At 37.3% G+C, this 242,616-nt stretch overlaps 1 protein-coding gene, 1 non-coding gene and 1 pseudogene across 2 annotated transcripts; 2 read left to right on the forward strand and 1 right to left on the reverse strand.

Annotated features, from left to right (window-relative positions):
• Positions 1–16,824: 16,824 nt before the first annotated feature.
• PDS5A (PDS5 cohesin associated factor A) lies at positions 16,825–169,436 on the reverse strand. Its single transcript, XM_055326255.1, has 33 exons — positions 169,301–169,436; positions 168,276–168,453; positions 109,647–109,850; positions 108,485–108,571; positions 107,893–107,990; positions 102,663–102,789; positions 100,658–100,738; positions 98,535–98,675; positions 95,301–95,416; positions 92,279–92,373; positions 91,063–91,208; positions 88,543–88,694; positions 86,892–87,005; positions 84,213–84,294; positions 82,917–82,965; positions 82,533–82,672; positions 74,520–74,635; positions 66,002–66,107; positions 64,053–64,213; positions 61,034–61,157; positions 60,023–60,181; positions 57,516–57,584; positions 56,308–56,444; positions 53,527–53,650; positions 53,022–53,226; positions 52,400–52,514; positions 40,187–40,319; positions 39,501–39,620; positions 34,598–34,660; positions 33,741–33,886; positions 32,092–32,200; positions 27,222–27,574; positions 16,825–19,498 (listed from the first exon to the last, which is right to left on the reverse strand). The coding sequence occupies exons 2-33, from the start codon at positions 168,411–168,413 to the stop codon at positions 19,495–19,497; spliced, it is 4,014 nt and encodes a 1,337-aa protein (XP_055182230.1). The 5' UTR covers positions 168,414–168,453; positions 169,301–169,436; the 3' UTR covers positions 16,825–19,494.
• On the forward strand, positions 150,373–153,562 carry LOC129510534 (CDGSH iron-sulfur domain-containing protein 1-like; annotated as a pseudogene).
• A 32,898-nt stretch (positions 169,437–202,334) lies between the features above and the next one.
• TRNAK-CUU (transfer RNA lysine (anticodon CUU)) lies at positions 202,335–202,407 on the forward strand. Its single transcript has one exon. It is a non-coding gene; the product is annotated as a tRNA-Lys (tRNA).
• The last annotated feature ends 40,209 nt before the right edge of the window (positions 202,408–242,616 follow it).

Here is a 242,616-nt window from a genome sequence, read left to right on the forward strand (position 1 = left end):
GAGCAAATACTTGCAAGACAATAAATACTTGATAATCAAGTTAACCAAAAGTAGTGATAAATCAGTATTGCAAGTTGTGGGGAGTCTAAGAATGCCGAACTTTCATCTTTTAGAGTACATTGTAGATATATCCAGGATTTATATAGTAAGAAATAGTATTCAAAGGATATTATTTAAAAATAATGGCAAGTCTTCAGGCGCCTCTGTGGCTTAGTAGGTTAAACATCTGACTCTTGACCTCAGCTGAGGTCACAATCTCAGAATCGTAAGATTGAGCCCCAAATTGGCTGTGTGATAGGTGAGGAGCCTGATAAAGATTCTCTCCCTCTCCCACCCGTTCCTGTAGGCACTCTCAAACTGAAATATGGCAACTCTGTAAAGAAATGGTTAAGAGGGGATCCTTGGGTGGCCCAGTGGTTTAGCGCCTGCCTTTGGCCCAGGGCGCGATCCTGGAGACCCGGGATCGAATCCCACATCGGGCTCCTGGTGCATGGAGCCTGCTTCTCCCTCTGCCTATGTCTCTGCCTCTCTCTCTCTCTCTCTCTCTGTGTGTGTGTGTGTGTGACTAGCATAAATAATAAAATTTAAAAAAAAAGAAATGGTTAAGAAAGCTTGTCTCTCAATAATAGGCCAGACACTGGAAAGATCTGGGCAGAAGAGATATTTTCATTATAAACCTGTTCTTTATTTAACCACTTTATTATTTGCATAAAAATAAGAATTTATATTAGAATATCTTTCATTTTCTCCCTAATGTTTCTCTAAGTACACATTGTGCTTCCTGCCTTTATATGTTTAAAATTAAACTTGTTTCTTGGGAGCACCCGGATGATGCAGTCAGTTTAACATCTGACTCTTGGTTTCAGCTCAGGTTATGATCTCAGGGTCCTAGGATTGAGCCCGGAGTCAGGCTCCACACACAGCAGGGAGTCTGCTTGATTCTCTCTCTTCCCTCTCTCTGCCCCTCCCGCCTATCCTCTCTCTCTTAACTAAAAACTTAAAAATAAATATAAAATTACTGTTTCTTCTTTTGCATAGGATTCTCCTTCATTTCTAGAAATTGAAATCCTATCCTTCAAATCTACCCCCAAATGCTCCCACCTCCAACGAACCTTACCAGATCTCTTACAGGAATTTGTAAGTTCCACAACAATGTACATTCTACTTTATGTTCTTATTTGTTGTTTACCCTGGTTGATTGTAAACTCCTTAAACACAGTCTTGGTGCTTAATAAATGTCAAATGTGCACTTAAGAAATACCGAGAAGCAGAGGAAATAGGACTAAAAATGGGTGCTAACATTAATGGTATCAGAATGATGGAGCAGATGAAAGCTAATTACTGCATATTGGCAATAGTTTCAGCATTTTGTTTGTTTTCTTGCAGTATCTGAGCAGTTTAGTTTGATAAACTGATGGAATTAATCAGCTTAGAAGTTAGGGAATGGTGAGCTAAAAGAGAAATTCAGTTGTTAAAAAGGGAACTAAAATAATTACCAAGTATTGTAATTATTTGCTTTCTAAAGCGAGAGAAACTTGTGCATGGGCACATTTTGTGATAAAAGGAGAAAACTCACTGGGGAGAGAGAAGTTGAGGATGCTGGAAAGATGGAAAATAATCTCTTGGTGAGGAAAAGTGGAATGTATGTATTGTAATTATTTTGAAGGAATAATTATCTGAAGTATAGATGGCTGCAATTATACACTGTCAGTAGGAGAAATGAGATCTTTGAGGCAAATTTCATATTGCTGGTGAGAAATTCAAGGTGAATTATGATTTGCCTAAGGTCATTAAAAGTTGTTAATGAATCATATAACTGAGATTGGAACTATTTCCAAATCTATATTCTCCCCATTTCCCTACCCAGCCTGAAATACTTGTCTCCTTTCTGATGAAATCCTATTTTACTAAATTACTTTTCTGGAGCCTTTGTACTTTTCTTTAAACTCCCTCTCAGGCACAGTAAATTTTTTCTAGACTCATATTTTTTTTGTAAGCTATTGTGCTAATGCAGTGTGATGTGCATTATAATAATTTGTTTTCATGTCAGTCATTTCCTCTTTAAGGGTTGGAATCATGTCTTCTTTACTTTTGTTCCTAATGCAAAGACTGGCAGAGAACTGATGCTCAACCGTGTCTTCATATTGGAATTCTTGTTATGAATCATTTTGATCTGTGGAAATAGCTCCATGGGTGCTATTTATAAGCCATGCCAAAGATAATCAGGCAATTTATGGACAAAAATTTGGTAACAAGACATCTAAATAGCCAAACAGAAATGTAAAGTGTCTCAACTCCCAAAAGATTTGGGTAATTCTGGTGATCTCAGGATTTTAGGCTTCTCTGAAAGGCAGGGGAAGGGCTATTCTAAGAAATGATTTGAAAAAAAGGAAGGTGAATTGAGTGTAACCAAAGCTCCATTTATAAGGGTTGTGTCTTGTATTTTCCTTTCTTTCCTACTTTGCCTTCTCATATTTCATATCTGTACCTTTTCAAGTATCAAATATTTGAGGGGCACCTGGGTGACTCAGTGTTTGAGCATCTATCTTTGGCTCTGGTCGTGGTTCCGGGGTCCTGGGATAAGTCCTACATCAGGTTCCCCATAGAGAGCCTGCTTCTCTCTGCTGATGTCTGCCTCTCTCTCTGTTTCTCTCATGAATGAATGAATGAATGAATGAATGAATAAATAAATAAATCTTTTTTAAATTTTTGAGGCAAGTTTTTTTTTTTTTTTAAAGATTTTTATTCATGAGAAACAGAGAGAGAGGCAGAGACACAGGCAGAGGGAAAAGCAGGCTCCATGCAGGGAGCCCAATGTAGGACTCGATTTCGGGACTCTGGGATCACACCCTGAACCAAAGGCAGACGCTCAACCGCTGAGCCACCCAGGTGTCCCTTGAGGCAAGTTTTTTTTTTTTTTAATATTTTATTTATTCATGAGAGAGGCAGAGGGAGAAGTAGGCTCCATGCAAGGAGCCCGACGCGGAACTCGATCCCGGGTCTACGGATCACATCCTGGACTGAAGGTGGCGCTAAACCGCTGAGCCACCGGGGCTGCCCGCCTTGAGGCAAATTTTAAGAGCAAGAGAATTGTATTAGGTTCATGGACCAGAAGACTATGCAAGCATGAAATTGTTATTATCCCAAGTGTTTATGTCCTCTTAAAGGGGGCCAAATCAAATATCATTAGTACTGTGTCCTGGCCCAAGTCTAGGATCTCTGGGTAATAATGTGTTTCTCTTCTTACTCTGATCCTGCCTAGATATTATGTAACCTGTGGGCTAATTTTAAAACTTAATTGCAAAACATACTCTATATAAAATAGTGCAGAGAAGTGGAAAATAACTCAAAATATGTAAATATATATATATAAAACATTTAAATTTTATATAAATTACTAAAATATGTAAATGTTCAAATAATAAAGCAAAAAACCATTGTTCATTGTTGCTTATATCTGCAGCTGGTCAATGACAGTAGCTGACAAGTGTCACCATTATGATTACCATTTATTACAAATTGACCTTCCATTAGCTAACACCTCAATAGATTGAGCAGCTTTTTATAGAACAGTAGTTTCCCTAGATTCCCCCATACCCCTTCTTGCCACTATTGTGGAACAGTGACATATTTCCCTATTTGATAATGTAGATAATTCACCCCAATCAATCTTGTAACAGATCCCGGGGCACTTGGGTGACTCAGGGTTTGACTGTCTGCCTTTGACTCAGGGTGTGATCCTGGGATTCTGGGATCAAGTCCTGCATCAGGCTCCCTGTGGGGAACCTGCTTCTCCTTCTGCTTGTATCTCTGCCTCTCTCTCTCTGTCTCTCATGAATGAATAAAATAAAATCTTTTTTTTAAAGATTTTATTTTATTCATTCATGAGAGAGAGAGGCAGAGACACAGGCAGAGAGAGAAGCAGGCACTATGCAAAGAGCCTGACATGGGACTTGATCCAGGGTCTTCAGGATCATGCCCTGGACTGCAGGTGGCGCTAAACTGCTGCGCCACCGGGGCTGCCCATGAATGAATAAAATAAAATCTTAAAAAAATTTTTTTGCAGTACAAAAGAGGAAGAGTAGTAGACTAGTGATTACAAATTACACTAGTATCTTTTGAGAGGAGAATCTACCTATTAGTCTATTGCACAGTGAATAATGTTGCAATCTCTATTTTTGCTTGTATGTTTTAAAGACTTATTTATTTTAGAGAGAGAGAGAGAGCATGAGTGGGAAGGGCAGAGGGAAAGAGCGAGATAGTCCCAAGCAGACTTGGAGCTGACTCTGGAGCCCTGTGCAGGGCTCAATCCCATGACCCTGAGATCACAACCTGAGTCAAAATCAGGAGTCAGGACACTTAACTGACTGTTCCATCCAGGAGCCCCTCTATTTCTATTTTATTTTATTTTTTTGTCTGACTTCCCATCTATTTGTTTTGCAGTTTCTTTTCATTAAAAAAATTTTCAATTCTAGTGTAATTAACAGTGTTATATTAATTTCAGGTGTGCAATTTAGTGACTCAGCAATTCTATGCATTAATTAGTGCTCAGCATGATAAGTATCCTTTTAATCTTCACCTGTTTCTCTTTGCCCCCACCCATTTCCTCTCTGGTAATCATTAGTTTGTTCTCTATAGTTTGTTTGTTTGTTTGTTTGTTTGTTTGTTTGTTTGTTTGTTTAAGAGAGAGAGTGTGTGAGCAGGGGAAGGGACAGAGGGAAGGGAGGGGAAAGAATCTCAAGCAGACTCCCTGCTGAGTGCAGAGTCCCATGTGGGCCTCGATCTTATGACCCTAAGATCATGACTCTAACTGAAACCAAGAGTGGGACACACAACTGACTGAGCCATGCAGGTGCCCCAGTTCTCTAGAGTTTAAAGTGTCTATTTTTCAGTTTGTCTCTTTTCTTCATTTGTTTCTTAAATTCCACATGTGAGTGAAATCCTATGTTGTCTTTCTCTGACTTATTTCACTTAGCATTATGCCCTCTAGATTCATCCATGTTGTTGCAAATGGCAAGATTTCATTCTTTTTTGTGTCTGAGAAATAAATATACACACACACATATAATAGCATATCTTGATATATAGCATATCTGGTTTATTCATTCATCTGTCAGTGGACACTTGGGCTGCTTCCCTAACTTGGGTATTGTAAATGTTGCGGTAAACTTACAGGTTTATGTATCTTTTCTTTTTTTAAGATTTTGTTTATTTCTTTGAGAGAGAGGCAGAGACACAGGCAGAGGGAGAAGCAGGCTCCATGCAGGGAGCCTCATGCAGGACTTGATCTTTGGACCCCAGGATCTTGGTCTGGACCAAAGGCAGGCGCTAAACTGCTGAGCCACCCAGGTGTCCCACACATATCTTTGCAAATTAGTGTTTTTGTACTCTTTGGGTAAATACCCATTAGTGGAATTGCTAGATATAGAGTAGTTCTATTTTTAATTTTTTGAGGAAACTTCATACTGTTTCTCACAGTGACTGTACAAGTTTGCATTCCCACTAAACTGTGTGAGGGTTCCCTTTTGTCCACATTCTCACCAACGCTTGTTCTTTCTTGTGTTTTGTATTCTAACCCTTTTGACAGGTGTTAGGTGATAATTGTAGTTTTGATTTGCATTTCCCTGATGATTAGTGATGTTGAACATTTTTTCATGTGTTTTTTGGCCATTCATGTCTTCTTTGGAGAAATACCTGTTCATGTCTTCTGCCCATTTTTAATTAATTAATTAATTTTAGAGAGAAGATAGTGGAGAGGGGCAGAGAGAGAGGAAGAAAGAATCTCAAGCAGACTCTGCATTCAGGGCAGAGCCCAATGAAGGGCTTGATCTCATGCCCTCAAGATCATGACCCAAACTGAAATCAAAAGTGACTCAGCTGACTGAGCTACCCAGGCACCCCTCTTCTGCTCATTTTTAAATTAGAGTATTTGTTATTTTGGTGTTGAGTTGTGTAAGTTCTTTTTTTCTTTTTTTTTAATTTTTATTTATTTATGATAGTCACACAGAGAGAGAGAGAGGCAGAGACATAGGCAGAGGGAGAAGCAGGCTCCATGCACCGGGAGCCCGATGTGGGATTCGATCCCGGGTCTCCAGGATCGCGCCCTGGGCCAAAGGCAGGCGCCAAACTGCTGAGCCACCCAGGGATCCCGAGTTGTGTAAGTTCTTAATATGTTTTGATACTCTCTATCAGAGATGTCATTTTCAAATATGTTTTCCCATTCAGTAGGTTGTCCTTTAGATTTGTTGATTGTTTCCTTTGCTGTGCAGAAACTTTTTTTTTTTTTTTTTAGGATTTTATTTATTTGTTCATGAGAAACACAGAGAGAGAGGCAAGAGACATAGGCAGAGGGAGAAGCAGCCTGATGCGGGACTCCATCCCCAGATCTCGGGATCACGCCCTGACCTGAAGGCAGACACTCAACTGTGCAGAAGCTTTTTATTTTAATGTATTTCCAATAGTTTATTTTTGCTTTTGTTTCCCTTGCCTCAGGAGACCTATCTAGAAAAATGTTGCTGTAGCCAGTGCCAGAGAAATTAATACCTGGGCTGTCTTCTAGGATTTTTATGGTTCAGGCCTCACAGTTTTAGGTCATTCATCCATTTTGAGTTTATTTTTGTGTATGGTGTAAGAATATTGTCAAGTTTCATTCTTTTGCCTGCAGCTGTCCAGTTTTCCCAGCACCATTTGATGGAGACTTTTTCCCATTGCATGTTCTTGCTGCCTTTATTGAAGATTATTTGACCATGTAATTGTGGGTTTATTTCTGAGCTCTCTGTTCTGTTCTGTTGATTTTGGTATCTTTTTTATTTTTATTTTTATTTTTATTTTTATTTTAGATATTGGTATCTGTTTTTATGTCAGTACCATACTGTTCTGATTACTACAGCTTTGTAGTGTATCCTGAAATCTGGAATTTTGATACCTCCAGTTCCTTTTTCAAGGTTGCTTTGGCTATTTGGGGTCTTTTGTGGTTCCATATACATTTTAGGATTCTTTGTTCTAGTTTTTTCTTTTTTTTTTTTTTTTAAGATTTTATTTATTTACTTATGAGAGACAGAGAGAGAGAGAGAGAGGCAGAGACACAGGCAGAGGGAGAAGCAGGCTCCGTGCAGGGAGCCTGACGTGGGACTCGATCCTGGGTCTCCAGGCTCAGGCCCTGGGCTGAAGGTGGTGCTAAACCACTGAGCCACCCGGGCTGCCCTTTGTTCTAGTTCTGTAGAAAATACTGTTGATATTTGGTAGAGATTGTACTAAATCTGCAGATTGCTTTGGGGAGTATGGACATTTTAATATTCTTCCAATCCATGAGCATGTCAAGTCTTTCCATTTGTGCCATCATTGTTTCTTTCATCAGTGTTTTGTAGTTTTCAGAGGATAAGTCTATTAGTGTATAGAAATACAGTGAATTTCTGTGTATTGATGTTTTATCCCGTGACCCTAATGAATTCATTTATCAATTCTAATAGTTTTTTGGTAGAGTCTTTAGTTTTTTTTTTTTTTAAGATTTTATTCATTCACCCATGAGAGACACAGAGAAAGAGAGGCAGAGACACAGGCAGAGGGAGAAGCAGGCCCCATGCAGAAAGCCCGATGCGGGACTAGATCCTGGGTCTCCAGGATCACACCCTGGGCTGAAGGTGGCGCTAAACCGCTGAGCCACCCGGGCTGCCCCTTTTTCTTTTTTGTTTTAAGATTTTATTTATTTATTTAACAGAGAGACTGAGAGAGCATGAGTAAGGGGAGAGGCAGAGGCGAGATGGAGAGGACAAGTAGACTCCCCACTGAGTGCAGAGACCAACATAGGGCTCAATCCCAAGACTCTGAGATCATGACCCGAGCTGGAGTCAGATGCCTAACCAACTGAGCCACCCAGGAACCCACTAGATTTTTATATATATAGTATCATGTCACTACAAATAATGAATATTTTACTTCTTCCTTAGCAATTTGGATACCTTTTAATCCTATCTCTTGGGGATCCCTGGGTGGCGCAGCGGTTTGGCGCCTGCCTTTGGCCCAGGGCGCGATCCTGGAGACCCGGGATCGAATCCCACGTCGGGCTCCCGGTGCATGGAGCCTGCTCCTCCCTCTGCCTGTGTCTCTGCCTCTCTCTCTCTCTCTCTGTGTGTGACTTTCATAAATAAATTAAAAAATATATTTAAAAAAATCCTATCTCTTATCTGATTGCTATGGCTAGGACTTCCAGTATTCTGTTGAATAAAAGTGGTGAGAATGGACATCCTTGTCATGTTCCACATCTTAGGGCAAAAGTTCTCAGTTTTTCACTATTATCATTTTAATTGTGGGTTTTTCATAGATGGCCTTTATTATGTTGAGGTATGTTCTGTCTAGACCTATTTTATTGAGGTTTTTTTTTTTTTTTTGATGAATGGATGTTGTCCTTTGTCAGATGCTGTTTCTGCATCTATTAGTGTGATCATATGGTTTTTATTCTTTCTCTTAAGAAATGTGATGTATCACGTTGATTGATTTGCAGGTGTTGAACCTTACTTGCATCCAAGGAATAAATCCCATGTGATTGTGTTGAATCATTTTTGTAATGTATTGTTTGCTTTAGTTTGCTAATATTTTTTGAGGATTTTTGTATCTATTTTTCTTTTCTTTTCTTTTCTTTTTTTTTTTTTTTATGATAATCACACAGAGAGAGAGAGAGAGAGAGGCAGAGACACAGGCAGAGGGAGAAGCAGGCTCCATGCACTGGGAGCCCGACGTGGGATTCAATTCCCGGTCTCCAGGATCACGCCCTGGGCCAAAGGCAGGCGCTAAACCCCTGCGCCACCCAGGGATCCCTGTATCTATTTTTCTGAGAAATTGGCCAAAGTTCTCTTTTGTGTGTGTGTCTTATCTGGTTTGGTATCAGGGCTGGCTGCTGGCTTCATAGAATGAATTTGTGAGCTTTCCTTCCTCTTCTGTTTTTTGGAATAGTTTGAGAAAAGTAAGTGTTAACTCTTCTTTAAATGTTTGGTAGGGGGCGGCCCCGGTGGCGCAGCGGTTTGGCGCCTCCTGCAGCCTGGGGTGTGATCCTAGAGACGTGGGATCGAGTCCCACATCGCGCTTCCTGCATGGAGCCTGCTTCTCCCTCTGCCTGTGTCTCTGCCTTTCTCTCTCTCTCTGAATAAATATATAAATCTTTAAAAAAATATTAAATGTTTGGTAGGTTTCACCTGTGAAGCTTTCTGTTCCTGGACTTTTGTTTCAGAGTTTTTTATTACCGATTCTATTTCATTGCTGGTAATCAGTTTGGTCAAATTTTCTACTTCTTCCTGATTAACTTTTTGTAGGTTATGTGTTTCTAGGAATTTATTCATTACTTCTAGGTTGTCCGTTTTATTGGCATGTGATTTTTATTAATATTCTCTTGGGTGCCTACATGGCTTAGTTTGTTGAGTGTCTGCCTTCAGCTCAGGGCATGATCCCAGGGTCCTGGGATCAAGCCATGTTGGGCTCCCTGCTCAGTGGGGAATCTGCTTCTCATCCCGCCACATGCCCCTCCCTGCTGCCTGTGATCTCTCTCAAATACATAAAATCTTTTTAAAAAAATATTCTCATATAATCATTTATATTTCTATGAGTTGGTTATTTTTCCTCTTTCATTTCTGATTTTATTTGAGTCCTCTCTTTTTTGTTCTTGCTGCTGTTGTCTGTTTCTGTTTTGATAAATCTGGCTAAGGGTTAATCACTTTTGTTCTCTTTTTTAAGATTTTTAAGATTTATTTTTTTTATTTTAGAGAGAGAGAGTGTGAGTGGAGGCAGGGGAGAGAGAGAGAAGCAGACTCCCCACTGAATGTGTAGCTTGATGCAGGGCTTGATCTCACAGCCCTGATATCATGACCTGAGTTGAAATCAGAGTCAAATACTTAACCTACTGAGCCACCCATGTGCCCCCCCTTGTTGATCTTTTCAAAGAACCAGCTCCTGGTTTCATTAATCTGGTCTAATTTCTTAGTTTCTAATTCATTTATTTCTGCTTTGATCTTTATTCTTTCTTTCTTTCTCAGGTTTGTTCTTTTCTAGCTCCTTTAGGTGTTAGATTAGGTTGTTTATGGTGTTTTGTTTTTTTTTTTTTTTTTTTTTGCTTTTTTTCCTTTTTTTTTTAAGATTTTATTTATTCATGAAAGACAGAAAGAGAAGTAGAGACACAGGCAGAGGGAGAAGCAGTCTTCATACAAGGAGCCCGATGTGGGATTCGATCCTGGTACTCCAGGATCACGCCCTGGGCCAAAGGCAGGCACTAAACCACTGAGCCACCTGGGGATCCCCCCCCTTTTTTTTTTTTTGCTTCTTGGGGTAGGCCTGTAATGCTATAAACTTCCATCTTTTTTTTTTTTTAAGATTTTATTTATTTATTCATGAGAGACACACAAAGAGAAGCAGAGACATAGGCAGAGGGAGAAGCAGGTTCCCCGCAGGGAGCTCTATACGGGACTTTATCCCAGGACCCTGGGATCATGCCCTGAGCCGAAAGCAGACGCTCAACCACAGAGCCACTCAGGTGCCCCAAACTTCTCTCTTAGAACAGCTTTTGCTGCATCCCAACAATTTTGGACTGTTGTGTTTTCATTTTCATTGGTCTCCATGTGTTTTTTTATTTTGTCTTTGATTTCTTGGTTTACCCATTCATTGTTTAGTAGCATGTTATTTAACCTCCATGTCTGTTTTTTCCAGATTTTTTTTCCTTGTGATTTCTAGTTTCATAGTATTATGGACAGAAAAGATGCATGGTATGGCTTTACTCTTTTTTAATTTGTTGAGACTTCTTTTGTGAATCTATTCTGGAGAGTGTTTCATGCGTACTTGAAAAGAATGTGTATTGTGCTGCTTTAGGATAAAATGTTCTGAATATGTTAGATCCATCTGTTCCAATATGTCTTTCAAAGCCACTGTTTTGTTGTTGATTTTGTTTGGATGATATATGCATTGATGTAAGTGGGATGTTAAAGCCCCCTACTGTTATTATATTACTATTGATAACTTCCTTTATGTTATTAGCTGTTTTATGTATTTTGGTGCGTGTTTACAATGGTTATATCTTCTTGAATTGTTCTTACTATGAATTTATAGTGTTCTTTTTTGTCTCTTGTTACAATCTTTATTTTATTTTAAAGATTTTATGTGTTTATTCATGAGAGACACGCTGAGAGAGGCAGAGACACAGGCAGAGGGAGCAGCAGGCTCCTCACAGGGAACCTGATGCAGGACTCGATCCCAGGACCCCAGGATCACACCCTGAGTCAAAGGCAGATGCTCAACTGCTGATCTACCAGATGTCTCCTGTCTTTTTTTTATATATATATAAAAATTTCTTTTTTTAATATTTTATTTATTTATTTTTTATTTATGATAGTCACACACAGAGAGAGAAAGAGGCAGAGACATAGGCAGAGGGAGAAGCAGGCTCCATGCACCGGGAACCCGATGTGGGATTTGATCCCGGGTCTCCAGGATTGCGCCCTGGGCCAAAGGCAGGCGCTAAACCGCTGTGCCACCCGGGGATCCCCAGTCTTTGTTTTAAAGTCTATTTTGTCACATCGAAGTATTGCCACCCTGGCTTTTTTTTTTTTTTTCATTTCCATTTGCACACTTCTCCACCCCATTTTCAATCTGCATGTGTCTTTAGGTCTGAGATGAGTCACTTATATGCAGCATGTAGATGAGTCTTGCTGTTTTATCCATTCCATCACCCTATGTCTTTTGATTGAAGCATTTATTTATTTTTTTTTTTGATTTTTTTTTTTGATTGAAGCATTTAGTCTGTTTACACTGAAAGTAGTTATTGATAGGATTGATAGGGCACCTGGATGGCTCAGTTGGTTAAGTATGCATGCAACTCTCCATCTCTTTTTTTTTTTTATTTATTTTATTTACGATAGTCATACAGAGAGAGAGAGAGGCAGAGACACAGGCAGAGGGAGAAGCAGGCTCCATGCACCGGGAGCCCGACGTGGGATTCGATCCCTGGTCTCCAGGATTGCGCCCCGGGCCAAAGGCAGGCGCCAAACCGCTGCGCCACCCAGGGATCCCAACTCTCCATCTCATATTTGTGAGTCTGAGTCCCACATTGGGCATAGAGTTTCTTTTTAAAAAATATTTATTTATTTATTTATTTATTTATTCATTCATTCATTCATTCATGAAAGACACACAGAGAGAGGCAGAGACATAGGCAGAGGGAGAGAAGCAGGCTTCTTACAGGGAGCCTGATGTGGGACTTGATCCCCGGACCTGGGATCATGCCCTAACCTAAGCTGAAGGCAGACGCTCAACCACTGAGCCACCCAGGGGTCCCTAGAGTTTACTTTAAACAAAAAACAGGGCACCTGGGTCAGCTTACTTGACTAAGCATCTGACTCTTGGTTTTAGCTTGGATCTCATTTGTGGTATCGAGCACCGTATTGGGGTCTGTGCTCAGCATGGAGTCTGCTTCAGATTCTCTCTCTCTCTCTTTCAAATAAATGAATAAATAAAAGTCTTTTTAAAAAAGAAGAGTTGGGGATCCCTGGGTGGCTCAGCAGTTTAGCGCCTGCCTTTGGCCTAGGGCGCAATCCTGGAGTCCTGGGATTGAGTCCCACGTCGGGCTCCCGGCATGGAGCCTGCTTCTCCTTCTCCCTGTGTCTCTGCTTCTCTCTCTCTCTCTCTCTCTCTCTCTCTCTCTCTCTCTCTATCTATCATAAATGAATAAATCTTTTTAAAAAATAAAAATAAATAAAAAAAAATAAAAAAAGAAGAGTAACCGGGACGCCTGAGTAGCTCAGTGGTTGAGTGTTTGCCTTTGGCTCAGGGTGTGATCCTGAAGTCCCGGGATCGAGTCCCGCATCAGGCTCCCTGCATGGAGCCTGCTTCTCCTCCATCTGCCTGTGTTTCTGTCTCTCTCTGTGTCTCTCATGAATAAATAAATAAAATCTCTTAAAAAAAAAAAGTAGGGGATCCCTGGGTGGCTTATCGGTTTAGTGCCTGCCTTCGGCCCAGGGCGTGATCATGGAGTCCTGGGATCGAGTCCCACATCGGACTCTGCATGGAGCCTGCTTCTCCCTCTGCCTGTGTCTCTGCCTTTCTCTCTCTCTCTGTTTGTGTCTCATGAATAAATAAATAAAATCTTAAAAAAAAATAACTGAATTGTGTAGTTAGACTGTTTCGATTTAAACTCCTGGTTTTTTAACTGCCCCATTCTTAACTGAGGAGACTTAGTTGGGGTTATTGTTTAACTTCTTTGAGCTTCAATGGGATATATAAAATAGAGATGACATAGTAGCTACTTTATGGCTTATTGTGAGTATTAAATAATGCCAGTATATGTACAGTGCTAAGCTTTTGATAAAAGTCACTTTTTATTAGCTCTGAGTATGGGATAGGGAACTAGATCTTAGGTAGAACAAATCTCTTCTGTGCTTCATTTTCTTTATAGTTAAAACACAGCCAGGGCAGAGTAGGCAATCAAGGACTGGTACTCTCTGATTTTTTGGTTAGGGTGGGAAAAGTGCTTAGTGGCCATTTTCAAGAAGTGTGACTGATCCTTGCCCCATGAAAGGGGGGGGTTGTTCATGAAGTGAGGAAAATGAAAAGCATCTCGGTGTTTCCTAAGTAGGAAAATATTCAGATTTCCTCCACACAGTCAACCAGTGCCAATACAGATGAAGGCCCACGTGGCAGTCTTGACAGCCTACAGTCTGAGGCCCCTTCATAGCCTCTAGAACTCCCTGACTGGGCTTCCCTTGGGCATTTGACATTCTGAGTAACTAGGAGATACTCAGGAGGAACCCTGATATGCTTCTGAGGAACCCATTCTCCAGCAGTCAGGTTTGGCCTCCTAAACTCTGCATTATTTTAAGGTACCTTTCCATCACCACCTCATTGCTTTGAGGTACTCAACCCAACCTTTCCAGGATTCCTGTCTGAATTCACAGAGCAAATGTGTTCTTTGCATGTCACCAATCTGTGCTCTCAGAATTCAGCTTTTCTAGGAGCAGATAGAGATTCTAGTTGCAATACCAGCGCTTTCTGAGCCTCTTTGCTCAACTATTATTGTTGAAAAATATTAATCACAAGCAGGTATATTAAAATGGATGTGAACTGAGGCAGAAATCTTTCCAGTCTGTTCCTTCCCATATTCAGAACCCTGTTCTCCCCAAAGCCAAAAGGCAATGAAGGCCATGTTTGCACCATTGCTTGCTTCTTGTCTCTACTAATTATTATGGAATATTTGTAATTGCTCCATCCTTCCATAGGCACTGTAATATTTAGGTAGTTTTCACCCTCAAAACACAATGCCAAAATTATCAGTAAGATAGAAATGCATCAGTGAAGATCAGGTGTTTAGATAACAAGCACTTTGCTGCCATTTATGTTGCTATTGTCACAAAAAGAATTAGCAGACTAGAGATGATAATGTTTGGATTATAAAATATTTGTGAAAGTTTTTCTCTGAGTCAGCTTTGGAGACTGGGACCTGCTTGACTATCATGGTATGGTGGATGCCTTGTGATTAATAAAAGATCCTACTTGGGAGTATGTGTGGAAAGCAATGGGATCTGTCTTTTGATCCCAGTGATCTACGATTTCTAAAAAGAGGCAGGCCCTGCTGCTCATAATGATGAGATTCCATGGGCAGACCAAGCTGCCCAGTGGTCAATAAATGCAGACCTGCACCTTCTGGGCCTATTCTACATAGGACATTTAAAAGAACCTCTGTAAAATGGTTACAAGTAAAGCAGTTTTAGGGGTACCAGCCTTCTGCCTTTCAGTTCTTAGTCTGAGGTAGGTTGCAAGGGGGCAGGTTCCTCTTGTGTTCTGAAGCTGGTCTATCTCTTGAAGGGTACACTCCATTGTAAGCTAGGTGAAACCAGATGGCAAAACTAACACTTTTGAAGAAAATGGTCTCAGCAACTTTTTTGGGATGAGGGTTGTATGGCCATTGGGGCAAATCTTTTAAGAAGGCTGAGAACAAACCTAAAAGGCGCTTCAAGGAGACACTGGGTCTCCACCAGAATTTGCTTTTTTGGAGAAGCATAGTAAGGTCCTGTGGTTACAGAGTTTGTGCAGAGAGGCGACAGGAACTGTCAGCACACTCAAATTTGTGTTTGGAAAGGGAGTGCACTCAGGATAGCGGGTGAGCAAGGTTTGGGGGCTGGGATGAGATCTTCCATAGTTTGCAGATGGAGTAATGCCTCATGCATGGCAAGTGCTCAGGCAGTGTTTGCCCTGCTGAACTAGCAGGCTTCTTTCTGTTCCTTCTCAGCTGGAGTTTGTTCTTTATGATCACCTCTGCCTGGGGATTCCTCAACCTGAAGAACCGGGTTCAGCATCAGATCTAGCTTACTGTGCGTGCGGCAGTGGCTTGTTCAGCTCAATCCCTTTTTTATGTTTGAGTTCTCTATATAGAAAGGGAAGGTTTTCTGCTTCTACAGCATCTCTCAGGGCCCTGAAGTTCAGACAACATATCACCTAAAACAGTCACATCTGCCTATGTTGTGCTGTTTTATATTGCTAGTTATTCTAACGGCTCAAAATATTGTTTTTCCAGTGTGAGCCCCTGCCATATTGCGTACCCTTCAATGTTCTAACTGGCTTCCACAGACTTGGACCTTGTTCCTTGTATGTATAAATGACCTCCAGTTGATTGCTTTCCAAGCTTCTCCCATAATTGGACACAATGTTATTTCCTAAAAGGAATGGATTTTATTCAAAATGCATGGTCTTTGCTAGAGAACAGGAGTAACTAGAGAATGAGGGGAAGTAAAGGGCCTTCAGCTGGCGATCAGGATTGATAAATATTATTTGAAAAAGACCCCCAAATTGAAATCCTGATCACACCTGGTCCATATTCCTTAGAAATGGGACTCACATGTTCCTGTTGGCCTTTCATTTCTTTTTTGAGAGAGAAAGTGCATGCACAAGGGGGGCGGGGGGTGGACACAAGGCAGAGGGAGATGGACAAGTAGACTCCGCGTGCAGTGTGACGCAGGGCTTAATTCCAAGACCCCAAGATCATGACCTGAACCGAAGTCAGATGCTTAACCCACTGAGCCATCCAGACGTGCCATTGGCCTTTCAAATAAGACACAAAATGAAGTAAAGAAGGTTTATTACTCTTATGAAATTGAAAATTTAAAGCTCTGGTTTACAGGCTGAGGAGGTGTGTGATTATGCACATTCATTTCCATTGTTCTACCGTGTTACTGTCTTACAGCGAACTTCTTGTGAGCAATGCCATCATTGTTGAGGCAGGCTGCAAAGCTTGTTGTCAGACTGTTAGAGACTTGTTGGTCTCCACTGGTTTCTATGAACAGTTTATCCACTTGAATAGTGAAGACAGAAACGTCTTGACAGTACGAATATCAAGGTGTAGAATGATAATCCCATGGAGGGTGAAATACAGAACCAGGCAGGATAGCTAGCTTTCTTATTTCTCATTCTGTCCATTTCTTATTTCCGATACATGTAATCTGCTTGCTGTCCATCAGTTTTTAAACTAAATGTGCATGTCCAAAATTTGCAATAAATAGATGTATCATAGTATAAATGAAAGGCCACTTTTAAGTTCTTGGGTTAAAAAGGAACTTCTAAAGTTTCCCAAATGTTTATCAGAATTTATCATCTATTATGCTCTCCCTCAGTCACTGTAGGTCAGTTCAGAGTATGTAGCCAAGAAGTTTGAAGGTTTTTTTTTTTTTTTGACTTGTGATTACATTTGATTTCTCATGAGGATATGCAGACTCCAGATTTCAAACAGAAAATATGCAGATATTTTATCAACTTGTGACATACCAGGGGGTACATGAATATTCAGGGTTCCACACTACTATATAATGCTGCATTTCTTGGTTTTATTTGAAACAATGCATATTTTTAGCATTTTATGGTAGGATTTTACACTCATCATTTACACAAATTACAAGGTTCTGCTTCAAGTCTTTAAAAAATTTTTTAAAAATTCAGCCCATGTGCAGCACAAGAATATGCAAAACTACTTTACATTATACACACTTTTTATCAAAGGAGATACAAAATTCTGGCTTGTAGTTTTAGACAAATACAAGAAGCTTCAAACTAGACACAAAGGGTTAACATTAATTCTCAAATATAAGTCTGCACTTTGTGTTGTATTTCTCTGAGATGTGAATATCAAATTCCTAAGGGATTTAACATTTTCCTTTTTCTAAGGAAAACTGACAAATGTCCCTTAAGTCCCTCCCCATCATCTCAATCTTTTTATCATCCTACTCTCCCTTCCCTTAGTGCCAGATGCTTGCATGACATTATGAAACCAGAGGGGCCATTTACATACACCTGTGGACCAGATCCTTTTAGCTAAACTCCTCTCCTGCAAAAATCGATGCAGCCACAAACAGATGCAAATGGGTCTGCTACATTGTTAAATAGCACTAGGTAATCTAGTCAGCTGTGATGCTGAGTAATCAAAAGGAGTTGAAAAAGAAGGTCCCTACCAGTGTGCTTTTTTTATTGGTGACAGGTCAGTGGCCTTGCGAATCAAGTTGTCTGATGCTAAGAGCACTTTAAAATCTTTCTAAATATACACGTCCACTGTTTGCTTGAGGGACTTCTCTGATGCTTATGCATAGATATTCTTTTTCAGCATGTTGGAGGCAATATTTTATACTTCTAAAGGGTAATGAAGAGGCAATAAGAAGAGCAGGGCTTTTCTTGCCCTTTTAAAAGGTATTGTTTTCTATCACTTGTATTCACTGTTCCCTAACCATCATCTGATACTTACATGTGTGTACATGCATATTTGAAAGAGTTACCCATCTTTCACTGAGTCAATATACAGCCAACTCTTGATTATCTAGGAGATCATACGTGACATTTACTACTAGCAGATTTCACATTTAACATAATCTTTTATTTTGACATTACTCACATTCGCTGTTTTACATGCCTGTGGAGTACAGCGTCTCAAGACGGTTCTAGTGCACGTGTCGTTTATGTCTTCTGACCCTCCTAGGAACGTGCAAGGCAGCTGAGTGAGCACATTCAGTTATAGTTTTGAGAAAGAGCCTCAAATGAAGACTGGGGGGCAACAACTCTTGAGCATGAGGATCAATTACAAGTTCCTCCTGAATCAGCTCTTGTAACATACTTGCTTTCATTCAGTTTACAATTTAAATTATGACTGCAACTCAAAATCTGAGGCACAGTCACTGTTTTATATAGATAATGGAGAGTTGACTGTAATCATGTTCTTTATGACTTTAGCCCTTTCACATAAAAAGAAACAAAACATAATATGATAAAGAGATTAAAAAAGACTACCATATGACCTCTAGAAGCATTTATTTTATGCAAAAAACTTAAATATGATGTGTACACAAAAAGTGCACACATCACCTATGCTGAACAATGCCAAGAAACAATATATCGATGCAACAGTTGTCTTCTAAAATAAACATAAAAACTGAGCCCAGACTGGCAGACAAAAAGCAAAATACTTAATTCCCAATAGCACAATGCTGAAAATTGATGGCAATCCTAAACACCTCCAACTTTCCTTACAAAGCTGCCAAAGTCCAACTATTTAAAAAAATTGACTTTTTTCTTTACATCAATAATAAAAATCTGGTGACAAACATTATAAAACCAAATGCTGGGCAGTCTTTACTCCTTTAAAATTCCAAATATTCCAACATAATCACAGGAGTAAAAACCATTTTAAAGTGATATGCTTTATGAAACAAACAACAATATGTACATTTATTGCAAATTATATTAAACTAAAATGGAGGGGAAATCAAAATATGAAGTGATATGAAATCAATAATAATCTTAATTATTTTCTCACTCTGATAAAAATCAGAAAGCAACATTTATAAAATTGCCACCACATCACTTTTCATAGCAGGGAACTGAAATCTGTACATCTCATTTTTGCAGAAAAGTAGGCAGGCAGAAAGAATTATACATAAAAGTTTCCAAAAGGAAAAACAAAGAAATATTTAATCTGATCTCTTTTCTTCTAAAAAATTAATTCAGTAGACTTCTATTTTTTTTTTCTTGTGTAACACAGGAATTCCTGGCTCTAAAATTGATGAATTTTCAGTGTCAGTGTAAGGACATCCTGTTACTTTCCTTAAAATAAAAACTGCAGCATGGAAATTAATGGTATATTATGCCTTTAAACTCCAGATATGCAGGAACTGGAACCAAGTGTTAAGCAATTTGCTTAATTATTGACTTTTCATAAGAAAAGTCTAGGGGGAAGGGTAGAATAGAGTTGCTTTTAGCCTCTCTCTCTCTCTCTCTCTCTCTCTCAAGAGTTTCTCTGTACATTTCCATCAAAGGACTTGTGGTCATGTGAAAAGGAAGTAATAGTTTCTTTCAGTTTTCAAGGCAGAAAGTGTGTTCTGAAGTTAACTTCATTTTCTGTTCAGGGACATTGTGAATCCAAGTTTTTGCAGAAGCTGGAGCCTGTGCTTCTGTTTGGCCTTCATTTTCTCCCTTTGCAAATGAGTTTTCTTTTTACCTTGGGGATGGGAATAGAAGAAAGCAAAGTTAGAAAAGATGCAAACAGGAAAACAAACCAAACCAGAATTACTTCATTTCTACAGTTATTATCTAAAAATCTCAAAATAGGGCAGCCCGGGTAGCTCAGCGGTTTAGCGCCTTCAGCCCAGGGCCTGATCCTGGAGACAGGGAATCGAGTCCCACGTCGGGCTCCCTGCATGGAGCCTGCTTCTCCCTCTGCCTGTGTCTCTGCCTCTCTCTCTCTGTGTCTCTCATGGATTTAAAAAAAATTTTTTTTTCCAGTTTTCACCTGAGACCTTTACTTATTTTAAGGAATCTTTCTCTAAACTACATATAAACACAATATACCAATGAAGTTTTTATTTTCAACCATTAGGTGCTACTATCCAATGGCAGATTTGCTTACCATAATAAAATAGAAGCTATTTATTTGAAATAACTGCAATTTGTTATTACAATTATTTCAAAATGGTATTACAGAAAAAAAGGTACTGGGCACTTATGGCAAAATGAATTTATATAAATAGCAAAAGAAGTTCTAACTTCCAAACCAGGTAAACACATACATTTTACTTTTCTTAAAAGCTTCTGAGAGAGAGACAGAGCACAAATGGAGGGAGGGGCAGAGAAAGGAAAACTGAAGGAGAAGCAGACTCCCTGCCGAGCACAGAGATCTCAGGACCCTGAGATCATGACCTGAGCTGAAGGCAGGCGCTCAACAGAGCCACCCAGGTGCCCCAAACACATACATTTTAATATGCTTAAAACAAACAAACAACAAGGAGGAAAATTTACTTTAATCCTGTGAAGAGGTTAGAGGAATGAAATCCCCACTGGTCCCATTTTCCTAGTAAGGAGAGAGAGTCTGATCTCTGGAAGCATAAGCATGGGGAATGTGGTCTCTCTCTTCTCTCCCCTAATTCCTCTTTGGAAAGAGAAGAATCCATCGATTAGGTGAGGGGCGAGGGGTGGGAGGAACTAAGCATGCTGGGCTTGTCCTCTCCTAGATTTGTATCTTTTGCTTCCAAAAGGGACATTCTGGCTTGCCTGTGGTTCAATTTAGAGGCAAGGCATTTGTAGCCACCTGGCCTGTCATTTCCACATTTTTTTGTCAGCCGTATCAGTATTAAAACTGTGTCTCCGGGACACCTGGGTGGCTCAGCGGTTGAGCGTCTGCCTTCAGCTCAGGGAGTGATCCTGGGTCCAGGGATTGAGTCCTGCACTGGGCTCCCTGCGAGGAGCCTGCTTCTCCTGTGTCTCTCATGGATAAATAAAATCTTAAAAAACACCTCAAAACCAAAAAAACTGTCTCCTTCTCAACAATTTCAAACTTGGGAGAAATGCAAGGGAGATATTTACCTGTATTCCACTACATATACATTTTATTAAGATGACAATGCTTGAAAAACAAGCTAAGTGATTAAGATCTTATAGAGACTTAATTTGTTATGATATATAAAGCAGATTTAATAATATATCAAAGAATCCTCTATAAGTTGCTGTTGCACCTTTGGAAAGCTTCCATTTACCTCAAAGCTCAGTATGTTCCTGGCTGCTCTCACAGACTTTTAAATGATCTAGATCACTGAAAGAATTTGCTGGATTTGATTCTGTGTCACAAAGTGAACTGCCATCACATCAAGTACCTGGCTTCTAAAAGATGTCATACTAGTTTGATAAAATTCACCTGCTACTGAAACTGCATAAGTATTCATATCAAACTAATATATGATTAACATATGAGGATACATACTTAGGGATTCCTATAATTTGAAGATATGAATCTATTACATGGTTACATGGTACCTATGTACCATGGTACATATGATTAACATATGAGGATACATACTTAGGGGTTCCTATAATTTGAAGATATGAATCCATGTAATGACAGGAAACTTTCTGAGTATACAAATCAGCACAGGAAATAGGAAATTCTTTGCTTAAAAAATAGAAATTCCAAGATTCTTGAACACTCCCACACTAAGCATACCGAACAAAACATATATATTTTTAAAATATTTTATTTATTCATTCATGAGAGACACAGGGAGGCAGGGACACAGGCAGAGGGAGAAGCAGGCTCCATGCAAGGAGCCCGATGCAGGACTCGATTCCAGGACCCCGGGATCATGTCCTGAGCCGAAGGCAGACAGTCAACCACTGAGCCACCCAGGCGTCCCAGTGAACAAAATATATTCATCAAAGATGGGAAAATAATAGTCTGTTTTCCTATAGATAATTTCCTTATATTTAGTTTCCCCAGAAGTCCCAAATTTAAGCACTGTTTCTCTACTGGTGTTTCCTGATAATTTCTTTGTAAGAACTTTAAGGCCTTAAGTCTAATAAAACATACTGGTGAATCAGCAGACCTATGCAGACACATTTTCAATGCAAAATGTTTGGAATTGTTTGACATCTGGATAATAGCTCAAAAACAAAAAGGAAAAACAAATTAACTTAATAATTGAAATGATGATCTACCCTTCACTCAAAACTCAGGAAGCCAATGGTAATTATCAGGTTGTCAGATACTGTTTCCTGACCATAATACACAAATGGCTAATTATTATAAATAGGGTAAATTCCAGGAATTTTCTCAAAAGTAGTAACAATTCCAAATATAGCCTCTGAAAGGTGATGCTAGTAGCATAGCTATAGATTGGCTACCTTGAGGAGATTCCTACTCAGAAGGACAAAGGAATACATGGAGTTAAGAAGATTAGGGTAATGTCAGGGGGGGAAGGCTTTTTTCAGCTGTTACTGTGAAAACCTGTGGCCAGAGCAGGACTGGACCATCTGAGAAGTAAGAGATTATGCAAGTGAAAAGTTATGAAGAATAATGCAAGGTTAAGAAAAAGACTGAAGTGGCATGTGAAATTAGAGAGCAGGGGCATAGAGAAGCACTAGGGGTACTGGGCCTTATTTATCAAAGGCTTACACTCAAGCTTTGAGTCCAGGGGTGAACAGCTTCAGTGCAGCAATTTAGATCTCACTCCACAATGCAAAGCCTTTAGGCTAGGCTTTGAGTTACCAAGGCAATGAGTATCATTCTGGAGTCATCCTTGGCTCATAGATTTAGTGTTTGATGGCTCTCAGGTTTGGCAACCCCATTTCTTTTAGTAATTAGTTGGTTGAAATTTTAATGACAACATTAACAGGATGATTCAAGGTGTTGTCCTAGTTTTATAATGAGAATTGTAATTGTATGGCTTTAATCTGTGTGTGATCATTCATCACCAGGTCTCAGGAAAATTCAGGTGGGATGTCAAATCAATCATAGGTACTACTTGCAGTTAATGAAAAGTATGTTTACTTTTATTTATTTTTTAAGGAAACTCTATGCCCAACGTAGGGCTCGGCCTCATGATCCCGAGATCAAGAGTGGCATGCATTACCGCCTGAGCCAGCCACGTGCCTCAATGAGAAGTATGTTTAGTCTTATAGGAAAGTGAAAGCTACAGTCCCACCATGAAATAAAAATAAAGCTGGTACTGTCAGGATTTTGAGGGTTTAACATTTCTCTTTAAGTTGAGATAGTTAAAATATCAGCTGAATTGCAAATAAGGAACTTTTGTTTTGATGTATCTACACCATGATTTGGTGGTAACTACACAGTATCTTTTATATCATTACACAGTATCTTTTACATATTAAGAGGAAAAACAGGGACTCCTGGGTGGCTCAGTGGTTAAGCATCTGCCTTCCGCCCAGGGCGTGATCCTGGGGTCCAGGATCGGGTCCCACATCAGGCTTCCTGCATGGAGTATGCTTCTCTGCCTGTGTGTCTTTCATGAATGAATAAATAAAATATTAAAGAAAAAGGAAAAATAGAGTTCTGAATGTTCACAGTTTAAAAATGTTTCAAAATGCTGTGTAAATTAAGAGAACCCACCACACTGAGGTGGTTACTAAGGGATGCGCCTGGATTCGAAGCTTTGCTCTGCAGGACACTGGCCAGGTGCCCTGAGACAGTAGTCTGGGTCTCCTTATCTTTAATATAGGGTTATACTTACTTCAAACTGACTGCTGGCAAGGCAAATATATAGTTAACAACCTTTCCCTATCATTACTATTATTTATGTTGATAGGCCAAGGACTACCCCAAGTATCTTCCACACATTATTGTACCTAACTTTCATCAGTCTGACAATGTTGTTAGCATTAGGTGCTTCATTTACTTTAAGTGTGCCATTTTCAAGAATATCTGATCTACTGCTTGGTTTGTTCCTCTCTGATGCTAATATGCAGGGGCTCTCGTTTGCACATACTCTGAAAGAGGTTAAAAAGAGGACTACAGTTGGTCTGTTTGGCTTAACCTGTACTTTTTTTTTTTTTTAAAGATTTTATTTATTTATTCATAGAGACAGAGAGAGAGAGAGGCAGAGACACAGGCAGAGGGAGAAGCAGGCATCATACAGAGAGCCTGACGTGGGACTTGATCCTGGGTCTCCAGGATCACACCCTGGGCTGAAGGTGGCGCTGAACCGCTGCGCCACCAGGGCTGCCCTTAACCTGTACTTTTTGTATGTGAATTTGAGCCCCATGACGGGTATAGAGGTTACTTAAATAAATAAACTTAAAATAAATAAGCTACCTTTTTACATAAGAGTTATAAACTCCATTACGGAAACTATTACTCATATGAATTACATTAGCTATTTAAGATATATAAGAATATAAAGTACACAAGAATTTTCAAAGCACTCTCTCTTACCCCAGTTTTGTGTACACATGCAGTGCCTTAGAATTAAGACTTAATTTAAGATAAAATTAAAAGACAATATAGCATGGCAGTTACAAACTCTGGAGTAATATTGCCTGGGTTTAATCCTGGCTGCACTATTCATATAAGCAGAGATGAAAAGCTGTATGGGGCCTCTATGCCTGGGTATCGTCCTTTTTGTAAGCTGAGAATGATACAACTTACCACAAAGAGGGGTTTTAAGGATTTAATACATTAACAAGGAGCTTAGAATGGAGCCTGGCTTATAATAAATACTAGATTAGTGTTAGCGATCATTATTCCTATGTAGCAGTTTTTTGGTGTAAAATTTATATGACCTAATATTTATCATTTTAACCATTTCTTTTTAAGATTTTATTTCTTTATTGGCGAGAGACACACAGAGAGAAGCAGAGACACAGGCAGAGGGAGAAGCAGGCTCTTTGCAGGGAGCCTGATGTGGGACTCGATCCCAGGATCCTGGGATCACGACCTGAGTCAAAGGCCGACGTTCAACCACTGGGCCACCCAGGTGTCCCATTTTGACCATTTTAAAGGACATAGTTCAGTGGCATTAAGTACATGCACAATGTTGTACAATCATAGCCATTTATTTCTAGAATGTTTTCATCTTCCCCAAATGAAACTCTGTACACCCACTGAACACTAAAACCTACCCCTCCTCGTCCTGGCAACCACCATTCTACTGTCTGTCTCTCTGAATGTGATGGCTCTAGGTACCTCATATAAATGGAATCGTATAGTATTTATCCTTTGGGGTCTGGCTTATTTCACTTAGCATCATGTCCTTAACAGGTGTTGGAATTTCACTCTGTTTTATGTAGTACTTTAAAAAAAATTCTTATAATTTCCTGTATCAATCAACAGACCTAATGTGAAACTTTTTTGGAGTTGACAAGCTAGGGAAATAAACTCTGTGAGGGCAAGAACCTCAACTATCATTTTGGATACATCTGTATTGTCAACACCCAGCATGATGCGAGCATTCTTATCAGTTGAGTATTTGTTGAAAGAACGAATGAGAAGTACCAGGAGCAATACTGATGTGCCTATAAGGCATTCAATTCTATGCAAGAGGTGATCATGAGCAGTGATCTTTCACTTTCAGTGATCTTTCAGTGAGTGAGCTTTCACTGAATAGTTCATCAGGATTCCAAGCTGAAGTCATAATGCTAGAATGAGAGGGCAGAGTTGTATATTAGGTTTAGGAAAAGGTAAAAGGAAACTTGGGAGGACGTTTCAGAATGTACTTCTATGTTTTGTTCAATTAGTAGCAGACAGTTCAAGCAGAAGTTTCTGAAGTATGTGTGCAAAATACCTGATCTATTCTACTGAATTAACACAGTAAACATTGTCATGAACATCTAATTTAACCATCTAACTTCACTGAGAATATAAAACCATCACAGAACTTGTTTTGACTAACACAGTCCCCCCACCCCTCTCAACCTAACAGCCAGTGTACTTGAGACTTCTAAGGTGCTTTTTCACTGAAGACATTTTTAGATTTTCAAGAAGGCTCAATGCTATTTTTAACCAGTCCCTGGCATGTAAGCCATTTTTGTTGGTTTAACGATACTGAGGTACATGGTGTAGCAAAAGCAGAGCAATGGGTTTTACAATGCCCTAATCAGAGACAAGGTCTGGTTGCTATTGAAAACATTTTCAGGGACCAAGTAAGTAGATATTTTGCTTAGAAGGCAAAAAGACAGTAAATGAGAGGTAAGGTCAGGTGGCTCAAGTGGCCTATGTGTGATGATCAGTACTAATAATGGAATGGCTAAAACAGAATTTCAGAGATCCTTTAGAAAATTCTGGCCATCTTGAAGGAAACTGTTCAACTTTTGTGTAATTGAAAAGTGTATTAAGGGGAAGGCACTTTTTTAAGTGCTTTATGTTTACTGATCCACAGTCCTTTGAAGAAGGTATTATTATACTGTCTTACTGAAGACAAAGAGGAGGTTGAGGTTAAATAAGACATTCTAGGTCAAAGATCCAAATCTGAGGAGAAAAATAAATTTGCCCCCAACTGCTTTCAGTACTACACTTATTAGTCCATAAAACTACAAGTGAGTAGGAGAAACATCCATTACTTAGATCAGGTTTGGGCCTGGATCTGCTCCCATGAGATGTTGTAAAAGGTAGCTAGAGACACTTAAAATGTAAGAAAACTTAATGTGAATGGTAATTTAAAAAATGTACTTGTTAACACATATGTTTCAGGCAACACTGTACTTTATAAAAATACTGAAGCAGGATGGTAAGATCATCCTGAGATGATCAAAACTCTTTCCTAGAAGAAATTCAGATGTTTGTCATCTAAGCTCAAGGGGAGATGAGTTAGGTACAGATATACAAGGAAAAAAGCAGAGGGCAGGCCAAGTGTGAAAGGAGCCAAGTTCCAGGTCTCCCACTGGAACACGACCATTACAGGGTAGAGAAGCTGAAGTCTCAGCCTAGGAATGATCAAAGATGAGCAGCTGTGAGATTGTTTCACTGGAGATTGGGGGTGGGGTGGGGTAAATTGTTGATTTATATTAAAATTAACTCTAACAAGAGGAATTGAAGAGCAGGATATACCTGTCTGACTTCTGTTTGTGTGTCATGACTTCTGTCTTCTGCTTTCTGAGACCTTTTTACCCAAAAAGGTAGCCCTTTAAATTAAGTAAAGCCCATGTAACTATGTGAAGGATACCAAGCAAAATATAATACCATCCTTGCTAGTAAGCAGAAATAATCACAACACGATATCCTAATTAAAAATTAACCAAAAGAAATAAGATCTCTCTTCAAACTGGCTTCCCGTAGGTTATGAGATCAAAATAAATGCCACTATAACCTACTCAGGAAAACCAAGGGCAGTTTTCAGTCTCAAATGCCTAGGTGTTTGGGGGTAACCGGCACACACTAAGAATAAAATAAGAATAAAACACAATGTCTAAATTAACAGTTCAGAAAGAATGGTGTCCATTACCTTTGTAAGTCAATCTGTCTCTCTGCTGGTACTGCCTTTTTGGCTACATCTTGCAGTTTGGGTGCTTTGGCATTACCTGCTTCCAGACCCCCAGGGCTTTCCTGACTGACCGCAGCTCTCTTTCTTCCCTTGCCAAGAGGTTTGTTTATGTCATCATTTTTGGTTGCATTGCCCTGAGATTCAGACTTGGGTCGGCGTCCTCTCCTGGGTTTTGAAGGGGCAGGTGGTCCTGATTCGTCTACTTTCTCATCTGTTTTTTGTTGGATGTTCTCTGTACCAGCTGCTGCTACACTTCTCTTCTTTCCTCGGTCACTGCTGATGTTGCCCTGGGTAGTCTGATCAGAATTAATCTCCTAAAAGAGCACAAAAGAATTCTGTAAATGCAAATTGCTTAAATATCAATAATCTGTACTGGAAAGTAGTATTTTTTTGAAGGTATTTTTGAGTAGCTGGAATTCTAAGGCTTCTAATGAACTGCTTGCTTATAGATCCCTTGTAGAATGCAAACTCCTTGAGGGTAGGGCCTGAGAGCGGTGCCAATCATGCGGCTTGGCACATATATCTAATAAATGATTACTGAATTGTATGGTGGTATACATACTCAGTTTTGCTAACACATTCATTCTACATGAAAAGGTCCTTTTAATCGATGGTATGCTCTATATTCATCTAAACTTTTTTTTTTCTTTTAAAGATTTTATTTATTCATGAGAGACACAGAGAGAGAGGCAGAGACCTAGGCAGAGAAAGAAGCTGGCTTCCCGCAAGGAGCCCAATGTGGGACTCATTCCTGGACCCCGGGATCACGCCCTGAGCTTCAGCTGCTCAACCCATGAGCCACCCAGGCGCCCCTAAATTTATCTAAACTTTTTAAAAAGGGGGAGCATGTTTGCATAATTTAATATGCTCTTTACCTATGATGTTTTGTCTAGAATAACTTCTGTAATTCTATGACACAAAGTTCTTCAATTTCTCACTCTACTCATACATTCTAATATTTGTCATTTTTGCTGTAATCATTAACCTTCTACTGTTTTCTGAACATTTTTTCTTTTTAGTTTACTAAATATACATATTAATTCAACACGTTCTAGTCAAAGATCCAAATCTGGGTCTTTGTTCAAAATAATAAAATCCCATTTTAGTATGATAGATATAATGGACTTTAATAGTTTTTAGAATCAAAAGTGACTTTCATACAAAGGTTATTTAGGAATAATTTTAACTGATTAAAGGAAAACAAACAAGCACTATCATTATCCAAAAAATCAGTCTATATCTTTCCAATTAATTAATTTCCATTTCCCCCAGAAAATCTTTTCAGAACATCTGAGTAAAAATGATAAATCTTTTATGTTTCATGAAAACTCATGAAAGTAGTAATTTCAGTGAAAAAATTTCACAAATCAGTGTTTTACTTTAGGGTTTATTTTACTGTGTGTGGTTTTTTTCTAAGATTTTATTTATTTATTTGAGAGAGAGTGAGAAAGCACAAACAGGGGAAGCAGCAGAGGGAGAGGGAGAAGTCGGCTCCCCACCGAGCAGGGAGCCCAACATGGAGCTTGATCCCAGGACCCTGGGAACATGACCTGAACCAAAGAGGCCCAACCGACTGAGCCACCCAGGTGCCCCTTATTTTAATTATTTATCTTACTGTTAATCTTCATTTTAAGAGAAAGGATAATACCTGAAGGAGCAAGAATAAGGTCATCCACCAGAATTAAACTGTAAAACACCACAGAATGGGTCAGAGAAGAAAGAGGCAAAGTGTCAGCCTGGGGAAAGACAGTGATTCTAGGATGACAGAAGGGTTAACAGGATGACCAACTACTATTAACCCTGCAGTTGGCAGCATTCATTCAAATGAATGCCTAGCAGGTGCAGTGGCTGCTGAGCACAGATCAGGGAAGAAAACTGACAGTGTTTTTGTCCTTATGGAGATTAGCATGGTAGTTGCTAATTTTTAAAAAAGTAAACAAACATTCAAGTACAAAATATCCCAAGTGCTCAGAGATTAAAGAACAGGGCATTGATTTTTCAGGGCATGAAAAAAATCAGAGGGAGCCTCAATTCTAATTGGCTTTTAAGGAATATTTTTTAAAAATATAAAAGCAGGACATTCATCACGTGAGAAGTGCTGTATGCTATACAGAGAAAAGAGGACCATTAAAGTATCTGAAGAGGGAAAGAACTTGGAAGAGACAAGGAACGTGAACTATGAGGGGTGATAGGAGAGGGATTCAAGATAAGGTAGGAGAAGAGCACAAATGCCTTACAGGACAGGTGAAGAAATCTGATTTCATTCTAAGTGCTCATGTAAGTCACCAAAGGACTTTCAATAGAGGACAAATTTAATCCAAATTACATTTTTAAAAGATAAAATTGGCTGCTGTATTGTGAATGGATTGGAAGGGAGCAAGAATATTAACAAGAAGGTAAAACTACTACAGCCATCAGAAGTTAAATTAGGTAAGAAAAAGATCTTTTAAAAATGGGTAGATCTCAGGTGTAATTCACAAGGTAGTCAACAACGATACTGGTATAAAAATGTAAATTAATATAGTGGGGCATTAGTTTTGATTTTTGGGACTGAAAGAAATAAAAAAAAACCCTAAAATTTGTTATTGGTGGGCATATAGAGAAAAAAGTACTTACACCTTGATGAATAGCAATGTCAGGTGTTCCACTTTTTCAAGGAAGCAATCTAGAAATATCTAAAATCTGTAATACATTTTACTCTTTGACTCAGCAATCCCACTACTAGAATTAAGTCCACAGAAATAAAAATCACTAGTAAATGTCTGATGCACATTTAATTTTTAATGTAATATTGTTTGTAGTGGCAAAAAAAGGGGAAAGGAAATATATACACATACACACACACAAAGTGTAAATGCTAAAATGGGGTAAAAAGATGACTTTTTAAAAGTAAAAAGATTGCATTAAAAATCCTGCACATAACTGTATTTACACATTTATGAATATTATGTGAATATATAATTAAAGAACTCATGAATAAGGCAAGGGAAAGGGGAAACTCATTGGGCAGCCACAGGTAGGAAGAAAAAGAAGATTCCTTAAGGACAACACAGGCAACACTGCTTGCCTGAATCCATGGGATACGTTTTGTTTCTTTTTCCCTTACCCATCCTTCATATTACAATTTGATTTCTCTCACAGTGTAAATAACAGGAGAGAATGTCCCAATTTTTTTTTTAAGATTTTATTTATTTATTCATGACAGACAGAGACCGAGGCAGAGACAGAGGCAGAGGGAGAGAAGCAGGCTCCATGCAGGGAGCCTGACGCGGGACTCGATCCTGGATCTCCAGGATCACAGCCCAGGCCGAAGGCGGCGCCAAACCGCTGGGCCACCGGGGCTGCCCCCAATTTTTTTTTTTTTTTTTGAGAGAGAGACAGGGGAAAGGCAGTGGAAGAGGAGGGAGAGAGAGCTTAAACAGGCTCCACACCCAGCCCAGAGGCCAATGTGAGGCTTGACCTCACAACCCCGAGATCATGACCCGAGATGAAATCAAGAGTCAGACCCTTAACTGACTGGGCCAGCCAGGTGCCCTAAGAATGTCCTGATTGTAAACACCCACATCTAGTTTGCTGGGTAATTTTGATTTTTACCATATTTTTAAAAAGATTTTATTTATTTATTCATGAGAGACAGAGAGAGAGAGAGAGAGAGAGAGAGAGAGAAGCAGAGACAAAGGCAGAAGGAGAAGCAGGCTCCATGCAGAGAGAGAGAGAGAGAGAGAGAGAGAGAGAAGCAGAGACAAAGGCAGAAGGAGAAGCAGGCTCCATGCAGGGAGCCTAAATGTGGGACTCGATCCCGGGACTCCAGGATCATGCCCTGGGCCGAAGGCAGGTGCTAAACTGCTGAGCCACCTAGGGATCCCCAAGACTGTTTAATTCTATACAAGAATCCCACAATAGTCAAGTCTATTGGTTTCTGAATTCCAGAGTTTGGTAGTGAGAGGCTCCCTGTTAGCTGAATCTACTGACATACTGAAGTTCAGATAACAAGCAGCAAGAGGTTGAATAGTGAGAGACTGATCTAAAAATATATCCTCATCTATTCAGTTTGAATTCAGATAATACGTTTGCAGAGCTGAGCTATTGTGGAGTAACTACAGTCTTGTGTTTATGTACCCGAGGGTGATTCCTAAAACATTTGATGAATATTATAAATATATGGTGGGCAATAAAAACACAAGTATATCAAGAATATGATTCTGTGGAAAAAGAACAATAGTATTTCCATACCATCCCTACTAAGATAAGTTACCAGTTTCATTCTATAGTTAAGCAGAAGCTTAGAGAAGTCAAGCAACCTGCCTAAGTAAACACACAGCCAATGAGTGGCAGAGCTAGGATTCAGACTCAGGTCTGTAATTCTCCTACCAATCCTTCTCTCCCGCCACAAAATTAAGAAATTAGATGCCATAATTATAAGGTCAACAATAAAGAATGTGGCTATTAAACAAAAACTCAAATATATTTTAAAAACTTAACTCATAAATTTAACTTTTAAATTAAAAATATAATAGAAATCAAACTGTTCACATCCCTTAGTGGAGTCAATAAACTTTGAAAGATCTCAAAAACTCTCAATTCATAGTCTTTCAAGTTTTGGGAGTATTAGTGTGTAAGAAGGGAAACTGTTAAGGGGTTTGGGTGACCACCTAAACTCTTGAAATGAGTAGTGATATAGGGTGAATCATTTGTTAGAGAGTGGAAGCACAAAGTATAGTGAGAGGTGGTACATGCAAATATAGAATATGTAGTATTTATCAACTTGTCAACTGTGGGCTTCTTACATCTACCATGAAACTTTGGGAGAAATCCATTTGTTAAATTTTACCTTATTCTTTACTGGGTCAATATTTTTTACAGGTGTGACAGAAATAATTCTCACAGGGTTCTCTTCATTTTCACTAACTCCAGTTTCTACTGCCTCTGAACTTTGTTCCCTGTTGGAAGAAAAATAAACCAAAGCTTCATTATTTCACCAAATGGACAGATAGCCTATCCTTTCACTATACCAATAAGGAAACAAACAGAAGCTCAGGCTAGTTTAGAAGTCTAGCCAAGTGAAGCAACATTAGCAAGATTCAGATCTTCTGTGGTTATAGATCATTGCTAAATTATACCGTGTTATTGATTCCCTTTAGCCTTACTAATATAAGGCACAAATGACTGCCTAAAACCATCTGATAAGATTAGCTGTGAAACAAAATCATACAATCATTTTTAAGACTTTCTCTTGGGGGTAGGAAACTCTAAAACAAACTAAAAATACAATGATAAATTGAGTGTATAGTATAGTTGTTTCCAGTCTGTTTTTTTTTTAAGATTCTATTTTTAAGTAATCTCTGTGCCCAACAATGGGGCTTGGACTCAAACCCCAGAGATCAAGAGTGCTTCACTAACTGAGCCAACCAAGGAGCCCCTCCAGTCTGTGTTCTTAATGCTCTGAAGGGAGGGGGCAGCTGTTTGAGACCTACTATTTCTGTAAACCACATATGCTCCATGTTAATTTATCTTATATTTTGGGGTTCTATTGCTAAGAATGTGTTTAAAACAACACCAACCGAGTTTATACTTAAAAATTCATGAGTAAGAAAAAAATCTTTAAAAGCTTCAATTTTTAATGTTGATAAGAGTAGGGTCAGGTGGAAATTTTTATGCAGTGGCTACCATGGTAAAGACTTGTTAAAATACACATGAAATATTCTTATAAGTAGAAATGCTACAACAATGTTATCTTAACTCATGTTATACTAATTTGATTGAAATAAAACTTAAAAAATATATAAATTTCTTTTTTTTTAAAGATTTAATTTATTTATTCATGAGAGACACAGAGACAGAGAGAGAAGCAGGCTCCATCCATGCAGGGAGCCCGATGTGGGACTCGATCCTGGGTCTCCAGCAGCATACTCTGGGCTGAAGGCAGCACTAAACCGCTGAGCCACCCGGGTTGCCCTATAAATTCTATTTCTTTAAAAGAACCAATGTGTTGTTTCCTAAGTGTTAACTTTTTTTTTTAATTTTTATTTATTTATGATAGTCACAGAGAGGGAGAGAGAGAGGCAGAGACACAGGCAGAGGGAGAAGCAGGCTCCATGCACCGGAAGCCCAATGTGGGATTCGATCCTGGGTCTCCAGGATCCCACCCTGGGCCAAAGGCAGGCGCCAAACCGCTGCGCCACCCAGGGATTCCAAGTGTTAACTTTTCTTACATAAACACTTCCATGTAAATTAATTATATTAGAAATTCTTACATCTGTTTCATTTAACTTTTTTATATATTTGCAACGTTAAATGGGTTTAAAATGTAATTGTGCACTCTGAATTTCCATCATTATTTATATTTAAACTCATTGCTTTTATATTTTACAAAAATGTTTCCTAAATTCTATTTTTGTGATCTAGTGCTTTAGGTAAAAAAAAAAAGATGAAGCAAGTAATGAGTGATAGTAACAAAAACAAGTGGAGAAAAAAAATTGCCTTGATCGATTTCCGGTTGAAGGGTTCAGCTCTGAATTTACATTAATATTGCTTCCAGTCTCAGCTCCAGTGCTTCTTACATATGGTTTCCTTCCTGTTGCTGATAAAGGCTTGTTTACTGCACCTAGTACTCCAGCAGGTTTTGGCTAAAAATTACAAATATGCATGTTATTTTATACCTTACTGTAAGGAATTCATATAAAATTATATACATGTAAAAGATACTGTTTAGCCTAAGCCAAGGAACTGCTGTTACGTTGGGAAGTTAAATTATAAATTTATTAGAAATTAGAATTCTGAAAAATCAAGTTGGTCTAAATACAATTACAAGTCATAGGCATTACTTCTATTTAAAAACAACTAGGCAGTATTTAATTATTCCTTATTGCTCAATCAAAATAAAAAGTGCCTCTGAAATACACTGAAATACATAACAAATAAGATATAATAAAATGTCTTACAAATAAACTATTAAATGTATGTAGTAATAGACATTTTTATCAAAAATTACTTTTGCTCTTTTAAGTGTTATAGAATACAAATTATCTAACTCATTAATACTTTAAAATCATTTCTTTTTTTAATCTTACATATCTAAACTTATTATACCATTTTTTGAGAAAATCTGCTTTGTGGATTCTGAGTACTTTGAAGCTTGATAAGAACACATGGTCTTATTCAAGAGTCATTTATGGCAGAAAAAAGCCTGAGAGAACAATGCTTTAGATGCTACAATCCACAACATATCCCTAAGAAGCAGGAACTATAAAATCCATGGGACATTTAAAGGTTATTTCTAAGAAGAGAAGTAATATACACATGAGATAAAGATTTCCGAATTATCTAGTACATAATACCTTTCCTGTTAACAGAAGTACTCTGGTCTCTTCTGAAATATAACTCTTGTCATTACAGAAATCCTGTCCAAGAAAAAAAAAAAGAAAAAAAATCAAGTGAACACGTGTATTTTTTTACTGTCTAAGTGAGACTTTTCAGGCACTGTGCTTACAATAACAATTATATTTGAGCTAGCATAACATATTAATTCCTCATATAAAGCATATTTAATGAACCATATTATTAAGTGTAGCTTTAACTCAATGGCACATAAGACTTGGCAAATACCAGAACTCAATTATGTGATTTAAGTTAATCACATTTTATTTATTTACTTTTTAAAGATTTTGTTTATTTGAGAGGAAACACCACAGAGGGAAAGGGAGGAGAAAAGGCTCCCTACTGAGGAGAGAGCCCAACTTGGGGCTTGATCCCAGGACCCAAGGATCATGACGGGCCAAAGGCAGAAAACCAACTGACTGAGCCACCCAGGTGCCCTTAAATCACATTTTAAATAAAACACATTCCTATTTTTTTCATATAGTTCAGGGCAGTCAGTCTCCAGGTTATTCACTGAACTACTTTCTCTATTGTATAAAATCTACTTCATTTGGAATTCCAAAGCATCCAAAATGGTACAGTGCATATATTAGGCACTCAATATTCACTAAAATAACTCCACACTGGATCTCAAGCAAATTATTCCCATTGAAAAATTGTAACTTTAATTAAAAATATTATATTTCTTAGAACCATAAGCAGACTGTCCATCATATAGGTAAATACACTGCCAAAATATAATTAAATGAATTATAATGTTCTTTGGCAGCAGTGATGTTTACGTTAATAGAGTTAATGTGGACACTAATGGTACTTTCTTGAAAGTTTCATCTATATGAAACTTAAAAATTCTTTGAAATTTCTGTTAAATATCTGGGTAATAGCACACAGATAAATCATGACAGTGTCACATAAGTGATTCACTATGACCAATAAGTTTATTAATTTCAGTAATCTCACTTAAAAAATAATTTTTTTCTTTTCTCTTATTAAATTTACCTTCACACTGTTGTTAGAAGAAGAACAGATGGCTTAAATTTGCCCATCAAGAAATCACAAAAAAGAAAAAAGAAAGAAAGAAAGAAAGAAAGAAAGAAAGAAAAGAAAGAAAGAAAGAAAAGAAAGGAAAGAAAGAAAAGAAAGAGAGAAATCACAGTTTTGGCATGTGTTCCAGGCACAGCTGTATCTTTTTTGGGGGGTGGGGGACAAACTTTTATGAAGCTAAAATAAATGTCACAAAGCCTGGGTACTAAAGTTCATTCACTTTATTCATTGAGATATATTATGGCCTCACTAGGCTCATTATCTTAAATACTTAGTTTCCTAGAGTTTAAATTTATATCTTTTTTTTTAAGATTTTATTTATTCATTCATGAGAGACACACAGAGAGAGTGGTATAGACACAGGCAGAGGGAGAAGCAGGTTTCCTGCAAGGAGCCTGATGTGGCACTTGATCATGAATCGTGGGATCACGCTCTGAGTCGAAGGCAGATATCTGCTCAACCACTGAGCCACCCAGGCGTCCCTAAATTTATATCAGATTAAAAGCAACATATCAGAAAAGGAAATGAAGAAAGGCATTCACTGAAAACAGAAAAAAGTAGTTCTTAGGAAGGCTAAAAACACTGTTTCGGGGCAGCCAGGTTGGCTCAGTGGTTTAGCGCCGCGTTTGTCCCAGGGCGTGATCCTGGAGACCTGGGATCGAGTCCCATGTCAGGCTACATGCATGGAGTCTGCTTTTCCCTATGCCTGTGTCTCTGCCTCTTTCTCTGCGTCTCTTATGAACAAATAAATTTAAAAAATCTAAAAGAAAAAAAAACACCAAAAACACTGTTTCAGATATCAAAACAAATCCAACTAAAATTAGGTTCTAGTGACAAACAGCAATTTAATTTATTTTTTAAATAGGCTTCACACCCAATGTGGGGCTTGAATTCACAACTCTGACATCAAGAATCCCCTGAGATTGAGAGTCACATGCTTTACTGACTGGGCCAACCGGATATACCACATCAGTTTAATTCCTGATGATGGGATCACTGTTTTTTTTTTTGTTTTTTTTTTTTAAGATTTTATTTATTTACTCACGAGAGAGGCAGAAACACAGGCAGAGGAGGAAGCAGGCTTCCCGTGGGGAGCCTGATGCTGGACTTGATCCCAGGACCCCATGGATCCCATGATCCCAGGATCATGCCCTGAACCAAAGGCAGATGCTCAACCACTAAGCCACCCAGGTGCCCCTGGGATCTTATATGAAGATTCTATCTGGGTACTTAACTATTCTGGTCACGGTAACCCTAGATCAACAATAAAGTAAATTTAAATTTAATTCAAGAAGGATCCCTGGGTGGCTCAGCGGTTTAGCATCTGCCTTCGGCCCGGGGTATGATCCTGGAGTCCCACATTGGGCTCCCTGCATGGAGCCTGCTTCTTCCTCTGCCTATGTCTCTGACTCTCTCTCTCTGTGTCTTTCATGAATAAATAAATAAAATCTTTAAAAATAAATAAATTTAATTCAAGAGCTCAGGTAGGACTATTTACATAAACCAGTATATACTCAAATAGAAGGCAAAGAACTTTGAATCTTTATTATCAAAAACTAGGGGCGCCTGGGTGGCTCAGTGGTTGAGCATCTGCCTTTGGCTCAGGGCATGATCCTGAGGTCCTGGGATTAAGTCCTGGATCAGGCTCCCCACAGGGAACCTGCTTCTCCCTCTGCCTATGGCTCTACCTCTCTTTGTATCTTTCCATAAATAAATGGATAAAATCTTAAGAAATAAACAAAATATCAGGCACAGTAAGTGCTGAATATTAAATAAAAAAAATCTATTTAAAATTTTTGTCAAAGTATGGCACTGAAAGTAGGAAGCTCCATTTCCTGGTATGTTTTTTTTTTCTTTCCTGATATGTTCTTTTGTAAAATACTCTAAAAGGGAGATTATTACCCTGAATGTTCTGAAGCGTACCTTCAGGTTTGAAAATGTATAAAATTAAAAAAAAAATTTTACAATTAAGGGCGGCCCGGGTGGCTCAGCAGTTTAGCGCCGCCTTCAGCCCAGCACGTGATCCTGGGGACCCAGGATTGAGTCCCATGTCAGGCTCCCTGCTTGGAGCCTGCTTCTCCCTCTGCCTGTGTCTCTGTCTCTCTGTGGGTGTTCTTGTGAATAAATAAATAAAATCTTAAAAAAAATTTTTCCCCCCAATTTAAAACATGTTTTTATTCTGGGGGTGCTTGGCTGGCTCACTTGGTAGAGCCTGTGACTCTTGATCTCAGGGTCCCGAGTTCAAGCCCCATTTGGGTGTGGAGCCTACTTAAAAAAAAAAAATTAGGATTCTGTTTTTTAAACAAAGCACAGGAAGGTTAAACTTCCAAATACTTCCTTAAAGCCAGAAATAAATACAAAAATTTTTAAAAAAAGATTTTATTTATTTGACAGAGAGAGAGAGAGAGAGAGAGAGAGAATATAGAGAGAATATGAATATGCACAAGCAAGGGGAGCAGGCACCCCTAAAAAAAGTTTTTAAATTCTGATTAGTTGGAAAAACAAAGAGCTTTAGTTAGCTGGTAGGTAAACTTAATTACATGGAAAACTTAATTTGCTGATAGCAGAACAAATATATGATGTATTAATTATTACTACCATATACTGAATACTTACTAAATGACAAACTGTTATAAACATAAAATTATAGACATAATATTAGTAATTGTTCATAGGTATTATCATTTGGATTTTAGGGAGATAGAAACTGAGGCTTGGAAGAGTTAACTTGTCTAAAGTCTCTTAAATCAGAAGCAGTTGATTAGAATACAGGATTATCGGGGCAGCCCAGGTGGCTCAGCGGTTTAGCGCCACCTTCAGCCTAGGGCCTGATCCTGGAGACCTAGGATCGAGTCCCATGTCAGGCTCCCTGGGTGGAGCCTGCTTCTCCCTCTGCCTGTGTGTGTCTCTGTGCCTCTCTCTCTGTGTGTGTCTCTATGAATAAATAAATAAAATCTTAAAAAAAAAAATACAGGGTTATCATTTGGTAAGACCAATGTTAATTCTAACATTATTTCATACATATTATATATTTTATATATATTTACACTGTACCAAACATTTATTTCTTGCCTGATAAAATACACTGTTTTAATAAAGTGAGATTAACAGGTTCCTAGGTAGCTCTCTGTCGGTTAAGCATCTGCCTTCAGCTCAGGTCATGATCCCAGCGTCCTGGGATTGAGCCCTGCATGATGCTCCCTGCTCAATAGGGAGTCTGTTTCTCCCTCTCCCTCTGCCTGCAGCTCTCCCTGTTTGTGCTGTCAAATAAATGAAAACAATCTTTTTAATAAATAATGTGAGATTAAAATAATTTAAGAAATCAAAAAACTTCTCTTACATACTAGAAATATTGAGAAAGAATAGTTATATAAGAACATCACTTTGATTTGCATTCTACTCTGTAAGGTGAGAATGACATTTTTTTTTAAAAGATTTTATTTATTTTTCCATGAGAGACACAGAGAGAAGAGAGAGAGAGAAAGAGAGAGAGAGAGAGAGAAGGGAGAGAGGGGAGAGAGAGAGGCAGAGACACAGGCAGAGAGAGGCAGGCCCCATACAGGGAGCCCAACTTGGGACTCGATTCTGGATCTCCAGGATCAGTCCCTGGGCTGAAGGCGGCGCTAAACCGCTGAGCCACCTGGGCTGCCTGAGAATGACATTTGTTCAGGGAGACAATCTCCCATTCCTTGATACAAATACAAGGAGGTATTTCTTATTCCGTAGTCAAGACAATCCACTATTTGCCACTCAGGTTGATGGTAAGTGAAATTTAAATCAGTTTAGTGTGGTGGTAGAACAATGAAGAAAAAAAATTACCTTTTCAGGTTGTGTAAAAAATTTCATTGGAAGGACTGGATCCTTTGGTGAATCTGCATTGCACAAAGCACTTTTACTATTTATAACACACAGAGCCACATCACATACTGTATAAAGTTTCTAGGGAAGAAAGAAAGAAAGATCTTATATAACTTTCAGTAGCACAAAGTAACCACAAGTACCAATTCTACCGGATGCATAAAATGAAATCAAAAGGTTATGTGGGTATTCCTTGAACATTTCACATTTATGTTTACATTTCTTCTTTATGTGCAGCCTCCTGGTAAGCAACAACAAAAAACCCTTTACCTAATTAAACATGAATGCCAAGTATGCACTAAAAACAAATAAACCAAACCAAACTAAACCAAGGGAAACATACAAAAAGGAATATTTACTTCTCTGTGTAACTTACTAAAAGTTCATAAGACAGCAGAGTAGTAAATTTTATTAGTTTTTATCTTCTTGCTCTGTAGAAGTTTTAAAGTCCTTTTCCAGGTAATAAACATTCCTCAAATAATAGAATTCAATTATAATAAAATACAATCAAACTGACCATAAATATATATTTTTACAAACATTCTGTAATCTAATTTATTATGTAATGGGAAGAACAAGTGGGACAAGGATTGTAATATTTTTTCCTATAATTATCTTAATACAGACTGGCCTAATACATATCTTACTTCATTCATCTTGGATTCATCTGGAGACTGGGCATCTTTTGTTAACTTGATGTTCTCTGCCATCTTCTTCATAAATGCATGGCTATTGTTTTCATTCTTTGTCATTAAAACTTCAAGCATGAACCATAGGCACCTAAATGATAAACATACTTGCCTATAAAAAGAGGCTAAACGTAGGTGCTTTGCTTAAAATGGATTAAATATCTTATTAGGAAGGTCTGTTGTCTGGATATAACAAAATAAGAGAAAATATAAACTAAACCATAAAATATTAAAAATAAAAAAATAGCTTAATACAAGAAAGCCTGACAGTTTCATGAGGCACATAAAGATTCATTCTATAGGTATTCAATAGACATTTAGATGATTCGACATGTATCATCATTGCCCAGCAATGGTGAGAAAACCAGCAGGCAGCAAAGTCTTTCCATTTTGACTCTGCAAACTATGTAGGTCTAGGTAGGGCCTGTTTATACTAAGTTTCCAGGATGAATCTCAGGCACCCATGGGACTTACTGCTTTACTGCATCAACAGAGGATAAATCATTTGATGATAATGTATGCATACCTCTTTGCCTATATTCTATGTAAATGTTTTAAAAGACTATTGTGAAGGGGAAATTCAGCACTAGGTTAGTGGAGCTCATTTTTAAAAGAACCATGTTTTAAAAGAACCATTAAATGGAGTCCTTCAGGCTGAAATACAAGGACAAGACTAGACTGTAACTAAAACCATAAGAAGAAATAAAGAACATTAGCAAATAGTAAAGATAACCACATAAGTAAATATAAAAGCCAGCATTATTGTACTTTCAATGTAATTATTACTCAATGTATTTGCCTTTAAATAGAGTAATAATTACATCTATGTAAATGGAAATAATGTAAAAAGATATAATTTCTATCACAATACTAAAGGGAAAGGAGTAGAGATGTAAAGGACAAAGTGTAACTCTTGAAACTAAGCTGCTTTTATTCAGTCTAGGTTGTTACAAGTATTATTTGGAATCTCTAAGAAAATAACTAAAAATATACAGAAAAGAAGGGAATCAAAAAGGCTCATTATAAAAAAAATCTAGATATAAAAAAGAGAAGCTGTAATGAAGGAAATTAAGTAACATATATAAGGCAGAGAGAGCAAACAGCTATATCGCAGAAATAACTCTTTATCAGTAATTACTTCAAATGAAAATAGATTAAAGCCCCCAGTTAAAAGGCAGAGGTAAGAAGGATGGAAAAAGAAGGGAGAAAAAAAAGAAAGATCCATCTATATCTATCTACAAGAGATTCAGTTTATTTTTTTTTAAGATTTAAAAAAAATTATTTATTCATGAGACACAGACACAGAGGCAGAGATACAGGCAGAGGGAGAAGCAGGCTCCCTGCATGGATAAATAAAGAATAAATATCTCTCATGAATAAATAAATAAAAATCTTAAAAAAAAAAAAAAACCCAAACCGTAAAGCATCTGTAAGTAAAGGGATAAGAAAAAAAATTTTTTTCATGCAAATAGTAACCAAAAGAGGGCTGGTAGCTATTTTATGATCAGACAAAATAGACAAAGTAAAAAAGGATTATAAGAGACCCAGAAGTACTACACTGATAAATGGTTCAATTCAGCAAGAAGATACTATCATAAAACACATACAAACCTAACAGAGTCCCAAAATTACATGAGGTAAAAATTGACAGAATTAAAGAGAAAAATAGATAATTCTGCGAAAATAACCAGAGATTTCAATACCTTATTTTCTTTCTTTCTTTCTTTAAAAGATTTTATTTATTCATTCATGAGACACAAGGCAGAGACAGAAGGCGGCTCCATGCAGGGAGTCCTCATGCGGGACTCGATCCTGGGACTCCAGGATCACACCCCAGGCGGAAGCCAGGTGCTCAACCACTGAGTCACCTGGGTGTCCCTATTTTTTTTTTAAGACTTATTTCAGAGAGAGAGTGTGCACGTTTGAGAGAGTGCAAATGGAGGGAGGGGCAGAGGGAGAGAATCCAACTCCTTGCTGAGTGTGGGGCCTGATGCAGGCTTGTTCCCACAACCCCAAGATCATGACCCGTGTGCAAACCAAGAATTGGATGCCTTGGGCCACCCAGGTGCCCCTTCAATACCTTACTTTCAATAATGGATAGAAAAGCCAGACAGAAGATCAGTAAGAAACAGAGAACTTGGTCTGATTCAAGATGATGATGTAGTAAGAACCTGAACTCACCACCCTCAGGACCATAGTGCACCTACAGCTACATATGGAACCAATTTCCTCTTAAAAAAACCTAAAGGCTAACTGAGTGATGACTATACATTCAGCAAACAAGAAAAAACCACATCAAAGTGGGTAGGAGAGGCTGGGACACAATCTAACCATGAACCCCCACCCCTGGTGCCGTGAACCACAACTTGGAGGGAACTTAAATACCTGAAACTTCATCCTAAGGAGTGAAAGGTTCAAACCCCACACCAGGCACCCTAACTTTTAAGATAGGAACATAAGAGATGAGTCCCCCTAGTGGGTCTCACAAGTCTGTAGCAATCTGAGAAATGCCTCTAAAAAGGGTTTGTGTACTGGAACTGACTTGCCCCTGGGTCCAGCTCAGAAGAAGCTTAAAGTGGAGAACATTAACCTGCTTAAAGCCTCCACCTGAAGGGCAGGCAGCTAAATTAACTTACACATCTAGAAGCCTGCAGGAACACTCTCCAGGGATGAAGCATTTTCCCTTTGCTGTTGCTGAGAAGGGAACCTTTACATGTGTCTGGTGCCCTGACTTTTGTGGGTGTTGCCCAAGAGGACATCTCTTAAACACCTGTCTCTAGAGAACAGAGGTGTTTGGGTTTCTGGTCACATGGGAACATAATAATCACCTAGACAGGAGTTCATAACCCTCCCCTGGTGCCCCAATTTTTGTGACTGCTGCCAAGGAATACTTCTACATCACCTGACACTGGTGGCCAATGGGGTTTACATTCATGAGTCCCCAAGGACTGTAACCAATGCACAAAGAGTGCCTAAACGGCTACCAGTTACCATCCCTCCCGGGCACAGCAAGAGGCAATTGACCCAGGAGCTTAGTCTTTCTGTGCAGAAGGCCTATTAGCTAATCATCAGAACCTGAGGGGCAGACTTCTAATGATAACAATCATCTGGAGGTTGACCGATATCCTTTCCAGAGACCTCTGAGGGCAGGCACTAATCTTCATGCTCACCCTCTGCCATGCTCCAGAGGGCCAGTGTCTCCTGGAAGGGGGCTTTCCATCTGGTGCCTGATGCTCAGGGGGCACCCCTTAATCACTTGGCTCTGGTGGCTGAAGGAGCTTGCATCCTGGATTTTCCAGGGACAGTGTTCATCAGAGGGATGGCCCTTGGCAGGTTACCACCCTCAAGATGTTGCACAGACAATAGACTAAGGCATACCTTGAGTTTCCTGTGAAAAGGCCAATTGGTCCTGGAGCTTTGGACTAAGGGCAGGACTCAGGTTTTGCAAACATTTAGTGGCTTCTCGTGCTTCCTTAAAGAACACAGGCTATAAATGCCATCTTGGTGCTCTTGGTCTTTCTCCAGTTTGTTGGTATCTCCCAGAACGGAGGTCATATACTTGTCCGGAGCCTCTATTTTTATGAATGCCACCGGGGGGACATACCATACCTGCCTGGCTCTGGTGGTCAGTGAGGCTTATGCTTGTGGCCCCTGAGAACTGTATGTATCTCCATACTTCTAAAAGCAGCTGCCTAAAGGTCTGGGTTCCAGTCAGCCTGAATGTAGATGCAGAGATCATCCACTATGGGACACTGACACCTCTTGCCACATCCTTAACTACTGGGAACTATTAAAAATAAAACAGGCTGCTTGACACACTCAAAGCTTTGAGGGATGACTGAGAGCTGGGGAAGGACCAAATGAAAAGGTTCAACTCCCCTACAAGGTCATTCCTTCAAGACTGGAAAAGATGTTCCATCTACTGTACAGAAACCAATACAGAGGGTCAAGCAAAATGAAGAAACAGGAATATGTTCCAAGTGAAAGATAAGCTAAAACCTCATAAAACAGCCTTAAGGAGGGACGACGCCTGAGTGAGTCAGTGGTTGAGTGTCTGTCTGCCTTTGGCTCAGGGTGTGATCCTGGGTCCAGAGATCGAGTCCCACATCAGGCTCCCTGCATGGGGCCTGCTTCTCCCTCTGCCTCTATGTGTCTCTCATGAATAAATAAAATCTTAAAAAAAACCACAGACACACACACACACACACACAAAACCCTTAAGGAACCTAAGAAAATGTATTAAGAGTTCAAAGGTTCAAAGTAATGGTCATAAAATGCTCACTAGACTGGGGAGGAGACTGGATGAACAGAGTGAGAACTTCAACAGGGAAGAAATTATAACAAAGTGCCAACCAGAAATCATAGAGCTGAAGAATATAATAATGGAATTAAACAATATAATAAGGGGGTTCAATAGCAGACTAGATATGAAACATAAATTAAGGATCAGTCAACCTAAGGATAAGGCAGTGGAATTCACCCAATCAGAGCAGCAAAAGAAAAATAATGATATAAAAGGTGAAAATAGCTTCAGGAAGTGAAAGTATATCAAATGGACTCATATTTGAACTGCAAGCTTCCAGAAGAGCTGCTTCTTCCAGAAGAGCTGCTTCTTCCAGAAGAGCTTCCAGAAGGAAAGGAAGAGGCAGAATTATTATTTGAAGAAATATGCCTGAAAACTTCCTAAATGTAGGGAAGGAGATATACACCAGATTCAGGAGGCCCAGAGAGTTCCAAAATATATGAACCCAAAGAGACCTACACTAAGACACATTACAATTAAAATGTCAAAAGTTAAAGACAAGGAGAGAATATTATAAGCAACAAGAGAAAAAAATTGTTACATATAAGAGAATCCCCAAAGACTATGAACAGATTTTTTAGCACAAGCTTTACAGGCCAAGAAGATATAGCACAATATATTCAAAGTGCTAAAAGAAAACAACCAAGAATACTCTACCTGCAAAGATTATCTTCCAGAATGGAAAGAGAAAGAGTTTTCCAGAAAAGTAAAAGCTAAAGGAGTTCATCACCACTAAACTGGTTGTAGGTAAGATGTCAAAGGGACTTCTTCAGGCGAATAAGGGCCCTAATTGGTAACAAGAACACATGTGAAACTGGAAAGGTAAATATATAGGATAGTAAAGGTAGGGAATTACTTATAAAGCTAGTATGAAGGTTAAAAGACAAACGTAATAAAAATAACTTTGATTCAATAATTACTTAAGGGAAATACAAGATAAAAAGATGCAAAATGTAAAATCAACACCATAAAACGTGGGGAGGAGAGTTAAAATGTTGAGACTTAGAATGGGATCAAACAAGTTGTTAGCAACTTAAAACAGACTGTTATAAGTTCTTATAGGTAAGCATCATGGTAACCACAAAATAAAAACCTATAGTAAATACTCAAAAGATAAAGAGGAAGGAATATAAGCATACCACTAAAGGAAGTCATCAAACCACGAAACAAATGAACAAAAGACTAAAGGAACAGAGGAGAACTACAAAAACAGCCACAAAACAATGAGCAAAATGGCAATAAGCACATATATATCAATAATTACCTTGAAAGTAATTAGGTTAGAATTAGATTAAATTCTGTAATAATAATAATAAAAAAAAGAATGGCTGGCTGGATAAAAAAACAAGACTCATCTATATGCTGCCTGCAAGAGAGACACCCAATGAAGAAATGGAAAAAGAGGGCATCCCGGGTGGCCCAGCGGTTTAGTGCCGCCTTCAGCCCAGGGTGTGATCCTGGAGACCCAGGATCGAGTCCCATGTCAGGCTCCCTGCATAGAGCCTGCCTGTGTCTCTGCCTCTCTCTCTCTCTTTCTCTCTGTGTTTCTCATGAACAAATACATAAAGTCTTTAAAAAGAAAAAAAAAGAAGTGGAAAAAGATATTACAAGCAAATACAAACCAAAATAAAACTCTGGTAGCTACACTTGTATCAGACAAAATAAACAATGACTTGTAATAAAACACAAAATAAAACACAAAAAAGAGTGTTATATAATGAGAAAGGGAACAACAAAGAAGTAGATTTAACTTTTGTAAATATTTATGCACCCAACATAGGAGCACCTAACATATAAGCACTAGACCTAAAAGGAGAAATACAATAATAGTATTTAGATAATTATTATAATTTATTATATATAGGGGCTCTAATGCCTCTATTATTAGTTCAATGAACAAATCATCTAGACAGAAAAATCAATAAGGAAACATTGATCTGGACAGCCCCAATGGCTCAGCAGTTTAGCGCTGCCTTCAGCCCAGGTTGTAATCCTGGAGACCCGGGATCGAGTCCCACATTGGGCTCCCTGCATGGAGCCTGCTTCTCCCTCTGCCTGTGTCTCTGCCTCTCTCTCTCTTTCTCTGTGTCTCTTGTGAATACATAAATAAAATCTTAAAAAAAGAAAAAAAAAGAAAACACTGATCTTAAACGATGTGTTAGACCAGATGGACTTAATAGATATTTACAGAACATTCCATACAAAAGCAACAAATATATGTTTTTCTTTTTTTTAAATACATGTTTTTCTAAAAAAAACAAAACATGTTTTTCTTAAGTGCACATGGAACATTTCTAAGATAGATCATATGTTAGGCCACAAAACAAAGTCCTAGTGATTTTAAGACTGAAATAATATCAGGCATCTTTTTCGACTATAATGGTATGAAACCAGAAATTAACTATACAAAGAACACTAAAAAATTCACAAGAATGTAGAGATTAAACAACATCCAACCAGTGGATCAGGAAAAAAATCAAAAGAGAAATAAAGGATATATACCTTGAGACAAAGATAGAAATGTAACATAACAAAATTTATAGGATGCAGCAAAAGCATCTAACAAGGAAGTTCTAACAGTGAAGTTGATAGCAATAAATGCCTACCTCCAGAAACAAACTAAGTTTACACCTTAAAGAAGGGGGAAAAAGAGAACAAATTAAGGCCAAAGTTTGTAAAAGTAAGGAAATAACAAAATTTAGGGAAGAAATAAATGAAATCGACTAAAATAACAATAGGAAAAAAAAATCAATCTCTTGATGAGACTAAGAACTGTTTCTTTGAAAAACTGAGCCAGACTAAGAAAAAAAGACTACTCAAAAAAATTACAAATGAAAGAGATGTTATGACTGATATCACAGAATACAAAGGATCATAACAGAATGCTATGAAAACTCATATGCAAACAAACGGAACAACCTAGAAGAAATGGATAACTTCCTAGAAATATGTAAATTAACCAAGACTGGATCATGGAGAAATACAAAATCTGAAAGACCAATTACTAGTAAGAAGACAGAAACAGTACTTGAAAACCACCCAAAAAACAAAAGTCTAGAACCATATGGTTTCCCTGGTGAATTCTACCAATGCTCAAGGAAGAATTAATACCAATCCTCAAATTCATCCAGAAAAGAGGAAACTCTTCCAAAACATTTCACAAGGCCAGCACTACCCTGTTACCCAAACCAGACAAGGATGCCACAAAAAAGAAAAGCTAGAGGCCAATATCCCTGATGAACATAGACGTAAAAATTCTCTCCAAAATATTAGCGAACTGAATTCAACAGTACATTAAAAGAATCATATACCATGACTGAGTGGGATTAATTACAGAGATTCAAAGATAGTTCAGCATCCACAAATGAATCAATGTAGTATATACCACATTAACAAAATGAAGGGTAAAAATTATACAATGATCTCAATAGATGCAGAAAAAGTAAATGACAAAATTCAGTATCATTTTATGATAAAAACTCTCAACAAAGTAGGTATAGAGGGAACATACATCAAGATAATAAAGAGCACATATAACATACTCAATGGTAAAGAGCTGAAAGATTTTCCTCTAAGATCAGGAGTAAGACAAGAATGTCCGTTTTTTCCACTCTTTACCACTTTTATTCAACAGAGTATTAGAAATCTCAGCCAGAACAATTAGGCAAGAAAAAAAAAAAGGCATCCAAATTGGAAAGAAGTAAAACTGTTATTATTTGCAGGTGAGATATTACATACAAAAAATACTCAAGACTTCATAAAAAAAACTGTTAGAACTATTAAATTCAATAAAGTTGCAGATACAAAATACACAAAAATATGTTGTATTTTTTACACTAATAATTATCAGAATAGAAATTAAGAAAATATTCCCATTTATAAGTACACCCAGAATTCCTAACATCTAGGAATATAGTTAGCCAAGAAGATGAAAGATTTATATATTGAAAACTGTAAGACATTAATGAAAGATATTGAAAAATGCAAAAATGGAAAGATATTCTATGTTCATGGGTGGGAAGAATATTGTTAAAATATCCATACTATCTCAAAGCAATGTGTAGATTCAATGTAATCCTTATCAATTCTGCATTTTTCAGGGGACACCTGGGTGGCTCAGTGGTTTAGCGCCTGCCTTTGGCCCAGGGTGTGATCCTGGAGTCCTGGGATCAAGTACCACATCAGGCTCCCTGCATGGAGCCTGTTTCTCTCTCTGCCTCTCTCACGAATAAATAAATAAAATCTTAAAAAAAAAATTCTGCATTTTTCACAGAACTTGAAGAAATAATTCTAAAAATTTATGTGAAAGACTCTGAAGAGCCAAAGCAAATAGTGACACAATAGTAAGTTAATAACTTCCACAATGTTAAAAACCAGTTTGAAAAAATATTATTTAGGGGGATCCCTGGGTGGAACAGCGGTTTAGCGCCTGCCTTTGGCCCAGGGCACGATCCTGGAGACCCGGGATTGAGTCCCACATCGGGCTCCCAGTGCATGGAGCCTGCTTCTCCCTCTGCCTATGTCTCTGCCTCTCCCTCTCTCTCTCTGTGACTATCATAAATAAATAAATTAAAAAAAAAAGAAAAGAAAAAATATTATTAATACTTCAAATTACATGGTAACTTAAAAATAACTGTTTAAAGATACTAAAAAATGTTGCTCGCTAGACAGAACAAAAAAATATGTGCCAGTGATTTCAATTCTAACTCCAATGACTTCTTGTACGTCAATATTCTTTTTTTTTTAAACTTTTATTTTTTTAATTTTTTTTTTTTATTTATGATAGTCAGAGAGAGAGAGAGAGAGAGAGAGAGAGAGAGAGAGAGAGAGGGAGGCAGAGGGAGAAGCAGGCTCCATGCACCGGGAGCCTGACATGGGACTCGATCCCGGTCTCCAGGATCGCGCCCTGAGCCAAAGGCAGGCGCCGAACCGCTGCGCCACCCAGGGATCCCTTGTACGTCAATATTCTTTTCACAACAGTTATCTCTCTTAATTTTAATCCTACTTCCATGACTGCTTTGAACCTGAAATACGCTGAAATGTCCTCTAACACAGACTTTGTGTTCTAGGCAAACACAAACATCATGCTTTCATTTTATGGAAGTGCTTTCTGGGAAACCCCCAACTAAAGGTTTTTAATGAAAAAAATTTGTAAATACAAATGTAAATATTTACAAAATAAACCTGAAGAACTGGAAGACATTATGGGAATTAACTATTTTATCTCCTGCATTTTATAGGTACAATTGAGGGACAGAGAAGTATTTAATTACACAGCTGGGACTAGAACCTAATTATGTGGCTTCCTAAAATACAGATCAACTAAAAACCTTAAAGAAAATTATTTTTAAAAATGCAGATTGGGGATCCCTGGGTGGCTCAGTGGTTTAGCGCCTGCCTTTGGCCCAGGGCATGATCCTGGAGTCCCAGGATCGAGTCCCACGTCGGGATCCCAGCATGGAGCCTGCTTCTCCCTCCTCCTGTCTGTTTCTCTCTATCATAAATAAATAAATAAATCTTAAAAAAAAAATGCAGACTTGGGGATCCCTGGGTGGCTCAGCAGTTTAGTGCCTGCCCTTGGCCCAGAGCGCAATCCTGAAGTCCCGGGATCAAGTCCCGCATCAGACTCCCAGCATGGAGCCTGATTCTCCCTCTGCCTGTGTCTCTGCGTCTCTCTCTCTCTCTCTCTCTCTCTATCATGAATAAATAAATAAAATCTTTTTTAAAAAATAAAAGATAAAATAAAAATGCAGACTTATTTTCAAGCATTTGGAATAGACAATACTACTAGAATGATGTATTGGAAGTAACAATGAAATGACAAGACTTCAAAATGTAAGGAGCATGACCCAGTGCTTAACAGTAATGTTGGACAAGATATAACATCTCTTTCAATTAAGATATTGACACATTTTGGGACACCTGGGTGGCTCAGTGGTTGCGCGTCTGCCTTAGGCCCAGGGCATGATCCTGGAGACCCTGGATTGAGTCCCGCATCAGGTTCCCTGCATGGAGACCTGCTTCTCCCTCTGCCTGTGTCTCTGCCTCTTTCTCTCTGTGTCTCTCATGAATAAATAAATAAAATCTTAAAAAAAAAAAAGATATTGACATGTTTTCAGTAATGAAAGCTGCAGGAGGCAGAGATAAATGTTGATTATATCCTTAAATAAGATCAGGAATAAGGTCACACATACAAAAATCTTAATACTTTTAAATACAAGTTGAAGCTTACAATTTAAGAGTACAAAGCAAAATCATAGTAACAGAAGAGAAAGTAAATATTGGTTTAAAGTTTCTTGAAGGTTGGAGGCAAGGCAATCAATGTGGTCGCTGCCGGGCACAACTGTCCCACCTTGTCTTCCTCAGTGCAAGATTTCCTCAGCAAATCTCTGAGTAATGAAGAAAACCTGAAAACGTTTGGGAAATTAAATAATCCAAATGACTATGGGCACAATTATAAAGACTGGTCAAATTACAGGAATGGTTATGAATTTGATGACCTCAAAGAGTACATGGAGGAGACAATTATGAAGGCCCTTGATCATTAGAATCTGGATCTGGATGTGCCATGCTTTGCAGATGCTGTAAGCACGACAGAAAATGTAGCTATATATATCTGGGAAAACCTCCAGAAATTTCTTCCTCTGGGAGTTCTTTATAAAGTAGAAGTATATGAAACTGACAATAATGTTGTCATCTATAAAGGAGAATAGCTTTTCGGAGTTAATACTGTAGAAGAACTAATTTCTTTCTTTTTTTTTTTTTTAAAGATTTTATTTATTTATTCATGAGAGACACAGAGAGAGAGAGAGAGGCAGAGAGGCAGAGACACAGGCAGAGGGAGAAGCAGGCTCCATGCAGGGAGCCTGATGTGGGACTCGATCCCGGACTCCAGGACCACACCCTGGGCTGAAGGCAGGCACTAAACCGCTGAGCTATCCAGGGATCCCCCAGAAGAACTAATTTCTTTCAAAGGTCTTTATACCCTTGGACTATTAAGAAGTCATCACACACACAAAAAAAAAGTCATCACATAATTGTTACACTTCCACATTGTGTTCTGGAGTGCCTGATTTATTGAAATCACTGTAGGACCTGTTGTGAATTCAAATCTATTTTAAAATTAAACTTGTAAAAAATATTCTGAGTATCACTTAGTCTTTGTATCTGTAGATTAAAATCACTTCACTTCAAAAAAAAATCACTTCACTTCAGTAAAATGTTGTGGTGTGAGATTTAAAAGGAAAATAAATCAATTCTTGTTTTTCTGTTAAAAAAAAAAGTTTCTTGGAGGTCATTTGTAGGCAAACTTAGGCTGCCTCTCACTCTTTCACTCTATCATGTAAAGTCCTATTTTACATAAATAACACTTCTTCAACAGTGTTTTTTAATTATTGTTTACTTGCCGTCTTTCCACTAGATACAAATCTGTGACTGGTGTTAACAAACTTAATTTTGTATTACCATAATCTTGCCACAGAATATGTATATATATTTTTGTACATGTACATTTTTAAGGCATTATCTTTTGAGTTTGAAAGTTCAGCTTCAAGGAAAAAAATTTTACTACGTGGCTTTCTAAATTATTGAAATGAGGTAACTTACAACCATCTTAATACAAATAGTAAAAATAATATAAACACTAAAATAACCAAACCAACCTATTTCAAAGACTCAGCTAATTGCAAACAGGAAACAAAAGAATCAGAAAGAACTTGTCAGATAAGAAAAATTTTGTAAGATGGAACTTATAATAAATAACACTACAAAGGAGTTTTTATTCTAATGGGAATAGTAATACAAAAAAATTTCATCTTATCAATAAGTAAAAATAATTTTTAAAATTCTTGAAAATCAATACGACTTACTCTTTAATATCACGAAGCTGATCAACATCTTGTGATCTTGTAAAATCTGGATCATGGGCTAGCAGGTGAATCATGTATGGAACTACATATTCAGGCAACAGTGATAGTAATTTCTCTAAAGTGAAAACATTATTATTAACAATAATAATAACAGCTGTTATAAAATCCCTCTCTAGTTTGCATTCTACTTCAGTTTCCATCTTTTTCCTCAATTATTTAAAATTAGAGGCAACATGCCATCTAGATGATACTGAAATACATGTCAGTGTTGAAAGCTATTAAAGCCAAAAGGATAATTTGAGACTATACAGTGGGACCTTGGTAAAGCTGGGAAAATACTTCTTTATTCTCTGACACCGGAGCAAAGTATTTAAATCAAGCCACACTGCTAATTCCCTAAGAAAAATGCAATTTCCCTAAACAGTGTTTTTACACTATAAATAGGACTGAGAAACCAGGATTTTAGACATTAAGTATATCACAACTACAGGAATAGCATTCTACAAAAATTATGGTGTTATTATAAATACACTACAATGGAAATATATGAAATAAACCCCACCTACAAATTGATATACTGACAAGATACACTGGCACACTGGGAACTTTCAAAATTACTTACCAGTAGCCATGGGGTTCTGTTTAATGTACTCCCTGCGTATACTGATATTTTTTAGTAAACACTGTCGTGCATGTGCTCTTCTCTCCTTCACAGGATCTTTGGCACACAAGGCAAAGATCGCCATATATTCCAATGGCAACAGTAACTTCACGAGAGCTTTATGCAACTTCTGGGCAAATATCTGCCTTACTTGGTAGCACTCATCCTACAGCAGCACAAAACCATAAATACTTAAATAAAAATGTTAGTACTTTTAAAATCATGACAAAATAACCTAGTTAAGAAAAAAACTGGCAAACATAAAGAGCAGTTTGTTTCAAATGCCTTCATTTAAAAAATAATGGTAATTATACTGGAGAATTAAAAAACAATACTTAGAAGATACTTAGAATAGTTGTAATAGCAATTCCTTTTGTGCACACAGCAAATGGAACTGTATCCACAGAAAGTAAATGTATTTAACTTTGAAGGCCAAGTGATTGACAAAAATAAGAGGAGTACTTACATTAATAACAAGTGCACAGAGCTGAAACTGTTCTGGAGTTATAATTTCATGGTAACAAGGTTCCTGAGCAAGCTTCATTATGGCACTACCAGCAGCTAATCGCAAGCGAGACATATCAGATTTACTATAAACAAACAAAAAAGAAATAAACATTTCCTATAACCATTATCATTCACAACAATGTTTTGATCCCTTTTTGAGTGTTAATGTCTTTAGTATAATTTATGCTTAAATTGACATAATGTACAAATATCTGGGAAAACTACTTTGAGTCCTTGAACTCAACGCAAGGAAAAAGGTTCAAATCATTGTGACTAATGACAAATTTATTTATCTTCATTTTTAGTTATGTTCTAGTGTAGATCCTCTACCACAGCCAAGCAGCTCCGCTTAGGATCACAACTTAACACTAATTCCAAAGTCAGTAAGAACCATTTACATCAGGAACAGTATTCCTCATTTTAAGAGGAATACACATTCATTGTAGAAAACTTGATTAAATCACCCATATTTCCTTAGTTTTTAAATGCATGTACATACACATGCATACGCATACACACACACGCGCCGCCGCCCCCCCCCCCCGAAATCTAGCTTAAGCCTATACGTCTGATGAAATAGAAGGGCCAGCAATTAGGAGTTGATTTACACTACAGAAGAGGAGGTATCAGAAAAATATCTAAAAGGAAAGAATATGGGAATGAGAGCCAGTATCTATCTGGGCTACTAATCTCTGGGGCAGACTTTGTTTGTAGCAAAAAAAAAAAAAAAAAAAAAAGGAAGTCCAGCATTCCCAGCCCAGCCCAGCCCAGTATGCCCAGTAGTTTATTACCTAAATGGTAAAATGTGACAATGAATGGGATGAAAGGACAGTTTTATTTCAACTTCTATGTGAAACATACTATGGTTATGACATTTTGAAGACTTCAGGAAATGTGGAAAGCTGTCGGAGTCCATCATTAGCATACAAGAGGAGAAAACATGGCACTCTTGGACAATAGGATTATCAAAGTGAACATTGATATTCTTGAGGGAACTTCAAATGGCTTCTGAGACAATTCAGGAATTAAAAAAAAGTAACTACCATCTGGGTGCTTAAGTCTGTGCTAGTCAGTGTGTGAAACTGTCACAGGCTTTTTCTCATTTAATTTTCACTCTGTAGGATGAGGAAATTGAGGCTTAGAAAAGTGGTTTATATAAGTTCACACAGCTAGTAAATGGGAGTGTAGAGTTGTAGAAGTTCCTGATTCTAGAGCCCAAGTTAAACCATGGGATATGTAATACCTAATTAAGACTTGCCTAATTATTTCATGATTTATGTGTGTTCCACAATTAACCATTTGCCTATTTTCTATGATGATAAACAATGATGAAAAGAACATGTCTATATATATGTATTCGTAAGATTCCTTTATTTCATGAGTATAAAAAGTCAAAATGGTAACATTTATAAAGATCTAGACACAAAACGCCAAACTATCCAGCCAAGACTGTGCCAATTTATGTTCAAAGGAGTAATGAGGAGACCCATTACTCTGAACCCATGAAAAAAAAAAGTGATTACTTTAAAAAATATTTTTGCTGATTTGAGAGGCAAGAGGTATTGCTAAGTTTAAGCTGTATTTAATGTATTTAGTGATGCTAAACGTTTTTTAAAAGGTAAACTGATAATTTATAGTCTCTATCTCTATTGGGGATCCTGCCTATTTATCACTGATTTCTAAGAGCTCATTATTAAGCCTTTGCCATAGTTTCCCCAAATACAAAACTTCTCATTATCCCTAACTCGGCTCTAATCTTCTAATCTGTTCCTACAAAAACTACCCTTGGCTTATTCTATGATTAAGATAATTTTCCATGGTTTTCTTCAGTTTATCAAAGCATTCAGCATCTCTACTATAATTTGCTCATTTCCAAATCTCCTCACTGAATGCATATTCTTGGAAGGAGAGATTTTATACCTTTAAAAAAAGCACAGCAGTACCTAGGATGACAGTGCTCAATAAATAATGAATGCATAAATTTAAATTTATGTTAAATGTAACCTGTAATAACACATTTTAAAGGAGGAACACATCACAAGTAGAATTCTATAGTTTTATCTGTTGGTACTCCTGGACCCTTAAGTCAAGAATTTGAAACAAATACGATCATGAAAAATTTGTTTTTAGTTTCATCTTAAAATGAATAGAAAGAAGAAATGGTGATTTCCAAAACAGTGAAAATGTGTAGAAATGGAAACAATTTGTTTTTCTCATTCACAGAACCCTGTTTTAATCTTTTGCAAACCACCAGAAAGGCTGTAACTTTTCCTCCTTTAAACCCCTCCACTGAAGCTTGTATTCCTTTCATAGTACCAAGTCACTCTACTTATTCAATCATTATACTACAGGGCAAAAGGTAGGAACTGAATCTTATTTGTTTTTGCTGCAATGCTTTTCATGGTGTTTTGAAAAGAGTAGTATTTCAACAGATATTTGCTTAAGTAAACTAAATTTTGAAGCCAACTATAACATATAATGATTACAACTAAACATTTACTAGAAAAATCTGGTCTTTAAAAGTGAAAAGAAACATTCCATCATTGAGATGAAAACCCCAAGTGAGTATATTAGATCTGATCCTGAGTGTTGGCAAACTGAATTTAAATAAAATATTTTAAAAAAAATTCTGATCCTGAAGCATATAGTACAACATTCAATATTAATTAGGTAAATAGTTCCTATGTAAGTTCTACCAACATTTTGAGCTGTAAAAATTGGAAAGGAAGAAAGATCTCACCTGATCCTCTTTTGCTCTGTCAGGTCACCCTCACTAACCAACATCGCTGATAATAATCGAAGAGTTGAATTGGCAGATTTAGACTGGTTGTTTTTCATACCCAACAGCCACCTTACCAGAAGTTTAATTGCCTGTACCTATAAAATATTAACATGCTAAAAAAAGAAAGGAACTTAAAATTCCAATTAGATGGAAGATTAATTTATGTCAATTAGATTAGTGAGGTTGCTTAATTGCTGGTAGACATGTTTTATTAAACATGTCTGTAGGATAACGATAACAGTAAGAATATTTATTCTGTTTAATCTATAATATGCACTTTTCCCAGAACTGTACATTAACTTATTTGATGTCCCAAGCAAGCTTACAAGGCAAGTGTTTTTATTTCCAATAGATAAGGCAATGAGACACATTACTACGATGGATAATTTGCCTAAACTCTGGCTTGTGAACCCAGGCTTTTCACACTTGTCCAAGATTTTCAAATTGTTTGAAAATACATTGTTTAAAAATAACTTTTTAAACTATACCTAGTATAGTGATTAAAATGAGCTATTTAGATAGACGTTAATTTTTTTATAAGTACTGCAAGAACTATCTTGAAGAAATCATTAAGTCTGATTCTATCTGACTATCCTGATTTAAAAACTAGGAGATTGCATAATTATTTGTGGTCATAATTACTTGGAAATTTATACTCAAAAGAACGCTACCAATACACATGAAATAGCTAAAGGATCTAGGTGCTATTTACGGTATTTATCATAAAAAGGAAAAAGGAATGGATGGAACACGACTAGGAAGCTACAAAGGGTGAAAAACATTATCAATGAAGATGATAACAAATGAGTCTTGCTTCAATCCCAATATTACACTTTAAAAATTACCTTTACTGAAGTAATTTTGTATGTATCTAAAGTTACCAATTTGATGACAAGCATCTGTTTTGCCAAGTTAATATTCCTATTTTTGTAGAGAGTTGTACTGAGGTTAGATCTGAGATGCTTCTGAGCATCAACATTCCACAAATTTCTGTGTAAAACAGCCTCACTGAAATTTAGCAAGCAGTAAGTTCTACAGAAGATGCTGACATGTATCTATATGTAAACAACTCAATGAGGACTACAATTTCTTTGAGAAACATAACCTTGATTTAAAAATAAGTACTTCATGCAACACAAAAGTTATCAAGGCCTATACAAATTTACCTTTGCTAGTACTTCGGGGGAAACCTCTTCATCTGGAGACCATAATTTTCCATTCTTCTCACCTGTTGACTATAGACAATTGAATATATTTAACTCTTAAAAACAAAAGCAATTTTAAGGTTTCCTTCATTAAGTTTTTCATGCCGAACAATGCAGTGCTCTAGGAAACCTAGAGGAAAGTCACCAGAACTTGAAAAAGAAGAACAAAGTTGGAGGACTTGATCTTCCTGATTTCAAAACTTACTACAAATTTATAGTAATTAAGACAAAATGGATGGTACTGACATATATGGCCATATAGACCAATGGAATGAAACAGAGAACCCAGAAAAACCCTCACATATATGGCCAATTGATTTTTAACAAGGTTAAGACCAATTACTTCAACAAATGGACTGGAAAAACTGGATATCCACAAGCAAAAAAAAAAAAAAAAAAAAAAAGATGACCTAACACAAAAATTAACTCAATATAGAGTTATAGATCAAAGATCTATTAATTTAAGAGCTAAAACTATTAAAATCCTAAGAAGATGATACAGGGGAAAATCTTCATGATCTTTGATTTGACAAATATCTGACAAGGGTTTAATATTCAGAATATACAAAAAATTCTTACAACTCAGCAACAATAAACAACCCAATTAAAAGCATGCAAAGGACTTTAAATGTCCAAAGAAGATACACAAATGCATAAAAGCACATGGGAAAACAAAAACAAAAACAACCTTCTACATTGTTAGTCATTAGGGGAAGAAACACAAACCCTAACCACAAGATACTACTTCACATCCACTAGAAAGGCCATTATCAAAAACACAGAAAAGAGTAAGCATTGGCAAAGACGTGAAGAAATTGGAAGACTTGTGCCTTGATAGTGGGAACGCAAAATGGTACAGTCACTGTGGAAGATAGTGTGGTGGTCCCTCAAAAAGTTTAACAAAGAATGACCAAGTGACTCAGCAATTCCATTCCTTAGTATATACCAAAAAGATCTGAAAACAAGGTCACAAATGTTCAGATCAGCATTATTTACAAAAGTCAAAAGGTGGGAAGAAACCCAACTGTCCATCAACAGATGAATAAACAAAATGTAGGCTATACATACATTATTTTGCATAAAATGAACTTCTGATACATAATACAAATGAACTTTGAAGTCATGATGCTAAGTGAAATATGCCAGGCACAAAAGGACAAATATTGTATGATAAGAGGCATCTAGAAGAGGCAAATTCAAAGTCAGAAGTACAACAGAGGTTACCAGAGGCTGTGGGAAGGAAACCATGGGGATTACTGGTTAATGAATACAGAGTCTCTGTCTGAGATTGAAATGTTTTGAGGGAAAAAAAAAAAGGTTTTGAGAAAATGGTGGTGACAGTTTCACAACAATGTGGGTACATATTTTAGGTGGTGGTTTGGGTCATTTTGGAGAGCTGTTTGGCTTTCCTGGGTATACAGTAGGTGTACACGGTATTAAACTTGTTTTTTAAAAAACAAAACAAATACACCAACCCAACAACAAATATAGGAATGCTGGTGTATTAATGTAAGTGAATTGTACACTTTAAAATGGCAAAAATGCCAAAAGTTTATATTATATATAAAATTTTACCACACAAACAACAAAAAAGAGCCACCTTAAACTACAATCTAGGTATCTAAGAGGTGTCTTAAATTTCACGTTTGTTGCTATTCACATCTATCAACAGTGCAAAGAACAGCAAAAATGTTAAGTGGGAAATGACACTTAAGCCATGCTCTTCCATTCTTGTCTATTACATCCAAATCGGGGAAGTTAAAGAGAATGGAATGCACTGGCAAATGTCTTTCTAAGTTTGGGTATCGAAGGCTTCAAGACTATTGGATCATGTGTAAGGAATAGGTAAGCTGGACAAATTAGCACTGCATTGAATGTCATACACTCCTTGACCAAGTAGGCCATAAACTTCATTACATCTATTTGGTAAAGCAGTGATTCTTAATCAGAAGTGTATTTCAGGAATCACTTGGGGAGCCTTTTCAAGCTATCAATTCCCAGGCTCCAACCCAGGGCTAATAAATTAGCATGCACGCACATACACGTGCACATACCCACCAACCCACACACTTCAATAACTAAAATAGAATATGGGCCTCATGCCAAAAATGCAATGTCATTATATTTCAAAACATTAGTTAAAAATCCACTTATATTTTTAACAACATCTGATAAAATAAAATTCTAGCATTCCAGTAAATTGTCCTTCAAATGTTAGGATAATAGCATTTGACTTATATTTTTTACTTCATGATTCATCCATCTCATGTTCTCATTTTTATTTTCTTAAATGTTAAGTTCTTGTAATAGCTACATGAAGTTAGGATGTCACTTGGAAATTTAAATAAATAAATAAGGAATGAAAACATAATAATTGAAAAGGAAAAGAGAAGCAGAAATGTTTCTGTAATAAAGATATAAACAGTTTTAGCCTCATTATTCTAAATTTAATTAAATTATAAACTTACCCTGTCATTCATTAGCAGATCTTTCACAATAAAATTTGCTACTACAGATTTCATTGGGGAAGCAAATTGATCTGGTGCTAACATAGAAATGTGGCCCAATGAAACTAACGGAGTAATAAGTTGTTCTGGTACATCAGCATTCAGACTCCTACTGAGTGGCTATAAAAATAAAATAGTCAAAATTACCAGTTTTGTTTTATAAAAATCTAGACATTCTATGGAAACAGTAAATGTTCCTGACATTCTTAAATTTATTGTGCTCAAACAAATCTGTTCTAATGATATGATCAAAAGTAACTTCAGCCATATTAGATGCTTGATTCTTAGTTCAACTACTGAAATTCAGGAAGATTGAAAGAACCCAGAAAGGGGAAAAAAATAAAGAACATATAAAAGGCAGAAGTAAAAACAAGAACATTTCTGTATCATCAAATTAGCATTAAAAGCCTACATTAATAGGCTTGTTTTATTATTGGATTTCTTATCCTGTAGGGACATTTTAAATGACCATAAATAAGCATTCACTGGGTTCTGTTGATACTATATCCAATTTATAATAACACATAAGAGTACTAATTTATCTTACTTACTCCTAGTACCTTTCTAGTAGTGGAATCAGGCCAAGGATTATACATAAGAAAAGACAAATAGGACTAATTTTCAGGTAGGGTTGTCAGGTACTTTAAACTGGGTAGTTCAAAGTTACCTACTTATACTTTCTGAGGTTATGTGGACCACTGAGCCAATAAAGCTAAAATTAAGTAAAATATTCTAACACAAACACACAAAATATTCCACTATATGTAGTACTTGAACACATAATGTGATCTAGAGGCTGAGAATACAGTACTTAAAAAAAAAAGAGAAAGAGAGAATCCCTACTCTCATAGAATTTATAGACTAGGGTGAGATTAAATAGCTTAAAAAAAAAAAAACTACCTTCTATCTTGGTCAAACCACACAGCATAAAAATAAAAATCAACACAAACACATCCTGTATATTATATATACCTCAAAAATCTGTGCAAGCTGGACTTCTTTATTTGTGAATATGGCATGTATACAGTGAACAGCCTGTTTTGCTTGATGTGGAGTACCTCTCTTTGCTTTCTGATGTAAAATGGGAATTAAGGTCCTGTAAAAAAATAATATCATAGTTAAAAAAAAAAACATATACCACAAGTAGTTCTTTTGGTTTCTCTTTCCTTTCCCATAACTGTTTGGATGTATGCTAATAGAGAAGCCTCTCTTATTTTTTTTTTAAGTTTATTTATTTAAGTAATCTACACCCAACGTGGAACTCAAATTCCTGACCCTGAGATTAAGACTCACATGCTCCATCAGCTGAGCCAGCCAGGCACTCTGAGCAGACTCTTAAAAATTACATCATCTATAGAAAGATTTAAAGCTCCTTATCTGTCCCCAACTATAATCCAAGAAACACAATGTCTCAAGAAAAGGCCTACTCCAGGAGACAATTTTTGTTTTAGAGCCACCTCATGAACATGGAGAAATAAACAAGCCATCCTTAATTTATAGTCTAAAACTTGCCACGTTATTTTTATATTCACCTTCTAAGTACATACTCCTAATTTTCTGCTTTACTTCCACAATCCCATTCAGTTATTTTACAGCAGTCATGGAAAAAAGTAGTAAAAGGTCGAGTTTTATTAAAAAACTGAAATGATACCAGTGGAACACAGTATGCAATGATACAGACATACATATATCGGTAGAGGAGTAATAAAAGCATTGAATGATTATTGAGAGCTTGTGCCAACCACCATTTTAAGTGTTTTTACATGGATTAATTCAATTAATCCTCATAATCACCCAAAGAGGACTATTATATTAAACAGATAAGAAAACTAAAGCACAAAAATATTATTTATTTAAACTTAATAGAGTTAGGATTTGGTGGAGTTGGGGTGTGAAGAGGTGTACTTCTGTTCCAAAATTCATGCACTTAACCTCTATATTGACATTGAAGATCAAAGTAAAACAATCTTTCCATAGGGCAATATGAATATACACATTAAAGTATTAAATGCTGATATGGGAAAACACTGTATGAAGAAAACAGCATGTGTGTATCAACCTATAAAAGAACAGGTATACACATCAAGCAGATAAAATACTCCTAAAAAATATTGAAGTGTTAATAGTGACTCTTTTTCTCCTTTACATTTCCTAAAGTTTAAGCTTTTTACAATGAACATATATGTATTTTTTTAATCAAAAGAAAATCTACAGCAAGAAAATTTAAGAAAAGATACTTGTCATACATTTACTGTAGTGGTCCTATTTTCTAGATTATTAGGTCACTGGCATCAAATACAATGGTGACAAAGGGTCCTCTTATGAAAACAGGAGGCTAGACATTAAGAGCAATACCCCAGATCCTAGGTCATGCACCTCAACCAAAAAAACTGGAACATATGTTAGTCAGTATAAATCTAATTTGACATTTATGAGTATTCCACATTTCTTTGTATGCAGGTTTAGAATGGTAAGGTAGGGATTTCCATGCCCAACTAGTCTCCCTAACTGAGCACTGTTTAACTCTTTTTTTTTCCCACAGACCCATTTATGAGTAACAGTTCTTATAAATAACACAAGTAACAAAGGAAGACATATTATTAATCAAATTGTTGTTAAACATATTATTAATTCTTAGCCTAATGAAATGATGACACAACAACTTTAACCTTTTTCCTTGTTAGTCTAGTGTGCTATAATCCAAAGATGCCATCAGGATTGTTGAAGCCTGCACTGTCATGCTTCTCTGCTCTTAAATGATTCTCTCCTTCCTTTCTTCATTAGTCTTAAGAACAAGAGGTTTTATTCCTTGTCTCCAAAGTTAACTATTCTATCTATTCCCATCTTACCACTGTTTCATTTGGGATGGAATTCCTTTAAGAATAAATCCTTTACCTTAAAAAAGGGTTTTCTACCTTGAAAAACTCACCAGAAACTTTATCCTGCTATGCCAATTATTTTTTTCAATGTACAAATATAAAGATTATCATCTCTAGGCTATAAACTCTTTGAAAACAGGGACTGTGGTAATTCTTTTATGTTAGTACAGTTCTGAGAATGAAGAGAATGTACAATAAATATTGACTTATTTTTCTCAAATTAAACTGTTAGCTTACAAATTTAATAAAAACTTTAGAAGTCAGGAGTCTTCTTGTCCTATTATTACCCTGTGAAGAAAAACTGGTTTGATTTGGATATATCCAGAACTATTTGCATATACCCTGAACATCTGATTCAACAGCTATCAGCAATGTGATTTTCCTCCAAAAGACATCTCCCACATCTTTTGTCTAAATATAAACTCTCAGCACAAGTTTGATCCTAAGGCAACCTCTTTAAGATGCCAAAGTAAAAGTATAAAAATGTATTTCATTCTTATGATGAAAGGGGAAAGGTAATCTTGAGGGAGAGATTAAAATTATAAAAGCACCACTGCAAACAACCAAGCAACTAATAAGATACACGATTAAAGCACACTACTTGATTATCCCATTCTTTGATGAGACATGAAGGTAGCAGCTATTGAATTTACATAAGCGGGAGGAAAAAAAAAACGAACATTCATAGATAAGGAAGATGTTATTAACCACAAATTCTAAGTTCTGTGAAAACTCTTGATTATTAGTATTTAAAAATAATCCTGTTATAGACAAAATTTCAGTTTGTTCTTTTGCCTAATTTCTTCTTCTGTTTGTTCTTCTAAAGGTAGAGGAGGAGCACAAAGCAGAGAAAAGATGAAACAAAGAATACAGAAAAGTAGCTTTTTTTTTTAAAAAAGTAAGCTCCAAGCCCAATGTGGAACTTAAAAGTCATGACCTTGAGATCAAGAATTGCTCTACTGATTGAGTCACCCAGTTGCAACCAGAAAAGTAGCTTCTGAGTAAAAGTTCTCTTTCCTCTCTTCTATCTTCCTCCATGAAAGGGAAAAATGACTGTATGGCTCCCACTCTTAAAACACTTTTGTGTTTACCATGAGAAAAAATATACTCACGATCGTATCTGGGGTAGGTCTGTTTCTATTTTGTGGCCTGTATTTCTAAAAATTTGTATAGCAGCTTCTGCTACCTTGTCATCTTCCATTCTGAGGCACTGTAACAGGGACTCATATGTCTCTGCAGAGTGGAACGAGGTAGGATGTGTGAAAGACAGAACCTAGAGGAATAGATACAGCTTTAGAAGTATAGACAATGGTTTTAATCCATTAAAAGAAGAGAATTATTTTCTAATATGAATACAACTCAAAATATTGGGCTGTATATGCTAGCATACGGAATGAAGATTTTATTTCATAGCCTCCTTTGCAACTTATTACATTTAATGAGACATTAGCAAAAATATTGTGCAGATTTTTTAAGAGAGCTGATTTATAGCCCTTGCCTTATTTTCTTCTTCACCTTATCTATTCTGATACTGGGAATGCAGAAAATGTGGCTCCATTCTTATGGATTGTGGTATTGTGATGTGAACAAAATATTAACACAGAGCTTTATTTCGCTGGCAAAAAGATACTCCATAAGGGGTATTTTAAGTGGAATCCATCACAAAAAGTTCACTTGTTACACCTATAAACAAGCCATAATTGTGAACTTTTATCATGATTACAAACATAAATAATTATTCCCTTATTTATTCCTACATAAGTCCCAGTACTAAGACATTTACAGCAATTTAGACACAACATGTCTACAAAGTTTACTTTCCAAGAAGTGGAAAAAATTTAGTTAGCATAGTATCAGGAATAAGGGCTAAAAGTAGAGAAGTCGGGGGCAGGGGGTGCAGTATTTAGTCTTCATCAACTATTCAATTAGCATTTATTTACTGGGTTATAAAGTATAGAGATTGTCTCATTTGGTGAGGTTCTTGTCCATAATATTTAGAAAACATATTGACATGTTACTAATAAATTGATAATATAATACCCTATAAAAGTTTTAATTACTTACAGAAAGAAAATGGAGAATCAAATCTGAAAACCTGAATCAACCCATTAAAGATGTTTCTTAAAGATGATTTCATTTCACTCTTAAAAACTACTTAAAAATATAAGCTTATTATTAAAAATATACTTAAAATATTTCTCATTAAGCATCATATCAATTCTTCCCACAACATTATATTTAAGACCATTCCAATACAACCCCATCACTCTTTTCTATATCATGTCCACTGCATTGGTTAGTCTCTTCTCCTTCAGTTTATATATTGTAATCATCTAAATATTTCTTTGCCTTCAATTTCCTCTCCTCTTTACTCTGTCAAGTGCTGTTATCATATTAAAAGCCCGAATGAAAGACCCTGATAATACCTTTCTGCTCCAATAGCATTCCACAATCTAATACAAACCTTGTCTCCCATTACTCCTCAAAGCAATCTTTTTCTCTAGTCAGGCTAGATTCCCAACAATTCCTAATATATGCCAAGAATGATTTTCTTTGATGATGCAGCACTTCCCTTAGACTAAATCATATCTTGTCCACAAAGTCTTGTCTGACCCAGTCTTACTAATTGCTCTATTCTCTGAATTCTTTGGCATAAGAATATAAATAGGATTAGCAATTGTTTAAAAATTCTCTGATCAGACAGATGCTGTCATAAAATTTCTGTAAGCGATCCTACTACTCCAGATGAAAGGTAAGACTAGATCCTTTAAAACATACTGTTACAAGCACATGTGGTTAAAATACAGGCATGCAAATGATGAATGAAACAGCAAACCCTCCAAACATTATTATTTTAAAATGTGAAACAATTACATTATTGTAATGTAAAAAAATACATTTTTATAAAATATTATTTCTGCCACAAATGTTTAATCTTTCAAATAGTTCCCAATGAAATTAAGTCCTACTCTTGCATATCCTTTTTTTTTCTTGCATATCCTCAAGGGAGTTCAAATTAAAACTGTGGAAATGCATGGAGACAAAATTATCTCAAAAGTACCTTAAGAAGTTCAAGTCCCGAACGAATAGCTGTATCTGGACTTACACCCTCCTCTTCATCATCTGCTGTCCCTTCTATTGATTTATTCATCAGTTTTACCAGTGCACTATAAAAACAAGAAAATCTAAATTAGAAACCATACTAGATTAGTAACTATATCCTAATTGCATCATGGCAGGATACATATAGCATCTAAACATCAGACACAAATATGTTCCTGGAGGAAAAAGTTATTTTGTGACTTTTCAACTTTTTCCCTATTTGACAGCTGAGCTTACTTTCAGTTTATCTCCCCAGAACTCTGCCCAAACTCCATTTGTAACTCTACTGAAAACCAACAAAATTGAAATGAAACAACACATACTGGAAATAGAATTTAATATTGATTTCTATATATAAAGAAATCATTTACAATCTTAGGAAAAACAATAAATAGATGGAAGTTGTTAAATTGACAAATAAGTCACTAAAAGGAAAAAGCAAATAATTAACAAAATCATGGACAAAGACATTTAAATTAATCTCTGGTAATCAACTTACTGAATCAGTAATTCCATATCTAGAAATTTATAACAAAGAAGCAGTTCATCAAAAGCATCATGTTATATTCATAAATAGATTAATCAGTTAAAAACCATTTAATTACAAAAATACAGATTCTAAAGGGCACATGAACCCTGATGTTTATAGCAGTATTATCAACAATAGTCTAATTATGGAGAGAGCCCAAATGTCCATTCAATGATGAATGGATAAAGAAGTGATACATATATATGTTCCATGATATACATATACTCAGTCATCAAATTAAATAACATCTTGGCATTTGTACAATGTGGATGGAGCTAGAGGTTAATTATTATTACCTTTATTAGGCTAATAAGTCAGTCATACCATATGACTTCACTCACATGTGGAATTTAAGAAACAAAAGATGAACATATGGGAAGGCAAAAAAGGAAAGAAAAAGAAAGAGAAGGAAACATACAGTAAGAGACTTTTTTTTTTTTAAATTTATGATAGTCAGAGAGAGAGAGAGAGAGGCAGAGACACAGGCAGAGGGAGAAGCAGGCTCCATGCACCGGGAGCCTGACATGGGATTCGATCCCGAGTCTCCAGGATCGCGCCCTGGGCCAAAGGCAGGCGCTAAACCGCTGCGCCACCCAGGGATCCCCAGTAAGAGACATTTAACAATAAAAACAAACTAGGGTCGATGAGGGAGGTGGGTGTGTTGGGTGTTGAGGGCACTTATCATGATGAGCACTGGGTGTTCTATATAAGTGATGAAACACTAAATTCTACTCCTGGACCGATACTAACCAATGTTAACCAGAATTTAAATAAAAATTTTAAAAAACATTTAATTGTCCAACATTATAGAATTACTTCTTCAAGTACACCTAAACACCACAAAGTGGAGTATTACCTGGTCAATAAAAATCAGGCTATGTTGCAATATGGTACTATAAGTATAAACAGATGTGATTTATGGTTTTGAGACTGCTTCCTTATCAATGAACTGAGAAATAATACTACCTTATTTTGAGGACACTGATTTATTACAGCAAATGGCCTAATACATAGCAAATACTTAACAAATGGAAGCTAATCATAAAAGCTTTAGGTTAAAACTTTTTCTTTGGAAAAATATGCTTATTTTAGTCAAGTTATTAAAAAATGTAAGTATAGGGCTGCCCAGGTGGCTCAGCAGTTTAGCGCCGCCTTCGGCCCAGGGCCTGATCCTGGGAACCCAGGATGGAGTACCATGTCGGGCTCTATGCATGGAGCCTGCTTCTCCCTCTGCCTGTGTCTCTGCCTCTCTCTCTCTCTCTTGTCTCTCATGAAAAAATAAATAAAATTTTAAAAAAATGTAAGTATAAAACATAAGATACACATATATCTATATAATTTAAAGCAATTTTAGTACTTTTCTTTTTAACATTATAAGAATAATTTCAAAATCTTAGTATCTTTAATTGATAAAACTTTATGTTTTTGGAAAACAAATTAGGGATATGTATATAAACATTAGCCAGAAATAAAACTTATCATATAATTCATCTATTTAAAATGTATAATTCAATGGTTTTTAGTGTTTATTCACAGAGTTGTATTACCACAATCTAAATGAATTCTCCCGTCCTTTTCCAATGAGTCACTGCTATTCACTTGCACTTTCTCCAGCCCCAGTCATCTACTAATCTACCTTCTGCTGCTATACATTTGCCTACTCTGAATATTTCATATAAAAATAAAATCATACAATATATGGTTTTTATAAGTGACTCCTTTCACTTAGGGAACTGTTCTTAAGGTTCACCCACATTGTCGTATGTATCAGTATTTCATTTACTTTAATCCTGAATATATGAATGTAAGACAACTTATCCATTCATCAGTTGAAAAGACATTTGGGTTGTTTCCACTTTTTTGGCTATTAGAATTAATGTTGCTATAAACATTCATGTAGAGGTATGGACATACATTTTCATTTCTCTTGGGCATATATTTAGGAGTGGAATTGTTGGGTCATATGGTAACTCTGTTTTAACTTTTTGAGGAACTGCTAAACTGTTTTCCAAAGCAGCATCATCGTTTTAACATTCCCAGCAGCAATATACGAACGTAACAATTCTTCCACATCTTCTCCAAATTATCTTTTTGTTATAGCCATATTAGTGGGTATAAAGTGGTGTTTCATTGTGTACACATGCACGCGCACACACTCCCATCTCTGCACAAAAAATTGCCTTATGTCAACCAATCCCCTTTTCCATGCTGGCAATCACTGATTTGGTTTCTGTCGCTGTAATTTTACCATTTCTAGAATTTCATACATTGTGTGTCTGACATCTTTTATGTGACATAATTCTTTTGAGAGTCCTCCATGTTGTTGAGGAGAATCAGTAGTTTGTTCCTTTCTACTGCTGAGAAGTATTATATTGTATGGTTATATCACAGTTGTTTATCCAATTACCAATAGATAGACATTAGGATACTTCTCATTTAAAGATATAAAGTGCTATAAGCAATTAATTATATATCTTTATGGCAATTTATGTTTTCTTTCCTTATAGGCAATATCTAGTATTGGGATTCCTGAATTGTATGGTAATATTATATGTCCACTTAACATTACAATAAACCATCTCCTACTTCACTACCACTTGGTTCAGTCTATACCCTCATCAACACTTGGTATAGATAGGGTCTTTAATTTTACCATTCAAATGGTTGTGCAGTTGTATTTCTCATTGCAATCTGACTTTATATTTCCCTAATGAGTAATAATGTGTATTATCGTTTCCTATGCTACTTTCTTATTTGTATACTTGCTTGAAGTCTGTTCAAATTTTCTGTCCATTACTAAACTGTACTGTTTGTTTTACTGGATAGTAAGAATACTTTTTTATATTCTCGCTATAAACTTTTCAGATATATGCTTTGCAAGTATGTTCCTAGTCTTTAACTTGACTTTTCTTTCTCATAATAGTATCTTGCAAAAAGGAAACAGTATTTAACTTTCATTCATTATGCTTTTTATGTTCCATTTAAGATATCTTGCTCACCTCATATTTTGTTCTAGAAGTTTTACCTCTGATATTATATATTTTTTAAAATGTTATTTTCAACTTGAAAAAAATATTTTGATTTAAGCTATCAGGAGGAAATCCTATAAAAATATGAGTTTAACAAGATTATAAATTTTTAAGATCATACATGGTTGAAAAATTTATAAATGTATCTGATTATTGGTAAGAGGTAGTAGTCCGTTACTGACCACCTATGATGTGCTAAGTCTTAGTGTCTGTCCTAAAAATACAGTGCAAAACAAGACAGGCAGACTCTCTCGCTCTGAGTGAATAAATAAATGAATCTTTAAAAAAAAAAAGACCCTTTTTCAAGTTTACTCCCTTCCCATTTAATTTTTCTCCTTTACTTATTTTTTTTTTTTAAGATTTTATTTATTTACTCATGAAACACACACACAGAGAGAGAGAGGCAGAGGCAGAGGGAGAAGCAGGCTCTAAGCAGGGAACCCGATGTGGCACTCGATCCCAGACCTCCAGGATCATGCCCTGGGCTGAAGGTGGTGCTAAACCACTGAGCCACTGGGGCTGTCCCCACCTTCTTTAAAGATTTTATTTATTTATTCATAAGAGACACACAGAGAGAGGCAGAGACATAGGCAGAGGGAGAAGCAGGCTCCATGCAAGGATCCCAATGTGGGCTTGATCCCAGGACCCCAGGATCACACCCTGAGCCAAAGGCAGATACTCGACTGCTGAGCGACCCAGGCATCCCTCTTCTTTACTTTTTATAGCTAATCTGTCCACAATGGCTGTCCCACATCCAATTTATTTCCTAAAGCAGAGTTTACATTAGAAGTGTGACAGGGTATTTATCCTTTTGATTTTCTCATACCTAAAGGTGGCTGAGTGAGAACCTAGTGGGAACCTGTTGAGCTAAGCCAGTCACTTCTGGGCATCAGCAATTTTCTCTGCTCAAATATTATCATTTTCTTTGTGTACCAAGATACTGTGTTGTGAAGAACTACCTTAAGCTCTTCTCAATCGTTTGTCATCTGGGTTTGCCCTTGCTACCCCCAAACAAACTATTCTGGCCACTGTGATGTTTTTCCTTTTTCTAAATCCAATGGATGCTTTTAGTATCTATTTGACTTCTGGGGAACATATGACCCCTCCATCTTTTAGTCCGTCTTACCTGTTCTCACTCTTTCCTGATTTTCCTTCCACTTTTGACCATGCCTCCTTAAAAAAAATCTTTTTAATTGAAGAACTGTCATGGTAATATATTAGTTACAGGTATAGAGCACAGTGATTTGGTATTTATAAACATTATGAAATGGTCACCACAATAAGTGTAGTTACCGTCTGTCACCATTACCACATTGTTAAAATTTTTTAAAATTCAATGAATTCTTTATCTTCTCCTAGCCTCTTAATTTTCCTTAGGGTTCAGTCCTCGCCTTTTTCTTTTTAAATTTTACTCTCTTCCTGAGGTTTCAACCATTATTACAATCACTACTTCCTTTTAAACCACTATCTAAAGACAACTAACTGGAGCGTGCATATGTGTATCTGTATCTGTATAAACACAAGGCTGGAGAAAATATACTAAAGAAAAATTGGTTATATTTAGGATGATTTTCTACTACCCTCATTCCTTTCTTCCAAAATCCTTCATTATGGTGAAAGTACATGCAATTTTCTAACTACTTTTTGATTCCTTCTGCCTTTGTCTATTTTTTCTTTCTGGAATAGATCCTAATGTTCATTTGGTAATTACTATGTGTAAGGCATTGTGCTAAGTGTTTTATATATCCATGTCATTTAAGCCTCTCAACAATTCCAGTTGTTACTGTATTGTAATATACTATTTTTATTTTAAAGGTAAGGAAATTAAAGTTCAGAGTAGCATAAGAAATCTACAGGGCTAGTGGCCTGAGTTGGTTCTTCCTCTGCAATATTCATCTGGCTACCCTACATAATTCCTACTGATCTTTCACTACCCATTTTATGTGTGATCTATTTCAGAGCCTTCCCTAACAACAAATCTATCCCACACAATTTGGGTTATGTAACTATCCTTCTCCAGTTACCCAATGTATTTTATAAACTGCTCCATTAAACATACATTAAATGAGTAAATAAACCCTCTATTTGCAAATTAATAGTCCATGAAGATTTGGTTACACAGAAAGAATATTATATGACATATATATTTGTCATTAAAATAAATTGGAATTTTGCATAAAATTAGTCTCTCAGAAATTCTAACCATAAGTTGATTTTTCTAAGCTAAATATTATGATGTTACTGAAAAAAAATGAATTTTTGGTCTTTTAACACTGGAGATCAACCATTAGCGTATTATAATTTACTAATAAAATCCCATAAGGCTCATGGAAACAAATAGCAAATGCACTATATGTCTCTTTCAAAGTCAATATGCAAAAGCAAGAGTACTAGTACATGTACTTTATCCTTGATTTATCCCATTAAAATCAAATGGCATAGGGACACCTGGGTGGCTCAGCAGTTGAGCACCTGCCTTCAGCCCAGGGTGTGATCCCAGAGTCCTGGGATCGAGTCCCACATGATTCATGAGAGACAAAGAGAGACAGAGGCAGAGAGACAGGCAGAGGGAAAAGCAGGCTCCATGCTGGGAGCCCAATGTGGGACTCAATCCCAGGACTCTGGGATCATGCTTTGAGTTGAAGGCAAACACTCAACTGCTGAGCCACTGAGGGGTCCCAATAAAAAAAAATCTTAAAAAATAAAAAAAAAATCAAATGGCATAGAGCAAAGAACACTGATATTAAAAATAAATCTACTGGTGGGAATGTAAATAGTATAGCCACTGTGGGAAACAGTATGGAGGTTCCTCAAAAAATTAAAAATAGAATTACCATATGATCTGATAATTCCACTACTGGGTATTTACCCAAAGAAAAAAAATACTAATTTGAAAATATATATGCACCCCTAGGTTTACTGCAGCATTATTTATAACAGTCAAGACACAAAAGCAACCTAAGTGTCCACTGATAGATGAATGGATAAAGAAGATGTGGGGTGTGTACACACACACACACACACACACACACACACACACACACGAATATTATGCAGCCATAAAAAGGGATGAGGTCTTGTCATTTGCAACACAGGTGGACCTAGAGGGTATTATGCTAAGTGAAATAAGTCAGACTGAGAAAGACAAACACCATATGACACTTACATGTAGAATCTAACAAAACAAAACAAATGAATAAACAAGCAGAATCAGACCTATAAATACAGAGAACTGATGGGTGCCAGAAGGAGGAAGGATGTAGAGATAGGCAAATGGGTAGATATAGAAGAGTGGGAGATATAGGCTTCTAATTATGGAATAAGTTATAGGAATAAAAGGTACAGCATAGGGAATATAGTTAATGATATTGTAATATCATTGTATGTTGACACATCGGAGCTATATTTGTGATGCACTACAGCATATGGTGATGTTGAATCACTATGCTGTACACCTGAACTAATGTAACATTGTGTATGAAGTATATACCCCAAATCAATCAATCAATCAATCTATGGTTTTTGCCCAGCTATGAACAAACCACTTACTCTCTGAAAACCTTAGTTTTCTTATTTGCAAATAAGGAAATTAAATAAAAAGGAACTTAGTCAAAAAAGAAAAAAAGCAGAATAACGTTATTAGCTGAATTGTGTACCCCCAAATTCATTTGGTGAAGTTTAACCTCCAGTATCTGATGTGATTGTACTTGAAACCAGGGCCTTAAGATAATTAAGGTAAAATGAGGTGAAGTGTGTGGGGCATTATCCATTATGACTATTGTCCTTATATGAAGGAAGATTAGGGCACAATGTGAGACCTTGTGAGTAAACAGCAAGAAGGAGGCTATCTGCAAGTCAAAGAAAGAGGCTTCAGAAGAAATCAAACTTGCTTACACCTCTATCTTGGACTTCAAGCCTCCAAAACTGTCAGAAAATTAATTTCTGTTGTTTAAGTCACTCAGTCTGTGGTATTTTATTATGGTAGCCCTAGAAAACCAATAGAGTTGGCATTTCAATACAACCACGCAGTAATTCACATATGGTGAAATAAGTAATAGCTAGAATCAGCTCTCCTAACCCAAGGCTGTTTAAAAAGAGAACCAATTAAAAAAAAATCAAAACAAAAAACCCCCCAAAGATAGAGAACTAGTAAATGCTATGCAGCAACCCATCATGAAAAGGAAGACATATAGCTTATCAAAAAAATGATTAGTGCAAGGGAAAAGTATTCACAGATGTTTACAATAGTAAATCATAAAAAACAACTAAAATGTATGAAACTACAGAAAATACTTAATAAAAAATAGCTGTCAATATCTATTATGCCAGGCTGCTTAGTTTTTATATTATCTCTAATTCTCACAACCATCTAACAGGGAGATGTTACACACATATTGAAGTTAAAAATAAATGAGAAACTCAGATAAATTACTGGGCTTCTTCCAAAGCCATAAAACTGGTATGCAGTAGACACATGTTATGAAACCAGATTAGTCTAATGGCAACTTGTGCTCTTTTCAAAGTACTATTCTGTTTTCACATATCTCAAGTGAACAGTGATATAATACATAGTAAAAGAATGTCATGTGGCCATCAAAATAGTTAAGAAAATCCAAGTCTGATCGATAAGTCTATAGATATAATTCTGCTTTCTCCATTCTTAATGTTCTAGGTTTTAATGAGCACATATAGGCTAAAGATAAAACACAAGGACCTTTAAAAAATAAAAAGCAGTGAAGTAAGCCAAAAACTAGAAAACAAGCAGGCCCTTCATTCAGGTTGAATGATACATGCTTCTGCCATTAAAAAAGTATACAGGAAACCTTTTTAGGTTTTCTTAGGGACCCAGAATTTAAACTTACAATACTGTGGTTAAAGATTATATTCCATTTTTGAGTGAAATTTATTTCCTAGCTTACCTTATGGCTTCTGAATCAATGTGCACAGGTGCAATTCTTTCCAACAGAAATTTGACCATCTCTAGAAAAGGATTTGTTGGCTGCTTAGGATTTGCAAGTTTTCGAGCTATTTCTCTCTATAGAAAGGAAAGATTTTACCATAAGTAAAATTTACTTTTGTATTTCTCAAAATAAAAATGATTATATGTATCAAAAGCATTTAAAGATTCAAAACCAGCAGAATCTGCTTTAGACCTGACCAAATTTCTGCTCTAAACCCTGACTAAAATTATATACTCATGAGATACTCACTGCAAAATATGGACTATGAGGAACAGAAAGGGGATGACATGGTATTTTTTTTTTTTTTAAGATTTTATTTACTTATGATAGACACAGAGAGAGGCAGAGACACAGGCAGAGGGAGAGGCAGGCTCCATGACGGGAGCCCAATCCGGGACTCCAGGATCGCACCTTGGGCCAAAGGCAGGCGCTAAACCGCTGAGCCACCCAGGGATCCCCCGACATGGTATGATTTATGCCTCCTGTCTCGTATTTCTTCCATGAAGTTATTGCTTAGTAAATAATCTTTTTCAACTGCTCTACTTTCAAAAAGTTAACAATTTATACTTTCATGGGTGTGTCATATTAGTTTATTTCATAATAATTAGTTTATTTCATAATATTGTATTTTATTTCAGTTAATAATTTTTTCTTAAAGGGGAAGATTCATTCATTGTGTAATTATTTATAAAGTGTTTTTAGTTCTGGAAGAGCATATTTGTTTTCAAAGATGATGACATCATATCAAATAGCTCCTACAAAGAAAACACATTATTGATGGAATTTCTAAAGAATATATTAGTATTTAATGACTAAGAGCCTGATTTTACCAAAGACAAGGTTAAATTTACAAAATGCTGGGTTATTGGGGAAAGAAGTTTAATAATGAGCCTTTTAACTGAATATCTCTGATGAGTAAATGTAAATTTTGGCTGAGAAGATAATACATATTAAAAACGCTTTCCAAACTATAAAGCAATTAACAATAGTCACTTTATATATTTTTTTCATAAAAAAAGAAGAAAAATTAGTGATATATATTCAGAGTGACAAGGGAGAAAAATATTTCTACTGTAGTTTCAGTGACATCTGGACACAAATTAATTATAAAGAGAATATTAGATACCATCCATATTTAAGCAGTGTCTCAGGAAAACATTAATCATTACAAGATGCCAGATATATTTTGCAAGCTGTAATTAGCAAAATTTTAGCAAAATAAAAATATTTTAGTCAGTGCTCAGTCCTTATTACATACTTTGCTTTAACTCATAGGTAAACATTTTAAATCTGAATTTAAGTATGTTACTATCTTTTGAAATCAAACTTATTTTCTGCAGGTCTCTCCCAAAGGGGATTTTTTTTTTTATCCGTAGTATAAATTTAACCTAAGATGAAGTCAGTGATCATTTAATACGAAATCTACTGGAAAATTGCTAGACAAAGTATACAGTCAGTTCTTTGGAATACATTACTAAAAAAGGAAAAACTAGGAGAGACAGTTATGGTAGAAAAGATAAAGGGAATATTAAAGGAAAAAAGAATAATTCACGATTATCTAAACCCAGTAAAAACACTATATAAAATATACCTATGTATAAACAATAACACTAGACACAATTAACTTCTATTTTATTTTACTTTTAAGTAGGCTCCATGCTCAGTGCATTGTGAGGCCTGAATTCACGACCCTGAGATTAAGACCTGAGCTAATGCTTACCTAACTGAACTACCCAAGTGCTCAACATAATCAACTTTTAAGACCTGATATTTAAAAAAAAAAAAAAAAGACTTGATGTTTTTGTATTCCAATATAACCTTACATTTAAGTAATTCCTCATAAAAATATTTTATGTATGTAATATTTAGGTACTATCTCATAACAATTATATGTGATAATCTTAAGTGATACTGTGGGTAATCAGCAAGCCAAATTAGTGGCAACAAAAGCCAACTAATTAGTTTGAACCAACAAATAGTTTCCTTGTTCTTTCCATAAGAAAAAAAATACCCACACATACACCCAAGGCACAAAGAGAAACATCTAAGACCAACATGAAATTTTATAACTGAAGAGTAGCTGACAAAACTTCAAACAGAAGTAATCATTTATGATGGCAGAAAGAATTAAAAAAAAGAATTCTTTCTGCATCCCCGACAAGGTTTCCAAAATTTCTCATCAACTATGCAGCTTGATACTACTACTGATATTTACAAATTACATAAATTGTTTAGTATATTAAGCACCCTTAGGGAATATAAAAAATATAAAGAAATAGTCCCTGTTTTCTTTAGGATTTAAAAAAAAATTTTTTTTTATTCATTTGTGATAGTCACAGAGAGAGAGAGAGAGAGAGAGAGAGAGAGAGATGCGCGCAGAGACACAGGCAGAGGGAGAAGCAGGCTCCATGCACCGGGAGCCCGACGTGGGATTCAATCCCGGGTCTCCAGGATCGCGCCCTGGGCCAAAGGCAGGCGCCAAACCGCTGCGCCACCCAGGGATCCCTCTTTAGGATTTTTTATTTGAGAGAGAACGCACGTGCACACATGCACAGCAATGGGGGAGGGGCAAAAGGCTAAGCAGACTCCTTATGTGACAAAGGAGCAAGAGGTAGGGTTCAATTCCAGGACCCCTGAGATCATGACCAGAACCAAAGTCAGACACTTAATGGACTGAGCCACCCAGGTGCCCCAATCCCTATTTTCAACAAGACTATATATACATATTAATCTTGTTATTATAAAAATAAAGTTTAAAAATTCTGCATTTAGACTTCCTCTTTGTTCCTTTTTTTAAAATTATTTATTCATTTCAGAGACAGAGAGTATGAGCGGGGGAGGAGGAATAAGGGCAGATGGAGAGGGAGAAGCAGACTCCGGGCTGAGCAGGGAGCACGACTCAGGGCTCCAATCCCAGGACCCTGAGATTATGACCTGAATCGAAGGCAGATGCTCAACTGACTGAGCCACTCAGGTGCCCCTCCTTCCTCTTTGTTCTTCATATATTTTTTCCTTTCTCATTTTGACAATAAAAAAAAGTTTGTTAAAAAAACAGTATTCTTTCATATACACAGCATTCTCTCCATACACATTTGTTGTCCTAATCAAAATGCCTCCTAAAGGGATCTAACATTAACAATATTTTTTGCAGTTAGAATCAGTAAACTAGACAAAGCAATTTCTCACAAGAAGCGGTTTCTAAAGGTTTAACTTTCATGTTATAGTGGCCTATTGTTTTTGGTTCCCGGATATAATTCAGTGTGTGTATGTGGCGAGGATCCCCCCACCAACAAACAATTCTCTGGACCCCAGCAGGATGTCCTACAATTCAACTCAATTCTGACACTGTCTATCCTGAGACAGCATCGGTTCCCACTGGTTAAGGGTTCAGTCTTAAGCATCTGCCTCCCCTCTCCCCACCAGACCTCAGTTGTAAGCCCAGGTTGTTACCTATTCTTCTGACCAACTGGCTACCCCCTCCTTTCTTGGGTCTGATGAACTTGCTAGAGCAACTCACTGAACTCAGAGCAATATTTTACTTAGCAGATTACTGGTTTATTATGAAAGGATATATAACTAAGGAATAGCTAGATGGAAGAGATACATAGGACAAGGTATGTGGAAAGGACAGGGAGCTCCTGTTCTGTGAGCTTGCCACTCTCCCTAAATCTTCACATGTCCATCAACTTGTAAGTCTCTCTGAACCTTGTCTTTTTTCAGTTTTTAATGGAGGCTTCCTTACAGAAGTTTGACAGATCAAATCACTGGTCACTGGTGACTGAACTCAATTTCCAGTCCTTCTCTCCTTTCCAGAGGTCAGAGGATAGTTCCAATCCTCTAATCATGTGATTGGCTCCACAAAGAACCAGTCCTACCCTTAGGGGAGGTCCAAAAGGCACCTCATTAACATAACAAAAACATCTTTGAAATTTAAAGGGTTTTAGTTCTGTGCCAGAAATGGGGGACAAAGACCCAATATATATTTATGTTAATCACGTTACACCTTCTATCATTCTCACTGAACTATAGAAAAGTTAAATTAAAATAGGAAGCATCTGATGATTGTTACTGAATAGCATCTCTCTCTCCCCTTTCTTCTTTTACCTCCTCCAGGAACTATACCTATGCTAATATATACCAACCAGCCTTGAATTTCAGACTTCTAAACACAACTGCTGAGAGGCCACACACCATTGTTTTCCTACCCTTCTCTCGGCTATCCAAACACTCAAGTTAGAAATACAGCAGTCATTCTTGATGTAGTGGTCTAATCCCTATTCGTCCTTTAAGATTCAATTCAGGAATCACTTATTCTAGAATAAGGTATTCCCATTTCCACTCCTGCCTGGGATGGCTGCTTTTTTGTGTGTGTTACCAAAGCATATGATTCTATCAGAATACTTAGGATACCATGTTCTTGACCGAAATACTTGTTTGCCTCTGTCACCTAATTGCAACCTCAGTGAGAGACCACATATAATACAATTTACTAAATTATGCAGTGAATCATAATGGTGTAAGCTTGATCAAGGGACAACCCAAAATTTAGCCTTCAGAAGATATAATGTATATTTGGATAACTCTGTAGGGAAGGTTAATTAAGGTGCAGTCCATGAACGACTCATATCTGAATCATTTTGTTAAAAAGAGATTCAGGATCCCTCTCCACTTATTTTAAGAATTCCTTGTGTTTGTCATAAATACGTAATACCGTAAGAATTACTTTTCATTTACATCCTATAGGGCAGTGCAAGGGGTCTTCTATTAGGTCATATTTAAAATTTCATTTTATCTTATTCTAACAATCATGAGGTAGATAAAACTTAAAGATGAAGAAAAGGAAGCTCAGAAATATTGAGTAACTTACTAACAGTCAAAATGGTAGTAAATGGCATACTGAAATTCAAACCTAAGACTGTCTCAAATGCTCAATGAGTAAGCTTCCTGGAAAATCTTGACATTCAAGTCATAGGGAGGGGTGCTAGAGCATAAAATAGCAACCAGAGCTCATGCTATGCCAAATATGTGATCCTTCTCTAGAACCAAGGTATAGAAACTCAAAACCTAAAGTCCAAAGGGAAAACAAACCTATACAGCATATATCCTAATGCCATTGCTCATGCTTTCTCACTCACTATAGCATCATCTATATATGTATTAATCCACAGTACGTGTCTATTGTTATTCCTTGCTCAAAGTATTAGATCTCCATTCCCACAAATTCTGTTACTGAGTAATGCTCAAGTAGTAAGAAGTGATTGTCATTTAGAAAAAAAGGAAGTGGTAGTATATACACATAAGTAGGGACACAGCTCTATGTAGCTCTCAGAATGAAAGCTACATAAAATGACAGAAACTAAATTTTATATTTGTGTATTTCTTTATTCTTTTCTTTTATTCTAGAATGAAACTATCAAGAAAAAAGGAATGTGATACTAGAAGGTATATATAACTAGTACCAGTAGCCCTCAGGGAGAAAGACTAAATGATATAGATATTCTGAAAAATAGCAAAAACTTTACGAACAGTAGTCATTTTCCTGAGTGTTTAAAGGGTATTATAAATCCTATTTTTAGAGGAAAAAAATATGTAGGTAAGTTAAATAATATGCTCAGAATACACAAAGCTAATGTAAAAGCCAGAAAATATATTACTGTGAAAAATTCACCAAAGAAAATAAAGAATATGAATAGCAGAAATCTTTTCTTCCAGAATAGAGTTCTATTAGCTATTCCATGGACCATTACTTAAAATATCCTCAGAATAATTTCCCTTCCAAAAAGCACCATTACCATGCTCTTTCCAGGGCAACTGCTGTGCTCATCTCTACTTTCCTGGTTGCTAAAATCAGGAGTGCTGATTGGCTATACTGCATGGCTGTGGTATTCATCCTGAGATATTTTGGTTACAAACATCTGTTTTGCATATACTTTTTGGATTTGGAAACTTAGATATTTATGGTCTGACAAATAGTAGGAATTCATGTTACTGCCATTTTTTCAAAGTCAAGCTCAATTTCTGTTTTCTTAGACCAAAAACACCACTTGATTATTCTTTCTCAAGGTCATTTGTTGAGGAGTACTAAGTTTGTACTGGCTCTTCCGGCAAACAATGGAATGTATAGAAAGAACACTATTTAGGACCTATGAGATCTAGATTCTACCTGCAGCTCAGCCACAATCACCAGCTATAAAATACTGGACAAGAAACCTTAAAATTCAATGTCTTTATTTATAAAATGAAGTGGTTCAACCAACTCTTTATTTGTAAAATGAAGTGGTTAAACCAACTCTCTTTCTTTTTAAAGATTTTATTTATCTGAGAGAGCGAGAGCAAGTGAGCCCACATGTGCAAGCCAGAAGAGGGGCAAAGGGAGGAGAAAGAATCTCCAGTAGACCCTAGTTGAGCATGGAACCTGATGCAGGGCTCCATCTCATAACTCTGAGATTGTGACCTGAGCTGAAATCAAGAGTTGGGTGTTTAATCAACTGAGCCACCCAGGAGCCTCTAAACCAAGTATTTCTAAGGTCCTTTAAAGATGTTTCTTTTTTTAAATATATTTTTTTAAGATTTTATTTATTAATGAGAGAGAGAGAGAGAGAGAGAGAGACAGGCGCAGAGACACAGGCAGAGGGAGAAGCAGGCTCCATGCAGGGAGCCCCACGTGGGACTTGATCCCGGCTCTCCAGGATCAGGCCCTGGGCTGAAGGTGGCGCTAAACCGCTGAGTCACCTGGGCTGCCCAAAGATATTTCATTCTAGGATCCAATTATATTAGCAGATACCCTGCAGGACACAGTATTCTGAAACTATAATTCTAAATGCCAAAGAAATTAATGAAATCTTTAAACATTTGCAGCAAACTACTCAACTCAAAAGTACAAAGGCTGAGGAAGTCTGGGCATGCGGCATATCTTTATCCCTAGGACCAAGAGGAGTCCACTGTTCTCTTCCCTAAATTAGCTTCTCCTCAGCTCTTCCTAATTCCAGGTCTTTTTAGATCTACTTAGGTACCTAATATCCCTAGAATGAATAAAAAATACCTATTCCATGCTCTCAGACCACGTTGCATATACATCTATTATAGCCCTTATCCCTTTATCACATAAATAATTATGACACTATTTCTTTCTACAACAAAACTATACATAAATATCTGAAATAATTTTCTTTTCTCTTATTCTTTCTTTTCATTCATTCATCTCTTATGTAAGCCTGGTCCCAAACATAGCAGTTATGACATACGTGCAATACCACAGAAATACAATTTATTTAAGTCCTAAAGGGCAGCACAGGGCCAGGTATTAGGATATATATACACACATACACATGCAAAATCTTCTAACAACCCTATGAGGTCTTTAACATTTAAACATAAGAAAAATGAGGCTGCAAAATATTGAAGAACTTACTAAAGGTCACACTGGTAGTAAATGGTATAGCTGAAATTCAAACACAAAACTCTCATAAAATGCTGAATAAATGAATGGATCAAGTTTTCCTTCCTGGTATTTTCAACGAATATTGGTTTTCTATAAAATAAAGAATCCAGGAATAGAATGTAGACAAAGGCCTAAAAAGGGATATCTCATCTATAAATGCATATATGGTGATATAACCATTACTAATTTTTTGACAAGGTTTACTTCCATGTTAACACATGAGTGAAGAAAATGCATACATACATAAGGATTTAGAAAATTCTATTTACTTAACAACTGTCTACTAAATACAAACGTACTGTCTTTCTCAATTCCTAGCAGCAACCTCCCTGGCTTAGTTCTCTAGGGGTTTTCCTGGAATGTGGCTAAACGGTAAGAGAACTAACCTGACCACAGATATACTCCTGGGTAATTTAGGGTTCACTAAATTGTTAAATAACACAAATAATTTATGCAAAGCAGACTTTAGTGAAATATAACTTTCAACAAGCAAAGCTAAAAGAACACATGTAGAAGTATCATTTACTAACCACACAAACATCTGCCTGTTTGCATGAACAGGTTGGGCTGATTAGTAACTCCAGCTGAGACCGCAATTTCTCATCATCACCAAGGACCTGGTTAAATTTCTTCACAAAATCTTGTGCTTTCCCAGGGTCAGGCAAATTCTCTATAAAATTGAAAGAGAATCAGTATTATAAAAGAAAAACTACTAAACTAAAAGTAAGCTTTCTAAAAAATAATATTGAGCTATCAAAAGACATCAGCTTAATTGGTTCTCAGAAATAAAATTAAGAGGATTATTTTCTCTTACTTGGTATTGATAGTTCCAGTGTGTAAACTATTTGTTTTGATGTTTACACACACACACACACGCACACGCACACACAAAGAGAGTGAATAAACAAACTCACTTGCTATGGTCATCAGTTTTCCAAACATGGCAGAACAGTTAGCCTCTGACTGAAATTTAAAACAAAAACAAAAGAAGTCAAATGTGCTACCAAATTTCTGTAAGAAAATCCAAAATTACACAATTAAAGCAAAACAAAACAAAACAAAAAACAAAAAATATCACAAACCAGCCACAAGAAAATCTACGTCCTAAATTGATAACAAAGAATTATGGAGTAGCTAGTTACAACAAGCAGAAGGAAAGGTGAGGTCAGAAGGAAGTTCTTTAAAAAAGAGTACATAACTTCCATAGGAAAAACATTTTGCCAGAAGATTGAACTGAAGATAATCAAAACAATTATCATATCAAAATTATTGTGAAACCATACATCAAAGAAAATTAAAAATGTGAAGAGTAGAGAAAAATTTCTTCCTGAATAGTTCTATTAACTATTTTGTGGCCTATTACTTGAGAATATCACCTCACTTCCAAAAAGTAATTCCATATAGTCCAACACAATAAAGTATTACTTTATTACTAAATTTGTATGGAATTTTAGTAATTTGAATCAGAAATTGGTAAACTATGGTCCTATGGACCATCTGTTTTTGTTAAAGGTTTGCTGAAACACAGTCACATTCATTCATTTACAGATTGTATATGACTGCTTTTGTAATTTTATAAGGGCAGAGTTGAGCATTTCACCAGAGACTTTACGGCTAGGAAAGCCTAGATTTTTACAATCTGATCATTTACAAAGAAAGTTTGCCAACCCTTGCTTTAGCATCAATAGACCCTTGAAGGGTCTCTAAGATTCCCTAGTTAAGAACATCTCTTCTAGCAAACACATTTAGAAGTATATTAGACAGTATACTAAGAAATTATACAAGTTTCTTTCCCTCATCTTCCAGAAGACTTTTTTTGTTAATTTGACTTTGCCATATTTATAAGATTGGTACCTGATGTGATACTGACTCTACACTGAAGGACCCAAAATCATGGAGTAAAAAAAAAAAAATCATGATTTCTCAACATTTTATCTTGAGGTTTAATTATAATTATTTGAAAATTAATGAACAATGTATAAATTCTTAATATCTAAAATGATAAAACTAGAAATTATCATTTCTTTGTTCATGCTACAAAGTAAGATTTTGTTATATTCTCTACAGTGAAAATTTAGCTTGGAAAACTACAGAAATTATACGCTACTGACATTTGGAAAACAGAAGAGTTTTTACCTGCTTCATAATAGGTACAGAAAAACTGAATAATGACATAACAAACTATTAATTTAAACAAAACTTGAACCTACTGTAGGTTGCTTGTGCAAATCCAAGAGTTCTCGTACATGACTTCGAAGCATGTTCTGACATTTCCACATTTCATTGAGAGCTCTGTTAATAAAGTTATAAATATGAAAAAAATACATAATATAACAATTCTGGTAATTATTCAACTTTACTACTTTTCTTGTTGCATGGTATATATCTATACCATGCTTCTACATCTACCTAAAATTTTAAACACCAGTACCGGTATTTATTTATAGGATTAAGTAAGGCAGGTTAGTTTAAAATGGTAAATAAAAGGATTCTTATGAGAAAAAATATTTGAGAAGTTTAGAAAAATGAAGAGGATCTTTCTAGGTAAATGAAGGGACTGAAAAGACCTTTTTTTTTATTTTTTAAAGATTTTATTTATGTATTTGAAAGAGAGTGGGAGCAAGTGAGCACAAGCTGGGGGTAGTGGCAAAAGGAGAGGGAGAAGCAGACTCCCCACTGAGCAGGGAGCCAGACCTGGAGCTCCAACTCAGGACCCAGAGCCAAAGGCAGAGGCATAACCGACTAAGGCACCCAGGCGCCCAGGGACTAAAAGACATTCTAAGCAGAATCAGAATGTTATAGTACCAAAAAAGATAAAATGTCATCAAAATGGTTGGGATAGAAAACTTTATTTATTTATTTTTTAAAGATTTATTTATTCATGAGAGACACACACACAGAGAGCCAGAGACACAGTGGGAGAAGCAGGCTCCATGCAGGAAGCCCGACGCGGGACCCGATCTCAGGTCTTCAGGATTACACCCTGGGCCGAAGGCGGCGCTAAACCACTGAGCCACCAGGGCTGCCCGGGATAGAAAACTTTAAAAATTTTTTTATAGATTTGAAGCACAAAGTATGAATGAAGTAGCACCAGGAAGCTGGAACATACTATCATAAAGGCATTTTCATGGCAGGCTAAGAGATACTTATGCATAAAGAGCTGCAGAAATGAACTTCTTAGAAATGATGTAGATTCAAGACACCAAATTTAACTTGAGTGTCCTTATTCTTCTAGCTTCCTTTCTCTCCAGGAAAGCAGATTTTCTTCTTTCACAAACCCAGTCCATAATTCCAGGTGTCCAGAAGGATCTCTGAGACATTAGTCTATATTAGAGTATTATTTGCCAATATTTTGAAATATAAAGAGACCAAAACTTTAGGCCAGGGATTTACTACCCAGGGTGAGCATTAGGAATCATTTGTAAATTAAAAAAAAAAAAAAGGCTAATGGCTCCTAATGTAATGCACTAATGTTATAACATGACCTCTGTAGAATTTCTGCTGAAAATGCATAATCTCAGTCGAATAATGAGGAAACCATGGATGAAACCAAATCGAGGGACTATTCTACAAAACTAGACTGGACCATGCATACTCTTCCCAAATCATCAAAGTTATCAAAGACAAAGAAAGACCAAGGAATAGCTCCAAATTAAGAAACTAGTGACCTGACAACCAAATATGCAATATGCAATCCTAAAAAGGGGGGAAAACCCCATAAAGCACATTATTGGAACAACTGAGGAAACTTAAATACACATTAGGTTAGACAGTTATATCAATGTTAAACCTCTGGATTTTGATAAGAGTTACATAAGAAAATATCCTTGTTCTTAGGGAATATACACTGAAATATTTAGAGCTAAAGGGATCTAATGTCTGCAAATTACCCCCAAATGGCTCAGAAGAAAATATTTATGTAGAGATAAAGAAAAAGTATATGCAAATCACAAATGATAGCGCATATGATGAATCAGGATAAAAGGGATATAATGTTTTGTACTATTCCCACAACTTTTCTCTAAGTTTGAAATTATATGGAAGTTAAAAGACAAATACATAATATACAAATATAAGTATAATAATATACACATACACACAAGCTGAGGTTCTTTTCAGAAGAATCAGAATTCTCAACAGGACATGTTTACTTCTTAAAAAGCTTTATTACTGTGGAGGACCACACATCCTAGCAAGCCTTGGACAGCTGAAGTTTATGCCAATTGTCTGATCAAAAATATTAATAGTGCCTTTCAGTTTAAAAAATATCCCAGTTCAAACAACCAGTCATGTGGTCATTCTACATAGAGGTGATTTCAATATGCTTTCCTAAAAAAGAAGCAGTATTAAGTTCTTAGAATTAGTACTGTAAAGCTCCAATAGTGTAATTTAGATCCCCTTCAACAGGTAGGGGAGTAATTTTGATATGGGATTTCTTTGAATCCCTGAAACTATATTACCAACCCTGTTTCTAAATATGTCTACACATTTGGGAATATTTTTTGCTTTTAATTTATCTGAACTTATAAAATGTTTCTCTATAAATATTTATCTGAAGCTCTCTTTTTTGTCTTAAAAGAGTGTGCGCAAGTGTGCGAGGGTAGGGCGCAGAGGGAGACAAAGAATTGTAAGCAAGCTCTACACCCAGCATGGAGTCCTACCCAGGGCTGGATCTCATGACCCTGAGTATCATGATCTGAACCAAAACCAAGAGTTGGATACTTAACTGAGATACCCCTGAGGTTCTCGATACAACCAGAAGAAGCAACAGCCCTATCAATAATTAGATAAGGTGAAGTCGTTTTTACAAAATTGTTAACTCCAATCATTTAAAAAGTAACTTACTTAAAAAAATAATAATGAAATAAAATAAATAAAAAGTAACTTACTTGACAGCATTTGGATCCAAACTAGCATATAAATAATACAAGCATTTCATTCTCTCTTCTGTTTCCAGGTTGTGGGGGACAAGATACTGAGCAAAGATTTTCTCTACCAACAGTCTATGAAACAAAAAATTCCAGTAACATAATTATTGTTTTTCAGAAGGAACAGCCCTTTTATATTTTAACCAATTCCTGCAAAGATACCAGACTTATGTGTATAAATACAAAGGAAAAGATTAACAGGTGACCAGACCCTTGCCTTCAAGTATGGTTTTTATTTGGTGGTGGTTGTTTTCTTGAGAAAACTCTATTTTCAACATGGGGCTTGAACTCACGAAATTAAGAGTTGCATGCTCTACTGACTAAGACAGGCAGGAACCCTGGAGTACAGTTATTTTTAAAGCTGGAGCAATGGTTGCTATTTGTGGCTTTACTTTTTAATTTGTCAGTATGGGACATTTGTTCTACAAGGGTTATATGTTATTACTAAACACAGGGTGCTAGGCTGTTCCAGCTATTCTTCACCAGTCCTGAGATACAGGAAATTACTTAACACTACATATAAAGCTATGATCAAGAACAGCTAATTCTCAAAAACAAAACCCCAACACACAAAAACAAACAAAACACTAATTTCTTCCAGTTACAGTCCAATTCTTTTCTCATGTTGTCATTTAAAAAAAAAAAATCAAGGGGATCTCCCTTCATATTACTTCCTGAAAATTTAGCTTTTCCTGTGTACATCTGATCTCCTCTCCATAGTCTAAATCCCTTATTGATACTGGAATAACCTTCTTGCTAAGCTAATATTTATTATTCAATATCACTAGAATGAGACAATATAAGAAATCCTCATTAATCAATGAAATACACAGCCAGTGATACTAAAGTAATCAAATTCTATAAAACATTGCAAAGTATTTTGCAAAAACTAAAATCATTACAACCCAATACAGAATTATAAGTAACATTAAAAAACTGAAAACAATATAAGTCCTTATCAGAAGAAAAAAAATTTGTAACTAACTATGGGGATGGATGTTAAGTTGACATACCCTGGTGATCTTTTCCAAGTATATACAAATACAGAATCATTACATTGCATACCTAAAACCAATGTAATGTTATATGTCGACTATACCTTCAGCATCATTATGTTGCATACCTGAAACTAATGTAATGTTATATGTCGACTATACCTCAATAAAAAAACATCACTGCCTCTATTGATACCTACAGTGTTGCAAAAAAGTAAAAATAATAACTAACAGTTACTGAATAGTCCCATATTGCCAGGCATTGGGCTAGGAACATTTAGTTTCATTTTTTTATTTAATACACGTAACCACCTTGTAAGGGACGCTTTATTATTACATTTTAGATAAAACTAAGATGCACAAGAAGTCAGCTGTGCAGAAGCACATGTCTAGTAAGGGGCAGAATGAATATCTGGTCTCTGGTCTGCCTCCAAAGCCCATAGATATTTCACTAATTATGCTACTTAATTTCTGCCAGTCTTATTTAAACATAGTATGTATAAATACATAGAAAATGATTTCTTAATCTAGAAATAATTTAAAAATTAAAAAGTAAATTGTTTAAAAAATTAAAAGCACTTTTATATTCGACCATTCTACCAATATGTCAGACTCACTTGTCATCGATGCTATTTTGATAATAAATATGCAAAAGTTTGTCCTTTATCCAGCTGACTTTCTCTGCAGCTTCCTTTCCTGCTTCACCATGAAGACAGTATTTCTTATAGAGCTGAGCCAGACCCATCATAGCTTCTTTTCTTACTCGCCACTAAAAAGTATAAAGTTCATTGGATAAGTGAGATACCAAACTTCAGTATAATAATCTGCAAAAATTGGCATTTCTTCACTAGGCTGTATAATCAGACTTATACATACATAAACTGGGATAATATTTATTTTCCTAAGAAGCAACATATTGCTTTATCAACAACTTTGAATACATTCCTATTTATAAATCAGACTATTTTAAAAATTATCTAAATACTAACTCACCAATTTTTTATTTCCCTCATAGCCAAGCAATCAGTAGTAAATCTTAGAGATGATTTCATTAGATTCCGTCTAAAAAAATTTGCACAAGTTTTAGCAGTGATGAAATGGTAAAGAAGAAAGTGTGTGATTTACTCTGTAACCAAAAGCCCTATCATCTGGAATGTTTTATCCTAATTACATTCCTTTTGATATTAACTTAGCAAAAGAAGAATATAGTATCAAGATCCTAGAATTACAAAGTTGGAAAGCACGTAATGATTATTATTTTTTAAAGATTTTATTTATTTATTCATTCATGAGAGATACAGGGCGGGGGGGGGGGGGCAGAGACACAAGCAGAGGGACAAGCAGGCTCCATGCAGGGAGCCTGACGTGGGACTCGATCCTGGGTCTCCAGGATCACACCCTGGGCTGAAGGCAGCACTAAACCGCTGAGCCACTCAGGCTACCCTAATGATTATTTTTTTCGTAAGAGTTGACTTATTTATTTGAGAGAGAAGCATGAATTAAAAAAGAGAGAGGATGGTCAGAGGGAAAAGCAGACTCCCAGCTGAGGTGGAGACCCAGGGCTGAATCCTGTGACTCCTGGATCATGACCTGAGCCAAAGGCAGACGCTTAATCAACTGAGCCACCCAGGCGCCTTCTTAGTGATCATTTTAAGTGGACCTTACTTTATAGATTAAAGGGGCAAATGATTTACCTAGCCACATACTAGTTAGTGGAAGAAGACTCTTTGGGACTTCTAAAGACTGGAAGAGTTTACTAGGAGGAAAGAAAGGTGGCAGGAGGAAGGCAGGAAAAAAAAGGAGACCATAAAAACCTACAGTTAGAACCATGATAGTGAGACAGAATTAAAAAATAACCAAGAAAAATATTTGTCTCAATAACAAATCAGAGTATACAATCTTTTGTTTATTTACATTAATATAACTTTATAATTTTTTGTATAATTTCCTCTTAGGCAAGATGAATGAAACTATGAAACTTTGAATGAATGAAACAAATGAAACTTTGTTCCTATATAACAGGTAACAGATGCTGTTTGACATTTCTCACATGAAACCAAAAAATGTAAGCAATGCAGTCTAAGATTAGGTCCTGTCCCCATATTTTATACAGGAGAAACAAATTTCAGAAAGGCTACACCTAAGATCATCTAATTCATTACACCAAAATCTGGGACCTAAAATGTCCAGTAGATGCTATTTATGACCACATCATGCAGCCTCAGGAAGACTCATGTATTCAACTATTTCAGAAACTATAAACAAACATAAGCAGAATCAGGAGTGAAATGTTTCTAAAAGGAGGAAATAACACAAAAGGTAAAATCTTAAATCAAGTGTATGTATGGAGGTGGGGGCAGGCAGGGGGGTTACCAGCTAACCATTAGGTAGAGCGTCATTTCATTTAAATTAAACTTTTAAATTTAAATAATTTAAATTATTAAAGTCAAGAGGAAAAACTTGTTCAAAGTTATAATTACTGATACAGCTGAACATATTAAACACTGCTCATTTGACGTTATCTGCCTCCGCTAACAAAATAGTTATTACACTTAAAAACTATCTCTTGCTATATTTTATAACCAAGAAATACAATTTTATTCTGAGACTATTGGTAAACGACACTAGTTTTAGGAGGACAGTGTGTTTTCAACCTATACCTCAAATAAAACAGCACACTACAAAGGTAACTTTTGTTGAAGATGTTAATACAAAGCATGTCTAATCAGCCTGCCTTGCATGTTCTCTGGCTTACAGTTGACACTATTCCTTAGCAACTGCTTTTGTTGTTCTCAGTACTACTCTTCCTTTTCAACTCATGTTTTTAACTAACCACAGAAAGGAAATCACACAAAAAAGTAAATGAACATACATTCTGCCCTTAGCTGGGCACGGAAATATAGAAATATCACTTTCATATAAAGTATGATATTCTTTTAGTTCAATGAATGACAGATCCAGCTAAGTATATACAACATGATCACTTTTGAAAATGCTAACTATAAGAAAAAAACATAGGTGATCAATCTTTTGAAATTCATCATATAAGTGAAAAGGTAAAATAAAACTTTAGAAATAATTTTACTTATTTAGCACTTTAAATTTAGTAAATTACAAAAGAATTCCTCAGATCTTACCCGTTTATCCAGTGTTCTTTCTCTTACAAAGCCAAGTAGTTGATCATTTACTAAGGCAAGGTCTCTTTTGGCAGCTGTTATTATAGTAACAATGACATCATGACGAATAGCCTCTTCGGGATCATGGGATCTTACTTTCAAATATTCTGTAAGAAGAGAAAAAAAAACTAAAGCTAAATGTTAGCTATGATATTTGTCATGTTCAGAAAGACAGAAAAGACTAAGGCTTTAGGCTTCTATCCATAGTGAAACAATGTAAAAAGTGGCATGAATTAAAATCATTTTTGAGGTGGCAATACCCTACATAATCACAAAATAAACTATACCTCATTATCTGCTACTGAAGAGACATACATCTTTTTTTTTTTAAAGATATTATTCATGAGAGACACAGAGAGAGGGGCAGAGACATAGGCAGAGGGAGAAGCAGACTCCCCGTGGGGAGCCTGATGTGGGCCTCAATCCCAGGACCCTGGGCCAAAGGCAGACACTCAACAACTGAGGCATCCCAAGAGTCATACATCTTAATAAAATAATGTATTTTTACCTCAACAATTCTGGAAAAGTTAAATCACAACACATTAACTGATTTATATATTCAGAACTTAAGATACAATACAAATTAAAAGAATTAAAAGAAAAATAGCAAAAAGTGCTTATAGCAAGGTTGCTGACAGGTATATTTCTGTACATTACACAATATGAAATATAGAATAACATTCTATGATCTCTAAAAAGGATTCCTAAATAATTACAATACAAACAAAACCAAAACAAAAAGTGTTTCTTTTTTTGGTAAACAATATTTTGATAAAAGCATTTATTTGCTAATACCAAATAAGCAGGTTCAAACGCTCTATGTTCAAGTGCAGAGTGAGAAATTCTAGTGTACTCCAGGAGATAATCGCTTTCTGGCTTATTAAAATAGATTATGTTACTATATTTAATTACCTCATAGGTATAATGATTTGTGCCCAAACCACATGTGTACCTCTTCAAACTCTGATTTCCAAAAAATTCTAAAAGATTACAGTATGAAGATTTTAAATGTAGTTTTATTGTATAAATATGAAATCATTTGTTAGCCCAGCACAGATAAAAATCTGAAATAGTGCCAGAGTAAAAACCTATTCAGATACTAAAGTTAGGTCAAAGGCTACATCTAAAATATATTTGTGTGATTATTCTCATATTTGTAATAAATTAGCCAGCTTACCTGTGAGATCCTTTGCTAAATCTGGGTGATTCATTAAACAGTGACTGGCAAATTTCACACTTTCTAATCTCACAGGAACATGAATGTCATTAAATCTACATGGAAAAAGTTGCTAAAGATTAGTTTTGAGGCAAAATAATCATTTTTGATTAAGGCACATTATGTAAGTGCCAATAAACAACAGTTACTGAATAGAAAGTGTGTTATCATTAAAACATTTTCAAAAATGTTTACCATTCTAAAATAAATGAAAGTATATGAACACATCCCCCAATCCAAATGACACACTTCGTAGAACCCCAAATTTAAGAGCTAATTATGATGCAAAAAATAAATATTTAAAACCTGTAAAATCTACTTGAAAAAAATTTATAGGGGGAAAATGCTGGAGGAATAAGAGGTAGGAAGCAAATCATAGGAGAGGTAGAACCAGAAGTTCAAAGATGCATGTGTCATACTGCTTTACAACAAAAAAACATTTCATATCCTGGGATGACTTGTATTAAAGTACTCTTTTAAAGGTCGAGTATATTATAAAAATGCAATAAATATGAAACACCACATGGAGATCCAAAACTGCACATGATAAAGGTAAACTTAACTCTCAAATTTAAAATGGGCTATTCATTCATTCATTCATTCATTCGAGACACAGACAGAGAGGCAGAGCCACAGGCAGAGGGAGAAACAGGCTCCCCACACGGAGCCCAATGCGGGACTCTATCCCTGACCCCGGGATCATGACCTGAGCAGAAGGCAGGCACAGAACTGTCGAGTCACCCAGGCATCCCTTATTTATTTATTTGAGAGCTAGAGTGAGTAAAAACACAAGCCAGAGATGAGGCAGAGGGAGGAGCAGACTCCTCAATAAGCAGGGAGCCTTATGTGGAGCTTGATCCCAGGACCCTGGGATTATGACCTGAGCAGAAGGCAGCCACTTACTGACTGAACCACCAGGGGCCCCTATTATGGGCAATTTTAAAAACATTTGTTAATCACAAATAATCTGTTTTTAAATAGCAAGAATTATTTTTATTTTTGAGTTAATCTCGTAAAATTCATTTAATAAATGTCTCTCTCTGGGATGCCTGGGTGGCTCAGCAGTTGAACATCTGCCTTCGGCTCAGAGCATGATCCTGGAGTCCCGGGTCCAGGTTCCATATAGGACTCTTTGTGTGGAGCCTGCTTCTCCCTCTGCCTGTATCTCTGCCTCTCTTTCTGCCAGTCATGAATAAATTAATAAAATCTTTTAAAAAAATGAATGTCTTTCTTTTTTAAAACATTCCATTTATTTGAGAGAGAAAGAATGAGCACGGGCAAGGGGAGAGCAGAGGGAAAGGGAGAAACAGACTCCCTGCTGAGCATGGCAGGATCATGACCCCTGCCAAAGACAGCCACTTAACCAACTGAGCCACCCACATGCCCCAACAATGTCTTAATAAATAAAAATTTAAAAATATCTTTTATTTCCTATGTAAAGATAAAAATTACAATAATTTTATTTTAATAAATCTTGGATTTAGGATTTATAAATTTTCTAACAGCCAGAGAAAAATGAAAATATTACCATTTATGATCAAGTAAATTACAAAGTATCAAAACACTTATTGCTAAATAATTAAGGAAAATAATACAGTGAAACATTATACATTATATACATTATACATTAGTAATACATTAGTAACACTTCAATGAATCAGAGACTGATTATTAGAAATAGCAGTGAATGTAAAACTCTGAATATAAGAAGCCTCTTAAGGTTGACTTACTTTTTACCAGTAATTGTTATGCTCTAAACATTGAGGCAATCACAAGGACAAGACCACTTCTCTGTTTATGGACAAGTACAGTTGCTTCATTCTAAGTTCCCATAAAATCAAGTTTAATTATTCAAAATAGTCAGCATTTATAGACCTTCAAAATGGTCTGTTCTGAGCAAATTAAGATGGTGTCAGAGGTTTCTCAAATATTAAAATATAATTGACAAATCTAACTTGGGATTATTATAATGAATTTACTTTAAGAGCATTTCTAAGCCCACCTTCTAAATCAGTTGAATTAAACAAGATGAATCTAAAATATTCTCCAGAAAAAATAAAACAAGACAAAATCAGAGAGGGAGACAAACTATAAGAGACTCTTAATCATAGGAAACAAACTGAGGGTCGCTGGAGTGGAGGAGGGTAACTGAGTGATGGACATTAGGTAGGGCACATGATGTAATGAGCACTGGGTGTTATATAAGACTGATCAGTCACTGATCTCTACCTCTGAAACCAATAATACATTATTTATTAATTAACTGAATTTAAATAAAATTTAAAAATAAAAAAATAAACTTAAAAATAAAATATAAATGTTTTCCAGAATACTAACAGTAAAACTGACTTTTCATGCTTTGAAGCAAAGAAACATGTAAATGGAATGCAAGAGCAAATATAAATTTCAGATTTTTCAACCTTACCATCAAGTTGAATAGATTCTAATAATTCAAAGTTCTTGAGATAGAACATTAAAAGTTATCTGAATGAAGACCAATGTCATTTTCAATTTCAAAATCATACAATACCATATTAGTTCACAACATACATCATTCCATTAAATAAGCTATAGACCTAAAAAAATAAACACTAGTAAATGAATACATTACTTGACTGAAGAATGGCATGGAATGGGTCATTATATCTTCAGTTTCATGATTTAAAACTCTTTTAATTTAATTTAAAACTCTTAAGATGGAACATTCTCAATCTTGCCTATTTTTCTTTTTTTTTTTACTCTTGCCTATTTTTCTAATGACATTATTTTAGCACTGAAAGATTAAAAAGTGTTACATGTTAAATAATAAGCACCTTCATAAAAAAATCTGATCTATAATTTGTTTTCCAAGAAAGACAGCAACACAGATACTAAAAAACACCTACCAATTAAAGTTTTGATATGTGTGATTTTAATCAAATGGACCATATTGACTGGCCTCCAAAACATAAGTTAAAATCCATGGAATTGTATGTTCTCTTACCGTCCAAGAAAACACTGCCAAAGAGGACGATTCTGTGTTGCCAAATCAGAATCTTTAGAACCAAACAATTTAGCTAAAAGGCGAACAACAGCTAATCGCTCTTCTCCATCATTGCTCTAAGGAAAAAGAGAAAATAAATGAAGCCAAGGGTTTATTCATCAGATTACAAAAAAACAACATAATACATTCCTGAGAAGCTATTTCATATTTCCACTTACAATGATGAGAACTTTAAAATATCATATGCTCACATTTACTATGTGGAATTTAATGTGATTCCATGTAGACTGTTTGGTTCTTTGCTCTTATTTCACAACCCCTCCAACTGCTAATTTATGCCTACTTCACTGTTTGTTTGCAATCTATACAGACATTGTAGAAAAATGAAGATAATCATTCAATTCTTTTTTTAAAAAAATTTATTTATTTTTTCATGATAGACATAGAGAGAGAGGCAGAGACACAGGAGGAGGGAGAAGCAGGCTCCACGCCAGGAGTCCGACGCGGGACTTGATCCCGGGACTCCAGGATCGAGCCCTGGGCCAAAGGCAGGCGTTAAACCACTGAGCCACCCAGGGATCCCCTAATCATTCAATTCTAACATTCCCCTAGGAGTCTCAGAAAAAATTCTGTGAAGGACAAAGCTACAAATAATTCCCACCCTAATAAATTTTTCCTCTTTTTTTTTTAAGTAGGCTACATGTCCATTGTGGAGCCCAATGCATGGTGTGAACTCACACCTTGAGATGAAGACTTGAATGCTTAACCAACTGAGCCACCCAGGTACCCCCTGCCATAGTAAATTTTCTTAGCTCCAACATAAACTCTATCAGTTAAGATTTTGATATAAGAAATTTTAATCAAGGATCCCCTAACTTACTGGAGAACACAACACTGAAGAATGTCATGATTCAAGAAAACTCATTTTAATAGAAGAACAAGAATGGTAAGAAGATTTAAAACATCAGGTAAACTGAACACTATAAAAAAATCCAAATTTAGTTTGAAGTTGGTTTTTTTTGATAAAGGCCTCAAATTTTCTTATCCTGAATCAAAATATGCTATGAATTGTTTCAGTATCACTAGTGATGTCACATCTTAATATAAAATATTCTGAAACCATATGGTGTGTGAAACTTTAAAAATCACATATCACTAGCAAAATAAAGGCAGTAACAAAAAGCAATTGCTAACTTTTTCAAGGATTCATATAAAGAGTAATACCAGAATGCTAATAAAGAAATATTTATGGAAAAAGACAGCAAGTTAAAAAAACAAAGACTACAAATAGCTATGAATAGCTTATCTTTCAGGAATAGGAGTTTTGTGGGCTAAAATAGGCAAACTTATCAAACAGGTAAAAATGAAAGCTGTCTCAAGGTTTAACAATAATAATTACAAAAATGATTTTTTCTGACAAAGTTTTTCTCAAGTAATGAGAGAACAATGTAAATTTGGACCTTTTTAGTCCAATCAACAAACCAATATGAGTTATTTTTTTTTAAAGAAAAATGTCAAAAACTAAAATAAGTGGAAGTTTTCTTCTATTTACAAGTGACTATTTCAGTGGCTTAGTGATTATTTCAAATGATGTGACATTTTTAATCTGTATTTTTAACTACTGAAACTGAGTAAAAACTCACCCCACCTTTTTAAAATTTAAAATATACTCCTTGAGTAAGACTGAAATATGATTATAATAATGGTAAATTGTTTTTGGTGCAAAAATCATTTGATGTCTTTGAGGTGGTGTCTCCCTCAATTTACTTTTAGTCCACACATAGAAACCTACAAATCTAGTTCTTAATTGCTTCCCACCAACTATCATGTTTAAGGACTGAAGAGGCATGACTTTTCATACTCAGAGTCTATGAAGAGATTGAGAGAAAATATTTTAATGCCTTATACCTAGAAATAATTTGGTATGGAAACATATTTAGGCTGTTGTTAAAATAAACTTTTAATATTAAAAATAAAACAAAATCTTGTTATCCATATAATATTTTTCATGTAATAGAGTTTCTTAGCTTGATACAATGTCCTCTTATACTACAATAGCAAATGTTTATAATGAAGACAATATGGACAATTTTTTTTCCATTTTTTTGGAGAGGGAGGGAGGGGGAGAGGGAGACATACACTCTTAAGCAGGTCCCATGCCCAGTGTTCATGAGTGGAGGCGACAGAGGAGTGAGGGAGACAAGCATACTCCACACTGAGCACTAAGTCCAATGGGGGTTGGCAACAATGAGATCATGACCTGAGCCAAAAGCAAGAGTGGAATACTTAATACCAACTGAACCACCCAGGTGCCCCCAGTATGGATAATTCCTAACCATCACGTATATATGCTGAAAGAGTCTGAAAACTGTGGAGTTCTAATCCTAAGTCTGTTTTAACTGTGCAACTTGGCAAAATATTTCATCTTAAGTTTTTCATCTAAAAATCAGAACTGAAAGAAAGAAAGAAAGAAAGAAAGAAAGAAAGAAAGAAAGAAAGAAAGAAAGAAAGAAAGAAAAAGAAAGAAAAAAAGAAAGAGAAAGAGAAAGAGAAAGAAAGAAAATAAAAACAAAAATAAAAATCAGAACTATAATGTTGGTCCTAACTACACCACAGTTTGACTTAAGGATCAAATAAGATACTGGATATCAAAAACCTTTCACAAAGCCTAGAATATTAAGCAAATGTAAGCTGTTATCACCCATAGTTCAACTGGGATAGGGGATTGAGGGTCAAGACTTTATGTTTTTTGGGGAGTTATAAATCCCTTACTTAGTTGGCTATACAAAATAAGATATGCCCCAAGTCATACAGTAAAACTTTTGTCCTTGATCTATACTACGGAAGATTCATATAGTTGTGACTAAGACCCTTTGAGCACTCAATCTGAAAGCTTTTGATGTTCTAAAACATACCTACCTAATAATAGTGTTTAATAAAATATGTATTATAACGGATAATGCCATTTTTCATATCTATGATTTGTATCACTGTGTTTTATCAGATATTACATAACTAGGAGACTTAGAATTTTCACATGTAATTCTCCTATCACATCCAGATTAGAGACTGTTTACTGAAATTAAAAATGTATACCTTAACTAAATGTAAGAAGATAAATTGAACTCACATTTTATTCTTTTTAAAGAGGAAAACAATATTTATATCTTTTACAATTCTATATAAATTTTTCTCTTAAAGCTTAAAGGACTTAAAAATTATAGTCAGTCCTACCTTTAGTTTGAATTCAAGCTGCGGCATGACAGACAATAATAAATGAGGATCTATTGCAAAAAGTTCCTGAATCAGATCAAATACATGTTCTGACAAATCACTTACGGACGATCTTCCCAGCACCAGGACTTGATTGAAAAACTAAAGGAGATTTAAACAAAAATAAAATATTCATTTCACTTAAAAACGGACAGACTTTTAATAAATGTGAGTCTAAAAAAGATATAATTAGGCATTACGTATACAACTGAAAGGGATGAAAAAAAAAAAGACATTTCAACTACTTATAATGGAATAGTCACTAAAACAATAAATTTCTAAATATCTAGCTATGAATGTTACAGCGAAAAAGGTAAAAATGAATTTATTTGTTAGCTTTTTCCAAATTGAGATGGTATTTCTAGAAATCTTGACTTTCATAAAAACAAAACAGCTTTGGTACTTTAACTCATTATAAAGAATTTTATAGAGAAATTTCCTTATAACAGAAAAACTTTAAAGTCTCAATCTTTTTGCATTTTACTTAAGTCTGATTAATTAGTCATGAGTGTAGTAATAAACTATGTAAAGGTGGGGGCTGAGTTTTTTTTTTTTAATACCCAGAGAAAATAAAATAACATTTAACTCAGAAGACCAGTAGAATAAAAAAGTGATAATTTAAAAGAACGCTAGAAGAAACAAATATCAAAAGCCCCTCCCTGCCAACACATACACACCTAGAAAAAAGATATTTAATTTAAAAAAAAAATTAAAAATGCTAAAGAGGCAGTTCTATATAACTGAGATAGTACATATTTCTGGTAGTATCATCAAACAATGTATTTCCTTTGAAAAGGAACACACATTAGAAGTTAGAAAATATTTATACTGACTACACAGACCCTGGAAAATTTTTTTTAGAAGTTTTAACAAGATTAAATAATGTACTTATAAAAAATGAATACCAACAGAACACTAACTCTGGAAGGATAAATGAAAGTCTGTTGGCAATGATTATTTCTGAGAAGTGAGAACAGGGTATTCAGAGTTGAAGAAAAGACACCATTCACAGTATATTCTTTTGTGAAAAGAAACTTTCCCTTTCACCATGTTTAAATATTAACTTAGTAACAAAAATAATACTAATACTTCATACCATTAAATTAATGTACTCTCACTTAGGTTTTTTATATGTGGAAAATAATTCAACCATAGATAAATGCTACATTCACAAAGATAATCAACTGCGAAAGGAAAAAAAAATGCTAAAGGAAAACAATGAAAACTCTAAATGTAAGATAATAAGGAAATGGTTAGGTAAACTACGTATATATGTCAACTGAAAGAAATATTTATAGCCATTTATATTATAAAGAAATAATTTCAAAATATAGAAATATATATTAATATAGATAATTCAAAATTTATATAGAGTGTGAAAAAAGTTATGATGTGAGCAAATGTGCAACAGAATGAACTGTTACATTAGGAAGAATCATAAGTTATTCTAGATTATTGATTTTTAAGTAGAAAAAACCTTGAATACAGTAAAAAATGTATTTTTGTTAATATAAAACTACCTAAGAAATAAAAGATTTCAGAGGAAAGACTTAGAAAAATAAAGATACAAAAAAAAAGGAGAAAGTGAAAGATATCAGCATATTCAGGAGATAAAAAGAAATATAAACACAAAGGCAGCAAAAGAGGGGATGAGAGTTATAGGTAAATTTTTTTTTTTTTTTAGTTTTTATTTATTCATAAGAGAGAAAGAGAGAGAGGCAGAGACACAGGCAGAGGGAGAAGCAGGCTCCATGCAGGGAGCCTGATGTGGGACTCGATCCCTGGTCTCCAGGATCAGGCCCTGGGCTGAAGGCAGTGCTAAACCGCTGAGCCACCCAGGCTGCCCCTATAGGTAAATTTTTATAAAATATCCTCTATTTTATGCCATCTAAAAATAATGTCAAAGCTTATACTTTATGCTGCTTTTGGGCACATCTAGATATATCAGTTCTTTCATGTATTTGTTTTAAATAGATGAAATCGTTTATACACTAAGGAAAACTATATGTGAAAGGCCTCAATAAATTAATACAATGGATTAAGAATTATATAATTATGGAATAAATATGAACAGAAATACATACATTGGCAATGCATGCCTCAATGGTCTGGACTGTCCTTTTCAATAAGACTTTTGCAAGGTCAAAAGACTGTTTATTTAAGTTCTGAAACACAATAAAAATACACAAAGTTACAAATGAATTCGTGAATTTATGAGACAACCATGACAGTACTATAATTTTCAAATCTACAAACCATAAAGCAAAATATATCACTGAATCCCATTCAAGGTTTTACTCGATATTCTTTAGTCAAGCGGTCTTAAATGCAAAAGCTGCAAATACTACAACTCTAAATCAAAAACTAAAATATATTAAACAGCCAAAAGCCAAACCCTATATTATGTTTAGTTTTATTAAACTGAAAATGGACCCAAGGCTTTTTGGGTTAACCAATTTGAACTGCCAATTATGCCCCCATATCTAAATGAATTTACACACATATACCCTGTCTAACCCACCATCCAAAGTACTTCATTGTCTAATCAACGTGTGATCTAAGAAAGAGTACACCTAGAAAATGTTAAGAAAAATGCTTGGTCAACTAGATACTTTTGAAACCTGAATGTTATGTCTGCTCTTCAAGATTCCCAGTATACTGTAACAAATTAAAGGGTCTGAGAAAGGCCATGGAAAAGACATATTTAATTTTTAAAAACTTATTTGGAAATGGATTTCTTATTTTAAAAAGTACCTGTCAACACCTCTATACTTTGACGTTTTGGACGAAAATGAGATTTATTCACCATCATCTTGCACCTTTCCCAAAAAAGGCTAGGAAACCCTATACTCTAGGTGAGTAATCAGCAAACTTCTCTTGCAAAAACCCAGATGGTAAATATTTTAGGCTTTTTGCATCCTATAGTTACTGCTGCAACTACACAATTCTGCTGATGAGTGTGAAATAGCCAGAGACAAAATGAAAATGAGTGTGGTTGAGTTCAAATAAATCTTTATTTACATAAGCACGTAGTGGACTAGATTTGGTCCACAAGCCATAGCTTCTTAACTTTTTTTCCATTGGCAAAAGGATAAAATTAGCTCAAAATTAAGCTTTCTATTTCCTAAAATGGTAAATTTTACCATTCTAGTTTCTAAAATGGTAAATTTCTAATCTTAAAAGTATTTTGAATAAAAAAAAATACATACATATTTTCTGACTAGAATATAAACACCAAATATGTTATCTATTCCTCTAGTTTTTCCTCTCTTATTTTGCCTGACATATACGCTGCCCTCCCCTTTGTCATACTCTCAAAATTTTGGCCAATTATAGATTTGAATTAATAAAATGCAAATAATACTTGGAGGCAGGAGAACTTCTAATTAATTGCCAGGGTAACTGGATACATTGTTCATCCATCTGATAACAGGTCACTGAACCATTAGAGGAAAAGAGCAAGAGAGTAAATATCAACAGTAAGGTAGGACTGAATACAGCCCTGTGGTAGGGCTTGTGGAAAGCTAAGTCCTTCAGTTCCTTAGGAAGAAATAGCAGAGAGGAACAGAAAGAAGAAACAGGGAGAAACATACAGCTGTGAATCATCTCTTTGCCTTTAACAGTAATCATACAGTTCCAGCTTCTGCCCAAATCTTTTTCTGAAAATGTCCAAGAAAAATGGATTCTGAAAAGAAATACAATCCCTATTTCCACCATCTGTGTTACAGAGGAGGAAATATTTTCCTTCCCCCCAAAACCAACATAAAACCCCAACAAAACAAAACACCTAACCAAAACAGTACTCTCTCTCCTTCTAATTCCCACATTACGTATGAGTGGTAAATGTGAAGGATTTTTGTGTTCCAGGAAATCGGCAGTACTTCACTGAATGAAAATCTTCTATAATACATGTTAATAAATCTTCTAAAAACAATAGCTATAAAACTGATGTGTTATACTATTTTATTGGGGCTAGAAGTGATAGTGGGAATAATTATGTGAAATCATAAATGGTGGAAAACAATTATTTTTCATGTGTCTAGTACTATCTTTAAACATTAACCCTTAATATCTTCATATTATACAGACCTTATGTGCAGGAATGAGGTTAATAAGAATGGAGTCCAGTAATTCTTGAGTAACTCCATCACCTTCCATGATGATAGAACTCATCAAGTCTAACATGTGCATTTGTACCTTCTTATTGTGGCTATTGCTTAAAAAAAAAAAAGGAAGAAGAAGAAAAGGAAATAAAATCAGGCTTACAAAAATAAAATTATACTTCCCAGTTTAAAACAACTATCTCAGATAAATAATTTCATTTGAAGAAGCCATGCCATTTAATGGCAAAGAAATTTTGACCACTCTATTTACTTTCTCCCTCTGCTGACTATAACAACAGCTGTAAGGTATTGTTGTAAAGAATCTTACAAAACCAAAGACCTCGAAAATGAATTAAGTCACTACACAATTAGAATTCAAAGGTGAGTTAAAGTCAACCAAATGAAAACATCAACTTCAAAGGACATCTTTGCTTACATGTCCCCAGACTTTAAAAGGTGATAAAATGTTAATTAAGAAAACAAAACAAAAAAAGTACAAGATAATGAAAGTAGACAGTTTTTCATCCTTTTTATCCTTTTAGATCTTAATACATTCCCCAAAATAAAATTATAAACACCAAAAAACCCCTCAGCTAATATAAGTAATTTCTGCTATAAAATCTTTGTCACTAGAGGTTTTAGTTCACCGATTCTGAAAATCCAAAATCGGATATAAAATGTTTACCAGAATTTATGACTAGAAGGTTCTGAAAATATCATCTGGATATCTCACAAAGAATTTCAAACAAATGGGGTAGCTCTGGTGGCTCAGAGGTTTAGCACCACCTTCAGCCCAGGGCCTAATCCTGGAGGCCTGGGATCGAGTCCCACATCAGGTTCCCTGCATGGAGCCTACTTGTCCCTCTGCCTTTGTCTCTGCCAATCTCTCTCTCTCTCTCATAAATAAATAAAATCTTAAAAAAAAAAAAATCTTTAAAAAAAGTTTAAATCAAGACAAAATTTTAACATCACTTATGTATCTCTTAATTTTAAAAAAATAAACCTGAAATAATGTATAAGAGACCTGTTGAGCACTTGATGATAAAATGCAGACAAAAACTTAAGTGGGTGGAAAAATTCCCACATTAGATAACTCTGTTTCTCAGAACTTTTAGAAGGATACTCCCATTGCATGTCCTCTTCCAAATATCCTATTTTACCTTACTAAAAGCCAATGTCATGAAGGATCAGCTATGTAGTGTTAGAGAGAGTGTATATGGGGGGAAAAAATAGAAATACTCAGCTTGATGCAAAAAAACTGAAGAGAGCATTTAACTCTCAGACCCAAATGTATTTGGGGATGGGAAAGAACCAAAGTGAAGAGACACAAAAACAGACTTAAAATGGTTTCCACAGGTTGCAGTTAAGATACAATAACTGTGAAAGGATTTATCTTCCTACCTGAAACTAAAAAACTGAACAAAATATATGAAATGACAGTTTTTAGACACTGAACATCATGCACATGTGGCTGAGAGAGGGAAACATTTTCCCTCTCTGGGAAATGGCTGGTAAGTTTCCCCGCTGCAGTGTGGGGAAGGAGGATCCTGACAGAACCTAGAGGCTGAATGTGGAAAGACTAGAGTTCGCAGGGCAGAATGTCAGAAGGGAGAGACCTACTAAGACAGTAGGTTTGTAAAGGGTATCCGAGTCTTCAAGTGCTCGCTTACTGATCAGCACATGCACGTGAGGAAAAGTCTTGCGTTTGGGAAGGGCACCACCTGAAAGGAGCAGAGGGAATAATCCCTGGAACAAGGGTCTTAGAATAGTGCATGTTCCAACCACAGAGAATATCTCACAACTCATAGGGCATCTTGTAATCAGATTGGTAAACCCACATACCCAAGCTCAACAAGCCCCAAGCACAAGAAAAAGAAAGAAAACTCCACCATGGTCATAATTAAATTGTTTAAAACCAGTAATGAAGAGAAAATCTTCAAAGTGGGTAGAGAAAGAAAAAAAAGATACATCATGTACAGAGGAACACAGATTAAAAATGATAAAAACTTTTCATTAGAAATAGTGAAAACCAGAAGATGGAATAACATCTTTAAAAGTACTGAAACAGGGACCCCTGGGTGGCTCAGCGGTTTAGCGCCTGCCTTTGGCCCAGGGCGCGATCCTGGAGTCCCAGGATCAAGTCCCGCATCTGGCTCCCGGCATGAAGCCTGTTTCTCCCTCCTCCTGTGTCTCGGCCTCTCTCTCTTTCTATGCCTATCATAAATAAATAAATAAATAAATAAATAAATAAATAAATAAATAAATAAATAAATAAATAAATAAATAAATAAATAAATAAATAAATAAATCTTTTAAAAAAAAGTACTGAAAGAGAAAAAAGAAAAGAAAAAAGCCTATCAACCTAGAACTCTTTTTTTTTTTAAGATTTTATTTATTTATTCATGAGAGACACACAGAGAGAGGCAGAGACATATAGGCAGAGGGAGAAGCAGACTCCATGCAGGGAGCTCGATGCGAGCCAGACTCAATCTCAGGATCCTGGGATCATGACCTGAGCCAAAGGCAGACAGACAGATGCTCAGCTAAGCCACCCAGGTGCCCCTCAATCTAGAACTTTTACCATGAAAACAACCTTCAAAAATGAAAGTGGAATAAAGACATTTTTAGACACATAAAACTGAAGAATTCTATCGGCACCAAACCTGAACTATAAAAATGTTTTGTTTTTTAATATTGTATTTATTTATTTTACAGAGAGACAGAGAGAAAGAGAGCGCACGCACAAGCAGGGGGAGTAGAGAAGGGAGAGGGAGAAGCAGGCTCTCTGCTGACCTGAGCCAAAGGTAGTCACTTAACCAACCATGCCACCCAGGTGCCCCTGAACTATAGAAATATTAAAGGAAGTCCTTCAGACTGAAGAAAAAGACCATCACATAAAAACCTGCATTGACACAAAAAAATGAAGAACACCAAATATAAATCAGTGAGCTCCTCTTTCAAAAGGCAAAATCTTTTTATTTTATTTATTTATTTATTTATTTATTTATTTATTTATTTATTTATTTATTTATTTTTGCTAGTGTTCTTTTTTTTGGCAAATCTTTTTTTTAAAGATTTATTTACTTATTTGAGAGAGCACGGGCACGATCGCACATGAGCAGGGGAGGGGCAGAGGGAGAATCTTCAGACTCCCTTGGGAGCAGGGAGCATAATGCAGAGCTAAACCCCAGGACCCGAGATCATGACCTGAGCCAAAATCAATAGCTGCCTGCTGAGTAACCCAGGTGCCCCCAAAAGGCAAGCCTTTTATTTACATATAGCTTGTTGTGAATTAATTAGATAATTAAGTCAATAATAAACTTAGATCTTTAGATTCAGGAAATAAAAATATTAACGGATCAAAGAAAGGTGTGTGCATATACAAGTAATTGTGAGAAGAAAGAAGTATAACAGCTGAATGGAAGTAGACTTAAGTGGACAGTTAAGGTCTACTACTGGGGCAGCATGAAGACAATTTTAACAGTTTTAAAATTGTGTTGGTGATTCTAATTTTAAAAGAAATTCTCTTCTCTATATTCATATGTCTTTAAAATGCTGTTCTTCCATGAAGATATGGAATCTATCTAACCCAATCTCCAAATCTATCTAACCCAATCTCCAAATCTGGGCTTGATTATGTGCCTTCCCTGGCCAATGAAATGTAAGTAAACATAAAGTGAGTAGAGGTTTAAAAAGTGCTTGTGAGAGAAAGCATACTTTTTCTTGCTACTGTTGAAACTCAGTCAGCATTTGAGAAGGCCTGGGTTAGCCAGCTGGATGATGACAGTGTGAGAGAGACACACACACACATGACCTTACTTGTCCTATTACTTCAGCCAATTGACTGAATTGTCCTGCCAACTGACTGCATATACAGGAGTGAGTCCAGCCCAGACAAAAAGAACTGCTAAACAGAATCAGGAGTTAAATAAAATGGGGTCTATTTTAAGCTAACAATTTTGGGGTTGTTTTGTCATGCAGCAAAAGCTAACTAATACAAAAGGTAAAGTTTATATATTTTATCATTTTTTATAGGCCTCTAATAAGTTGTCAAAGGAAGCTTTTTTTTCATGTAGTCTCTTTATAAGCTTCTATTTCTATACCAATTCAATCTAGTTCTTTCCTGTTTATTCCAGGTTAAATTCTATTCCTACCATTCTAAGGAAACAGAAAACATGACAGCATAGAATTCGTAAAAAGTCTATAGAAAACTCTAAACGTGTGCTGCCCAAAATGGAAGCCATTAGTCAATAGTAATTTGGCCATCGAACACCTGTAGTATGGATAGAGCCACAAGTTGAAATACTAATGCTTTTGGGGGTGCCTGTGTGGCTCAGCTGATTCAGCACTGGACTCTTGATTTTGGCTCAGGTTATGATCTCAGGGCCGTGAGACTGAGCCTCATGAAAGGCTCCATGCTCAGTGGGGAGGCTGTTTGAGATTTCTCTCTCCCTCGGCCCCTCCCACTACACCTACATTCATGCTCATGCTCTCTCTCTCTCTAAAATAAATAAATCTTAATATATATATATATAATAATAATAGTGCTTTTGGATATTGTGAGATAAAGTATTATCAAAATAAATTTCTTTGTTTCTTTTTAACCTTTCTTAATGTGGTTACTAGAAAATTTAAAATTAATGTAAGATATATTATGTTTGTATATAGTGCAATGCTACAGAACACATCTCATAATAATGCTTGGTTTAGTATACAAAAAACCAAACCACAACAAAACACTGAACTGAAATCAGAGTTTAGGCTCTTCTGTTCAGTGATTTGTCCTTGGACAAGCCACCATACTCCTTTTCCCTATGCATTAATTTCTCTATTTCTATAAAAAAAAGAGCAATGCTCAAGGTTTTTTCTAACTTGAAAATGAGAAGTCAGTAAGCTTAACCACTGAGGTACTATGATTTACAGCACTCACTAATGGTACTTAAAATACTTAAAATTTCCACTTCATAATTTAGTATTTCATTACATAAGGTTTCACACCATTTTCTTTTTTAAGAGTCAACTAATATAATTGATATCTAACTTGAAACCGTAGTATAAAGGCAGCTTTCAGACAACAGATTTGCTTATTTTCCTTTTCATGTCAAGTCTAAGGAAAACATTTCATTATAAATCTAAAAGATCTTAGTTATAGTACACGATGCTTCACTATGCACAGCAAGAAAAAGAGACAAACAAATGCTTAAAAAATAACTTACTTGATCACTGAGAAGAGAGTCCTAAAAAGCTGAATAAAAATTTCATTGCAATCTTCCAATTCGAAGCAGATGTTATAGGATTTAACCCAAGCTAAGTTCTTAAATAAATAAATAAATAGATTATTTATACTTGCACAGAATAGTTACACAAAAGCAAACTCATTACTATAATTTAATTTTTAGAATTACAAATTTATATTAAAGCTTATAAAGGTCCAACTATATAAAGCTGTTAAAGTTGTCATATACTCTGACCTTTAAAAAGACATATATGTGTTGGCATTAACCTACTCTAATGAAAAAATATTAAACTGTTAAGAGATTAGTAGACATATATACATACTAAATATAAGGACTGGTGAAAATTAATTCAACTTAAACCCTCTTCACATTAGAAAAGAATAAAAACAAAAAGATGAAAACAGACGTTCAAATAACATAACAGATTTTCCAGTGGAATGTATTTTATCTTAAAAGATATTTTATTAAGTGGGATTTGTATAGAACAAAAAAATTCATCTTATATTATAAAGTTTCTGTAAGGAATTTTCTATTACATGAGTAGTGTGATATTTATTAAATTTTTTTTTACCTCTAATAAATAAAAGTATCTATTAAACTGTGGACTCTTTGTATCCTCCAAACCTTTTAATTGTCTGGTAATAAACAAAAATATGTCCTGTTAAAAAAAATGATAAAATTAATTTAGATACAAATACTTATCATTCACAATATACTAATAATAGTCTCTCTATACATATTCTCCATTACATACTACAATAAAAGAAAATTCTCCTTAGCCAAATGACTTGGGATTGGCTTAGTCTGTTACTCCAAATAATGAGAATAGAGCAAATTATATAAAATTATATCTTTCAGAAATGATAATAAAAATTATTACTGCCATAAATCTTTAGGCTTTCTCATTCTCAGAAAACCGTAAGTTCTACATCTTGTTGTCCTTTCTTCTATTACAGAACTTCCACTTTACTATCTTCACAGCATGGTGAACAATTTGCAGCATGGTAAACAATTATCTTCATTTTAAGGACCTGGACAAGAGTTTTTCCATTACTACTTCCTACATGAAAATAGTAATTTTCAGTATGTAGTTTGAATTTGATGTGTGGTTATAAATTTGTGTGGAACAAAAACAATAACAGATTAGTTGAAGAGTCATACTTTTCATGACAATAGTGTGCCATTTCTTAATAAGCTTTCTTTAGAAGTTTTAACCCAAAATAGAATCAATATGCAAAAAAATGACTTTAGGACAACTGAAAAGAAAGAAGTTCAAAATATTAAAATTTATCAAGAAGAAAATTATTCAGAATATGAAGTCAGCTCAAGAGATCAATTCAAAAGAGTTCCTTGAACATTTCAAACAAAGGCAGAAACCTCCAAGATAAGCATAATATAATTCTGCATGTAATGTGCAAGGGGAGATAATCATTTGAATATATAAATTCCGTTACACTATTGTTTTAAAAAAAAGTGTCACTAAATCTACTTCTATCTCTTCAATTCAGCCATCTGGGCTTTGTGATGGGTTATCAAAAGGGTTACCTATGAGCAGACAGGGACTAGTTTTGATCTATACCTTTCAATGCCTCAATAAAAATACCAGTCATTTTTGTAGATATGTAATAAATTTTAACTGAATAATTCATTTTTATGAATAATAATAAAAGCTATGTTCCTAAAAGGTAAGCTGAACTATAAAAGTAAACTAATTCTATAAAGATTATATTTACCTTAAGTTTATCATGGGAAGTATATGGAGCTTCTGGGGCATAGATTCGAAAAATGTCGGCCAAACAACATGCTACAAGGAGACGCACATCTTTATTGGGATTCCTGAGGAAAAATTCAGATGCAAGATGCAAGGCTAGTGGGAGATACTGCTGTTTTTCATCTTCTGAATCCTGATCCATATCCATAAAAGTTTTTACTACCATCTGTAAAAATATATATATAAAAAAAACATACTCAACTCCTGATACTTAGAAATTAGTAGTAGACATATGTTTTTAAAACCTCATGTCCATTAAAGCACAAACTAGTAATCAGTTACTATCAGAGGATTCACAATCAGTTTGTATAAATCTTCAATTAAGACTCTAATCATTTTACATCTAGTCCAGGTAAAAAATTCTTAGCCTCATACATATAAATTCATCTGATATTTGCAACATCATCATCAATTATGTTTCTTTTATATTTTATTATCAAAGCTGCCTTGATTTCACACTTTAATAGGTTTTGCATTTCACAGAAAACCATGTTCAAGCATTTTTATGTAGTTTATGATTAAAAGCTGTAATTATAAAATAACCTGTTACTTACAACTACAAAATTAACAAGTGTACATTTTAGAATCACTATAAAACAAAAAGGTCCATGCTCGTGAACTGGAAGAATGTTGTTAAAATGTACATACTACCCAAAGCAATCTACAGATTCAATGCAATTCCCATGAAAATACCAATAGTATTTTTTCACAGAACTACAACAAAGAATCCTAAAATTTGTAATGAACCACGAAGTACCCAAATTGGCAGAGCACTTCTGAGAAAGAACAACAAAGCTCGAAGTATCACATCCCAGATTTCAAGGTATACTACAAACTAAGGTAATTAAAACAATATGATTACTAGGGGATGGGGAAAATGAGTGAAGAGGAGTTGGAAGTACAGGCTTCCACTTATGGAATGTATAAGTCATGGGGATGAAAGGGAATACAGTACAGGGAATATAGTCAGCGGTATGGTAACAGATGGTAGCCACACTGGAGGTGAGGACAACATAATGCATACAGCTGTGGAATCACTATGTTGTACACATGAAACTAATATAACATTGTGTGTCAACTATACCTCAATAAAAAGAAAAAAGAATTAAAAAAAAAACCCAGTATGGTACAGGCACAAAGCAGCCCAAAAATAAACCTGTGCTTCTATGGTCCATTTATCCACCACAAAGGAGGCAAGAATATATATTGGGGAAATGACAGTCTCTTCAATAAATGGTTCTGGGAAAACTGGACAGCTACATGCAGAAGAGTAAAACTGAACTACTTTCTTATACCATATACAAAAATAACATGGATTAAAGACCTAAATGTAATACTGAAAACCATAAAATTCCTAAAGGAAAACTATAAGCAGTAATCTCTTAAACATCGACCTTAAGCAGTATTTTTCTGGATCTGTCTCCACAGGCAAGGAAACAAAAGCAAAAATAAACTGAGACTACATCAAACTAAAAGGCTTTTTACACAGCAAAAGAAACCATCAATAAAACAAAAAGGCAACCTACTAAATAGAAGATAGTGACAAATGATATATCTGGTAAGGGGTTAATATCCAAAATATATAAAGAACCCATGAACACCAAAAAACCCCAAATAATCCAATTTTTTAAACTTTTTTTTTTTTTTTTTTTTTTTACTTTTTATTTATTTTTTTATGATAGTCACACACACAGAGAGAGAAAGAGGCAGAGACACAGGCAGAGGGAGAAGCAGGCTCCATGCACCAGGAGCCCGATATGGGATTCGATCCCGGGTCTCCAGAATCGCGCCCTGGGCCAAAGGCAGGCGCCAAACCGCTGCGCCACCCAGGGATCCCAATCCAATTTTTTAAAGTGAACAGAGGACCTAAATAGACATTTTTCCAAAGAAGATATACAGATTGCCAAAAGACCCATGAAAAGGTGCTCAACTAATCACTAATCATCAGGAAAATGCAAATGCATAAAATGTTAAAAAAAAAAAAAGGGGGGGGGCAGCCCTGGTGGCTCAGCAGGTTTAGCGCTGCCTCCAACCCAGGGCATGATCCTGGAGACCCAGGATCGAGTCCCACATCAGGCTCCCTGCATGGAGCCTGCTTCTCCCTCTGCCTGTGTCTCTGCCTCTCTCTTTCTCTGTGTCTCTATAAATAAGTAAAATGTTAAAAAAAAAAAAAAAGAAAATGCAAAGAACAATGCAGTATTATCTCATACCAGTCAGAATGGCTAGTATCAAAATGGCAAGAAACAAGTGTTGGAGAGAATGTGGAGAAAAGGAATCCTCGTGCATTGTTGGTGGGAATGTAAATAGGTGCAACCACTGTGGAAAACAGTGCTGAGGTTCCTCAAGAAATTAAAAATAGAAATAACATATGCCCCAGTAATTCCACTTCTGGGAATTTACCTGAAGAAAATAAAAACACTAATTAGAAAAGATATAGGCACCCCTATGTTTACTGCAGCATTATTTATAATAGCCAAGATATGGAAGCAACCTTAATGTCTACAATAGATAAGTGAATTAAAGTGATATACAAACATACATGCACACTCAAACACTAGAATATTAATCAACCATAAAAAATGAAATCTTGCCATTCATGGGAGCATGGGTGATCCAACAGGATATTATGCAAGGTAAAAGAAATCACACAGAAGACAATCTTATATGTATTGAATTTTGTTATTTTTTTCTGTGCCTGCTGAGGTGATATTTTCTTCCTAATTCTGTAAATAGAGTAAATCTCATTGATTGGTCTTCAAATTTTAATCCAAGTTTCTATTCCTAAAACTAATTCTAGTTCTAAGTTTCCATTTTAAAATAATGCCAACTAGGTCATAACACTTGTGCATTGCTAGATTTTTTTTAAAGATTTTATTTATTTATTCAGAGACACAGAGAGAGGCAGAGACACAGGCAGAGGGAGAAGCAGGCTCCATGCAGAGAGCCTGACGTGGGACTCGATTCAGGGTCTCCAGGATCACACCCTGGGCTGCAGACAGCGCTAAACCGCTGAGCCACCGGAGCTGCCCTGCATTGCTAGATTTGATTTGCTATTATATTGCTTCAATTTTTACATTTACATTCATGAAAGAAATTGGCTTATAACTTTAAGACAACTTTGTCCACGGTTTTTTTTTTTAATATTTAAAAATTTATTTTATTTTAGAGAGTGTATGTGAGAAGGGGAACAGGGAGAAGGAAAAGAATCTAAGCAGAGTGCACTGAGTTTGGAGCCCAACACAGGGCTCAATTCCATGACCCCAAGATCATGACCTGAGCCAAAACCAAGAGTTGGACACTTAATCAACTGAGCCATCCAAACACCCCCAACCTTGTCCATTTTAGAAATGAAGTTATACTGACTTAAATTAATAAGTGATCCCTTTCCTTCTATTATACAGAAAGTTTATAGTAATACTGGTTTTATCTTTCTTCCTTAGTGAAGCTCAACTGATCAAAGAAGGAATCATAATGTAATTTAGAAAATATTCTGAACTGAATGACAATGAAAATATAAACTATCAATACTTGTGGGATGCAGTTGAAGTTGTACTTATAGGAAATTTATAACATTAAATGTATACGTTACAATAGAAGAATGAAAATTCAGTGATTTATATTTCCATCCCAAGCAGTGAGAAAAATAGCAAATTAAATAAAAAGGAGGTAAAATGAAAGGGGGAAAAATTAAAACAGATATCAATGAACTGGAAAACAAACATACAAAAGAAAAAAACCAAACAATGACAAATGCTGACTGTTGAAAAGACTAAAAGAATTGACATGCTTCTATAAGAATTAATCAAGGAGGAAAGAAGGCACAAATTATCATTGTCAGGAATTAAAAAGAGGACATATTATCCATCCTAATAATACATGGGGGGAGGAAGGGGCTGGCACTGAAAAATACTATCTGAATAATCCTATTTCTATGGAAAGAAACTGAATCTGAAATTTAAAACCTTCCCACAAAAAAAATATCCAATGTCAGATGGCTTCACTGGTGAAAAGTCCCAATCAAGACAACTATGTATAGATAGGCATACAACTGGTTACTCTGCTCAGAATACCAAGCTTCTCCTGACATTCTGTTGTTAGCTTTGTATCTTGGTTTGATTATGCAGTCAGTAACTAGTCAGTGACAGTCTATTTACTGTTAAGTACAAACATCTCTGAGATGTTAAGCCTTATTTCTTGCTTATCTATTAACATTTTGGTAGAAATTGTTATCTAGTTGGAATTAATAATATAATACATTAATATACATTATTCTAATAATACATTAATAATATAAACACCGGGATCCCTGGGTGGCACAGTGGTTTGGCACCTGCCTTTGGCCCAGGGCGCAATCCTGGAGACCTGGGATCGAGTCCCACGTCGGGCTTCCGGTGCATGGAGCCTGCTTCTCCCTCTGCCTGTGTTTCTGCCTCTCTCTCTCTCTCTCTCTATCATAAATAAATAAAAATTTAAAAAAAATAATATAAACACCTGAAGTTTAGGGATTCTTAAAGAAATAAAGAACACCAAATGTGAGTTGTGAACGGATCAAAGAAAATCTTAACATTAACTTAAAGTAGGACTAGCCAGGTCACCTGAAATTATCTGATTAGGCTCCCTTTCACATAAGTCATCTAATCTCAACCAACAAAATAATCAAAACTTTTATTTAAGGATGAGTAAACTAAGGAACAGTTTAAATCCTCATGCAAGCTGACAAAAGCCAAAGGAGAGAACATGCAAACCACAGATATTTTGAAGGCCACTGAAGTGTTTGAGCAACAGCATAATATGGTTAGATTTGCATTCCATGAAAATATCTTTTTAGTTACGAGGTAGCCAGAAAATGAATGTCCCACTCAAGGTTGATGAATCCATCAAAGCTAACTCAGCCAAACTCTCAAGTCACTAGTGACATCTTACAGAGTATTTTGAAGCAATCTGAGCACGTTCAGTGACAGGCAAGAAAGATAAAGTAAGAAGGGTAAACTATACTACTAAATGCCATAACTAAGGCCCTTAAATTTTATAGGAAAATTATACAGGACATGGGAGTCATCAAAAATATTTCTCAGTAGTAAAGTCTATGTATTTGCCATCTATTGCTATGTGACAAAATACCCCCACACTCTGTACCTTAAAACAATAAATATTTCTTTGTCACAGTTTATGTGGAAGCAGAATCAGAGAGTAACTTAGCTAGATGGTTTTGTTTGAATTCTCTAATGAAACTCTAGTCAAAGTTATAATCATCTGAAGGTCTGATGAGCCTACCAGATATGCTATGAAGGTAGTAGCTCATTCCATGATTGTAAGACGGCACTGGATTTTGGCAAACGACATCAATTACTCTCTTTGGGGGCTCTCTCCATGGACAGCTGCTTGAGTGTCCTCATGGAATGGCAGCTGGCTTTCTCCCAGTGAGTGATCCCAGAGCGCCAAGTCATTAATAACAATCTTTTATGACCTAACCTCAAAAAACATACACTGTCACTTCTACAATAGCCTAATTAGTTACTCAGGACAGCCCTTCTAGTTAGAATATAAGGGAATGAGGATCATTCATGGCCATGTCGGAGGCTAACTACCGTATTATGTCTCCTCATATTTACATCTTGCTTAGTCCTCTCTCAAAAAGACACCGGGTTTGGTCATGTGGCTTATTTTGACCAGAGGGACATTAGAAAGAGTAACGCAAGGAGAGGCCTGATAACTACATGCATATAGATGCTGGAATGCTCCCTACTGGAACCCAGCTACCACAGTGTTAGGAAGACTGGACTATCCAAGAAAGAAGAGACCATGCACAGAATCCTAGAAAATGAGACAACACACAGAGGCAGACTGCATAGGGAACTCAGAGTCCTAGTTGAGCTCCCAGCTAAATTTAGCTTGTAAGAGTAACCCAGGCTGACACCATATGGAGCAGTCATATCACAAAACTGTGAGAAATAATAAATAATTTTAACCCACTAGATTCTGTTTTACTATATAGCCAACAATGAACTGAAACCACAGCCATTCTGCAGTTTTTAAAACATGCCTTTCTGTACTGCAGAGGCAGGAAAGCTGAAAATTATATATCCTGAGCCACCTTACAATAAAGGTTATACTTGTAATTTGGTTTAGCTAATCAGAAGCACTTATTCATGATTTGGAAAATGGAAATGTGGAAAAGGTTGTGTTGCTATTCTTTCTGCCCTCTTTTTGGCTGGCAGCTATGGAATGAAGGCATTTTGTGGTATGTGGTAGCAGGAGCATTAACCTTTGTGAAGACTTACAGGAAGGATATAGCCATTTTGTGCTGGTATTGATCTATTAGATGTGTGAGGTTTTGGAGTAATTATTATGGCAATGGTTTACTCATGACAATACTTCCAAGAGATAGGTACTATTATCATCCTTTCCTTATGGATAAGGAAAGTTTTGCACATCTAGGTCCTGGGTCACATAGTCTCAGAACAAGATCAATACCAGCACAGAAGGGAAGGAAGAAAGTAAAAGAAAATATTAGAATGCACCACATATGATAAGGGTATAAATAATATAGTTGAAATTTGGTTTCACATACATGACTGACCTGGGGAGCACAGTATGAATTGAAGTATGTTTCTCAGCATGGGTTGTGGTTCTGGAGATGGATGGTGCTGATAGTTGCACAACGTGAATGAACTTAATACCACTCAACTGTATGCTTAAAAATGGTTAAAATTTTTAACATAAAATACATCTATGTTATGTATATTTTACCATAATTTTAAAAATCAGTACAAATAACTTCTAAAACTGGGGAGATATTTTTCTTAGCTACATGTTAAGTAATGTTACAACCAAGTGAAATAAACACAAATACATCAAAACATGTTTAAAAAAAAGTTCAGGATGAAGTAATAATAGTGTAATAAAAAATAAAATTTAAAAATCTGATCCTTTGGAACCAGCTAGTTTTTTAAAACTTTCTGAAAGGAACGCTATCACATCACACAGAGAGTCATAAAATATAGAAAAGTATAGCATGCATGACCTAACCTGGCAAAAACACAGAAGAGGAGGACTATTACTGTCCCCATGAGCCCAAACACAAACATCAAAAATGGAATCTTAAAGAACTATTCAGTGTTTTTGTTACAAATGGCTTTGCATTTATATAGGACACTAGAGCAGGCAGAGAGGAAAAGAGTAAAAGTGGAAAAAGTTAACATCTGAAGAACACAGGAGGCTCTTTTTACTATTCCTGCAGCTTTTCTAAGTCTGCAATTATATCAAACTAAAAAACTGAAATTAAATTCATTTGCCAAGGTATAAGACAAACATACATATATTAATAGTTGCAATGAAAGTTTCACCAAACAAGACTTGTCTTAAAAAGAAGTTTCTGGTTTTAATAGAATGTATTTATCACTTCATCATTAGCTTGATATAGAGATGTTAAAGATATGAAAATACAATGATACAAAATATTCTAATTCTACTTTCAAACCTTAAAAAAATAAATTACAGGTTTCTTTTACCTAAGTTTCGTCAGGAAAATAATTTTTGTCTGTTATCAGCTGTATCCTCGATGATGAGAACAGTGATTGGAACAAAGTACGTGGGGCATACACTTATTTTTTTTTTTAAAGAACACTAAAATTCACAAAATGCTTCTTTAACGTATACTCTGATTACATATATACATGAGTGTTAACAATATATACATTATGACCCATGATATATATTCCTACCATTCTGGCTTAAAACTTACTCAGTTATAGATAATCAATCAGTAAGTTAACATCTGTTTCCCAGAAGTTTATTTAGAGTTTTAAAGTAAATATAATCCTAAATATGGGTCAATAGCAAGGGTCACAGCTGGAAGGGAGTGACATGGAAATAAGGACTGAGGAGAAATGGAGAGCCCATGCCCCAACTAAAGACAGAGCTGGCTTTAGCTAATTACTGCCAGGTGACAATGCAGTAAAATATTGCAAATTCATCCAGGTGATCATGACACACAAAATTGTAAGAGAAATCATCTCATTTGAGAATTTGAGCAACTCCAAAAAGTTCAAACTATCACAAAGGAAAAGCAAAACATGTCTACATGCTCTATGTGGTCCTCAAATCAACAATCTACAAATTGTTGGAAATATTTTAAAGGAAAAATGTTCAGGGGCCTGGGTGGGTCAGTTAGTTGACCCCTTGAGCCCTGCATTGGGCTCCATGCTCAGCAAGGGGTCTGCTTCAGATTCCTTCTCCCTCTGCCCCTCTCCCTAACTTGCAGGTGTGCACAGTTTCTCTCTAAAATAAATAAATAAGGGATCCCTGGGTGTCTCAGCGCTTAAGCGCCTGCCTTCAGCCCACAGGGCGTGATCCTGGAGTCCCAGGATTGAGTCCCACATCAGGCTCCCTGCATGGAGCCTGCTTCTCTCTCTGCCTGTGTCTCTGCCTCTCTGTGTCTCTCATGAATAAATAAATAAAATATTTATAAATAAATAAATCTTTAAAAATGTATTTATGACATTCAGTAGAAAGGATTCCTTAAGACACAAAAAGCACTAACAATAAAAACTGATTCTTTTGGGACACCTGTGTGGCTCAGCGGTTGTACGTCTGCGTTCACTTCGGGGCATGATTCCGGGATTTGGGATAGAGTGCCACATCAAGCTCCTTATGGGGAGCCTGCCCTTCCCTCTGCCTATGTCTCTGCCTCTCTCTCTCCCTCTCATAAATGACTCTGTCTCTCATGAATGAATAAAATCTTAAAAAAAAAAACACACAGATTCTTTCTTTAAAACTAAAATTAATGCATTATTTATTGAAAGGCATCACTAAAAAGTTTTTAAAAGATATACTACCAAATGGAAGCAGGTATTTGTGAAAGGCATGACAAAGAACCAGTCTAGTACATTAAAGAATTCCTAGAATTCAGTAAGAAAAAGAAAACCCAAAGGTAAAATGGACAAATGACTTGCTAGACTAAGCACTTCTTTAAAGAAACCCAAATAGTCAATATAATGATGGACTAAATCCCATTCATGGCCAAGGAAATGTCAAGTAAAATGACAGTAAGAGAACTGACATTTTAGGGACACCTGGGCGGCTAAGTTGTTTAAGCATCTGACTCTTGATCTCAGCTCAGGTCTTAATCTCAGGGTGGTGGACCAGCCTAATCAGAGTATAGCCAGGCTACTTTTATTTTTTTATTTTTTTTATTTTTTTATTTATTTACGATAGTCATACAGAGAGAGAGAGAGAGGCAGAGACACAGGCGGAGGGAGAAGCAGGCTCCATGCACCGGGAGCCTGACGTGGGATTCGATCCCGGGTCTCCAGGATCGCGCCCTGGGCCAAAGGCAGGCGCCTAACCGCTGCGCCACCCAGGGATCTCCCAGGCTACTTTTAAAGAGAAAGAGAGAGACCTAACATTTTAATAATACCAAGTTCTCTGATCTGAGAATATAGATTTCTCCAATAATTTAGGTTTTTAAATCTTCTCTTCCAGCATTATTTTGTAGTTTTTAGTACACAAGTCTTCCACGTTTTGTTACTCCAAGTATTTTATCTTTTCAGATGCTACTATAAATTTTAAAAAATTTTCATTTTTCCAACTGTTGGTTCCTAATACATAAACAATTTTTGTATATTGGGCTTATATCCTATCATACTGCTACACAGCTCTACTGGTTCTGGTGACTTGTTTCTGTATTTCTTAGGGATTTCCTATAAACACAGTAATATCACTCACAAATAAGAACAGTTTTTGTCTTTTCTAATCTGTATGCCTTTCCTTTCCTTACTGCACCAGCAAAACCACCAGAGGGGTAGCTGGGTGGTTCAGTTTGCTAAGCATTGGACACTTAGCTCAGGTTTCAATCTTGATCTCCAGATTGAGTTCAAGCCCCATGTGGGACTCCACACTGGGCATGGAGCCTACTTTAAAAAAAAACAAAACAGGAGCACCTGGGTGACTCAGCTGGTTAAGCATTTGCCTTTAGCTCATGATCCCAGGGTCCTGGGATTGATCCCTGCTGAATAGGGAATCTGTTTCTCCCTCTCCCTCAGCCCCCTATTCATGTTCTCTCTCTCTCTCTCTCTCTCTCTCTCTCTCTCTCTCTCTCTCTCTCTCATAAATAAATAAATAAATAAATAAATAAATAAATAAATAAATAAATAAATAAATAAATAAACTTAAAGACAAAATAAGAAAAACAAAACCAACACCCATCAGAATATTGAAAAAAAAATGCTAAGAGTAGACATTTTTGCCTCTTTCCAGAGCTTAGAAAGTACTTGGTCTTTCATCATAAAGTATTATATTAACTGGTGTTTTCTGTAGATGCCTTTTATCAACTTGAAAAAGCTATCTTTTATTCCTAAAGTGCTGTTAGTTTTTATGATAAATGTGTTGGATTTTTTTGCTCAAATACTTTTTCTACAGTTACTGAAATAACAACATGGGTTTTCCATTTTATAATGTTAATATGTTGAACTACATTAATGCTCAAAGTTTTTTTTTTTTTTAAAGATTTTCTTTATTTATTCATGATAGTCACACAGAGAGAGACAGAGAGGCAGAGACACAGGCAGAGGGAGAAGCAGGCTCCATGCAGGGAGCCTGACCTGGGATTCAACCCCGGGTGTCCAGGATCGTGCCCCGGGCCAAAGGCAGGCGCCAAACTGCAGCGCCACCCAGGGATCCCAGCACCACCCAGGGATCCCTTAATACTCAAAGTTTATGCCAAGTTTGCACTCCTGGAATAAGCCTGACATTGCAGTCATTAGATCGTTGTGTTATGTGTGTTTTTTTCTTATTTTTTCCTTCTTTTGGTTTTTATTTGGCTGGCTGGATCTGCTCTAATACTTTGTTGTTCATTAAGGCTCTTGATCTGTAGTTTTCTTGTAAAGCATGTTTTGTTTTGATATTAAGTTAATATCAGCCTTATTAAGTCAGAAGTGTTTAATCTATTTTCTGAGTTTTTGTAGGGTTGGTATGATTTTTCCCTAAATGTTTAATAGAATTTGTCAATGAAGTCATCCGAGTCTTTATGGCAAATTTTAGCTGCAAATTCAGTTTATAAAGCTATCAGGTTTTCTATTTCATCTTAAGTCAATTTTGATAATTTGCATTTTCCAGAAACATATCCATTTTATTTAGGATATTGAATTTACTGGCATAAACCTGCTCATAATATGCCTTTATTTTCCTTTCAATGCCTATACTGTACCTTTTAAAATCTACACTGACACCTTGTCTTTTGTCACTGACTGCTATTTTTTGTCATATTTTCTTTTTTCCTTGATTGGTCTAATGTAGTGGTCCCAAGAAAAGAGGAATGAATTTGCCATTCACCTTCGGGGGACATCAGATGGTGTCTAGAGACACATTTCTTAGTTGTAACATACGGAAAGGGAGTTCTATTGGCATGTAGTAGATAGAGGCCAAAGATGCTGTTAAACAATGCATAGACAGTTCCCCACAACAACCAATTACAGGATAAAAGAGTCAATAGGGCCGTGGTTGAGGAACATGATCTAACAAGAGGTTTGGCAATTTTATTGCTCTTTTCAAAGAATCAACTTTTGGCATTACTGGTTCTCCCCACTGTTTGTCTATTTTCTTTCTTTTTCTCAATGTTGAGCCTTGAACTCAGGACCCTAAGATCAAGACCTGGAGCTGAGATCAAGAGTAACAGACTGAGCACTTAACAGACTGAGCCACCCAGATGCCCCTGTTTGTCCATTTTCTTTTTTTTTCTTTTTTAAAAATTTATTTGCGAGAGTGAGTGCAAGAGAGAGAAGAGCAGGGGAAAGGGCAGAAGCAGACACCCCATTAACCAGAGAACCCAATGCAGGGTTTGACCCCAGGCCTCTGGGTTCATCACGTGATCCAAAGGCAGACACTCAACTGACTGAACCACCGAGGCACTCCTATTTGTCCATTTTCTATCTGATTGATCTTCATTCTTTATTAAGTTCTTTCTTCAGGTGTAATCTGATGTTCTTTTCCAGGTTCTAGGATTAGAAGAATATCACTGATTTTTTTGTTTGTTTGTTTAAGATTTATTTATTTATTCATGAGAGACAGAGAGAGGTAGAAAGAGAAGCAGGCTCCCTACAGGAGCCTGATGCAGAACTCGATCCTCGAACTCCAGGATCACGCCCTGAGCCAAAGGCAGATGCTCAACTGCTGAGCCACCCATTTTAGACTGTTCTTTTTTTTTTTTTTTTAATTTTATTTATTCATTCATTAGAGACACAGGGGGAGAGAGAGAGAGAGGCAGAGGGAGAAGCAGGCTCCATGCAGGAAGCCCGATGTGGGACTCGATCCCGGGACTCCAGGATCACACCCTGGGCTGAAGGCAGGTGCTAAACCACTGAGCCACCCAGGGATCCCCTAGACTGTTCTTATATAAGCATTTAAAAGCATATCAGAATAAACTTCTCAAAAAGGACTGCTTTAGCTATATCCTAACAATTTTTCTTTAAAAGAAGAAAATTAAATTTAATAGTCTACCTACAGGAAATCTACAGACATGGAAATTCCCTATCATAACAAATCATGGTATCATTTTCATTAAGTTCAAAATATTTTCCAGGGACACCTGGGTGGTTCAATTGGTTAAGCATTTGCTTTCACCTCATGTCAAGATCCTGGAGCCTGGGCATCAAGTCAGGATGGGCTTCCAGCCCAGCACAGACTCTGTCTGCCTCTACCCCTGCTAGTTCTCTTCCTCTCAATGACAGATAAATAAAATCTTGAGGGGAAAAAAAAGTTCAAAAGATTTTCCAATTTTCTTTGTGATTTCTTCTTTTATTCACATGTTACTTAGAAGTATACTGCTTAGGGGTGCCTGGGTAGCATAGTCTGTTAAGTGTCTGACTCTTGGTTTTGGCTTAAGTTATGACTCAGGGGTGTGAGATGGAGCCCCACATGGGCTCCAAACTGAGCATGGAGTCTGCCTGAGTTTCTCTCTCCCTCTGAGCCTTGCCCCAATGTTCTCGTGTTTTCTTCTCTCTCTCTCAAATTAATAAATCTATATAAAAAAAAAGGAAGTATACTGCTTAAATTCCAAATATTTGGGTATTTTCTGGATTTTTCTTATTAATTTCTCATTTAACTATCTGTGTTATCCCTATGTATAATATGAATCAAATTAAATATACCGAAATTCCTTTAATGGTCTTAGTGAATAATTCATATGCACTTAAAGAAAATGTATAGTTCTGCTGTCATTGAATGTGATGTTCTATAAATATCATTTAGGTCAAATTCATTGGTATGTTAACTCTTAGTAGTCCTATTAATTTCTGTCTACTTCAATAAGTTATTGAAAAAGGAATGTTGATATTTCCATGTATAATTGTAGATTTAATTATTTTTTAAAGTAATCTCTTACCCCTCAACATAGGTTTTGAACTCATGACACCAAGATCCAGAGTCACATGTTCTATGGACTGAGCCAACCAGGCACCCCTATTTCTCCTTTTCAGTTTCCATCAGTTCCTATTTCATAAATATGGAAGCTGTTTTAGGTAAATATATATTTAGGACTGTTTGTTTTCTTAGTGCAATGATCCCTTTATTAATAACATTATGAAATATTCTTCCTTATCCTTGGTAGTACTATTTCAAAGTTTGTTTCAAATATTGTCATTGTAAATTCCTTATGATCTGCATTATCATGGTGTATCTTCTTCCAATCCTTTTTTTTTTTCTTTTTTTAAAGATTTATTTATTTGAGGGATGCCTAGGTGGTTCAGTGGTTGAGCATCTGCCTTTGGCTCAGGTCATGATCCTGGAGTCCCACACCAGGCTCCTCGCTTCTCCTTCTGCCTATGTCTCTGCCTCTCTGCGTCTCTCATGAATAAATAAAATATATTTTTTTAATTATTTATTTGAGAGAGAGCATGCACACGAGTGAGTGCATGTGAGGAAAAGGGCAGAGGGAAAGAAGAGAAAGAATTCTTAAGCAGACTCCCCACTGAGTATGGAGCCCAACATGGGGCTCAATTCCAGGACCCTGAGATCATGACCTGATCAAGAGTCAGCCACTCAACTGAGCCACTGAGGTATTCTACTTCTTCCAACCCTTTTACCGTGGAAAACAAAAACAAAAACACCACAGGTTTACTGAGGTATAATTTATAAACACTTCATGTTTTTTGGTGTCCGTTTCTATGAGTTTTGACAAATACACAGTTCTACAGCCATCACCACAATCAAGACACAGACTATTTTCCAACACCCTAAAAAGTTCCTTTTTGTCCCTCGGAAGTCAATTCTTAACTTCTTCCTTAGCCCTTGACAATCCCTACTATTGCTGTCCCCATAGTTTTACCTTTTCCAGAATGTCATATAAATGGAATTACATGTATGTTGTTGTTTAAGACTCAGCTACCTTTCCTTTTTTAAAAAAATTATTTATTTATTCATGAGAGACACACACACAGAGAGACAGAGACACAGGCAGAGGGAGAAGCAGGCTCCGTGCAGGGAGCCTGACGTGGGACTCGATCCCAGGTCTCCAGGATCACGCTCGGGGCTGAAGGTGGCACTAAACTGCTGGACAACCCAAGCTGCCCCCAGCTATCTTCACTTTGCAAACTGCATCTGAGATCCATCCATGCTGTTGCATGTAGCAGTTAATTTGTTCCTTTTAAGAAGTATTCCATTAGAAATATAATTGAAATACACTGTATACACAGAACATATTTTATAGGATTTCAATCATTTCAATTTTTTTGAGGCATGCTGGCCTAGTATTCAGACCGTTTTGACAATTATGAAAGGAGCCACTATAGGTATTTGTGTATAGGCTTTTTTGTAAATGCATTTATATTACATCTCTGGGGTAAAAACCTAAAAGTTAGATTGCTGGGTTACATACTAACTGCATAATCACTTTTATATTCATAACAAATCAACAAAACATTTTCCATGGTCACTGTATTATTTTCCATTCTTTTTTTTTAATTTTTATTTATTTATGATAGTCACACACAGAGAGAGAGAGAGAGAGGCAGAGACACAGGCAGAGGGAGAAGCAGGCTCCATGCACCGGGAGCCCGATGTGGGACTCGATCCCGGGTCTCCAGGATTGCACCCTGGGCCAAAGGCAGGCGCCAAACCGCTGCGCCACCCAGGGATCCCTTATTTTCCATTCCTATGAGCATTGATGAGAGGGGCAATTGCTCAGCAATCTTGCTGAGTCAGCTTTAGTTTTCTGTTTATTCTTAGCTATACTAGTAGGGGTTTAGTAGTATCTCATCGTGGTTCTAATTTGTATTTTCTTTCCTTTTTTTTTTTTTTAAGACGTCGGAGGAGGGAGTCAATCTCACAACCCTGAGACTATGATCTGAGCTGAAGTCAAGAGTTTGATGCTTAACTGACTGTGCCATCCAGGTGCCCCTTAATTTGTATTTTCTAATGAAATTAGACTAATGGAATTCAAAACTGAGCATCTTTATTTGCTGTTTAGACATTTACTTGATGAAGTGTCTTGTCAAATCTTTTATTTTTTTAAGATTTTATTTTATTTATTCATGAGAGACATGGAGAGAGAGGCAGAGACACAGGCAGAGGGAGAAGCAGGCTCCATGCAGGGAGCCTGACATGGGACTCGATCCCGGACTTCGAGGATCACACCCCGGGCTAAAGGCGGCGCTAAACCGCTAAGCCACTGGGGCTGCCCTATTCTTTTTTTTTCTATTACCTAAGTTTTGAGAGTTCTTTATATATTCTGGATACCAATTCTTTTTTTTTTTTTAAAGATTTTGTTTATTTATTCATGAGAGACACAGAAAGAGAGAGAGGCAGAGACATAGGCAGAGGGAGAAGCAGGCTCCACACAGGGAGACGGATGTGGGACTTGATCCCCAGACTCCAGGATCATGCCCTGACCTGAAGGCAGACGCTCAACCACTGAACCACCCAGGCGTCCCTGGATACCAATTCTTTATGTATTTTGCAAATATTTTCTTTCAATGTTTGGCTCACCATTTTAAGTTTCTCAACAATATAGAATGCTTTAATTTAAGGTCGATTTAACTAAGGAAGTCCAATTTATCAATTTTTTCTTTTATGGTTTGTGCTTTTTGTATCTGACCGAAGATATATTTGCCTAAACAAAGGTTACAAAGATTTCCTAATTTTTTTGTAGATTTCCTATAGGTTTTAGGTTTTTACATTTATGTCTATAATTTATTCTGAACTAATTTCTTTTTTTTAATTTATTTAATTTATTTATGATAGTCACAGAGAGAGAGAGAGAGGCAGAGACACAGGCAGAGGGAGAATCAGGCTCCATGCACCGGGAGCCCGATGCAGGATTCGATCCTGGGTCTCCAGGATCGCGCCCTGGGCCAAAGGCAGGCGCCAAACCGCTGCGCCACCCAGGGATCCCTATTCTGAACTAATTTCTATATGTGTTCCAAGTTTTATGTAAAAGTATTCAGGCATAATTTGCATAAAAAGCTATTCTTTCTCCATTAAATTGTCTTGGCATCTCTGTTGAAAATAAAATTGACTGTAATGTGTAGGTCTGTTTCTGGACTCTATTATGTTCCACTGATCTATATTTCTATCCTTTTACTAATATCATATAGGTTTGATTACTGTAGCTTCACATTATTAAATTTTGAAATCTGGTTGTGTGTGAGTCCTCTAACATAGCATAAAAATAGGAAAAATATATGGACACTTTACAAAAAAAAATTTATACAATAGTGGCAGGAATATAGAATGGTGCAACCACTTTGGAAAACCAGTCATTTTTCATAAAGTTAAAGATACACTTAAAATCAAAGACAAAAACTCAACCCTAAGATTTGTATGGAACCTGAAAAGACCCCAAATAGCCAGAAGAATGTTGAAAAAGGAAACCAAAGCTGGTGGCATCACAATGCCTGACTTCAAGCTATATTACAAAGCTGTAATCACGAAGACAGCATGGTACTGGCACAAAAACAGACACATAAATCAATGGAACAGGAATAGAGAACCCAGAAATGGACCCTCAACTCTATGGCCAACTAATCTTCAACAAAGCAGGAAAGTATTCAGGCATCATTACCCAATAGAAAAACAGGCTCTTCAGTAAATGGTGATGGGAAATTGGACAGCCACATGCAGAAGAATGTAACTGGACATTCTCTTATACCATACACAAAGATAAATTCAAAATGGATCAAAGACCTAAATGTAAGACAGGAATCCATCAAAATCCTAGAGAAGAACAGAAGCAGCAACCTTTTTGAACTCGGCCCCAGTAACTTCTTGCAAGACACATATATAAAGGTAAGGGAAACAAAAGCAATTATGAACTATTGGGACTTAAACAAGATGAAAGACTTCTGCACATTAAGTAAACAATCAACAAAACTAAAAGGCAACCTAAAAAAATGGGAGAAGATATTTGCAAATGACATATCAGATAAAGAGCTAATATCAAAGATCTATAAAGAACTTATCAGGGACACCTAGGTTGCCCAGTGGCTGGGTGTCTGCCTTCGGCCCAGGGCGAGATCCTGGAGACCCGGGATCGAGTCCCACACAGGGCTCCGTGCATGGAGCCTGCTTCTCCCTCTGCCTGTGTCTCTGCCTCTCTGTGTGTCTCTCATGAATGAATAAATAAAATCTTAGGGAAAAAAAAAAAAAAAAGGAAGTACAATTCCTGTTTAAAAAAAAAAAAAAAAAAAAAGAACTTACCAAACTCAACACCCAAAAACAAACAGCCCAGCCAAGAAATGCGAAGATAGGAATAGACATTTCTCCAAAGAAGACATACACATGGCCAACAAGCACCAGAAAAAATGCTCCACATCACTTGTCATCAGGGAAATACAAATCAAAACCACAATGGGATACCACTTTATACCAGGCAGAATGGCTAAAATTAACAAGACAGGAAACAACAAATGGTGGGAATGCAAGCTGGTGCCGCCACTTTGGAAAACACCGTGGAGATTCCTCAAGAAGTTGAAAATAGAGCCACCCTAGATCTAGCAACTGCACTACTGGGTATTTACCCCAAAGATATAGATGTAGTGAAATGAAGGGGCACCTGCACCCCAATGTTTATAGCAGCAATGTCCACAATAGCCAAACTGTGGAAGGAGCCAAGATATCCTTAGACAGATGAATGGATAAAGAATATACATTGTACATATACAGTGTAATATTACTCAGCCATCAAAAAGGATGGATACCAACCATTTACACTGACCATAGATGGAACTGGAGAGTACTATGCTGAATAAAATAAGTCAACTGGAGAAAGACAATTATCATATTATTTCATTCCTAAGTGGAATATAAGAAATAGTGAAAGGGATCATAAGGGAAGGCAGGGAAACTGAGTGGGGAAAAATGAGAGAGGAAGACAAACCATGAGACTCTTGACTCTAGGAAACAAAGGGTTGTGGAAGTGGAGGTTGGTGGGGGGGATGGAGTAACTGGATAATGGGAATTAAGAAGGGCACATGATGTGCTGAGCAAATTATATGTTGGCAAATTCAATTTAAATTAAGAAATTAATAAAGTAAAATAAATTCCACCCTTAAGTACTTACTGAAAACAAAGTTCACACAAATACAATGTTCATAAAAGCTCTATTCAGAATGCCCCAAATTGTAAATAACCAACTATGAACAGGTAAACAAATGAATCCATTGTGGTATACACAAAGGACTACTAATAACAATAAAAAGAACCTCATATAGGCAACCATAAATAAATCTCAAAAATATGCTAAGACAAGATAGCCAGACACAAACAGGGAACAGAGTGGGATTTAAAAGAACTGGAGGAAACATTTGGGAGTGATACCTATGTTATCTTGATTGTGATGATAGTTTCAAGGCTATATATATATGTCAAAACTTGTCAAGCTTTCACCTTGAGAGCAATTCGCTGACACCAACTAGGTGTACTACATTTCAGTTCAGTTCTGACAGTAACTACCTGGTATTAGCACAAATCCCACAAGTTAAAGGACAAAATCCTTCACAACGCTGCCCCACTTCTGGTGCCACCTACAAGTCCTGGAGGCCACTTATATATCTTTGAGGTTCCTACATACCTTCAGGTTCAATAATTTGCCTGAACACCTCACAGAATTCATAAAAAGCACAATGCTTATAATTACAGCTTTACTATAAAGGATGCAACTCAAGAACAGCCCAATGAAAAAGACATTTGGGGAGGAAAGAGAAAGACAAAGAGCTTCCATGCCCTCTTCTGGTGGAGTCCAACACACCAATGTGTTCACCAACCAGTAAGCTCCCCTGAGCTTTGGTATCCAGAGGTTTATTGGGGTTTTAGTATATGTGCTGCCGAAGCGAGCACTACTGGAGTTTTAATACAGGATTAAATTATTGTCATATGGGGCAGCCCCGGTGGCTCAGCGGTTTAGCGCCGCCTTCAGCCCAGAGTGTGGTCCTAGAGACCCTGGATCAAGTCCCAAGTAGGGATCCCTGCGCGGAGCCTGCTTCTCCCTCTGCCTGTCTCTCTCTCTCTCTCTCTCTCTCTCTCTCTCTGTCATGAATAAATAAATAAAACCCTCAAAAAAAATTAATGGCATATGACTGAACTCAAACTCTAGCCTCCCATCTCTTCCAGGAGCTCAGGTGGCATAAAGTTCCATCTCTAACCATGTGCTTGGAGTTTCAGTGACCCTATTAAATTAAGAGTTTAGGGGCAAGCCAAGAGTTGCTTAATTAGCATAACAAAGATATTCACCTGGCTTAGGAAATTCCAACCATTTTTGAATCTCTGTGTTAAGAACTGGTAACAAAAAAAAAAAAAAAAAAAAAAGAACTGGTAACAAAGACTAGATGTATATCATATTGTATACTTTATTGTATTCTCAATTATGAGTCAATATAGCTGTTTTTTTAAAGTCATTGTCTTGGGGAAAGAGTAAAGTAAAAGATCTTTTAGCTTCCTCACTGGTAAAAATTAAATCAACATTTTAAAAGTCCAACAAAGAAAATGAGAGCTCTCATTCACTGTCAATTGGAATGTAAACTGGTACAACCACTTTGGTGTTTTCAGTGAAGTACATGCATACCCAATGACACAATTTCACCTATGTAGGTCTATGTCTATGCCCTAAAGCAGGTTGTACACATGTATACAACATATGCATACAAGTATATTCATAGCAAAATTATTTGTAAATGCCAAAAAAACTAGAAATCAAATGTCAACAGAAGACTGGATAAGTAGTACAACAGAGTACTATACAGCAATAAAAATAATTGAAAAACAAATATAAGTAATAACATGGATGGAGCTCAAACACAGTACTAAATAAGATGTATACCACAAGGAACTAAATGATGTGATTCCATTTACATAAAATTCAAAAACTAAAACTAGAAAAAAAATCAAACTATATTTTTAGAGATGTGTACATAGACAATGACACTATAAGCAAACCAGAAGACCACACTGATATAGAGCTTATAAAGTTCCTGTGTATTGATATTCTATTTCCTTCCTTCTTGATTTTTTTTTAAAGTAGGCTCCAGGCCCAGTGTGGAGACCAATGCAGAACTTGAACTCACAACTCTAAGATCAAGGGATCCCTGGGTGGCGCAGCGGTTTGGCGCCTGCCTTTGGCCCGGGGCACGATCCTGGAGACCCGGGATCGAATCCCACGTCGGGCTCCCGGTGCATGGAGCCTGCTTCTCCCTCTGCCTATGTCTCTGCGCCTCTCTCTCTCTCTCTGTGACTATCATAAATAAATAAAAATTAAGAAAAAAAAAAAAACTCTAAGATCAAGACCTGAGGTAGTATCAAGAGTTGGACACTTAACTGAGTGAGCCAACTGAGTGCCCCAATATTCTACTTTATTTATAGGTTCACTTTATAGTTACTTATTAAACTACAGTCTGTGTATTTTTGTATGCTATATTTCATACATAAGAGATACACCATAACAAACGTATATGCCTTCAGTAAAATAGTTAATAGCTATTTTTAATTACATAAATAGTTAATAACAAATTTTTAAGGGTTAGTCATTGTGATTTTAAAAATTCTTCTTTTTTTAGGAATGTATTTTGAAATAATGAAATGATATAATACTTGAGGTTTTGCTTCAGAAATTCATTATTCTATTTTGTCCATTTGTGGTTTTGATTGTTCCATAATGAAGAGTGACAGAGTTTAAAAAGTAATATTACATGTACCACAAGAATCTCAGATTTCCTTTAAAGTACCTAACCTTTTATTTTTTTATTTTTTATTTTTTTAAAGATTTTATTTATCCATTCATGAGAAACACAGAGAGAGAGGCAGAGACACAGGCAGAGGGAGAAGCAGGCTCCACGCAGGGATCCTGATGTGGGACTTGATCCCGGGTCTCCAGAATCAGGCCCTGGGCCAAAGGCAGGCGCTAAACTGCTGAGCCACCCGGGCTGCCCAGTAACTAACCTTTTAGATAATGTATAAGGACTTCAAAAATTTCAACCCCATTAAAAATGAGAGGAATACTAGGATAAGGAGAGAGAAAGAGGTATAGAGGGAGAAATGGAGACCCAGAATTAACGGCAGTTTTAGGACTAAAAAATAAAACCTGCACTTCAGGATTACTAATCTAATAATACTTTTCTGAAAACTATTTTAATTCTCATATGCCAGGGGTTTAAGTTTTCAACACTTTCTTTTCATTTATTATTCTCTGTCTATTCTGCACTTTTAAATTCTGAAAAGCAATAAATGTATTCATTTGTGCAGTACAGAATCTATAAAACTGTACTGATACACAGCACTCTATTTGTTGGATTATGAAACAGTTAGTTCACACAATCTCTACATGTACACCAATCTTTAAAAAATCAAATCTATCTTTCAAGGATGAAAACATGTAAGCTTGGGAGTTAGAACTTAATGGTTTTTATATTAATATGGTGACTCACTAGGTATATACATGGACTGCTAGATGTGAATGAGTACTGAATTGTTGGCCAGCATGTACTCCTGTCCACTTTCATATAATTATTTGTAACATAAATCCTTCTATCTAATGCACATTTGAGGTGAAACCTGAGAGAAGCAGGTGAGGCAGGGGCACAGTTAATGAATGCATAAACCATCAGGACTACAAAAATAGTCTATCTAATACACATTCTGATTTTGGAGTTAAACAGATTAGAGTAACTTTTGGGTCTAGCGCTCAAAGTTTAAGTGACATATTGACCAAATTTATCACATTATTATTATTATTATTATTATTATTATTATTATTTCTTTTCTCTGCACCTAGATTTTATATGTCTTTCAAGAAAACTTCAGTATTCTTAAGAGCCCTGACTGCTTATTTCAAAAGTGAGATACCTTCATATTGAATACAGTTTATAAACTTACATTCCTTTTTACACCCTTCTTACACAATACCCTATTTTAGTCTAATTCTCAAAATCAAACTCAGTGATTCTAAGTTATTCTTAAAACATCTATTTTGTTACAATTCAAATAATGGTTCCCAATGACCAATATCTTCTGACATTTAAAACATAATTTACACTCTTACCTTACTTTTATGCATATATATATGCATATACACATATATGTGTGTATATATGTATATAACCATGTAAATATCCATACACTTATTAATATAAAACGTTATACTGATTTCAACTCTCCACTCTGGTCAAACTACATTTGTTCATTATTTTCCAAAAACAAAAACATCTGAGCATCTTTTTTTTTTTTTAATTTGATTTACTTGAGAGGGAGCGAGCACACACTTGCATACACATGTGTTTGACTGGAGGGGAGAAGAGAGGGAGAGAGTATTTGAAGCAGACTCCATGCTGAGTGCAAAGCCCAACCAGGGCTCAATCTGACCACCACAAGATCATGACCTGAGCTGAAACCAAGAGGTGGACACATACCACGGAGCCACCTAGATGCTCCCATCCTAAGATCTTTAAGGCTTTGCACAGAAAAAAGAAAGAGCTCGTGTCAAAGTGCAACACTTACTGAAGAAATACACGAATATGCTCTCAAACCACTTTTACCCTAACTCTACTCCTCACTTCAAAATACACTCTTGAGGGCAGCCCGGGTGGCTCAGCGGTTTAGTGCCGCCTTCAGCCCAGGGCCTGATCCTGGAGACCTGGGATTGAGTCCCACATCGGGCTCCCTGCGTGGAGCCTGCTTCTCCTTCTGCCTGTGTCTCTGCCTCTCTCTGCATGTCTCTCATGAATGAATAAATAAAATCTTTATAAAAAAAATACACTCTTGATTAAAATATCACCCGCTCTAAAAGTTTCTGCCCAAATTCTATTTCCTCCTCTTCTGTTTTTTTTTTTTTTTTTTTTTTTTTTTTTTTTTTTTTTTTTTTTTTTAGAGAGAGAGGGAGAGAGAGCTTAGCTTGTACACGGGTAGGGGGTAAAGGCAGAGGGAGAGTAAAAAAACAGTAGCTTACGCAGGCTCTATGCCCAGCGTGGAGCCCCACACAGGTCTCAATCTCACAACTGTGAGATCATGACCCAAGCCAAAATCAAGAGCTGGATGCTTAACCCAGAGGCACCCAGGTGCCCCTCTACTTCCTCTTCTTGAAGCCCATTTGACCATCTTTGTCCGAATGGATCACTGACTCAAACTGAAAACGAAGTCCAATTACAAAGCAATTACATTACGGTGTCCCCTTGCTGTGCTTATTAACATAAAATCATGTATCCTCAAGATTTTCATCTCCAGTAAGATAAAAGTGTATATTTTCTGAAGCAAGGAAATGTACTAGTATACTTTTGACATGCTCTAGACTTTAGTGGTGGACCAAGTCTAAGAATGGAAATCTCTGAAATTTTTATTTGTCAATAACGATACAATCAATATATATTTTAAGACTAAGTGCTAACATTAAGACAAAACAAAACATTAAATAGAACTACCATATGATCCAGCAGTTCTACCTCTGGATATTTATCTGAAAAAAACAAAAACACTTACTTGAAAAGATATCTACACCTTCATGTTCACTGGAGCATTATTTACAACACTCAAAAGATATGGAAACAACTTAAGTGTCCACAGAAGAATGGAAAAAGAAATTGTGTTTTTTAAACACACACGCACACACACACTCTCACACCAGAGTGTTATTCAGCTATAAAAAAGAATGAAATATTGCCATTTGCAAAAACATGAACCTTAAGAACATTATGCTAAGTAAAGTAAGTCAGAGAAAGACAAATACCATATAATCCCTCTTATATGTGGAATCTTTAAAACAAACAAAACAAAAACAAACTACAAACTCAATGACACAGAAAACAAACTAGTGGTTGCCAGAGATGGGGGGTGAGGAGTGGGAGAAATGGGTGAAAATTTTTTTTTAAGTTTAAGTTGAATAATTTCTAATTTAAAAAGAAGAAAAGCAAAAAATCCTGCATCTGGGCAAGAAGGAAAAAAACCTACAACAAAAAAGCATTAATATAGCTATTTCATTCAATTTCAACAAATTAAGTTATTCTCCAGAAAAAACTCACTGTTTTACTAATAAGCAGAGATTACCTGATGACACAATTTGTTTTGTTACTAGTATGTTTAGTCGATGTTAGTATTCTTTAATGAGCAAGGTTATTATTTCATATCTAAATTGAGTGGTATACAAAAGTTAGATGCTACATATACCACCACTATCCTCCTGAACTCCAACCCCAAATCTATTCTTTAGGCCCATTCTATTAGTCCCAAGCCATTTCATAAGCATATACTATAAAATTACACTTTCAATAATTCTTGAAAGTTTCTAAATTAATTGAAATGTTTTATTACATTTATTTCCACTTTTAAGATAACCCAGTACTATCAGTGTTCTAAAAATAACCTGAATACTGACTGTAACAGAGACAGTCATCACAGAAGCTATTTTAGACTCAAGGGACATTTACAAGGTCTAAAATATTATTAGCCTTAAAGTCTAAGAGTTTCACACTTGTATTGAGGCTTCAGAGGTTTTGACTTTGGTTTTAACATAATCTTAGATATGCTTGGGGTCCTTTTGAGGTTGAAGGATAAATTGAGTGAAGGTAACATTATACAAACTAATTAATTATTCTATAGTTTGATCCTCATATAATAAAGAAAACTCTCAATGAAAGCATATTTTTTATAGAAAAAGTATCTCTAATAATACTAATAGCTATCATTTATTGAGTTTTTGCTCTGTGTAGGCATATTTTAAGTAATTTAAATGTACTATTAACTCCTCTAATACAATGATTACTTATGGGAGGGCATTATTATTAACATCTCCATTTAACAGATGAGGAAACTGAGGCTAAGTAATTTGTTCAAGAAAATAAAAATTCAAATCCAAGCAGAGTGGCTTAACATTTTTTTTAAGATATTTCTTTTTTTTTTAATTTTTATTTATTTATGATAGTCACACAGAGAGAGAGAGAGAGAGAGGCAGAGACACAGGCAGAGGGAGAAGCAGGCTCCATGCACCGGGAGCCCGACAACGTGGGATTCGATCCCGGGTCTCCAGGATCGCGCCCCGGGCCAAAGGCAGGTGCCAAACCGCTGCGCCACCCAGGGATCCCCCTTTTCCTAAAGTTGGATTATTTGCCTTATTCCTAAAATGATCAATCATTTGATTGCTCAAAAACGTAATAATGAGTAGCTGGCTTATCCTAAGGTTAAGTGGATTAAAATTTGGCAGAAAGAGAAGAAAAATGAGGTTCAAGCAGATAAGTGTATATATGAGGGAAAAAAACAGATGGAATTAATTATGGCACAGAAGTGAAAGCCAGAGAATAAGCAATAGTAAGCACAGGGAAATTCGCTTAGGGGCAAAATGAAAAGGGAATGGTGGAAAAAGAGTAGACAGTGGCAGGGAAGCAGAACTGGGCAAAAGTTTCCTCTATCAGTTGCCAAAAACTACTTCTGCCCAGAAGAACTTGATGATTGCTACAGAAAGGGAAAATCAAAAGCTAGTTCTTTGGAAAGGTCAACAAAATGGACAAACCTTTAGCTAGAAGACTAAGAAAAAAGGGAGAAAACTCAAATGACTGGAATCAGAAATGAAAGAAGGGATATTACTATTTACCAAACTGAAATAAAAAGGGTTATAAAGGAATATTATGAAGAACTGTATGTTAATAAATTAGACAACTTAGAAGAAAAGCATAAATTCCCAGACAAACACAAGCAACTCAAGAAAAAGATAGAAAATCTGAATAAACCTGTAACAAATGAAGAGACTGAATTGGCAATCAAAAATACACACAAAGAGGGACGCCTGGGTGGCTCAGCGGTTGAACATCTGCCTTCGGCCCAGAGCGTGATCCTTGGAATCCCAGGATCGAGTCCCATGTCTGTCCGGTTCCCTGCAGGGAGCCTGCTTCTCCATCTGCCCGTGTCTCTGCCTATCTCTCTGTGTCTCTCATAAATAAATAAATAAAATCTTAAAAAAAAAAATACACACAAAGAAAAACCCAGGCCCAGATGCCTTTACTGCTAAATTCTACTGATCATTTAAATAATTAATACTAATTTCTCCCACCAAACTCTTGCAAAAAATAAAAGATGGTCAAACACTTCCAACTCATTTTATTAAGTCAATATTAACCTAATTCCAAAATTAGACAAAAATATCCCAAAAGGGATGCCTGGGTGGCTTAGTGGTTGAGTGTCTGCCTTCAGCTCAGGGCATGATCCCAGGGTCCTGGGATGGATTCCCACATCTGGCTCCCCACAGGGAGCCTGCTTCCCCCTCTGCCTATGTCTCTGCCTCTCTGTGTTTCTCACAAATAAATAAATAAAATCTTTAATTGAATAAATATATGTATTTACTTAAATATATATATTTATATATCTCGCAAAAAAAAATATATATATATATATATCTCACAAGAAAACCACAGGCCAATATCTCTTTAAAAATATGGATGCAGGGCAGCCCACATGGTTCAGCGGTTTAGCACTGCCTTCAGCCCAGGGCCTAATCCTGGAGACCCGGGATAGAGTCCTGCGTCAGGCTCCCTGCATGGAGCCTGCTTCTCCCTCTGCCTGTGTCTCTGCCTCTCTCTCTCTCTGTCTCTCATGAATGAATAAATAAAATCTTAAAAAAAAAAATATGGATGCAAAAATCTTCAAGAAAATACCAGCAAACAAAATCCAGCAAAATATAAATGGAATTATATATTATGATTGAGTGGGATTTATGCCAGAATACAAGGTTGGTATATCATCTGAAAATCAATTAATGTAATACATTATATCAATAGAATAAAAAAATCATATTATCATATTAATAGATGCAGAAAAAGCATTTCACAAAATCCAACACCCTTTGATGATAAAATACTCATGAAACTAGAAGGGAAATTCCTCAATATGATAAAGGGTATTTATAAGAAATGCACAGCCAACATGATTCTTAATAGTGGAAAACTGGATATTTTCCCACTAAGATTAGGAAGAAGGCAAAGATGTCTGCTTTTACCACTTCTATTTAACATTATATTGAAGGTTCTAGCCAGGACATACAGGCAAGATAAGACATAAAAGCATCCACATTAGAAAAGAAGTACAATTATCTTTCTTAAAGATTACATGATCTTCTATACAAAAATGCTTAAGGAATTCATTAAAATCAATTAGAATAAAGAAGTTTAGCCAAGTTGCAGGATCCAAGATCAGTGTACAAAAATAAATCAAATTTCTAAATACGTGGAATAAACAATCTGAAAATATTAAGAAAACAATTCCACTTACAGTAGTATCAAAAGAATAAATTATATTTAGCATTTAACAAAGAGTGTACAACATATAATCTGAAAATTACAAAATACTGTTGGAAGAAATCAAATATCTAACTAAATGGAGAAACAGCTCATGTTCATGGATGGGAAGACTTAAGCACTGTTAAGATGGCAATAGTTCCCAAATGGATAAACACATTCAATGAAATTTCTCATCAGAATTCGAGCTGATTTCTTTGCAGAAACTGACATGCCAATGTAAAATTTACGTGGAAGTGCTAAAAAATGTTAAAGAACAACTACTTATTATAAAGCAACAGTAATCATGATGGTATATAAAGTTCTCATCAGAAGGAAAAAAATTAATATTTTTTAAGAGATTTGAGGGAGAGAGAGAGCATGCTTGAAAGAGCGTGCAGGTACAGAACAGGGGCAGAGGAGAGTCCCAACCCGACTCCCACGTGGGGCTCAATCTTATGACCCCAAGATCAGGACCAAAACTAAGAGTTGGTCACTCAATCAACACAGAGCCTCCCAGGTGCCCCCCTACTTCCAAAAAACATTTTTACATCTACACAAGATGACAGACATTAAACTTATTATAGTTATCATTTCACAATACATGTAAGTCTAGTTATTATGTGGTACACCTCAAATTTATACAGTGTTGTACATAAATTATATCTCAATAAAACTGAGGTAGGGTGAAAGGCAGTGAGGTACTGGCACAAGGATAGACAAACAATTCAAGAGGAATAGAATTAAGAGTTCAGAAATAAACCCATAGATTAATGATGCCAAAGCCATCCAATGGGGAAAGAATTGCATTTTCAATAAATGATGCTAGGAAAAGAACAATTTTTTCAACAAATGGTGCTGGGACAACTGAACAGTCACTTGCAAGAGAATAAATGTGGACCTGCACACAATGTTAAAAAATTAATAATTTTTTTTTTTTTACCAATTTCAGTTTCTTAAATACTTTGATCAAAACAGTTCAAAGACCTACATATAAGAACTAACACTATACAACTCTTTAGGGAAAAAAAGACATAAATCTTTGTGACCTTAGTTTGGCCAATGATTTTTAGATGACACCAAAGTGTTAAAATTGACAAAAGAAAAAAAAGATAAACTGTAGTCTTCATCAAGATGAGATATTTGTACTTCCAAAGATACCATCAAGAAAGTGAAAAGACAACCCACAGAATAGGAGAAAATTTCTGCAAATCATATGCCTGATAAGGAGCCTATATCCAAAAAATATATGTAAGAACTCTTACAATTCAACAATAAAAAGACAAAAAACCCAATTTAAAAATGGGTACAGGACCTGAAGATATCTCTCCAAAGAAGATACATAAATGGCTAATAAGCACATTAAAATATTCTTGATATCATTAGGTATCAGGAAAATGAAAATCAAAACTACAAAGAGGAATGCCTGGGTGGCTCAGTTGGTCAAATGTCCAACTCTTAATTTCAGCTCAGGTCTCATCTCAGGGTTGTGAGAGTTCAAGCCCTACACTGAGATACCACTTCATATCTACAAAGTTAGAAAGAATAAAAAAGTCAGATAATTACAAGGGTTGAAAAGGACATGGAGAAACTGGAAAACTGGAACCCTCATATACTGGTGAAAACATAAAATGGTATTCAAACTTCGGAAAAGTTTGTCATTTCCTCAAAATGACTAAACAGTTATTACTATATGACCCAAAATTCCACTTTTAAAAGCAAAAAAAGTAAAAATCTATGTCTACATAACAATTTGTACACAGATGTTTATAGCCAAAAGGTAGTATCAGCCCAAATGTCCATCAACTAACAAACGGATAAACAAGATTTGATATATTCACACAATGGAATATTTGGCCATAAAAAGGAATGAAGTACTGATGCTACAAAATGGAGGAACCCTGAAACCATTATGCTAAGTTAAAGAAATCAGTTATGACAGACTACTATGATTGTTATATGAACCATCTGAAATGTACAGAGATGAAAAGTAAATTAGTGATTGCTTAGGGCTGGAGGGCCATATGGAAGTGACAGCTAAAGATATACGGTTCCTTTCTGAGGTGATAAAACTGCTCTAAAATTGACTGTGGTGATGGCTGCACATATCTGTGAATATACTAAAACCAGTGATTGTACACTTTAAATGGGTGACTTGTATATGAATTCTATCTCAATAAAGCTATTTAAAAAGAAAATACAGATGGATAAAAATGAACTGGAGAGATCTCCTAAAATCCTCATATTTTTCTACAAAATTATTACTATAAATGTTAAATGTGTAGTTCCTTTAAGGCAATGAAAAAGGCTCAACTGACAAATCAATGGTTCATAAGCCACCTTCCAACATTAGGAAAGAAAGTAACTAGAAGGGAATAATTGCCCTAGATCATGTAAGCCAAATAAACTAACCACAGCTTTTCCTATATAACCACTAGAGATTGACATCTATACCATTTATTACTCTTCCCTAACAAGTTCTAAACAATTTGGAGGGGGATGAGGAAAGGACAATACAGTCACCTAGACAAACTATGAAACATCATGAAGGCTCAAAGACAGCACAATCTGCAAGGTACAGTGCTTTCCTTCTATAAAGTAAAAAAAAAAAAAAAGCCCAGGGAATCATCAGTACTGTGATATCACAAAATTAAAGCGGGAGTGGGGAGAAGAACACATTAAATTGTAGTGTATATACTATATTATCCTTTAGTATAAATGTAATGGAGAGAGAAACAGACTAAATTACCTGTTTTCAACAGAAGAAAAATTTAATTCAGAGAAAAGACTTTATATACATCACTTGTTGGTAGAGTATCCAGGATTTAGACATAAATCTACAGATTCTCTGTAGAGAACTCCCAGACTAAGTTTAAACTTACAATTCACTCTAGATCAAATCTAGTTAATACCCTGGTATTATAGTTCCTGATTCATAAAGGGACCATATATCCCAATTTGCCTCAGATAGCCCTAGTTCACACCTGTTATCTCAGCATAATTACTAAAACCTCCTGTCATCAATTTATTTCATCAATGTTTTTCATTTTTATCTTGCTTGATCCATATCTGGAACCCCCTCATTAGAAACTTTTACTTCCAGTATCCTTGACTGTAAAATTTTCTTTTCAAAACAAAATATTCTGTCTCCCAACTTCTCCATTTTTTAGTTTTATTAAATCTACCTTTTGCCTTTAATCTGAACACTAAATCTTCTATCATACTCTATAGCCAACTCCCTCACACCCTTACTTATCTCTGTTGGCCCCCACACACAAATACATCATTTCAATCATGCTGTAAGAATACTACACACACCTCCTGGATTTGGTAATTCCTGACTTTCAATCTCCAATCCAGAGTGGTTTCTACTGGCTGAGTCCACCAGATAAGCAATGCTAACAACTGATGAGCATATACATCCATTCTACCTTAAAATCTGAAACAGATCTCTTCCTTACTGCAGAGAAAGAATACAAATTAAATTTGAATTTATTCAGACCACAGGTGTGAATTCCATTCTGCCTCTTAATAGGTATGTGATCTGAATAAATTACTTTCTGTGCCTGTAAAACAAAAACAAGAATACAACCCTAAAAGACTGTGATATTTAGAGATAGCGAACATGAAGTTCCCAGTGTATGGCATGTATTGGTCTGTGATAAATAAAAATTACCGTATTTTACTAATCCTAGGACCCATTTATTAACATGTTTGATACTGAAATGTGTCTTAAAATCAGTGGTCTTATAAAAAGTGACAGCCAGAAATAATTGTAAATGAACTGTTGTCTGCACTTATACAAACTTCAGTTTGAAAACCTTGGGCTGATAATGCCTGATAAAATCTACAAAACACTAGCACCAAATCTTGCAGCATTAAGTGTTAATACCTTGGAAGAACATCTCAGAAACAAAAATGGAGCACTTCAAAAAGATATTCTGGGGGTGCACAGATGGCTCAGTCGGTTAAGCATCTCATCTGCCTTTGGCTCAGGTCATGATCTCAGGGTCCTAGGATTGGCTCCTTGTCGGGCTCCTTGCTTGGCAGGGAGTCTGCTTCTCCTTCTCCCTCTGCCCCTCCCCATTTGTGCTTTCTCTCTCACTCGTTGTCTCTCAAATAAATAAATACAATCTTTAAAAAAAAACAAACAAACAAAACACAGACTTTATCAAGTTCTTCTCTTCCTCTTCCTCCTCCTTCCCCAGCGATTCCTTACTCCTCCTCCTCCCTATTCCTCCATTTCCTCTTCCATCTTTAAAAAAAAAAGATATTCTACATTACTAATACTTTTGATGAAAACAACACAATAAGGAAAAACATAAATGTCAGTATCTAGTCAAAAGTAAGATTTAAAAGGGTCAAAATCTGAATGCGAAGATTTTCAGAATGACAGCCAATTTATTTCATTTTCCTTGGTGTATGTAAAAATGTGAAAAAATTTTGTATAAGTTATCTATATGAGCTCTTCCAACAAGATAAAAATTTCCACGTGTTTAAAAAAATCATCAGGGCAGCCCAGGTGGCTCAGCGGTTTAGCACCGCCTTCAGCCCAGGGCATGATCCTGGAGACCCAGGATCGAGTCCCGCATGGGGCTCCCTGCATGGAGCCTGCTTCTCCCTCTGCCTCTCTCTCTGTCTCTGTGCCTAAATAAAATCTTTAAAAAATAATAATAAATCATCAGATCATAATTTATTTGGTAATCTTTTTGACAGTGGACTCATATCTATGGAATTGACTGGTTTTCTGCCTGTTCCATCACTAAAGGCTAGCCTGATAGTGCAGTGGAATGGTTCGCTGTTATAACAGCATTTGAGAAGACAATGCTCTGAAATGGTGAGGTTCTATTTTATAAGATGTGACATATGCTCTTAATTTGTGACCGATAAATTATGCTATTTCTACAGTACATGGGCCTGGAAATTGAAGGCTGGAAATTAGAGTGCCTCTTCCATTATATCTAATACCCATACTCAAAAGACTTTGCTTCTATCCCTAAACCTTTTGGTCTGCTAGTTAGAGATTTTGGTTTCCATGAAAAGAATGCTTGTATGGGAAAACTGGCTGCTACTATGCAATCGGTGCAGGTTTGGAATTTAGCAGATGGGCTAGATAGTGTTGTCAAACTAGTGGTGTGTGAATAACCAATCAGGTACTGCTCTTAAAAAAACAATTCCAGGGATCCCTGGGTGGCGCAGCGGTTTGGCGCCTGCCTTTGGCCCAGGGCGCGATCCTGGAGACCCGGGATCGAATCCCACATCGGGCTCCCGGTGCATGGAGCCTGCTTCTCCCTCTGCCTATGTCTCTGCCTCTCTCTCTTTCTCTCTCTGTGACTATCATAAATAAATAAAAATTTAAAAAAAAAAAGATAAAAAAAATTCCAATACAATTGTAAAATACAAAATAATGCACTTAGATGTTGCAGCAACAGCAAACTGCCTATCAAAGTACGTTAACCCTCAATTTCTGCCTTTATCCTGTTGTGCAGAGGTAACATACCCCTCAATAGCTAAGGCACTTCTTAGGATTTCTGCATGCAATATTAAAAGTTCATAGGAAACTACAGTGTCCTAATAAGTCAGAATCCCTAAGGGTTGCAGTCAGACCCTTTGAGAATGAAGTTTAAGGACAATCTACCAAGTTAAAAATAAAACCAGAGCAATCCCAGCTGAGGTACTGGGTGAAGGCAAAAGAAACAGAATGGGTTATGGAAGAAGGAAGTTAATTAAGGCTCTATGGCAAGTACAAAACTGAGGGCTATAAACAGCTATGCAATGCTGGTGTCCCTGCTTGTTAACATCTGTGAACTGGTGTATTAACTACTTTTCTTTTCCTTCTCTTTAATTATTTTAGACAAGGACTGTCAGTGGTTTCTAACATATGTTTAGGGGACTAACAAACTTTCTGTAAAGGACAAATAAATATTTTAGACACCTGGGGGCTCAGTTGGTTAAGCAAATGACCCGATTTTGGCTCAGGTCATGATCTCAGGGTTGTTAGATAGAGCCCTGCATCTATGACCAGCATGGAGTCTGCCTAAGATTCTCTCTCTCCCTCTCCTTCTGCCACTCCCCTGCCCATTCTCTTTCTTAAAAAAAAAAAAAAAAAGTAAATGTTTTTAGGTTGTGCAGGCCATAAGGTCTCTGTCATAACTACTTAACTGCTGTATCAGTATGAACGCAGCTATAGACAATATGTAAACGAATGAGTATAGCTGTATTCCAAAGAAACTTTACTTACAGACTTTGAAATTACTATTCCATATAATTTTCAGGTATCATGAAATATTCTTTTGATCCCTCCCCAACCACTTAATGTAAAAATAATGAAATTAGTATTCCATATAATTTTCAGGTATCATGAAATATTATTCTTTTGAACCCTCCCCAACCACTTGATAATATAAAAATAATTCTTTGCTTCCAAGCCTACAGAAATTAGCAGCAGATCAGATATGACGAACTCCACTCAGACTATTCACGTAGAATAGTGTTTTAACTAAAAAAGCAGTTACCACCCAGAATTGGGTATGTTATCACTTAGAGATTGGCCCATGTGACTATTGACAGTATTTGGAAAGAGAAGAGAGCATCTTCATTTTTAAAAAAAGAATAGGTGTACCTTGTTAGATGAAAACATGAAATTATTATTCTTGTTCTGTGCAAGTTCAAATCATCAGTAGAACAGTGTGCTAATTATTTACATAGCTAACTCCAAATTCACCCTTCTATACTCTGTGATCTGATGCTGAGACTGGGATTCTGGAAAATGCATTGCACAGACTTCTTTGACAGGAAGCAAACTGATAAAGAGGGCAGGAAAAGAGAAAGAGGACTTCTTTCTTGTTTTTCTTGCTATTATTGCCAATGTCACTCCAGTAATCTTTAGCTTCTTTTAGCACTCAATAGCTCAATAGCCCTTAATTGATAGTATTTGTTATTATTTTTAAGCACTGAATAGCTTTAGAAAGCAGCTTTGACTACAGACTTAGTAATGTTTCTCAATGAATTCAGCTGTAACTACAGAACTGTTATGCACTTATATGTGAAACTTACACATTATAGTAAAGTTATTTCAACAAATAACATTAGCTGAATCACAAGACATGTCAAGCTCCTTCTTCCTATAACTGCCAAAAATTATAACAAAAAGTGAGATCTTCATTTCCAAGCTCAAATTCCAATTCCACCAGCATTTTTAGGACCTTAACACACAAGCCAAGGAAACTTCCACATTTCAAAGGCCATTTCGTTTTTTTTTTTAATTTTTATTTATTTATGATAGTCACACAACACAGAGAGAGAGAGAGAGAGAGAGAGAGAGGCAGAGACACAGGCAGAGGGAGAAGCAGGCTCCATGTACCGGGAGCCTGACGTGGGATTCGATCCCGGGTCTCCAGGATCGAGCCCTGGGCCAAAGGCAGGCGCTAAACCGCTGCGCCACCCAGGGATCCCCAAAGGCCATTTCAAACTGCAATTGAGGAGCTTCCATCTACCCTTCAATTGTAAGCAGTTAATCTGCAAGTTAATGACACGCTAAAAGGCAATTATCATGAAAAAAAAAAATCAAAGAATTCTATAAATGCCTCCCAAGCAATGAATATGTTAGTTAAAATCATATGCTCATAAATGGGCATCAATATTTGGGAATATCTAGCTCTGTGAAAAAACTTTCAAATGAAATACACAAAACTTCATTATAGATTAGCATTAAGGGATGCCAGGGTGGCTCAGTGTTTGAGCGACTGCCTTTGGCTCAGGTCGTGATCCCAGGGTTCTGGAATCGAGTCCTACATTGGCTCCCCATAGGGAGCCTGATTCTCACTCTGCCTATGTCTCTGCCTCTCTGTCTCTCATGACTAAATAAACAAAATCTTTAAAAAAAAAAATAGATTAGCATTAATAGGTGAACACCTGAAATCAATTTTGGTGATAGGGAACACAAACTTTAAACTTCAATTAAGTGAATGTTAGTCCCACACACCACCGCCCAGAATCCTATTCTTCTCATTAATAGTCCGTGTTACCAAAAAATGTACTGAATCATTATTATGTTTTGAATTTTGTTCAAAAAAATTGTGGAAATTTGTCCTCCTTTGTGTAAGTACATACACAGCATCCTTTTGATTCACAAAGCATAAAATATTTACTATCTGGCCCTTCAAAAAGTATACCTACCCAAGATACATGAGTCCTTGACTCTACCTAAAAAACCTCACACAATGTTAAAGAAGTGTTATTCAGAAAGCAAAAAACTATTAACCGAAACACCCATTAACAATGGTTCAGATAAAAAAAAAATAGTTCAGATAAATAAATTTTGGTATATTCATATAGTAAAAAATTATTACTGCACCCCATAACAATAAGGTTGAATCTCAGACATGGATGTTTTAATAAAATGGCCAGACATAAAAAGAATACATACCACATTATTCTATTTGTACTAAGTATGATGGCAAAACTTTCAATAAGAGATTAGAAGAGTGGGGCAGCTCTGGTGGCTCAGCGGTTTAGCGCTGCCTTCAGCCCAGGGCGTGATCTGGGGGTCCCTGGATCGAGTCCCACGTCAGGCTCCCTGCATGGAGCCTGCTTCTCCCTCTGCCTGTGTCTCTGCCTCTCTCTCTCTCTCTCTCTCCCTCTCTCTCTCTCTCTCTGTGTGTCTCTTATGAATAAATAAAATCTTAAAAAAAAAAAAAGAGATTAGCAGAGTGTCTATCTCTAGGGAGGAAACGTAAGTCAGCCTGCTGGGGTGCCAGAAATGTTCTGCATCTGGTCTGAATTGTGACTGCATGTAAATACATATAAAAATTAGCAGAATGCTACCCTTAAGGTTTATGTATTTTACTATATGATCTATATGATCACGTCCTAAATCTTTACGACTTTGTATTTTTTTAGGCTGTATGTGCAGCTGAAGATGACATCAGAAAAAATAGGGAAGCTTGAAAATAAATCGACAGGAATTATCAAATTTGAAGAACACAAAGAGAAATGACTGAAAAAAGGTAAAGAGCCCCAGTAATCTGAGGGCAATATTAAAAAATCTAGTATGTGTGTAATTGGATCCTAGGAAAGAGAAATGACCAAAAGTTTTCCAGATCTGCTGAAAGACATAAATTTACAGATCCAGGAAGCTCAGTGATTCCAAGACAAGACAAGTACAGGAGAAACACGCCCCTTGGGACACAATAATGAAACTGCTGAAAATCAAGAAAAGAGAAGTATCTTGAAAGTAGCTAAAAACTGCGGATTACATACAATGAACAAAAATACATATAATCACTGACTTCTCATCTGAAAAACTAGAGAACACAAGATAGCGGAATTACATCTTTAAAGCACTGAATCTGTCCACCCAGAATTTTATATCCAAAAATATCCTTCAAAAAAAAGGTAAAATAGACATTTTCAAATAAATAAAAACTACTAAAATTACCTCAGCAAATCCTCACTAAAATATACACTAAAGGGAAGTTCCTCAAACTGAAGGGATATTATAATCAGGTGGAAAATCCAATGTTTGGGAAGGTGTGAAAAACGCAAGAAATGGTAGTAAGTGCTCAAATAGGAAAGACTATTTCCCCCTGCAACTTATTTAAAATACTTAGAACTGGGATCCCTGGGTGGCGCAGCGGTTTAGCGCCTGCCTTTGGCCCAGGGCGCGATCCTGGAGACCCGGGATCGAATCCCACGTTGGGCTCCCGGTGCATGGAGCCTGCTTCTCCCTCTGCCTGTGTCTCTGCCTTTCTCTCTCTGTGTGTGTGACTATCATAAATAAAATTTAAAAAAAATTAAAAAAAAAATACTCAGAACTGTTTAATGTTGGGCTTATAAATATATCTGTGACATAAAGGGAGGAGGATAAATGGACCTATACTGATAAAAGATTATTACATTTTACATGTATTATAAAAATAAAAATGTAAGTCTATAAAAATTAAGGATGAGTTATTGCAGGGCACTGGGTGGCTCAGTCAGTTGAGCATTTGCCTTCAGCTCTGGTCATGGTATTAGAGTTCAGGAATGGAGGTCCCCATGAGGCTCTCTGCTCAGCGGGGAGTTTGCTTCTCTCTGCCCTCACGCTGCTTGTATGCTCTCTTTCTCAAATAAATAAATAAAATCATTTTAAAAAGGTATGTATTGCAATCCCTGTGCAACCAGACACAGACACACAGAGCAAAAAGGTCTGCCTAGGGCAGCCCCAGCAGCCCAGCGGTTTAGCACCGCCTTCAGCCTGGGGTATGATCCTGGAGACCCAGGGTTGAGTCCCACATCAGGCTCTCTGCATGGAACCTGCTTCTCCCTCTGCCTGTGCCTGTGCCTCTCTCTGTGTGTCTGTCATGAATAAATAAATAAAACCTAAAAAAGGGGGGGGGGGTCTGCCTATAAAACCAATAATCAGAATTCTAAAAAAATAGCAAATTAAGATAAAAGACAGGAAAGAAGGGAAAAATAGATGAGACAAATAGAAAAAGTACAAAATGGTAGACATATATATCCAACCACATCAATTAAATGTGACTTACTCCAATCTAAATGCAAAAATTGCTACAATGGATAAAAACAGGGATGCCTGAATGGCTCAGAGGTTTAGCATCTGCCTTCAGCCCACGGCATGATCCTGGAGTTCCGGGATGGAGTCCCACATCGGGTCCCAGATGAAGTCTGCGTTTCCCTCTGCCTGTCTCTGTCTTTCATGAATAAATAAATAAAATCTTAAAAAAAAAAAAAAGATTAAAAAATAAATAAATAAAATGGATAAAAACAGTAAGAAAAATTTTTTTAAGAGCATGACCTAACCATACTCTGGATGCATGTTAAATATAAAGACACATAGGTTAAAAGAAAAAAGTGTAAAATATATAATGCAGACAAAAACTATAAAAAGGGTGGAGTTTAGACATTATGAACATTTTATAATGCTAAAATGGCCAACCTATTAGAAAGATCTAACAATTATAATTCCAACAATATTTGCCTTACAACAGAATTAAAAAACAAATGAAAGAATAATCAACAGGATTAAGAGAGAAATATACAATTCCACAATCACAATTTGAGGTTTTATCACTCTTTCTCAGCCAGAAGAATGAGGCCAACATTTTTTAAAAATCAGTGAAGACTTAGATGATGAATAACAATCTCAATCCCCTGACAAAATGGACACTAAATGACCACATAGAACATTGTATCCAACGAACAAATTACACATTCTTTCCAGGTGCACATGATATGCTTACCAAGAGATGCCATACGTGAAGCCAAAAAACCAAATCTTAACAGATTTCAAAAGACTATAATCTTACAGAATGTTTTCTAATCATAGAATTAAATTAGAAATCATTAACAATCATATATTTACAAATACTCCAAATATCTGGAAATTAAATCACACATTTCTGAAGAACTGATAGGTTAAAAAAAAATCACAAAGAAAATTAAAAAAAAAACATTTGTAACTGAATGGTAATGAAAATGTCAAAACTAGTGAGATGCAATTAAAACAGTGTTTTGAAAAAAATATTATATAGCTTTAAAAAGCTTGTCAGGACAGTGATTCTCAACCAAAGTGGTTCTGCCCCAAGGAGACATTTGGCAACATCTGAAAACATTTTCAGATGACAAAATTGGAAGGATGGAGCCTGCAACTGGCCTCTAGTAGGTACATTTGAAGGATAGTACTAGATGCCCTACATTGCACAAGACAGCTCTCCAAAACAAAGAATTACCTGGTCTAATTTGTCAAGAGTGCAGAGGTTGAGAAAATTCTCTATATGAAATAGAGAAAATAGAAAACAATAGAGAAAATGAGCAAAACCAAAAGTGAGATCTTTGAAGAGTACCAGATTTGACAAACCCCTTGCTAAACATATCAATTTAAAAAAGAAAACCAACATGAGGAATGCAACAGGGATAATATCACCACAGACCCTACATACATTAAAAGGATAATATTATAATATCTACTTTACATGGACAGAACTTAGAAAAAATGGACAAATTCCTTGACAATACAGTATTAACATACGTTGTTGGTGAAACTGTAAAATAGGACAATCACTCCTGTGATTGACTAGCAGCTGCTCACTAAATTAAACATAATCTATCTTATGATCCAATGACTGCACACCTAGGTACTTACCCAATATAAATAAAACCATATGTCCAAAAAAACACTTGTACACCAATGTTTATAGCACCTTCATAATGGCCTAAAGCATAAACAGTCCAAATTTTCATCAATACAAGAATGGTAAAACAAATTGTGATATTCATACAACGGAATAATATGGAGACATGAAAAGGTACAAATAATACATGCAATATCATGGGTGAATCTCAAAAACACTATGATAGGGATCCCTGGGTGGCTTAGTTTAGTGCCTGCCTTTGGCCCAGGTCGTGATCCTGGAGTCCCGGGATCAAGTCCCACGTTGGGTTCCCTACACAGAGCCTGCTTCTCCCTCTGCCTGTGTCTCTGCCCCTCTCTCTCTGTCTCTCTCATGAATAAATAAATAAAATCTTAAAAAAAAAAATTTAAGTGGGGACAGCTGGGCGGCTCAGCAGTTTACTGCCTGTCTTCGGCCCAGGGCATGGTCCTGGAGTCCCGGGATCCAGTCCAGTGTCAGGTTCCCTGCATGGAGCCTGCATCTCCCTCTGCCTGTGTCTCTGCCTCTCTCTGTATGTCTCATGAATAAAATGAGAGACAAATACAATAAATAAAATCTTTTAAAAATAAAATAAAAAATTATAAGTGTGGGGCACCTGGGTGGCTCAGTGGTTGAGCATCTGCCTTTGGCTCAGGTTGTGATCCCAGGGTTCTGGGATCAAGTTCCGCATCAGGCTCCCTATGGGGAGCTTGCTTCTCCCTCTGCCTATGTCTCTGCCTCTCTGTATCTTTCATGAATAAGTAAGTAAATAAAATCTTTAAAAAAAATTTTAAGTGTGATTACCACTATGAGGCTGGTGGAGGGGCAGGGACTACCTAAAGGGGGCATGAGAGAACTTTCTATGTTGATTGTAATGTTCTGAATCATGAGAAGAGTTTGGGTTGTACATGAGTAAGCATCGGTTAAAACTCATCAAACAGTACAATTAAGATATGTACATTACCCTCCAACACAGAAAAACTATACCATGAATTCCAATGAATGATGTTTGTGCTAAAGTGTTTCAGGGTAAAGTATACTGATGAAACAGATGTACTTATTCATACACACACACACACAATAAAGCAAAATATAGCAAGTCCAGTTCAACCGGATAAGAACTAATTCAATCTCTCACACTAATAACCTGACAAAAGAGATGTTTACTGCTGTGCACAATTATTATTTACCGCAGTCTGTTTTTTTATACATCATGTCTAGCATTCAATCAAAAACAGGAGGGTAGGAGAGAGAAACCTACTGCCAAGAGATAAACAAACAACAGAAGCATACCCAGAAATGACGCAAATGCTTAAGCTATCAGAGAGGAACTTAAAATAATTAAAATTAGTATGTTCAAAGATATAGTTGAGGGCATCTATAACCAACTGGGTGGCTCAGTCAGTTAAGCATCTGCCTTTGGCTCAGACCATGATCCAGGATCCTGGGATCAAGTCCCACGTTGGGCTCCCTGCTCAGTAGGGGGGAGTCTGCTTCTCCCTCTGCCCCTCCCTGCTGCTCATGATCTCTCTCCTCTCTCTCTCTCTCATGCACTCTCACTCTCCCAAATAAAAAAAAAATCTTAAAAAAAAAAAAAAACAAATCCAAAGATATAGTAGATAAGGGGGACAACATCTAATAACAATGGGGAATTTCAGCATGTAAACAAAAACTGTATCAAACTGCTGAATATTGTCAGTCTGGAGACTCAGTAGGAAAAGAGAAAAAAATGGGGAAGAAATATTTGAAGAGATAACAGTCAAATACTTTTCAACAGTAACTAAAACTGAATTATACACATCTAAGAAACTCCAAGAACCCTAACTCGGATATACACAGAGAAATACACAAAAGACACATAATGGTCAGAAAAAGGAAAAAAAAATCCTGAGGGCACCCCTCTTATTAAGGGATAGGGCAATTTACTATTTCAAATACTTTAATCACCATCATATATTTCAAGCACTGCCAATTTGAAAATAACTAAAGTGAAGTGATAAGTAATAAAACCAAATTCTTAATATTGATGATTCAGGAGTCCCACAGGCAAAAAAAGAAAAAAGTCCCACAGGGATATCACATACGTCAATAAAAATTAGTTTTGGAATGCCACACACTATTGAAAATGCAAAATAGCACAATCAATGCTTACTGACTCTTCTATTTTGGAAAAAGTCCAACTCCTTTTAGTAAAATCTATACAAACTAATAAATTTTTTTACAACTCTAACATGCTATATTTGTAGCTGTCACCTCAAATTAGGAAGACTAGGATGCAATGAGATTTCATTTGGAAACCTAGAATGTCTGCTTTCATAAGTAAACAATCCCATCAAATGACACTATTTGCTAATTACGCTTGGGGATTATTTTGTTAAAATTACATTTGAATAACTACTAGTAAAATCATACCAAAAAAATGTAGATTGAGGTGCCTGGGTGGCTAAGTTGGTTAAGCATTCAACTCTTGATTTTGGTTCAGGTAATGATCTCAGGGTTGTGAGATCAAGCCCAACATCTGGCTCTGTGCTGGGCATACAGCCTGCTTAGGATTCTCCCTCTCCTCTGCCACTCCTCTCCCTTTCTCACTCTTCCTCTTTCCTTCCCTCTCAAAAATAAAAATAAAATAAATAAATAAAAAGGTAGATTAATAGAGTTCTAAATAACAGACTAATATCATATAACGTACAAGAGATCATGGTATATACATCATTGCATGCCTTCCAAATAAATTTAAATGTTTTCAGGATATAGCTAAGTTTAAAATAATTAGGGAGTGAAGTTTGTTTCTGGGCACAATTTAAACTTAATGTAAAAATCCCAAAACTAAATTTAAAGATATTTTTTAGACAAAATTTTTTAGAATAGTTAATATGAAATTTAGCAACAAGGAAAAAGTAAAATAGGGGCAGCCCCGGTGGCGCAGCGGTTTGGCGCCGCCTGCAGCCCAGGGCGTGATCCTGGAGACCCTGGATCGAGTCCCGCGTCGGGCTCTCTGCATGGAGGAGCCTGCTTCTCCCTTTGCCTGTGTCTCTGCCTCACTCTCTCTCTCTCTCTGTGTCTCTATGAGTAAATAAATGAAATTCTTTAAAAAAAATAAAAATTAAAAAATAAAAAAAGGAAAGTAAAATATAGTGGGGTTCTCAGAGTATATATATTCCCTGTATCAAGAACACCAGAGTGGCTTAATGAAAATGCAGGGGGAAAAAATGCAGAAAATTGAGCCTACCCCTAAACTACTAAATTGGGGGTAAATGGGTGGGAGATTACCAAGTATCTAATTTTTTTTAACTAAGTGTCTAATTCTTAAAAGGCACCAGGTGATATTTAAAAACTCTAAAAATCTGAGAACCACTAATCTAGATTAATTAAAGCATTCTGATTATGTCCAACATTTAAAATCTTCTGCATCCGGAGTCGGTGCGGGTAGGACGTTTCTTGCACCTTGACTCCGGCCCTCCGTGAGAGCCTATTTGTGCTTTAGTGTCCTGTGCACACACACCTTGCAAGCGACGGCGCCACAAGTCTGACTTCCAGCGTATGAATTGAATGGATCGCAGCAGTTACTATTGCTGCTGGGACAGCTGCAATTGATTATCTAGCTTACAGAAGGTTTTATGTTAAAGATCATCACAACAAATCTATGGTAAACCTTCACATCCAGAAAGACAACCCCAAGATAGTACATGCTTATGACATGGAGGATTTGGGAGATAAAGCTGTGTACTGTCGTTGTTGGAGGTCCAAAAAGTTTCCATTCTGTGATGGATCTCACACAAAACACAATGAAGAGACTGGAGACAATGTGGGACCTCTGATCATTAAGAAAAAGGAAACTTAAATGGACAGTTTTGATGCTGCAAACCAACTTGTCATGATGTCATCTGACTGTTTAATTAGAATGACTACCACCTCTGTCTGTTCACCTCCCCTGGGTTCTAGATGTGATGTATTGCAAATTGCAGCTTTCATATTCATGGCATTTGCCTTATTTGTTGAACCATCGTGGTGCACATATGTTTAAACAAAAAAAGGAAAAAGTAAAAACCAAAAAATAAAAAAATAAAAATAAAAATAAAAAATAAAACCTTCTGCATCCAGTTAAAACCAGAAAATGTGGCACTTAAAGCCCCACTTTGGCCAAATAAAAAAAGTCAAAATCAGGAATATTCAGAGGACAATAAATTCAACTTAGATAAAAAAATGTAAGTAACACTAAGTAATGAACATTTCAGATTTTCCACGGTAAAAAGCATACAGGAAAGGAGGAGGGAGATACAGGCAGAGCAGAGACAATTTTTAGGTGACTGAAAATACTGTAGATGTTTTATAAAGATGGATATATGTCAATATGTTTGTCCAAACCCAAAGAATGTGCAACACCAAGAATAAACCTAAGGTAACCTATGGACTTTGGGTGACTATGTATGTGTCAACATAGATTCATTGTTGGTAAGAAGCATAACATTCTGGTGAGTGGTGCTGATAATGGGGGAAGCCATGCATGTGTGGCAAAGAGAGATATATGGGAAATGTCTATACCTTCTATTTATTTTTGTTCTGAAACAAAATTGCCCTAAAGAATAAATCCTTTAAAAAAAATCATGTTTTGGGACACCTGGGTGGCTCGGCGGTTGAGTGTCTGCCTTTGGCTCAGGGTGTGATCCTGCAGTCCTGGTCCCGGGATCGAGCCCCACATCGGGCTCCCTACATGGACCCTGCTTCTCCCCTCCCTCTGCCTACGTCTCTGCCTCTCTCTGTGAGTCTCTCATGAATAAATAAAATCTTAAAAAATTTTTTTTAATTTTAAAAGTTAAAAATCATGTTTTAAGAGATTATTTAATGATATGGATATATTCATGCTATACTGTCTCACGAAAATCAAAATAATACACTTATAAAAATTTCTTTTAAAAAATTTTAAAAAGGAATATGGACTTTGGGTGATGATGATATGTATTAATGTCCACTGACTATAACAAAAATACTACTCTGGAGCTAGATATAATGGGGAGGGAGGGTCGAGAGGGGAGACAGAGTTGCTGGGAACTCTGTACTTTCTACTTAATTTTGCTAAGAAGTAAAATTACTCTAAAAAGGAGCATCTATTAAAAAAAGCATTAAGTGAATAATAAAGTATAGAAAATATAAAGAACAAGTGAGACAATGGTATATTATAATCTAAAAAATCTGGTAAAATATCAACTAAAGGATGAGAAATGAATAAAATAGACAAAATCACATAGCATTACTTCTAAGAGATCTAAAATCAATTTTATCTTATTACTGCCTGATGATTTTATTTAGTTTTTTCAAAACTATTTAGGTATATGCTTCAAGAAGAAAACCATCTTCTAAACATTTGCCAAAAATAAACTAGTCCTCTTATACATGCTGAATCAATCATTAAACATTTTTTTTATTCAATGATTTTTTTGTACAATGAAAAATTTACCTCTACTTATTTTATAGTGGCTAGATTGAATATCCAAGTATTTGAAATTATAGGACAATTATACATGGCCACTGAACTTAATTTTCAAGTATTAAACTTAGCAATTTGGCATCAGTTTATTAAAATTTACTTAAATTCCTACCACAGAAATTACAAAAAAATTTTGGAAAAAAACACAAAATGTTATAAAAATCCAATTTATATGATAGTCTAGTACATAACATTCTACTAACCACTCAAAATTTTACTCATCCACAGTCTTCACACCTAGTGTCATATGACTAAACTCTCACCAACTAACAGATTTATTCAGACAATATCAATTAGAAATGGATTACTATTCAACCAAAGATGCTATCTGGTCTGGAAATGAGGACAAAAAGACTACAAATCAGCGACAAAGGTTGTATTCATGTGTAAACAAACTGCTTGGTCACTTAGCTTTGTTAATCATGCAAAACTAGGATTTAGGGATCCCTGGGTGGCGCAGCGGTTTGGCGCCTGCCTTTGGCCCACGGGGCAATCCTGGGCAGGATCGAATCCCACATCGGGCTCCCGGTGCATGGAGCCTGCTTCTCCCTCTGCCTATGTCTCTGCCTCTCTCTCTCTCTCTCTCTCTCTGTGTGTGTGTGACTATCATAAATAAATAAAAATTAAAAAAAAAAAAACTAGGACTTAGACACCAGACTCTTAACTCAAATTCCTTTCTTTGGCATTTAAGGATTTTAACAATTTCAAGAGGTACATTCCTCTTTTTTTCTCCCAACTACTCTTTTTTAAGATGCGTTAGCTCTAGCAAAACTATTCTCATTTTCTTCAAACACACCAAGTATACTTCTGCCGCTCTGTTTTTGTCTCTATTTGTCTGGAATCTGTTACCACCTATTTATCTATCAAAGTCCGAGTCTTCATATCCCAGTCCAACTATCACCTTTTCCATGAAACTTTTCTTGACTATCACAATTCATAGTATCTCTTCATCCAAAGAAACAAATGCAATCCTAGCACATAACTGGTATTTAATTTATAAATTATATATGATAATCTTAAATATTCTTTCTTCATATAAGTGGAAATCCATTCCAGTGTTATTCTAGAATAAATCTAGTTTCCCTCAATGGACTAATGCTATTCAAGGGCTGATTTTAACAGCACCAATCCCAGTGCTCCTACCTTGGTAGGAAGTTTTCAATGTTTGATCTTAATGATAATTTTAAAACATGAAAAATAAAACATATTATAGCAGTTCCCAACTTTTAAAATATCACATCACAGGGGCATCTGGCTAGTTGAGTCTGCAGAGCATGTGACTCTTATCTTGGGGTTGAGTTCAAGCCCCATGTTGGTGGTAGAGATTACTTATAAAAAAAAATAAGAAAGGAAAAATTAGAATATCATATCATATACAAAAAAAAAACCCACCAATATTTGTAACCTCCAAATATGGAGTCCTTCCAATTCCTGTATTTAGGCACACCTGTAACTGTGTAAAAGCACACCTGGAGGGGTGGGGGTGAATGCGTGACGGGCACTGAGGGGGGCACTTGACGGGATGAGCACTGGGTGTTATTCTGTATGTTGGCAAATTGAACAGCAATAAAAAATAAATTTATTATAAAAAAAAGCACACCTGTAGAGAAACCCTGCATTAATTTAATAAATTAAATGCAAACAAGATGATTAGTAAATTCCTTGGTTATTTTTGTGTTCAGCTTTCTATTTCAACCATTACCTAGAAACCTCTTGATTTGTTGTCTTTAGCAAATAAAAACCTATTAGGCTTTTATACAATGTATAAACTCTACTCATTTTATCTTTCTGAACAGGGTATTCAACTGGACATATTTCCATGTACCAACAACCTCAGCCAAGTAATGTTTAACTTAAACATTAGTTCTGAAAATAGAAGCTAATAGAAACAAAATTCATTAATGACCTTAAACTGAACTACTCTCCTACTGTGATAACGCATCAGTTTTTTTCCTTGGTGCTAATATTCTACATACCAATGCACCTTATTTTATATATGATTTTTAACATATCTTCACCTAATTTCTACTTAATTTAAGGTTTTGTATTAAGCCCTAAGTGAGACTTGATGATTTCAATACCACCTTTGTTACTAACATTTGTCTCCATCTCCACCCATCCTCACTTCTTTAAACAAACTAAAAAACCTAGAAACTAAAAAAGTCACTCCATTCTGAGCTTTTAAGGAGCTCTAGATAGGGTTCTTTACCCCTTTGAACTCAATGTGACATGTAAGTTTAATCATTCCCATAAAGAACTCTTGTTGCCAGGAGTTATTAAGACAGCTTTTTTATAACATTAATTTGCCAATTTGCTAATTTAAAAGTAGGCATTACTTTAAATGAATGAATGAATGAATGAATGTAAGCATTACTTGAGAATACACTATGAGACTGAGCATTCTTATACTAGCTGGTAGAAGTCCAAAATGCTACAACCCCTATGGAGAGGAATTTGACAAAACAAAACAAAACAAAACAAAACACAACATTCATAAATGTACTGTTTAACCCAACAATTCCACTCCTAGAAATTTACCCTGAAGATACACTTCTACAGATACAGAACACGTGAAGAAGGTTAGCATTAGCATTATTTGTAATAGTAAAATATCAGAAACAACCTCAAATGCAACAATGAGACTAGCTGAATAAACTATGGCACATTAACAGAGTACTAAAACAATATGAAAAAGAATTTAAAAAAGATTTCCAGATAAGGAAATTTCCAAGTGAAATGAGTGATTTCCAAGTGGGAAAAAGCAAAGTACAAGAGAGTACATACAGCAGTCTACGTTTTGAATAAAAAGGGAGAAAACACAGAAAGGAGAGACCACAAACTGATGAAAATGATTGGATTTATTTATTTTTTAGAGAAAACACACACTTGCATGAGTAGGAGGAGGGGCAAGGGAAGAGAAAGAGAAAGCCTCCAGCAGACTCCCTGCTAATAAGCATGGAGCTGCCAATGGGGGGGGGGGGGGCACGGACAGTGCGTGGTAGGAAGCCTTGGGTCCCAGGACCCTAGATCATGACCTGAGCTGAAATCAAGAGTTGGTCACTCAACTGAGTGAGCCACCCAGGAACCCCCAAAATGATTACCTATAGTGGGTGTGTATATATAAATGAAATAGACGGGGACGCCTGGGTGGCTCAGCCGCTGAGCGTCTGCCTTTGGCTCAGGGTGTGATCCCAGGATCCAGGATCAAGTCCCATTATTGGGCTCCTTGTGGGAAGGAGCTTCTTCCTCTGCCTGTGTTTCTGCCTCTCTCTCTCTCTCTCTCTCTCTCTCTCTCTCTCTGTGTGTGTGTGTGTCTCTCATGAATGAATAAATAAAATCTTATAAAAAGAAAGGAAATGGGGGATCCCTGGGTGGCGCAGCGGTTTGGCGCCTGCCTTTGGCCCAGGGCACAATCCTGGAGACCCGGGATCGAATCCCACGTCGGGCTCCCGGTGCATGGAGCCTGCTTCTCCCTCTGCCTGTGTCTCTGTCTCTCTCTCTCTGTGTGTGACTATCATAAATAAATTTAAAAAAAAAATTAAAAAAAAAATATTAAAAAAAAAGAAATGAAATGAAAAGGATAAAGATGGGAGTAAGGCTTCTGAAAAGTATGTTTTTTTAAGGTATGTTTTTAAATAGTACTGACTCTTGAATCATGTAAAATTAAATAAAAAGAAGAAAATAATCCTTAAAACTGAATATAAATACTCCTATAACTCACCAACCAAAAAACCCCAAATAAACCAATTAAAAAATGGGCAAAGGGCTTGAACAGACATTTCTCCAAAGAAGATACACAAATGGCCAAAAAGCATAAAAAGATGCTTAACATCACTCATCAAGAAACTGCAAATCAAAACCACAATGAGACATCACCTTATACCTGTTAAGACAGCCACTATCAAAAACACAGAAAATAACAAGCACTGGTGAGGATCTGGAGAAATTGGAATCCTTGTACACTACTGGTGGAAATGTAAAATGGTACAGGTACAGCTGCTACGGCAAAAAGTATGGGGGGAGGGTCCTCAAAAAAATTAGAAATGGAATCATCATATGATCCAACAGATATATTCTGGGTATATATACAAAAGAATTGCAAACAGGATCTCAAAAATTTGTATGCATACCCATGTTCACTGCAGTATTATTCACAATAGCCAAGCAGAAGCAACCTTTAAATATCCATCAACAGATTACTGTATAAAGAAAATGTGGTATATACACATAACAAATTATAATACTGCTTTTAAAAAGAAGAAAATTCTGTCATATATTACAAAATGGATAAGCCTTGAGGACCTTAAGCTAAGTGAAATAAACCAGTCACAAAAAAATACTTTGTGATTCCTCTTATGAGCTATCTAAAGTAGTCAAACCCCTAGAAACAGAAACTAGAATGGTAGTTGCCAGGGGCTGAGAAGGATGGGGAAAGGAGAAGCTTTTCGGTGGGTACAGAGTTTCAGTTTTGCAAGGTGAAAAGGTTATAGAGATCTGTTGTATTAACAATGTGAACATGAGGGATGCCTGAGTGGCTCAGCAGTTGTGCTTCTGCGGGCGTGGGCCTTCAGCTCAGGGCGTGATCCTGGAGTCCCGGGATCCAGTCCCACACTGGGCTCCCTGCAAGGAGCCTGCTTCTTCCTCTGCCTATGTCTCTGCCTCTCTCACGAATAAATAAATGAAATCTTTAAAAAAAACCACAATGTGTACATGAAAAGGGACAGAGGGAGACCCACAATGCACATAGTTAACAGAGCTGTACTGTAGACTTAAAAATGGTTAAGATGGTAAATTTCATGTTATGTGTTTTTTTAGCACAAATAAAAAAAATCAAGCAAGAATCACATTTATTAGTGGAAATAAAAAGTATTCTGCGTGTATAAAAATTGGGATACAAACAAACCACTTGTATACAAATTTCATAACAACAGACAGAAGAATTCAAATTCAAGTAACTAACAAATAGGCACTCTATACAACCTTAGGGGGACAACAACAACAAAAAAATTCTTGCAAGGGATACTGGTAGAGTATTGAAATTTTTTGAGCTTACAGCAGGGTAGTACAAGAAATAAATTTCTCAAAGTTAAGGGAAAACAGGGTTTATACTGTAGGAGAAGGATGATACAAACATGGAATGCAGGAAGTTTAGGAAAAACTGTGGTGTAAGCTCTGCCCCCAACATGGGGCTTAAACTCACAAACCCAAGATTAAGAGTCACATGCATGGGCGCCTGGGTGACTCAATTGGTTAAGGGTCTAAACTCCTGATTTTGGCTAGGTCGTGGGATCCAGCCTCAGGACAGACTCTGGGCTTCAGGCTCTGGGCTCAATGCAGAGTCAGCTTGTCCCATTCCCTCTGTTCCTCCTTCCTGCACCCTATCCCTCTAAAATAAATAAAATATTAAAAAAAAAAAAAAAAAAAGGAGCTGCATGCTCTGTTGACTCAGCCACCTAGGTGCCCTTGTGGTGCTCGATTTTAACTGAACAGAATGAACTCATGATTTAAAGTATATATGTACATTTCCTAGCTCTATACACTGAAAGGGCCTGAAAAATTACACTTTACTACCAATGCGAACACAAAGCGTATGCCCAAACCTTGGTTTATAAACACCACTCTCTAACTAAAATGCAAGTAAGGCTTTCTGGTAGAAATGACCTATCCAAATCTGGGTCAAGAAAGCAAAAGTGAACATCTTGCACCAGAAACCAAAGAAGTGCTCAAAGACTCAGACATGTCTAAAAGACACTAGATGTTTCAAAAAGACACCAAAGCCAGAATGATCATTTTGTGATAATTCGACTCTCAAAGGGAATAAAGAATCCATGAATAAATCAAGAGTCCCAATACCCTGTGAGAGAGCCCATGTAGAGAAGCCATCATAGATAGGAAAAAAGGCCCAGCGCAGTTCAACCTTACAGCTGTTCCTATTAAGGCACTAAGTGTTTGAGAGAAAATAGCATGGATCTTCTAGACCAGTTTAGACACCAGCTAAATAGTACTGAATGAGCACAGTAAGGAATATGGAGAAGAATAATCAAATCAAGCCAAGCCAGCCCAAATTCCCGAGTCACAAAATTATGAGATAGAGAAGAAAAGTTGCTGACGGATGTCAAAAGGTAGAAGCAGGGATCCCTGGGTGGCGCAGTGGTTTGGCGCCTGCCTTTGGCCCAGGGCGCGATCCTGGAGACCCGGGATCGAATCCCACGTCAGGCTCCCGGTGCATGGAGCCTGCTTCTCCCTCTGCCTGTGTCTCTGCCTCTCTCTCTCTCTCTGTGATGACTATCATAAATAAATAAAAATTAAAAAAAAAAGCTTTTAAAGGAAGCCTAGGTGGTTCTGTGGTTGAGTATCTGCCTTTGGCACAGGGTGTGATCCCAGAGTACCGGGATCGAGTCCCACATTGGGCTCCCTGCATGGTGCCTGCTTCTCCCTCTGCCTGTGTCTCTGCCTCTCTCTCTCTCTCTCTCTCTCTGTGACTATCATAAATAAATAAAAATTAATTTTTTTTTAATTTTTATTTTTTATTTATTTACGATAGTCATACAGAGAGAGAGAGAGAGGCAGAGACACAGGCAGAGGGAGAAGCAGGCTCCATGCACCGGGAGCCTGACGTGGGATTCGATCCCGGGTCTCCAGGATCGCGCCCTGGGCCAAAGGCAGGCGCCAAACCGCTGCGCCACCCAGGGATCCCAATAAATAAAAATTAAAAAAAAAAAAAAGGTAGAAGCAACCCAAGTGTCCGTTGACAAATGAATGGATAAACAAAAGATGTTTTATATATACACAGTGGAATTTTATCTAGCCTTAAAAAGTAAATTCTGGGGCAGCCCGGGTGGCTCAGCAGTTTAGCACTGCCTTCAGTCCAGGGTGTGATCCTGGAGACCTGGGATCGAGTCCCACTCAGGCTCCCTGCATGGAGCCTGCTTCTCCCTCTGCCTGTGTCTCTGCCTCTCTCTCTCTGTGTGTGTCTGTCATGAATAAATAAATAAAATCTTAAAAAAAAAAAAAAGTAAATTCTGACACATACCATATGGATGAACCTTGAAGACATGCTAAGTGACACAAGCTAGTCACAAAATAACAAAGGTTATATGGTTCTACTTATACTAAGCTCCTACAGTAGTTAGACTCAGAGATACAAAGTAGAAGGTGATTGCCACTGCTGGGGGAAAGGGGAATCAGAGTTACTATTTAAAAAAAAATTTTTTTAATACTTTATTTATTCATTTGAGAAAGAGAGAGAAAGAATGAGCACAAGCAGGGGGGCAGAGGGAGAAGCGGACTCCAGTCCAATGCTGGGCTCAATCCCAGAACCATGAGCTGGAGGCGGACCCTTAACCACTTGACCTACTGAGACACCCAGGTGCCCCAAGAGTTACTGTTTAGTGAGTACAAAATTTCAGTTGGGGAATATGAAAAAGTTTTGGAGATGAATGGTAGTGATGGTTCTACAATAATGTAAATGTGCTTGATACCACAAAACCTCTTACAAATGATTAAAATGGTAAAATTTATGTTATATATATTTTGCCATAATAAAATTTTTTTTAAACTTGCTGTTTTCAACCACTAGGTAGTTTGTTACACAGCAACCAATGAGCAGAATAGATCCTCTACACAAATGCAAGTCTAAAATAAAAACTGCTACAGTTAGCATTAAATACAATATTGGCTATATTTTAAGGCTTTTTTTTTTTTTTTAAAGATTTATTTATTCATGAGAGACACACACAGAGAGAGAGGCAGAGACACAGGCAGAGGGAGAAGCAGGCTCCTCGCAGGGAGTCAGATGTGGGGCCTGTCCTGGATCCCGGGATCACTTAGGGCTTCATTTTAAGGAATCTTGCCTATTTAATATTTTTAATTTCCTAGGAGAATCTTCCACAAAGAAGATTTAATATAAATACTAAAATAAGATATATGGACAGAATTTAGACTGGAAGTTACATACTGAATTATATATAAAATGAACATCCTATGTGGCATTTAGGGATAAATAAAAATCTTTCATGGAAGTGAAAATAATTATAACCAAAGTAGGTACTTTTGGGATCCACCTGGAAAAAAAGGGAAAGAATTCATGGCCTTCCTGCCCCTAATCTATTCTTCCCCTTTCACAACCTATTTTTGATGAGAAAAGAGAGATGCCCTACTTTAAATCAAGCCCACCATATCCTAAATCCTAACTTATATCAAACAAACCATTCTATAGAAAGCAGAAGTGAGAGTGTGGGGCAGAGGGAATGGTTGACACAAAGAGAAAGGTGACAGAAAAATACAAAGAAAACACAGAAATAACACCTAGTGGGAGAAAAATGGGGGACATATTCAGAACAAAACCCTATTTAATCTCTCCTAGGTCTTAGCACCAAAGTAATAAGAATTTTGATTCTGTGACTGAATGAATGTGGCAGATTTAGGTATAAAGTTAATAGCCAGAGAACTGCCTGGGGTACTGAACTCTGAGACCAGGTAATAAGAAGTGGATATAAGAAACAATCTTCAGGGCCCCTGGTGAACTCAGTCAGAGTGTGGAACTCTTGATCTCAGGGTTATGAGTTTGAGCCCCATGTTGGGTGCAGACATTACTTAAATAAAGAAGCACTTAAAAAAAATCTTTGGGGACGCCTGGGTGGCTTAGCGATTGAGCGTCTTGCCTTTGGCTCAGGTGCAATCCCAGCTCAAGGTGCAATCCCAGGATCCAGGATCGAGTCCCACATCGGGTTCCTTGCCGGGAGCCTGCTTCTCCTCTGCCTATGTCTCTGCCTCTCTCTCTCATGAATAAATAAAATCTTAAAAAAAAAAAAAGTCTTTGGTCTGTCCCTCTCCCTAAAACTCAAGGCTTATCAAGGACCTTCTAGAGTGACAGAACACGAGAGACTCCTAACTCTGGGAAACAAACAAGGGGTGGTGGAAAGGGAGGTGGGCGGGGGGGGAGGGGATGACTGGGTGATGGGCACTGAGGGGGGCACTTGATGGGATGAGCACTGGGTGTTATGCTATATGTTGGCAAATTGAACTCCAATAAACAAACAAACAAACAAAAAGGACCTTCCAGGGTGTCATTCTGGTTAAGCATCTGCCTTCAGCTCAGGTCACAATCCCAGGGTTCTAGGATCAAGCCCCACATGGTGCTCCCTGCTTCTCCCTCTGCTCTTCCCCCTGCCTATGCTCTCTCACTGGCATGCTCACTCTGTCTCTCTCTCAAATAAACAAATGAATGAATGAATGAATGAATGAATGAATGAATGAAAGAAAGAAAGAAAGAAAGAAAGAAAAGAAAGAAAGAAAGAGAAAGAAAGAAAGAAACTTCCACTTTCAAAATAGCAAGAAAGGAAGGAATGTTAGTGGCATGTAGTTCTATAGTAATACATGATCTGAAACAGACTGTATATAACAAACTGAGCACAAGTACTTAATGGAACTTTGTACAACATTGTTTGTGTCATAAAAATTAACATGACTGGCACATTAGTTTCAGAATCCTTAACTATATAGAAAGAAGGCTATTTGTGAACTATAGATCTTAACGCTTAATGTAACACTGGTAGTAAACAATCCTCTGCCCTTTCCAACAGATAACTAACTTATCTAAGTAACAAAACTGTCTACTTATTTATTTTTAAAAGTAGGCTGCATGCCCAACATGGGGCCTGAACTCAGGACACGGAGATCCGAGTCACATGCTCTAACAACTATGCCAGCCAGGCAATCCCAAGCAACAAAATTAATGATAATTTTCAGCGTTCTGTAACTAGGGTTAGTCACAACATCTGAAACTCCAATTTCTTCATCTGGAAAATCAGAACAGAACCAAATAACCTTTAAGCTACCTTTTGGTTCTAAAATTCTAAATACCCGGGATCCCTGGGTGGCGCAGCGGTTTGGCGCCTGCCTTTGGCCCAGGGCGCGATCCTGGAGACCCGGGATCGAATCCCACGTCGGGCTCCCGGTGCATGGAGCCTGCTTCTCCCTCTGCCTGTGTCTCTGCCTCTCTCTCTCTCTGTGTGTGACTATCATAAATTTAAAAAAAAATAAATAAATAAAATAAAATTCTAAATACCCAAGTTATCATCTCTGGTATTTAGTCTCAGGTAAAGACTTAGTTGCAATTCAAAATATTTTCAAATTATCCTTCATTTTCAAAAATAAAAATATTTCTCTAATCCAACATTATTTTTTCTAATCCAATATTAATACAAAGTATTTATTCATCCATTGAATAAATATTTGTTGGGCACCTAACTATGTGTCAGGCACTAAACTTGCTGTTGGCAGTGTACAAAAGTAAACAAAAAGAGACATTGTACCTGTATTCATGAAGCTTACATGGAAGTTGGGGAGACAAACCAAATAAACATGTATAAATGTAATATCATATCTGTAATAAATATTATGAAAGGGTTAAAAGAACATGTAATGAGGATTCCTCTGAAGAAAGTCAGTTATAAAAATGAAAATAAATATGATACCGTTGCCCTGGATCTGCCACTATCACTCTATAACTGATCTTGGTACATGTTAGTTGGCTACTCTGGGCCTAAATTTTCTCATCTGTGAAATACAGGGAGTTCTAGAATTTAATATTCTTCTAACTCTAAAATTATGGTTCTATTATAAAAATGTTTGTGGGGATCCCTGGGTGGCGCAGCGGTTTGGCGCCTGCCTTTGGCCCGGGGCGCCATCCTGGTGACCCGGGATCGAATCCCACGTCGGGCTCCCGGTGCATGGAGCCTGCTTCTCCCTCTGCCTGTGTCTCTGCCTCTCTCTCTCTCTCTCTCTCTGTCTCTCTCTGTGACTATCATAAATAAATAAAAATTAAAAAAAAAATGTTTGTGCCATTCTTGAAAACCGAAGGGAGTGGACCAAACATCTCTGCATTCTATGGACTAAGATACAGCATTTGAACACTGTCGCTATGTTATAATAAAAAAACTATCGAATTTATAAAATTTGCCCATATTAAGGATCTAGTAACACAAAAAATTATCAAAACTAGTTAAACATTGTTAAAAATCTATGCTTCCAATGAGACAGTACTACTTTAACTAACCAGGGATCCCTAGAAATCACAAAATCAAAACACTTAGAAAAACGGGCAGGGCAGCCCGGGGGCTCAGCGGTTTAGCACTGCCTTCTGCCCAGGGTGTGATCCTGGGGACTGCTTCTCCCTCTGCCTGTGTCTCTGACTCTCTCTCTCTCTCTGTCTCTCATAAATAAACAAATAAAATCTTAAAAAACAAAAAACAAAACAAAAAAAAAACAAAACGGGCAAAACAAAATCGTAAGATTCTTGAGAAAAGCAAAATTTTAGCAGGACATTCAAACTGGTTAATATGCATGTTAATTTTAACTTCAAAAGAACTCATAACAAAGGATATCCTAATCAAAGCTCATTCTAGGGACACCTTGGTGGCTCAGTGATTGAGCATCCGCCTTCGGTTCAGGGCATGATCCTGGGGTCCCAGGATCAAGTCCCACATCAGGCTCCCTGCATGGAGGCTGCCTATGTCTCTGCCTATGTCTCTGCCTCTCTGTGTGTGTCTCTCATGAATAAATAAATAAACTCTTTAAAAAAAAAAAAAAAGCTCATTCTAGATTTGGTTATATGTTCATTTATATAACAACATTTCTGATATAGGGTGGTAACTTTTTTAACCAGATTATCCCATCACTAGAATTTAAGATTTCATATTCTTGATATGAAAATAAAAATTAAAAGATCTATAAATTGTTTACGTAACAGCTTTGTATTTCATAATTTTTCAGCATCTCCAAGCATTCAATATAGCCTTAAGAAGCATCAATTAAGCACCGCACTTCACATATAACCTTTAGTATCAAGTTTATTTTAATGGAAGGTATTGTGTCCTTTTCCCTCAAAAGAGGCAACAAATTGCAGAATATAATTAGATTTTTTAAAAGCTAAGTTAAGGAATACTTTAAATATTCATTAAGCTCTCATAACATCATAAAAATTTACTAGGCACTATACTAACCTTTAGGAACAAAGGAGCAAGATCATACCCTAAAAATACTTTTATCAAGTTGCCTAAGGTAGAAACCCTGTCAACATTGTTTCTTCCCTCACCTCCCACCAAGTCTGATTGATTCTAACTCTGAAACATTTCTTGGATCCTTCCCTACCTCTCTTCCACTACCATAGCCCAACCTCAAGATTTCAGCATCTTTCACCTATACTACCATTAGCAGTTTCCTAGTTGGACTCCCTGCCTCAAGTCTTTCCCTTTCCTTGCCTCAATCTAGCCCCAATTGTGACAACCAAAATATTTTCAGCGCTGACAAATGTTCCCTGGGAGTCAAAGATGCCCTGGCTGAGGGACAACTGGGTGGCTCAGTCTGTTAAGTGCTGGGACTCGATCTCAAGGCCATGAGTTAAGCATGACAGCCAGTGTGGAGCCACTTAAAAAAAAAAAAAGGGCGGGGGGGAAGAAAAGAAAAAAATGAAGATGCCCTGAGAAATATTCCATCAAGTTGCTCTCTTAACAAGAACAGCACTTATCCTGTAAGGCTGTAGGCATAATCAATGTCCATGCAACAAAGCAAAAAGCTGATCAACATAAAGCTGAAACTTACAATCCTGATCTTAGGATCACCATGGTTTAAATAAGCTAACTAAAAAAGAGCTAAAATATTCTCTCTTAAAAACCCCTTTGAATATGCAGACATAAATCATCACCTTACTTCAAGTCTGAATTGTGAAGTCAGTACATTCTGTGAGAGTTCAACCATATTAAATTCATATTTAAGCTTCCGGATATTAGAAAATTGTGACAATTTAATAAAAATGCTTTTGTGATTGGTCTCCTCGGAAAGTGATGGAAATAGGACCCTTCCTAGGCAGCTATTGCCTAAAGTTAAGATTGTAAGCTACTTTGAACAGTATTCTCATAAATATTTCTAGAAAAAAGTCATATATATCAAAAAAAAAAAAGGCACATTCTTAGGTTTGAAAAAACAGATACACAGCTTTTAATTTTCCATAATGATTATATCCCTACAGAACCAAAGATACAAACAAGATAATACCTCTCAGAGGGGGTAAAAAAAGGAGATGATGAGATACCTAAAACAAACAAACAAAAAACCCTGGTAGGTGAAACTGTAAAGGCCAGGCCTAGCAGTGCAGTAATAATACCACGGGAGAGAGCACATCCTACCACAAACGTCTCAAGTGTGAACACTGTCCAGACGCTTACCTTGAGTCGCTTGATCATTTCATCGGTGGTGATCTTGTCGGTGATCTCCTTTACCCCCGGAGGGTAAGCGATCTTCCCGTCTGCACTCACGACGCCACAGAGGGCAGTGGCAGGCTTGGGCTGCGCGGTGAAGTCCATCCTGGGGGACAACTTTTCTTTCACAGTCCTCTACCGGCCTCTATCGGTCAGAAAACAAAAGTTCAGCGAGAAAGGGGAGACTTTGTAACCTCTTTTTTCATTTCAAAAATCTCTAATCTGCAAAGGGCCCTTTCTCCACGGAGGCCGGGGACTCGGCGGCGGCCCCGCCACTCGCCCCTCCCCGGGCCCAGCCCCCGGCGGCCGCCCCGCCACCCCCACTCACGCGGGCCCCGCCGGCCCCGGGCCCCAGGGGCTCTCCGGCACCAGCCGCCGCGGCCGCGGGGAGCGCCGAGCTGCACCAGGAGTTTCCCATTCCGCCTCTCACAATGAAACCCACCCCGAAGCACCGAGGTCCGGAGTTCGGCAGCCTCCCGAGCCCGGCGAGGCCCTCACGGCCCCCGCTCGGTCGGAGAGAAGCCCCGAGTCCCCGCCCGGCCGGTCCCCTCCGGGAGAGGAGACGCGAGGCCTATAGGGCTCGGCTTAGGCCGCAAAACTAGGGACCCGAACGGACCCGCACGCAGCGGCGGCTCCGGGAGACGAACGCCTCTGCCGGGCCGCGCCTCAGGACCCCCGGCGTCCCCGCCACGCTCCCGCCCCTCCCCTGTCCCGCGGGAGGGGAAAACAAGCCGCCCTCCACCCCAAACCCACGCCAGGAAGCGGCTGACGCGGCTCCGCACTTCACATTTTGTTCCTTCAACTTCGGCTGAGGGACCCTGGCGGCTTCTCTCGCCCCCGACCGCTCGGCGCCGTCCAGCGCTGCCGAGGCCTTACTGGCACCTCGGGCAGCCCCGCCGGGCCTCGGTCCCGCGCCCCCCCCCCTCCGGTCTCCCCTTCCGTCCCCTCCCTCCACCAACCGAGGGCGGGAGCCGAGCCGCCGCCGCCTTTACCTCCTCCTCCTCATGCGGGCGGAAGGTGCATCGAGCGCCCGGGCCTCTGTCAGGTGGTTGTGCCGCCGCCCCTCGTCGGGCTGCACACAAAGCGGCTCCGCGGGTCCCGCCGCCGCCGCCGCCGCCGCCGCCCGCCCGCCCCGGAGCGGCGCTGGGGCTGGCGGTGCCGAGGAGGAGCAGCCGCCGCGGGGGGAGACGCGGGGCGAGTGTGCGCTGGGCGGGGAGACACTGCCGCTCTCCGTCTGGCCGAGGAAGAGCAGCCTCGGAGAAGGCTCCTCCGGGAGCGGGAGCGGGAGCGCCCGCGTCCGCGTCCGCCCGGGACCCCCGCGGCCCGCCGACCCACCCGCACCTCGCGCCGGCCGGGTCCGCCGACCGGGACCCGGACGCCCCTCGCAGCGGCGCGCGCCGGGCCGTCCGTGCCCCCGGGAGCCGGCCCCTCGCGCACACACCAGCCGGTCACGCGAGCGGTGCGAGAGCACGCGAGAGCAGGGAGCGCGCCTCGCTCCCTCCCCTTCCTCCGCCGGCCGAGCCTCCGCCTCCCTCGGGCCCGAGGCGGCCGCGCGCGGGGCGGACAGCGCCGCCACCCGGTTGGCGCCAAGACTCGCCGCGCAGAGCGCCTCTGGGAGCTTTGGACGCGGAGGGCGAGCAGAGGAGGGGGCCCTGTGGCGGGAAGCGGACCGGGTCCCGGAGGCCCTTGTGAGGGCAGGCAGGGCGAACCGAGCCGTACGTTACGCCGCGAAGAGGAGTTCAAGACTTTTCGGGGTCAGCCTGAAGAGACGGGGGCGGAGCTGCTTGCAAGACGGTTAATTACTCGATGAAAATGAACTGATTTCCTCCCCAGGGGCAGAAGAGCTGCAAACTGAGGAAAAAGTTTTACCACATGGCACAACGTGAGCTGCTCGTTCCTGTTCAGACAACCACCGGGGTTTTTGCCTTCTCCTCTTTGGATTTCTAAAATCGATATTTTGAAAGCTGCAAAACATGAAGGTAGCTTTTTTTTTTTTTTTTTTTTTTTTTGAGTCCAGTAGTTCTCCAAGAGGGGTCTGAAACGTAGGTTCCTGGGCTCCACTCCCGTTTAAACCTAGAGAATGAAGATCTCTGAAGGACACCCAGAAGGAAGCATGTTTACAAAGTAGCTGGATGAATATGGAAATAATAATATTTTTTGAGGTTTTAAATACACCCGGAACAACTTTTCCTTTCATCCACAGGAAAACCCAATGCACCGGGTTTCAGCAGTTTAATATTAAAAAACAAACAAAACAAAAAAAAAAAAGAAGAAGAAGAAGCAAATGAACCCCAGTTGCACATGTATGGGAAGATGAAGTCGACAAAAAAGAATACAATAGTGTGAAATAGCATTCCGCTCTTGAAACTGACCACTACCGTAGTTTAAAATTATATTCGATTATTATTCTTGATGAATGAATATCCATTGGTCTTTTTTCCACATCCTTTACTTGGTCAGAAAAATATTAAAGGGACTGTACTCGCTGAATTGTTTTCCTGCTATTACACAAGGGAGCAATCATCTTGGAATGGACCTGGCCATAGCTGCTGATTGGCTAGAACTGCCCAAAAGTCAGTGCTTTGTTCTGGGGCATTTATAGGAGCAGACAATCCATTTAAGTTGGTCTTCATCCAGACAATTAAACCGACCAAAACCTTCTCTCTCTTAGGTGCTCCCTCTCAAGGTGTTTTTTTTTTTCTTTAATCTGTCATTCTAAAATAACAAAAGAGTGATGCTTTTCGTTGTCATTTTTTCTCTGAGTGATTTACCCACTATTAAATGGGTAAATTTTGTATATGCTCAAAAATTTTAATTTTACAATTTATGACTTTGTTAATATTGTTTGACTTTATAAACACAAGATTAGTAAACCCTAAGGATTACAACACAAATTGAATTCAGGGGCGCCTGGGTGGCTCAGTTGGCTAAGGGATTGAGTCTGGATTTCAGCTCAGGTCATGATCTCAGGGTTGTGAGATCAAGCCTCCTGTTGGTCTCTGCCCTGGGCATGGAGCCTGTTTCAGATTCTCCATTCACTCTCTCCCTCTCCCTCTGCTCCTCACCGCCTCCCACCCCGCCTTAAAAAAATTAAAATATAAATAAATGGAATGTATACAAATTTCAGGAATTCTGAAATCTCTGCTTTTAGCCTCCTTTCTTAAACATTTGTTTCCACTTGCAGTAAATGAGAAGGGATATATTTATTTGTGCAACAATTATTTAGAGTGCCTGTTTAGGTGGGCACCTGAGCGGTTCTGCCAGTTAAATGTCTCCCTTCAGCTCAGGTTGTGATCCCAGGGTCCTGAAATGGAATCCCATATGGAACTCCCTTCTCAGCAGGGAGTTTGCTTCTCCCTATGCCCACTTCCTCACACTCCTCTCTTGCAAAAACAAATAAATAAAATATTAAAAAAAAAAAAAGTGCCTGCTCTGCTAGGCATTGTTTTGGGCACTTAGAAAAAATTGGTAGTGGAGAAGGGGACAGAAATCTCCGTCCACCCTGGTGGAATTTAATTTGTTTGGGGAAAAATAGATAATAAATAAATTGCTATGGAGGAAAATGGAGTAGAAGAGGAATGCAAATCACATGTAGACTTTTAGGCCCTTGGTCTTTGGAAGGACTTTGGCTTATACTATGAAATGGGGAATTATTGAAGTATTTTAAAGAGAGAAGTGACATGATATAATTTATGTTCCATGAGCCAGGCAACCTTAGGCAAATTACTTAGTCTTTCTGTGTCTTATTTTCCTCCTCTGCAAAACAGGGATAATAGTTTCTCTGAGGTTCATTATGAGAAATAAATAAGTTGACATTTGTAAAGTGCCTAGAATAGTAACTGACACATACTAGGCTCTATATAAGTTTATATATGTATACATATATATATATATATATATATACATATATATATATATAATGAAAGAACCATTCTAGCTTCTGGGTTGAAAACAATATAAAAGTGCAAGTATATGGGATCCCTGGGTGGCTCAGCGGTTTGGCGCCTGCCTTTGGCCCAGGGCGCGATCCTGGAGACCTGGGATCGAATCCCACATCGGGCTCCCGGTGCATGGAGCCTGCTTCTCCCTCTGCCTGTGTCTCTGCCTCTGTGTGTGTGTGTGTGTGACTATCATAAATAAATAAAAATTTTAAAAAAGTGCAAGTATAGAATTAGATTAACCAAGTGTAAGACAACTATAAAAATCCCAAGGAGAGATAACAATAAGGACCATGTAATAACAGTGAAGATGATGAAAAATGTGACTATGAAAAAAAGGAAAAAAAGAAAAATGTGACTATGTAACACTTGAAAAGTGACTACTGCAACCAGGAACTGAATTTTTAATTTAATTTAATTTTAAAATCTAGTCACATATAGCTAGGTGACTATTGGACAGTGAAGTTCTAGAGTATAGAGTTTGGAGGAATGATAGACAAGATGAGGGTAGAAGATAAACTGTTCATACTGCATGCTACAAATGTTAAGCAGAGTGATAGTTTAAAAGGATGAATTGGGATAATAGGAGACTAAAGCTGTGTACAGTGAAAGTGGACTAAAAGCTATAATCAAACAGATAAAAATGCAAAAAATATTTAGGATATTTAAGGCAGTTTTTGCAGGTAAGTCTATTCTGTTTATCTGAAATTATTATTTGCTTTTCAATTTGAAATATAACAAGCTAAATCTGTCCTGAGGATTTTCACAAATTATACATATGAATCATCCATTTACCTCTGGTCATAGAGAATTAACCATCTGTCATAATCACTATGGGACTTGAAAAAATAGTGCTTTATTTTAGTGTCTTTCCAAATACCACTGACATTTTGGCTTAGATTCACTAAAATTTAAATATATTGAGGCATATAATAATTATCTATCTGTAGTGAGCTAAATAAGTTTGACAGGTCTCACTAATGACTGATAAAGACAAAAAATATGAAGTCTGAATCATTTTGCTCTAGTATGACCAAGACATTGATGGTTAACTTGTTTGTCATAGTAATTTAAAGATTTTATTTGAATTCTAATATCTTAGTCTCCATGCACTCTCACTTCAGTTTTGTTTTGTTTTTTTTTTTTAAGATTTATTTATTTATTTAAGATAGACAGAGAGAGAGAGAGGCAGAGACACAGGCAAAGGGAGAAGCAGGCTCCATGCTGGGAGCCCGACGTTGGACTCGATCCGGGACTCCAGGATCGCGCCCTGGGCCAAAGGTAGGCGCCAAACCGCTGAGCCACCCAGGGATCCCCTCACTTCAGTTTAAAGTGTGATGTCTGGCCTACATCATTAGTTATATCATCTTTCTTAAAGTTGTTTACTCAAAATTATTATTTAACTAGTAGGGAAAACAAACGAAAACTAAATATTTTCAAAATATAAAAGAAATAACAGGTATAAACAACACGAGTAAATCTTAGTGGCCTAATATAACTTGTTTATGACGTTCAAAAGCAAAGCTCAGGGTAGTGGTTACCCCTGGAGTACAAAGAGAAGGAAGGAACACAAGGGGCCAAGATGGGAGAAAAAAAAAAAAGATGGGAGAATGAGTACACACGTAGATATATTCCTGTTAAAGCTTTAGTCTTGGGCAGAGTGGTGGCTTCACATACATTCATTAAATGATATGTGAATGAATGTGTGAATGAATAAGGACAATCCATGCACTGATAAGGGATGTTTTTACAACCCAAGGTTTACGATTAAACCAACTCAGGGCATCTGAGTTCCAGAAGAGAAAAAAAAAAAATCATAGGATGACAAACTCAAGAAATTTTTTAAATATTATAATTTAATAGTTCTGGAAATATATATCCCCCAAAGTCAAAGAAATTCTGCCCTCTTCAGATAATTTTTTCTAATAGTGATGGTAAAATGAGAAATTTTTTGGAGTTATATTTTCTCAAATTGCTTGCTTCCTCAAGCTGCTAGTATTAGGCCAATAAATGATTATAAGACTGAAAGAATTTTCACGGTAATTAAACTTTGAACAATCACATTACAGTGTGTTTTTATTATGAAGCTTGGGATGTCAGACTCCTATTGTTTTATATGATTAAAATAATTAAGAAAGTAAACTTATGACAAATACTTCATCACAGTAAGGGCAGAAGAGACTCATTTATCGAAACTATTGAGAGGATAATAATTGCCTCCCCTCCTGCAAACTCTTTTAAGAGAGTGGTTTGTATCCCAGCCCTACATATTCTCTCTCTCTCTCTCTCTCTCTCTCTCTCTCTCTCACACACACACACACACACACACACACACCTGACTGAGCGTGCAGTGGCACCTGAAACAAGAAAATGCAGTCCACAAGCTGAACTGAGCCAAACAAAATATCATGAGACAGGCTGCGAATGAAAACTCAGCAACAGATAAAATTTTAGCTCAATTATATCCGTACAAAACAGTAGCAGTCTTTAACTATCTACTTATGTGTAGGCTAAGGAAACCTGACATACCCTAATTTTTGTCCCGATGGTTCTGTTTTCCTGGGACTCCCCATAAGAGTTGTTTCCTTACAGCAAAATCCCTTTTATCCAAGATAATTTGACTGAATTTCTGATCTTTCACCACTAAATATGACTTGATTTAGAACTGACAACTGGACTTCATGAAATCTTTTTTTTTTTAAAGATTTTATTCATTTACTCATGAGAGACACAGAGAGAGGGGCACAGACACAGGCAGAGGGAGAAGCAGGCTCCATGCAGGGAGCCCGACGTGGGACTGGATCCTGGGTCTCCAGGATCACGCCCTGGGGGCGCTAAACCACTGAGCCACCCAGCCTGCCCTGGACTTCATGAAATCTTAATCATGATCCATAAACCCAGCTTTACTGAGTCAAACAGTACCCCCCAAATTCTTGTCCACCTGGAACTTCAAAATGTGATCTTATTTGGAAGTAGGTTCTTTGCAGATATAATTAGTTAAAATGAAGTAATACTGGATTAGGGTGGGACCTAAATCCAATGACTGGTATTCTCATAAGAAGATATGCAGGGAGGAAAGCCCGGTAACAACAGAGATTGGCATGATGTAGCTGCAAGCCAAGGAATGCCGAGAATGACCAGCAAGCACCAGAAGCAAGGAAAGAAGCAGTGAAGGATTCTTTTCTTGAGCCTTCAAAGTGATTATGCCCTTACTGACATCTTGATTTTGGACTTCTGGCCTCTATAACAGTAAGAGAATGAATTTCTGTTCTAAACTTTTACTTGTTATAAAAGCTCTAGAAAACTAATACATCAGCCATGTGTAAAATCTGTCTTAAAGTAGATTGGTTAGCAGCTGTATGAAAGCAAAAGCATGGGGTGCCTGGGTGGCTCAGTTGGTTAAGCATCTGTCTTCCACTTGGGTCATGATCCTGGGGTCCTGCTTAGCAGCGAGCCTGCTTCTCCCTCTGCCTCTCCCCCTGCTCATGCTCTCTGTCTTGCTCGCTCTTTTTTCTTTTCTTTCTTTCTTTCTTTCTTTCTTTCTTTCTTTCTTTCTTTCTTTCAATAAATAAATAAATAAATAAATAAATAAATAAATAAATAAATAATCTTAAAAAGAAAGAAAGAAAGGAAGCAAAAACATTTTACCTCCTGAGAGACAAATTTCATCACTTTCATTTTTGGACCTAACCCTTTGCTTTTCAAAGAGACCTATAGAAGATTTATAAAGCTGTGACCAACAGTTTATCTTATTTCTACATTTTTTTCAGTCATACTAAGCTTGTAAGCCTCAATTTATCTCCAGAATCTGCATTTTAATTTTTCCATTTTCTCACATTCTTAGAAATAAGAACAATATGCAAGCAAATATTTAAATAATTACAAAACTACGATGGAGAAACTGCAAAAATGGAACTGTTGGTTGGCAACCAGCTTCACCATGCTTTGGCTCAAAGTGTTCATTTGTCATCTTATATGCAAAAGTCTAAAATTGGAATTTTGAAAGCAGTTTAGAAATGACAATATATAATGTACTAAACGAGGCTGTGTAAAATTGAGTGAAGTCATAGCCTGTTTAATAATAAAATCTTTTGTGTTCACTTTATTAATTAAACATTTTTATAAGTGGAATATTTTCTATGACTTATAACCATCAAGTGTCATTATAATAATAAATGTGGCAGACTGGAGGAATAAATAGCTGAATTTCAAATTTCTGGTTTAACTGGAAATGTAACCACATTAGAACTGGTAGCCAGAACTATCTGACTTGTCCAAGGAATGTGCCAAGAATTTGCACAACTTTGCCTTCTGAATTTTTTTCAAGTAATTCCAGAAACTGAATAGTTCTTGGACTCTGGGCTACCTAGATAGATACTGTTTTGGAAAAACTCTTCAGAGTTCAATTATGTCTAGACTTGTCTAGCTAAAGAAAATTAAGCAGGGAATCTGCAGAAAAGTTAGTAAGAGCTGTTTCACCTTTTTTTTTTTTTTTTTAAAGTAAGCATGAGCCCAGCACAGGGCTTGAACTCATGACCCTAAGATCAAGATCTGAGCTAAGATTAAGAGTCAAACGCTTAACCAACTGAGCCACCTTGGTGCCCCAAGAACTATTCTACCTTCTAATCATACCTGAGATTTACCATGATTTTCAGGGGATAGGATGTTTCCTATTAATTGGATCCTTTTTTTTTTTTTTTTTTTTTGAAGATTTTTCATTTACTCATGAGAGACACAGAGAGGCAGAGACATAGGCAGAGGGAGAAGCCACCTCTCTGCGGGAAGTCGGCTGCAGGGCTAAATCTGGGACCCTGGGGTCATGCCCTGAGCCAAAGGCAGACCCTCCAACCACTGAACCACTCAGGTTTTCCTAATTGAATTCTTTGACAAATCGGTCAGTTATCTTTTCAGTCTTTAGAAAACACAGGATAGTGACCATAATAGGGAATCTTTTGGTGTTTGAACATAACCCAAATGCCTCAGGGCTATCAATCTGAAAACCACTTTAAATTTCAAAACTGTAGAGGCACCTGGGTAGTTCAGTGGTTGAGCGTTTGCGGTTGGCTCAGGTTATGATCCTAGGGTCTTGGGATCAAGTCTAGACTCCCTACAGAAAGCCTGCTTCTCCCTCTATGTCTCTGCCTGTCTCTCTGTGTCTCTCATGAATAAATAAATAATTTAAAAATAAAAATAATAAATTTCAAAACTATAGATATAGAATCAGTGATTGATTGATCCAAACACATACTGAGACTAGAACTTTCCATGAAAGTTAGATGAAATTTAATCTCTATGTGTATTTTTAAAAATTCAGTGGGAAGAGGCAAGTTAAGAACCTTTGGGTTTTGATACATTAAACTAGTTAGCACTTACTACTTGGCAGATGAATGTTGAGGATGCAGAGGTGACAAGATATTATTCCTGAATTCAGCAGGCAATTTGAAGTTTTCTTGTGTTTTTAGTACTATATTATCATATATTTGTGCTATCCTAACTTACTAATTTGAAAAGCAGAAGTCTGGATAGAAGATAATGGAATTGGGATGGGGATGGGGAAGTAAGAATTGTCTTAGGTGTAAACAAGGAGAAAATGGTAACCATTTCTCTCTCCTGTTAATGAGGTTATGGGATATGCTTTTCTCTTTCTTCATACTTTCATGTATTTTCCAAGCTGTCTGCAAAAAAACTGTTCAGAAAAAAATGGTTGCAAAATATTTAAAATTGAAAAACAAATTTATTTTAAAAAAATTTTTTTTAATTTTTATTTATTTATGATAGTCCCACAGAGAGAGAGAGAGAGAGGCAGAGACACAGGCAGAGGGAGAAGCAGGCTCCATGCACCGGGAGCCCGATGTGGGACTCGATCCCGGATCTCCAGGATCGCGCCCTGGGCCAAAGGCAGGCGCCAAACCGCTGCGCCACCCAGGGATCCCCAAATTTATTTTTTAAATGTGACAGACAAAATCTATATCTAATGACATATCTAAAGTCTTACCATAATCCCTAGCACCTAATAGAGGCTTAATAAATATTGGCATTATTATAATTGCTGTTAGTTCTCTTTGGTTGCAAGGAACAAATGAAACTAAAAGCAGCTTAAGCAAAAGATGATAGATAGATAGATAGATAGATAGATAGATAGATAGATAGATAGAATAGATGGGTAGATAGAATAGATGGGTAGATAGGTAGATATATAAACAAGGTAATATCTCAGGGAACCCAAGAGCAAAAATTACAGCTATACCTTAAGAAAGGAATGGAAGTAAGAACTGAAAAGTCATCAGGATACAGTCTACTTCCTTCCCAACACCTGCTTCGTTCTTTGCTCTTCAAAGAGACCTCCTTCTTTGCTTTTCAGTTCACATGGCACGCAGAAGAGAACTACCTCTTATCTTCTGACTCTAGAACTCCTTCATCTTTGATTGGCTTAGACTAAACTAGAATTTCTTAGGCCAAATCCCAAATGCTAAAGACAACAAATTTAAATGTTTTCTTTTTTCTGTAGGGTTTATCATCAAGTATACTAATAATTTACTTATTTATTATCTTTAGTGCTTATAGTTTGTCTTTCCAGGAGCCTATACTTAGTGTAATCAACTAGGGCCAGATGGGCATGTCTAAAATGCACTCCTAGGTGAGCCATTGCTAATAATTGGGAGACCAACAGCAATTTCAAGGTTAAGGAAGGATTCTGGGTCATGGACCAGGCATATCCTTCAAAAGATCTCCACCAGTTTTATCTCTCTTAAAGTAGTACCAAAACAATGGTCTTTGTATTTACACACACACACACACACACACACACACACACACACAAAGTTCCTTATGTAAAAAAAAATTTCCATTAGCATTGTTTAATTATTTAAATGTGATTTTCAGAGTTTTGACTTCTGTAATTTAAAAAATTGAATATATTATTCACATTTTAATAAATAATACTTAATATGTATTAATGAGTTCAAAATTTATAACACAATCTTTTTTTTTCATAAAGTGAAACAGAAAACTATTATCTACAGGAAATGCCATTTCTGTACCCTGATCTGCGTCCCTAATTCTTTCGCTGTTATTGTGGCAGGACAGACATTCTTTTCCTCTCTGTATGTGGTTCCCTTCCTGGAGCATAGCGCATACCATGGGAACCAGAAGGGCATTTGGCAATGTGACTGAATGATGAGGAAGGGACAGAGACCCCTTTAGAATATTAACACATTGGAAGAGGTCAATCTTGTAATGTGAAAAGGCTGATTGTATGTACTCCATTCGTAGGATCTGACACACACCAGGTCTCATCTAAAGTAGAATAGAGCTTACAGCCTGTGCCAGAGGTGAAAAGACCTAGGATTCTGGGGAAAGGATGCAGGTGTCACGGAGAGAGAAGAAAAGAAAGGGAGGGGCCAAAGGTGAGGTTGCTTTTTCTTTGTTGGCAGTGAAAGAGATAATCAATTAGGGCAGCACAGTAGGCCTAGATGGCAGGACCCATGCCCACTGATGGTTTGGCAGGCTTTTATGAAAAGAGTAAAGGGACCCTTTCCAAACCCTTAATCCCTTGTGACTCTGTGTTAGGAGATTCGACACTAAATTGGAGCCAGGCACTATTGTGTAGATTCTGCTACGACATAAGTTGTGTGAGCTCAGGGATCTTTTTTTTGTTCACAGTTGTGTGCCAAACACCTAAAACAGTGCCTGGCACCTATAGGCACTCAATAAATATTTGTTCAATTGAAACAAAACATCTTGGACTATGTATACATGTATGACTGGCTAAGAATATGGTTGTTTGATATTGGATGTACCTCTCCTTCTTTCCCTATTCAAAGCATAGTTCTAGTATTTCATTAGAAATGAAGTAGGGGTGCTTGGCTGGCTCAATCAGTAGAGCATGTGACTCCTGATCTTGGGGTTGTGAGTTTGAGCCCCACATTTGGGATAGAGATTACTTTTAAAAAAACTTCCTTTGGGCCGCCTGGGTGGCTCAGTGGTTTAGCACCGCCTTCAGCCAAGGGTGTGATCTTGGAGACCCGGGATCGAGTCCCACATCGGGCTACCTGCATGGAGCCTGCTTCTCCCTCTGCCTGTGTCTCTGCCTCTCTCTGTCTCATGAATAAGTAAATAAAATCTTTAAAAAAATAAAAGTTTTAATAAAAATACCATAGCTATACTAATGCATAACAACATAGAAATTCATGTAAATAAGTATCTTCTAATCATATTTGTACATGGAACTGCCTAGGCAGGATCAGGGGTAGTTTATTATTCAGTCAAGTGAACTGTTCTAAGGTGTGAGTCTATCACTCTGGCTTGAGAAGTTTTAAAATGGAATTTTGGAAAGTTTTCCCAAAAAATTTCCTTGGTCAAATGACTTAAAAGGTTATTCAATGACATGTTATTTTAGTGTCTATTGCACTATGCACTCCTCAGCTGACTCCCATGAAAGGATGAGAGACATGGTCTGTGGAGGGCTTGGTTGGAAAAAAATCATCTCATCCTGTCTACACCAAGGGTTTGTTACTGACTCAGATGTGTCAATCCTGGCTGTACTCTTAGGATAAACTTTCTCACCAGGCGCTCCATTTTCTTGCAAATAGAATTCCTTTAGCTTTTCCCATCAGTTTACTAGGTGTCTCCACACATATACACAGTGGACAAAACTTGAACTGAGGCTGGAAACCCATCATCATCATCACTATCGTCTTACCTCTGTATAATTCTTTAGAGCTTAAAAAGTGCTTTCACATTTAGTATATTGTTTAATGCTATCAACAACCCAGTGAGATAGGCAGAGATAGATTTACCATGAAGGTAATGAAGTTCAAGTTTAGCACCCTCTGGGAAGGACCTTAGCAGAGTCACACTGTTGTAAGATTTTGGAAATTTTGGAAAATTTTTAACAAGAGATTAAGACTACTGTCACTATCCACTCTGACTACCCTCCTTAGCACCTGCCTCATGTTGGGAGGCACTGGAGTGCCCTTAGGCATTTTTGGAATCCAGCTGAGTTTGGATACACTTAGTTTGGATCTAGTGGAATGTAGTCATGTAGTTTGAAATCACTTTTGAGCTAAGTTATTGCCAGTTGTCTCAATGTGGAAATGGTTTCCAGGAACTCTTCTACTGTAAGCTATAAATGAATGCTGACAATGCAGAATATTAAGATTTGTCACTGAACAAGACATCTTCAGATGCCTTGTAATGTTTGTACCTCATACACGAAATAAACTTGTTAGGGATTTCCCAAATGTAACGACAATCCTAAAACTTTATATGACATTACTAGAACACATCGTCATCGTGGAGCCAAAATAAATGTTTTAAAACTAGCAAAGGTAAAAAAAAAAAAAAAAAAAAAAAAAAAACTTGAATACTTAAATTAGAGATAAGACTAGATAACTTTTCATTCACTATATAGAAAATAATATTACAAACATGATGAATACCAGGTGATATAAGGAATTGTTGAATCACTATATTGTACTCCTGAAACTAATTTAACACTACATGTTAACTAACCAGAATTAAAATAAAACCTTTCTTTTTTAAAGATTTTATTTATTTATTCATGAGAGACATACAGATAGAGAGAGGCAGAGACACAGGCAGAGAGAGAGAAGCAGGCTCCATGCAGGGAGCCCAAATGTGGGACTCGATCCCGGGACTCCAGGATCACGTCCTGGGTGGAAGGCTGGTGCCAAATCACTGAGCCGCCCAGTGATCCCCAAATAAAAACTTTTTTAAAAAGGAAAATAATATAAACATTATAAAACCATTGTCATATAAGAAGGTGATCAAAGATCACCAAGTGTTTGGAAAATGAGTGTATGGAAATATGGAAATATTCGTTCCTTTGGCTGATTGTTTAATCCACAAACATTTATGATTTGCCTACTACATTTTGAAGAATGGTAATGGGGAGTGGAAATAGAGCAGTGAACAGACACAAATAGTCCCTGACATTGATATAGTCATAATTTAAGGTGGAGAAGGCCCCTAAGCAGTAATAATATCAATAATTGTTTATTTATGACTAGGATAATTGTGAAAAAGAGAAGTATTAGATGTTCTGAAAACTAACCTAAGTCTAGGTAGGTTTCCTTGGAAAAAAAGAATATGTAAACTGTAGGATTTAGTTTGGATTTGGTGGAATGTATTTATGTAGTTGGGTTTTTTTTTTAAGATTTTATTTATTTATTCATGAGAGACACAGAGGCAGAAGCACAGGCAGAGGGAGAAGCAGACTCCATGCAGGGAGCCCGTTGTGGGACTCAATCCTGGGAATCTGGGATCACTAGCAAAGGCAGAGGCTCAACCTCTGAGCCACCCAGGCGTCCCCATATTTATGTAGTTATGTAGTTTGAAATCACTTCCATGCTAAGTCGTTGCCAGTTGTCTCAATGTAGGAATGGAAGACAGAATGTCTTGATGTAGGGGAAGATAGAATATCCTACTGAGAGGAAGAAGAGGAATAATGACTGGAGTGGAAAGGTACAGTACTTGTTGATGTCAAAGAACCAAAAGAATGCCAGTGTAGCTAGCTTGTCATAACAGTGGGGAGAGTGATGAATGAGTCCCACAGATTAATTTTCTTATTCTAAAACTTAGCAGAAGTGAAACTTAGAGTATATAATGTATATGCTATGCTTTCGTATAAAGCTTCTTTAACTCAGAATAAAGTTCTTAAATTTGATCCATGCTGTTGCATATATTTGTAGGTATTTGTTGCTGAACATTATTCTGTTATATACTACAATTTATCCATTGACCTGTTGATGAACACTTGAGTTATTTATAGCTTTTGGCCATTAAGAAGGCTCTGAAAATTTTTGTATGAAATGTGGTATTTCTAGTCCACTGTTTTTCTCTTCACTGTGGTAAAAACACAAGAATATGCTATGTGTTGCACAGAAGTTTTAATGAAAGTGCAAAGAACAGTTTAATACCTATCTGTTCCTTTTGTTGACCTTACGAAGGTACTTGGGTTCTAGAGTCTACAGATAAGAAGATCTAGGTCAGGTAATTGAACACGGACGTGGCAGCAGCCTGGCCTGAGTTCCACATTAACAACATTTGATACGTGAACCATACTTTGAGCGGGAGGATGTCCATATAGAAAAATATTCTCACTGATGCCTGAAGGTGGGGAACCTATCTTGTCAACACACCCTCCAGTCTAAACAGGAATCCATAACTACCTGAGAGACTCTTTATCCCCTGCCAAGTGATTTAAGCTCCTTTCCCCTTGACCCTTTCCTACTTCCCCTAAAGGACTGACCTAGTAATAATGATCTGTAACTCTAGCTTTTCCGAATAACCCTGTGATGCTTTTAGCTAGCGTATCTGCATATTCAGCAGAAGCAGTCCCAGCAGTAAAACAATTCCTGTGCTGAGGCCTGCTATGGAAAGTCAACTGCTATTCTCTAGTGCTTCTCTGACCAATTGTTCCAATTTTAGTCACTGATCTGTGACTTTATTTTAATTTTTTAAAAGATTTTATTTATTTGAGAGAGAGAGATAGAGGGAGCACATGAGCAGGGGTGGGATGGGGTGGGGGAGGGGCAGAAGGAGAGAGAGAGAGAGAGAGAGAGAGAGAGGCAGACTCCCCACTGAGCTGAGAACCTGACACTGGGCTCCATCACATGAACCTGAGATCATGACCTGAGCTGAAGGCAGATGTCTAACGGACTGAGCCACACAGGTGCCCCTGATCTGTGATTTAAATTGAAGTACAGGGATCCCTGGGTGGCACAGCGGTTTAGCGCCTGCCTTTGGCCCAGGGCCCGATCTCGGAGATCCGGGATGGAATCCCACGTCGGGCTCCCGGTGCATGGAGCCTGCTTCTCCCTCTGCCTGTGTCTCTGCCTCTCTCTCTCTCTCTGTGATGACTATCATAAATAAATAAAAATTTAAAAAAAAAGCTTTTAAAGGAAGCCTAGGTGGTTCTGTGGTTGAGTATCTGCCTTTGGCACAGGGTGTGATCCCAGAGTACCGGGATCGAGTCCCACATTGGGCTCCTTCCATGGAGCCTGCTTCTCCCTCTGCCTGTGTCTCTGCCTATCTCTCTCTCTCTCTCTCTGTGTGTGTGTGTGTGTGTGTGTGTGTGACTATCATAAATAAATAAAAATTAAAAAAAAAATAAAATAAATTGAAGTACAGGGGGCAGCCCCGGTGGCTCAGCAGTTTAGCACCGCCTTCAGCCCAGGGAGTGATCCTGGAGACCCTGGATCGAGTCCCACGTCAGGCTCTCTGTATGATGCCTGCTTCTCCCTCTGCCTGTGTCTCTGCCTCTCTCTCTCTGTCTCTATGAATAAATAAATAAAATAAAAATCTAAAAAAAAAAAAAAGATTCAACAAATGTTAATTTAAAAAAAAATTAAAAAATATTGAAGTACAAGGGTGTCATGGCTCTGTTGGTTAAACTCTTTGGTCTTTCAGCTCAGGTCTGTGATCCCTGGGTCCTGGGAAATCCCTGCTGAGTGGGAAATCTGTTTTTGCTCCTCTGCCAGCACCTGTGCATGCTCTTTCTCTCTCAAATAAATAAATAAAATCTTTAAAAAAATAAATTGAAGTACAACCATGAAAGTATTAAGAATATTAGTTTTTGGTAACTTTATTTTTGTAGGTAACAAACAAAGATGGTATTTTGAAGCAATTATTTTTCCTTGAGAAGAAACCTCTTTCTTGCAGGAATTTTCTTTCCAGAGAGTATTTCTATGCCCTTTTAATACTTTACATTCTATTTGTTTCTGCTGGATTTCTATTATATTTTATACTTTTTTTTTTTAGCTCAAAGTCAACACCCACTCCAGCCTCCTAGATAATTAATCGTTTTCCCACATTTAACTAGTGCAGCCTATCCCATTATCTTCTATATTCTCTGGATTTCTCTCAAATGGATCTTTATGTGCTACTGAAAGAGTTCTTCCTTTCAGCCTTTCTTTTTTAACCTCTAACTACCCACTTTAGTGTGTATAGTAAGTAACAAGGAGAGCTTCTTTATCTGGTAATATGGTGAACTGGTAACTGGGAAAAACCTCCCTACAAAACATCTAGAAGTGCTGGATAAAATATAACATTCTTTTAAATGAAGAGCTAAACTAGCAAGAAAGTAGGCGTACTAAACTTGCATAATGGCCACAAATCACTCCCGCTCCAGTATGCATGTGCCTTTGCAGTGTGACTTTGCTGCTTGTCTCAAGACATAGTCTCTCACCATCACCCTTTAAACCTTCACCCTTTAAACCTGGACTGCCCTTGAATTCTGACACCAGCTAGTGTGCTGCAATACAATTCTATCCTAACGTTAACTGTCTAGAGTCACTGTCAGAATCCACAAGTGAGAGGGCAAAATTTCCAACAAGATTACTCCACTTTCTAAAGTGGATGCCAGCTTCAAGTGGAGTCCCCCAGCCACCTGCTCTTGTGACCAACTAGCTAAGAATCTGGGAGGGTTCCCATGACCCCTTCTCCCAATCAAGTTTGGTAATTCATCAGTATGACTTACAGAACTTAGGAAAGTGCTATACTTAACAATAACAGTTTTGTTATAAAGGATACAAATCAAGACCAGCCAAAAGAAGAGACACATTAGTTCAGTTACAGTAATGGGTAACTGATACTTGAGAGCCAAAAACAAAGACGGTGAAGTCAGAGCAGTAGGCAAGTGAGCTCTCAGATACCCCTGCACCAAGGTTAGATGGAGTTTTCCCATCATGATAACAACAGGACTTATATTTTAACAAGGCTGTGACATCTCATGACATAGGAAACTGGAATAAAGTCCCCTTAATGAAGTTGATGCTTTGAAAAGCTACTCTAAATGATAGGTAGACTAAGAGAAATTCTGTTTCCTGGCAAAGGGAAAGGATAAAAAATCTTGTCTGTCTTAGTCTGGGATTTAGACAATAAAAAGGAAGTATTCTGACTGAATTTATAGCTATTAACCTTATTTGTCCACAACTAAATTTGGATTTTGAATGTATATCTCAGTGTATTATTATCAGTCTGGGAACTTCCAGTTAGAATTTAACATAAAAAGTGTCCTGTGGAGGCACCTGGGTAGCACAGTTGGTTAGGTGGCCAACTCTTGGTTTTGGCTCAGGTCATCATCTCAGGGCCCTGCATCCGACTTCCTACTCAGCAGAGTTTGCTTCAGGATTCTCTCTCCCTCTGGATCTTGGGATCAAGTTCCACATCAGGCTTCCCATAGGGAGCCTACTTCTTCTACCTCTGCCTTTGTCTCTGCCTCTCTCTCTGTGTCTCTCATAAATAAAGAAAAAAATTTTTTTGGGGGGGATCCCTGGGTGGCGCAGCAGTTTGGCGCCTGCCTTTGGCCCAGGGCGCGATCCTGGAGACCCGGGATCGAATCCCACATCGGGCTCCCGGTGCATGGAGCCTGCTTCTCCCTCTGCCTATGTCTCTGCCTCTCTCTCTCTTTCTCTCTCTGTGACTATCATAAATAAATAAAAATTAAAAAAAATTTTTGTATAATATAAGGATAAAGCTTTATTTTTGCTTATGGATATCCAACCGTTCCTCCCCATTTATTGAAAAGATTACCCTGTCTCCCATTAAATTATCTTGGGACATTGACCATATATATGTGAGTCTATCTTTGGAAACTCTATTCTGTTCTATTGATCTACATGTCAATCCTATACCAATATTATACTCTCTTGATTACTGTAGCTTGACAGTAAATCTTATAATCATGTTGTTTGAATTTTTCCAATTTTGTTTTTTTTACAATATTGTTTTGGGCTATTCTGGGTCCTTTACATTTTTTTTCCTTTACATTTTTATATAAATTTTATTTACTTATGTATTTAAGTAGGCTCCATGCCCATAGGGCACAGAAAACACACCCCATGAAAGAAAAAAAAATTTATAATAATTAGAAATTATTGCTCTTTGAAAAACACTGTTAAGAAAATGAAAGACAAACCACATACTGAAAGAAGATATTTGCAAAACACGTATATGATAAAGGACTTGTATCTAGAATACATTTTTTTAAAATATTTTATTTACTTATTTTAGAGAGAGAGAGAGAGGGCACGTGAATGGGGGGAGGAGCAGACGGAGAGGGACAAACAGATGCTGAGCTTGTGGCATATCCGGACTGCCTGGGTGGCTCAGTAGTTGAGTGTCTCCTTGGGCTCAGGCGGTGATCCCGGATCTGGAGTCCCTGGATTGAGTCTTGCATCAGGCTTTCTGGGAGGAGCCTGCCTCTCCATCTACCTATGTCTCTGCCTCTCTCTGTGTGTCTCTCGTGAATGAATAAATAAAATCTTAAAAAAAAATAACTGTGGCATATCAATAAAATGAATAAATCACTGATACACTTAACATAGAGTATTAGAAAAATTATGCCAAATAAAAGGATCAGAAACAAGACTGATTATATGATTCCATTTATATGAAATTCTATAGGAATCAAAAGTGTAATTACATAAAGCAAATCAGTGGTTGCCTGGATGACAGAAGAGGATTAACTACAAGGAGGCACAAAGGAACTTTTTAGGGTGATAGAAATATTTAATATCTTAATTATGGTTGCAGTTCCATGTCTGTTTACATTTATTAAAACTCACTGAATTGTATGTACACTTTAAGTTAGTCAATTTTATTGAAAGTAAATTATACCTCAGTAAATCTAATGAAGAAAAGTGACTTGATGTCAGTAAAAACTTCTACAGAGACATATTCTTAACTCAGGCTTCACAAGATTCCCAAAGGTAAAGCCTAGCTGAACATGAGGTTTCCATACAGAAGTTTCAAAACATAGAGGGAAACTCTAGCCTCCATCAATAAAGAGAGACACAATAATCAGCAAAGCAAGGCACCCAAAGATGGCAGATACCTTTTCAGTAGAGAGCATAAATATAATTATTTAATATATATTATATATAATAAGGAATTGAAATTTTCAGAAAAACAAGACATCAAAAAAAGACCAGAGCTTTGAAAACATTCTTTCCTCCAAGAAGAAGAAATAGAATTTCTTCAAAAATATAATTTCTAAAAAGAAAAAGGTAAACATTGAAATTTTAAAAATTATGGTCAAGTCTAATAGCTGACTAAAATAGCTAAAAAGACAGTTAAGGAATTAGAAAATTGATCTAGGGAAAATATATAGAATATAGTATACAGAGGTAAAGAAACAAAAAAACATAAAAAGAAACATGGCAAATAGAGCAAGAAGACCTCAATATATTTGTAATATGGGTTCAGAAGCAAAGACTATAGTGAAACAGAATAGCCAATGAGAAAATGACTCAGAATTTTCCCAAATCAATGGATGACAGTGAATAAAGAATAACATGGCTTACAAGACTTCAAATGATAGCCCTTCTTAACTTTTTAATTTCTTTCTATCATTACTCCTTTAACTTTACACTTCACTTATATGCTAGAATAAACAATACAAGAGGAAGAGCAGCTTGCTTGTGGAAATAGCAGAACATTGTTTGTGTAATCCATTTCAAATTAGTGTTTTTCCTTGCACCCTGAACTTTGTGCATATTGTTCTTTCTATCTAAAATATAATGTTTAGTTGATGTGCCATTACACAGATCACACCTCCCCCCTCCACTCCACTATTCTGATTAAACAGCTGGAGTCTTCATTTTGTGGTTAAGGGACAGGTTATCTTCTTCCAAGAGTTTCTTTACTCCTGATAAATCCAATAACCCCAGGCGTTTACTCAGGCCTGTGAATAATGACCTTAAAGAAACCAGAGAGTCTGTCCCATTTGCTCTTTATGGATTGCTGGGCCAGCCATGTCAAGATCCTGACCACTGAACTTTCCAAGGAACCTTGGGGGTTGAAGCTCAAATGTCTACCTCTGAAACTGAGAGTATGCCACTGCTGCCATAGCTACCTTTCTACCACTATAGCAGGAAGACGCTGGAGGCTCAGTATGGTATTTGTCTAAGCCTGTGCCCAAGGATGTGTTACCACTACCTGTCCTCCCACAATCTCAACAACTGCTCCCCACAAACTCCCTGTGCATTTCCTGTATGACCCCTGCACATATGAAAGTTGACAACAAAGTGAGAAGTCTCTTTGGCTTTTCACTGTAGTTGACCTAAATCACCACAGACCCAAAATCCCAACACTTAGTTCTTCACATACACACAGAGCACAGAGCCAATCCTTGTCCCCATGGCAATCCCCCAGGGCCAGGATTTTGGGCACCAAATCCTAATAATTCTGTCTCCTTTTGTTTCATGCTGTTTTTCCTCCTTTCTGCAACCACTATGGCTTTGATCCTAAAAGTCACATCATAGCGAGTTTGAGTCTAAGTTTTAAGGCCAGAAAACTCTGGTTTGTACCTTACTAGATACTTAAGATTTTTGGTCTTTAGTTTCCTCTCCTATAAAAGAGAGAAATAATAGCATCTATCTCCTAAGATTATTTTGAGGACTAAATTATATAATGTGTGTAAAGTTCCTGAAACAAGGCCTGGCATTGGGATGCCTTGGTGGTTCAGTGGTTGAGCATCTGCCTTTGGCTCAGGGTATGATCCTGGGGTCCTGGGGTCCAGTCCCACATCAGGCTCCCTGCAGAGAGCCTGCTTCTTCCTCTGCCTATATCTCTGCCTCTCTCTCTCTCTTTCATGAATAAATAAATAAAATCTTTAAAAAAACAAACAAACAAGGCCTGACATTAGTAAATACTACCAATACACCGTTAGCAAAGGTGTCTCCTTTTCCTCCTTTCTTCTTCTTAATTACCTATGATTAAGTCTAAATATTTCATGAATAAATGTGTCTACAACATCCCTGGCTCTTAAAGTAGAGCTGGCTCTCTCACACATAGTTTACCTGTGAGTATAAGCTCTTGTCTCTGGTATTCACTCAGAACATTCTTGTTCTTGTTGTTCAAGTGTTTTGATCATTTGATTTTTTACTCACCAAATTTATATCAGACTTCTGGGTCTTTCTGAAATATTTGGAATCATCTCACGACCCAACTAGTCCCAGGCCAAATGCCACTTGATTTCAACTTCACATTCTTTTTTTTTTTTCTAAGATTTTATTTATTCATGAGAGACAATACAGAGAGAGAGAGAAGCAGAGGGAGAGGTAGGCTCCATGCAGGGAGCCCGATGTGGGACTCGATCCCTGGACTCCAGGATCACGCCCTGCGCTGAAGGTAGACGTTCAACCACTGAGCCACCCAGGATCCCTCAATTTCACATTCTTACGTGATTTTGGTGTAGTTGACTTTCTTATCAGTCGGCCCTGTCTGGGTATAATCTATGTCAAATTCCTCTCCCTTCTTTGGACCCACAACTGCTACACCCCCAGTTCCACTTCAGTTTTGAGGACTAGACATAAAGACCTCTGGTATCCTTCCCTGCCTTCTGTGTCATTTTCCCTTCTCCTACTTGCTTTCTATCCTTTTTGACATCTTTGTATTTCTACCCATGCTGTTTGCTCTCTTGGCCACATGGAAAACCCTCAGCCCTGTTTCAAACATTTCTTTTTTGATATAGTCTTGCTTGACTCTCCTCTTTTCTTTTCCTCCCATGTCTGATTGAACTGGGCCCAGAGTGGTGCCAGGCGTGTAGTTGGAGGTCAGTGAATATTTGTGGAAAGGCAGCCCATGAAAGATCGTTACTTCCAGATTCCTGGCCTTTCCCTTGCACCCAGCTTTTCAGATCTTGTAATTTTTTCTTTGATTTTGTGAACTACTCCGATACATTTCAGGTAAATTTTTTTCTTTTTCTTTCTTTTTTTTGCTTAAGTTAGCCCAATTTGTGTTATGTTGCTTGCAATAATAGACTCCTAATTGATGCATTGATGCACACATGTGTTGCCTTTATAATGAGAAAAAAATGTTTTTTTTAAAGATTTTATTTATTTATTCTTGATAAACATAGAGAGAGAGAGACGGGCAGAGACACAGGCAGAGGGAGAAGCAGGCTCCATGCAGGGAGCCTGACATGGGACTTGATCCTGGGACTCCAGGATCACGCCCTGGACCAAAGGAGGAGCCAAACCACTGAGCCACCCAGGGATCCCCGAGAAAAAATGTTTTCTATGATGGAAATATAAGTAGATTCCAATTTGATCAATTGTTCATTGGGCAGCTATTTTGAGTGAAGTGAGGATCTTCACATTCACCTATTATAGGAGAGCTGAAATTTTCAGGATTTTCAATAATGAAGTGAGAACATGAGAGATGGAGGCAGAAACTCTGGCCAAGGGATCCCTGGGTGGCGCAGCGATTTAGCGCCTGCCTTTGGCCCAGGGCGCGATCCTGGAGACCGGGGATCGAATCCCACGTCGGGCTCCCGGTGCATGGAGCCTGCTTCTCCCTCTGCCTGTGTCTCTGCCTCTCTCTCTCTCACTGTGTGCCTATCATAAATAAATAAAAAATTTAAAAAAAAAAAAAAAAGAAACTCTGGCCAAGACGATGGCAAAATGCACAAAGGAATTTCACATTAGGGGCCTCTCCAGAGAGTGCATCCAATTTAAATTGAATTTAATCCCTCAATTGGCATCTTTGGAGAGGTACCTATCCCTGAATTTATGAGAAGTAGGCAGATTATCTTTAAAATGGCACTCTGCACAAAAGAGCTTCGCAGAATGTCCATTGGAAATTATATTTTTAAAAAATCAAGTCTTATATAAAGGGTGAACTGAGAGATCCCTTTCTTGATTTGACTCTGAAAGGAACATAAGATAGGAGAACAATGATAAAAGATTTCAAAAGGGGATGAGGGGCGCCTGGGTGGCTCAGGCGTTGAGCGTCTGCCTTCAGCTCAGGTCGTGATCCCAGGGTCCAGGGATCGAGTCCCAAATCGGGCTCCCTGCATGGAGTCTGCTCCTCCCTCTGTCTGTGTCTCTGCCTCTCTCTCTGTATGTCTCTCATGAATAAATAAATAAAATCTTAAAAAAATATATTAAAAAAATAAAAAATAAAATAAAAAGGGGATGAGAGGGAAACTAGATAATCTGAAGAGGCATTGCACCTAAATATGTAAGGTATAGATATAGTCCTAGTTGTGTCTCCACCAATGTGTGAGAAAGAATTAAATTCAGTTAAGTTGTAGAGCGCCTGGCCTGCTTAGTCAGATCATACAACTCTTTTTTTTTTTTTTTAATCATACAACTCTTGATCTTAGGGTCATAGGTTTAAGTTCCACGTTGGGTGTAGAGATTACTTTAAAATAAATAAATAAATAAAATTGAAAAAATTCAATTAAGTTATCCATTACCAAGTCGTTAAAATCTTAGCTTTATTGCAGTCAGGCCTAGCTGCCATTAATGTTTGATTTGGGGGTCAAACACTGCTATTTCTGCTCTTGTAAAACTTGCCACCTATACTATAAAGAAGTCTAGGGAGGCCACACAATGCCATGAGATGTTTCCTAGGTCTTTGACAGATAACTCTTCTTCCTAATTCCTGCTCCAATCTTTTTTTTTTTTAATTTGTATTTATTTATGATAGTCACAGAGAGAGAGAGAGAGAGAGAGAGAGAGAGAGAGAGAGGGAGGCAGAGACACAGGCAGAGGGAGAAGCAGGCTCCATGCACCGGTAGCCCGATGTGGGATTCGATCCCGGGTCTCTAGGATCGCGCCCTGGACCAATGGCAGGCGCCAAACCACTGCGCCACCCAGGGATCCCTCCTGCTCCAATCTTGTGTCATTCTATGGCAGTTGTACTCAATTGAGGGTGTCCCTCAGAATTTTTTGGACCCTTTTTTTTTTTTTTAAGATTTTACTTATATATTCATGAAAGACACAGAAAGAAAGAAGCAGAGACATAGGCAGAGGGAGAAGCAGACTCTCTGCGGGGAGCCTGATGCAGGACTCAGTACTCCGAGATCATCACCTAAGCCAAAGGCAGATAGATGCTCAACCACTGAGCCACCCAGGCGTAGCTTATTTAGAACTTTGTAAAAAAAAAATTGCATGTTTATCCCCAGCACAGACCTACTAAATTAGAATGTCTGAGATTAGAGTTTCTTCTTGTTGTTTTTGCTTGTTTGCTTTTAATCATTTTTTATAGAGATAAAGTTAGCATACAATGAAATGCAGAGATCTTAAATGTTTGGTTCAATAAATTTTGACAATCACTCAGTAACTACTACCCAAAACAAGATAAAGAACATTTCATTCATCCTCAAATTCCCTTATGTCCAAACTAGTCTGCTCCAGCCTACCAAAGGCAACTACTCTTCTAATTTCGATCACTATAATATAGTTATGGGATACTAGGATTTTTAAAAATACAAGTAAGTGGCATGAAGTATAGCTACATGAACAAACATGAATATATCTCAAAAACATTAAGCACCCCCCCCCAAATATCAGAAAAACCCAAGAAATTTACTTCATTTGTAAAAATCATACACAAATTAAAAGTAGGCAAAAACAATCATAACTTTTCTTTGGAGTGATATATACAGGTAGTAAAAATATGAAGCTGTACATGGGAATTATAATAATTTCAGGATAGAAACTGCCTTTTGTAGAGTGGAAAGAACTAAGAATAGGGAAAAACACTCTGAGGTTTCAACATTGTAATATTTTATTTCTTAAGAAAGTATGGGGTACATGGTTGCCCTTTATATTATGATTTGTACCTTTCTTTATGTCTGCAATATTTCATAATAAAGTAATTAAAACTTCACAGAGGATTTTGATGTGCATGCTCTTATAATCTCTAGACTCCAGAAATATTCAACATTTTAATAATTATATAAGTAAACATATTTCAAAAAATAGAATTAATTGTGCCATCTGTTCAAAGAGTGATTTTTTAAAAAGTTTTATTTTAATTCCAGTTAGTTAACATAACCACTGTATATTATATTAGTTTCAGGTATATAATATAGTAATTCAACAGTTCTATACATCACCCAGTGCTCATCTTGACAAGTGCCTTCCTTAATCCCCATCTCCTATTTCACCCATGTACCCCTCTGGTAACTATCAGTTTGTTTTCTATAAGAGTCTGTTTGTCTCTCTCTCTCTTTTTTCCTTTGTTCATTTGTTTTGTTTCTTAAATTCCACATATGAGTAGAATCATATGGTGTTTGTCTTTGACTTATTTTGCTTAGCATTATTTTTTTTTAAGATTTTTATTTATTTATTCATGAGACACACACACACAGAGGCAGAGACACAGGCAGAGGGAGAAGCCGACTCCATGCAGGGAGCCTGACACGGGACTCGATCCTGGGTCTCCAGGATCAGGCCCTGGGCTGAAGGCGGCGCTAAATCACTGAGCCACCCGGGCTGCCCTCGCTTAGCATTATACTCTCTAGCTCCAACCATGTTGTTGCAAATGCTGAGATTTCATTTCTTTTTTATGGCTGAAGAATATTCCATTATATTTATATACCACATCTTCTTTATCCATTCATCTACTGATGGACACTAGGGCTATTTCCATAAATTGGCTATTGCAAATAATGCTGCTATAAACATAGAGATACATGTATTTCTTTGAATTAGTGTTTTTGTATATTTTGGGTAGATATCAAGTAGTGTGATTACTGGATTGTAGGATAGCTCTATTTTTAACTTTTTGAGGAACCTCCATACTGTTTTCCACAGTGGCTGCACCAGTTTGTATTCCTATCAGCAGTGCACAAGGGTTCTTTTTTCTCCACATCCTTGCCAACATTTAGTTCTTGAGTACAAATTCTTCTTACCTCGCTACTCACTCAAACATAAGATGTGGTTTTAATCTCATGATCTAAAATGGCTGCTTTGGGGACTCCTGGCAGCTCAGCGGTTGGGCATCTGTCTTCAGCTCAGGGCGTGACCCCGGGGTCCTGGGATGGAGTCCTGAGTTGGGCTCCCCGCATGGAGCCTGCTTCTCCCTCTGCCTGTGTCTCTGCCTCTCTGTGTCTCTCATGAGTAAATAAATAAAATCTGGAAAAAAAAAAAAGAAAGAAAAACAATAAATAAAATGGCTGCTTAGTCTCCAATCATCATATCCTCATTCTAGCCAGCCAACAGAAGGGACAAAGGGAGAAATGCTTGCTCTTTCCCTTCAAAAATACTTTCAGATATTGCATACATAACTTCTACTTACATCTCACTGTCTAGAATTTAGATATACCACATAGTTATATGGGAATTTGGAAAATGCGGTCATTATTCTGGGTGACCCCATGCCCAGATGAAAATCAGAGATTTTATTACTAAAATAATCTCACTAAGATAATATAATATCTAAGATAAGATAATCTCACTAAGATAAGATAATCTCACTATAATAAAATAATCTCACTAAGAAAGAAGTGAGATTAGTGAATCAAATATATAACTCTTATTATTTTATTATACATTACTATGTTTATTATACTGTTATACTATATATACTAAACTGCATATTAATATTATATAGCATATATAGGATGGGTATTACATGTATTATATATATATTTTTAAAGATTTTATTTATTTATTCATGAGAGACACACAGTGAAAGAGAGGAGACATTGGCAGAGGGAGAAGCAGATTCCATGCAGGAAGCCCGATGTGAGACTGGATCCTGGGACTCTGGGATCTTGCCCTGAGTCAAAGGCAGATGCTCAACCACTGAGCCACCCAGGTGTCCCTATATTTTTATTTTTAAATGAATATCAGGAAAAAGTACTATAAAATGTTTTTCTTTAAAACAAAGTTTATTCAGGGGCACCTGGGTGGTTCAGTCACCTAAGTGACAGACTCATGATTTCAGCTCAGGTCATGATCTCAGGTTTGTGAGATTGAGCACCACGTTGGGTTCCTTGCTTACATTGGAGTCTGCTTGAGATTCTGCTAGAGATTCCCTCTCCCACCCCAACCCCTGATCATATGTGCAGGCACTGAAAAAACCCAAAGTATACTAATTTTTTCCTTTGTAAAAGTCTTTCTTGCCTGTCTACTGTGAATATAACATAGTAAGTTTTTAGAAGCATGGACTCTAGAGCAGAATGATGTCTAAATCATGGCTCCATAGTTTATTTGCTGTGGCTGTGTAACTTCTAATAAGTCTCTTAATCTTGCTAGCCACAATTTCTTCATCTGTAAATGAGGATAGTAATAGTGCCAAACTTATGGGGTTGCTGCAAAGATGATATGTATTGATACACATAAGCACATACAACAGTAAATGCTCACGAGTGCCTGGCTGACTCAGTAGAGCATGTGACTCTTGATCTTAAGGTCGTAAATTCAAGCTCACATTTGATGTAGAGATTAAAAGTAAAATCCTAGGGAATCCCTGGGTGGCTCAGTGGTTTGGTGCCTGCCTTAGGCCCAGGGCGTGATCCTGGAGTCCCGGGATCAAGTCCTGCATCAGGCTCTCTGCATGGGGCCTGCGTCTCCCTCTGCCTGTGTCTCTGCCTCTCTCTCTCTCTCTCTCTCTCTCTCTATCTCTCATGAATGAATGAATAAAATCTTAAAAAAAAAAGAAAAATCCTAAAAACAAAAAACAAAAAACCTCAAAAACTGGTAAGTGCTCAATCAATGTTAACTATTATTATTTATGGTTGAAACTTTTAGAATATTCAAAAAAATTGGAAAGAGTAAAAGAAAGGTAATCCATAACCCCACTTCCCCAAAACAACCAATATTAAAATGTTGATGTATACTTATGACCTAAGTGTTAAGGATATTTTATACAATTGAAATTCTTGTATATATTATTCTTACTCTGCTTTGGTCTGAATCTGCTCCTCTCGCTTCTTTATGCTGCTTTGTGTCCCTGGAGGTGGACTAATAAGTACTTCATCAGTAGGTTTACTGGGTTCTCCAAATAGATTTGGCCAATAGGGAACAGAGTATTTATTTCAATTTCTTTCTTTGAAGGATTGCTGTGGGTTGGCTGTGTCCCTTTACTGAAGGCCCCAGCTCCTGTCAGACCCTTTCTCTCTCCACATACTTACCCTTTCTGGGGTCTCTCTTTTAGGCCTAGGAATGATAGCAATTGTTGACAGACCCAAAGTACTGCAGTAATCCTTATTGGTTTCTCTTAGCCTTTTGTAAATAATCCCTTTATTAAATCCCCTGAAATTACCCAGTTTGAGTGTACCATATCCTTTCTTCTAGGACTCTAAGATATAGGAAGATAAGAATTTTTTCAGAGAGATTATTTTAGTAGCTGTAGAATATTCTATAGTGCCAATGTACCTTAACACCAATAGCAAATTACTTAACATGCACGCATGTCAAATTCCTTATAGACACGACCCTATTCATTCCTTAGCACCCCTAGGGACTGGTATTTTACAGATGAGGAGACTGTGCCTCAGGGGAGTCTGAAAATTTACTTCCCTGAGGTCATAGAGCTGATAAACAGCAAGGTTAGTCTTACTTCAGAATCTATATTCTTTGCACTAAACCCAGTGGTTCCAAAACTCGGCTAATCATCAAAGAATCTAAGGACTGTTTTCCTGTGTCCATTCACAGAGACCATAATATTGTAGCTCCAGAAGGAGACTCAGAAATCTCTACTTTTATAAAAGTGCCTCAGGGGATTCTAATAATCCGCTAGATTTGGAAATAAGTTACCTAATTTTAATATACTTATGTTTCCCTTATAGAATATTTGGATCATCTATACATTTTGCTGTTATAAGAAGTCTGCAGTGAAGATGGTTATGTATAAAGCTTTGCCTGTATTTAGTATTGTTCACATAGGATGAGTCCAGAAGAGTGATTAGTGAATCAATGATGTAAATATTTTTAAGATTTTTGAAATGTTTCATTCACATATTTACTTATCAGCTACTCAAATATTCACTTAAAAATTATGCTTCTTTCTACAAATATTTATTAGACATTTGTCATGCACCAAGCACTGTGCTAAGGGTTTGAAATATAACAGTGAGCAAGACATATAGTGGGGAAGATGGATATTAATAACAACAAAAAACAAAATACTGAAGTTGTAATTGTGATAGGGTATCTAAAGGAAAAGTAAAGGGGAATATAACCCTGGTTTGGAGATGATTAGTGAAGATATTGCTGAAGAAATGATATTTAAAGTTAGGCTTGATGAAAGAGTAGAAAAATTATGCAAAGAGAAAGGAGAGGGCATTCTGGGCAGAGAAAAGTGACATACACAAAGGCTCAAAGGTGCAGGGGAACTTGAAAAATTGCATAAAATTAGATTTATGTTATCATATGGCTATGGATATACTGAGTTTTTGACAATGTTAAGTTTTGAAATAACCAAATGTGTGACATCTGAGTGAAGATATGTTCAATCAGGAGTTAGAGATAAGAATCTAGAGCTCAGAAGAGAAGTCTTGTGTAAAGAAATTAATTTGGCACTTGAAGCCATGGAAATGGATGGAATGTACAGTGTAAAGGAAAAATGTATACAAGGTCAAGAGCAGAGGGCTAATGACTGAACCTGGGAGATTCCACTGTCGCAAAGCTGGGTAAAAATGTTCCAAAGGAGGGGCACCTGGGTGGCTCAGCAGTTTAAGTACCAGCCTTTGGCTCAGGTTATTATCTCTGGATCCTGGGATCAGACCTGGGTTCAAGCCCCGCATCAGGGTTTCTGTTCAGCGAGAGTCTGCTTCTCCCTCTCTTGCTCTCCCTGCTTGGGCTCCCTCTCTCTCTCAAATAAATAAAATCTTAAAAAAAAAAAAAATGTTCCAGGGCAGCCCAGGTAGCTCAGCGGTTTAGCACCACCTTCAGCCCAGGGCCTGATCTTGGAGTCCCAGGGTGGAGTCCCATGTCGGGCTCCCTGCAGGGAGCCTGCTTCTCCCTCTGCCTGTCTCTGCCTCTCTCTCTCTGTGCCTCTCTTTAATAAATAAATAAAATCTAAAAAAAAAAAAAAAAGAGTTCCAAAGGAAAGCTGAAAACTAGTGACCTAAGAAGTAGGAGGAGAAAACCAGAGTTGAGTTGAAGGGAAAAAATGTTTCACTTGAGCAATGATAAAAATTAACAAAATAAGTTCTTGAAATGAGTTGAAAAGGGACTACTGTGCACAAAATGATATCCCAATAATGAACAGAGATGATCACTGCAGCATTGTTTATGGAAATAACTTGATGCATTGTGATTTAGTCATACACTGTTATCCTAAAAAGTTGTGCAGAAGTTGTACTAAACTACAAGTATCAATATGGCAAAATATAAAAATTAACTTAAAGCAGATCACAGATTCAAAAGCAAGATGTAAAACTATAAACTTCTAGATGAAAGCAGGAGAAAAATCTCTGAAACCTATCTTGGCTTGATGAAGAATTCTTAAATATTATACCAAAAACATGACCCGTAAAAAATTTTGATAAATTGGACTTTTTCAAAATTACAACTTTTCTTCTGATTTTCAAACTACATATCTGATAAAGAACTTACATTTAGGACATATAAAGAACTCCCAACATTAAAAAAAATAAATTCCAATTAGGGATACCTAGATGGCTTAGTGGTTGAGCATCTGTCTTTGACTCAGGTCATCATCCCGGGGTCCGGGATCAAGTCCCACATTGGGATCCCTGTGAGAAGCCTGCTTCTCCCTCTGCCTATGTATCTGTCTCTTTCTCTGTGTCACTCGTGAATAAATAAATAAAATCTTTAAAAAAATAAAAATTAAAACTATCCAGTTAGAAAACAGGTAAAAAGGGTACCTGGGTGGCTCAATCAGGTAAGTGTGGGACTCTCAATTTTGGCTCAGGTCATGATCTCAAGGTTGTGAGAAGGAGCCCTGCATTGGTTTCTGAGCTTAGGGTGGAGCCTGCTTAAGATTCTCTTCCCCTCCCTTTGCCCCTCCTCCAACTCACACTCTCTAAAAAAACAAATAAGCAAAATCTTAAAAAAAAGAAAGGAGTAAAAGGTGTGAAGAGATTACTAAAAAAAATACTATGTTGATGCAAGTGAGGTGTTCAACTTCACTAGCCATTAGTGAAATGATAATTAAAGCCATAATGAGAATTACTACACATCTAATAGAAAAGACATAATAGACAAACAAAAAGTAATGACAATAGCAAATGCTGATGAGAATATAGAGAAGCTAGATTGCTCATACATTAACCACATACATTAAATGCATTAATCACACAACTCAGTACTTGCATGCTACGCATTTATTATGAAGAAATGAATATTTATGTCCACATATCAACTGTATACAGATATTGCTAGCAGCTTTATTTGTAATTTCCCTAACCAAAAATCACCAGAATGTCCCTCAATAGGTGATTGGTTGAATAAACTGGTATAAAATGGATGTACCATACCATGGGATACTTAGCAATAAAAAAAAAAGGAGTAAACTGGAGATACATGTGACAAGGGCATTATTATAAGTGAAAAATCCAGTCCCCAAAGGACATATGCTGCACAATTCTATTTATATAACTTTCTATAACTGACAAAATTATAGAAATGGAAAACAAATTAGTGTTTGTGAGAGTTTTTAGGGTATGTATATAGGCTATAAAGGGGGAACACAAGGAGACATCTGTGATAATGGAATAGTTCTGTATTTCAATTGTAGTGGTTACACATAATAAAGTGGTATAAAGCTATCCAAACACATTGTACCAATGTCATTTTTCTGGTTTTGATATAGTGCTATAGTTATATAAAATATAACTATTGGGGGAAATTGGATGAAGCATTCACAGGATCTCTCTGTATTGTCTTTACTCCCTCCTGTGATTCTATAATTATTTCAAATAAAGAATTTTAAAAATGTAATTATACATAAGAGGCAAGTTTTTATTTTATTTTTTTAAAATATTTTATTTGGGCAGCCCCGATGGCGCAGCGGTTTAGCACCGCCTGCAGCCCAGGGCGTGATCCTAGAGACCCAGGATCGAGTCCCATGTCGGGCTCCCTGCATGGAACCTGCTTCTCCCTCTGCCTGTGTCTCTGCCTCTCTCTCTCTAGCTGTGTCTCTATGAATAAATAAATAAAATCTTTAAAAAAATAAAATAAAAGATTTTATTTATTTATTCACGAAAGACACAGAGAGAGGTACAGATATAAGCAGAGGGAGAAGCAGGCTCCCCACAAGGAGCCTGATATGGGACTCGATCCAATGACCCTATGATCATAACCTAAGCAAAAGGCAGAGATGCTCAACCACTGAGCCACCCAGGCATCTGAATAAGCAAGGTTTTATTTTTTATTTTTATTATTTTTAATATATTTTTTATTGGAATTCGATTTGCCAACATCTAATATAACACCCAGCGCTCATCCTGTCAAGTGCCCCCCTAAGTTCCCATCACCCAGTCACCCCATCCCCTGCCAACCTCTCCATGAAAAAACAAGTTTTTAAAGATATATTTATGTAAAATTTTAACAAAAAAAGCATAGTATATATTGTATAGGTTTACATACATTTACACCTGCTTGAATTAAATGAATTGTTTATTTTATACTTCCAAAGGATCAAATATTAAAACTTCGTATAGTTAAACCTAATGGTAAAATTCAGGTACATACAAAGATGGTAATGAGGGACGCCTGAGTAGCTCAGCAGTTGAATGTCTGTCTTTGGCTCAGGGCGTGATCTTAGAGTCCCAGGATTGAGTGCTACATTGGGCTTCCTGCATGGAGCCTGCTTCTCCCTCTGCCTATGTCTCTGCCTCTCTTTCTCTCTATGTTTCTCATGAATAAATAAATAAAATCTTTTTTAAAAAAGATGGTAATGATACACATCAATTTAATTAATTTTTAAAAGATTTTATTTATTTATTCATTCATGAGAATAAAGACACAGAGAGAGAGTCAGAAACATAGGCAGAGGGAGAAGCAGGCTCCCTGAGGAGAACCTGATGCAGGACTTGATCCCAAGACCCCAGGATCATACCCTGAGTCAAAAGCAGACACTCAACCACTGAGCCACCCAGGTGCCCCAATACACATCAATTTTAAAATAAAGACTGCCTCAGAAAGTAGAGAGAAGAGGTGGGAATGAGGCTTCTGATGGATCCAAACATTAAGAAAAACTGAGAAGTTTGCTTGCAAAGGGTAGTGGTGTGTTAGTAGATGAAAAGATGGAGTTCAGATTGTTTTTTTTTTTTTTATGTTGGAAAAGATTGTAACTTACTTGGATATTGAAGGAAAATATCCAATAGGGAGAAGTTGAAAATCCATTCAGGGAGGCCTAGCTGGCTCAGTTGGTAGAGCATGTGACTCTTGATCTCAGGGTCATGAGTTCAAGCCCCACATTGGGCATGGAGCCTACTTAAAAAAGAAAAGAAAAGAAAAGAAAAGAAAAGAAAAGAAAAGAAAAGAAAAGAAAGGAAAGGAAAAGAAAATCCAGTAAGAGATGGCAATTAGTCCAAACGTAAAGTAAAGAGTCATCAAAGAGGGAGTAATTGCATAGGTACTGGAAAGATTGAAGATGATGCTTCATGAGTAGTAGAAGACTGACTATAGTCTTTTATGGACAATGGCCAAACCATATGAACATGGAATTGGACAATAACCAAACTGTATATGGCAATAGAATTCTGACTGTAACCTCTGCATCAAAGAGCATGGAATGATCAGGACTTGGTCAATGACTGCTGGTCTCCCTATTTGTTTATTTATTTATTGGCCCTCTCTTCCAACTCAGAACAAGAGAGTGCCACATGTGCTCCCTAAAGATGTCTCATTTCTAGCTAGAATGCCATCAGCTTCCTCATGCCAACAACCACCAATCAGAACATACCTGGAGCCACCTTCTTTACTTTTTTTTACTATAAAGCTTTCTTGCTTGCCATTGAGTCTCTGCCAAAAGCAAGTAATGGTGGCTGACTCCTTTGCTATAGCAAGCTCTGAAGAAATAACCTGTTTGTTCTCCTTTGGGTGACATTCCTTTATGTCCACAGTAGAAAGGTTGAATTCATGATTTTGAAGGTAGACTTTATGACCCTCCAAGTGAGACATTGAGGCAGAGTGAATCTATTGAAAGAAGATGATGTCAAGAAACTTCAGTACTTTCCTTTTTTTTTTTAATGATTTTATTTATTTATTTATGACAGACACACACAGAGAGAGAGAGAGAGAGAGAGAGAGAGAATGGAAGAGACACAGGCAGAGGGAGAAGCAGGCTCCATGCAGGTTGCCTGACGCGGGACTCGATCCCAGGTCTCCAGGATCATGCCCTGGGTAGAAGGTGGTGCTAAACCGCTGAGCCACCAGGCTGCTGCTTGATGTCAAGAAACTTCAAAGACAAATTTTGGATGGATTATCTTTGTAGATATTAAAATAGGCTGGCTTTATGAAAATATGACTGTGGCCAAAAGTACTAACGTCTTCAATAAATGGAGTGGCCGGAAAGTCAACAGTAGCAAGAGATAGGCAAGAGTGGGGTGGGATAGCACTGTCTTCACACTTCACACTGCCTTTAAGGTAGTACTTCAAGTCTTCTGTTAAAGGAATGCTAATAGGCTGAGGATTGTCAGTGAAAAAGGTAATGATCTCTGTCCTAACAGTGAGTGGGGGAAGCGGATATTGGAGTAAATGTGTTAAGTATCAGGGAAGTAAGTGTGCTATGGAAGTACCCCAAGATGATACCTAGTCAAGATTTTGTTTTTGTTTTTTAAGATTTTATTTATTTATTCATGAGACACACACACACACACACACACACACACACACACAGAGGCAGAAACACAGGCAGAGGGAGAATCAGGCTCCATGCAGGGAGCCCTATGTGGGATTCGACCCCAGGACTCCAGGATCACACCTGGGCCAAAGGCAGGCGCTAAACCGCTGAGCCACCCAGGGATCCCGTACTCAAGATTTTGAGGGCAGGAACAGCCAGAAATTTCCTGGAGGCAGTGATAATTCATACTGTGTCCTGAAGGATGAGCAGAAAAGCACAAGCATAGAGAGGGGTTCGTTGCTGTACCAAGCACCATACTGTCTTAATTACTATGACTTTATAATAGGTCTTTATAGGACAGGTTCCTCTATGTTATTCCTCTTCAGATTGTTTTGGTGCTTCCTAACCTTATTCTTTCTCATTTCGATTTTATTTATTTATTTAATTTTAATTTATTTACTTGTTTGTTTATATATGAGTAAGAGTACACCCAACATGGGGCTGAACTCACTACCCCAAGATCAAGAGTTGCATGCTCTACTGACTGAGCCAGCCAGGCATCCCATTTTTAGTTTCAATTTTAGGATACACTTGTCAAAGTTTCACAAAAATCTGATAGATTACACTTGTCAAATTTCACAGGAATCTCAATCAGATTTTCGTGCCTATATAGAACTTAAGCCTCTTTCTTCTTATTGAATTATTACATATTCCTTAAGTGGCAACTTTAAATTTTACCTTCCTCAAGAAGGCCTTCCCTTACTTCCTAGATAAAATTAAATTTCCTTTCTATGTATTTCCACAGCATCCTGTACTTCCTATTAATTAACACAAGTCAGACTTAAAATTCTTTAGTCAAAGTCGGTCTCCTAGGCTAGAAAGTTCATAGGGACCACATCTGTCTAGTTCATCACAATATCCTCTAGCACACAGTCTAAAATAGTTCATGCTCAAGCCATACTTTTTTTTTTTTAGATTTTATTTATTCATGAGAGAGACAGAAAGAAGCAGAGACACAGGCAGAGGGAGAAGCAGGCTCCCCAGGAGGACCCTGATGTGGGCCTCAATCCCAGGACTCCATGATCATGACCTGAGCCAAAGGCAGATACTCAACCACTGAGCCACCCAGGGGCCCCCAAGCTATACTTTTAAAATTTTATTTTATTTTATTTTATTTTATTTTAAAGATTGTATTTATTTATTCATAGACACAGAGAGAGAGAGGCAGAGACACAGGCAGAGGGAGAGGGAGAAGCAGGCTCCATGCAGGGAGCCCGATATGGGACTCGATCCCCAGTCTCCAGGATCACACCCCAGGCTGCAGGCGGCGCCAAACCGCTGCACCACCAGGGCTGCCCTAAAATTTTAAATTAAAAATGTAAAAGAGTGGGGGCCCCTGGGTGGCTCAGTGGTTGGGCATCTGCCTTCAGCTCAGGTCGTGATCCCAGGATCCAGGATCGAGTCCTGCATCGGGCGGTGGGGAGCCTGCTTCTCCTTCTGCCTGTGTCTCTTCTCTCTCTTTCTCTCTCTCATGCCTTGTCCATTTAACAGGAGAGAGATCAAAGAATAGTTAGTTCGTGAGACCTAACAGAGCACTCTTCTATTATTTTTTTTAATTTTTTTTTTATTTATGATAGTCACAGAGAGAGAGAGAGAGAGGCAGAGACACAGGCAGAGGGAGAAGCAGGCTCCATGCACCGGGAGCCTGACGTGGGATTCGATCCCAGGTCTCCAGGATCGCGCCCTGGGCCAAAGGCAGGCGCCAAACCACTGTGCCACCCAGGGATCCCTTCTATTATTATTATATTCTTCTTCTGTTGTTATTACTAATGATCTATTACTGCTACTTCCTTTTCTTTGTAAAGTAAGAGATGAGGGGAGTCGATACTCATAAGCGAGAGGCAGCGGGATTGGAGGTGAGAGAAGAGCTGTGAAGAATGGACATGTGGACAGAATAGGGGAGCCAAAGACTCCCTGAGCAGTATTAAAGGTCCAGTGGATATTGGAGACCATGCATTCATACTGGTCTCAATCATACCAATCTGCACGGTATGGTTTTCTTCAGGTGTCCATAGCAGTACAGATCTACCTACAGATGATATTAAATGTTGGATTGATACAGGCTGGGATTTTTGCCAGACTGGTGCCAGTGAAGGACAATCGAACCATTGAGTTCAAAATATTGGTCAAAAGTAGTTGAAAAGAAGAAAGGGAGACAAAGAGACAGACTAGAGACTAAAAGGGCATTTGGTCTGGTTTGTGAGAATTTTCTCTTCCAGGTTTCCCAGCTATGTTTCCAATCCATGGGTTTAAGAGATTCCCCTGCATCATAGCGAATTTTCTTTTTTGGCTAAAGGGAGTTGGAGGAGTTTCAGTTTCAAAATAGTCTTAACTAAGAAAATGTAATACAGACTCTTTTACTTCTCATACTGTGTTTTTGTTTGTCTTGTTTTAGGGGGTTTAGATGTAATGTAGAGCCAAAGTTGATCAGCTTTTCAAGCATTTGGGGCATTTCTGTTGAAATCATCTAACAGCTCTATTGCATAAAAGGCTCAGCATTCTGGCAGATGATTTCAGAGCCTCTGGGGCTTGGAGTCAACCAGTAGGGTTTGCAGGGATTCCTGTCTCCTTGTTTTACTGATCTTATTCAGAAACAGCCAGGACTTTATGCCTGGAGCTGCTGGGGTAGAGGGACAGATCCTTTGATTGGCTGAGGATCTTGCTCTGGGAAAAGGGGAATGTGAGCCCTCTGTTCTTTGCTATATCCAAGATCTTTCCTGACTTGTTTCCTATTGCAAAATGAATCACTCTGGAAGTAGGTCAGCAATGCCGCAGTCATCTGTCTCTTTCCAGGCTCTACCACTTCAAGATCATATCACCGAACCTTGTGTCTTTCTTCCCAAAGCCATCAGAGACAGGTTTACCAAAACATTTACCTTCTGTTTCCTACTTCATACAGACAATACTAGAGACTAACAACATGTTAGTTGGAGTTGTTTTTGGCTGCCTGTTTTTGGATTTACTTGATTGACATTTCTACAAGGCATTTAGTTTTAGTTTCCAACAACAATAACATGCAAGCAACTTTCAGTCTCCTTTTTTCAATTCCTCCTTTCAATTTAATAGGCAGCTCCCAAGGCAGGTTCTAAAATGAGTGCTTGGTATGCAGAAAAGGTTGTAATGTTATTAATTTAAATCCCATCAAGTGATATGTCATGATTTATTTAATTATTTCTCTGGACATTAGTTTATGTCCACATTAGTGGACATTTAGTTTATTTTGCTATTTGATTTTATAATTAATTACTGTAAAGGATATCTTTATGCATAAACATTTTTCTGTATTTAGGAAATATGGGATTCCTCCTCAACTTTCCAGAGTTTTCAATATAAATATTATCTACTGCTAAGCCTGAAAGTGTAGAATGATATTTAACATCTGCCCCCTTTTTCCCCTCTCCTTAGTTTTCTTTGAATCTCTGATCTCTGTAAAATGCCTGTTAATTCCATTTTATGCACTATCATTGCCATTTCTTCCCCACGTAGCCCTCCCTCCTGGAGGTATTTGTCTTCCTACTTGGATCTGTACTGATTTCTTTCTGGATCTACTACACAGCAGTCATCCTTGGACTATCCAGTTTCCCGGATCTGATGACTTATCTTTCTCGGTTTATTATTATAAATAATTTTGCTAGAGTGTATCCTCTATTTTGCTAGAATGTATCCTCTAATGCCATCCTGATGAAGAGTATAAACATTTTAATACTATGTATGTCTAAATATATCTAAGTTAAAAACAATTTTTTAATTCTGTACTTTGAGGACAATGATCCATTATCTTCTAGCATGCAGTGTTGTGGAGAAATTCAACATGATTCTCTCAATCTTCTGTTTATGGGTTTTTTCCTTTGAAAGTTTCTAGAGTCATCTCTTTTTTGGTGTTCTGAAATTTCAAGTTGACATGTCTTAGTGTTGCTGTTTTATAAATTTATTATATTGAGCATTCAGTATGTTCTTTTTTATTGACATACAATTGACACATAGATTAATTAGTTTTAGGTGTACAACATAATGATTCCATGATTGCATGTTCAATATTCACTTTTAAACTGGAGACTTGGGATGCCTGGGTGGCTCAGTGGTTGACTGCCGCCTTCCGCCAAGGGCATGATTCTGCAGTCCCAGGATCCAGTCCCACATTGAGCTCCCTGCATGGAGCCTGCTTCTCCCTCTGCCTGTGTCTCTGCCTCGCTTTGTGTGTGTCTCTCATGAATAATAAATAAATTAAATCTTTAAAAATAAATAAATAAAAATAAATAAACTGGAGACTTGACCTTTAAAAAAAAAAAAAAAGGGCAGCCTGGGTGGCTCCGCAGTTTGGCACCGCCTTTGGCCCAGGGCATGATCCTGGAAACCTGGGATCGAGTCCCACAACGGGCTCCCTGTATGGAGTCTGCTTCTCCCTCTGCCTGTGTCTCTGCCTCTCTCTCCCTCTGTTTCTCTCATGAATAGGTAAATAGAATCTTTAAAAAAATTAAAAATTAATAAAAAATAAAAAGATTTATTTATTTATTTGAGAGAGAGAGCATAAGTGGGAGGCAGAGGGAGCAAAAGAATCTCAAGCCAACTCCACGCTGAGTACGGAGCCTAAAAGTGCTCCATCTCGCCACCCTGAGACCACACCCAAGCCTAAACCAAGAGTTGTTTGGATGCTTTATTAACTGCACCATTCAGGTGCTCCATTGATCTTTATCTCTGGGAAATATTCTTGTGCTACTTCCTTATAATTTTGTTCCCAATGTCCTCTCTTTGGGGAACTCTTTTATTTAGATATTGAAACTCTCAAATTAATACTTTAATTTTGTTATCTTTTTTACTTACCCTCATTTTAAATTTTTAAAATCACCTTTTGTTTCTAATTTTTCTCCCCCCCCCCCCCCGTTTCATTTCTCTCCTTTTCTTTCCTTCCTTCCTTCTGAAAGGATTTAGTCTTATTTCATGGAATTAAAATCTTATCTCCCTGATAATATTAATTTACTTTTACCATTTGCATTATCTGTTTCCTCTGAGTTCTTTTTCTCCTCCTTTGGTTTATTTGTTTTGGCCTCTGTCTTTACTGTTGGAAGCTTTTCTCGAAGATCTGGTGATCCTTGGATGTTTGTTCAGGTTTTTAAATGAATCACTGCAAAGCTGATTGGAAACTGTGTGAGTGGGCAGGTCTTGTTAGTTTGTGGGCTTATTTTTAGATTGAGGAGGTAGCCAGCTTGTGGATGTGGGTGTGGTCCCCCAAATGTCAGTATGTGTAGGTATTTTCTCTGTAGCAATTTAGTTTATCAAGAGAGAGCCTCTAATCTGCTGCCTGAGAAAGATAAACCTGGCTGGTGGTGCCTCTAACACAGGGTGAGGTAAGGAACTGAAGAGTCTCACCATTCAGTGGGCAGACTTTTATTAAAGCCTCATCCTGCCCTTTTCCTGCCTGGTGCTCCCCCAAAGTCTCTTAGGTTGTTTCTCCCCAATAAAGTACTTGTAGAAGTTGGGGAGGGGTGGTTGCTTCACTGATAGGAGTGGAGGAAGGCTTGTAGGGCTAACTGCTTCTTTTTTCAGTTTTTTTTTTTTTTTTTTTTGGACACCTCTCATTGCTTTCAGTGCCCTATTCCTTCCAGGGTACAGGCTTCAATTGCTAACTAAGTCTTTGGGAATGGGTTGTATTGCTGCTTCTTGAGAGCATTCTCCAACAGAGTTTGGTCTTTTCTGCTCTGCTAATTTTTTTTTTAAGATTTTATTTTTCCATTTACGAAAGACACACAACGGGGAGACAGAGACATAGGCAGAAGGAGAAGCAGGCTCCTCGCAGGGAGCCCGATGTGGGACTTGATCCTGGGACTCCGGGATCACACCCTGTGCCGAAGGCAGAAGGTCAACCGCTGGACCACCCAGGCGTCCCTCTGCTCTGCTAATTTAGTTACCATTCCTTCTCCTGCTTTTTGTCTTCATATATTGTGGGTTGGGGGTACAGATATTTCCTAGTTTTGTTGAAAATGGGGTTAGTGGGGGTGGGACGGAAAAAATGGGGTTTGTGTTTCTGTTTCCCGTTCTGTTTGGAGATTTTCAAAGAAGAGATTAGAAAGGTCAATGCTCAGCCATCTTGATTCTGGAAATTGTGAAGGTGACATCCTAGCATTTGCCTTGATCACCACTATCCAAACTTACTTGAAAAAAATACAAAAGTTGGGATGCATGGGTGGCTCAGTGGTTGAGTGTCTGCCTTTGGCTCAGGGAATGATCCTGGGGTCCTGGGATCGAGTCCCACATTGGGCTCCCTGTGGGGAGCTTGCTTCTCCATCTGCCTGTGTCTTTGCCTCTTTCTGTGTGTCTCTCATGAATAAATAAATAAAATCTTTAAAAAACATACAAAAGTATTTTGAAAGCAATTCTGTCTGCATGTATTCTTTGCTCAGTGGCAATGCCAAGCAGTATTATGCCTAGCTATACTGGAGCCTGAGACAAAAAGGAAAATTAGTAATACCAATCCTATCTTATTTAAAGTCTTGATATTTTGTTCATTATGGGGGATTTTGTATCAGATTTGAGTTTTTAAAATATTGCATTCAAGTATTATTTGTCTTGATTACTGAGTTTTTATTTTATTTTTTTAAAAGATTTTATTTATTTATTCATAGAGACAGAGAGAGAGAGAGAGAGGCAGAGACAGAAGCAGGTTCCACACAGAGAGCCCGACGTGGGACTCGATCCAGGGTCTCCAGGATCACGCCCCGGGCTGCAGGCGGCACTAAACTGCTGCACCACCGGGGCTGCCCGATTACTGAGTTTTTTTTTTTCTCTCTTTTTTTTTTTTAATTTTATAAATTAATTTTTATTGGTGTTCAATTTACCAACATACAGAATAACACCCAGTGCTCATCCCGTCAAGTGTCCCCCTCAGTGCCCGTCACCCATTCACCCCCACCCCCCGCCCTCCTCCCCCTCCACCACCCCTAGTTCATTTCCCAGAGTTAGAAGTCTTTATGTTCTGTCTCCCTTTCTGATATTTCCCCACACATTTCTTCTCCCTTCCCTTATATTCCCTTTCACTATTATTCATATTCCCCAAATGAATGAGAACATACACTGTTTGTCCTTCTCCGGTTACTGTGGCCAAGTTCAAAAAGGGTGTTGCCTGAGTTCTCCTCTGGGATTTTGATGGAATCTTGTCTCACATTCAGATCTTTCATCTATTTTGAGTTTATCTTTGTGTATGGTGCAAGAGAGTGGTCCAGTTTCATTCTTCTGCATGTGGATGTCCAATTTTCCCAGCACCATTTATTGAAGAGAGTGTCTTTCTTCCAGTGGATCGTCTTTCCTCCTTTATCGTATATTAGTTGACCATAAAGTTCAGGGTCCACTTCTGGGTTCTCTGTTCTGTTCCATTGATCTATGTGTCTGTTTTTGTGCCAGTACCACACTGTCTTGATGAACACAGCTTTGTAGTACAACCTGAAATCTGGCATTGTGATGCCCCCAGATATGGTTTTCTTTTTTAAAATTCCCCTGGCTGTTTGGGGTCTTTTCTGATTCCACACAAATCTTAAAATAATTTGTTCTAAGTCTCTGAAGAAAGTCCATGGTATTTTGATAGGGATTGCATTATACGTGTAAATTGCCCTGGGTAATATTGACATTTTCACAATATTAATTCTGCCAATCCATGAGCATGGAATATTTTTCCATCTCTTTGTGTCTTCCTCAATTTCTTTCAGAAGTGTTCTATAGTTTTTAGGGTATATTTTGAGAACCATTTGAATGGTAAATGGTTCTCCAACCTTTTATTTTCAGGTTGTAGGTGTCCTTCTGTCTAAAATGAGTCTCTTGTAGACAGCAAATAGATGGGTCCTGCTTTTTTATCCAGTCTGAAACCCTGCGCCTTTTGATGGGGTCATTAAGCCCATTCACGATCAGAGTTACTATTGACAGATATGAGTTTAGTGTCATCATGATATCTATTTAGTCCTTGTTTTTGTGGATTGTTCCACTGAACTTCTTAAAGGGGAGTTTTACTGAGTTTTTAAATTTTATACCCTATTTGAGTGACTTCCTTGCTACATCCTAGTTCTTAGAGGCAGGTATCACATACTTGATCAGCTGGTGTCCTTACCATAAACCACTACAAATAAACATATAATCTAAGTAAAAGCAGCCTGCTTGTCGTGTAAACTTTCGGCTTCAAGAGAAATTCCAGTCAACTTTTCAACCAGTTTGCCTTTCTTAGAGCTTCTACATATTCTTGAGTCCTCTCCTTTGTTTGTAGCAATAGTTGGTCTTCTAGGAAATATAGGGTTGTCAAAGTGAGTTCCTTCCAGTATGATTGAGATATCAGAATTTTATTGATACATGTTGCAAAATATAGAAGGACCGATGTGGCACTGCAGTAATCAGGTCCGTGGCTTTTTCTACTAAGATGCTGTGACAGAACAGAATCAGAAGCATTTCTTCCAATTTTTTTTGGTGTTATTTGCTAAAAAACTTGTGATGAAGTAAAAGAAGTAAAACTTCTTCAGGTATTTCTATACCTACTATTAAATATGAGCTGGTGTTGGAAAAGGATCCTCCCTTCTTAATTACAAGATTTTTGTTGGCTAAGTGGAAGATCGAGGAGGAAGGTGTTTGGGCTGTTATGGGGCACGAGGATGAAATGAGAGTGAATTTTTTTATTCTTTTGAATTCTTATTTTAATTAGCTATGGTGGTGTAGGTGAGTCTTTTAGACCACTGTGCATTGCCACTTGGGGAACAGTCATGTTAAAGGTATAGGGGCAGAAAAATTTTCCTTTCTTCCCTTTTATGTTCTTTGCCTGGTCTGATCATCAAATTGACATAAGACAGATTAATAGGACAAAAACAAGTTAAATTTCCTATGTTCCAGAGCCCCAAAGATCTGAGGCTCAGGGCATGTGGGTAGCTGAGGCTCATATGCCATCCTCAGCTAAGGAATGGGAGAGTGGCCTGGGGCTTCAAAGGGGAGGAGGTAATTCGCAGGTCGATAAGAAAAGCATGTTTGGTAATTAGCAGTTGTCCTGCTACACAGATAAGTCTGTCAGATAAAAAGTTGTCTCTGGTAATAACTGTCTTTCTGGGCCAGGGACCCTATCTAAATTCTCTTAGGGAGGGGCACCTGGTGACTCAGTGGTTGAGTGTCTGCCTTTGGCTCAGCTGATGATCCTGGGGTCCACACAGGGAGCCTGCTTTTCCCTCTGCCTGCCTATGTCTCTACCTCTCTCTCTCTCTATGCCTTTCATGAACAAATAAATAAAATCTTAAAATAAATAAATACATAATTTAGGTAGGTAAAGGAGAGGTAAAAGTTTGTCTTGGATCGAGTCTCGATTGACTTCAGCTCAAAATAACCCAATGCCAAAGTAGCACATTTTGGGGTGGCATATTCTACTTGCCTTCAGTTCTGCCTTTGAAACTTCCCCAAGAAGTTTCATAGTCTAGGGATGTCTGGATGGCTCAGCGGTTGAGTGTCTGCCTTTGGCTCAGGTCCTGATCCCGGTATCTGGGATAGAGTCCCACATCGGGCTCCTTGTGGGGAGTCTGCTTCTCCCTCTGTCTCTGCCTCTCTCTCTCTTTCTCATGAATAAAAAATAAAGTCTTAAAAAAAAAAGTTTCATAGCCTAGAAGTTGAGTTGGTAGATTATTCTATCTCATTGAACTAATCTGTTACTACTAAGGGTAGTCACTTCACTTACACAGCTGTGTCTCATTTCAGGAAGCAGAGATGTGAGTGGGTTCCCAAAGTTAGAACTGTGGTTCAAACAGTCAAGTATTTAATAAAAGGATTTGTATGGAAACAAAAGAAAAACAAAGGAGCAGATTATAATCTCAGCGTCTGGGTTCCGAAGGCAGATAATCAAGAAACCTTTTATTTTTTTTAAGATATTTATTTACTTATTTGAAAGAGAGAGAGAGAGAGGGAGAGCACTAGAAAGATAGACAAAGCACCAGGGGAGAGCAGAGGGAAAGGGAGAAACAGGCTCTCTGCGGAGCAGAGGAGCCTGATGCAGGGCTCAATCCTAGTACCCTGGGATCATGATCTGAGCCAAAGGTAGATGCTTAACCAACTGAGCCACCCAGGTGCTCCTGAGAAGCTTTTTAGATGTCAAGCTTAAAGCTTTTCCTGGTTTGTGGTTTCATGCCTGTAGTATCTCTCTGAGTAGCCAGACAGCAACAGGCAACTGTCCATACATGAGCTGTTGTGGTGATTTCTCTGAAGCTTATAACAAGTTGTTTAGCTTTAGCTTACATGGCTTTGGGAAACGGTGGTGTTAGTTTTCAATGATTCCAAATCAGAAGGGTGAGAGTAAATTGAAATTAGTTTGGAGAGTTGTGGCCAAAAATTGGAGCAAACTAGAAGAATTCAGGATCTAGTCCATTTAGTATAGGCAGAAAACAAAACCTCAAAGACAATTAATAACACTAGAATTTTGTATCCACAAATATGTTTTACTGAAACATAATTTTTCTCTCTCTAATCACTCCCACTTTTCAAAGATAACCACAGTGAGATGAGTTTGTTTGCAAATTGAGTCTAGTTTCAATAACCTTGCAAATTGAGTCTAATTTCAATAAAGTTGGCCTAAAAGTGCACAAGAATAGTGATTGATCATATAGCCTCTTTTGAATCTGTTTTGCTGGGACTTTTCATTAGGAATCTCAAATTAGACTTTTTTATAAAGACTTTATTTATATGAGTGAAAGAAAGAAAACACAAGATGGGGAAGAGTCAGAGAGAGACCTAGGACTCTGGGATCATGACCTGAGCCAAAGTCAGACACTTTACTGACTGAGCCACCCAGGCACCCTCAGATTGGACTTTTAAAAGCCTCTTTTAAGATTCTATTTATTTATTCATGAAGGACACAGAGAGAGGCAGAGACATAAGGCAGAGGGAGAAGCAGGCTCCATGGAAGGAGCCCAATGTGGGACTCGATCCCGGTACTCTGGGATCACACCCTGTGCCAAAGGCAGATACTCAACCACAGAACCACCTAGGCTTCCTTTAAAAGCTTTTTTTTTAAATTTTTATTTATTTATGATAGTCATCACAGAGAGAGAGAGAGAGGCAGAGACACAGGCAGAGGGAGAACCAGGCTCCATGCACCGGGAGCCCGACGTGGGATTCGATCCCGGGTCTCCAGGATCGCGCCCTGGGCCAAAGGCAGGCGCTAAACCGCCGCGCCACCCAGGGAACCCCCCCTTAAAAGCTTCTTAATGCTAGGAAGCCTCACTTTGTGTCTCTCATAAATAAATAAATAAATAAGTAAAATCTTAAAAAAAAAAAAAAAGGGGAAACCTGGGTGGTGCAGCGGTTTAGGACCGTCTTCGGCCCAGGGTGTGGTCCTGGAGACCCGGGATTGATTCCCACGTCAGGCTCCCTGCATGGAATGGAGCCTGCTTCTCCTTCTGCCCATGTCTCTGCCTCTCTCTCTCTCTGTGTCTCTCATGAATAAATAAATAAAATCTTAAAAAAAAAAATGCTAGGAAACCAAGCCATGTATTCACCATTTGGCTTCGCCTACAATACCTATAGATTTGAGTAAATTACTTTCTTTTCAAAGTCCCCGAAATATTCTGAGGTTTCTGAGACTGCCAGGAAGTGGCTTTCCTCACTCACCTGTTGAGGCTATCAGGAAATCTGTAAACAAGGTACCAGGCCAAGTTTTTCAAGGGGTTTTGTTGGCTCCATAAAGTCAACCTTAGCCCTTAAAGCTGTCTGGTCATAACTGATTCTATGCACATTCTCAAAATAGACATTCCAGCCAAAGCCATGGTAATATAAGTAATATTTTCAATTGTGTTTTGTATCAAGGACAACAGACTCTTACTGAATTTATGCAAATAACAAATTATATTGCCATGAAGCGGATTCAAGAGTTTCTGAGTGCTGGGGGATCAGTTAAGGAGAAAACATAAATGTTTCATCTTTGTTACAAGCTACTATAAGTCATAGAGAGCTTACAAGAAAATGTTTCCTTAAATCTGGAAAAACAAAACATTAAGGAACCAGCAGTGTTTCAAACAAAAAGTCACAAAAAATTATAATCATCCTCCTCAGTTCATTCAATCGCATTTAATTATATTTGTTCTGCTTGAGTCCAGGTATTTCTTAATTTTGGAAATTCTTCTCCAGTTCAGTTTATGATCAAAAAGTTATCAGAGGGACACCTGGGTGGCTCAGCAGTTGAGCAGCTGCCTCTGGCTCCGGGTGTGATCCTAGGATCGGGATCGAGTACCACATCAGACTCCCTGCAAGGAGCCTGCTTCTCCCTCTGCCTATGTCTCTGCCTCTCTCTCCCTGTGTCTCTCATGAATAAATAAATAAATCTTTTAAAAAAGAATCTATTCAGATGTTTAAAAAATAATCAGAAACCTGTAGTTGTCAAAGTTCTTTCCATGAATCTTCTTCAACGCTATTACAAAAGTATCAGAATAAGACAACAATAAATGACAAAAGACCTAAAACTAGCCATGGTTAAAGATCTGTTTATTTCTGTGACATACGTTTTAAGATAATAACTAAGTTATGACTAAGTTATACCAGGACATAATCAGATTTCTTGGCATTTCACACAAGATCAGGAACACTTATGTTAATAACATATATCCACACAAACATAATCTCAGAAGATTTAGCATCAGTTATTTGAGAATGCTTCCCATTAAATTTAACATAACAAAAAAGCCTAATTAGTGTAACATCTCTCTCTCTGTAATGAGAGAGAACAAATCTTTGAGATGTTCCAGGAACCCCTGGAAAATCCTAAAGTTAGTTCAAGGTCAAAAAGACTTCATTCAAATGGAATTTGATTTTCTGAAGTTTGTCAAAAATATCAAAAAGTTTTAAAACATCTATCAAAATAGGATCATAGGTTACTATGAAACAATACTTATTAGTTACCCATTTAACAATAGTGACAATAAAAGATTCTGCAGGCAAATACAAAAGAAAAAAATAAATAATTGTTAAAAAAAAAAGCTTAGCTCTTTTAATAGAGAAGATTCAGTTTTCTTTTTTTTATTTATAAGATTTTATTTTATTTTTTTAAAGATTTTATTTATTTATTCTTAAGAGGCACAGAGAGAGAGGCAGAGACATAGGCAGAGGGAGAAGCAGGCTCCCTGCAAGGGCATCACGCCCTGAACCAAAGGCCGAAGGCTCAACTACTGAGCCACCCAGGCATCCCATAAGATTTATTTTTAAATAATCTCTACACCCAACGAGGGGCTTGAACTTTCGATCCCAAAATCAAGAGTTGCATGCTTTACCAACTGAGCCAGCCAGGCACCATAAGATTTAGCTTTCTTAAGCAAAAATTGGGTAAAGACAACACGAGAGTTTATTTTGACCAAAAGAACTCTTTTTTTTCTAGGCAGATTACTTTAACAGGTAAAGAAAAATGTATAATCTCCTATTAAGAGCAGACCAATAGTCAAAAAAATGTTGTCTTTTTAACATTGTCTTTTTAACAGAGAGAAAGTTAAATTCTAATTTTGCACGAGCTTACTTTTCTTATTAAAATTCATTCACTTAATTAAATCTATTTCAGACTTAGCCAGTCCTGACCATGCGTAAAATTTCTAAGGATTTTTTCTCCACAAACCTACAATTTTCAGATTTTGTCTTATGTTTTCCCTTCTTTCCCATTTTGAAATAACCAGTCTCTCTTTAGGACAAAACAAAAATACATTTCTCTTCCTCATACCTTTTTTTTTTTAAAGAAAAAAGATTTTATTTATTTATCCATGAGAGACACACACAGAGAGAGAGAGAGAGTGCTCGCGAGACACAGGCAGAGGGAGAAGCAGGCTCCATGCAGGGAGCCCAATGTGGGACTCAATCCCCAGTCTCCTGGATCGCACCCCGGGCTGAAGGCGGCGCTAAACCACTGGGCCACCAGGGCTGCCCTCATGCCTCTTTTATTGAAAACACACATAGGCATACACACACAGAAGAAAACACACATTCTATTTTACTTGGGTCCTTAGATGTTTGCCCTATTATTTCTAGTAGGTTTAATTATATATATTAGAATTTTTTTAACAAGGAGATAACATTTAAAAAATGTTTTAATTCCAGTATAATCAACATACAGTGTAATATTAGTTTCAGGGGTGCAATATAGTGACTCAACAATTCTATATATTACTTAGTACTCGTCATAATAAATGTACTCTTTAATCCAATCACCATCACCCCATCTGCCTCTCCTCTGGTAACCAACAGTTTGTTCCCTATATATGGTTTTGGGGTTCCTGGGTGGCACAGTTGGTTAAATGTCCAAGTCTTGGTTTCTGCTTCTGTCCTGATCTCAGGGTCATGAGATTGGGCCCCACGTCAGACTCTGTACTCAACAGAGTCTGCTAAAGTTTTTCTTCCTCCTTCTCTCTCTGCCTCTCCCCTCCTCCCTCACTCTGTCTCTAAAATAAATAAATAAATCTTTTTAAAAAAAGAGTCTGTTTGGGCAGCCTGGGTGGCTCAGGGGTTTAACGCCGCCTTCAGCCCAGAGCATGATCCTGGAGACCTGGGATCGAGTCCCATGTCGGGCTCCCTGCATGGAGCCTGCTTCTCCCTCTGCCTGTGTTACTGCCTCTCTCTCTCTCTCATGAATAAATAAATATAATCTTTAAAGAAAAGTCTGGTTTTTTTTTAGTTTTCTTTGTTCATTTGTTTCATTTCTTAAATTCTGCATGAGTGAAATCGTATTCGTCTCTAACTTATTTCGCTTAGCATTATACTCTCTAGATCCACCTGTCATTGCAAATGGCAAGATTTCATTCTTTCCTATGACTAATATTCCACTGTATATATACATCATCTTTTTTTTTTTCAAGATTTTATTTATTTATTCATGAGAGTCAGAGAGAAAGAGAGAGGTAGAGACACAGGCAGAGGGAGAAGCAGGCTGCCCACAAGGAACCCAATGCAGGACTCTATCCCCGACCCCAGGATCACGCCCTGAGCCAAAGGCAGATGCTCAACCACTGAGCCACTCAGGTGTCCCAACATCATCTCTTTTTTATCCATTCATCTATTGATGGACATGTGAACTACTTCCATATCTTGGCTATTGTAAATCATGCTGCTATAAGCATGTATCTTTTTGAATTAGTGTTTTCATATTCTTTGAGTAAATATCCAGTAGTGGAATTACTGGATCATACGGTAGTTCTATTTTTAATTTTCTGAGAAATCCCCATTCTGTTTTCCACAGTGGCTGCATCAGTTTGCATTCCTATCAACAGTGCATGAGTATTTCTTTTTCTTTACATCCTTGCCAACACCTGTTGTTTCTTGTGTTTTTAATTTCAGCCATTCTGACAGGTGTGAGATGATACCTCATTGTAGTTTTGATTTGCATTTCCCAGAAAATGAATAATGTTGAGCATCTTTTCATTTATCTTTTGGCTATCTGTATGTCTTCTTCAGAGAAATGTCTGTTCATGTCTTCTGCCCATTTTTAAATTGGATTATTTGTTTTTTGGGTGTTGAGTGGTATAAATTCTTTATTTATTGTAGATACTAACCCTTTATCAGATATGCCATTTGCAAATATCTTCTCCCATTCAGTAGGTTGTCCTTTAGTTTTGTTGATTGTTTCCTTTTGTTGTGCAGAAGCTTTTTATTTTGATGTAATCCCAATTGTTTTTATTTCTCTTGCCTGAGGAGACATATCTAGAAAAATGTTGCTATCGCTGATGTTAGAGAAATTACTGCCTGTGCTGTCTTCTAGGATTTTTATGGTTTCAGGTCTCACATTAAGGTCCTTAATCAATTTTGTGTTTATTTTTGTGTATGGTGTAAAGAAAGTGATCCACTTTCATTCTTTTCCATGCAGCTCTCCAGTTTTTTCAATACCATTTGTTCAAGAGACTTTTTTCCTAGTGCATATTTTTGCCTCCTTTGTTAAAGATTAATTGACCATATATTCATGGATTGTTTCTGGGCTCTCTATTTTGTTCAACTGACATGTGTCTACTTTTGTGCCAGTACCATACTGTTTTGATTACTATAGCTTTGTAGTATATCTTGAAATCTGGGATTGTGATACCTCCAGTTTTGTTTTTCTTTTTCAAGATTGATTTGGCTATTCAGGGTCTTTTGTGCTTCCATACAAATGTTAGGATTATTTGTTCTAGTTCTGTGAAAAATGTTGTTAGTTTTTGATAGGGATTGCATTAAACCTATAGACTGCTCAATCCAAGAACAAGGAATATCTTTTCATTTGTTTGTGTCATCTTGAATTTCTTTCCTCAGTGTTTTGTAGTTTTGAGAGTACAAACCTTTCACTACTTTGGTTAAGTTTATTCCTGGATACTTTATTGTTTTGGTGCTATTGTACATGGGATTGTTTTCTTAATTTCACTTTCTGCTGCTTCATTATTAGTGTATTGAGTGCATCAGATTTCTGTATAGTGATTTGTATTCTGTGACTTTACTGAATTCAGTTATCAATTCTGGTAGTTTTTTGGTGGAGTCTTTTTTTTTAAGATTAGTTATTTATTTATTCATGAGACACACACACACACACAGAATGAGAGAGAGAGAGAGAGAGAGAGACAGAGAGACAGAGACACAGGCAGAGGGAGAAGCAGGCTCCATGCAGGGAGCCCAACTTGGGACTCGATCCTAGGTCTCCAGGATCAGGCCCTGGGTTGAAGACAATGCTAAACCACTGAGCCACCTGGGCTGCCCTTTGGTGGAGTCTTTAGGGTTTTCTGTGTATAGTATCTCATCTCATGTCATTTGCAGATAGTGGGAGTTTGACTTCTTCCTTATCGATTTGGGTGCATTTTATTTACTTTTTTTCTTGTTTGATTGCTATGGCTAGGATTCCCAGTAATATGTTGAATAAAAGTGGTGAGTGTGGACATCTTTGTCTTGTTCCTGATCTTAAGGTAGAAGTCCTCAGTTTTTCACCTTGGAGTATGATGTTGGCTGTGGGTTTTTCACATATGGCCTTTATTATGTTGAAGTATGTTCCTTCTAAACCTACTTTGTTGAGGGTTTTTCTAATGAATGATTGCAGTACTTTGTAAAATGCTTTTTCTGCATCGATTGAAATGATCACTGTTTTTTATCCTTTCTCGTTGATGTGATGTCTCATTGATTGCAAATAATGAACCACACTTGCATCCCAGGAATAAATCCCATTTGACCATGGTGAATGATTTTTTTAATGTATTAAATTCAGCTTGCTAGCATTTTTGTTGAGGATATTTGAATCTATGTTCATTAGAGATATTAGTCTGCAGTTCTCTTTTCTTATAGTGTACCTATCTTGTTTAGGATCAGGGTAATGTTGGCTTCATAGAATGAATTTGGAAGCTTTCCTTCCTCTTCCATTTTATGGACTATTTTGAGAAGAATAGGTATTTACTGTTATTGTAGAATACATATATTAGAATTTTTTTTAAAGATTTTATTTATTTATTCGTGAGAGACACACACAGAGAGAGAGGCAGAGACACAGGCAGAGGGAGAAGCAGGCTCCATGCAGGGAGCCTGACATGGGACTTGATCCCGGGCCTCCAGGATCGCGCCCTGGGCTGAAGGCGGTGCTAAACCACTGGGCCACCCGGGCTACCCATATTAGAATTTTTTTAACTTCATTTTTGTGAAAAGATGAACTGCCTTTTGTATTAGCATTCTGTGGCCTGGCAAATTTATGAATACTCTTTATAATTTGGGGGAACATGCTTTTTCATAGTAAATTTCTCAACATAGCACAAAACATGTTTATGAATATATCCAAATATCTTTAGTTCCTCTGTAAAAGGAGGCAAAAAGTGGATAAGCCTATGCCCAGTAATTAATGTGTTAGTATTTTATCTTAGTTGGAAATGATCTGGATATTTAACAGATTTAACTCACTCTTTAATTTACCTTAGCAAAATTAAAGGCTTCAGATTACCACAAAGATTTGGGGAAACTATTTTAAAAAGTCACTTAGGGGAACCTGGATGGCTCAATTGGTTGAGTGTCCAACTCTTGGTTTTGGCTCAGGTCATGATCTCAGGGTCTTGGCATTGAGCCCTATGATGGCTCTGCACTGAGCATGGAGTCTGTTTAAGATTCTCTCCCTCTTAAAAAAAAAAAAAATGATTCTCTCCCTCTCCCTCTGCTCCTCCCCCTGCTCACAAGCACAGATGCATGCTGTCTCTTTCTAAAATCAATCAATAAATAAAATCTTTTTTAAAAAAGTTCATCTAAAACTTTTTTATCCTACCTATATCTATTTAGTTTACTTGTTCTTAACAATTATGCTTAGGCTACCCACACAGACTTCTTGAGATCTTAGACAAAGTCAGCCATCATACCAACCTCTTTTTCTTGCTGACAAATTTTGTAAGAGATAACATGTACTCATTTGACCTTTAGAAACCCTAGATAGAATAAAAGTATTATACTTAATTCTGGTAACCCTGAAGATGTATCTATTTTAACTAAACTAAGCAACTTAAACTGGCTTCAGTATATTTTCCCAGATCATATGAACCTGAAAAGCATTTGGGTTAGTTTCTATTCTATTTCTGAAAAATTTTAGGAAGACTTAATTTATATAAACTAATTTCTTTAAGCTAATTAAATGAACTCTTTTACAGATTAATTTTAGTATACCATCTGGAGGTAGGAAAATGCCTCATATTTATAACACATGTATATATAGACATACAAATAGACCGAAACAGAGATGTTATAGCTTCCGTTTTAAAATTACTGCTATGACTCAGGTACAATAATATAAGACTCACTAGTTATAAGAAAAGTTGCATGTAAGTCATATTTCTGGCAGATGGAATAAATTTATGCTACCTGCTCAGGTGGTTAAAGCCTTTTTAAAACCAATATTTCTGGAGGACACTTAGGGGCTTTTTCATTTGTCTAAGTTTCAAATGACCTTTCCCTCTTTCATCCTTCTTCTCATAAGAATTACTTCCCTGAAGTTTGTACTTTATAGAAATGGCCTAGATAAGTCAACATTTACATCACAAAAGCATAGAGAAAGAATACATGCTTCCCCAAGAAGGACTTTGGTTTTCTGAGGCCAATATTTATAAGCCTTTTGACATCAACTGGGGAGATTTGGAAGTTTGTGAAAAAGAATAGGTGAACTTTGAACTGCTTCCAGAGCTGTATTTGTAGTTTAGTGAAAATTTGTAAGATAAGGATGGTTGCTCTCAGTTCTTCCAAGAGCTGGGCTGCAGCTAAATGACATCGTAGGTCAATTCACCCATCCAATTATTATCTTTGATTTGCTTCACAATTCAACCTTGGACCACTTTATCTTAGAGGGAAAAGCCTCTATTGTTGCTTCTATCAGCCCTTGAACATCAGCCTTCAGCTGATCACCTGTAGGAAGGCCTATGAGAAATTCTAGTCATCTGTTTCCTCTCTTAATAGCAGTGGTGGGGCGGTGGAGGGGGGTGGTGGTGGGGGATCCTCAGGGAGCTATCTGGTTTATTTTAACTATAATTATGGGTGGGATAAACACCTCTTAGCAGATAATCAAGGCCACTATGAATGGAATTTGTGAATGGCTAGTGATCTTTCAAACTCTTCTCTAAACTTGGTAGGAACTTTTGAAATTGGAGATAAAGTGGCCTTATAATTTAAAAGATCTGATGCCATCCATAGGACGTGAATTCTTTGTAGTGGGCATCTAGAGTACATCCACAAAGGACATTACATAGGAAGGCCTAAACCTGGTAGAGCCAGATTACAGAGCCCTGGAAAGTAGAAATGGTAAGAAACAGCAAAGTGAGCCCTATTGCCTGTCTTGGATGTTTCTGCTAAATTCAATTTCTGGCTTGCAGTATTTACATTTGCATTTATATGCTCTGAGCCTGAAGATTAGGTTGAAGTGCTCTTTGCAAATCTTATAGGGAGAGTTAAAACAGGCAGATGGGGCCAGATTTTAAGAAGGGTAATTTACATTGGATGTAGACATTACTTTTTGTTCTAAGTCTAATTTCTGTTCTTTCACCTTGTTAAGGGAGTCTCTAAGCTCTAATACTCTTTTATGTCCTCTTTAATTTGGTCTTTCCATCAGTACTGAGAAGACCACTGTTTAGGATGAGGGCTCTCTAAAATTTTTTCTCTTAAAACTAGCCAATTCAAAGGATCCATCATCTAGCCATTGACAAATAGAATCTTAATCTCAATAATGACTCAAACCAATATGCCTTTTGACAGCTCAACCAAGAACATAAGAGGCATTTCAAAGGGCAGTGCAAAAGATGTGGCCCTCATGGGATCCAGAAAGTTCACCAGAGCTAGCCTAAGAAAGGAGAGACTTTTATTGTCACAGGTGGTAAGAATGGTATGGTGTAACTAGTATCTCTAGTTTCCCACAAGAACATGAGATGCCGGGCAGCCTCGGTGGCTTAGTGGTTTAGCGCCGCCTTCAGCCCAGGGCAGGATCCTGGAGACCTGGGATCGAATCCCACATTGGGCTCCCTGCATGGAGCCTGCTTCTCCCTCTGCCTGTGTCTCTGCCTCTCTCGCTCTCTCTGTCTCTCATGAATAAATAAATAAAATCTTAAAAAAAAAAAAAAAGAACATGAGATGCCCCCAGCCACAAACTCGTTGTCTGTGACACCAAGCAGATGCTACTGGAATGGGACTTTCCTAGCACTACTAAGACAATGAAAGTTGAGATGACCTTATGGACTGGACTCCTTATGACACAGTCTTCTGAAAGCTGGCACAGTCAGATAAAGAGAATGCTGCCTTATACTGGACCCAGTCCAGCTCAAGTCAGATCCAGTATGGTTTTTTCATATTGGATCCACAGCCTGTTTGGCTGTCTGCCAGATACATACTGGTGCAGGAATCCTGTAATTGATGGAGACCAGAAAGAATATTCTCATTTGTCATAAAGCCAAGTTCTCAGGACATGGAACATGATGAAAGAACTAAGGGAAAAAAAATAGTGACCATCTTTAAGAGGAAAGGGATCAATAGAAATCAAGAGTACTCATACCAAATCTTTACCAGAGTCACTACACACAAGGAACTTAGTTCATACAAGTATTTTCTCCTGTCAGTCTGTTTAAAGAAAGAAAAGGAGGGCCACCTGGTTGGCTTAGTCAGAGAAGCGTGTGACTCTTGATCTCAGGGTTGTGAGTTTGAGCCCCAGGTTGGGTATAGAGATTACCTAAAATAAAATCTTAAAAAAGAAAGAAAGAAAGAAAGAAAGAAAGAAAGAAAGAAAGAAAGAAAGAGAAAAGGACTCTCACCACCCTTGCTTCCAATGGTTCCTGCAGGCAGAGATTCGGGAGACTGACATGTATGAATTCTTACCTTCTGCTGGCTTTTTTCAGAGATTTTAGGATTTCTCAGTTGCAGTAATCTGAGAGTAAGCAATGTCAGCCAGTGTAAGTCCCTTCACAGCTGCCAACTATAAGAATGGGAAATTTGGGGATCCCTGGGTGGCTCAGCAGTGTGGCACCTGCCTTTGGCCCAGGGCGCAATCCTGGCGTCCCGGGATCGAGTCACGCATCGGGTTCCCTGCGTGGAGCCTGCTTCTCCCTCTGCCTGTGTCTCTGCCTCTCTCTCTCTCTCTATGTCTATCATGAATAAATAAATACCATCTTTAAAAAAAAAAAAGAATGGGAAATTTTCCCCTTCTCTTATGTTCTTCTGCTGGTCTAATCATCAAGTTGACATAAGACAGCTCAACAAGACAAAAATAAGTTAAATTTCCTATGTTCCATAGGCCCAAAGATCTGAGGCTCAAGGGCATGTTTGGTGGTTGAGGCTTATATGCCATCCTCAGCTAAGGAATGGGAGAGTGGCCTGGGGCTTCAAAGGGGAGGAAGGTAATTCACAGGTTAATAAGAAAAGCCTGTTTGGTAATTAGCTGTTGTCCTGCCACACAGTTAATAAGCCTGTCAGATAAAACGTTTTCTCTGGTAATAGCTGTCTTTCTGGGCCAGGCCTCCTATCTAAATTCTTTCAGGTAGGTAAGGGAGAGATAAAGTTTGTCGTGGGTCTGCTGGGTCTTGATTGACTTCAGCTCAAAACAATCCACATGTCAAAGTGGCACATTTTGGGGTGACATATTCCATTCTCCTTCAAAGGCATTCTCAGGCCTTGTGTGCTCATGGGAAATTATACTCATTTGGGGATGCTCTGTCTATAAGCCATAGAGGCACCATAGTTGAGACACTGGTTACCTCACTTTACTTGCCATATTAACACCTTTGAGGAAGATCTAAAGAAGTGCTACCCAGAGTACAGTGTGCACTTGTGGGTTACAGTTCTTTTTTTTCTTTTAAATTTAAATTCAAGTTAGTTAAAATGTAGTGTAGTATTGGTTTTAGGAATAGAATTTAGAGATTTATCACTTACATATGACACCCAGTACTCATCCCAACAAGTGCTCTCCTTAATATCTGTCACCCATTTAGCCCATCTCCCCCACTGACCTCCCCTCCAGCAATCCTCAGTTTGTTCTCTATATTTAAGAACCTCTTAGGGTTTGCCTCTCTTAGAGTTAGTTTTTGAATTAATATTATCTGTCTGTGTCCAGATAATCATGGAAATTGAGAACAAGCATTTAGAAACTTTTATAGCAGTTTGACAATAATTTATGTCTGTTGAATCTAATAATAAAAATGTTAGGTTGTATTTTGATGTCTCGTTTTAAAATATATTTATTTATTTGAGAGAGAGAACACACGCCAACAGGGAGAGGGGGAAGGACAGTGAGAAGGGGAGGGGCAGAAGGAGGAGAAGCAGACTCCCCACTGGCCAGGGAGCCCAATGGGAGGCTTGATCCCAGGACCCCAGTATCATGACCTGAAGCTTAACCAACCAGGTGCACCCTGATGTCTGTTTTTTTTTTTTTTTGATGTCTGTTTTTTTAATCATTTTCTATTAATTAATTTTCACTGTATTTTACAGTAGTATCAGTTGGCAATGGATTGGAAAGAAAAAACATACTCTCTGGGCTCACATATACATCTTTGGGACAATCTTAAAATTCTTACTGGAAGTAACCAAATACCTAGCAGGATTTGTGGCATAAAATAATCTTGGATTGGAGAAAAAAATTGTGTAGTGAATGTAATGATGTTTATCTTTTTGATTGGCCATAAAGAGAATAAGATGGCTCATTCAAGTTTTGCAGGGGGAGAAATAAAAGGAAATAGGTTGGTTTGGCCCACTTAAAATTAAGTAAATTTCATTTTATTTATTTGGTCTCATTTCAAGCATTGCATGTATTTTAAATGTTTTCTATAAGCAGGGAAACACTTGTTAAACCTAAATATTTTTTGAGACAGATCACAAACGACGCACAAAAAAATCTTTTTTTGCTGGGTTAATTTATCATTTCAGATATAAATTAATTCTATCCTCCATATTTACTTAATATTTCTGAAATATGACACATATTGCTAAAAATATTCTTTCTAGCATTTTAACCATATTTTCCAAAAAATAAAAATTGATACTCAAAATAATTTTTTAAAAGATTTTATTTATTTCTTCATGAGAATACACAGAGAGGAGAGAGAGGGAGAGGCAGAGGGAGAAGCAGGGTCCATGCAGGGAGCCTCACGCGGGTCTCCAGGATCACGCCCCAGGCTGAAGGCGGCGCTAAACTGCTGAGCCACCCGGGGTGCCCGATACTCAAAATAATTTATATTCTTTTCAGATATATCCTTTTTAGAAACATTCTTTTATTTCCAGAAGTCAAAAATTCATACATTTTATGTTTTGTGTTAAGTACCAACTATATGAGGAAAATCCATCTCTAATGTTTCTTTTTTTTTTTAATATTTTTTATTCATGAGAGACACAGAAAGAAAGGCAGAAACATAGGCAGAGGGAAAAGCAGGCTTCCTACAGGGAGCCTACTGTAGGACTTAACCCCAGGACCTAGGATCACTTACTTGAGCCAAAGGCAGACGCTCAACCACTGAGCCACCCAGGTGTCCCCCATCTCTAATGTTTTTTATTCTATAGTTGCAATGTGCCCTGCAAACTATTATTATTTCAATAAATATGTGGCTAGAGTGGGAATTTTAAAAACCATTTTGTTTCAGAAATTTTATATTAGAATGGATAAGGAAGTAAAAATTCAATGCCACAAAAGGTAGTACTGCAAATCAAAATGCATAAATGACACACGTTATGTCACATATATTTAAGAGAAACATGGGATCCCTGGGTGGCGCAGCGGTTTAGCGCCTGCCTTTGGCCCAGGGCGTGATCCTGGAGACCCCGGATCGAATCCCACGTCGGGCTCCCGGTGCATGGAGCCTGCTTCTCCCTCTGCCTGTGTCTCTGCCTCTCTCTCTCTCTCTCTCTCTCTCTCTCTGTGTGTGTGTGACTATCATAATAAATAAAAATTAAAAAAAAAGAGAAACTTATAAAGAAATAATAATAGTAATAATCATGCAACACAATATTCTATTGGAAAGAGTATTCATTTTTTAAGAAAACCTTTGTTTCTTGAGGTACTATTTGCACACCTTAACATTTACCTATTTAAAGTATACATACCGTGGTTTTACTATATTCACAGAGTTGTGCAACCATCACCATAATTTCAGTTTGGAACATTTTTATGTTCTAAAAAAGAAACTCTCCCCCCCCTTTTTAAAGTTTTATTTATTTAACTAATCTCTACACCCAGTGTGGGGCTCAAACTCATGACCCCAAGATCAAGAGTCACATGCTCTTGACTGTCAGCCAGGTGCCCCTAAAAAAAGAAACTCTTCATCCATTAAGGGAATATATCATTCCCTATTCCACCTTGCCTTAATCCTAGATAACCATTAATCTACATTCTGGCTCTACAGATCTACTTATCTATACTTTACATATAAGTGGAATCCTATAAGATGTGGCCTTTTGTGTCTATATACTTTGACTTAGCATAATGTTTTTCAAGGTTCATTTATGTTGTAGCATGAACCAATATTTCATTCCCTTTTATGGCCAGGTTTCATGGTTCCATTGTACAGATTTACCAGATTTTTTATTTTTATTTTTTTTAAAGATTTTATTTATTTATTCATGAGAGACACAGAGAGAGAGGCAGAGACACAGGCAGAGGGAGAAACAGGCTCCATGCAGGGAGCCCGATGTGGGACTCGATCCTGGCACCCCGGGATCACGACCTGAGCCAAAGGCAGATGCTCAACCACTGAGCCACTCATGTGCCCTGATTTACAAGATTTAATCTATCCATTTATCAGTTGATGGACATTGACTTATTTCCATTTTTGGTCTATTATTAATAATGCTGCTGTGAATGTTCACGTATATTTTTGAGAGGACAAATTGTGTTTTTATTTCTTTTGGGTATATACCTGGGAGTGAAATTGCTGGATCATATGGTAATTCTATGTTTAACTTTTTGAAGAACGGCCAGAGTATTTTCTGAAGAATTGCACTATTTTCCATTTGCAACAGCAGTGTGTAAGGGCTCCAATTTCTCCACATGCCTTCCAAACACTTTTTATCGTCCACATTTTTTATTGTAGCCATCTTAATGGTATGGAGATTAATGGATTTTACCTCAATCAGAATAATATCCAGGGCGCTTGGGTGGCTCAGTTGATAGAGTATGAGACTCTCGTTTGTTTGTTTAAACAGTACATCCAAAATACAAATATGACCAACTCACTCCCATTCAATGGTCCCAGTTGTTATTGTTATTGTTGTTTTTCAGAATAAATTGCAAAGTTGTAATATAGCATAGGTGGCCTTCCATGTTACTATCCCTACCTCCCTATCTATCTCTTTAGCCTCCTGTTCTGCTGCTCCCATTCCTTGCATTTTATACTCTGGCAATACTGAATAGCTTGAAGTTTTCTGCATGCTCTTTGCTATCTCTAACCCTTGATACTTTGTTTCTTCATTTCTCTCTGCCTAGAAATGCAGTCTCTGCCTAGGGCTCCCCCCACCCCGCCACCAAGCCTACACACACACACACACACACACACACACACACACACACACTTTGCTTTGCCCAATTTATACACATGCTTTGAGACTCTACTTAGGTGTTCTTTTCTCATTAGCTCTTCTCTAAATTCCCAAATGTTATTATTTTTTTCTACTGGGTATTAACTTATTAGTACAACTATCCTATGACACACAAACTATTATTAACCTAATTTTATACATAGGGAAACTGTCCATTAGAAAGAATGAGAAACAGAGATATTAAGTAATTTGCCGAAAGTTACACAGTAAGGGAGTAACACAGATAAAATTAAAAGTCATTTTTCTGTGCTCTCATAGGAGCCTTGCATACATGGGTTCTTTATCTCATTATTATCTCCTTAATATACTCTTAATTCAATCATTCATTCATTTAACTATTCATTCTTTAAGTATTTATTTATAGTATAACATACGTCAGCACTATGGCAGGTGCTAGGAAAACAGTTTTGATAAGTTAGATTCTATATGGGACCTCACTGAACCTAGATTATAGTGGGTCATACAAATAATTTGATTAAATGGATGTGTGCTATGGTAGCAAGTAGCAGGGAGACATAATCAGTAGTTAAGGAAGCATGGAAAAATTATTTTGAAACTGAGAAGGATAAGAATCATAGGAGGTTGGTGAGGTAAACATCTTATGATATTTGGCTTGGAGGTAATGGATAGCATGTCATATTATATTGTATCTTTTTTAATCCCCCAAATTAGTGTCTTAAGAAACATACTATTATCTTCTTATAGTTTCTGTGGTCAGAAATTTGGAAGTGACTTTGTTAAGTGGTTGTGGCTTTGGATCTCTCACAAAGGTACCATCAAGATACTGAGGGGGACTGCAGTCATCTGGACATTTAACAAAGCATGACTGGAAGATCTCTGAGATCTTCCACATGGCTATGGGCAGGAGCCTCAGTTCCTCACAACTAGGGTCTCTCCCTAGTGCTGCTTGAGTATCTTTGAAATATGACAGCTTTCCCAAGAGCATGAGATCCAAGAGAGAGCAAGGAGGCCATGATGTCTTTCATGACTTCATCTTAGAAGTCATGTAACATCACTTCTACCAACATTCTATTCATTAGAAGTGAGTCACTAAGTCTATCTACCCCCATCTCTAAGGAGAAGAGAATTAGCCTAAAACTTTTTGAAAGGAACATCAAAGATTCCGTAAACATATTTTAAAATCACCACTACATGTGTGGGGAAATGACAAAAAAAAGTTCAGCGTGACTAGAATTAGACTCAAAGGAGGAGAGTAATGATGATTGAAGAGAAGGCTAGTGACCAATAACATTGAAAAGTGAGCTGGGCCCAGATTTCTTATTGCTTTATTAATCATGTTAAAATTTAGTTTTATTTTATTTTTTTATTTTTTTTATTTATTTATGATAGTCACAGAGAGAGAGAGAGAGAGGCAGAGACACAGGCAGAGGGAGAAGCAGGCTCCATGCACCGGAAGCCCGATGTGGGATTCGATCCCGGGTCTCCAGGATCGCGCCCTGGGCCAAAGGCAGGTGCCAAACCGCTGCGCCACCCAGGGATCCCCAATTTAGTTTTATTTTAAGGGCAGTGGGAAGCCATTGAAGAGTTTTTGTTTGTTTGTTTGCTTAAACAGCTTTATTTAGACATAATTCATAAACCATGTAATTCATCCATTTAAAATGTTCAGTTCAATGGCTTCTAGTATATTCACAGAATTGCATATCTATCACCACAATCAATTTTAGGACATTTTCATTATTCCTAAAAGAAACTGGTACCCCTTAGTTTATCCCTCATCCCATCTGTCCCTCAGCAACCACTAATCTACTTTGTGTCTCGATAGATTTGCCTATCTGGGGCCTTCATATAAGTGGAATCATATAATATGTGGTCCTTTGTGACTGGCTTTCTTTTACTTAGTGCAATATTGTCAAGGTTCATGTTGCAGCATGTATCAGTAATTGATTCCTTTTTATGACTGAATAGTATTCCATTGCCTGATATAGCACATTTTGTCTATCAGTTAATAGACATTAGAGTTGTTTCCACTTTTTGGCTATTATGAATAATGTCACTATAAACATTCACATTCAAGGTTTTGTGTGGGCATGTTTTCATTTCTCTTGGGTATATACCTAGGAGTGGAATTGCTGGGTCATGTAATAACCATGTTTAATTTTTTGAGAATCTGTAGACTATTTTTCAATTAGGTGCAGCATTTTACATTCCTCCTAGCCATGTATGAGGGTTTCCAATTTTGTGAATTCACATCCTTGCTAACACTTGTTATCGTTCGTCTTTTTGATGACAGCCATCCTAGTGGGTGTGATGTGGCATCTTATTATATTTTTAATTTGCATTTCTGTTTTAAAATATAGGTTTTGTTATTATTCAAGTATGGCAAGGTCAACAAATCAGACTGTCATGGAAAAGAGAGCTGTCCTACTCACAGATCACAAGAAGAGGGGGTATACCAAGCCCTGCCTGAGGAAGCCAAAAGGGGAGGCACCAGGTTAGGTCAGAAGGGGAGGAGAATGTGGGCAAGAGCTTTTACTATGGTTTCTATGGGAAGAAAGCAAGCAAGGTGGGTAAGTAGGGTTAGAATTGGCTAGGCCGAATAATTTCCACAGGCTCTGCAATGGTGAGAGAGTTGCTCCTAGTTGCCTGGTACCTGGTCTTGGGGTAATTAGGGTAGGAAAATACTAGTCTGGAGTGTAAGAATCTGATAAAGGAGTGGTTGAAGGTAAGGACTCTGGATTGGTTGGTTTGCATATGAAAAGCATATGCAGGCAAGTCCTTTACTGTCTAAGGGTTGGATAGCCCTGGGAGGGACAGGTGCTTCAGCATTAGCATGACCCCCAAATGTCAAAGCCTCAGAAATGCATGGTGAATGAAAGTCCACTGATGGCTAACGCTGTCGAGTATCTTTTCATGTGCTTATTGGCCATTTGTATATCTTTTTTGGAGAAGTGTCTGCTTGGATCCTTTGCCCATTTAAAAAATTGGGTTATTTGTCTTTTTATTTTTGAGTTGCAATAGTTCTTTGCACATACTAGCTACAGGTCCCTTATCAGATATATGATTTGCAAAGAAATTTTATTCTGTGGATTGTTTTTCGTTTTCTTGATGTTGTCATTTGAAACACAAGAGTGAGAGTTTTAATAGGAAAGTGACCTAACCAGATTTACATTTTACAAAGAATACTCTGCAATATAGCTAATTGTGTGTGGGTGAGCAAAGGGTATAATACAGAAAAATCATGAAGGAAGCCCAGGAATCTTTGGCTTGGAAACTTTAGGACACATTGCAAGTGTAATTAAAAGAACACTAGAGATGGATTTTCCTCATTAGTTGGTACTTTAAACAAAATTTAAATATATACATTTCCAACTTCTGGAGCTGAAAGAAATGCAATCTAAATGAAACATAAAAATATTTAATTATTTTTTATTGAGAGAAACCAGGAAATACTGTTTAGATAAAAGGAGTTCATTGCTACAAGAAAAATAAGTGTTTTTCTGCTCTGAAAGTGTTATAAATTTTTACTTGATTTAAATTTTATTTAAATATCTAGTATTTAAATACTAGAAGGTGTGTCATTTTCAGCAATGAGTATCACATTTCAGAATTATTACTGAACAAAATATGAAACTCAGTATGAGGGATCCCTGGGTGGCGCAGCGTTTAGCGCCTGCCTTTGGCCCAAGGAGCGATCCTGGAGACCCAGGATCGAATCCCACGTCAGGCTCCCGGTGCATGGAACCTGCTTCTCCCTCTGCCTGTGTCTCTGCCTCTCTCTCTCTCTCTCTCTGTGTGACTATCATAAATAAATAAAAATTAAAAAAAATTCTAAAAAAAGAAACTCAGTATGAAAAATTCATTCATTCATATTTAAAGTCTTAGACTAAGTGAAGGGAAAGAGAGTTTTAAAAAGTATTTGAAAATAGTCTTATTGGGGATCCCTGGGTGGCTCAGCGGTTTAGCACCTGCCTTTGGCCGGGGGCGCGATCCTGGAGACCCGGGATCAAGTCCCACGTCGGGCTCCCTGCATGAAGCCTGTTTCTCCCTCTGCCTGTGTCTCTGCCTCTCTCTCTCTATGTCTATCATGAATGGATAAATAAAATATTAAAAAAAAAAGAAAATAGGCCTATTGAGAGAATCATGTCTGATGATAGGTTAATAATTGAACATGTTATGTCTAAAGTTCCTCTGAGATATTCAAGTAAAGATTGGCTAAGAGGCATTTGGATATATGATTCTGGTGATTGCTGGAAATATCTAAATTATAGTTCTAGATTTTAGAGTCATTTTCATGCATATGGTAATTATAAAATATTGGGTACATTGAGATAATTCAGGGAGCTGGACAGTAAGAATGGAAGAAGGTCGGGCAGCCCAGGTGGCTCAGCCGTTTAGCGCGACCTTCAGCCCAGAGCTCCATCCTGGAGACCTGGGATTGAGTCCCACATCGGGCTCCCTGCGTGGAGCCTGCTTTTCCCTCTGCCTGTGTCTCTGCCTCTCTCTCTCTCTCTCTCTCTCATGAATAAATAAATAAAATCTTAAAAAAAAAAAAAAAGAATGGTGCTGAAAAGAATCAGGGAAGCACCATCCTCTGAAGCAAAAAAAAGAGGAACTTGGAAAAAACAAGAGCATTAGCCCGAGAGCTAGTAGAAAAGTCTCCTGGCCTCCTAGGTGTCAAGGGAAGAGAGAGCTTCATGCACCCTGTGAAATATTTTTTTTGAGAGGTCAAGCAAAAATTCACTTATTGTAAGAGTACAGAGATTAGAAGTGATCTTAATACAAGTAATTTTGGAGGAATAGTGAAGATGGAAGTCTGTACAATGAGTTTAAGAATGAATATAAGAGGAGGGATTGGAGATAGTGAATATAGAACTATTCAACTGCCCTCAGTCCTAAAGACTATAGTAGAATGGGGATATGGGATGAGAGAACAGTGTTTATCATTTGGGAGAGGGCTTGAGTTTTAAATGCTGCTAAGAGGAAGGCATTAAAAAGATTAAAAAATAAGGAAGCCTGAGTGGCTCAATGGTTGAACCTCTGCCCTCAGCCCACGGTGTGATCCTAGAGACCCTGGATCGAGTCCCACATCGGGCTCCCTGCATGGAGCCTGCTTCTCCCTCTGCCTGTGTCTCTGCCTCTCTCTCTGTGTGTGCCTCTCATGAATAAATAAATAAAATATTTTTAAAAAAATACAAGTGATCAATATATGGACTAGATACTGTAAGACTAAAGACAAAAAACCTACACAAATACTGTGCTTAGTAAATCTGTTTCTCACATTGCTATGGGTTAACATTCTCTAATTACTTTATGTGTATACTAGGATTGAACCTATGAGTGTATGTATTATACATAATGACAGCCAGGTTTCTCATTGTTGGAGAAAGAAGTTACAAATAAAGAAAGAGAAAGGCTAGAAAGGCTAGAATAAATTTTGCAATCTGGAATCAACTGTGTCAGAAAAAAATAGGTTATATATATATATATAAACTCGAATTTTGTTTTTTTTTTAAGCTCGAGTTTTTTATATATAAAAAACTCGTGGTTATATATATATATATATATATATATATATATATATATATATATATATATTTATAAACCTATATATATATAGGGAGAGAGAGAGAGAAATATAAATGGGTGTGCATATGTGCATTAATATACATACATGAAATTCCTTAGCTCTGTTCATTAGGAGGGCCTCTGTTCATTAAGACACTTTAGTAGCAATGAGCACATCTAGCACCCAGATTGGTTCTTAAATGCCATTCTTTAACAAAGGGAACCAGGGGAACAAAGGGAACTTCTCTGGAGAAGTTGTTGATTCCAAGGAGCCTGGAATAGCTTGTGGTACAAGAAAATAAGGAAGTACTTTAAAAAGGAAGTGGACATGGGTCACCTGGGTGGCTCAGTGGTTGAGCATGTATTTGTCTTTGGCTCAGGTTGTGATTCCTGGGGTCTTGGGATTGTATTGAGTCCTGGATCAGGCTCTCCACAGGGAGCCTGCATCTCCCTCTGCCTTTGTCTCTGCTTCTCTTTCTGTGTCTCTCATGAAGGAATAAATAAAATATTTGTAAAAAAGAAAAAGAAGTGGACATGTCAAAAGGATACAGAAACTAGCCTGAAGGCGTTCCCAATGGCCAAAGTTGAACAATTTTAGAAACAAAATAATGATAATATTGAATTATAACCCATAGAATAAAATAAATATTTGTAAGTCCATACTGACATAAATATAATTAAACAAATAAATTAGGGAGAAAACATAACTATTCCTCACAGAAAAATTCCAGTTAATAAGTGTAGAATGAATAAGGGAAATATACAGTCTCTATTAGGTAAACACAACAATAATAGTTTTAAGCAAGATCCACCGATGTATGGTAAAATCAGTGAGTGGCAATTTGAGCAGAACAGGATTTTTGCATAGTCTCAAAGTAACTCAAGATTTTTATCCATACAAAGGAAAAAATAATAACTACCTAATAGCTGTCAGCTTAACCAAGTGATCAAGATTAATACCATCAGTAATAAGATGTATGGACATCATATACCCTCTGATATGATGCACTGAGAACACAATATCACTTTTATGGTATTTTGCCAAAAATGCATAACTTCAATCTAATCATTAGAAAATATCAGACGGATGCCTGCCTGAGTGGTTCAGTGGTTGAACGTCTGCCTTTGGGTCAGGTTGGGCTTCCTGGGTCCTAGGATGGAGTCCTGCATTGGGCTTCCCGCAGGCAGCCTTCTTCTCTCTCTACCTATATCTCTGCCTCTCTCTGTGTCTCTCATGAATAAATAAAATCTTAAAAAAAAAAAAGAAAGTATCAGAGAAATGAAATTGGGAAACATTTTACAAAATGACTGCCAATGCTCACCAAGGTCATGAAAGACAAGAAAAGACTGAGGAAATGTCATAGCCTGGAGGAGAATAAGGAAACCCAATAATAAATACAATATGGGATCGTGGATTGGATCCTAGGACAGAAAAAACAAAACATTAAGGTAAAGATTAGTAAAATCTCAGTACTGTCTATAGTTTAGTTAATGGTATATAGCACGTTAACTTTCTGTTTTTGATCATTATGCTATGGTTATACAAACTGTTAATATTAAAGGAAAATTCAGGAGATCCCTGGGTGACTCAGTGGTTTAGCATCTGCCTTTGGCCCAGAGCGTGATCCTAGTCCCGGGATCGAGTCCCACATCGAGCTCCCTGCATGGAGCCTGCTTCTCCCTCTGCCTATGTCTCTGCCTCTCTCTCTCTCTCTGTGTGTCTCTGATGAATAAATAAATAAAATCTTTAAAAAATAAAAATAAAGGAAGCTTCAGTGAAAGATGTACATGAACTCTGTACTATTTTTGTGACTTTTCTCTAAATCTAAAACTATTTCAGAACAAAACGTAAGAACCAACAACAACCAAAAGGATAAAGGTGAAGGGTGGGATCTAAATCACAGGGTAGAGAGTACTCCTGGTTTTGAGAAGGCATGCCTCTCCCATGGAACCAAGAGGGCTGGCAGAAAGTATGAGTGGTCATGGAGGTAGGTTTACTGAATTGATGTTAGGAAACTGGTGGGTGGAGTGCTTCAAGGGAAGAGTATGGCTGTACCCTCAATGTCCACCACAGGGCTTGCCATAGAGTAGGGACACAACAAATATTTATTGAACCGAAGAGGCTGGGACTTGAGTCATGATTATATGATTTCTAGATATGACCTTGGACAAATTATTTACTCTCTGTGTCTCCATTTTTTCTGAAAATGGGAATGATAATCCCAGTTGTTGAGTTAGAAATTAATATATATTTACCAAAATCTATTTCCTTTTCCTGGATACACAGCTAGATAATGCTTCCTAGCCTCCAATTATGTTAGACACCTACTGACCCACACGTCATTGGCTTTCAATATATAGTTAATGAAAGAATATAACTATTGATATATCCCATTATAAACTTGTTGAGAGGGCATCTATGTGGCTTAGTCAGTTATGCGTCTGCTTTCGGCTCAGGTCATGATCTCAAAGTCCTGGGATTGAGCCCCCTAGTCCCTCAAAGAAAACCCGCTTCTTCTCTCCTCCTTCCTTGTGCTCTCTCTTGCTATCTCTCTCTCTCAAATAAAATCTTAAAACAACAACAATAACAATAAAACTTGGTTATGTTACCAGTTATTCTTTATCTTGATCCAAGATAATATCTCATCTGGCCATGGACATAGTTAAGACCAAAAGATAATTTCCAATAGATAATTTGTTGTAAATAATATGATTTTTTGGGCAGCCCGGGTGGCTCAGTGGTTAAGCACCGCCTTCAGCCCAGGGCCAGATCCTGGAGACCTGGGATCGAGTCCCAAGTCGGGCTCCCTGCATGGAGCCTGCTTCTCCCTCTGCCTGTGTCTCTGCCTCTCTCTCTCTCTCTCGTCTCTCATGAATAAATAAATAAAATCTTTAAAAAAAAAAGAATATGATTTTTTACACAGATCTAACTGAAAATGATTAATTCTTCCCTAATTATGAGCCATGGAAAAAAGCCATGTATTCTTAATCCTCTGACATTAGATATAACTGGAAGGAAATAACAGTTGTGGAAACATTTGCAGAGTATTTCTTCCTTTTTCTTCCCCCACCACTCATCTAATTTGAGGATACGCTATTATTAGAAACAGTATGAGGGCAGAGGGTTATGTTGTGGCTAGAGCATGGGAAAAATGAATTGCAACCATCAAAAACTTGCTGACCGCTGAGGTGGGGTCCTCTGGGGTTGTAGTACCTTGGACTAAGCCATCAATGATTTAGGTTTTGAATCTCAATTTTTCTGGTTCAGTTAACATGGTAACATCACTTAAATGAATTAAACAAATCCAGGGATTCTCATGCCAACCAATTTCTTGTGAGAATAATATGTAAATCAGAATACTTATTTACTAATTTACGATGATAAATGAAACCAAAGAGCAGATTGTATGTTTTATCAGCTGCTTGATACACTTTCTTTGTAGGAAAATCTATATGGAAAGTCATATAGTTATAATCAGAAAGTTTTCTGGTAAACAGGAATTTGGAGCAAGAAGGCTTAGATATATAATTGTAAGGCCAGGATTATCAAATTATGATAACTGAACACAACCATTTCAATGGTGAGAACAGACTTGCTAAGGTAGGGTGGCTTTTTCTCTACTGATATTTTCTTTTATGTGGATGGAGTTAGGATGGTATAACTCTGAGCTGCTCACTATCCCTTTCCCCACCCACAGAAGGGAGAGTGACATCTAATTGGTAGATTTGGGAATAATAACCTAGGCATTTGCCTCATTTCCTCTCTTTTCCTTGAGTAAGGCTGCTCTCAGAGAGCACATACTTTTCTCAGGATTTAAGACTTTCTTGGTTCAGTGTGATGCCCAGGGCCAACTTCTCCATTAGACACGATGCGACCAATGTCGAGTATGTTTAGGATACTTTCAGGTCTCTAAAATGTTTCATTTTAATTTAAAATCAGAAGGAAAAGAAAAGAACTTGTAGGTCAAAGAAAATGTTTAAAATATAATATTAGGGGATCTCTGGGTGGCTTAGCAGTTTAGCGCCTGCCTTCGGCCCAGGGCATTATCCTGGAGAGCCTGGATCGAGTCCCACATCAGGCTGCCTGCATGGAGCCTGTTTCTCCCTCTGCCTGTGTCTCTCTCTGCCTCTCTCTCTCTCTCTCTCTCTCTCTCTCTCTGTGTGTGTGTGTGCCTCTCATGAATAAATAAATAAAAATCTTAAAAAAATAAAAATAAAATATTAATATATTTTTGTTAATATCAGTGTCATAAAGTGTAATTAAAAATTTTTTCAATGAAGGAGGTACCCATAAAGGCAGAAGAGCCACTGGCCCCATGCAAGACACAATGTGGCTTTGTGCTTGCCTGTGGAACAGGGTAGGGAAGTCCAATTCAGGGCTTCAGGTGACAGGACAGTTTGGTTCTCATGAGCTATATCCTCCAGTTAGCCCTTATCAGCTCAAGGTGATATTTGACCCATCATTTACCTTATGCTTGCCCTTTACTCTCAGTCTGGATAGAAAAGAGGGCTATTCACTAGGCCCCCTCAAAACCCCAACATAAATCACAGGAATATATATTTACCGAATTGAACTGAAAAAGACTGGAGAATTTGTGTTAGTAAGCAACACTACCCTGACCAATACCAGTCAGTCTTTGCAAAAATACTCTTATTGAACTTCCCTCTTTTATGCCCCAGGCAGATCAAATCCTTCTACATCCTGGAATTAGCCAAAAGAAAAATGAAGAAATGTATTGACATGATCCTACAAATGATGACCGATTTCTGCTTTGGAACAGGTTTTTCAATTTTCATTTTATTTATTTGGCAGAAAGAGAGAGAGAAAACACAAGCAGGGGGGCAGTAGGCAGAGGGAGAAGCAGGCTCCCCCTGGAGCAGAGAGCCTGTCATGGGGCCAGATCCCAGGACCCTGGGATCATGACCCAAGCTAAAGGCAGACACCCAACCAACTGAGCCAGGCAGGCGCCCTGGAACAGGTTTTTTGTTCTTGATGTTGTTCTTAAGGTTTGTTTTTTTTTTTAAGATTTTATTTATCCATCCATGAGAGACAGAGAGAGAGAGAGAGGCAGAGACACGGGGAGAGGGAGAAGCAGGCTCCCTGTGGGGACCCCAATGCGGCACTTGATCCCAGGACCCTTGGATCACGACCTGAGCCAAAGGCAGACACTCAACCATTGAGCCACCCAGGCGCCCTGTTCTTAAGTTTTTATTTTAATTTGAATTAGTTAACATACACATAACATGTATGTTTCTCTGACTTATTTTGTTCAGCATTATACTATCCAGCTCTATCCATGTCATTGCGAATATATAGTCACTTGGGCTGTTTCCATATCTTGGCTATTGTAAACAATGTTGCAGTAAACGTAGGGGTGCGTGTATCCCTTTGAATTAATGTTCTTGTATTCTTTGGGTAAATACCCAGGAGTGAGATTGCTAGATCATAAAGTATTTTTATTTTTAACTTTTTGTGGAACCTCCGTACTGTTTTCCTCAGCGGCTGCACCAGTTTGCATTTGTATCAACAGTGCACGAGTATTTCTTTCTCTTTACATCCTTGCCAACACCCATTGTTTCTTGTATTGTTGATTTTAGCCATTCTGACTGGTGTGAGGTGATCTCATTGTAATTTTGATTTGCATTTCTCTGATGATAAGTGATGATGAACATCTTTCCATGTGTCTGTTCGCCATCTGGATGTCTTCTTTAAAGAAATGTCTGGGGACACCTACGTGGCTCAGCAGTGGGACGCCTGGGTGGCTCAGCAGTTGAGTGTCTGCCTTTGGCTCAGGTCGTGATCCTGGAATCTGGGATCGAGTCTCACATTGGGCTCCCCATGGGGAGCCCACTTCTCCCTCTGCCTATGTCTCTGCCTCTCTCTCTTGTGTCTATCATGAATGAATAAATAAAATCTTTAAAAAAAATGTCTATCCACGTTTTCTGCCCAATTGTTTAATTGGATTATTTGTTTTTTGGGTGTTGAGTTTTAAAAGTTGTTTATATATTTTGTAGACTAGCCCTTTATCAGATACGTCATTTGCAAATATCCTCTCCCATTCTGTGGGTTGCTTTTTTGTTTTGTTGATTGCCTCCTTCACTGTGTAGCTTTTTATTTTGATGTAATCCTAATAGTTTATTTTTGCTTTTGTTTCCCTTATCTCAAGAGACATATCTTGAAATAAGTTGCTATGGCTGATGTCAACGAAGTTACTGCCTGTGTTCTTTTCCAGGATTTTTATGGTTTCAGGTTTCATATTTAGGTTCTTAATCCATTTTTGAGTTTATTTTTGTGTCTGGTGAAAGAAAATGGTCTAGTTTCATTCTTTTGCCATGTTAGTGTCCAGTATTCTCAATACCATTTGTTGAAGAGACTGTATTTTTCTCATTGGCTATTTCTTCCTGATTTCTCAAAGATTAATTGACCATATAATTATGGGTTTATTTCTGGATTTTCTATTCTGTTTCATTCATCTATGTGTCTATTTTTATGCCAGTACCATACTGCTTTGATTACTACAACTTTCTAATATGACTTAAAGTCCAGAATAATTATGCCTCCAGCTTTTCTTTTCTTTTTCAATATTGCTTTGGCTATTCAGAGGCTGTTGTGATTCCATTCAGATTTTAGGATTGTTTGTTCTAGTTCTGTGAAAAATGATGTTGATATTTTGATAGGGATTTTGGAAATATGGGCTTCTAAACAGGTGTAGGGTTTGCATTTTTAGTTCTGCTATGTCACTAATGTATGAGCTCCATAAAGGTAATTAATTGCTCCGAGCCTCAATCACAGAGCAGGAACAAAGATGTTCACTTTAGAGAACCACTGTAAGAATTACATTGTAACAATATGGATGAAAATATCTAAGTAAATGCTTGATACATATCAGATGCTTAATAAATATTAGTTTACTCTCTAACTGAACTAAAAGGATTATAGATGTTTTCTAACTCACTTTTGTTCATTTGTAAGTAATAATGCTTTAATTCTATCATCAGTCAATTTTTAAATTGAAGTTAGCTAAAAACTTCAATCATTTTGAAAATCACAATTGTAATTGGCTTAAAGCTAAAACTCAAAGAAACGTATAAGGGTGTTTTTTGTTTAAAGATTTTATTTATTGGGATCCCTGGGTGGCTCAGCGGTTTAGCGCCTGCCTTAGGCCCAGGGCCTGATTCTGGAGTCCCAGGATCCAGTCCCATGTCAGGCTTCCTGCATGGAGCCTGCTTCTCCCTCTGCCTGCTTGTGTCTCTATCTGTCT

Source organism: Nyctereutes procyonoides, unplaced genomic scaffold (genome assembly GCF_905146905.1).
Source record: "Nyctereutes procyonoides isolate TBG_1078 unplaced genomic scaffold, NYPRO_anot_genome, whole genome shotgun sequence".
In the NCBI taxonomy this organism is placed as follows: Eukaryota; Metazoa; Chordata; class Mammalia; order Carnivora; family Canidae; genus Nyctereutes; species Nyctereutes procyonoides.

Coding starts and splice junctions, on each gene's coding strand:
- PDS5A (XM_055326255.1), bottom strand. CDS start 168,413: ATGGACTTCACCGCGCAGCCCAAGCCTGCCACTGCCCTCTGTGGCGTC. Junction 95,417..98,534: donor AGCTTGAATTCAAACTAAAG/GTAGGACTGACT, acceptor CTTTTTCCTTAG/AGCAATGATGGAGAAGAGCG. Junction 87,006..88,542: donor CAAAATAGCATCGATGACAA/GTGAGTCTGACA, acceptor TTTGTTTCATAG/ACTGTTGGTAGAGAAAATCT.